At 40.8% G+C, this 231,391-nt stretch overlaps 2 protein-coding genes across 3 annotated transcripts; one reads left to right on the forward strand and one right to left on the reverse strand.

Annotated features, from left to right (window-relative positions):
* Positions 1–1,045: 1,045 nt before the first annotated feature.
* On the forward strand, positions 1,046–40,222 carry SPAG6 (sperm associated antigen 6). Of its 2 annotated transcripts, XM_065666559.1 has the most exons (11): positions 1,046–1,159; positions 1,243–1,338; positions 12,640–12,806; positions 16,292–16,475; positions 23,178–23,383; positions 24,263–24,436; positions 26,831–26,983; positions 29,333–29,524; positions 30,742–30,858; positions 33,657–33,802; positions 36,020–40,222. In XM_065666559.1, the coding sequence occupies exons 1-11, from the start codon at positions 1,135–1,137 to the stop codon at positions 36,084–36,086; spliced, it is 1,527 nt and encodes a 508-aa protein (XP_065522631.1). In that variant the 5' UTR covers positions 1,046–1,134; the 3' UTR covers positions 36,087–40,222. The 2 variants fall into 2 exon arrangements, with proteins under 2 accessions (XP_065522631.1, XP_065522632.1); XM_065666560.1 differs by lacking the exons at positions 1,046–1,159; positions 1,243–1,338 and adding an exon at positions 6,336–6,559.
* A 52,465-nt stretch (positions 40,223–92,687) lies between these two features.
* On the reverse strand, positions 92,688–205,754 carry PIP4K2A (phosphatidylinositol-5-phosphate 4-kinase type 2 alpha). Its single transcript, XM_065666561.1, has 10 exons — positions 205,584–205,754; positions 145,965–146,062; positions 144,780–144,876; positions 125,581–125,733; positions 114,582–114,728; positions 111,932–111,970; positions 102,008–102,121; positions 98,538–98,781; positions 97,454–97,557; positions 92,688–95,008 (listed from the first exon to the last, which is right to left on the reverse strand). The coding sequence occupies exons 1-10, from the start codon at positions 205,722–205,724 to the stop codon at positions 94,928–94,930; spliced, it is 1,218 nt and encodes a 405-aa protein (XP_065522633.1). The 5' UTR covers positions 205,725–205,754; the 3' UTR covers positions 92,688–94,927.
* Positions 205,755–231,391: the final 25,637 nt, after the last annotated feature.

Genomic DNA, 231,391 nt, shown 5'->3' on the forward strand with positions numbered 1-231,391 from the left:
CGGGGCGGCGGCGTAAAGTAATACTGGGGATTCCCGAGGGAGAATCCCTGGGGTGGAAAGAAACAGAGAGAAAGAGACAGAGGAAAAGAGAGAGAGAAAAAGAATTGGGGAGGGGTGCAGGGGGGGCGGAGAGAGAGACAGAGACAGAAAGAGAAGGAGAGAGAAAGACAAGCGAGAGACAGAGAGAAAGAATGAGAGAAAGCGAGATAAAAAGAAAGAAAAAGAGGAAGAAAAACAGAAAGAAAAGGAAAAATTAAGATCAAAGGACCACCTCCCCGAGGAATAAATGCGCGGCGGCGTGCGGAGGGGGGAGCCCCGGGAGCGCAGCGGCGGCACTTATTTTTATTTTCTCCTTTTTTATTATTTCTCCCTCAGCGAGGGCTCGGAGGGGGAGCAGGAGCCGGGCTGGGGGACCCCGGCGTGGGACTCAGCTGGGACGACGGGGCTCTCCCTCCCCGCCCTTGGCGAGCTGCGCAGCAGCGGAGCGGGACATGGCAGCTATCGGGACCGCGGAGCATCGCGGCGCCGGGGGCCGAGAAGTGGCTGCCTGCGCAGGGCGTGCAGGGCAGCGGGGACCCCCTCGGACCGTGTCCCGTCGAGCCGCACCGGTGTGGCTGCCGCGGCGCCACTCCTCGATACCATCGGGGGCGACCAGGCCCCAGTCCTGCCGCCAGTCCCGGTCTGCTCCGCGCTGCCGGGACGCGGAGATACGGCAGCGGCAGGCTGTGGGGGGTGAGCTCCTGCGCGGATGCCAGCCCCGTCCCCTCCCGTGCCCGTCTCTCGCACCGCTGCGCTCCTGCACACGTTCTCACGCGCACCCACGGACGCCCTGTCCGTCGCGGCGTGCGCCCGAGCCGTTCGGGTGTGCCACAGCGGCCGAAGCCCTCCCGCTGCGAACGCCCGCGCCCCTGCGTTTAACACGCGGGCGCCGCACCCCGCCCGCCGCGCAAGCACTACCGGTACCCGCACGGCCGGGCGGCCGCGGAGCGCGGCGGGCGGGCGAGCTGACGTCACGGGCGGCGTGGCCGCCATCCCGCCTCTCCCCCCGCGGCGCGACTTCCTCCCGGTTTCCAGGGCAACGGTACACAGAGTGCGGCCGTGCGCGGGTGCGCAGCCTGCTGTGCCGCGGCCGCCATGAGCCAGAGGCAGGTCCTGCAAGGTAGGCCCGGGCGGCGGGGCCGGGGCTGGCCCGGGGCTGGCGGGACGGCCGCTAACCCGGTGCCCCGGCGCTGCCGCCCGCAGTTTTCGAGCAGTACCAGCGCGCCCGGACGCAGTTCGTGCAGGCGGTGGCCGAGTTCGCCTCCCGGCCGCAGAACATCGACACGCTCCAGAATGCAGGTACGCGCCTGCTCCCCTTCCCTTTCGCCACCCGAGAGCCGGCTTCCGCGTCCCGGCGCCGCTGCGTAACGCTCGACGGCGGGGAAGGGCGAGCGCGGCAGGGGCTGGCCCGGGACTGCGGGGCTGTCCGGAGCGAGTCCCTGGTTTTCCTTCCCCTTCTTCTCTTCCCCGCAAGGCTGGCTGCTTAGTTTTCCAGAGGTTTGTTCCCAGTAGGATTTGGCTGTCCCCCGGCTCCGCGGTGCGAGGCTGGGCTTGCTGAGTCCCCTGCGGCGCCGTGCGGGGGTTACCTTAGGCTCGTCCGTCAGCCGCGAGCGCGGCTAGTGCCGCTTGTGTGCGGAGTGATGTCTGTGTTTGCTGCTCCGTGTTTCTGAGGTAGACGTCTCTGGCTGTGATCTCATAACTTATTTCTGTTCCAGGGAAGTTTTCTCCGTATAACCCACTTAATGTACTTTCTTGTGCTTCCAGTACAGCTTTATGTGAAGCGTAGAAAACGGAATTCCCAGTGAAGCCAGCACGACCTGCCTAGGAAAGCTTGCTTTAGAAGTAACTGTTTTTATACTGGCTTTATAAGTCGTTCCTGAATTCTTCAGTGCTTTTCGCCAGCAGATTAGCTCGGTTGAAAAAGGGGGCCGCTTTTGTTATATTGCTGTCGTGGGATGTCGTGAACCAAATTGAGCATTTTTAGAAACAGGAGCTGCGGGAGCAATTCTACCAGCTGTTGTGCTGCTGGCATCTGGCAGACCCACTCTGCTTGGCCAAAGTTCCTGGGGTTGAAAGAGGAAAAAGAAGTGCTCAGGAACTGATTACCTGAAAGACAGTTTGAGAAAGTGCTGTAAATCAGTAGTTGTTTTACCATATGGTATTCATGAATTGATTATGTTTTGGTTTGTCTTGATTTTGTTTTTAATTCTTGTTTCCCAGATCTAGTAAAGCTGTCAGTCTTTTCTGAGATACAATGGGATCAAACAGACAAACAAAAGAAACGAAATCGTGTAAATACTTTCAACTTTTTGTTGTTGTATTTACAGCTGTTTATTAAAATGGTTTTATTGAAAATCTGTTACGTAAATTCTCGTTAAGGAAACATTTGCTTTGATTACGGGAAGGACATGTTGACACCAGGCCTCTTGCCTTAGCTTGTTGTGCCTCTTGGTATTTTTTAGTGAGTTAATGCCCCTTCTTTAGTTTATACAAATGAGCTCTGTTTACCAAACAGACATCTTGGCCATAGGGATAATTTATGCCTCATTTGTAAGAAGAGGTCCCTCTGTGTCCCTCAACGGTTCTGGTTTTAGCTACTGACAGAGATCCCATTTAGGCAGGCTTCTTTGCTTCAGTGTTTCTAAAAATGCAGAAAATCTCTTACTTTAAGAAAGCAAGCAAAGTGCCAAGCTAACTTTAATTATGTTGTATTTCTTCTTAAAATAATTATTTGATGTAATCTGGTTGGTAGCTCCACCTCAGAACTGATTTATTGTTTGTACAGAAGAAATCATCGGTTCAGAGGCCTGTAACTTTCTTCTGGGCACAGCTGGTGTTGGTCTGAAGGTTAACTGTACAAGGATCAGGCTCTGGGGTAGTGATGTGGAAATGTGCATTTGTGTAGGTTCCCATCCTTCTTGGCTCATTCTGATGTTGAGCTGCTTTTTTGTAGGCTTTAGCTTTTCAGATGTTAGAGAAGAGGGGAATGTCTGCATTTTCCAGCCTTTCCTATTACAACTTGTTTGAATGCTTGAGGCCCACAAATATTTTAGTGTCTTCCCCAACCTGTGCCTTTAAAACTGATTCATAGTTACATAATTAAAATGATGGCTGTTAGTTTTGACCTTTTCTAGATACAGGTTTTAAAGCCTCCTCCTAATTAAACGCTATTAAGTGGCTTTTAAAATCCCCTACGAAATAAAACCTCATTTGATGGTATTTTTTTTAAGCACTTAACCAAATATTTCAAGACATTGCTGTCTAGCAAGTTACTGGCATGCCTTATGTGGTCTTGATCCAGTGAGCTCTGGAACAATGATTTTAGAAAGAAGTATGTCTGTCTATGCATGGTTCTCTGTATAAATCCATATATAAAAGGGTTGGGGGCTTGTTTCTTCTTCTGGTAAAGTAAGTTAGGTATCCCTTAGGGAGATGTCTGTTTTAAGAAGATGCAGAAAGTCTTCGCCTGCTGTCATTTTCTGTTAGCTGTAGGAGTTAGTGTCATCTTGCATGGTTCTTTGGTTATATCTCAGAGGTTGTCAGGATTTAGTCTTCTTCTGGCTGGAGCAGAAGGCAAGATTACAGTGACTTGAATTTAAAGAAAATTGAGCCCTTAAAATGTACTGTCCTGTTGTATTACTTGCCTTGGATTCAGACTGGTAGCAGTGAGAGATCAGTGCTCAACGAATAAAGTGTTTGGTCACATTTATAGAGGTCCTTTTGATAAATACTTAATATAAGGAAAGTAAATACTAGTTTGAGACCTTGTGCTTTGTGGAGGTGCCTCTGGACACCATGCTAACATCATGAAAGATGGAAGTGTGTTTAAAAAAACAATTCTTTACTACACTGTAAGCCCTGCTTCTGTGGTATTAAACCAGGTACAAGCAGTGGTATTGTTTCAAATTAGGAGATGGCAGATGGCAACATGGAGGGAAGCAAGTGGCCAGGATCAGAGTTGGGAGTTTCTTATGCTGGCTTGGCTGCTGAGAAACCTTGAGGTACCATTATTGTGGAGACTCCTATGTATGACCTGTAAGGAGGAGGAACTGACGAGCTAGAAAGAAGGTCAGAGAGGGCCAACACGAAGGCCACCTTTTCCCAGAGCATCCCTCTTCTGAGGCTTCTGTATCTCGTCAAGCTCTGGAGCTGCCTTTCCCACTGAGCAGAAATCCTCTTATAAGTGGTTGTAACCAGGGAACTGGAATCTGGCACTGGGCTTTGACAAGTTTACAGGGCACTGGTGCTTTCTGCTGAGGAATGTCTTGGGGGATCTGTGCCTAGGAGCTCAACGGCTTTCTGGTGGCAGGGAAGTGCAAGGAATGATCAGAGGAATTCCTTTGTCAGAACTCATTCCTGAGTGTTTTCCAACTCTGTGGTTGGTTGGTTGTTCTTTATGGTGGAATACTACCACGAGTAATCATCACAGAGTTTGTTGTTTGAATGTCTAATTGATGGATACTTAAAAAAGTACATCTCCAAAACTCCTGAAGTTTTTCTGTTTAGTAAATACTTATTTGGAACAAAGACAGACAATTAATTTATCAAATCTCATTTCTGGAGAGCTGCTGACTAATGGCAGGAGCTACTTTGATAGTAATGGTTTTAAACACAGTCTTTAAAAAGAAATATATTCATTTGGCAGCTACAGCTTATGAAGCTTGATACTGGAATGCATTATTGAGCACCACACCCCCTCACTCTTCTGAAATTTAAAAGCATAGAAACAGACTATTTTCAATTATAATGGCAGATGAACTTGGGCTCTCTTTCTTGCACCAAGATTTAGTCAGCTTTCTGTCTTGTAGAAGATGTAGGAGAAAATCCGGCTGGTTCCAATAAATTTCTAAGAGTGGGAGTCACTGAGGGTCTAATTCTCCTTTATTCATCTGCATTGTGAATATTGTAAATATTCCTTTGAAATAGCATTTTGATATTTTTTAGAGGCATTTACAATTCAGCATTAATAAATGTGTCAGAAGAAGACTTGAATTACTTCTAGATGTTCATTTTTGTACTTTCTCATAGTATGAATTAGGTTTTTATTTATTTTGCATTAGAGCTTGTGATAGGCTTGTTGCTTTTAATTTGTAAGCTTTTAAGGTTACTGTTGGGAGTAAGAAGCAGTTTAGTGTTGGAACTTAGCCTTCGACTTTAAAGATGTTACAGGATTGGCTCTTTAACCTCTCTCTTTGGGCTGATCACATTCTTAAGTGTGATTGTGGAAGTCATAGGGAAAGCTGAGTCTTGAACGTGGAAAAAGAAATTTGGAGCTGTGGCGTCTAGCAGCCTGTGTGCCACAATGGGACCTTACCTGTGTTAGTTTCTCATTGTTGCTGGGGTATCTTTATCATCTTGGGCAGATAACTTCAACTTCTGTTCCTCTGCCTTACCCACTTCAGGCCGGGCTCTCGGAAAGCTCCAGAATGTCAGTGTAAAGGAAGACCCTTTCCCAGTGAATCTATTCCACCTGGCCTCCCATTCTGTCAGCTCACAACCCTGAGCCCAGGTCTGCTTTCCTTTCTGCCTGGTGTGAAGCTACTTTTAAGACCTTGCACCCCAGCATAACAAGCTGTGTTTCAGGATGGAGTCCTCTCCTCTTGTTTTACCTCTGGGCATCTTCTCCTGTTTCTGTTCCTCACAATCTGCGTTGGCAAGAGGGTGTAGCCTGAGGGCAGGGCTCCACCACAAACCCTGGTGGCATGGCAGATTTACCTACTTCGTGGTCTGGTTTTATGCAGGTAAAGGATGATGTCTTGAGCATTGGTTCTCTCCCAGCTTCAGAGCTATTCTACGGGTCACAGGTTTTAACAGCTGTATTTCCACATCTTTACAGTGGTTTGAGGAGTTGTTTTTGACACAAGATGGTTCAAATTTATTTCCCTCATCCAACTACACTGAGCCTTTTTGCTCATGCTTTTCTCAACCTCTCTTCCATATTATAAGTGTACCTATTTTGAGCATGACAGTTAGACACTTGGCCCTGTGTAAGGAGGATCAGACTCTGGGAGCAGATTTTGGAACATAATTCCATGTTTTAAATTATATGGAAGAATGTGGTCTGGTAGGACAGTGCTTTGTAGAAAGCTTGCTGGGAGCACGGGGTGTGTAGGGAGGAGGCTTTTGAGTCAGCTGTGCAGAAAGAGCTGCTCCTATAAAGCACCTGTGTTCTTGCTCTACCTGGACCTTGCAAGTGGATAGGAATGGACAGACTCCAGTGCCCCCATATAGCCAGTTTTCAACATTTGGGTTTATGCACGCTGTCTTGTGAAGGATGCTTTTAAAAAAAAAATAATATATTTTTTTTGTAATTATTTTAATTTTGATTTGAAAGCTTTGCTGAGCTTTAGTGGGAAAAGTGAGAGAGATGTAGGCAATGTAGCATGAAAGGTAAAAGGAGCTATAGTAGATCAAGTGAGGAGAGTGGCTTTTCCCAGGGCTTGAGGACATGATGGTGCATGATGAAATGAAGAAGGAAGCTATATATTGAGGAAAGTACCAGAGAGATGACAAAGAAAAGGTAAAAGTAGCTAAAGCTGGAGGGCTGGCTTTTACTGTAAGTCAGCTGAAAGCTCAGCTGCTCCAGAATTGCTCCTCTTCTCTGCCTCCTGGCCTGTTTGGAAGAGATTTCTGAGTAAAATGTCAAAGACCAAATTTGTTAGGAACTTCAGTCTCATCTTAGCAAGTGGTCGTTAAAAAGAAGCAGCTCCTTGTGACCACATTGGTTTTGGTGTGTCTATGAAGGATTATGTGGTGGCCACTGACTAGTCCCATGAGGGGCACTTTCAGAAACTCGGTACTCTTGGAACAGGATTAGTTCTTCTTCATTAATGCAGAAACAGTGTTTGGGAAAATACCAGCCAGATCATCTTGTAAGGAGGAACAACTTGCTGCTCCTCTATCCTTCCAGAAGTATCCAGTGCTACTGTCAAACTGAATCTGCATTATGTCCAACCCCATCTGGTAATTGCTGTATGAATTACTTGATTACCCAGAGTCTCTGTTACCAAGTGGTGTTTATGTTGCCTTTGATATTTGAATGATTGTAGTTGTGTTGTGCATGGAACCGTTGCAGTGAGGACTCCTTTCCTGGGGTGAATCACACTTGCAGAGTATGTACTTGAGACATGCATACTGCATCATCTCGGGAAGAGGCTGTGTCAAAAGGAGTGTGAAAGCTTTCTCTCACCATTCTTCTGGGAAATTTGTTTTGAGTCTTCTGCTTAAAACTCACAGCTGTGCTGCTTGTAGGAAAGGGTAGTCGGTAGCTGAAGATAAGGAGTTGGGGTGAGGCAGAAATAAATTTCCATTTTATTTCCTTGCCAGATCAGCTGAATTTGATATCAGGAGCCCTCAAGAATCAAGGTGATTGATGAATGTTTGAGTGCTAATAGTAGCTTGGTGAATGTTCTTAAGTGTAACAGGCAGCACACAAAAATGAAAAGACAGCATTGTATTTGATCCAAAGCATAAATTAAAAGGACAGCATCTTCAAGATAAGTGTGTCCAGAGACAACGCTAGGTAAAATTACTTTTTTTTCACATTTACATTTTAAAGCAGAAATAAATCTTGTTTTTAAAGAAGGAGAATAGGCTAGGAGTGGTCATCTTCAGGTCCAGACATGGAGAGAATTTCAAATGTAGAGTGACGTTTCTCTGACTTGTGACTATTCATGTTTGACAAGGGTTTGGCAAGAGTAAGAGGAGGATAGAGTGATTCTGTGTGACTTCCAGGTGGTTTTCCCCACGAAATCAACATGACCAATGAAGATTGCTGTCTCCAGAATAGTGACTCTTTGTTTGGCTACTGGAACTTGGAATGAAAAAAGTTGGAGCCTGCCACTGCCTCGAGTGGATTTTTTTCCAGATAGGCAGCAGCCAGCACTTGCTTGCTAAAAAGAAGTGCATCAGGCCTGTGCCCAGCAGCTCCACTTCAGAAGGGTGTGTTAAGGGTGATTCAGCTTCTAAAGTGTGTCTTTCTTTGAAACAAATCTGAGTGGGAAACTGAGGGTGGAAAGTGGAATCATTCCTTGCCCAATGTCAGTCAAGTTTCTGTGATGCAAGAGGTCATTTGGCAGTAATTCTTTGTTACTCTGTTTCTGAGTTGCTAGTGGGAACTCTTCCAAAACAAATCTAGTCCAGTGGTCTAAGTGCCTTATTTTGTAGTTTAGTTTCTGTGTTGTTGCCTTTGAATTAGTTTGAATTAGTTAATGAATTTCTCACTTCTGTCACAACAGACTTATTTAGAAGAAAGCCAAACCTAAAGGTTTCAGCAGGAAGACACTGCTACTCACTGCTCTGTATGGCCCTGTTCACTTGAGTGAATGGTAGAATTAAGAGGAAGTTGTTGGAAGGTTCTTACCTATTTTCCTGCTCTAAGACAGTGTTAAATGTATTTGAATTTAACACAAAATGCCAATAGGAATCCTGGCTTGGACCTCTTCGGAAAAGGAGGGTAGACTTTGATGCAGACAGGATAGTCAAAAGAAAGGGAAAGATCAAATAGAACAGCTCACCAAAACCAGCTGTGTTTGGGAGAAAGAGATGGGTTGGGCCCAGGACAGGAAAGCCTCCTCCTGTGTCAGGCATGTCTGTCCTTTCCAGCACTATCTTCAAAAGTCACAGAAGGAAGAGTGAACATCTTGTTTTTCCTATAGGTGTTTTAGTGGAGACCATATAGTCTCTAGGGTAGCTGTTTTCACACTCTCAGAATTAATCGTTTATTTTTTCTAAGCACTGTAAAGAAAGAAATACTCGGTTTGCTGAAGATGTAAAAATCATGATAATGGTGAAAAACTCAGGCAGTTGGTCTTGCAGAGGAGTCAGATAATGGATAGCATCTCGATGCAGAGAAGGAAACTGGTTTTAGGGAAGGTGGGAAGCAGAGGTAGAAGCTTTTAATTGTGTTCAATGCACAAGCATAATCTAGGCCTATACACATCTCTCAATTCTCAGTTGATGTTTCAGTATAAGGCTTGTATAGTAACAGGAATTGAGTTTTGTTTTTTGTTCCTCCAAAGCTGTTGTCATGATAACTATTTATTCACTGTCTTTTCTCACATCCAGGCATCACTTTAGGAAAATATAGTCTCCTTAAGGATCTGCACAGTTTCTATTATTTCTAAACCTTTTCCATCCATTTACTGGTAAGGTGTTTTTTTGGACCCTGTTTTTTAGCATCCTGTGTCTTTTCTCCAAACAGTAACTACCATTTCATTTTTCATCTCTTTCCTCACCTTCAGTTCCATCAGCTAAAATAATTAGCAATAGAATGTTTTGTGTTGACACTTAAATATCATCACCAAGCTCTACATGGTTTATATTACCATGAAATGAGTGGTATTGGTCATGGGGAGGCTTGCTGCTTAGAAGCATTTTCAGGCTCAAGGCATTTTAGCTTATTCTAAAAGTGAAATCTGTATTGGCTAATCTTGAAAACGCGTATTATATAAATCTTGTATTTAGGACAACTCAGAACATATGTGTGTGTAAGCTTTCTTAAATGTGGTTTTACATTTTTGCGGTGTCTAGGTATGTCATGCAGGCCAGAAACTTGTCATGTGGTCTGGATCTAGCTCATGGGTTCCTCCTGGGTAAAGTGATTCTAGTCTGTTTAAATGTCACTGCAGTTTGAGACCATCATGAGAACTCAGACGTCTGCCACATCATAGTTGAATGTCTCACCCATCAGCCTGTTGGCTTTTCTAGGGTTAGGACACTGCACCCCAAAGTGCTCCTATTGCTCTCCCCCAGCCACTTCTAACAGTCTTTTTTATAGCAGTAAAACTAACTTTTTACCTCCTCACCCCCTTTTTTATTTGTTAAATAATCTTGGTTTTGTATTATCTGTACACTAAATACAAGTGTATTACTTCTAACTGTTTCTGCTCTACTGAAATACCTTCAGTGTAAATAGAGTCAGAACAGCATGAGGTCTCCTTAAGAATTTCAGCAGTTGATTGACTATGCAACTGATGTTAGAGGGAAGGACAAGAAAATGCCCTCCCATACAGGGTTCAGGTGACTTGCTGGACAATAGCTCACTATAGGTGATATGTGGGGTTGGCCCCACCTCATGTTTGTTTTAATTTGTTATATAAAGTACTTGATGCATTTTGATACGAAGCATAACCTGCTAAAGAGACCATACCTGCTATTTGGGAGGGCTTGTGAGAAGATGTTGGTATGATGACCACATTCTGGAGTAGTGATTTCTGCAGAGTGCTAAATGAATTCACATTGATCGTTACAATACTGGAGGATCAAGCTTTTGTCTTGGTACATAGGAGGCCTCTTTCAGCTCCCAGTAGCTTTGACAGAAGTGTGAGGATGTGCTAGCTACACTACAGACCTATTTCCATAGGTTCTACATGTACATGCTCAATTAATGCATGTTACAGAGCCACTTTTGGTGTTTCTGTAATGCTATTAGAAATTACAGGTTCATTTTGCTTTTCTCCTTTTACTGCATGACCCCCTGAGGTCTGTGTTATTTTGAATTGTGAACATCCAGTGTGGTCATACCTCTCATGGCAGTGCAGCTTCTGTCTGGAGTATTGACCTTCCCAGAACAAATTCATTAGTGGTCAGCATGGCCTCCATGGTTAGTTTTACCCCCCTGCTACCCTTTTGGAGCCATGTATAGATTATTAGGCTATTTTCTTCTTGCTGGAAGCAATTTGCTTCTAATGTAAATTAAATGTTCTCTGTGCGAATTACACTGCTGCTCAGCTTACCTTTTTCATTTCAGTGTCCTATGGAGAAGTGTGCTACTGGTGCAGCTTGTTATAGCCTCCATCCCTTTGGACTATTCCTTGCTCTAAGGCACTTAGTTTCCCTGGTCATGGTGTCCCTGTTCAACACTTGGGTGCCACTTGCCATTAGGCAGTGATGCCACTGTTGTGAGACTGTCATACCAGAATACTTTGTTCAGGGCTTATAACCATGAGAGGCCTTGAGAAAGGAAGTGTTACTTTTTTCCACAGTTACCCTGCAAATTCTTTAGTTTTGTTAGCAAACAAATGTAGTAGAAAGAACTGAGATGGAGATTTCTGACTGTGGCTCTGAGGGTTTGGTGTTTTGTTATAGCGCTTCTGCATCCTCAGACAGCATTGCTTTCTAGCTGAGGTATAAAGCTCAGAAGTATTAATTCATGCAGCTGGCTGGTACAGGGACAGCACTTTTTAGGAATCATAATACAAGTAACTTTTCACTTCCCAGACCTTATAAATCACAGTTTTCATGTAACTGGGCGTATCTCATTTATATTCTTATTGAAGGGGCTTAGTTTAACTGTAGGAAAAGCTTCTACATACGGACCGTTCGTCTTTGATCATCCTTGTTACCTTTCACTGAACCTTTTTCAGTTCTACTGCCAGGGGAGGGTATTAAATATAGGATAGATTTATACAGTGGCATAGTGATGGTCCCTGCTTTGGCCTTTTTTCTTTTCCAAGTAACCCTGAGTACTCTGGATACTTCTGTAGGTAAAGTTTCTTCTCTGCTTCTGAGCAATGAGCTGGTACCTCTATGAAACTGCCTGTTCTAACATCAAGATCTTTCTTCTGGGTGGTAGTGATCTGTTCGGGGTTCATTGCTGCATATGTGATATTAGGATTGTATTTCCTGTATGTGTTCCATTTCACTTGCCATTTTGTTATCTAGTCATTCAGTCTCTAGTTCCTTATAGTTTTCCTCACTGATACTACCTTGAATAACCTTGGGTCAACAGCAAAATCTCACCTCACTGCTCGTGCTTTTCCGGATCATAGATGTATACTGAATGGCACATGTCCCAACAAGGAGGCCTGCAGAACTGCACAGTGACCTCCTCCCTCCTATTGCAAGAATGCAAAGTTTATTCCTCTCACTTCCTACTTTTAGCCAGGTTTTTATCCGTGTAAGGACTTTCTTAGCCTGTAACTGATAATGGTTCATGTCACAGCTGCTCACCCCACCTATAATTTCAACTATTTATTGTAAGACCACCTTAGAGAATGGACTTTCATGTTCTTTCATGTTTAACTGATACACTGTGGACTCAATAGTGAAGCATATCATAAATAATAACACGATAAAATCTCCAGCTGGAGTGTAATATATTATGGATATTGGTCCCCAAATAAATCAGTCCAATAATAACAATGTTTATAATAGATGAAATATAATTTAGTGTAATTTAACATAGAGGTTCTGCTGGCATGCTGAATGAGCAACATGCCAATGTCAGCTCACTAGGACCTCCAGGTGGAATTTCCTGTGCATACTTCAGCACATGCATTTTATGTATGTTTTTGAATATATCTTATTTTCTTGCGTATACTTTAAGATCTGTATTTTATAGATGTTTGAATGTAGCTTATTTCTACATGTGACTTTTTATATTTCAGAAGTGTTTTGTACCTATGAAAAATGGGCAGAAACATTGCTATGCATCAGCAGTGCTATCCAAGTGCCAACTTCATTTCGGTGGAACACCTGGATTTCCTTTAAGTTCTTATTACTTGGAAGAGTAATTCAATAGGTTTTCATGAATAAAGGCAAATGTTTAGAAAAATGTCTGCTTATCAAATGAGCTTTTCTCTTCTTGGTATAACTCAGGTGTAATGACTTTGCTGAGACCTCTTTTGCTGGATGTCATCCCAAATATTCAACAGACTGCTGCTTTGGCTCTTGGGAGACTTGCCAATTATAACGATGCCCTGGCGGAGGCAGTCGTGAAGGAAGACATTCTTCCACAGCTCCTGTGTTCGTTGTCTGAGCAGAATGTAAGGAATCATTGTTTTCTTAAGTTATACACACACACACACACGCATATATATATATATGTATACACACACATACATTTAACTAATGCACAGGGGAAGAGAAGCCTTTCTGTATCAGCTACCTGCTGTTACCCTAATATAGCAATACATGTAGTGGAGTCACAGACACCATGTATGTTTGAACCCTGAGAGATCAATGTGTGCTGTGTGCCTAACTTTGACTTCAAATAAGCTGGACTTTAAAATATTGTCTTACTTTTTAGTGCACTATAAGAAATACACTCATGTTGAGTGGTGCTTTATAAAAGGTCCCTCTTAAAAAATGAGACAATTTGAAAGTTGTAGTGCTAATTGACTAGGATTTGTCAATGATACACTTGTAAAATACATGTAAACCCCAGAATTTCTGTGATTAAATATCTCCAAACATAGCCTTTCAGAAATTTGTAGCATGAAATTTCCATCCATCAACACAGGAAAATATTCTGAGAGTTTTTCAACTTTGTATTTGTCAAAAACACACAAAAAAAGTGTAGTCACAATTGCAATGCAAATAAATCTGCTGGCGGCTCTCCTGCCATTTTTCTTCAGGTTTTGCATATATCCCAGCTTTCTAGTGTTCCTAACCTAGATTAACAGAAATACTTTTTAATAAGGTTTCTAGTAACTAGAAAGAGACAGCTGAGTGCATTAATACCACAGCCATACTTAGGTTGCAGTTTTGATTTATTAGAGTTAGGAGAAGTAGGATTTCAATTGAAATATAATTTGGAAAGCTGTATGTTTTCATCTTTAATCTTTTGAAGAAAACAAATGTAAGTACTCGTTGCATATTTTTCTGTGCATATAGGTCATTGTCTATACAATTCATCTTTAAAAAAAAAGCTAAAGAAAAACCTTCATGTCAAGATACTGGTATAGTATGGAAAGAAAGTTGACGTTTTAGTTAGACAACTTTATAACCATTTTGGTTGTTTTATTTCTATATTGAAGTGAAGAAGAACAAAATTCTTTATACTCTTGTTTTGGTTTGGAAACTATCCCCCTGCTACAACTCAGACTTCACTAAATTAGCTTGAGTACCCTGATTTATGTCTTCCATGTTACTGCCTGTGCTGTCCTTACATCAAGATGGCTGTAGTTCAGAATCACTTGGGGCAGCAGCAAGATTAGTGTGAGGTCATGGAAAGCCTACTATGCCTTGGTGACTGAGGGCAAGTGAAGGAAACTCATTATCCAGTTCATACAGAGTTTAGCAATGCATGCAGTTTGTTACTTCCCATAGGCAAAAACCCCTGTTTTCATTACTTTCACTCTTTGTCTATCAACATCTACGTTTAAGGAGCAGATTCTTTGAGGACACTATAAATACTGATTCTATTGATTTATGGAGAACAGTTACAGGGTTACATCCCAGATCAATGGATTGTCTATTAAACTGAGCAAAATACAGTTTTACAGTGTCTGTGCCTGTGAATATGGTTTGTTTGTAAATAAATGTGTTTTAAATAATAAAAACAAAGATGTGTTTTACTTTGCCAGGAGCATAATTACTTAGCAGAAATAACATACCCATATTTGCAGACATAGACTGGTGTAAACAATTATAGGACAACTGAGTTCATCAAAACTTACGGTACCTTAAATAGGCAAATCCTTAGCTAATGTATCTTTACTGTTTCCATTAACTTCTGTTTCCCCTAAATGAAGTTTAATTGTTTGCTTGTACATGGTGTTTAATGTACTTGCTTGCAGGCCTTAGCTTAGAAGACTGGATTTTTGGCATTGAGCATTTATATCAGTACTGATAAACTAAGGCGGGTTGGGGCATGCGTCTGAGCACTGAAGGTGACAAGGCTCTTTAGATCGTTAACATGCTCTCTGATGAAGTTTTAGCCAACACCAACCATCAAACTACTCAACAAAGCCTGGATGTGGTTTAGGGGATAGCACGCCTCCAGTAGTGTAGATGAGGCCATTGTGCTTTGAGAGAAGAGTTCAGGTGGATGGATGTGGTATGTTGTGTCACCTTCCTTCAGGGCCAGGGACTGGGCTTGAGTCCATTTTACTTCCTGTGGAGCCACTGCAGATGTTCTTCTATTACCATACCATAGTGTTTTAGATTTTAGACTTTTGAAGGTGTTCAGGCACCTTACAGGAAACACAAAAGCACTCACATGGTTCTTTGTTTCTCTGGACTTGTTCCAAAAGGGATGTGGGTTTTGCATTGTTCACCTTTTTGGGTACCTTATCAGTAGGAGTCTAGCACTGTCAAGTGCCCAGGCTCCCTGTGCAGAGCTGGGGAGAATAGAGCACCTTGGAATGAGATTAAAGCCAGCTGGTACAGAGAGAGAGAGCCCTCTGCAGCCTGTCCACAGGGGTGATCTGCCAACTGCCAGGCTGGAGAGCATACTCCAAGCACATAGGCATAGCAGCAGATTACTTGTGTCACAGTCAATCTTGCACTCATTGGCTTCATGAGATAGGCGAACTGTTTCACAGCATAATTGTTTCTGGCCAGAGTACTTTTAGCTGGGCTCTGGATTTTGAAACTAAGATGGGAATAATTGTAATCATCAGTTTCTACATCCCAGTGATAGTTACAAAACTGCAGGAGAAGACCAAAATTTGATTTTTGGAGGAAACACTTTGCACTGTGCTTTTAGTAGAAACTACATGGAACCCCGTGATGTGTGCAGCATAGTGCACATAGCATAGTTATCTATATGCTCAAAACATATTTGGTCCAGCGCTGAGGGAGATAGATAGAAGTGAGATAAGTGCTTGGATTTTGCTTGAACTTATGAGAGAGGTTCCAAGGTGCTTAGTCCTGTTGAAAGAGAGCCGTTTCTGGGCACGTGCAGGAGTCTGGTCAAAACTGAGCGCCATCTGATGTTGGGTGTTTGGTAGGATGGCTTTTCAGGGTCTTAGCTGTGGGCTTAGGCAGTATTTAGGCATTTCAGAATTCAGATCCTAAACCCTTTTGTTGTATCTAATCCTTTGTGTCTCAGTTTTCTGTTTGTAAAGGTAAACAAAGTTTTCTCATAGAGATGTTGTGAGGGTATATACATTAGAAATAGCGAAACCTTGCAAGTGTCACAGATGGGTAGAATTATTTTAGAAGCTTGCCCCGCATAACCTGTGTAATCTGGTTAAATATGTTAAGAGCTATTGTTTTTGCAGCTTCTATCATTCACTACTGACTTAAACAAACAGACTTATCTAGACTATTATCTTTTCCCCATATCCTCTTAGCCCTCTCATTTTTTCTGTTTGTTTATGCACTTACTGCAGATTTTAGATCATGAGCTGTCTCAAAGAAGGACTGTAAGTTCATTGTTTGTGTGATGTCTGGTGGTCCTGATTTGGATCTGTATGGGATATTGCTACTATTAAAAAAGTCTAATTTATGCATGTCTGTACTGTATTATGCTTTGAACTACTTAGTGAGAGCTTTTATTTTGTCTTTTTTCTGATTTGTATAGCGTTTCTGCAAGAAAGCAGCTGCCTTTGTGCTACGAGCAGTTGGTAAACATTCTCCACAGCTAGCTCAGTCAGTAGTTCAGTGTGGAGCATTGGAAATGCTTGTGATTTGCTTGGAAGATTTTGACCCTGGAGTCAAAGAAGCTGCATCCTGGGCCCTTGGGTATATTGCCCGACACAATTCAGGTAACAGGTTTCACATGTGTTATCTTTCAGCTTAATGCTATGTGCGACTTACAATAAATTGCATTATTGTAATGTTCATAAATTGAACAAGATGCTTTACTGTTACAAAATTCTAAATTTGGAACAGAAATGTACCTTACCTATACCAATCTACCAGTGCTGTATCTTTTGTGGGGAGCTGTCATATCTGACACCAGCAGTGCCTGGTTATGAGAGGTGCTCTGAGAAGAGATGCACTGGGCACCTGGTCAGGAAATGATGCTTGGCTTTATTTTCTTTCATGAAGAAGTTTCAGAACCTTTATGTATTGTGTAACGGTTACTGTAGAACAGAGTTTCTTACTCTTAACATTAGTTCTTAGTTTATAAACATAGTAAAATGGAGAAGCCTAAGAAGAAGCAAGTTTCATTCAGCTTACAGCAGTGCCTGCGGGATAAATGTGCCAAATTCGTTGCACTTTCGATATTATCACTAGCCAATAGACCACACTCTTCATCTCTGAGGGTCAGGAATAGATCCTAGGAGTTCGATATTGAGAAGTTCACTACTGTCTAACAAGCAGTTGTATAACCCACTGGCAGTGTCATGTTCCTATTTAAAAGCTGATCCATGAGGTTGATAATTCTTTCACCAGCTATTTATGTAGTTCAAGTAAAAGTTTAGAGCTATGAGTCAAATAACTAAGGGAAGAAACTGCTGGCTGAAAAGGGTGGGAGAAATGGCTTGTATTAAAATTGTTTAATATTAATCTAGGATCATAACTAACTCACACATTTATGTTTGGTTTTGGCTCTAAAATGTACATAGACTGAATTTGGAAGGTATTTTTTTCTCTTTTATTCAATTGATATGGAGTGTTGGACTGTGGATGGCATTGGGGATTTCCCCTTCCCACTTAGAAAGAGGGTTTACTTACTGGGACTGACTCCAAAGTTGTCAGCACCTTCCTGCTGACAGACTGCTTTTTCTGGGGAATAAATTCATGCTTGGGTCACTTCTGCAGTAAAGGCCATTTATCTTTTGGTCACTGGGTCTGAACCTCACTCCTAGTGGAAAATAATTGTTGTTTCCATCTGAAAGACGTTTGTTTAAGTGTCATTTGAAAGTGTTCATTTGTATAAATGTGTGTAGTGTAAGTGCGTCTCTATGTTACTCTTAACATAAACGTTTCTGTAGTTTTGTTATGTCAATAAATCAATATTGACTCACTTCAATTGCCCTTCATGCTATTCACTGCATGAATGCTGGCTGATCTTTAGGGTGATCCAGTTCACTTGTGATGGCCTTGTCTGCAAAGGAGGTGATGTGGGGGTGTTGAAGACAACAAACTCCTTGCACAAATTTCAGTTCCATGGTTATGAATTATGTGTTCACTGATGGTGGATGGGTGCATGTCTCATTTCAATTTATGCCAGCAATAAGATCAGCGTTTTCAGAAATCAGGTTAAAATTGTGAGTGCTACCAAGCCACAAGCATCAGGACATAGACATGTCACTAGGTGGAATCAGTTAAAAACAACCAACCAACTACCTGCACAGGAAAAAAACCCCCAACCAAATAACCCACCCCCCCAAAAAACCCTAAACCAAAACCCCAACAAAACCCCATACCCCTGCTTCTCCCCAAAAACCCATCCAAAACCCCCCACAAACAACAAAAAAACCCAAACTCAACAGCAACAACAACAAAAAAACACTCCAAAAAATGTTCTTTCTCTGCCCAGCTACAGCCAGTTTGGGGGATTTACCTTCTTCCTGTGTTATAGAGGTCTCTAAAATGATCACTGAAAGTAGAGGAGTTATACTGAAGAAGGATGACTTCGTGCATAGTACGTTTTTTATACTTCTACAAGCATGCCTTTGCAACAAGGTATTGTTGGAGATGGGATGCAAAGATAGATGGACCTGTTCTTATCAACATCTGGTGTTTACTGTTCAAGAAGCTCTGAATTAGACTCACGTGCTTGTGTTGGCAAAATTTAGCAGTTATGATTTTCTGTCATTGACTGCCTGTGGACACATATTGCAGCTTAAGCTCTGTTTTTGGAGTCGGGTGTGAAATGGTTTTCCCCACCTACAAATGGTTTTTCAGTTTCAAAAATTGTTTCAGTTCCAAGCTAGGACAGTGTTATGACACGATTTTATTTTTCTCTCCTGAAAAGACTGGGGGTTGGGGAGGCTTTATTTGCCCCAGCAAGAAAAGTTCAGTGCTTAGGGCCTATGTCTGGGATGTATGTGGGAAGCAGATTAAAGTCCCCATCTGTCTTAGGCAGGTTGTGAACCTCTGTCTCCCTGAATGCTAGCAAAGGCTCCCAGCATTTGCTGGGAGCTGTTGGCAATGGCAGGGTCTCTCTGCTTTTAATCAGGAATGCCCTGGTAAAGCTACTTTTGGAACTGTGGTGTGTGTTCCTATGAAAATACTTTTTCATAGATTTTTGAAAAATACTTTTTTTTTTTTTTTTCTCCTTCCTGATGAAAACATTCCCCGGTTAGCAAGTTTCCTACTGTCTTCTTACAACAGGCTCTTAAAAATGCAGTTCTTCTGTGAACAGATGTCTCCAGAAGGCCTTTAAGATTTTAGGTCAAGACAGATGTCTCATGAGATTTGAAGACACTAGAAGTTTTGCCAGGTCAGATTCCAAAATTTAGGAATGGCTCTTGCAGTTCTGTTCATTTTTGAAGCTCCCTTTAAGCTGAATTTAAGATGCTGATCTTGCTCCAAAGCATACAGATCAGTGTGGTCTGATTTTGACATTCATTATTTCTACTATTTGTGTTTGAGTGTGAAGTGTTTCAAATACCATCAAGTCCATGAAAAGTAATTTGTTAATTTTTACTTACACCATATTCAGTTACTATTAAAATGTAAAATGCATGTTTGAAGTATGCAAACAACTTAGCTTTCCATTTGCTTTGCCTACATAAAAGGTATAATTTATTAATTGTCTCTTGCCTGCTTCGGCATACTGTAAATTGGTAGGAAAACAAAAATAAACAACACTATTTATATTCAAGCATATTTGCTGAGAGCAGAGTTATGCTCATTTTCTGCCGTGCAGCGGTACTCTTAGAATCATAGGGTAGCTCAGCTTGGAAGAGACCTCACGAGGTTTCTAGTCTAGCTTCCTGCTCAAAGCAGGGTCAGCTACAAGGTTAGACCAGGTGGCTCAGCTCTTAAGTGATTTGAGGCTAGCAGTAACTTTGTCTAGTCCGAATTCTAAGCTTGCTTTGTAATTAATGACCTTCATTCTTCTCTTGATGAAAGGTTTTCCCACTGGTTCCAGTGGAATCTCTAGCACTGTGGTTGTAGTGGTCTGCATAAACCTGTGATTTTGAAGTGCAGCCTTTGGAATACCTGTGGGGATCACATTCTTCCTGTATGGCCACTACATGATCACACAGTCCTTGGGAAAATAGTGTTGGAGGGCTTTATTGGTCAACCCTGTTATTCCTGTGGATACACCTGCCACCACAGTAGGGTCTGTCTGAGAACCTTGGTCTGGACTGAAATTTACATTTGCTTCCAGGAAAAGGTTTGCTGCTGCTGCACTGTGTGAATATGGCATTTGTTCAGAGCTGATTTTCCTTCTCTGCGGACTACCTGCCTGCACATTCACTTTCTCACCTTCATCTTTTCATCTATTTATTTATTTATTTATTTAATCAATCCATACTATGCCCGCCAACCAGTTTAGATCAACGCTTTCAGACTTCCTGCTGATTTCAGTGGATATGTAGTCAGGATCTTGTTGACTCGTCTTCATTCACTTTTCACGTCTTAAACTCTGAAGTCTTTCTTTATCAATCTTTCTTCTATCTCCATGCCTATGTGCCTTCATGTCTTCAGTATCTCCTATTATTCTAAACTATTATTATAAACTACCACTATATGTTTTTATAAACTATTTAGTCAAATAGTTATTTGAAAATCTTCCTCATATTGTTCTGGACAAAAGGCACTAGTTTGTGGTGGATTCTGAGTGTTATTTCTCTTGCCTCTAAGCATATGTGGAATAACATTTCCTACTTTCACACACATAGGGAGAAGTCCTACTTTACCATCATGTAGTTAGACAGATTCCGTGAGCTGTACCCCAAACTGAAGTTTTGAGCCCAGGGTTTTCATAACTTTCTGTGGAATTATGTCCATAAAAAAGGTTTTCTTTGCTGTCTTTCTCCTCTGCAGCTATTGGTCTTGTCTTTACCCTTACAAAGCAGTCTTGTCATAGTGTTCATAAAAGTTGTTTTGTAACTTGTTCCAGCTTTTTTTAATTTCTTTGACTGAACATTTGTTTTTAAAATTTTGTTCTTGACAACTGTGTTTTCCCCTTTAACTCTTTTTCATCCTTCCTCTCACCCCTCTCCCTCCCCGCCTGGGTTTTGTAACTGGATAGCAAAGTTTCATGAATCTTTTGGTCAACAGTCTGAAATAAAGTTGTTCTACCAAGCGGGAATGTTAATTGAGTCTCATTTTGAGGGGGAAAAAAAATCATTACAGTTGTCATAGAATCATTAATATTTGGAATTGTAGTTTTGGGCTGAGTGTGCAAGGGAATGTGATGGGAAGATCTATATGTTCTTTGTCCCTGCCTTACCTTTCCTGTTTTAATCCTGTTTTTCTGATAGTCTGTTTACTGCTTATCTTTCTTTTGACACATGGTCCAGCCCTCCATGTGGTAAATTATTAGCCATGAACCTTATAAACACCACTGGAAGAAGAACCATTTAATTAACCATGACCAACAGTAACCATCAGTATTTAAACAATACCAGACTTACATCAGCAAGAGCTGATCTGAATTGAATCAGATTTAGTTTGCTCTTTTAAAATAACTTTTATGGTTACTTTTGCATGCCTAGGTGAAGCTGTGACCTTAAAGTACTGCTCTTTATCTTGAACTTTGTGTTTTAATCTCAGAAGGCACCAAAGAAATCCATTCTTGTAGTAGTATCCTGTCCCGCTTGACATGATTTTCCTGATATTGGCATTTCCTGGCAGACTGTAGGCAATTGAGTTGGTTGCTCAGAAGTTGCTTCTGAGGCATAGTCCTATGGATTAATCTGGACTGTTGGTCAGTAGTATGTGACGTATTCCACTTGGTCAGTGCACAGCATCAAACTGCAATTTGAAGACATCAAGTGTGTCTTCTTCCACAAAAAATGTAAATGTAGCCTATACCTGTTATTGACGAGCTAGTTTTCAAGTTTGTTTTCAGGTATGTTTCAGGTGCATTTCATTTCAGATTTGTAATGAAGATACAGTATTTGAGTTTTGTTGGAATTTTAGGATTTGTGCATATTTGGAGGATGCACACTCAAATTTTTAGTCAAACGGTTATTTGAAAAGTGAGCCCGAAGGGTTAATTTTGTATTAGTTTAAAAATGATTGCATTATTTGTTACTATTTTGTGAGGTAATAATTATATTACCTTTAAAAGATTACAAAATAACATACAGTGTAAATATTTGGCTTATCGCATGTGTTGGAGTGTGTGACTATAACTCACTAATTGAAAACAAATCTGTTCAGGAACATTATTTGGATATTAACAATGTAATGATGATATGACTTATAGATTTCATGAGAAACTATATTAGTCTATGTATATTTAATGAAGTATGCTATATTTTTCTTAGTATGAAAATCTCTTTATGGATGGACTATAAATCAAAAGCTAAGTTAGAGTCTTGAAATACAACAGCCATATGTTGCCATGGTACTGTAAGTCAAGATAAATGTTAAAGATAATAATGGATATGCATAATCAGGTGTAGCACAACTGAACTAAGAACCTAATAGATTATTGAATCTCCCATGATTTTTATCACTTTTTCAACACTATTTTAAAATAGCACAACTCGGTTACAGTATAAATTTTGCTTCTGATATCCAGTAATTCTTATTTTAGGACTGTGATTAATGCTGCATGCACAGGGAGAGCTAATGAATTTCTAATAGTGTAATTTTTGTCCATGTCAGCTAATCATGTGCTCAGATTTTTTTCTTTTTTATTTAAGGTGCAGTTAGTTAAGGCTATTGTACTAGTCTCAGACACACAATATCCTACTGATGATATTTCTTATTTGTCTAGTTGTGTGTGGTAACACTTTCACATCATTAAAGTATAAATCCTCTCTTGTCCCATGGATGGTAGCAAAGCCTAGGTTTGATCTGCAAGTTCCATTGTCTCAATTTTTTACGTAAGATAAATCTTCTATGTATGTTTTTTGTATTTCTGTTTTTGGCATTTGATCTATGCTAATATCTGCTTATCATTTAACGAGGGTAAAATGCTCTCTAATTAGGTGGTTGGTAAAATTTTGGTACTTTGGCTTTCTGTGTTGTTGTTAGCCATGCATAAAATGCTTTCCTATTGATCAGTGTAGAATAGCCAGGGTTTAAACAGCTGACATCTGCTTACTTTAAAAAAAGAAAAAGAAAACAGAATAACAAACCATTTCAGCCTAATCTACCTCAAATGTGTGCATGTAAATGGGGGTCCATCTATTGACCTGCATTCTTTTCAGTTGTGGATTGGTCCACACGGTTTATGAAACCAGGAGGGCTGATTTGAAATGCAGATGTCGAGACAGTGAACTACACCCTCCCCTTTTTCCTTTGCTGTATCTGTCAGGGTGAAAAATGGCTTGCACAAGGGTCAGTCACCCATACTCACTTAATTACTTTCCTTGGACCTACAGAACTGTCACAAGCTGTGGTGGATGCAGGCGCTATTCCTCTTTTAGTGCTCTGTATCCAGGAGCCAGAAATTGCTTTGAAAAGGATTGCTGCTTCAACTCTCAGTGATATTTCAAAGCATTCTCCAGAGTTAGCACAGACAGTAGTGGATGCAGGAGCTATCGCTCACTTAGCTCAGCTGATCCTGAACCCTGATGCTAAACTGAAGGTACATTTTTAAGAATTATAATATCTCCATTATACCAGTCATTACTTGATATTGAATCAAAACCACTGATGTGCATTTTTATTTAGGAAGCTCTTGTTTCGGGCATTAACAAAGTGTAACTATGTAATTGGTGACAAAGAGTTCTGAATATAATCACAGGTTTAGCTACTGGATTAAGGAATGTGAGGAACAGCTAAACTAATCTTTAAAGTAAACAGTATGATGTTTTGTTCTAGAATATGTAGTATATGAAGAATGCAACAGATATTTTTAATAGATAAAATGCATGCGATTCTGTTACCAAAAGGTTTTGCATACTTAGGGTTATATTATGAACCAGTTAATACTAAATGTATTATTGTATTTTAGAATGTACTGTCTGATGTGAATAGCTGCCGTTGATGGTTTAATCAGTAGAGTTTGACAAAAAATTGTTTCTTAATAAAATCTTTTTGTCTTACTCTAACAGAAAGAAGACAACATAAAAATGCCACTTCAAACAAATAGACACAAATTCTTTAAGATCTGACAGATCAAACTTATGCAAATAAAGATACCTTCTTAGATTTCAGTAAATTTTAAATTACAGTTGTAAATGGTATATATGTATATTTCTTCTTTTTCTTTTTCTTTTTCTTTTTTAATACATAGCAAGCTTGAATGGGGTAAAACAAAGGAGAAACTTTTATTCAGGAACCAGTGAATGTTCTGTGCCATTATATTCGTGCATGAATTGACTCAGTGAATTGTAAAATAGCTGTAATTGTTTTCCCTATCCTGCTTTGTTTTCCTTGATGCAATAGATTTTTGTGTGCGGGAGGAGTGTGTGTTGTGGGATGTTTGTATACTATTGATTTTATAACAATTTTTATTTACTAGCGTCAGGTGCTGTCAGCTCTAAGCCAAATAGCAAAGCATTCAGTGGAACTTGCAGAGTTGGTGGTTGAAGCAGAAATTTTCCCAGTTGTGCTCACATGCCTGAAGGACTCGGATGAATATGTCAAGAAAAATGGCGCAACTTTAATTAGAGAGATAGTAAAGCACACGCCTGAGGTAAAACCTTCAAAATGCAAATACAAGGTCATATCATTAGATTTTACACTTTAAATAAAATACAGGATTATTCTGTCATTTGCTTTTCGAAAGGGAGGGCAGATAGCTGTTTGGCATGTTCACTGGAACAATATGGAAATGCTTGCCGATATTGTGAGATGTGTATTGAATATGAATTGGGTTAGGAAACCGGGACTCATATAATGTATATCTAGCTACTTCATTCCACATCTTCACAGAAAGGGAGTTCTAGTCTGACAGTATTGTCAGTCCTGGATGTTAAAAATACCATGAGAAAAGCCTTACAAAAGTCATGATATCGGCTAATAAATGACAAGATCATCCTAGAACAGTAATAGATGGTGTATGTCTTTTTAAAAAATCTTCTGGGATGCTGGGATCCCATTTTAATTATTTTTCCAATGACAATGAAGGTCGTATTGTTATCTGTTATTTATTATTAAACTGATGGTAGTTTCTCTTATTAGCTTGAGTTTGTAATTTGGATCTCAGCGTTTGCAGTGGTTTTGCCAGTAATTGATAAAGGAAGGTGGGGATTTTTGGCAAAGTCAACACAAAATAAAGAGGAAAACCAAATAGTTATAACTATGTTAATCTGTCAGACCATAGAGATAATTAGAAGGCTCTAAATATGACTCTGAGATAAAATACTTGCAATGTATTTGTGGAACACACTAATGCTGAGTGCTGTCATTTTAAAGTCATGAGACTAGCTTAACAATTGGGAAGTGCTTAAGCATGAATTTTGCGGTGTTCCTTCAGCCTGCTACTTTTTAAGCTGCTGGTGATTAAAGGTTGCAGTCTTGTCACATTTCCTGCTCTCTCTCTGTACGTATGAGCAATGCAACTTCACTTTCTTAAGAAAGTGAAGACACTGTCATTATTAAAGGAGGGCACTAGAGTAGGAAGCTGGAGGCCAGATTTACAAGACTGCAGGTAAAGTCAGAAGAGCTGCTAGCACAGGATTCTCTGTGCAAGGGAGTTGGCCATTCTAGCCGCAGTTCAAAAGAGCTGTAGGAGGTATCTTGGTTACTCCTGATGGGAAGTCACAGTCCACATTTGACTTCAGAGTGACAGTGATATCTGTCCATCTCTGAGCAATGATATTCAAGTGACACGTGTTGCAGCAGACACAAATTGGCAAATGATTATTTCTAGAGGAGCTGGCTGTGTCAGTTGTGAGTGTTGTGGCTTTTGGATCTCAGCTATCTTTATATGCACTAAAATTCATGTGAAGTGTCAGGATTTGGGGGTCCTGCGGCAGGGCCTGAGGGTCACAACACCAGGGAGTATGTCTGTGCAGGAGCTCTATGCATCCCAGCACACACGGCTGCCCCCAGATGTAGGACTTGGTTGTCACTGGTTGCAGTTCACAATCAAGTGAACAGTCTTTCTTAAGTTGTAACCTTAAATTTTGTCTAACTGTCTCATGAATAAAAGAGTCCCCTTTTAAAGGCTCTCAGGCAAAGGTGGATTTCATGTCTATAGAAATAAACTGGAGTGGGAATCCACATGCTTCAGTTTTGTGAATTTAAATTTGACTTTAAAGAATGTATTTGTTTTGCTTTGGGGAAAATGGGATATACCTAACAAGACAGAAGAAAATAATCATAATATGAATTTTTAAATTCCTGTGCATTGTTGATATCATACATACTCTACTGCAGTCCGTCTAGGGGTATGAGAAGTGATAACTTTTGGAAAGAAACATGTTGCATAACTTGATTATCATTTATCAGCTAGGCTATTTAATTGATGTTCTGGGGCAAACTCCATTGCCTATCGAGTGTGTTCCCTGGACACTTCCCTCAGACTACCATAATGTGGCAGAATGGTGTAGTCCAAGTTGGTTTTGTGTGTGCATGACAGTTGTCTTTGGCTTCATGCCCCAGTGAGGGAATCCAGAAAGGCTTTTACGACACAGAGGTTATCTACAATGCAGGTGAAAGAAGTGAGCTTTTTCCCCTGTCCTGCACAGTATGATGTTGGCTTGGGAATAAGCAGATACTGGTATGAAGGAGTATCTGGCTCATTAGGTGCGTTTTCAAGGGATTCATATATTAGGCTGTCATTTGCATGTTTCTTTGGTGTGTACTAATAGAGTTGAGAATATGTCATTCCATGCTATACAGTATCAAAAATTCAGAGTCTTGATTACCTTGCAGTAAAGTCAATCAAAAATAGAGTTGCAGAACAACCTCATTCCTGAGAATTTCATGCTGCACTTAGTGCCCAACAGTCTGTATGATACATCACTCTTACTCCAGCTTTGTTTTGTAAATCAGGAGCAATACATTTAAAGACTTTTCTAATGCAGTTTGTTATGCCTGTTGATACTTCACAGTACCTAATCTCTTCCATTTATCTTTTCAGCTTTCACAGCTTATAGTAAATGCAGGTGGAGTTGCCGCTGTGATTGATTGTATTGGCAGCTGCAGAGGGACTGTCAGGCTGCCTGGCATCATGATGCTTGGTTATGTAGCAGCTCATTCGGAGAACCTGTCAATGGCAGTGATTATCTCCAAGGTTAGCTATCACTTTGTTGTCTTCCTATAATTCTTCAGTGGTATTCTGAGAAAGAGATACAAATTAACATAGGCAGAGAATGTGTTTCGTGACAGAATTATATACTCGCTGTTGATGAATGCGCTTTCTCCTAATATTGCTGCTTGCAATGTCTGAAATTGTAACGTGATCAAAGTGTGTCTTTATGAAGTTGAACCTTTTATAAAATGTCTTGGATTAGTTTATGAGCACCCGTTTGTATTACAGTACATGATTTTCTGTGTTGCAATTGCATGGGTACAGAAAATAAGCCAGTGAATTTCTATGGTCTGTTTCCTCTTAAAATGAATGTTTGTGGCTACATCAAAACCCTTTTTGAAACAAGAATGTTTAATGACACGTTCCTCATTGCACTAGCATGACTCTGCTAGTACCACTAGAATAGTCTTGCAATAGAAATCTTAAGACTTGGAAAGACCTCAGTTTCTAATGTAGTATGGTTTGATTCGGTTGTGCAAGTGACATTTCAAATGAGATAAGCTGTACATTTTCAGGTTTTAATAAATGGGCAGTGATATAGAAGGGAGGGAATTTCTAGTATTCTCAATTGGTGAAATTAGTGCCTGACATAATACTCGGATGTGAATAATGCTAACTAATGACAGGAGGAGGTAATTTCACTGAGCATTGTTGGCCCATTTTTACACCGTGTCAGTCATTTTAAAATATACTGTGTGAGTGGAAACAATAAAACAATAAACATGGAGAAATACAAATGTCTTCTAATAGGAATGCAAGTTAAAAATGGAAATTGCCACAACATAACATCAGTAAGGATGCAGGGAATGTAGGAATGATCAAAGACTCTTCTGCATTTGAAAATTGAAGAAATAGACTTTTTTCCTTGTCCTCTCTGGAGGCTTTTCTTCTCTGAATGTTTCTGTCTCTCCACTTTCAGGGGTGCCTAGAGCAAATATACTCCTGCTTTTGAGTGCTTAATGTTGAGTGGGATGAATCCAGGATTAAGTGAATGAGGAAGCACCTAAGTGATAAGCTTTTGAAGAGTAATAATGTTTGCTGCCATAACTGAATAGGAGTGCAGTAAGAGGTTTTGTAGAGATTTGTGCACACTGTCATGAAATTAAATATTTTAATGAATGAGCCACAAAAGAAACCGAAATAAACCCAAAGCCCAGTAAAAAAACATAAAAATTGCTTCAGGGGAAACTAAGCTTGTAGAGTGGTACATGGTGCTGAGGGCAGGACATGGTAAACTGGAACCATTTGGAAGAAATGCGCTGTGGCAAACACATGCAGTTGCACATCTACAATGTTATGATGTAAGGTGATTGCTCCATTCTGTGGCACCGTATTCTGCAAAGGATGAATTTTGAAAAAAATAATTTTGGGGTCATACTGGACAAACACTTCATTGTGGTCTTCTGCTGCAGTGCAGTGGCAAAAACCTGAAAGGATGACAGTTAGTCCTGTGTGGTATTAAAGAACAGAAGATGGAGCATTAATGGAAAGAGGAGTTAATCTGTCTGTACCAGTACATATAGTTCTGATGACTGTATTTTAAAAGGCTCTTGAAAAAAACCCTGAAGAGTGTGCAGAAAAGACTAAGAAATGAACCACGGGGTGAAAAAAGATTTTCTAGTTAGAGGTTTAGTAGCCTCACCTTACCTAAAGCAGCATTAAATGATTCCTATTGAAGTATTCTGGCATAAAATACCAGTAGCTCCAAAATCCTTTGGAGAAAGGATAAAGACTGTGACCCTATACCAGAAGGACTTCAGTAACAGCTGGATGCGAGTGAGAGATTCTCCATCTCTTATTGTCTTCAAAGCAATAATTGCAACCTTTCTGGAAGTGATTGGATGAGTCAAACATGAACTGCTGGACTCAAGAAGAGATTGATAAACTGAAATACAGTGCTGTGGATTAAAAATTAAAAAAAGACTCAATGATTGAGCACTTCTGATCTTAAATTGCTTTCACAGATTCATAAACACTCAAATTCTTTTATTTTCAGTCTGACAACACTGAAGCCTTTACTTTTAGTACGGACTGAATTGTGTCATATGTTCCTTTTATCCCTTAAATTTGTGTCTTAGCTCAAACCGCCTTCTGACTTAGAACATTGAATCTGTTTCTCTCTTTCTTTAATTAGATTTATTAAGATTTATTAAAAATTCTTGCTAGACATGATGTTGTAAAATACATGACACCACTAGCATGCATTCTCTTATAGCTTATTTTAGAAGAAGAATGTAAGTACGAAAACATTTTCTAACAGTCTGTATCAGTTTCAAGCTGTCCCTCCCTGGTGTAGATTTGTAAAGGTTGTGCTTTTGATTGATGCTGCAGGGAATACCACCACTGTGTGCCTGCTTGATAGAAGAACAAGAAGATCATATTAAGGCAGCAGCTGCCTGGGCCTTGGGACAGATTGGAAGACATACTCCTGAGCATGCATGTGCTGTTGCAGTAGCAAATGTGCTACCCATACTGCTTTCTCTATATATGGACACACGCAGTTCAGAAGATCTTCAAATAAAAGCAAGTATATTTGTAGCATCTGCAGTGAGATATTTACTGTAATCAACAGGTAGATATGCTTAAAAACTACTAAATTGTATGTGCTTTTATTGATGTTCATTGAGTCATGGATTTCCTGGATGTAGGTGTCTGAAGGCTGTACGTTATTTATTAGGACTGGTTGGGCCTAATGGCTCCATGCATATAGTGCATACCAAATCATGTGGTACAGCCACAGCAGTCTAGTCCCTCATTTTCTTCCCAGTTTAGATCAGAGCTGCATCCACCCATAAATGATATAATTTCTTGTGACTAGTTTCTAATTATCTACCTTTTTTTGAAGTATAAGCTGTTGTACAAAATATTATAGTCCTTGTAGTAGACCTGCTTATGTTTTGATTATTATAATAAAACTGAAGCAAATACTCGAAGTTCTGCTCTTGAAAGCATGCAGGTGTTGATGCTTAGGGCCTTCCTTCTGTGGGAGCTGGTAGAGTTGCAGTTCGGTAAAGTGTGGTTTTGAGCAACAGAAAGGGAAGTAGCTGAAGAGTATGTGACAGGATTAAAGAATGTAATATGAGAGGATATGATCTCTCATGTTGTACTATTCTGTACGTTCCATTGAAGTATAACTTTCCAGATCTGTTACATAACTTTTATAGTCACTTTCAGTGGTCACCAGAATATCAAGGCCAAAAGGAGCTATATGATCTAAGCCTACTCAAAAAGGTCATTATGCTTGTAGCAGTCAACATTGAGTCTGTTTTCAGAAAGTAAGCACTAATGTACAACTGTTTCACTCTCTTTTTCTCTCCCACCTGGACAGCAGTCCACATTGCTATCCCAGACCGGCAGACTCTCCTAGTAAGCCACTTCTAAAATACAATCTTTTAAAATGTGTTTTGATTTAGCTTCCTTATTATATTACCACACTTCAATTTACTTAAAGGGTCTGCTCCTGCTTCCATTGTTGTCGAAGAAAAATTGCCATTACTTTGACCGTAGATAACATAATAAGAATATGATGTACTGTAGGTTTTGAGGTTTAATAAATCTAAGTAAAAAATTGATTCTTCAGTAAGTGACCTGGTAGGTATCATAGTTTCTATTCAGAAAATGCTCTTTGGGAATTCTGATCAATTTGCTTTTTTTTTTTGATCAGACTTCAGTAATATATAGCAGGAATTATTGTTTTCATTCATGTCTTACTAGTGGAAATTTATTTTGCATTTCAATAGACTAAAAGAGCCTTAAAGAACATCCTTCAGAAATGCATATATCTTCCAGCACTGGAACAATTGCTGCATGATGCTCCTCCCAATATTATAAAACATATTGTTGGACAGTTTAGTAAGGTAAGAAAAGGCTCTGCTTGATGAGTAATATGTTAATTGTTTTCTATTTAGCAAGGAAGCTATTTTTCCAAAGATGAAGTCTCTCTAAAGGTCTCAGCTGTTTTCTCAGGATCCTCAAGCATACCCTGCAGTAGCAGTTTGGAGCATCCCATTCTTTTGTCTGACAAAGACAGATACTGTTTCATCTGGAACCTGCCATAATGCATCCTAAGACTGGGAAAACAGTTGCTTACAAGCAAAGTGGCTTTTTTTTTCTTCCTTGCCTCTTGAGATTAAGTGGAATATTAACTCACGTGCAAATATTTTCACTGAGCCAATGTATCACATAAATCCCAGTCACATCTGTTTTCGATAAAGTACAAGCTGTCTGTACAGGAATGACTTAAGTTAGGTATTTTACACTAATCTAGAGTACAAAGCCTTCACCACTTTTATCCTTGTTAATTTTCAGTTTCAATTAAGTAGGTGTAAAAATTCCAAATCTTTCTTATTCCTCTTGAAACTGTTTGGTGTTAATAACATATTGCTCAAATAATATTTGAGCACAGCATGTAAAAAGTAATGCAATTTGATAAATATATTTAAAATTATTTAAATAATTGCTAACTAATTAGGACGTTCCCTGTGTCTGCAGTGTTCACCAGCTGTTGAGAATCCTGCTCAACTATAGTCTATCTTTTGTACAACACTCTGCAGTGTAATCTGTTAGTAGGAGATACCAGGCTCTCTTGGTTAAATGTTCTTTCTGGAAATGGCCAAGTAAAACACTCTTGGTACTTAGTTCTGATTGTCACACATATGGAAGCACTGCTGTTTGGAGTGCAGATTCCTGATTGCATCGCCACACTTAAGTTTGTCCTGTCATCTTGCTAAGTCAGTACAAAGATTGAAGATTTGCAGAGAATTCAGTGCCTTTTGCTTCTGTGTGGTGACTGGAGCTATTAATGAGCTGAGTGCATAGTAATTGGTTACCCAGTGTATAGATTTGAATGTTGTTTGCTGCTGAAGTGGTTTTATACCCTTCATATTAGCTGATGCTTTGCTTTGTCTTGTTTTTCTTCTTTTCCTGTGTTGTATTAAACAGACTATGCTTGTCTGGCATTTACTTTTCTGAAGTATACATTTAAAATTAATTTCTCTGCAGTAAAAACATTTTTCTCTCGTCTACCATAGTTTGGAAATTTCCTGTTCTTAGAACTGTGGTGTATTACTTATTTGGGCTCATTTATATTATATCATAGTAAAAGCCTTATTTCTGAGCTGTGCTTCAGGGTGGGATGCTCTCCGTTCTTTGTGCTGGACTGTGCCGTTTGAACATCATAATTTTCAGGGTCTGTTCAATTCTGTGCTCTCTCATCTTGGACAGAGGGGAGGGACTGTCTCAGAAGGTGCTGTCTGCTTTAGGGCCTCTTCCAAAAGAGTTTTCTGCTGTCTTATCCAGCCTGGGAGTCACAGTGTGGAGGAGGAAGGCAGGGAAAGGGCCATATCCTGTTGTCTTGCTAGTTCCTCCTTGGCAGTTCTTATTGTGGGAGATAGGTGAAAACAGCTGTCTTCAGTTCCTACAATGAAATGATCACAGTTGTTCCTGACTCTTATACAGAGCATATAATAAGAAGTCTCTGTGTTCCCTTGATTTTTCTTTACCTGTCTGTTGATTTCTTTACCTGTCGATTTCTGTGCTTGTCTGTGTGTTTACAGGGATCAGAGAAATGAAGGCTGCTTGCCTATATGTATGGCAGAAATCTCATCTTTCTTTTCCTTCATCTTTTTATGATCTTTTTCCTCCTTCAAGTCTCTTGTTTTACACTGAGATACCATCAAATTTATGGCTTGATTTGTCTGACCAGTGTGAAGGCTTACAAAATGCTTTTGTCCCCATAGTATGTAACTCTCAGAGTTGGTTTCAAACCCATCTGGTTTTGTTGTAGATGCAGCTGACGTCTTGCATTATCTCTCTGGGGTTTTTTTTCCCTTTTTTAAAAGTATTTTTGCAGCCCTGTGGGCCTGTGGACTACATGCTGTCATTCTCCCTTGCCTGGCCCAGCCCCCACCTCCTTCCCTTCCTCCTCTCCCGTCCTCTGGACAGAGCTGCATATTGGCATCACTCGGAGCGCAGAATGTATTGTCTGATCATTTCTGCTTCTCATCCCCTTTGGCTGCAGAAACTTCACATTTCTGCTTTGTGTGTGTGTGTATTTGTAAAAGGCTTCCATGGCTACACAGTGTGTTGTAGGATTTTAATATCTAGGAATTTAATAGTAGCATGTAATGCTTCAAGGCTGCATTGTTCACTTGCAACGATTCTCAGTATTGTTTTCGTGCACTAATCTATACTAGATCATTATAATGGTATAAAATTCTGCTATACAATTAAACTGTGGGAATTGACATAAAAGACCTGAATAACTTGGTTTAAGTGGAACAGATGCTGTTGTTATTCCATGTTAGTGTTCTGGTTTTATTATCTACTTAATCTCCACAATCTTACGGTCTCTGTAGGAATACTTCAAGAAATATAATTTACATGAAGATAAATATTCAATTCATTATTTTTATATATGTTATTTATTACAGTACATGTTATATTGTGTTATAACTATAAAGGGCTGGTTTATGATTTTTTTCCTGTGCAACTGGGTATTAAAATACAGTAGTCATTACACATGTTGTACCTCTGTTGTTCCATTTTATGTGTCCTCTGAATTAAAACCAGATAAGCAATATTTGACCCTAGTAGCATAGAGATTCCTTTAAAAGAAAATATTCTCTTTTTTTTTAATGCACTTTTCTGTGTGTAGGTGTTACCACACGACAGTAAAGCACGTCGCCTCTTTGTAACAACTGGTGGACTTAAAAAGGTTCAAGAAATAAAAGCAGAACCCGGGTCACTTCTTCAGGAATATATCAACACTATTAACAATTGCTATCCAGAGGAGATAGTAAGGTAGGGAAAATGAAATTTAAAAAATTCATACTTATGACACTGCTAGATGTTTTTCATAGGAACAGCACAAAGCAAGGATTTAATAGATTAATTAAACTTCTACATTAATTTTGTTTCTATAAAAACCAGGTTAACGTTTGGTTAACTGCCCTAGTGTGCCAGACACATACTTTTGAACACTGTCTGTTTCCTGATTTGGAATCAAATTTCTTTGTCTGTAAAAAACAAAAGCCAAAACACCCCCCCCCCCAGCAAAAAAAGCCCAAATAATTAGGCTGTTGCAGGAAGCTGAGAAGAAAAATCACTCCTGCCCTACACAGACAGACTCTGAGGCTTCAGCACAACTGCTCTCATATTGACAAATGTCTGTGGGAAGTTCAGTTTATCTTGGTAACTTATTTATGGATTACTCAGGCTCTAAAATACCGGTATTGGCGAACCTTTGGTTGCATCCTTGACTTCCCTAAGAGCCTGTCTGAACTAGTGTATTCAGAGGCTCCTTTGAAACTTCCTCTGATGTACAGAGGGTCCAGAGGCTCTCCTGCACAGTTGCTCTGCCCACAGCTGCCCTTCCTCCCCCAGCCTCATCATGAGGCTTAAGTGTTATATAAAAGGACCATACACCAGCTGTCTGCACCAAGTTGAACTTTGCCCTTAATGAATACAGAAACACTATTAAATAGCTTACAGTCAAAATGTCACCATCCTAAATTGTAATAATGAGAGAAATGCCCTCCTAGATTCTAGATATCCATTTACCAGTCCTTCACTCCATCAACACATCAAAAGGATGTTGTACTTGTGCACTGCCTCTACAGGCTCTGAAAATCTGCATCATCAATTTTAATTACCCCAACAGAGTTCTTCAGCTAATAGTAGCTACAAACTAAGTCATGCAAAATGAAGCCATGTTTGTCTCCACAAGGAAAAGACAGTGGTTGTCAAATGACTAAAAATCATAAGGAAACTTTGTTCTGCAGCTAATACTTCAGAGGGGATAAAAGGGGCATTTGCTTATGCTTTTCTGGATATAATTAATGTTTCTTTGTTACAGCTGTTTTTCCCCCCCCGTAAATGAAATAAGGTTACTTATGTAGGCTGGGATGTAATAAAGAAAAGGGCCCCTTCGAGCATCTCCTGCTTGCCTCTTTGTGCTACTGCCTGATGTTGGTTGTGCTGCCTGAGGCACAGCTGCTATAATAGACTCCAGCTCTGGGTTTGTCCTGGAGACCTGTTATTTTAGGCTGTTTGCAGACTGAATATAATAACGCATTGAAAAGTTAGCTTTACAATCGGCCAATTAGTATGATTTTTTAGAAGAGTTACACTATGCAGAAATAATCCAAAAAAATGAAAACCAGCAAGGTAAGTGGATCTTCCTTCAGTGTGGAAACATTGGGGGTTTCTGCTTTAGCACAATTTAGGCATGGATTACATGGGGGGCTCAGAGCTAACAATTTACATGCCTACAAAACCAGAAATGTACTGAGATGTATGTTTTTTAGAATAACACAGCAATAAATTTTAGATACTCTTAACTTGGAAAACAAGAACTAAATGCAGCTTTGGTGATGCTTGCATACTGGAAGCATGTAGTTGGTCCATTGTGGAAAACTAACTGAATGACAGCAGGACAATAATGGCACCATAGAGTCCCTACTCTAATGAAAACCTATACGATAATCTCCGTCCTTGAGTTGGCATTAGGGAGAGAAGGTCATTGTGATAAATTTTTTTTGTTCCAGAATCAATGTCTCTTGCATTGATGGAGACTTCACATTAGCTTTCGGGTGTGTGCTTATGCTTGATGAGCAGCAGTAGACTATTGTTGTCTGGCAGCCTATGGTTCTGTGTAAACTCATGCTTTTTTATTAAAGGCCATAATTTCAAAAGAAGTTAACATCTACATTTCTCAGTAAAGACAATGCTTATAGCTGCTGAACCTATCTAAAAGCTAGCCAACTACCAGGACCAACCACCTATGTGTCCTGAAAGAAGTTAAACATATTTTTGAAAACCTGACTTCCAAGTATAAATGATAACGTAAGTTGAAAAGCAAGCTCTTAAAACATTGGAGGGGAATAACTGTAGAATTCCTTGACTAGTGTTTAATATTTAGGATTTTTTCCTGATCAATAGAAATATGAATAGTGTTTTGTTACTTAGCATAGAGCATGCCTTGTAGTCTAATGCACAAACAAAATGTTTCTCTTTCAGGTATTACTCCCCTGGATATTCTGAGATACTTCTGGAAAGGGTGGAAAATTACCATCCAGTTTTATAAACTTCAATTTTTTTATTAGAGCTGTATTTCACATCTATGCCTTTATGACTAATACAAATACAGCTGTTGAAACTGCTCAAACTCTTGTTTGATTCTGTAATATCCTGCTCCTGTTTGAACTACTGAAAGAGCTCAGCAACTCCAGCAAGCTATATGTTGTTCTTTATAAACATGTTTGTTGCTAAGTTTTTTCCTTTTTGTTTTCCTCTAACATTGCTACCAGATATCGCAGCATATATGAGTGGAATTTCATGCAGGGATGATGATTTATCACAGAAGCTTTTTTAGAATCAGTCATTTCCTTTTCCTTCCACAAGAAAGGTTTGTTATTATCTCATTCAAATTTTAGCTTTCTCAGTACTGTAACCATTTTCCCCTTTCGCCTTTGCATATTTTTTGGAGCTTCCCAAGCTTCATGAGGGGGGAAATAGGTGGCCCCTGCGCTTTCTCTAATTATGAAGTCTGTTCTGCTACCTTTCAGAAAGTAGTGATGTGATTTTGCATCTCCAAACGTGTTAATAGCTGCTAAATGAAGAAATAATTAGAGCTGCTGCTGATGATAAAAGGGCTAAATTCTGCATATTACAGTGTGGGGGTCCTGGCATGGTGGATAATATAAGTTCTGCAAAAGTCATCCCAGTTAAGGCAGGATTCATTATGGAGGGAAGGAGCAATACACTGGTGTATGCATCATTGTTCCTCTTGTAAGGGACAGAGTGAACTTAGAATATGACAGGCGCAAAGAGAAGGATCCTGGGAGGTTTGGCTTCATTTGGGTTAGCAGTAAGTTTGTGCTGCTCAGATGGTAGGAGAATTGCTGTTAGACTGTTAGAAAAGTTCTGAGCACATTCAGAGGAAACCTGAGGGTACTTGAGCCCCAGTGATCTGAATGGTGGGACTAAGGCTGCTCAGTACTTCAAGAGCTGAAATTGCTGCAAAATTGAGTTGAGAAACACTTGAAATTCAGTCTTGAAGTTGCAGATCACGTTGATGTGGAGGTAATTGAATGTATGAGCTCTTGCCTGTCTGTAGAACATCCTGGAACTGTGCTTTTGCTTTTTATGTAGAGTGAAAAGACTTTTAAATTCATCTTCCTCCTCCAGTGTACTGCGGCAGCAAGGAGCAGCATACAATTTTTTAGTATTCCCTAATATGTAATTGTCATTTACCATTTTTCGTTTTTCTAACCTTTTTTCTTTTCTTCATATGCAGCTTTTTGTTTGCTGTATTTCTTTTTTTTCTTTTTCTTTTCTTTCCCAAAGAGCAATAAACAGTGTTTCTGGAACGGGATGTTGGAATACTGGCAGCCACAAGGAAAGGCAGTATTTGAAAACCCCTGCAGGAGAGAAACTTGTCTCCTTTCTTAAACATATTAACTGAATGAGTTTATAAAACAGGGATAGTCTCTTCTATTACTCATAAAACAGGAGCAAAGACTTACTGCAGTTGGAAATGATTTAGAGTGGCTTTTCTCTGCCAAATTCCAAGCTACTATTTTGTTTTATTCTTGTCAGCATATTTTTCAGCAGTTCACAAACCCACTGATGGGCTATCTTGTGTTAAGGTTTAATTCTACAGAGGGTTGAGCTCTCACTGTGAGGTACTTGGTGCTCTCAGACTGCTCTTCAGGAGGAGGAGGGTATGTACAGTACCTTGCTGTATGGGGGCCTAACTGAGATGGAAGCTGTTGGTGTCATGAATGCGGGTATAGAAAGCACACCAGCTGGGTTGTTTCCTTAGCCCACATCAGAGTAAAAAGTCTTGGAACTAACTTCTACCAAATGCCTTTTCATTTTTGGTGTTTATATTCTGACATTATTAATGTTAGGACACTAGTGGAAAAAACATTAAGTCTATTAAAAAGATTGTTGTAATACTCAGTAATTTTCTTACATGCATTATGGTTATTTAAAAGTCAAATCTTGGATAATCTCTGAAAGAATATGTAATGGAAGGGATTCCAGACAGTCTTGAAGGATCTGAAGCCTTTATTTTCCCTGATGGAACAGAAATGGTGCACAGGGCTGAATGCAGTTGCAGTGAAGATGGGAGGCAGGGTAGGCATGTAGCTGCATACCCATAGCTGCATCATGTGCTTGGGAGCACACCCACACCACACAATGCTAATGTATATGTTTTGTGCGGAGAGAGCAGAGGCTTCAGTCCCCTGACAAATGTGTTCCTGCTGTGTCACACTGTGCTACACTGTAAGGATTCCACAGGGTTAAATTTCAATGCCTAAACAATTTGTTCACAGTCTTTTCACAGTCTTTTTCTGATTCCTGACAAAGGGAATGATTGCACAAGGCAAACCTTCAAAGTGATCTGATTGTGCAGAGCACAGTCTAAATCAGACCTAGCATAAATATATCTTTACGTCAGCTAGGCAGTTCTGTCCTAGGCCATTGGCTGTTTGGCCTCTTGTTGCAGGACTCTCCTGGATGGTGTCACATTCTATTAGGCTGGGGCAGTCCAAAGTCCCCTCCCACATATTTTGGGGCCCCCCTCAGCTCTCCTTTACTGGCAGGCTCCTTCCGTGTGTTGTATGTACACATTTATGGCTGGAGGCTTCCCTGAAGGTACGCATCTGCACCAGGCAGATCTAGCACTTCACAGGAGAATTACTGCTAACTTGTAATTTAGGCATACATTACTAGGGCAAGAGCTGCTTTTTTTTTTTCCCTGTAGTGTTTCACAAGGTCTAATATACACAGCATTTCTATTCCATCTTTTCTTTTGGCTTAAGTCATAATCTAAAGCTATATTAATGTTTGTAATTGCTACTCTGTCAGGTTTCAAGTATGTATCATTTGTCTCAATTTCATAGAATAAAATGCAGATTTGCATTTTAATTCGTTGTGTAAATGCTGTTTTCATGCTGGTTTGTAACTGTGATGCTAGAGAAGATGAAGAACAGGCTCATTTTGCAGCTTGAGCCTGACACACCTTTGGATGTTTGTCTCAGCTTACCACCACTCAATAGTGCCTACCTCTGAGCTTCTGACATACAAGCATTCTGAGTAAGAGTCCCTCTCTGTCGTGGTTAAAGCCCAGCCGGTAACAAATACAACTTGCATTGGCTGCTACTGCTGAACCCAGGACACTCTCACAGAGATGGCTTATTAAGACACACAAAGAAAATTAAGCCAGTGCTTTGGCTGAAATAAATGTAAGCAGAGACAGCCCTTAAATCATTTTGCCAGTTCCTTTGACCACAGCATTGGGATTTTTCAGCCCAAGTCTTTAAAGATCTTCTGGGGGGGCCTGAGCCATGATTTTTGTCTACATTACTACAGCTATTATTACATCTACGGATGTAAACCACGGCCTTGAAAGAACATGCGGATGTGTAAAACTTTACCATATTTCATTCAGTGGATGGATTAACTGGCCTACAAAAGCTCCATTCTTTATCTGAATGACTGGAAACCAAGAGGATCTGAAAAGGGGAAATTCAAGGAGTTCGACTTTTGTGCATATAATATGTTCTGCATTTCCAGAGGGATTTACCAAGGGATTGCTTTGTCTCATCTGAAGTGATCAATCTGCTGGAGATCTGCATCTTAACAAACAAATGAACAAAATGTTGAAGGAGCTGAATGGAGCTGGTGAAGGAAGAAATGAATCTCATTTTGTGAAGTAAAGCATAAAGTTACTGTAATTGGGAAGTGTGGGTAGATCCTCAGTGTTCTTGATTTCGTCTAGGGGCTTGTGAATTAGCTTGGCCAGAAGGGAGTTTTAGGAGGATACCATGGGATAGCCTTCAGATTCTGGTGTAAATCATAGTCTTCTGGTTTCTGGGCATGTAAGGATGGGTGACTGTTGTCTTTTCAGGTAAGGAATCTGTGAAAGCATTCTTGCCTCAGCATCTTCCTTAATAGCTGTTTGGTGTCTAGTATCTTGGTGGTAGGAATTTCAGATCTTCCTGTGTGACATGGGTAGAACGGAAATATGGAGTAGCACTAGATTGCAAAGCCAGTGGTTTCACTTCTTGCGCTGACATAGGGTTGCTTTTGTGGGCTTGGATAATTATTACAGATCCCTACATATCATCATCTTCAGATGTGAAGTATGTGTTATAGTCGTTTGTTAACTTGCAGAAGTGCTGGAAAAATTAAAGTCATACGAGAGGTCAATGCAGCAGAACTAAAGTTCTTTATAACTAATACCATATTTAGAAAGGAATATTGTTCAAGAACCTACAAAAATGTACCTAAGAAATCTTTGAGATGCTGATTTTTAGAATCTGAGTTGAACTAAATGCCAGTGGATTTTGTGAGTTTCCTCATCTGACACAATTTGAAGGGATCTTGGAGAAAGAGGAAATTAGAATGTCTCTCATTACTATACTAGAACTATTGATGTCATTTTTGTATAATACTTAATATTGATGCTACTAAGCTGTATTCTGCAGTCAGCTCTATAATTTAGCTAGTGAAAATAGTAATACATTATTACCACTGTACTGTATTTCTAGATACTGTACTGTATTTCTAGATACTGCACAAAAGATTGAATTAGAAAATACATATAAGCGATACTGAAGCGTATTTTGGTGGTGAGAATGCCTTTTGAACCAGAAATGATACTGTCCTGCCTTTCACAATAAGTTACTCTTACTTGGGTTAAACACATATTGCAATTTTTCGTGTTCCCTCCCATCTAGAGGTCCAATAAAGAGGCTCACTGAGTGCTCAGCAAACTGCTGAGGACCATGATCTACTGTATATAGTGGAAGCCAGTTGTGTTCACTATCGTGCATCAGCAAGCTATGGAGAGGAACAATGTGAGTGTACTAATGTCATAATCTTAACAGACTTCCACAGAGATGTTGAAGGCTTGCTTTTTCTTTGTTAAAATATGCTTGTTCCTACCTGCAACTTGAGTTAAAGATCCTTCTATAAGAAAAATTACATTTTGAGAAAGGAAGAGGTGTTTTAATGCCTTTAAAACATGTTCTTGATTATATTTTGGGTCAAAATCAACAACAAAGCCCTTTTCAATCTTAGGACAAGATGTGTGCCCTTTGCTCTCAATGAAAGTTTTGTCTTCGCTGATATAGACTAGTGATGTGTTTTATCCCCATAGTCCTCTATATAATTACGTCTGATGGCCTCTGTACGTGTTCACCTTTCAATGTTAGGTCAGTGTTAAAGCCATTATCAACCTAAAAGGTTGGATTACTACCAAGATTCAGCCTTTGTTGCCCCACAGTGCTATAAATTATATTACAATCTATTGTTAAAAATTAATAATATGCAACATAGAGGTCTGATGGAATCATGTTAATGAGAATGCTGAAGCTTCATTGACTTGCAATATCATTAGAGCTCTGAGACAGGTTTATAGCCTTGTGCGAAGTATATTTGTGTTTGTTTAGACACAGTATTTATTTGGTCACACCCAGCCAAAGGTTTCCTTACTAAATTAAAATAAATGCTGGTTAGTTCAATGAGCTACAAAGATATATAGCATAATTTCAGGTTCTCAAGTCACAGAAAATAAGCCCCAACAATGGAAATCAGTAGAGGATCAAAAATGATGGATATACTAGAGTGAATATGAACAAAGAGGGAAAGGAGTTTGCTGAGTTGGGCACAGTTAATTTTTTATAACTCAAGCAATGTATAGAATTTGGAAAGAACAGCTCCCATTTGTAGGCTGCTCTGATCTTTATGTAACCCCTCCCTGAATACACATGCATGCATACTACAAGCATGGTCACCCAGAATGTAATTGCAGTGATTTCTGTGTTTGCTTTGACAAGATTTGCCTCTATAAAGAATCTTTAGTGGCTGGAGGAGTGGAGGTCATTGGCAGGTCCTCTGCTCACTAATGCCAGCTTTATGGTACTAATGTCCATTAAGGTAAGCAGCACCCACCTGATTTCCATTGCCATGAGAATCAGGCACCGCATCTGCATCACTGGTACTGATTTGTGCTCAACAGCTCTGCTTCTTGCTGGAAATAAAGGAGAAGTGATAAAATTGTTTTTTTCTTCCCCAACAGTGCTTCAAATGAGGGGAGGAATGGTAAGAAAACCTTTCTAGAGCTTTTAGGGAATGGCTCATGCTTTGCATCGGAAACTGAAGCCCCACCTCTGCAGGGCATGAGATAGATTTGAAGAATCAGTGACATACTGGTGTTGCAGATGTTACCTGCTTCAGGAGATGAGTATGTGATGAAACATCAAGTTTTCTGTCTCCTTTCATGAGTAATACCTCCTTGCTGTGGCCACCTCCAAGTTCGGTCATGGGGCTTGTTGTCTCTGCCTCCTGGTTTGAGGCCAGGTGGCTGCATCAGTTAGTAACACAGTGGCAGTGCTGCTCATGTGCCAGATCATGATTCTTACAGGCATTTTTGTTTTATGGGCACAGAAAGGAGAATAACTCCAACAATTCTATAAGCAGTTTAACAATATGGAATTTTCTTGCTTTCGGTCACTCCCCAACAAATCCTATGCCAGCTAATCTGTGAAGACTACAAGGTCTCGGACCATACCAGAGACAGGGAAATTTGGCTGTGGGGAGGCTGGGCAGAGTTTAAGGACAGCAGACCTTGTGCCTGTGCTGCTTGTAGGCTGTCACAGCCAGAAAGCTGAAGCTGAACTCAGTCTGCCCTTAAGTGGATGGTTTAAGACCCCACCCTGCCCTGGAAAATGCAGAGTACAGCCCATACTCATAGGTCTGGGAGGCCTTATAGATTCCTTTCCCCTTCTCCGTCCCATGTCTGTTGGCAGCTGTGCACCAATGGCTGGCTGGCTGTCTTACCTGGCTGGCTCTGTCACAGGGAGGACTTCCACCTCTTCAGGATATCCCAGGGGTGTTCATTAGGGCTTTGAAGCTGAAAACTGAGTGCTAAGTGTTATTAGTGTTTACCACTGTGATCAATCTGTAGCTGACCTTAAGTCATTTTCTTGTGGTAATTCCCTTGTCTGAAGTGGAGAAAATGAACCATTTTGATGACAGGGTTTTAAGAAGCTGCCATTTCAGAAGCTATAGTTAAGTCTGTGATACATTGTCCTGTCCCAACAGCAAGGGTGGAAACTTGATGTTTTCTCTGAGGTGTGGAGCTGTGGTTTGGACCATCACCCAATATTTATGTATCTTTTTATATCAAACATGACCTATGAGTAGCAAAATCTGTTAAAATTTTTGCCATTGGTTCAAATTATCATAAAGCCATAAACTGTTATTTTAGGCCAGCCCTTTCCCCTCCAAGTGTTTTCTAAATTCCTGATTTTGTGTTTATGTGAATCTAGCCATGCAATGGGAATGTTTGGTAAAATTGCCGTTTAATTTACAATAGAAGAATGCTTTAGCAGCTGTTTTATAGCAGCTTAACTACTGTGACCTAAACGACTGCTCTTAAGAGGTTGAAAAGTAATTGGAAAGGTGAAAAAGTGCAGGACTGTTCCCTCCCTCCCCCTTTTTCATTTATTTTTTTTAATGTTGTGTGTTTCTTTTTAAAAACATCTTTGCAATGGCTTTGTAAGCAATTCGAGTTCCTCTTCGGAATCCAGATGAGAGAGCAAAGAACGCCAGCTTACTGGGACTTGTTCTCTGACCACCTGAGAAAAACGAGGTTTTCATCCTCTTGAACATCATCTGGAGTTATAATAAAATGTGCTCTCAGCTGGATTCCGCCTGTGTAAAAACAGAGCTACATCATGACACACCTAAAGGAAGGACATAGACTACAAAAGCAATCTGAAATCTGGATTTTTCCTGTGCCTTGGAGACCACAAGTAATTTTCTGTAATCTTAATGGAAATTATTTGAATCTTGACGGAGGGGTATACCTCTGTTTTCCCCTCAATCTGAGTAGTCCAAAGGACCAGAGCTAGAGATCCTTTTATATGCAGCTAAGTCTCCTGACAGAATCATAGTGTGAAAACCCCCAGCAATAGCTATTGAAGGAACTGAAAAACCCCATAAAACTAAAAGGTAATTTGGGAAAATTCCCTGGTAAGCGAATAGAACTTCAGCTGAATGTTCGTTCCAATCTGTTGCAGATGAATGAAATGTGGTGCTGGTGTGTTGGAATCCTGGGGCGATAGACACATGAAGGATACATAAAAGATGGATGTTAGTTAACCAGTGCTGCAGACAGGCTGTCCTGCTTGCCTGGGGAGCTGCTCCTGAAAACCCTCAGCCAGGAAAAAGCTTTTGTTGATGTGAGGGTGACTGTGCACTGAAGGGAGGTTCCTGGGTCCAGGCATATGGCAGTCAGATGATGGCAGCATGGCTCCCGGGATGTGCTCCGGACTGGTGGGATGGTTAGAAGACAAAACTCCGCAACTTCACACGAGTGCGCTGTAATTAGAAGCTGTTCTGCAGGAAAACCGTAGGCAGCAAGTACGATTTCTAAGCCTGATACGAATTCCATCCTGTTTAGCTGCCATCAGTTCTACTGCTGCAGGTTAGCAAACCAAGTGAAAGAACAAAGCAACGGAGAGATTTGATCTGGCTTCATAATGCAACTGAAAAACTCCTCGTTAGAAGAGCATTTTCCATAGTCCCAAAAGCACAGCACTGAGGTCTTTGCTGTTTTTTGTTGCTGTATTGTATCCTGAACGGGTAGCTGGTCCCTTTGCTCCCTTCCCTTTCTTCTGCTGAATGAAACAGTGGTTCAGTTACTTTCTTCGGGATTTCCTACATCTTGTCTCTCCTTTCAGCTCTTTCAATGCTTTTCCAGACCTCAGGTACTTCCTCTGTTCCTTGATTCCAGGTTGCGATGCACTTGAGATAATTTGTCCTGTGTTTTTGTTTATTTGGCTAATTACTCTTCAGATCTCCTTCAGCCCTTCTGAATTACCACTTCACACGTTGCTTGTCACAGTTCACACTCCGTTTGTTTGACTTTGCTTTTTCCAAGGCCAGTCACTGAGTCTTGGCAGAATTGTTACAGCATCTCACAAACAGCTGGTTTTTGCTGTGACAATAGGCTGATGTATGCCTGAAAAGCGAGCACATAGGCCTGCATTTTAAATGCTCCCAGTGTCGTGACAAGCACAACCAATTATTTGAGATCCTTCAAAAAACAATTAAGGTGGAGATTAAAAATAGCAAATAGTTCAAAAGAAACATTCCCAAACTGGGGAGCAGGCATGCTTGAGATGAGCCGCAGACTATCAGCTGTGGGGAAAATCTCCAAGAAGATCTCTTGCAGTGAAAGACCACAAGAAGAGAGGAAGACACTGTGGGCCCCATGGCAACCTGCCTGTAGCCAATGTAGCCTCCGGATGCCTGCACAGTTTATGCTGGGTAGTATCCCAGTAAAGGGATCATGAAACAAATGCAGCTCTACTTACCCAGCAAAAGAGGGTATTTTACAGAATTCATTTATTGCTTCAAATAAACTGTTTTATCAGGCAATGATAAACATCATGATCACTGTAGGCATGTATTTTAATGACTGCTTTGTTTTAAAGCTGTGTGGAGCTATGCTACCACCCTCATCATCCTTCTTGCCGTTATTTTCCCCCGCTGATGTTTGATGCATGCTGTAAGGTATGTCTGTCTGTCTGTCTGTCAGTGGGTATTACTTTCACCAGCTTTTCTTTGCAGTAGTATGTCTGTAAATGGCAGGCGGCATCATTCCTAATTACACGTTGCCCCCAGATGCTCCATGGGTGATGCTGATGGATCGCTGTGTGGGTGGTGTGAAGGGACTGGGGGAGGGGGAGCCGGGATGCAGCTCCTTTAAGTGGTAGCAGAGGTCTCTCTTCGGGCTGGGATTGTCAGTCCTCCCACAGTAATGTGAGCTCAGGAACCTCCGAAATCCTGCATCTGGGTGTTGGGAAAGGGGATGTAACACAGGGAAGGCTTCAGGATACAACATGAACAAACAGGGAAGCGGGAGGAGCTGGGAGAGACAGAGAATTTACCCTTTATCCACCACTGCAGAAACCAGGCAGCACAGAAGGCTGACAGACTGCAGAAGCTGCTAAATCATGCTTTCTCGATTTCAGTTCCCCCCCAGCCCTTCATTCTGTGCCGGGCAGTGTCAGCGGTGCAAGGCAGAGCCTTGCAGTGGCAGTTGGAGGATGTCTGCTCTGACGGCTGCAGGGGCTCAGCTTCATTGTGTTAGTGGTATTTCTGACAGTACCTTCTGCGTGGATTAAGATATTCCTGTCATGGTCAAGGGCAGACTGTGCTTTGGAACTGAATCGGGCCATTTTTGGTTACCAAAAGTGTGGCTGTGGAGCTGGCAGGCTAAGCCACTGACTTCTACCAGTTGTCTGCTCAGACGCTGGGTCTGTAGAGGACGTGGGCAGAGGAGAGGAAGAAACAAACATTAGCAGAATCAGCAAACTCTGCCTTTAAAAGGGACAAGCCTTCCTGCAGCACAGGGATGGACATGCCCGCAGACTGAAGAGGAAGAAGGGAAAGCTGAGTAACCCTGGACTTTGAAAATACGCTCTCCAAACCCCAGAGAAATCCAAGGGAGGGTGTGGAGGTGAAAGCAGGAATTCCCAGTCAAGTGTTTGTTGTTTTTGCACAGACCTTTACTCTTCAAAAGCTGCTAAAGGAGAAGGAGGAAGTGAGAGAGTGAACACGTACCAAAACGCATCTGCAAAGTCTGTTTCCTTTTCTCTTTAGCTGTCCTGTGGTCCTTGAGGCATTTTATATTTAGTCTGCCTAGTGGGTCAGCCTGCCAGCAGGTCAGCTACTAGGAAGACATGGAGGGAGGCATGCAGTACTGGCTTTGGGACCTGAAGCAATTTAACTCCATGGGTTTTTATATCCCAAGCTTAATACCAGGCTGGAATTTGCCCCATCAGAGTGTGCATTGAAACTAGGAAGTGCCTTGGGATGGTGTGCAGAAGCATGTTCAAGAACATAAGACTTTAACTGCTGCATCAGACCAGTGGTCCATACAAGCCTGAGTCTCTCCTGCAGCAGCAGGAGGCAGTGCTTCCTATAGAGTGCGCATGAGTGTGGTCACATCCTGCTGGCTGTCTTCTCTATGCTCTGCCAGCATCCCCAGCTGTTGGGCTTGCATGTCAGAGGCTCATTACTGCCTAACCCTTCTAGCCTCTGCTTATGGACCCATTGCCCACCCACTCAATTTTATTAATTCCTTCTAGACTTATTTGCCTGAAAGAGTTTAGTGTCACACACAGACTTGAGGACTTCACTGTATGTTCCACTTTTCATGTACTCACTGAGAATGTTGAGTAAAGCCAGTCACTCCCACAGCAGGGAGACCTTGTTGATGCCTATTGTCCACCCCAAAAAGTGATTGTTAAGCCTTATATTATGCTTCATGTCCTGCCTCCAGTTTTCTGTCTGTAAGAGTCTTTTCCCCCATCCTGTGCCAATTTATTTTCTCTGACAACCTTTGGTGTGGAACCCTCATTGCAAAGCTTTTTTGAATTTGGACTATTTTGTGTCTGCTGTCCTAGTCTCCGTCTTTACTGGTTACTCTGAGGACTTCAGTGTGTTGATGAGGCAGGATTTCTCTCTGCAGAAGCTGTGCTGCCTTATTCCCAACAAGACCATGTTTACCCATGTCTACAGTGACTTTATCTTTTTAGACCCTACTGGCATTAGCAAGGACGGATGGCAAACTTCCTCGTCTGAAATTTGCAGGATCCCTTCTATAGTCCTTTTTGTAAGCTGGGTATTGCAATGGCAACTTGCCAGCCCTCTGGGAGCCTGCTGCTTGCCCTGCTGGGTTACCCTCCCTGTCCCACATAGCCTGAGGCTGAGGTGTGAAGGTGAACCATAGTAAGGGTCAGAGTGGAGCTTTGCTCAGGAGTGGAAAACACCACCCAGAGAAATATCAGTAACTTGTTATTTGTTTGTTTAACTTGAAAACACATTTGCTCAACTTCTGAAGTGAGTACTAAGGTGCCAGATACTCTATTCTGTTCTTCTCTGTATAGGGACAAGGCATTTTATATGGCTTTTTATACAATGGCCTGTAAAATACAGAGAATGTGTATAGAGGTGACAATAAAATTTCAATCATAGGTCTTATAGCTGCTATTAATAATTGATAATTCATGGGATATTCCCTACAGTGTGAGCAGAATATCTGCATTGACAGTTTATTAGAGTAAAAGGGGAGAGAGACCATAACTCTACACTGAAATAGTTTAGATTAGGATTCAGCACAGAACTGAAGAACACAGTAAAATACGGACTCTTTGAGCTAAAGAAACAGGGCAATGAAAGGGATTTTTTGACCAACAATTAAATACAGGTATTTCTTATGTGACATCTGACAAGGAACAAATGCTAAGGAGACTGCAAGGATCCAGCTTGGGAAAGAGGTTGGAAGGTAGAGAAGAATTTTGTTGTGTCCACTCACAGGCAATGCAGTTTTGCAGGTAATGTTCTTTACTGATCATCACCAAGATGGGGAGAAAGGAAAATACAAAAGCAAAAAAGAGATAGTGAACAGCAAATAAAAACACAGGAGGCAGCAGTAAAAGATGTCATTTTTTTTTTGTTGGACTCGAAGCAACTGCCAAGGAGCTTTGTTCTGGGAAGAGAAAGTGCTGCAGCAGGATGGGAATGCTTGGCTTGGGCAGGCTGTCATATCTGTCATCATTATAAGCATGGACAGATGATGATGATCTCTCCATTCTGTTTCTGGTTTTTCTCAGTCTCCAGAGATGCTCATCCAGCTGTTTTCACCACAGAATTTATTCAGCTAATTTGTCCGTGTTCCTTTCTCCTTTTCTTTCAGTGCTTCTTACCTTCATCCAGCTGGTAGTGTCTTCTCTGTGCCCACTGCTACTTTCAGCTTTCCCTGTTCCTGGAGACACTGACTACCTTCCTGTGATGCCCAGTGGTGTGTTTCTGTCTCCCTCCTGCACTGCTTTTCAGCTTGCCTTTCCTGCACAACAAGGCATCTACACCATGCAAGGCAGGGGGATAAAAGCAGACAGCAACTGGGGGCTCTTTAAGCAGGTCACTTCTCACAGATACAGCTCCTTCCTCTTCTCTTATGGCTCCCTTTCTGCACCCATCCCTGGGTTAATGACCCCACGTTTGTCTTCTAGCCTGCAGCAGCAGTGTGTCTAAAACCAAGCACCTGACAGTACAGCTCGTTCCAGCTACTGCTGTAAGATTTTGAAGGCAAGCAGGTTTCACATGGCTGCAGCTGAAGGGACAATTTCTAGAAGCTGGTTCCTCTCCAGAGCTTTCGGAGATGTATATGATCACCGGTGTTTCCCAGTCTCAGTTTTCGGTAGGGGAGTTGATAAAAGGTACTCTTAAGTTCTCTTTTTTCCCCCAAATGATAACAACCACCCATGCAATCGCAGTGTGGAGAAAATGCCACTGTGATGGATGATGTCCAGGTGTGACCTTTCACCTGCGCCGGCAGCCAAAAATCTTTGCGGGAAGAGTGCATGATGGAAGATTATGGGATAATAAAAGAAAAAAAAAGATCAAGCAGGTGAAGGATTCTGTTGTTAAGAAAGTATTAACTGTTTTTTAAATACACAATCATCTGACAGGCCAGGCCACACCTGAAAGGGCTAATGATAAAGCCACGGTCGGCTGGAGTGGTTCAGTCCAAAGGGCAGGCAGGTTTGTTGGTGAATGCAGAGCATATCTTCAGTAAGCTGCTACAGCAGATGCAGGAAACTGAGCACGCAATCTATTATCAAATGCATGGTGGAAACTTGACATTTCAGCAATGTAATACACTTGTTTTTCCAGCAGCATGAGGCTAATATACTCCTTTTCTGTGCTTGACGCAGCGTCACTCACATCTGAGCAAAATAAATGGGGAAGATGATTTTTCTATCTATTCTTGGTATTGCTAATTTAAGTGCCACTGAGGAGAAGCATTCCCCCCCCCCCTTTTCTTTTTCTTTAAGAAAATGTAACAAAGCACATGAGCCTTAGAGTAAATGTAATTGTGGAGGGCAACATTATTGCTCTTTCTTTGATACTGGCACTTTGATAGCTGCTGTACATCCCTTATGTTGTCTGGAAGGAAAAGCAGCCATCAAACTCTGACCCAGTGGCATTATGAAATCTTTCCAGCTCCTCTGAACCTCTGAAGCAAACCAGGGTTTGTGCAGCTGGAATAAATATAGAATAACTGTGAATGAAAGCTTCTTAATTCAGCTCCATCAGTAGAAAAGATTACTTTCTTTAGTCTAATTTCTATGCTGCGTGCATGGAAATCCCCAGTTTTTGAATCAGTCCCCTGTTTCTCTGCTGCAACACCTCCTTCTACTGTTGTGGTAGTTTGTAACATACAGATCAGTGTACCAAACAAAAATGGTGGAGAAGGGGTTGTGCTTGTGCTTTTCTGCTTCCAGCCTGCTTCCATGCTCTTCTGAAATGCATGCAGACATATTTATTTCCCCTATGATATAGCTCCTATTATGTGCTTTGCATCTTTAAATGTGTGAAGCATCGTGCCTGCCTGGCAGGACCCTGAGATTCAAGATGGAAGAGAGACAGGCTTTGTTTTCTCTCGTGGAGGTTTTGCATTCGGTCTTCCTTTACCATTGCGCTGGCATGCGGAGAGGGTTACTGAACAGCCCTGTTCTGTTTCCCAGTTTCTTGACGTCTTCCGCGCACAAAGAGCAAACCGCACGTTTTCCCCCTGCGCGGGGAAATGCCGGGAAAGGAAAGCGCACAAACCGGCAGCGCGGGAAGCAGCGTCTCCTCCGCTGCGGAGCCTCCTCGCAGCAGACAGGCAGGCGGAACGCTGCCGTTTGAGGCTGCAAAACAAAGAAAATACAGTGGCACGCACCCGTTCTTGGGCGCCCAAGGACTGTTCCGCGCCTCACCAACCTGCGCACAGCCAGTACAGTAACGAAGGCGCGCTGCTGTGTGGAGGCCCCACACCTACCTACCTACCTAATTTGCAGAGTAGGCATTTGCTTTTGCATTTTCAGAGCGTTTCATTTTCCCACGTGGTTCATCCATATTTTAGGGTACAAGAAAGTAAGAATCCTGTGAAGGTGATGCCTCACCTGTGGGAGGTTGCTGGTTAAATGGGTTACTGCTCTGATTTCGTAACTTGTTCCACATGAGCAAGTGGTGTGGCTGCAGTTAGTGGGGTGTGAGGTTTGGCTACATCCCATGGGGGTGGCTTTCTGGAGCCCTGAGTTTTTCCAAGGATAGGTTTCCTTTTCCCTACTCTCACACAGGCTTTGCATGGTGGCTGCTTCTGAGAGGAGGTGAGTCTAAGGCAAGCCAAAGTGAGTGAAGCCACATTAGTATTTGGGTTTGTTTGTATGGTCAGAGGCTTACCCATGCTGTCAGTTCTGATGAGTTCATGAAATTATGGCAATTTGTGGAGAGGCCTCCAGGCTCTTGGATGACTGGCTGTGGTTGGAGCTGCATTCTTTTTTCCCCCATACAAGTGACCTCCTTGGAAAAAAAAAACCTCCAGGACTTCAGTTAGAACAGTATTCTGCATTCATTAAACAGAGATGCAGCCGCCGTGTGTGTAGATGTGTGTGCACATGAAATAGCAGTGTTCATACCAACATCCTCCCTCAAGAATCCTGTTGCGGGAGGACCATTATAAATAACTCTTTGGCCACTATCATTGTTCTGCCAGTACAAGCTGCCAGAGAAATACATTGACTCAGCACATGCCTGAACAAGATCCTTTCCCAGGCAGCACCTCCCACCATATACACATCCCCACAAAGTTATGTAGGTGCCTGGTGGGGCAGCAAGCCCCATTTGGCTGCTGCTGCAATCTGGCATAAGACAGGGCTGAATCAAAACTAATGTTTGCAAAGCATACTGAAGATAAAAAGGCACTTCTCAGGCACTAGTTAATATTTTTCAGTGCCCTTGGTTCTAATTCTAACTATTGTTGCAAGAACTGCAAATGTCTTTCCCTGCAGTGGTGCTCCAGGTGTTTCTCATGGAGAAACGGATGTTGATCTGCCACTCACATGGAGCCACGACAGTCTTTACTGAGCCAAGTAAGATGATCTTGTATGTGTTCATTGACAAGTGGAACAAAATTGCCCCCCGTGCTAATGGTCTCAATGTCTGCTACTACAGTGGTTTTTATGCCTCTTCTGCCTGCCACAGTCTTACCAAAGAAAACTCCCTGGCCCTGTACCAGGTAGGAGGCTAGAGTCCAATTTTTTGCTGCTGTTCTTGGAAGGATATTAATTCTTTCTGATAATTACATGGGAGATTCTTTTTCTTATTTTAAAAATTACCTTAAAAATAATAATTAGGAAGCTGTCATTGTTCTTTTTTCAAAGCAGGGTCTACATGGAATAAAGAATCTGGAGCTGTGATTTGCTTGTTGTCACTTGGAGCACCAAAAACCAGCTATAAATGAATTCAGATGTAATTTTCTTGAGAAAATAATTCCTCTGTTATGCAGACCCTGTTTGTTATATTTCTCAGGGCCTGTTTTACCTGTGTAATTTGAAATTATTCAGAAAAAAGTCAGCCTTTTTTGTTTGTGCAAATCTCAGTTCTGCCTTTTTTTCTGCTAATTCTGACCCTGAGACTGCTTTTTCTACTATTATTTATTCCTACAAGTAATTGTGAAAAGCTTATATCTTCAAAATATCACTCTTTAGCTTTCCAAAACCTATTTGAACCTACACAGTGCTCCCTTAACTACATAGTTCCATTTAAACTATCAGAAATTCTTGGTAGATATATAGGTATACTAGTGTGCTATTCTAACACTGCTATATCTCTTTCCTGAAATGGTGATGGCATAACATATACTAATGCATCATACCTTTGTATGAGTAAAATTGCATATGCAGTAAATGTTTTACCAGTGTAACCACTTCAGTAAAATGAAATTATACCCTGCCTAATTACAATGGAAGAAAACCTGTGTGTAGACCAAGACTCACTGGTTAATAATTCCTTATTGCAGTTTGTTTCCAGCTGAATTTAAATATCACGTTTTCCCTTTTGGGTTATTTTAATTTTTGTCCATAGTGTCACAGATTTAGTATTTCTAAAGGCAATGATGACATAAGTTACAATGGGAACATTTTTATCTTTGCCCTGTGCTCTGTAGAGACAAACCTCTAGAAGTCAAACAGTGAGCTTTAAAAATGAGCTTATCGCTGAGGTTAAACAAGGTGTGGTAGCCCTGACATGGGTCTCCCACATCAGGAAAACGTCATTTTTCCAACCCCTAATAGGGATCCTCATTGTGTGATGTAAAGATAGTTTTGTAGCTGGGTATTTGCATATTTTTAGCACTGTCATACACTTTGTTTTCAATGGAGATGTTATATTTAGAAGTTTCTCAAAATGTGGAGCATGTGTTAAATTTCTTTTGCGTAATCCATCAAGACTAATTTGATTTGAGACCAGTGCCTTTTTTTTTTTCCCCCCATCTGTTTGGAAAAGTGCAGTTGTAGAGACATCAGTCATGTAACACTTTCCATGAAACAGCTTTACTGACAGTTGGGAGTTGTCAGTAACCATGTGGATTTCAAGCTCTCAGTCTGGCTACGATGAGAAAAACCTTCTGACACATAATTTCCACAGAGCCGCAGAATTTAAGGCCGGAAAGACCCAGCGTGATCATGTAGCTGACCTCCCGCCTTGCCAACCCAGGGATAAGTCATGTTTCAAGCCTAATAGCTGCAGAAAACCCTAGCTTTTGGGACAAAAACACACTCAATTTAACAGCATTCACTTACCAGTCACCAGCAATTTATTTCAATAATTAGCAACTGTTATTTAGCTCATATACATGCTCTGTGCATAACTGTGGCTTGTTTCTTGTTTTCTACTGATCCTAGTCTAGCTTTATGAAAGCTTTAAGAGATGGGTTGCCCAGGGAAGTTGTGAATGCTCCACCCCTGGCAGTGTTCAAGGCCAGGTTAGACAGAGCCCTGGGTGGCATGGTTTAGTGGGAGCTGTGCCTGCCCATGGCAGGGGGGTTGGAACTGGATGATCTTAAGGTCCTTTCCAACCCTAACTATTCTATGATTCTATGCTGAATCTGTGTTCCTTGTATAAATATGCAGAGCATAACACCTGGTTGGCCCCCCTAGCATTCACATGATGAAATTATCACTAGTGCAGTGCAAGAAGCTCCTGGATTGCCTGCTCCATGCTGCATTGCCTGCTCCATGCTGCATTGCCCACTCCATGCTGCATTGCCCGCTTCATGCTGCATTGCCCTTCCAGCAGAGGCCTGGATGGCTGAAATCCTCAGTAAGAATCAGAGCTGGTAAGAATAATACTTCTTCCCTTTGTCTGTAGAAAGCCCCATGGATGGGCTTCTCCCCGTTGGGCATGCCGTGATCCCTGTTTCCAGCAAGACTGTCCCCTCTGCTCTTCACCTATAGACTCCTCTGGTCTTGGCTTGGACCTTGGTACAGTCAGGGAGCTCTCTAACACTGAGCACAACTCTGTTCATGTTTGTTTTGCTGTGATTCACATCATCTTGATTCATTCTGAAACACTTGGTTCATACCGTTCTTGTTTCCTAGTCAAGATGTTGCTGATCTCTAACCTTATAGCCAAATTCAGTCAAAGACAAGAAATCTAATTCCTCTTCTTATTGTCTGGGCTTGGTATAGACACATAATTACATATATTTCCTTATCCTCAAGCTCTTTGAACCTGGCCTGCACAGAATTTAGTGTTTTCCAAGTCAAGATACTTGCACATGGTGCCATCCAAAGATGAAGATGTATTTGCCACACAGCACTGCATTTGCACCCTAGCGCGCTGCTGCAGCTGTGAAGGTGGAAGGCATTAGAGGGGAATGTGAGCAAATCTTTGTGCTGATCAAAGTCTCACACCAACATCAACATCAGGCGGAACAAGCAGGATTTTTTTCTTTATTGGTTAATCCCCCAAAGCCCCAAACAATCATGCAAGGAATACTCTTTTGAGTAAAAGTCACACATTAACTTTATATTTTACTTCCACTTGAGTGGGTTTTTTTCCTTTCTCCCATTCATTCATTTGAGCAGGATTTTGTGTAAAAGAAGAACAGAAGTGAAGACTATATACACATATATATATTTAATTTTAAAAAGAGAGAATGTCGGTGCAGAACTTGGGCTGTTCCTGTTGCCAGAAGGTGCAGCAGCCTGCCTGCACGGTGACTCATGGCCCTGTGCCACATCGCAAATAATGCTCTTATTAATCTCTCCAGGCTTTGTTCTGGCCCCCCTCTTAGCGGTGTCTGATTTCACGGTGCGGTGTAGCCAAGGGTCAGATAAACTACATGATGGCCAGAGCTGCTACTGCAGAAGGAAATCGGAAATGCGTCTCCCAGCAGTTCCAGCAACGAGGATGGGGAGGAAAAACAGGATTTCTTTCACTGTGAACCTGCCTGATGTGTCATCTCATGTTGCTGTCTCAGTGGAGGAAAGCAGTGGTACAGCAGCCACCCAGGGAAGCAGCCAAGCCCAGCTCTGCTGCAAACGCTTCTGTGCCTGCGTGGCTCAGTACATTTTTCAGCATAGATGTTCCTTCTTTAGGTATTTGATCATTTGCAACAAAGGACAGGCCCAAGCCAAAAAAGATGCTGAACTTTGTCTCTAAGCTGATGTCATTGACTGATTAATTAATTACCCACTTTCCCCCAGATTTAATTCAACATACCGTTCACAAAGAGATAACCAGTCACAAATTAGCCAAGCCGAAGTTTGATGTGCTTGGCTGCAGGGCCATTGTTTGTAACCAGTTTCAGATGAGTGATTACTCATGTGAAACTAGCAAGTGCTTCTTGCGAGTTGTTTCTTTTCCTCCATGGCTACCTAAAGTGTTTTTATTCAAATGAAATGGAGCCCACAGGCACTGGGCTGGAGCGTTTTGTGAGGAGCTAGCGCAGCCAGATCAGATTCATATGCTTATTGTAAATGTCGCATGGTTTTCCTTGCTCTCCTTTGGACCAAGCTGCGGTTTCTGGTGACCGCTGTCCCTGTGCTGTGGGCTCTGGATGACACTAATGCATATAGAACTTACCTGGAAAAAGAGGACTTTGACTAGACAACCGCAGGAGAGTGGTAAGATCATTCTTCTAAAGCTTCATAATTTCATGGACAGGCATTGCAATCCCAGCCTCATGACCTTCAAAATCACAGATGAGCACATCTGCAGCGTGTGGAGCTGCATTTTTGCTCTGTCACACAAAGATGCACCAGCCCTGCTCTCCATCGCTGTGCGAGGGCTTTCCCTTGCAGAGGGGCTCCCACCATCCATGTGTGCATAGGGCTGCTGTCGGCTGCATCCAGCAGTGGTTTGTTCCCAACTTGAGCAAATGCCAGGAATTGCACAAAGCGCAGAAAATGGGAGAGACTGATCCAAATGTTCTGCACTAAACCTGGTCTTCGTGACAGCCAGGGCTGCATGAGGCTTCACAGTGATCAGACTGGGGCTCCTCAGTCTGTCGACTGCTTTCAAGAGGAAGGACCCCCAGCTCCCTGCCCTGCTTTCCAGCTTGCCCTGTGGGACCCTCACCCTGAATCTCATCCCGTTTCTGCATGTCAGCTCACTTGCTGCACCATGAGCATTGGCAGGGACTGCGCAGGTGACAGCCAGGGCCAGCCCTCCTGCCTCAGCCTCCAGTGTCCCCTTTGTCACTGTCTGACCTTGATGGGTTTCCTGTTAACCCTGTGGCTGGCTGGTGGCAAGTTGTGTGGGAGCCCTGGCCTCTTTGGTTTGCTCACCTGAGGGAGTTACTTTGTGGAGAGTGGTTATTTTTGGTCTTCCTTTGTTCTTCGTCATCGGTCCTGCCTTATTTTTATGTGGATTAACTGTTAATAATAACGTGAAGCTTAAGCTTTGTCAGCCAGCTGAGCTCTGCTTGATGCTGTGGCAGGCAGCCGGACATGCTGAGCTCTTGGTTCAATGGCCAGCAGGAGTGGATGATTCCCACTGAGATGGGAAGGGAAGCAGGAAGGGCAGCCCAGCACATGCTGGCACAGGGGTGACTGACAGCCCAGCTCCTATTTGGTCCTGGATTCCTCCCAGCCCTGCCCTTCAAGGCTCCTCCTCATGCCTCAGAAGGGTAACAGGAGGAAAGAGGAGTGGAGGGATGAGAGCTGGCTCTACTACAGATGCTGCTGCTTCTGAGAGAGGCCCTGCCACTGGAATGTAGATGGACAGGCAGAGGTGATTAATAGTGATACATATGATTTTAATTGAGTCATGTTTGGCCTCTTGCATTTATCAGTACTCGATTTTTTTACTGTTGTTATGGTGTGAATTTGGAGTTAATGTAAAGTATAATAAGAATCCCTCAGCTGGCAAATGCAGGCAAGACTGAAAATTAAAATGCTATGTAAATCTCACAAGATTGGGGCATAAACTGCAGCAGGCGCGGGAATGGCTGAAGCTTGAAGATGCTGGAAAAGCCTCTGTCCACATTATTCCTGATAATACAAAATCAATTTACATTGAATGCATTTTTTCCAAATAACCATCCACCACATGCTATTTGATATTACTGATGAATGCAGAAATTGGATCTTAATACAATGGGAGATGTCCTGCAGAGGTTTTATTAGTTCTAAAAGTACTTCGTGGCATTGCAGTACTTTGTCATTAAAATTGACAGGTTTTGTGGTACAGATATTGTGGAATTGTAATTAAACCGCTGCAGAGCTGGCAGTGGCAGCAGTTTGTTTTGAAGTCCCAGGTCCTTTCCGAGGGCTTTTGAACCACTGTTCATGAGATCCTACCACCTTCCCACCTTCAGTCCTGCTGCAGTGGAGAGAACAGCAGCAGTCCACTGTGCGGCATGATGGTGATGGCTCAGAGGAGCAAGGGAAGCATCAGCCAGATTCATGGACAGCGCTGAACTCATACACACAGTTCTTCTTAGGGGCCACATCATCCTTTCCTAACGCCCCTGAAGGAAAGCCAGCAACAAGCAACTGAATGAGTTTCTCCCACTTTGGACGCAGACTAAGCTCAGTGCTGTGAATGCTGCAGGGTCCCACACATGGCAGAAGCCGTTCACCTCTTGCTTTGAGGGGTTGCTGGGGCAGCAGCCACTGGCTGGGGCCACTTCTCCCAGAAATCCCAGCAAATCCCATTGAAATGAAGGCATCTAGCACGTGGAGGGTGAGGAATCTCAAAGGGCCTGAGGAGGAGGTAAGCCCTCAAGCGCTGCAGCACACCCTCGCCTCACCATCCCTGTGACAACGTAGGTGGCTGCTGAGATGGAAACGTGTGGCTGGACTGCACAGAGGTTGGGGAAAACGCTACAGAGCCCTCTGCTTGTAGGTCACCGCTTAAAGCTGCCTCCAGTTAGGAGGAGGTGGAAGTCCCCGCGCTTTTGACAGTTGCTTGGAGCTCCATCTGCAGCACTGATGGGGAAAATATCATTTTCTCCTGTGCCGAAGCCAGCCCTGAGCCATTAATTCCCAGCTGCGGGAAAGCGATCGGGCACGCTGCAGAATCCAACCCACCGCGCAGCACGGAAGTGTTGCTGCCTCCCGGCAGTGGGGAGAGATGGGCCCTGGGGTCCCAGCGGGTCTGTGTTGAGCAAGCGCTATTTCTGCCGTGCCAAAAGGTGCTTTTATCTCTGCAGATTGCAGCCAGCCTGAGCACCGGGCTTCCCTGACACTAGGCCTCTCTGCACGGTCCTGGGCGGTCGGGCAGCACCCCCCCGTCACCTCCCATGACTCAGCGTCCTCATCTCGGGAGTGAGGATAATGGTATCTGCCCATTGGAGCTTCACTGCTTACAGCCAGTGGCTAATATTGTCAAACCAAGGGAGAGAAAAGGGCTATGTACTGTTAGATTTCCCATCAGAATTCGATTTTTTCTACTTTCTATTGATAAAACCGAAATGAACTGGAAATGAGACACCTGGAAGAGGAAAAGAAAACCCCAAACCAGCAGACCCAAATTAAACTCTATCTGTATGAAGCTTCCTACTGTCTTTAGCTGGCAAGCAACCCAGCTCTGGCCCAGAGGAAGGTTAAGACCCCCGAAATGAAAGCTATCAGAGTAAAGTGAAGAGATGAGTTACAACAGCAGCATTAATATTTTTTTTCAGACCCTTTTCAGCTGTGGTTACAGCTCCCATTTATTCTGCTACTGATTAATTTGATCAAACATTGTGAACAAATAATTTGTATTAAAAACCATGCAAGTTCCACCCTTCATGTGGTTGGCTTCAGGCAGGTATTTATTGGATAACATAGTCTCAGACTAGTGAATGTTGACATTTAATTAATATGGAAGCTTAGCACTGTGAATATGAAGAATAGAAAAAGGCCCAAGAAAATCCTGTGATAATGAAAGGAGATGACAACTAGGTTCTGGTAGTCAGACATTTCTGTTGACATTGAAGGGTCAAATGTAGATATCTGGTGGAGGGCTGCAAATAACACACTGCAGGTCAGAGTTTGCATGTACAAATAGCTCTGCACAACGCTTGACTTACACCTGCTTGAGCTGCTTGCACTTACATTGGCAGTGCTATGGTGGATATTTTTGTCGTGCCTACACCAGGAAGAAGCTACCAAAATAGGAAGAGTGGGATGACGTACCGGTAAAGTGCTACAGCTGTGAATGCGCACTGCACAGCTATGGGACTGCTGTCTATGGGCAATACTGGTAAAAAAATAAAGGCAAAATTAGGCGGGTAAAACTGCATCTATATTAGGGGATTAGTGACCATGACCTACAGACCTACACCAGCAGAACTCTGTAGTAGCTCAGAAGCAGTCGTGTCCTGTCTAATGTGACAGATAACATCCATCTCCCAGAAAGCAAACAAACTGCTGAGAACTTGATTGTAATAAAAGGAAAGTTTTTCATTACAGAAATCTATGGGAACTGTTTCTCTTGTCATGCATAAATCAGGAGCATGAAGTTGCCCAAGTTTTCCATTCCATTAGCTCCGTAGTTCTTGAGATGAAAATAGTTTTGGGGAAAGGAAACATTCTGTGCTGTACACTGAGGATATCACAAGGCATGCTAAATTGCCCAGTCACTTTGTTGGACATAAACCTACCACTAACTTCTATTTATTCTGTGGTTTGTTTACCTTACAAAAGCAATTGTGTTCTGAATCTAATTTATTGCATGTGCAGGAAGGTTATTATTTTTTCCTTACATTATTTGGGCTTTATAACTAAACCCTGATACTTTCATCTACTTCATGCTGAAATTTGATCAAAAAAGAAGAGAGAGTCTGTCTTTTTCTCTGTTTCACGTTGAGGTTCAACAGAGAAGTTTCTACTGAGTGAAAACAGATATTCCATTAAAAGTCCACTGCTGCTGTATAATTTAAATGCTTTTTCAACACCACAAACTACCTCAAGCCAAACAGCTGGTGTTGACTAAGAACAGTATTTCAGCCTGTTACATGCTGTGATTATTACTTCCCAAACAAGAGTTTGTACTTCATTTTCAGTGAAGATTAAATTAATTAGGGTGGCAATGTGATATGGGAATAAGGAGGCGAGTGAAATTAACAGTTTTCACCTACTCTGAGGTTTGTTTAATTAACTACTTCCATTTGGAAGGGTTCTTCTGGGGCTGTATTTTAGCAGTAATACTTAGTTTTGAGCAAATATTACACTTTGCAGGTCATGCAGAAAAACTGAAGCTCATCAGAAAGAGTTACTTCTGTTTTTACTATGTGTGACAGACTAAAGGAAAAAAGCCACATCAAACGGACTTAAAAACTCTGATTTCATAGCACCTATTGAAAATTATTAGTATCCCCCCCAAAAAGTAGGAAGAATTGCAATGTCTAAAGGAATTGTATTCTGCTCCTTTGTTATATTTGAAGAAAATTCCTTCCTTATGTTGTAGGAAAATTACCACATTAATTCCTTTTTTCTCCATTAAAATGTAGTGAGCATTCTCCTAAACCATCAATATTACTGCAGTGTTTCTCTCCACAGATCAGGGATTATTCCTCCATCATCAATAATAAAGTTTCGTGATTAAAAGCTTAACTCTGCATTCATAATGCACTGTTGATATAAAAAATCTTCACTATCCTCACAATTGCCTCAGTATTTCATAAGTCCTTTAAAAAAAGAAATAAAAATGAAAAACATCTGCTTTAGAGACCAACCTCTAAGAATCTGATTCTACAAAAACACTGGTTGCCCTCACATGACCTTAATGACCACTTATTGGCAGTAACATAACTTAAGGTTTTAATTGATGCTTTAGCCAGGCTTTTGACTTCACAGTAGTATTTGTAAGGATTCTAATTATCATGATATAGTAGAAATTAGAAGGCAATTTGTAAATGTTTAGATCAGCGTGATTAATACGGTAAAACTAGAGCAGCCTAAACAATGTATAGAGCTTTACTGATGGGAGCAGTCCACGTTCAAAAAACCTCCTATCTAAAAAGAACTGCAAATTCAGGTCTTAAGTGATGAAACACCATCAGTCTGACCAGGATTTCAATGCCACAGGAATGTGGTGCATTGTACAACTTGTACTCCATCAATCCTGTAAGTATATATAATATAAATTCCACTGAATATATGAACAAAATTAATCCCTTTCTGATTTGAATGTGAACTGTGAATACACATTGAGAGATCAAATATATTTGTTATTTTAAAGTGTATAAGCAGGTAAATCTTTGTGTACGGTTTCTTCAGAAGAAGTTTGTGATGAGCTTGTAGACATCTGAGGTATTTTGACCGGACCTCAAGGAATGTTTCTTTCCCTGAAACGCAGCCCTGGAAACCTGAGTTTCCACTGTGTGCTGCAGTAAATTCCAGATTCCCTTTCTGTGAATATTTCTCCACTTTTGGTTAGAAATTACTCTATCAGTGATGGTCTCACAAAAACTGGACAATATTTTGCCCTTCTGAAGCACATTTGAAAACACGAGATACAAAAGGAATGCAAAGAGATGGAAAACAAACTAATTCAACAGCAGAACCGTTTTGTAGTATCATTCTAAGGCATTCCCAGATTTCTGCCTGAACACTCACCATTAAAAAAAGGAGCAATTTAGAGGCTGCATTGCTGTTCTGAACAAGTTAGAAAAGCTTTAACTGTGCATTGCATACAGTTGTACAGTTCCTTAAAAATAGTCACTTAACATTTCCTGACCATAGCATTTTTGCTTATCTGCCAACCCGTGCTTTTTGCATGCAAAAGCCGGCTCTCAGTGTTTAAACAGTCTTTTCCACACAATTCCTTTAAAAATTAGCTTCCTTTCATAATTTTGATACAACCTGAGGTGCCTATATTTCATAGAGGCAGAGAGGACAGAAGCATTTTGTTTCTGGGCAGCATGGAGTACCTGTTTTGAGTTAGCTCTTGCTTGTCTGACTCCCCTGAATGATTCTATTGATTTCAAGGGGTCCACTTGCACAAGAAAAGTGAGCAGCAGAGACTGGATGCTCGTTTTATTGTTTCATCCAACACAGATTCATTTTCTAGGATCAGTTATTCTGCGTGATGAATGGGAAGTGCAACTAAAAAATTGAACCTAGAAACCTAATGTTAGCAGCGAGCGTAGGAAAGTCTGATTGTGAAATATGATCCAGAATGCATTTGCTAACAGAGAAAACTCGAGACTCATTTCTCACACAGGCAAGACTGTTAAAGTCAGTAATACTTTGCTTTTCCATTACAAGGGTTTCTGCTGCACAAAGGCTACGCAAAGCAAAGATAGAAAGATCTGGTACTCGGAGAAGCAATACTTTCATTTACTGAAACCTTGTGTGTGCAGAAGGCAGAATTAATTCAATTGCAAATAAATGTCAATAAATGAATTAATGAAACAGTACTAAATTTTGCAATAGAAATATGTTATGGCTAAGATAGTCTTTTGTGTCAGTCTTAAAGAGAGGGAGACAAAGGGAAATGGGCAAGGGGAAAAAGGCTGTACTGAAAGCACATACAGAAATCCAACACAGGAAAACTGCTGGGGACTTAATAGTGCTAGAGGTAAATTGGCCACTATTCTTTCTATCAGAAAGAGACCGGAGTATTTGATTAAGTTAAACAGGAGTAATTTCTTTGTTCCTGAGAATAGAGAAAGCGGCATTTCAACCAGACAACGGAGACAGAGAACCCGGGGAAAAAAATCTATGAGAGATAACAAAAAAAAAAAAAAGCCCTTATACTAATTCTGTCAAAACTCATGAAGCATCCTGAGAGGTTTATAAAGGTGATATTCTTCTAAGGCACATGGAGACGAGGCTATAGCGGAGTATTTGAGGTAGGTCCAAAGGACTGGTAATTGGCATTTTTATAAGTTAAAGGCCCAGTAAAGCCTATGAAATGAGCTAAACAGCTAAATCTATGAGGGCCAATAAAACAGCATAGCTGTGTGGATTAGAAAGACAAAAGCATTCAACCTCTGCAACACTGAAATTATTTCAGGAGATCTGTAGGAAGGCAGGCCAACAGATTTGATGAGTATTTTAGCTGTTTCAGCCAGAACAGGTACCTCTCATGTTCTGAGGAAGGGGCCAGAACTAGTATTGCTATAAATAAAAGGGTAAAAATCTGTGATTTCTTGAAATTGGTCCCATCAAATCAGTATCCTTGTATCTCCATGATAATTGATAATATTTAGCAATCAGAATGTAAAACAAATCTCTCACCTGCACCTATATTCACTTCAATCAGTGTTTACCTTCAAGCAAAAAACAGTTCTAGCCATCTGCTGTTATTTACTCTTTATGTTTTTATCCGTGAAGAAATAACCTTTGAAAACAAGCGCAATTCCTCTACTTCTGATAAATTCACACAGAATATATTTTACAACAGTCTGTGCACTGAACACATTTGTTTGCAAGTACCTTGATCTTACTGGGGCTAATTTAGGGTAGATAGTGATTTGAGAGCAAAATTTGGCCCACCAGCTTCCATATTTAGGTTAATGCAAAGATTTATTAGTCATCTAGGTAAACATTGACCTTGGCTTCACCTTGGTCAGTATTTACTTCTCAAGTTAATAAATCTTTATATTAACTGCAATTGAAGTCACTCTCTGCTTAAGAGATAAAGACCAAACAGGTCCTCATATGAAGACAGCATTCATCAGATAAACTCTGCAGCTTGATTTATCTTCTTGCCCACTTGCCTTAAAAAAAAAGGTAATCCCTAAGATGGTGAAAGATGTTTCTCTCTGGAGGGAAAGGTTTGGCTTTAGTGGGGGTTTTTACCTGTAGTTCTGTGCTCTTCACTTGCATTTTAAAGTAATGGCACAGGGCTTTTTGTCTCTTGCACTAAGGAATGGCCAATTTCCAGGACGTTATTCTAAAGGATGTTACATCCCTACACAGTCTTTTTACCTTTGGGCAAGCCTGGAGGCTCTTTTACTTGGTGAACAGCCCTCTTGGTCACAGAGTCAGTTACTATTTGATTTGAACAAGGTGCCAGAGTTGACTTTTAGGCATCCACAGTTATTTTGGAAAAGGGTGCTGACTGGGGGTGATGAGAATGACACTGCAACCAAACACCAATAATAACCACATCAGCTAACATGTGAGCACCTTGGAAAAACAGGAAACATTGAACTTACCAGAAGAGAAAAGACTTGACTTAACCCAGCTACCAGGAATGGGAATCTCCTTTTCTGTGGAAGAAATTGTCTTGAGAAGCATTTTGGTAAGTAGAGGGTGAGATTACAATTAGGGATTTCCTTGGAATTATCAGTGAAAAAGAAACCCAGACAAGAACAGGTTTATACATCTTCTCTTTCCACAATTTCAAACACTATTGCACTGATTAAAATCTGACTATACTGGTTAATTCGTATTTAAGTTGTGCTTTTAAAAAACAAAACAAACAACACATATTTTGTCCATGAGTCTCTCTGATTGAGTCCAGACTAGGTTTTACCATATTTCACTTTTAAGTGGATTCTGAACAATACGAAGTCTTTCTGCTTGACTGTTGTCCAAAAAGCTGAGGAATTGTAGAGACATGATTACTCCTATTACAAAGCAATTAAAATTTGAACTTTGTGGGACATAGAATCAAAGCAGCATTAACCTTAGAAATGGCAAAGCTGTTTCATTTTTAAAAACATATTTAAGATCTCACTTAAATAAACATCAACCACTTCGCTCATGCATGCATTCCCTTTGAAGTCAATGGGATTAGCCATGGATAAAATTCATCCTGAATTCTGTGTAGAAAGACAGGTACAAAGTGAGTGAATCATTTAAATCCCACAGATTCCCAGCATTAGGCTTAACAGCTGCAGAGGTCTCTTGTTAGTCCTTTGGACCGGAGTGTTTCACCATCTGGAAATCCGGGGGGCAGGATTTACTCTCACTGGAAGATACTTTAAGCCTCTCCACCTACGTTCCTCTCTTCCACCAAGCTGCAGTTGCAGCATCCTCTTGTTTTCATGCATGCAGCGCTGATGAGTTTACAATGACGTTGTGGTGTCTTTCTGCAGGCAGTGCAGGGAAATGTCATGCAAACTCCATTAATAAATCATCCTATTGGCATAAACTGTTTGAATGGTACAGCCAGCTCTTCTAGCAACACAGTATATTTGCATGGTTGTGTGTGTGTACAAATCCATACAAGTATATATACCCATCTTCCCAAACCCCCAAACTGATCTGCATCTCTCTTTTTTTTCTTTCTTTTCTCTCCCCCTTCGTTGAAAAGAGCAGCTTCTTCAGTAAATGACAAGGCGTACAAAAGGATACAAGCTGTACAAAGCCAGTGGTGGCTGGTATAATATACCTCTGGCTTTCACTGTAAATGATGTATTTCTGAAGCTGTACTTCTCTCTACACTGGCTGCATTATTTCTAGTTCGTGCAAATAAAACGCAGATAGTATTTCGACATGGTTGCAAAATCAGTCGGGATTTTCCAAGATATTTTTTAAGGATAAACATAAATAAATAAAGACGGTTTTCTGTGATTTACTGGCATGTGAACTGAAGGTTGAGAAGGTAGCTATTCGAAAGCTTCACTGCGAGTAAGGGGAAGTCCTCAGAGGGAGAAAACCAAACAAATTATGGCTGCTGACTCCCAATACCCTACTTTAATCGGAGGGATTGCCTCAGGGAAAGGAGCACTAGCCTTTCCCTGCGGCAGCCTGATTCTGACATCTAACAATGCAGGATAGCATTTGCGTATCGAACCATTCGCGTACCTGCGTCGCGTGTTTGTGCGTTGCACAAACTTAGCTCCAGCCCTTGGGCTGTGTGTGCCCCGGTGCCGCCGGGCAGGGGCCGTGCCTGCGGGACAAGACACATTACCCCGGAGCTCCTGGCTACCGCCCGGAACGCGGGACCACGGCGGTGCCGGAACCGTGTTACCAGCACCGGGAGCCGCAGCCCCAGGCGGGAGGCTCCCCGCTCGGCACGGCTCCGGAGTGCTGCGGATGCTCCCTGCGCACCGGGGCGGCGGCGCGGGGGTCGGCCTCCCGGTTGCCATGGGACCGGCGCGCCGTCGCCCCCGGGGCCGCCGCTCTGCCGCCGCCTCACCGCTCCGCTCCACGCCGGGCGGCGGCTCCCGGGCACGGGCGGCCGGCCCGAGAGGAGGCTTCCCCGCGGGTTGCCGCGCCCTCGCTGGCGGAAGGGGGGGGAAAGACGCTTGGTGTGCGCGCTAGGTGTTGGAGCCTCTTCCCTCGGCTCTCCCCCGACCGAGTGGCCGCAACTGCCGGAGGAGTTCCCCCGGCCCCCGTGTCCCGCCTTTGTTGTGCCGAGCCGTGCACCGGCGCTGAAAGAACGGCGAATTGTCCGTCAGAGGCGCTGGCAGGTGGTGCCCCAGCGGGGCGAGTGCCCGGGGGAGGCGGCCAGGGCCCAAGCGCGTCCGGGAGGTGTTAAACCACCTTCCTCCTCCCCCCCTTTAATCCGCGTGCCACCCTGCTGTGACTGCTCCCCGAAACACCGCCTGCCGAGGACGCAGGGCACCCCGGGAGTCAAGGGCGCGCGTGTGTAATTAATAAAGTAAATTAAAGGGGTTTAAAAATTAATTCTCCTCATTTAGTTACCAATCTGTTACTGAGGCACGGAAAACCCCCGGGATCGATAGTCGGGAGTCGAAACGAAGTAGGTGAAGGAGGTGCCTGCTGAATGGTAAAAGGTTTACAGAGGAAGTATCTGTATCTCAGGCGATATAAATATATATAAAAGGGTGTGTATAAATCTTTCCCTGCTCTAGCGGGGTCTGGATTCCATCAGCGCTATGGAAGCAGCCGCGGTCTTCCTGCTCTGTGGGGCTCCAAACTTTCCCTTCCCCAATACCGCGGTGCTTCAACCTTTGCTCTGCCGCATCTTCCCAGCCGAAGGAGCCTCTGGCTCTTACCATAAATATTAATACTCTGCGCTAGCGCGAGGCATAATTATCTTCCCTTAATTGCAAATTCAACCAAAAATTGAGCCTGCTGTCATTCAGGCACCTCTAAATTATTGTAATTAGGGCTTTTCTTATGTCAAGTGAATCCCTGGGCTGAATGTTAGTCCTTGTATGCAGCAGTGCAACATGTAAACCATATGCTGTGCCGGGCTGCTCGGGAAACCCCACAGCCGGGAGAAGCCCGGCCCCCACGTCCCGGCTCCAGGGAAAGGCTCTGCTTGAACAGAGATGCTCCGCAGGGGTCCGTGCGGGGCTGGCGAGCCAGGGGACGCCCGCTCCGCCGGAGGACCGGACCGGAGCACACCGCCCGCGGGGCAGAGCAGCGGCCAGCGGCGGGGGCTCTCACACAGCTTCGGTGCACAACCGAACCCCGCGGCCGCTGACAGCCCCTCCTCGGAGAAGCACACCCCCGGGCGAGCGCAGTGCCCTCCCGGGCCGGGCCGCCCGTAGGGGCAGGAATGCCGGGCAGCGGCGGCCGCCCCCGCCGGGCGGCGTTTGCCGGGGCTGCTCGGGCCTTTGTTAGGGGCCGGAGGGACGCCGCGGCTGCCCTCGGGCCCCGAGGACCCATAGCTGGGGTGTTCAAGCCAGGCGGGACAGGCCGGGGAAGGGCCAGCTCCTCAGCTGGGGCTTGGGACGGGGCCAGCTTCTGGCTCCGGTGCTGGGGCTGGCGTCTTCAGGTGATGCCCGAGCTCGCGTCTGTTCCCATCATATTTTGGGGGTGAGGGAATGAGCCGATCTCCCACATACGTCCCTTGACTGGCTGGCACTCTGCAGCTGCGCCATGTGGGAGGCTAGCAGAGAGCGCAGCTCAGAGGTGTGAATGAGAGTGATGTAGTTGTGCCTCTTTCCTCAACATGACCCTGAGAAGTGAGCAGAGAGCTACTCCCTGTGGCCTGAAGCCCCTGCCAAGGAACCAGCATCCAGGCTGTAGGTCCTCCTGTAGGCTCATGAGATAAGCCTTGTCTTCTCCCCAGGACGAGGGTAGCTGGGGGCACTATTCCTGCCAAAGGATGTGCATCCTTTCAGATGAATCTAGGGTGCGTACAGAACAGAATACCAGCTTTGTTGGGCCAGAAAGACAGCAAATAAGAAGGTATCTCAAAGACTGTGCTGAGGATCTTCTTCCAGAATGGAGGGAGCCTGGGACTCTGTCCCCTCTGAGATATAAACTTCATGCAGTGATTCTCATACAAAACACGTGAGCAGCCTTTATGTCAAATGTCAGAGCATGTCTAGTTGCATGTGGTCTGCTAGTGCTCCTGCTTGTGAAGTCTTAAATCTAGTAGCCGCCTTCACAGCTGAAAGGGCAAGCGTTAGTAATTTGTATGGAAACATGGAATTAAGCTTTCAGAAAACTACTTAAACCCCCCAGGTGTATAAATTAGTGCAATTTGCCCCAACACTAAGAACGAGAACCACATGAGCACACTGTGTCAGCCAGAAGGGATCTCCAGAGATGCTGGCTCTGGCTGTGCTCTCACGTTTAGTGGTAAGGCTGTGCAAGGAGTTCTTCCCCTCTTATCTTCCGTTTATTCATGCCTGCCCTTGTGCTGCCTGCTGTGCTGTGCTTGCAGAGCTATTTGTGTGGCCATGAGTGACGCAGACTGAAGAATTGTTATGGCTATTTTTCATTCCCCCTTCCTCCCCAAGGCTAATAATGCTGAATTCTACTGGGAAATTGTGCACCTCTCTTCCCTAGGCACATTCCTATGCTGTAGCTTCACGAACACAAGTCACACAGGACTCACCTGCAGCTTCTGATGTCCCATGCCAGGTGATGGAGTGCAGGATAGCTTGGATTATTATCAATGAAAAGTTTATTTTGCATGGTGCTTAGTGTTCTCAGTGGGAGTCTTTTTCTTTCTGAGTAGGAAATTCACACAATAAAATACCACCAAAAGGATAAGTACCTAAACCCAAGCACTCAGCGTCAAGGAAACGACAGGATGAAACTTTTCCCTGCAGGCAGCAGATCAGCGCTGCTGGGGGCACAGCATTGCCTCTGCGGCAGAGCTCAGCTGTCACCTGGGCTTGTCTCCATGACAAATGTTTCTGAGGTGGCCATTTTGTGCTGCTCTTGTATCTGGTCCTCAAAGAGCAACTGAGACCTGAGCTGAATGGGATCTGATCTGGGAAAAGCTCCTGTTTAAGCTGTTGAGAGCTACGCAGTGAATCTGTGAAGTACTACAGAATGCGAAGGTATCACAAGACCTGGCTCCTGGTGTTTCCAGTTCCAAACCTGGGAGCACTAACAGATCTTACTGCCCCTGCCTCAGTGATGCCATAGGAGGCAGTAGCCTCTGTCCTCCCAGCCCTAGTTTGCAGCCAGCCCTTGTTGCTCCCTGTTGAGGACTATTTGAGAGAGCTAATATTTCAGCTTTAAATTTTGTCTTTCAAGGTCTTGCATATACAGCTAAGAGAATAATGCCACCTTGCCTCACAGCGATGTAGTGCAGACGATTCAGTACTTCTGATGAAACGGGCTAGCAAGGTGGGAAGCCTGGAGGAAGCCCCACCGAGTAATTACTGGCACAGTGAGAGAGGCTGGAGAGCCCCACTGGAGCATGGCAACAGCAGATCCCATTTTAAAGCAACCACATGGCAGTGGAGAGCTGGATGCTTCTTGTTGTACTCTTTGTTGTTTGTCTTGAGCAGCTAAACTGCTTAGAAGCTAGAAGGTCCTTTGAAATCACCAGGCACTTTGGCTGTTCTGTATAACTGAGAATAACATTGCACTCCAATATTTTTCCATGCATAGCCTGTTACTCCCCTCCTCCCAACATTTTACTTACCGAAGGGAAATATACTGGCAAAGGTGACGCTATTCTGGCCCTATTGAAGGCAGTGGGAATTTTCTCCTGATTCCATGAGAATTTCCCATGGAGCAAAAAAAGAAAGAATTGCATTCCTTTGCCTCCTTAAATTCAGCCAAGGTCAGTGTGGGTTTGATGAGCCCTAAGCGTTACTGAAAGCTGTTTCCCTGAGCCTGCAGATACTGTCCTTGTTTTAGGTAAACCAAATTGTGTTTTAAATTCCAGTTTCAGAAGCAAACACAGATGTGATAATTACCACCTACAAGCAGGAAACTAAGATTGTGTAAATGGGTCGACATGGTGCCTGGGCTTGGGCCAGAGAAGTGTTTTACATATGCTACAGAAACCATAGTTTGTTTAGAAGGCAAGTTTTAGATTAAATCTCAGTCCTTTAGGGATAGGTACAGTCTGTGAAGCTTGTGCTATCACTAGTTCTCAGTCATTCTGCAGAGCAGAATACACCACTGAATTTTCAGTGCCTTTTTTCTTTTATATTCAGTGCTTTATATCATCTGATGTGTATTTTATTTGCCTTGTACATTATGTGCAATAGTGTTAATAACATTGCTTGCAATATTAATAATACAGGATTGCTGTGAACGTGTGCTTAAGCATGTATGTGAAAATGATTTGGGATGATACTTACACAGCCAGTAACATACCACCTGGGAATTTACAGGTATTATTAGCAAAGATTAGCGGAAAGCCCCACCGTGTGAATATAACTGCCCTTGCCCTCGGTTTGAGCTTTATGGGCAGGCAGCACAGCAGGAGTGATCCTCGAGGTCTGCGATGTCTGGAGTTGGTCTGACAACATGGACATGGCACACAGGTGACTGTGGCCTGCTTGGCCGTGGAGGAAGGATGAGGGTGAGCTTCCAGAGCACAGAGGACACTTTCCTTGAAAATACATTTTTGCACTGATAGTGACTCTCTGCTGAGCACCTTCACAGCAATGAAAAGCAGTAGGATGCAGAGCTTCTCTTTGCCTAAGGTGTTACGTTGTGCTCCCTGCCAGAGTGCAGCCCTAGCTAGCTATGCTAGCATATTTTCAACCCAGGCTTTCTTTGGGCAGAAAAAAAGCAATTTTGGTGAGCAAGCCCTGTGCCCCGCAGCTCGGAAGGGGAAGGCAGGAGGGGAACCGTATCCCATAGAAACTGCAGGGGGCACAGTGTCATTACTAGCGGGCCGGGATAATTAGATGCAGTTAACTTGCCTGACAAAAAACTAAGATGGGATATTTAGTGGCAGAAAATCAAGCCCTGGCTTTGGTTACTTACCCATATAAAGGTGCTGTGGTGTGATGCTGGGCTGGTGCTTTACCTCATTGCCAAGTGAGAAGTGATACCCGCTTGAATCACTTTCCCGCTTGCAGTGTGAGTTGCTCAAGGCACTGGGTGGCCCAGGCAATCCTTTGGCCTCATGGTGCGTAGCAGAATGTGGTACAACAGTATGTGTGCTAGCAGTGGGCCTGTAAGCATGGGTCAGCCAGAGCAGACAGACGGCGGATCCAAGAACACACAGTGCCCTCCCATCAGTAGCCAGAACTGGTGCTGAACTGAGAGGCAGCAACTTGGGCAGCCACACAGAGTGACAGTGAGGCCTGTCAGGAGTCTCACGTCAGGGACACAGACCTGTCATCCTGTAACACAGCATTTGCTCCCGTCCTCATCAAAAGGGACCCGATGCAGGGGGGTTTGCTACGCACCCAGCACTGAGAATCTGAGGAATAGGTTCATTTCGCCTTTTCAAAATATTCAAAACCACTGAATATAAAAGCAAGAAAACACTGAATATAAAATGATTATTGTTAATAGAGTATTTTCTGCTGATACATAATGCTTTGAAACATATTAGTTTGGAAACTGAACATATTCAATATTCAGTTTTGTTGTATTTTTCTTAGATGCAGCTGGGAGGAGCAGATCCCTCTCACCTGTTCTGGATCAGCAGGATGAGGCATCTGCTGTCAGTGTGGGGACATAGGATGGCCATTCAAGTGGTATCTTGTTGGGTTTTTTTCTCCTGTAGAAATGCCTTGTAGAGCTGACATCACCAGTTCAGCAATCTACAGTGCTGAATAATCGTAAACATGTTTGTCCTACTTATTCCCCTAGAGGATTTTTCCACTTAAAATATTTAAAGGCATATGTACTTGCTGTGGCATAGGTCCGTCTTAGAAATGCTGTCAGATTATACTAACGCTGAAGTTCATAGATTTAATAATGATTTTCCCACAGCTAAGAAACAAAAGGTTTTGCCTGTAGATAAAAGCTCTTTACCAGCTAAAAATGCTATAACTAAACAAGAATCTTTATTTATAGAAGATGATCCTGTGATACTGATATGTGTTCTTGTGAAGAGACTGTTTTGTGATCTTAGAACTGATAAATTAACTCTAGAAACGTTTGTTTCTCAGTGTGTCATCTCTGTGAAGGACAGCTGGTAAATAAGGAATTTGATTCTGCTGGGCATTTGCTATTTCTATACATGTGCTAGAGCTAGATTTTTAAGCCTTTCACCTGAAGGCATCAGAAGAAAACAGGTTTTTTCTGTTTGTTTTTTCATTCTGTCAATGAAAATGAATGTGAACAAGAGAAAACCACCATCAATTTTGAGTAACAATGTAATATAAGCATTGCTTACATTTGTGTAATGTTTATCCATGGGAGTAAGGAAGAAAAGTGAGAGTCACTGGGAAAACGGTGTTTCCAGAGCTGTCAGGAAGCACTGTTAATAGTTTAATAGAATTTGCTGTAGTATTTGTTGAAGTTTCAACAAAAATAATAAGAGTTAACTTCCTGCTTTTGTTTTTATTTTGTTCCAGTGTTGTTTGCAGACTATTAGTCAAACAAAATGCCATGATTTATTTAGATACTTCACCACAAAGCCAGTTCATTAGCAAAGTTTATTAAATATTATCTGAAAACGAGTGTTTGTAACAGTACAGTGAAATGTAGCATATGTCCTCCTACTCAACCCCCCCCACCAAAAGGGATGTTTCCATGTATCCAGCACTTCTGTATATGTTTTACAACAGAAGGATACATTTCAGTTGATGGAGATTTCACCCATATTTAGGTGACTGTGTTTTTAGATAATAAATGAGTCAAATGGAGAAGAATCTGCCAAGTATTTTTCAAGATTCAACAGACAAGAGTCTGTTTTCAACTCAGCAGGTTCCTGTGATGACAGGATGATGACCAGAGGAGGTACAGGCTGGAGATTCCTGCAGGTGAAGTGTAGCTCAGTGTGTAGGGAAAGATGTGTTCTCCCCATGGTCTCTACCCTCCAACTTGGCAGCAATACCTTGCCCTGGCCAGCCCTGTCCTGCCCTAGGCAGAGCTCTGAAGGGTGGCTTTCTTCCCCTCCCTTCAGTTCTGGCCTCTCAGCACTTCTCTGCTGCTGGGGCCAAGCGCTGCTATTTCTGAGGAGAACCGAAACAAGTAATTCTGTTCAACTGCCTTCATCCCCCCCAGCACTTCCCACAGATGCGTGTTTTGTGACTGATTCTGAGCACTGAGTGAAGCTTTGCTGTGAACAGGATATTCATGCGGTGTCTCATTTAGTGCCTGTTATCTAGAGGGATCATACTACCACTTTCCCATGTGCAGGGTGCTTACGAAGCCCCTCTTTTCTATCTGAACTTGTCTTCCTCTGAGAATGAGTAGGAGCTTTTTACCTCAAAGCAGTCTGTACTCCTCTGTCAAATTTGGATAAAGCTGGCCAGAGGATCTGAGTGATTACTTGGTCATACACATACAGAGACACATGGCGCCTGTGCCTCTTGGTTTCCTTAGGAAATGAAGTTAAAAATGACATCCGTATCTTTTCCTGAGATCAAAGGGCCAAACTATTACACCTGTGTGCATGGGGAAATCCTTCCTTTATGACTCCTGTACTTAGTGGCAGAAAGTTGAAATGTAAAAGTTGAAAAAAATATGAGCTGTTTTCAAGGGAAGCTACAAAATGTATGGGCTTGGCCAGTGTCTGTAAAAGAGCTGGGTTGAAAACCAGCTCCAGAGTCAGAAAGGACGTTATCTACCCAGCCCAACCACGCCATGCAGTTGGTCCCTGGCTCACCCTTTTGCGACTTGCTCTCCAAAATTTTAACGCTTTTGTACAACTGTCTGTAAGGAAGATTTGGAGAAGTGGGCATCAGGACTGCACACTGTAGTGGTCTCAGGAGTGAATTGCACTGTGGCAAAATCAATTCCTTTCACTCAATATTTCCATTTGCAGCTTATCCCACGAGCTTGTGTTCTGGTGCTTATTTGAATGTACTCTTTGGCTTCCCTCTGGGAAAATGATTTTCAAAGCAGTCTCCTGTCCTTCCAGCATCACCTGCCTTTCTGATTTGCATCTGACTTCTCCGAAGCATCCCGGAGAGCTGTGACCATTTAGCATTGCTCATAAGAGTAACATGTTCCCTTCCTTACTTTCTGCAGCCCCTGCTTTTAAGTGCCATGTGCAAGCTCTCTTGACCAAGATCTTACAACATTGCGTAGACCATAGATGAATAGATAAAAAGGCTAAGAACTATTCCCAGAAGGTTCACCATGAAAGAGTCCCTTTCAGATATTTGCTCATTAAACTACATCTTACATTTTAATATTCTCCAGTAAGGTGGTTTTAAATCTGTATTATTATCTTCTCGTAAAGTAAGTTTCATTTGCTGTGTGATTCCAAGTCAGAGGCATGGGAGAGATCCGATGGTACTGTACCAATGCAGCCGCCTTCTGCCTTTACTCAGCTTTTTATTGATGTCAGGTCTAATGGTTGGTACCTTTCGAGTCATTTGACTGTGTTTTAAAACAAGGAGGTACAATTTGGCATTATCTGGTACTGCCCAGGGACACAGTGCTGTCCAGGCAGAGTTTAGTGTGAGGAGCTTGTGGTGGGACCAAGGGCTGTTGGTAGGCTTGAAACACACTGTGGAGAATAGGGCAGAAATGGGGCATGCTCGAGGAGAAAGACTGGAAGTCCCTGTTCGCTAAATAATGCTCCTGCTCGAAGCAAGGATGGGCTCCAGGGTTCCTAAATGTCACCCTTCTTTGCAATCACCAAATAGCTGTGAAGTTTCCTGGTGAGTTGTGCCTTGTGTTCCTTCCAGTGCTGGTCCATGCATATGTAATTACCTACTCCTGCTGCAAGTTGCTTTCTTACCTCAAGTGGCAGATGTGCTTGCAATGGATGTCAGCCCCAGTGGTGAGCCCTGTGATTCAGATCAGTCCATGTGAGGGACTGTTTTTTGGGAGGTTTTTCCTTCAGTAAAATTTCTTCATTTGTCATAGAGGTGGTACAACCATTCTTAAATGATTAAGGGAGCTGAATGATGTTCTGGGTGACTGACTGGAGTCTATCCTTGCCTTTACTACAGGGCTCTACATCTTCCTGGTCAGATTATTTAAGCCAAATCTTCTAAAGGCAATCACTGTTTTCATGTTTGTGAAATAAGACCCTAGACACTCAGAGGTGGAGTTGGCATGATAAGAACTGTGCTTTAAATCTCTGAAGTCCTCAGAAGTCTTATGTAATGTCAAACTATGTCTTTGAAAAAGCAGGCTCCCGGAATCTCCTATTACTATTTAATTTTTCCCCGTAATCTGTCTCTAGTTCAGCTCCTGGCCTGTAAAATGGGGATAATAATGGTGTCTCCCATCTAATCTAGAAGGAAAATAATAAGAAATTAGTGAAGCATTTTGCTGCAGTGATGAATGAGTGATTCCTTTTGGATAGTAAAGTGTAAATAATACGTAAGGTCCTGGATTCTATGTTGAATAACAGGAAGGAAACAAAATTCTAAGCTTCTGTTCATAAAATTAACACTGTCTTCTCTACGCTGAGTAACACAGAGCTCTTGTGGCAGAACAGTGTGCAATCATGTAGTCAGAGATCATATATTAAAATCTGACAAAGAGGTAAGCATCTGGAGGTAAATTAAAGTCACACAGCTCTGTAGTTCTATTCTTTTCCCAAACCCAGTGTCGTTAATCCACCAATCTCCTAAACACTTTGTTTCAAGAAACTTCCTGAAAGATTATTTATCAGCACAACAATATAAGGAACATCATGAGCTGTTTCGTATGTCCATCTCCCCATACTCCCCTCCCTGCCTGTTGCCACATATGTGTCGTAAATCCTCTACATTGTTGCTCTCTAAGGAACTGTGCAACTGGTTCATTGTTCGTGTGTCAGTTTGCATATGCAAATGGCACGATGCCATACATTGCAGCAGCAGAAAAAGCTGTTTCTATAATCAGGAAAACTAGCAATTAATGAGGTGGGAGTAGGAGCAGATATCACTATGGGCAGGAACAGCAGGCTTTTGTGCCGCTTCACCACGACTTGTTGTGTCTCTGCTTGGGTTTTTAAACTGTTACGTAGCTGAGACAGTTCCCGATTGTTGCCTTTCCGGTTCGTTCTGCCTTCCGAAGGCTCAGTGCTATGTAAAGGTATAACTGAAAACTCACTGAGTCTGAAAATGAAGTTTAAGGTGAGGAGACTTGATTTGGAAAACCCTGTGTAACTGCATGGCAGACTTAAAGAAATCTTGTTTCCTCAGCAGATGTGTTGATCTCCAGGCTGCCTTACGGCTGAAGGTGGGAAAACAGGCAACAGCAACAACCAAGGCAAACTTTCACCAGATGTGAGCATGTGTAGGAGCTACGAGATGCTGCCTGGAGGAATCATGAGCAGGAGAGGCTGCCTTTTGGACTTTCGCTCTGCCATACTTTCTGTATATACTTATACATTACCCCTGTATTTATCTACTAGCACTCTACCCTGCTATACACTAACATATTCTACAAATGCTTTTGGATTGTAGCATGGTATTTGAAAGGAAACACAGATGTTAGAGAGAAATTCAGAGAGGAAATGAAAAGAGGAAGAGCATCTGGAGAATTGAGTCTGGGCTGGAGCTCTGGTTGTTGGTTGATTTAGTACTCCCGGGTCTTTGCAATCAGATCTGGCCTTTCTGCTTTTGAGTAGGTGCCCTGAAGTATACCCCAGCATACCTGGCTTTGCTCTGGGCATAAGACTACACAGTGTGTGAGTGTGAGGCTCTGGAGGAAGGACAGACAGCTGAATTGCTTTGATGCCACCTCCAATCGCAACATTCACAGCCATGAGCTTAAGATCCCTTTCAGTTCTTGCCACCCTTCTGGTAACGCTGGTGGACACAAACAGCCGTCTGTGTTTGAAGTCTGGCAAAGGACAGTCACCCAAAGAGAGGGGAGTCTGAGGCTCCTCCGTACCTATGGGTTTTGTGTTCCAGTCACCACTCTGAGATCAGGTAAAGCTGGTAAACCTTCTCTTACAGATTTAGTAGGCAGGCTTGTGAGCATCTGCACGACAAACTGTTACACCACCTGTGGTGATTATAAATATTTTATACTCTGCAGAATTTGTGTCTTAACAAAAGTCTTGGTTACAGTTACCTGCCTGTTCCTGCTGCGCGTGTCTCTGCTGAGTTTGTGCAGGCCGTACCTGTGCTTCTGAACAGGCTTGACAGAAAATCCTTGTGTTGTTCAGCTACTCTCAGGCTGACGAATACAGAGTTTAGAATCAGTTTCATGCTGGAAATGCAACATTACCGTAATTCCCTGGTATTTGTTTGGGAAGGATGTTTTCTCAACATCCCCACAACCCTGTTCTTGCTCTCTTTCATCCTCTCTTGGTCCTTGGTGAAATGTGGGATTTAATGAATGCTAAGGCTTACATACATAGTCGGTCTCTCTTCTGAGCTACATTTTATCATTTAAATAAACATTTCTTACGTTTTGCACTCTTCTGTTGACTTTGTCAATGTGTAGTCCTGGAAATACCGAGTTATCTTTTACTATCAGGGATGTAGTTTAAGCCTCCTAATAAGTAATATAGGCATTATCTGTGTTTAATGTAGAAATATCTTCCTTTCCTTGAGCTTCGGTGCTGTATATGATATGCTGTCTAGATCTAGTCAAACTTAAAAACAACATAGAAGACATTTGATGGAGATCAGCCTTAAGGTCAGTTCTTTGTTGTCTTTGGAGTTTGCTGTGACTAGTTTGAAGGAAAGGGTAGAATCAGTGAGATGGGAAGGGGCAGGGATTTTTTCCCCAGACTTTTTTTTCCAATTTATATTTAAAGTGATCAAAAAGCCTTACTAATGTAAATTGTAAAGGTAGAAATTCCTTTTTTTTTGGGGGGGGGGGAGGGGGAACATGGAACAGGGGTAATGCTTTCTTCTTGGTTTTTTCTTTTCTTTTTTTAGAGGGACGTTTTATCCTGCTCTGGGGTATTGACCATTTTAATCCTCCAAACACACTATTCAAACCTCCTGGAGGTTTCTGCCAATACAGTTAATTCAGGCTCCTAGGACTGCAGCAAGAGAAAAGTATGAGAATACATGCAGCACTTGTGGAGGCCAAAGGTACTAGAGGGTTCAGGGAGGGGTAGGTCCACTGGGGGCTGTTAAACGTAATAGTCCAGATGCAACTGTGGTGTTAGTGGAGATGTGGACTCTAAATGCAAAGTCTTGGTTAGATCAGGAGCTTTTGAAGTATTATGTCTGTGGGTTTGGAGATTTTATTTAGTGTGTGGCTGTTTTCTAGGTAAGAAAATTATGTGTGAGTGTTACAAATGCTTTTTTTTGTTTGTTTCTCAAAGATTGAAAAGACAATGTACCCTTTATAAAGCTTCCTTTAAACAATGACATATAGTGCTGTGTAATAGCTTCAGGTTTAGGCAAGCTAAGCAATACTTACTTTTGAGCGACTTGTACTGTTCTTTTTGGAAATCCAGTACAGTTTTACCAATGTGAATAGGATTGAGCCTTACATGCTTAAAAATAATTAGCAATGATAAATGCATGCAATTTAGATAGCCATGAATTACATGAAGTAACAAAAATGAACTGAGTATCACGAGCAGGACACATAAAGGAGTGTACATATGGATTATGGTGAGCTACAGCATTTAGAGGAAAAATGATGAAAAGAAAGAAGAAAAGCAAGATGCTTATGGAAATAATTTTCCAGGTATCCTGGGTCATAAATAATTTGTGCCAAAATACGAAGCACTAAAAATATTTCTTCAATGCAGGTTGGACTGTTCTAGTGCTGGACCAAGCAGCTGAGTTTGAACAACTGCTGTGTGCAACCAATATGCAACCAATGCATATTTTTTTGTTAGCTGTTACCCGTTTCAGGTGTAATGGCCTATCGATCAGCAAGGACAAGTTTGCAGCCTTTAATGTTTTACAGAAGATAAAAGAAACTGCACACATACTAAAAAAATCTTAATTTCTTTATAAAACCAAATGACACCGTTGTTGACTCCATGTGAACAAGAACATGTGTTATTTTTTTACCCCGCATTCATTGTCTTTTAAAGATAATACAAGTTTTGATGGTGCCTTTATGTACCATTGTTCTCTTCATAATGTGAAAAATGCTTTCATGTTTCTGATAGGGAAATTATAATTTGCAGTCTTGAAGAGATTGTCACATAAAGGAGATTGCATATAGTGAGCTGCATATGCTGCACAGATGAGGTAATGTCTGTGGTGCACACTTGAGATTAACCTCGTTGAAGCACAGAATACCATTTTAATGATGAATTAAAAACCAAAGGGGAGTGTGTGTGTGTGAACGTATTACTTTGGGCAAAAAGGTGAAATCCTTCTCTAAGAAGGTTAAATGTGAGAGGAAAACACTGTGCTGCAGAAATGGGCTGGAGAATTAATGCATTGTCAGAGAGAGTTTGGGGAAAAAGAGTATCTTCCCAAGCTGACATACAACTTAATGACGGGCTGAAGAAGTGCAGTGGAGGTGTAGGGGCGAAATAGATAAAAATAATCCTAGTTTCCTCTTACCATCAGACTTCCAGGTGTTACGTGTTTTCTGTGCCTCTCGAGTCTAATAAAAGACTTGTGGGAGTCAATGAAAACATTTTTGTCTCTCTGTTCTATTTTTTCCCAGTAACAGAAATTCTGAGAAAAACCTGAAACACCGTGATAGTCCAAAAGGCATTTCTTTAGGTGATGTAGATGGCAAATTATTTCCTTACAGGACAAGCAATATAATCCTAGATCATAGCTCAGCTTTTAAAACAGTTTTGATCTATTTTCACAAAACTAAGGCTGAAAGAAACGTAATTACTGGATGATTTCAAAATCTACTTACTATTGCACGTGATAAGCCATGCTGAAACATACCCTTTTGAAAATAGATACGATCAGTGCATATACTGTATCTGAAATGAACTGCTTTATATACAAAGTGGGGGAAGAGCATGTTTCGTAGATTACTGCACTGGAGCTTTAGACATGTGGCACAGTATTGAATATCTGCATAATTTTTAGCAATTGCTGAGACTTTGTAGCCTAATGATTGAGAATTTTTACATTTTCCAGATGTTAGGCGTTTTTGTCTATGCTCTACAAAGGAAGTTTTGCTTTAATTATATGTTTTTCTTTTAAACCGGAATCATAAGCTGTTTCACTAAACGTTCTATTTATCATGATGGTCTTAAGAGGGCACCTTCTAAAACGGATCTTGTGTAACTGCAGGATTGGAAAGGAAAGCTGAGAGGTAGTTTTATTAATTGAAGAAGGTTAATATTGAATGGTAAACTTGTGCAGATAATCACAAATCTGAGCAAAACCTCAACTGTCTTCTGATATGCCATTTTTACTAGTTACAATGAAACACATTATATTAACAGGATGAAAGAGTATGTTAGTATGAAAGTCCTTAGATTACATGGTTATAATGATAGAATATAATTCTTGATAAGCATGTGGAAGAAACAGCTATCATTAAACAACTGTGTGTAGTGTCAGAAGTTTTATGCCAGCTGGGGAGAATCCTTTTCCCTAGGAAGGCAGCTTGAAATACGAACAGAAGCACGATTCGGGTTGGTGGTCTCTAACTCAACAACTGCTGCTTCAAGCCAATCTGCAGCCACCAGTGAAGCACGATTTCAGTTAATGCACCTTCCTGCACAGCATCTAGAGAACTAAGTGGAGGGAGGCATTACTCCTGGGTTTGCTCCATATTACAGTTCAGTCCCCTTGTGTCTCCCAGGCCCAACACCATCAGCAGAGCAGCTGCCATGATGTGTTTCGTTTTAGCCGCTGAGTGAAGGCTCCCATACCATTTGTTGTGTGCAGGGGATTTCCCAGACAGAAATCACTACGCTGTTACTGTGTATAGCATGTGCAATGAGCCTGAAGCTTCTGGGAAGTGTTGGATTTACTGTAAATGTGCAATAAATTTGGCACTTGGAGAGTGTTTTGGGCTTACTGTGAATGTGTGAATCAGCCGTGCAGTCTATTAATGGCAAATCTGAAGCTTCCAGACAGTGTCTGACTTATGGTGTGTGAATGTACAGTTACAATTACAGGTTGGTTTGAGTTGGAAGGGACCTCTGAAGACCAAATAGTTCCAACCGCTTCGCCGTGAGCAAGGGCACCTTCTACTAGTCTACTAGACTCCACTAGTCACAGACCTCCAGCTAGATTCTGCGCCATTGACCACAACTCTCTGCCTTTTTCCTTTCAACCAGTTCTTGATCCACCTCACTACTTGATCGTCAAGCCCACACTTAGCTTATCTATGAGGATGCTGTGAGAGACAGTATCAAATGCCTTACTGAAATCAAGAAAAACCACATCTACTGCTCTGCCATCATCCCTCCACCTAGTCACTTCCTCATAGAAGGCTATAAGGTTGGTCATACATGACTTCCCCCTCATAAAATCTAAGTGTACTTTCTTTAAGTTTAAAGCCGTTGCCCCTTCTCTTCTCGTAGTAGATCTGGGCAAGAACTTCAGAAACCCATTGCATTTCCAAATTACAAGCAGCTGGGAAAGGGGACATGTCTGGGGAGATGTGGGCTAGGACACCACAGTGCAGGTTGTTGCAGGGCAGGTCAGTGCCTTTTGGCAGTCCGGAAGACTTCGGGCTTTGTCTTAGGTTCGTTTTTCCTCAAAGTAACCATTGCAGGGTACTAAACTCTTGCAGAGGGATGAAAGGGCTGTATAAAGTCAGAAAAAAAACCACAAATAGGTGGGTGTTTTTTTCCATTATGGCTTTGCAATATCTTCCCATAAGCTGTGTATGAGACAGTGATATAGTGGAGAACGTGACGTTCCCGGAGAGGAAGTGTTTGTGGGTGACAGCTGTGGGTGTGAGTCCAGACTGGTTCTCCTCACGAAAGCAAAGTCTCACCGTACATGTGCTTTCTCTGTTTTCATATATCTGCTGGAGAATTATTATTTTTCCCCCTGTTTTATCTCATTTGGAATCATTTTGCTGCCTACTCTTGAACCTGGAGGCTATTTTTAATTCTAAGAGGATTTCTGTCTTGATGAGGTGATAACCTAAAATGGCACAGGAGGATCTGATGCAGCGTGTTTTTATTTGGGGGCTCTGTTTTACAATCAAGCCTAGTGTTGGAAAAAATGTAAAAAGGAAGCTTGAAAAGAAATTGTTAACTTTATAGATCTAAAGATGTTCACTTTTCTGCACATGTGTGTTTATGGTTTTGAATATTACCCTACAGCTTAGCTGCCAAAGAAATACCTGGATCCCATGCTCCAATGGGTTATACATCTCCAGAAACCTATTGTGTATGTACAAATACATATACTGCATAAAGAGCATTTTAGAGAAGCAGCTAGGGAAAGCTGCCTGGCAGAGAACAGGAGGGAATTTGAGGATGGAATCACAATTCACTGAAGAAGATTGGCACTACTCACAAGGTTAAATCTGAAACAAAAGCAAGAGGGCAGAAGGAATGTCGCCATGTTAGGAAACACGCACCGACAGCTAATACTGTTGCTGCTGATGGGTGTTTCAGGCCCAATAGTTGGTAGCTGGCCCAGGACCAGCACAATTGGTGCTTCTGCCCTGTAACTAGCTGGTTGTGGGTGTTGAAATTGCTGCCTTAAAATCAAATCGGGCCACTATCATCCTTCTTTTCCCTCATTGTTTCTCTCTAGAATGACTGTGACTTTCATGGGAATCTTTAATAATGTTTCCTTGGCATGGGCACCAGAGATATCTCTAGTTTTTTCACTTTATTCCCAGAATGCTTCCTATTTCTTTCTGTTTGCAGCCCCCACCCTCGCCTTGAGGACACGATAGTAGGCTGTGAGCTTCTGGAGTCAGGAATCAGTCCCTTAACAGCCATAAAAAGTTAAAAAAAGTCAACCTAAGTGAACTTTGGCATATTTTTCTAATTGATGTGGATGAGATGAAAGGGATAGCTGACTTCTGTGACCTCTGCAGGATAATTGTGTATCATGTGTTGCGTGGATAAAGGGGTGTGCCATAGCTGCAAAAATGGGAATTGACACCATTCTGCTCTTTAACAACATCCTTTGGTGTGTGTCATCCAAGTACGTTACTAGCTGTCACCCTTAATTTCTCTGCTGCTCACCTCCCACATACTTTGTTCTTTCGTATGATGCAACTTGGTGAGTTAAGAGTTTGATGCTTAGAATTGTTGCGACTCTTGTCCCAGCTTATTTTCATAAATGCAAGTGTAATTGTTAGCCTGCTGACACTCTTCCCACCTTTACCAGAGCAAGACAGCAGGACAGAGCCAGCAGCATTGCTGGGCAGGTTCTCCCACGTGTTGCTGTAGTGGAATCTGTAGGAGGAGCACACTGATAAGAAGGTCTACATGACAGTAAAGATACGTATCAAAGGAGCAGGTTCTTCAGTGGTGCAAACTGACAAGTACGTTGTTAGGACTAAGCCTGCTCTCCAATGTTTTTTTCAATAAAATTCTTTTGAGTTCATTTTGTGGTATTTTTCCCAATCAAAAATGACTAGTACTGAAAAGGCTTTGAACAAAATTGGTTTTAGATTATACATACATGGAAGAAGTATTATTCCCATATTTTCGTTTCTTTAAAGCTTTTTCGTCTTGCTGTAAACCAAGCTTCTGTCATGTCTTTCTCCTCATGGAAGGTTTTGGAGCAATCTAAGCTGAAGTGCATCATCTTACCACATCGCTTCAGTCAATTCAAAGTTGAAATGTTCGTGCTTGTGTTTTAAATTATATATTTAATCCTCTTTCTTCTGGCATTGAGAAGAAGGTCTAACACAGACAGTATGAGCTTGTTTTCCATTCCCTTGGTTAGGATACAGAGTTATCCTGTTGCATAGAGAAGCTGTATGGTACTAATTATGCTATAGGAAAGCTAGCATACACTCTGTGTGTGTGCTGGAGCTCAATTTGTTCTGCTCTCATGTGGTTTGTGGGAATTTATTTGACAGTTGAAGAGATGTTTGAGCTGGCTGCTAAGTACTACGGGAGCATTAGATAAATGGGACTGAAAATACTGTTCAGAAGGTCTGTCCAAACATCTGTTTTGCTAACTAATCATACTTCATATAGTTATACTCAGTAAACCTTTTAGTGAGATGTTTGACTCTCCTTTTACAGCTGCAGTTACGCTGTAAAGATTTTAGTACAGGTACAATCATACTTCTTGTGCTGGTACAGAGCAGAATGGACTTCAGTAAGCATCCTAAATAAATATTGGAATGTGGGCTAACAATGTAAGTACCATTACTTTTACCATGATATATCCCATAATCATGGAAAGAAAGACTGGAAATATGAGTTTATCCTGGCACTGTTGAAGCAGCAACACCTTTTAGTTTCACATGGACTCATTTATGTGAGTCACTGATGATGAAAAGGTTATGCTTGAAGAACCTGGTTCAATAACTATTGTATTCAGATGGAACATTTCCTGGGCTTTCGATCAAGTTTTAATTTCTAACTTAAGTTATTTGTAAGTTTAAAGATATTTCAAATGCCTCTGGATTTCTTTTGATGTGTTGAATGTGTTCCAAAGTGAACAATGGCTTGAAGGAACTGCTTGTGCTTGACAGAGTGGACTTCTTTAGATATAGTACAACTTACCTTTTACCACCGTAAATCTTTGCTATAGGCAAGTTCTGGTTAAAGCCAAATCTGATTGTGACTGTAGGAAGGCAATGCAAGGGAAGTAGGTAAGACTATTTTCTATGACAGTGATTAAAAACCAGAGCAGTGCACTCTGGGCTGTGAGTTAGTTTGGAAAGGTAATGTTTCAAGTTGTGAAATAAGCAAAAAGGGGCTAAAGCACTTACTGTGAGCAGCTTGCTTAAACACAACATTAAGCTACACTGGAGGTCTGTTTAAAATCACTTCGTTTAGCAAAAAAGCAACAATTACGATTAGAAACAGTTTGCCTGTTGAGATCCAAAACTGGTTTCCTGTCTGTTACTACATGGCAATATTTGTATTATATGGAAGACCTAAACCCAAACAGTGGTCAAAAAAGTCTAGAAAATACCCAGAGGTATGTTTGTATGTGATTCCTGGCTGGTTTCTTTGAACTAGCTGAACTTTTCCACCCTTCATTTTGAGGATAAACTGTGAAATGTAGCCTTCTGGTTATGCCTGGCTGTGAATTTACATTTTCTAGGAGCTGGCAAGTCCTGTAACTGTGCAGACTCTCCTTGGTTGCACCGTGTAATGACAGAGCAAATGTTTGGAAACTTTATAACAGGTTAAGTAAATTGGCTTTCCTTCTGACCATTCCTTTCTCCCAGACGTCTTACATGCTGTTTGCAGGGTTTGCTCTAGAGCACAGCCCCTGTCTTTATTTGGGCTGTGGCTGCTTTGCAAAAGCCCTGGTGCCCATGAGACTCAGCAAGTGCAATCCTCTCTGAGCAGCGTTTCAGAGGGGTTTCTGTTTTGCTCACAGCACGTGCAGAGTGCAGTGATTCATTTACTCCCCATATTCAGTCACCACGATCCTGTTATGTCCCAGCTGTGCTCTTTACACTGGCCCCCTATAAAGCAGGGATTAATTTAAACTGGTAGTTTTTATTAGAAAGTGCTGTATAGCATAAAGCTTGGCTGTGGTTGAAGATCATCTTTAGCCTTCACATTCTGGGAATCTGTGCCAGGCCACCGTTCTCTGCATATTGTTTCCCACCCTCTGCTCTAAATCTTCACTTGGGTGCAACCTACTTTGTTTCTCACCTTTTTGAACAAGCTTCTTTTAGTTTTAGTGTTTAATGGACTTGGATTACTAATAACAACACTGTATCTTCTTTCCTTCCCTCTTTGAAGCCATATTTGACAGGTATCCAACAAATGCTGTCTTAGTAATTTTGCTAACAGAAGTACCCTGTGCCTTTGGAAAGGGTCTGGATAATGAGCCCTCTGCACCAGCACAGGAATGTACGCGACAGCAGCTCTTCTCTGGAGGTTTGTAGGTGCTTGAAACCTATTTTGGAGAGCAGTTAAAACATTTGCATTCTAATCTTCCAGAACGTGTTCAAAGCATGAGCCTGCAACTGCAATATACATGTCAGACTGGGTGACTTCTAAGATGTCAGCTGTGATCTGCTCTTTCACTGCAGCAGTGGTTGCATCTGAAGGACTGGTAACACACCTGAAGTACCTTCCCCAGGAAGGCCAGTTAGAGATCTGTTTAATCCAACCTAAAGGTTGGACTAAGCATCTTAATCTAATCCCCAGTGCTTGAGAAGGAAGAGGTGGCTTCATAGTGGACCTCAAGAGAATGAGTCTTTTCATATCCATCTTCTCATCTGAAAAGCTTGTTTCTGTATGGATTAGCCCTTCCTTCCCCTTGCCTAAAACTTACCCATGAAAACAATTATGTTTCAGGCCAGACAACTTAATAGTCTGTATGAAGCCAAAAGGTGTGTTTGTGGGGAGTGCGTCTGACAAAGAGACTGGGTTAAGAATGAGGGTGATCAGCAGGCTCCATAATGTATGAGGAAATGTTCCTGGATGTGTCAGAAGAAAACCCCGTCTAAATAAAGTGCTTCAACGGACTGGTTTGGCTCACAGAAACAGCTTATTTTGATGATGAAAAAGTTCCACGTGGCCATCCTCCTACTCAGTCTTTTTTATATTAACATACTACTATGAGCCCAGTTGTTTAATTATGTCTTGCATGGGAAACTCCTTGAAGCTTTTATTGCATTGCTTTGAAAAATGTTGGGTTGTTTTTAACGGGGTGCTATCATTCTCTAGGCCGATCAGTTCTCCTCTCTGCTTCGCTCTACTTCTAATCTTACATCATAGCCCTTTTCATACTATTTCAGGTGAGAAGGGAACTATTGTAAAATGCTTTTATGGTGTTGTCAACATAATACTTGACACCTTTCCTTAAGCATCATAATCTTTATGATCTGAGATTTTTCTCTGCTCTTTAAGAGAAATCCATATGGGACTGTCCTCCCTGACCCTGGAGCAGCTGCAGTTAATGCCAAACCCAGGAACATACAGCAGACACCCCTTGCTCGGGGAACTTGCAGAGTGTGTTCTCAGTAGCTTCTCTGTATTTTGTTTCACATTCTCAGCTTCGTTCTTCTACTGGAATAGTCTGTCTCTTCCCTGCTGCTTCCAAAAACGATGTTTCTTGGTTTATGCCCTCCCCTAACCCCTTGTTACTGCGGTCTGTGGTGTGTTTCTTTTCCTCCCTGGAAGCACTTCTCTTGTGAGATTAGCCCTCCTTGATTAAGTGAGTCCTCTACCAAGGAAGCTTGGTGCCCAGCACTGGTCCTCCCGGGAAGGTGAGGCCACTGCTCAGTGGCTCACTATGTGGCTCACTACGATGTCAGTTTGTGGAGGGTTTGCACAGGCAGGCAGCCATGTAACAGTGTTGGAGCAGTCTCCTGCCTGCCCCATGCTCATCCCCAGCTGCCAAGCTCTGGGTGGAACTGGCAGTGTCTGTGTGTCTGTCCCTACTCAATCTTCCCTTGTGTCTTCCCCCCCCCCCCCCCCCAAGTTGAGACACTGGAGGACTAAACTGTGCGGCTTTATTCATTTTGGCCCGCAATTTGGGGCCAAACAAGACAGTTACATGTCTGCCTCTCAATGAAGGGGGCAGGAACAGAGGGCTACGAATGCAGACAATAAGCCACATGCTCATTTTCCCAAAGCGTGGCTGTGGCGAGTGTGTCTGACGAGAAGGCTGATGTGGCACATCGCAGGCGACATAACGCATGAAGAAATGTTTAGAGAGCATTTAAATAAAAGGGGGAGACCATTTATTTTCTTCTGCTTGCTAATGCTCTGGGAGCCACACATGCCAGCAGCCCCAGGAGCCTTCTCAGCCCTAAAACACACTTTGGTTGCCTAAGAGCAAAAGAGTAAGAGGGAGCTGCATTTTAGTTTTGTCAGGCTAGTGGCAGACAGGGGAAGTGCCACTGTCAGGCACAGGATTTTTTAGGACATTACTTCAATACAGGATGAAATTCTAACCACCACAATTCCCTCAGTAACACTGGATCTGCAGTAACATTAGGTTGTACAGAAAATACTTTCTTCCTCCAGACTGGCACCTCCAAAAGCACCATTGTACAGCTGGGTCCAGTTTTGACACATATATACTTCGTTTTTCCCCTTCCAACATCCCCAGTGTCACCCCACAGTCCTGCACCCTGGGGTGAATAAGCAGCCCAGTTCAGAGATGCTGCTGCTTGTGGCATGTGAAACACTACTTGGAAGCTTCTGCTATGGAGCACTTTACAAAGTAATCAGATCGAACACATAATTTTCCCTTCCATACAGAGCTTTGCCATGACTGAAGCAGCAGAGCAGTTTTAACTGCTAGTGTGCTCATCATTATGCTTAACTAAATGCAGATGCTTTTCATTGTACTCTATACAGGGATGATCATAACTGCACAGTACAATTTTATATTTTAACAGCCTCCCACCCCAAACACAAAGTCTTTGGTGCTAGCAGTGTATGCATAAACTTAGCTAAGACTGACTACTGAACTAAGTGGAAATACTTAAAAGTAAAGCCCTTCAAGGCAGAAAGAATTTTGGTTCTGTTACGCAATTACACTCTTTGAAGGAAGACTGGGCCCTCACCCAGACTGTAAAGTTTAATTTAGCATTGTGTGACAGGTTAAAGTAGGCACCAATTAATCAGACCTACTTGGGAAGAAAGGATTCTTACACATCACTTGAATCCAAGCTGTTGGGATAAGCAGACACATCTCAGGAACACAGGACTGCCTCTCAACCAGAATCAAACATGACTCTATTATCCTCAGGTGGTGGAAGGCAAACTAGAATTGTCAGCCCAGTAACTGCAGCTGCTAGCCCTTAGTATGCCAAATACGCTGTAGATGTTAAAAGTGACTAAAATCTTCTTGTCACAAAAATATTTTTATACATCCAGTTTAAAATACATAAAATGGAAAAGAAACAAGTGCTCTGGCCTTGGGCTGCCTATGCAGAGGCAAGGTGAAAGAGCAGAAATGGAGAAAGGTAATGAGTTAGATCACCTACCAGGCTTGTACGCAAGTGCCAAACCTCGTCAAAAGCCAAGTCTCTCACAAATGGCATTTATTCCAATAGGATACACATTGCTAAATAAAATGAGTCATTATGAATGAATCAGATTAAGTGGGAACAAAGTAGGAGGCTTTATAAAGACAAAGTCTATAAACTCCAAGCATATTGGGCAATAACTAAAATGCTGCTAATATTCAGAGCATTAGGTAAGAATGAATTCATGCCAGCTCGCAAGAAGTATTTTTTGTATGTTAATATTTATGACCAAATAATTATTTTACGTCGTATCACTGGCAGAGATGAGACTAGAAGCTGTGAAAAGGGAGTATCATTAGGAAAGCTAAGATCATGGTACTGTTTACTTTGGGAAAAGAGAAAAGCAGTATTTAACTGTAGTTATAGCAACAACTACAGCTAAGCAGTAGCTGTATGCTCATTTGAAACTGCATTCTGTTCAAGCAGCAATTATTACATTTGTTTTATTTGATGGTAAATAGATGGCTAGGAAATTCTCAAAACAGAAATGTGTAAACCCATTTATATAATGTAACTGACATTACATTACATCACGAAACACCATTTTACAGATGATCTAAAAAAATTAGGCACGACAAACCCAGGAATAGGTCATTCTGTCTGGCTTAAACCATTCTGATGGTTTTGTTAAATAAGGGACTATTCAATTTAATATGTGCAAAAGCTAATATTTACATTGTTCAGCATACAGAGGCAGGATCACATTGACAGCAACTGAAAGAGAACAAATTGTTCTCAGGGTCCACTGTAGATAAAACAAATATTAATGGGCTTAAACTGTAGTAATAGAGAGTCAGGTAAGGTGTTAGAAAAAGTCTTTCTAATGATACAGCTATGGGAGGCACGGGAAAAGGTAGTAGAGGAAAGTCATGGAACTACCCTCCCTGGAAAAGATTAACCCAACCCTGGCCAGCGTTTATCTAGTTGAACTGCTCTTGGACAAACTATCTCTTCAAGTCCTCTCCAGCCCTGTTTTCTAACCATTTTAGTAAGGCTATTGTTAGTGATTTTAATCTCACACAAATTGCCTTTGCCACTTGATGCTGTTCTCAAGCTCTTCCTCAATCACTTGCTCGTGTGCATTCCCTTGTTGTAGCATGACAGTAGCTATCTGATCAGTCTCATGCAGGAATAAAGCAGCATCCCTGTCCAAATTAGACTGAAGACAGCACACTGCTCTGTCTGTGCAGCCTCTGCCCTTCACTAACATATTCCAGGAACAATACCTGCTATAGAGAAATCAGGACAAAAAGGAGGAGATTAAACATATTTCTCCTTCAACCAGTCTCTATTTTTATTTTCCCCTTTAAATATATGAGATTTTGAAAGAAATCAAGTGGACACTACCAATAGAGCAGACAGTGGATAAAAGTGGGGTATGAGACCATCAGAAGTGATGATCCCACTCGATGCAGGGACTTGCTAACTGTATTACACTGGAAAAGAGGCAAGCATAAGGCAGGGAGCTGGAAATTCAGATGATACATTGAGGTTATGCAGTTTCCATAGAAAAAATACTGTCTGCAAGCATTTTTAATTCAAACATTTCTTTTGCTGCAGTCGTTGCAATAACAAACTAGTTGGATCTCCTACCTTGAATATCATCACTGCCTTCAGGAGCTCTTCAGGTGAGAGGCAGAGAAAACATTTTAGCAGAAAAAATACTCTTCTCCTATGCATTTTCATATACACACTTTTAGTAAAGGCAAGGTCCTTCAGTTGCCTGCTCATCAAACACAGTGTGCCCTGTAGCAAACTCCACAAAGGGAAATGGCAATCAGCCATTTGCTGAGAAGCTGGATAGGATGTCCACAGGCAGAAGTAGGGCCCAGTAAACCTTAGAGACGTCGCTATACAAGACAACTCTGAGTGTCTGCTAGAGAACAGTGTTGCAGGGGACTGCAGGAGTAATTCCACTAAAGCACTGCTTCAAAAGACAGGGCTGGCTTAAAACTTAAATGTAGCACACTTACTGGAAAGTTAAATCTGAGCATGTCCAGAAGTCTTAAGAAAAAGGAGAGGAAAGCCCAACTAAGTAACACTTCAGCTGTTGAAACTGTAGGAGCAGGAGAACTAGAGCAGGGTTTTAGATCTGGCACATTGTCCTTGTTTTGTATACTAGAAGCTTTCATTTTATGTTATGTTGTGAAGGAGGTAGTGTTGAGAAATGGCTACCAACAACCCATGTGCATCTGCATTATAAAAGCAGCACAAGACTTCAGCAGCCTGTTTTGAGGGCATGGCAGATGGTTTGAGTGGCATGCACAGAGAACTAGCCAGGGAGCTTGCTGTCCACTACGGCTTATGTGTCCAACTAACCTGAGCAGTGTTACTTGAGCACCACGTTCGTACTAAACCCTAAGCAGCTGGAGCAGCTGTGTGAAGGGCAAGCTTAAATTAATACTAGAGACATCATTAAGTGAGTAATTAAGGAGCTGGATCTCTTCCCTCCCTACCACTTCAGCTACTTTTAATAGAATAGCTCCTCAACCATCTTCCCTGTGGGGAATGCCTACTTCATCATTAACTGTCATGTGTATTTTACAGGTAAAAATATTGCTGGAAATATTGCCTTGCTACATCTGTGCAATAAACTGAGAGGAACTGAATAGAGACAAATGTATTAAGAAACTTAAAGTTAGTCAGAATAAAGACGGAAAGAGAGTTTTCTGCTATTTGCCCATGATGTGAGGCACAGGCTGTGTCATGTGCTGAAAGCCCTGACAATCAAAGCCTCGAAATTCTAGGACAGAAAGTCCTCCCCTCCTCCCCATTAATTATTCAGGCTTATTCCCAAATACTTTCTAAATAACTGGTTTAGTGTAAGATCATTTAGTGTAAGATCACACATTAGCAAAATTCTGCCAGTCCTTTTCTCAGTTGACTACTGTGGGCGATCTTCCTGTTTTTGTAGTAATACTAGGATTTAGTCCATAGAATCATCAATTACAAACCTCAGTATTTGCTCTGAGAGCACAGCCTAAACCCCAAAGGCTAACTGTTTCAAGCCAATTAAAGTTAAGCATGGAACAAGCAGGGTAAAATCTAATGAAAAAAGTCTCAAGTTTCTTCTCGTTTCTTCCTTTGCGATATAGGCTACACGTTCATTTTAGCACCCAAAATTAATCTGTAAGCGATCAAACCCACAGCTGAAAGACAAGAACAAAGGATTTACCTAGTGAGTCATCAAAGTGCTTTATTTTATAAAGCCTTGCTCATGTTTGGAGTGTAATCTAAGCACTAACATATACAATAATGAGTCTTCCTTGCCCTGTCCAAATAAACAGTTTATCAACAAGAATGAGTGACAGAACTGCTACACAGACAAAAAGAATGCTTTGCTGTAAATGTCTAAAATCGTCTAAAAATGTACACTGGTTGGCCGCAATTAAATATGTACTCAAGTATGTACTCCATATATGTACTCATTTTTACCTCAGGGTCTCCCTCTGGCCTCATACTTCACGAAGCCACAGCATGCTTCAGAAAACAAAATGTGGGTAAGAATGTGGACAACTGGGGTATAGAGGGAGAGGACAAAAAATATCAAGCCACAGTACCAACTTATTTAAATACATACAATACAAAAGTAAACACATACATTACAGTGCTGCGGACATCACTAAGTCAAATGTAACAAAAAATCCTGTAGGAAAGGTTGGGGAAAGAAGAAAAAGATTAGTAACCAGCAACAGGGACAGTACTGCCTTTGGCCACTGAAGAGAGTGTAACAGGTTGCTATTGTATAGGCTCCTCTGAAGTAAACCACTATGTACGTTATGCACAGTTGCAGGCTTAACAGCACTGACATTAGTTATGGAGAAGGCATGCTGGCACTCCTGATCTGAGTTATAAACCATGATGGGGAGGGTTTGACTTCTCTTACGTTGCCTACAAAATCTAACAATTTCAACCAAGAAATTTTAAAGGCACAGCTTTAGCACAGTGTATAAGTAGAGAGACTTTGAAGCATATGTAAAGTTGTCTCTTTCAAGCATGGAGTCTTTCAGGGAAAAATACAAGAAGAAAAGAAATACAATGTTGTTTAAAAATTTCAAACAAGTTAAATATGAACAGCACAATTTTAGGCAATGTACTATACAATCAAACTTGCGTAAATGGTAGGACAGGTCATTTTGATGCTAAAACACGACCTTGGGAAAAATCCCTCTGAAATATCCTTCCTCATTTTATTGTAAAAGAGTCTGTCACAGAGGTGAGACATTCACTTTAGTACACTACTGCACATTACACCTTGGAAGATGACAAACATTACTTCATTTGTACTGCAAAATAACTTTACATGTAAACTCAAAAGTCATATATTGTACACGGCTCTGAAATTCAGAAATATCCCTGCTTTCCTAATAATGTAAACAGTAAAATTCAGGGTTAATTTTTCGAGGGATAATCTATCATAAAATACCGCTGTTTCAACAGTACAACATAAGCATTTAAACTTCAAATTCCCAGTAAATTATCAAGGGAATGGAATTTCTATCGGTGTGCACATCTTTCAGGATTGGTGAAAGATGAAGCTACTATTGCCCAAAACTATGCGCTTCTTCAGATAAGCTTTTTCCCCCCCAACAACACTATTAGTTCCTGTATTGCAAGAATATAAAACAATTGAAAACTTCAGGTAACAAAGTGAAATAAGCAAAGTTTTCCCTTAACATAAGCTTACTGCAGCAAAAATGTACACATAGCATGAATTTTGTTAGCTCTTTGTAAGATAAGAGACGCTGGCTCCCCGATGTCCGAGAGGCTGAACTTCCTGATGCAATGTGCTGAAAAGAAGACAAAACCAGAAGAGAAAGGAAAAAACCAGGAAAAAGCCCAACTGCTAGGAACCAAATGGGAAAAGCCTCTGGCACCAAGGGCTGTTGCAGCTGCTTTTTTAAGGAGTGCCAGTGTGCAGGGTGTGACATTCGCAGTAAGGTTTTCATTATCATCATCATCGTTATCGTCATGAGGAATACTGCCATGTATCTCTTTAGTTCAAAAATAAACTGATCCACAGTTTACAATTTGATAGCAATATTGTAGAATTAACATGCATTTACTCTTCCCCACCCCCACCTCTTTGCTCATGTATTCCGTTTCAGCTGGTAGCATCAGAGTATGACTGTCACAGTGCACTCTGAGTAAGCTGTTCTATTTATTTAATTTATTTTAACTGTTTTTTTGCACACACACAACAGTCAGGAATAGCTAGAACTATGCTGGGAATATCAGGCAGCTGTTAAAGCAAGTACTCCACCCCACTTCAGTCATCTTTGCCAGCAGATGTAAACAAAGGGGTTGCTTTCTGCAAGATGAGCGCTTCTCTGAGTTCCTTCTCTTCCCTACACTTGTTGCCAATGCTGCTGTCCCCAGGTCTCGTGTCTGTCCTGTGTAACATGATAGGTTACGTCAAGATGTTGGCAATAAAGTCCAAGAAGCGCTTTGAATACTGTTCAGGATTAACTGTTGAAATTTCCGCACCAGCCTATACAGAGAATTGGGAGGGGAAAGAAGGAAGAACCAGTGTTTTACTTCATGTTTTGTTACTGACAGCATTACTTACTCAATACATTACATGTTCAGTCTCAGAATCAGATACTGGAAACACAAATTGTAATGGCCCTCAAGCATGATGTCATTTTAGGCTTCACATGAGTACAGTGTACTCACCACCATAAATGTAGGACTCTCACCTTCCATTTCTGAAACTTTTACTTCTCTTTTCTTTCATTGTACTTCAGTCTCCTATATAATTTCTACTGCATTCTTAACCATGCTACACACTGATTCATTAACAGATTCTAGTCTTTGCCTTCATATAAAGAAGACTAAATTAATCATACTCGGATCTGGTGTTTCAACATATGTGTAATGTATATTGCCATGTGAATACAAAATAACCTGGTTTGAAATATATGGCAACAATTAATAACATTTTTTCAACACATATGCATTTAAATCTGGAGTCACTAAATAAGCTGTACAGCTTCTATTTCAATGAAGTCATCAGACTTTCAGCCCAGAAAGCCAACTGTATCCTGGGCTGCATCAAAAGGAGCGTGACCAGCAGGTCAAAGGAGGTGATCGTGCCCCTCTACTCTGCTCTCGCGTGAACCCACTTGGAGTATTGTGTGCAGTTCTGGTGTCCTCAACAAAAAAAGGACATGGAACTGCTGGAACAAGTCCAGAGGAGGGCCACAAGGATGATCAGGGGACTGGAGCACCTCCCGTATGAAGACAGGCTGGGAAAGTTGGGGCTGTTCAGCGTGGAGAAGAGAAGGCTGCGTGGAGACCTCATAGCAGCCTTACAGTATCTGAAGGGGGCCTATAAGGACGGTGGGGAGGGTCTCTTCATCAGGGACTGTAGTGACAGGACAAGGGGTAATGGGTTAAAACTTAAACAGGGGAAGTTTAGACTGGATATAAGGAAGAAATTCTTTCCTGTTAGGGTGGTGAGGCACTGGAATAGGTTGCCCAAGGAAGTTGTGAATGCTCCATCCCTGGTAGTGTTCAAGGCCAGGTTGGACAAAGCCTTGGGTGAGATGTTTAGTGTGAGGTGTCCCTGCCCATGGCAGGGGTGTTGGAACTAGATGATCTTATCATAGAATCATAGAATAGTTAGGGTTGGAAAGGACCTCAAGATCATCTTAAGGTCCTTTCCAACCCTAACTGTTTTATGATTCTATGATCATTTAATTCATATTTTTATTCCAGTTTTTCAGAGCCACAGCCACATTTTAATTTGTATTTTTCCTGTTTTACAAAAGGAAAAAAAATGCATGCATGCAATTAATGAACGAACTTTGGTGTCAGATGGCTCAGGATGGAGACAGTGAAATAAACAAAATGGTTGTATGAAACCAACATTCTGTAATAAGTTCTAATCAGTCAGTTTTAATAATCATAGTGGTTATTCACAACATATTTCTAGCCAGAACTGTGAGCTTTTAGTCTGCCACATTCAAAGTTCATTAATAATTGCCAGATAATGTCTGTGTATGGTCTACACCAACTTTCAGCTGCTCTGAGAGCAGAGGGAATGATGAGTGTCTTTTTTAGAGACAAAACCCACCTTCTACAGGTCTGGGTAGGGTTTACTTCTGAGCATTCTGTATTGCACTCTACTGTAAACTAAAAATTCCTGAGCCCTTTGCTTAACAGACTTTTCCCCCAGTGCCCTGATCCTTTAAACAGACAAAGGAGGGATTTTAGCATCATGAATGATTATGCTCTTTTTTAACAGTTTATGAAATTTGAACTGTAAGTCACCAAAGGAGTGATAATGGTAGCTATAAATCACAATTGTGGAAGACTGGGCTACTTCACCATGGTTCTTTGGTGTCTACTGATACGCAGCCATTTCAGCCAAAATAAAGAAATTCATGGCAAACAGATGCCTTCACTGAATGGTCCGCAAGTATTTAATACGTACATTATGCTTAATTTTGCAAATTGGACTATGTTTTAAGAAGTCTTGTAAAGTGAGCCACATTATATGCTGAAGTACTAGCTTTCAACAGGCTGCACCCAATAACAAAATCATCACTAAGGTCCTGCATCTGAAATAAGATTCACAACAGCTTTCACAGTGCTGTACACAAATACAAGTGTCTGGTGAGCAGCTTTGTTTGCAAGAATAAGGTCTTTCTCACAAATTTAGGACAAAGTCCTAAAAAGGCATCTCACTAGAGTTCTGTACGGGTAAGAAAGCTGTGCGTACAGCTGAAAAGGGAGTTCCAGTCTTGGTATGTAACGTGCAGCAGTTACTCTGTACTTCTGTATTATATATTTAACTAGAAGAAAACTGAAAAAAAAAAGCCCCTATTTCCCTTTTCACTAACTTCCTGAACTGTGCTATATCAGTGCACTAAACAACAAAAATGCAGAAGTATAAATGGAATCAGAAGAAAAAAACAACCCAGGTACTTACCCCATGCTTTACCGTTTTCGCAGCATGGGCAGCTTTCTTTTTTGCATCATAGTGAGTAAGAATGTCAATAATGGCCATAAAGTATACTTCCTTCCTAGGTGCATCTGCGAATGGCAAGCACATGGCAGTAAGAATGACTTTTGAGACATCTTAATCATGAGTTCTTCTAACAAAGGTGACTTTATAAGGCTCAATCAGCAGCTAAGACAGGTTAATGTCAGTCAGAATCACAGATCCGTAAAGACCACTGGCTAAAGCTGTCCTTCACTGACTTTCAACTGCACTCATTTATAATGCAAAACTCCCCAAATGAGTGTAAAATAAACCACCAGCTTACAGAAATTATTGCTCACTGAAAGTAATGTGGATTTCATCTTCCTTCATGGAAAAACTATGAAGTTTGATATGAAATGTAATGCTTCTGTGTCAACAAACATGATCGTGTATATTTTTTATTAATAAAAACATACATTTATCCATGTAAATGCTTAAGGAAAAGAAAAAAAGAAGAGAGAGCTTTCCTGTCTTGAACAGCCACAAGCAACGAGTTATACTTAGTTTTACATATTAACACCAAATCTACTTTCAGGCTTCTCATGATGACTTTCTTAGCTGGAAAACAGAAATTTGGCATGAGAGCGGAAATTTTCAAAAAGCAACCAAAAAAGTGAAATCTAACATGGAATGCTGCTTTTCTAATTCTTTTTAAACTGTTTTCAGTGTTATCTGATCTGCTAGAAAAGAACAGTTATGGATGCTAGATTTCCTTGAAGTGATGAAAAAACCCACGAATTAACTGAGAAATGCTGTATGTGAATAGCTAAGCCAGTATACAGTTTGATAGTGTAGTAGGTGAATTATTTGACCGCATTCCCACACATCACAATATTTAGGAAATATGTTTGTAAAAATGCTGAGCATTATAGGTACCTTCTGCTTTCTGCTGACCCCTCAAAGCAACATATTTCCTCTTTTGTAGGATGAATCTGTATTTTGCAGTTTACCTTTATGTGGTCATGAAGACTTTAGGATTCTGGTGCAAGAATCAAAACATGTTAACGCAAAAATATTTATTACTGCTTACTTTCATGGGATTTTATTCCATAAACATCAATAGCTGGGTCAAATTCCCCTGGAGCCAAAGGCAATGAGCTGTTCAGTGTGTTTCCTGGACTGTCTGGAGGGGTTCCAATGGGGTGGGTCCCATCGCTTTCACCTTCCTCTTCTCCATCATTCTCTTCACATTCTACTTCTTCCTGTTCAGCTCTTTCAACATCATGAATTCCAACCAGCAAGCTGTAGTCCATGAGTTTTAACTGAGCAAGGAACTAGAAAGTGATAAGCAATTTATCAATATCACTGAAAAATCTAAGCTCCACTTATGAACAGGAGAAGTTACACAAAGATGTCGTAAGTCAAAAAAACCAGGCACTTTTAAGGAAAAGCAAAAGGGAGGATTAAGTGATACAGCTATCAGAGAGATACTTGAATTTGTTAAGATGTAGTAATACCACACAGGTCACTTGCAATTTATATTCCAAAAGAGATGTAGCCCACTCCCTCAAAATCTTCAGGGAAAAAAAATCACTTTTCCTGTAGTGAGGACTAACGCCTGTGCGAGCCGATGACTACCATGGCCTGTTTAATGTTTACCTTCAGGCATCTTGTCACCGTGCAACTTCCAGATCAGTGTCTTTGCCATCAGGTGAGTGGCATGCTACAACCTGGCGCTAAATCTGCCCCCTCATTTCCTTCTAAGCCTTACTGAAGAATTGTGAAAGAGTGTTCAAATATTCTTGCAGTGGAAAGTAGTGAAGTTTTATGCCACGAAGATGTGAAATGATGATACATTGTCTTCACTTACAATTTAAGGCTCACAATTTAAATCATGCAAGCAAAACATGAATATGAATGAAAGGGTGGTTTTGAATCAAGGTTGAGGATGGGAGTTCTTAGAAAACTGAAAGATGAATACACTTCATGTTTAGACAAGTGTTACTTTAGTTGATGGGAACAGGGTAATGCAGAAAGCTAAGAAAGAAGGAAGAAAATAAGGAAGGTATAAAAGCATGAAGATGGATAAACAGTTCAAGGGGGTGAGAGGTAAGAAGAGCAAAGCTGTGCTGCAGCCTAAAAGCAATACTGTGATTTTAAACTTGTGGAGCCCTTACTTACGGTATGCAGAGAAAGAGGCTGAAAATACAAATAATTTCAATTTTGAGAAACTCTCAATGGATATAAAAAGGAAGTTAGTTACAGCAGACCAGAGAAAGGAATCAAGCTAGACTTTGGAATAGTGATGGTGATGAAAGAGATCACCATAAAATACTAAGAAATGAAAAACTACAGTTTGTCAAAATCCTGATTCTGAGAAAAGGAATCAGAGATAACAAAGTGACTACAAAGTCAAGTGCCAGAAGGAATACTGTGAGATTGAGAAGAGGTTTTAAGAAGAAAGAAGAAATTGGTTTCTAATAATTTCAATGTAATAAATCAGAAGACTCTTCACAAGATTAGAAGAGATCCAAGTTTGAAGAGATGATGTACAACGATATACACAAGAAGAACAGATGACAAAGGCGATGGAGTGGAAGGACTCCAGGCGCATCATTAGGTACTTGATAAATACCAAGAGAGACAGGAGAAAAAATCTACCCATAATCATACAAAAAAACCACTGAAGAGAACAGACTCTTGGGAAAAAGAGTGAACTACAGATTAGAAGAGAATGGCTCTTCTGTTGACAGAAAAAAAGACTTGGGGAGATCAGCACAAGGAAAAGGTCATCTGATTTAAAATGGAAAAAGTCCCCTTAATATGCTTTTTCTCAGGGTATTTTCAGTGGAATGAGGAGGCACGAAAAGAGATGAGGACATCAAACCAGCAGTAATAGATATTTGTTTGTTTGAACACAAGGAAGGGGACATAAAACTCACTTATCAGAGAAATACAGAAACAAACTTAATGACAAACAAGAACTAATATAAGGTCATATGATTTGGCATACTACTGCCTAATATGCTTAACCATAAATACTGTGTGATAAGATAATCACGTGCTAAGTGCTGTGCATTTCATTGTAGTGAAATGCGCTGGGTATACTATCAGTTACCTAACAAGGGCAGAAGAAGCAATAAAAGAAACACAAGGTTAAAGAACAGCTTGCTATTGTTAAAATCAAGTGCCAGATCCATTCACAATAGTGGTTTACATGGATATTTAACAATGCTGTATAAATTTCAAGCCCATAAAAAGACAGCCTCTCAGGACATGATCCAGAGTCTGCCATTATATTCACAACCCAGTAAATGATGAAGATCAGACACACTTTCCGGGGTAATAAAGTTATCTTCCACATGCCTTGCACATACTTAAAATATTGTCTGCAACCTGCTTACCATAAAAGCATTATTCAGCAACAGCAGTACATGTTAAAAGAACACAAAACTTTAACCCAAATGAACTTGTCTCTAGAGCTGTCACATCGGTAGAGCAGTTTTCCAGAATAGTATTTTAAATATAAAATAAACACACATTGATATTTCACAAAATATTTATGTTTTAATAATTATCATCACCATACATTTCTCATTGTCTCTATCATGGGAAACTAGATTTCCTTAGAAGCAAATTATTGGTTAGAGTCACGGTACTTTTTTTGTGCAATTAGTGAGATGCAGATCTGAAGAACCATGCAAGTAAATTCACAGAGCCATTTTGATATTGATAGCTGAAAGGCTCATCAAGTCACAGACACATTCTGGTCTCTTCCAAAAAAAACCCCACCAGATTTTAGGCTTTGGGTATAAGGGCTGCAAAATATTTTGTTTATTGACAGCATTTTCAGTGATAGTATTTTCAGTGATGGGAATTTCAAGCTGTGTGAACTAGTTAGCCCAATATTTATTTTCATTTGCTGCACTAACGAAAATATTAATTTCTTAATATTAAGAAAATATTAAATTAATATATTAAAACTTTTTTATTAAGTATTGATTATATTCAGCCTGTTACAAATTTATATGAAAGACTACACTAAAACAATGATTCCAACTGCTATATACAAATTACTGAAGCACTATACTCTTACGATACTAAAGATGACTTAAAACTGATCAGTAATATGAAACAAATAGAACATGTAAGGCTGTGAGTGGGGATGCTACATCTTCTATCCTGGACTACAGTCCAAATGCAGCCTCAGCTCTGCTGCACCTCCACCTGTAAAACACAACTAACAATACTCACCTATTTCTTGGGGGCATTTAGAAGTATTAGGCTTGTAAAGCACTTAAGTACTAAGTAGCACCATCATTTTAACATCACATCATCAAGGCAGGAACAATGGCAACCAGCTATGGCAGCAAGCCATTTATCACACCAGCAAAAGCAGTGATCAACTCCTGAAAGTTTAAATTGTGTTTCATTTAAAACAGTCAGTGCTTACAGTTTCATAAACAAGTTTTTATTAATGAAATACAGGGACGATTTCCTGGGATATCTGTCATCTGCCACACATTTTAGTCACGTGTAACTGAACTGGCAGATTCTTACCTCAACATCCTTTTTGAGTTTCTCAAGGAACATCTTTTTGTTATTCTCATCAATATGAATCTTCTGGCCATCGTTGATGAAATCATTGTCTTTGAACGTCGGTAGCTCTTTGGCCTAAAATAAACCAAAACTCCTATGAGAGCAGAATCACAAAGAGGAGCACAGTAAAGCTGCAGGCCCACTGTGGCACCTCTGGAGCTCCCCTGAGCAGGACAGGGTACCACTGAGCCACATCTCTGGGGAAAGCAGAGGCACACAGCTCCCCATGCTGCAACCACAGAGCCCTTTTCTTAGTTTATCCCTCCTGTAAATGGCCTAGAAGGTAGTTTACTGGGCACGCAGGAAATATAGCCAAGACCAAATCTCCAACTCAGTACTTGATTTGCATCAAACCTTGATTTGCACTGAATTTCTTCCAAGATGTCATTTGTCAAAGTGACAATAAGTGAAGCTGAAACACAGTCTACACCTCATAGCAAAGTGCTTGCATCAGATCTTACATGTGAAATCAGACTGGATTACATTTTACATAGCTACTGTGAATGTTAAAAGTGTGTAATACCAAATAATTATTTGAAAGCATTGAGTGAACATGAGTTATGAAATGCTGCCTAAAAGGGGCAAATGCCAGAGAAAACCACTGCCTTTCAAATACGTAATTAAATATTCTTGATGTTGAAGCATTAGTTGATTAGCTTCATCTTTTAACTCTCCCATTAAGTGACCTGCAACAGCATTAAAGAAAAGCCAGATAGAGTAACCGCAAGATTCAGTATTAAGACCTCTCAAATGGGCTCTGTTTTCAAAGGGCAGTGGCTGGAAGCTTACTTAAAAAAACCCAGCAAGTCAACAAACAAAAGAGCAGTTCCTTCAGGGTATTTGGTCAAGTAAACCAGAAGTAATAGTAGCTTCTGCAATCAGAGCCTTTAAAAAATTGGCCTATTAAGAGCAATGAACAGCCTTTCTCCCCGCCCCCTGCCCTTAATCAATAGTAGGGAAGAGCAGGTTTTCTTTACAAAGAAAACGTTGCAGAACAACCAAGTGCTGCAACCCTCAATGACCATGAACTGATGTATTTTGAATGAAATAATTTCCTCTTAATCTGAAAGTTTTTATGGTAGGAACAAAAAGCAGCTAACATCAGCCTACTGGAATGTCCCACATCAGTTTAACTAGTCACACATAGCTTATAACCATACTGGAAATGGTATTTTTTGCAAAGCTTGTTTTCTTCTTATAACACAGTAAACAGACTAATCTCAGAGGTTCTTTGCTCTGCTCCAAAACGTACGTATTGGAAAGCACAGCATTTAAATGTGAGCCTCACAGCAGACCCTGATATGCCCTCACAGATCTTCACAGTGGCCAAAAGTTCTTTTTGCTGTTAGGCTGTGAACAGAATTAGCTGAAATACTCAGTTCCCTAATCAGATTTATTTTTTGGACCTGGAATTTGTGAATTGTTCAAGATCCCACTGCTTTTGTTCAGAAAAATGACCCTTTTCTTCCAATAACCGCTGCTCAAAACCACTTAAACCATTAGTAACATGTTAATAGTTATGAATACATGTTAAATCCATTGCATCCTGACACGTACGAACTCTGGAAAAAAAAAAGCAAGGTCCTAGACTGGACCTATTTTTAGGTTATTACTGAATAATTACTGGGCTGCATCTAGAAAATTCTGATATACTAAATTATCCCGTAATAGCGATCCTCTATTTTAATTTAAAGGAAAAAAACCCCAAGTAGCTGAGATGGAGCTATAACCATTCACCCATCCCAGAATCCTTTCAGAAAGTATTCACCCTACAGTACTTTGCCACTTCACTTACAGACAATACTAGAAACTTCTTGAAGCGATGATGAACTGTTTACTACAGCACAGTGTGCATCGATTTTCTTTCTGGCCTGCTCGGTAAGTGGTTTAGGGTGAAAATGAGTATGGGAAACATCAGATAAGCATTCCAGACTAACAGCTGTGGAGATCATACCACAGAACTGAGCAAACTGTCCCATAGACATAGGCTAATTCTGCAGAGGCGGGACTGTGGATCCAGGGATGTTGCCAACACTAGAGGATGGAATCCAGTGTGTGGGATGCTTAAGGATGGAGAAGAGATTTGGATGAATTAATTTAAGATGAAACAATAATGAATGCAGGAATGCAGGAAAAGAATGCAGGAAACCAAGCTCCCTTCATTTCTAGCCCAAAGTCACAAACCCCTCCAAAACCTCAGATTATCTTTCCACCTAGTATATCCAAGTTATTTATTAAACTAGGCAGAGTATTTTTAACAAATACATTAACGCTGAACACCCCCCCCCCCCCCCCCCCATATTAATGCTGTTTAAAGCTGAAGGGCAAGTAAAGAGGAAGGATGTACTTGTGGTTAAGATGCTGAGATGCAGGCTCATCTCTAGGCTCTGCCACTGACTTCCTGCACAGCAGGACATCAGCCAGTCAGACCTGGTGGGTGGTGGGAGGGGGGAGCATGCTTCTCCACTGAAGACAGTCCTAGCTTTAGTAAAAATAAACATAAATGACAAGCAATGTCTTTTTTTTGGACAATGCTAGAGCTAGTAAGGCAATTGTGCCATACTCCACGTTAACCTTGTTTCTAATCTATTTTTAATAGCAGTGAGCTAGCAAAGCTGACACAGCTGCATTTCTTGTCTGCCATCACAAGACCGAAGGGGTAGTCCCAACGGCATTCAGGGCAGTGAATCAGCTCTCCCCAAAAGCCACTCTTCACTGCCTCATGTGCGTGTTCCCCCTGTCCTCAATAATCCCTCTGTGAACTTTTATCTGAGGTCATTTTTCTTCACCCAAATGCTCATAGCTGCAAAGACTTGGCAAGAACAGAGCTCTATAAATTAAAAGCTAGAATCAAGGAGGTATGGTAAGAAAAAGTAAAAAGTAAAAGCAGCGGGCCCCATGCGAGAAAATGAAGCTAAAAAGCTATGTGCCAGTAGCAGCCCTCACCACATCATTCGTATGATGCTTCCCAGCCTGTTCTCTTCCCTTTTACTAGGTATTATTAGACAAAGCTGTTTTTTTCTGATGTGCTAGGCGATACCGTTCTCCCTATTTATTTAAAGCTGTAGAATATGAGAAGCCCCAGGAGACTGTTGCAGTCCCAAATATTGCTAACAAGAGCCAGCACTAGTAGTGATTCTAGTAGTACTTTAACAGAAATTCATGTCTTCAAATTGATTTGTGAATTTAGGAATTAAAAACTATGAAATATGCAGCTAGGAGGGGCTCTCATAGTTATTTAAAATTAATAATATATGTATTCATGTTGAAAAATCCTAAGATGCACATTTTCTTCTTATGCACTGAAATGAATAAATACCAACAAAACCCCATCGTGGCAGTTTAAAACACTGTCTGAATGAAAAAAATTGAGACTTTGCTTTAATGAAATAATTGATGCGGTTAATTTTTAATGAAGTCTCAAATATTTCCAATGAAGCAAAATCCTTGTTGGAAAAAGATTCTCCTAGAATGTAATTCATTATAAGGAACATATCAGTATCATTAAAGAACTAAATATTTTAAGAGCCGCGCAGGAGATGAACATCTAACTACTTCCACTAAATTAATAATACATTTTCTTTCTGAACCATCTCCCCACCGTTTTTAATCTCCTTACAGATGCAAGAAAGGCACAATAGATTTTACAAATATAAAGTATTTAGTTATTAAAAAAGCACGTTATTATTGCGCACTTCAGGTTTGTGTTCCAAAGTTTGCCATGGTCACAGAGAATTTTAACGGCAGGAAGATTTCACTACCTTTGAAAAGGGCGAAAAGCAATAAAGATTTCTTTGACTAAGATGATAGAACGTGTAAAGCCTGGTTGAAAAACTAAAATTATGATTAAACAGCTCACTCACATTGTTCCTTTTGGGGAAAAGGAATCTCAAAAAGTAAGAACCAGGTGAAGTTTTATTTCTATATGAACAAGGAAATAGTTCTCGCAGATTTCTTAGTGCACCTCAATTCAGCAGCCTATCCTAATGTGCTGAAGGAATATTAGCCTTTTTTTTCTTTTTCCAAAGGGATTTTTGTGCATCATAACTAAAAATAATGATCATGGCCAACACTAATGTTGACATTCTGGAAGAAGCTTGCTAAACCAGCTATAGGGCAGTTACATTTTAGAGTAAGTCTTGGACTGAAAAAGGAAAAGACTAATTGTCTTCACAACCTGGCAGTGATTTCTCACCTAACAAAGGCAAAGATCAGGCTGTAGGAAAAACCTTGCATAGCAGTCTTATTGTTTGTTTGGAACTAGGTACGAGTCACATTATTCACACACCTAATCATGGCAAAATGTGGCTTACAGTTTCTAGCTTTTGAAAAGAGTATAAAACATCTGCCAAGAGTGAAGTTCCACACCTCAGGCTTCTTTCCACAAGCAAACGGCTCCCATAATTATAAGGAAAAAATAAAAGGTGTACGTTAGATCACCTTTAGTCTGACTGGGCTCATGGGCATATATGGGAGGCAGCATTGTTTTAAAAAGGCATATAATGCTAAATACAGTTTGCAGTATTTTGGCACAGGTGGTTTTGAACTGAATCAAAAGCCTGCAGTGACTAGATCCACAGGATGGAAGACTAACTGGAGCTTTGTCTGGAAGGCTGAAGACTGCAGCTTCTTCTCCCCAGCCGTTAAGAAAGCTGGGTCCAAACCTTTGTTGTACAGTTTCTCTTGTTCTAGACAGGGGTTTCTAACAAGTAAGGGCCTGCAGCTCCACTTGGCATCACAAGACTGTAAATGGCAATAGAGCTGTAACCCCAAAATGGGGTTTGAGGGAACACTGGAATGGTTTTAGCCAGTGGAACAGCCATTTTTGTAGGACAAAAAAAAGTTGTGCAGGACCTTGTAGACGGATTAGGAATTCAAGCATGTACCAAAATAGTAACTATAGTTACTATACATCTTTTCAATGCTCAGGGAAGTGCATCCTGAGTTAATGCCTTCCTGCTGCAAAATGAGCATGTGACATATAAAATTCAAGACAAAGTTCCCCATCTCTTCTAAAAAAAATTCTCTTAACATATGGAAAATTGATTTTCAAACACCCCCCCCTCAAAACCAAACAGCCCCCCCCTTCCAACCAACCCTCCACTCCCCCCCCCCCCCCCCAAAGGCAAACTAGTGATTTGTTTTGAAAAATAATAATGGGATTGGTGTCAAGTGAGGGCTGAAATAAGAATCTTAACTCTGAATGTCTGTTCCTATCTTTGTGATGTACTGTACTGTGATGTTTTGAAAGTTACAATCTCTGTATATGCAACCAAGATTTAATTTCACAAAGAAACCTAAGACACGTTTCATATGCCTGCTGTGTGAGATCAGCACATGAGGCGGGCTGAAATTACTAAAAGTAAAGAAAATGCTGCTCTGAAATTAGCAGTTTGGAAACAGCAGGAAACAAATAGCTCAGATTTTGGGACGATTCGTTACCTTGAGTGAAATTTTAACTATTGACATCAAAAGAAAAAAACTAGTTAAAGACTGAATAATCTTATTGCTATGCTCTTATTCTAAAATCTTTCTTTCTTTAGTCACAACTATCCTCTCAGAAATCAGTTAATTACTACACGTTGCATTATGTGAAGCAGAAAGTAAAGGTAAGAAGTGATTTATTACATACAGCAGCACCTTCAGATCTGATTCTCGGAGTAAGTTATCCTAAGTGTAACATAGCATCAACGATGACAATCTCTCCAAAAATTAACTTGAATAGAAACTTCTTTGTTCAAATGTATTTACTGTAATTTTTCTGTATTTAAACTTATTTATGAAATGACAATTACCACAGAGGGGGCAACACAACCAGTTCTAGATTCATTTAAAAACATGTAATAATATCTGAAATTGTTCAAAGATGAAATATGGTGGTCTTTAGTTCAGTTAGGTTTCAGTTTTCTTCAAATTTCCTTCCAAACTGCTCACTCACAAGCAACATGCTTAAGTTCTTTGTAAGTACAAGTAGACTCAGCTGTAACTGCTAATTTGATGTTGTCCTGCAAAGTATAGCGTAATTGTGAGCAGGCAGACCACCAGGGGAGTTCTGCATTATCCTGCTTTCACTTAAGAGGGCAAAATTGTCCAAGGAATGAATAGAAAATGCCCACTATTAAAATAATAAAAATAAAGAAACTAAAGAGAACTAAAGAAAGAAAGAAAAAAAAAGAGCAGCTGTCAGAATTTGACAACTGTTGAAACACACTGTTCTTTTAAAATTCAAGACATCTGTAAGCGCATGTTATGATACTTGTTGCCAAGAAAGTGATGCCTTTATTACTAAAAATATCACTTAAAATGTGAATGAGAGGAGTTGTGTGTTAAGGTGAAATCTAAGGGATGGAGATTCCATCCACACTGACTATCACAAAAGATTGAAATGAGAGTTTCAGACTTCCTTATCAATATGTTAGGATATTAAACAGCTGAAGACAGTCAAACAGGAAATAAACTGAAAACAGGACAAAAAAGTAACATTCTCAAAGTCATTCCAGCCAGCTTTTCTTCCTAAAAACCTGATCTTTAAAAAACCTCTTTGAATGCTAACACCTATTTTACACGCAAAACTAAAGCAGAAAAATATTTTTCTTGATTTCTTATTTTGCAATCCATTAAATCTTTCTGCATAATTGCTTCTTCTTTATTAACTGAGTAAATGACATAAGAGTAGTTTGACAGGAAAAAGAATCAATAATGTCATAATTTTAGTCAAGCTTGCCTTTTCAAAGTAATTTATCTAAAACCTGCAGTCTGCACTAGAATGTGACTGAAAGACTTGCTCTTCTGTTTTCTGACTTCTGCAGCTTTAAAAGAAGCTTACATATTATGCTTGATATTCTGAAAACCATTTGATTACTTGAACATTGGCATTTGAAATTAAATATGAATTACTTAAAAGCCTATTAAAATTTACCGCATTACCAGACATTTTAGCCATACATTTTAGCACCAAAAGCTTCCTGTCTTTCATTACTTTCCTGTTTTTCAGATGCGAATAGCAGTGGGTACATTTACTTGAGTGATTAAATAATGCCATTAATTGAAATCATATTATTATTAATGTAATTTCAGGGTAATATTAATGAATTGATGATTTAACTTGCCTCTGGCTAAAAAGTAGCTAATAAGTTACTACGGCAGCTAGTATTTGAGGTTGTCTGGTTTTGTTTAAGCACTCGGAGCAATTTCTTCTGACATAGGAGATGCCAAAGTATCGTTAGACCATTTCCTATAATGCCATCTTCCCTTCCCCTCCCCCAAAATCCTTTACTTTTGACTTTTCAAGCTGATTTTTTTCAGGCATTTTAACATCTTTAAGATTTCTGTGGGAATCTCCAGCCAGACAACAAACAAGAAGTCTGAAATAGCGACACCTACATAAGGAAAAATGGAAGTGAAAACAACATGCGATAGGACTCTCACTTGCGGGTTACAAATAACGGACCATTTACATACTTCCGTCAACACAGTCCTCAAGGTCCTGAAATTAGTGCCACATGTGCAGAGACATATCCCATGAGAGTTTCAAAACAAACTTTCCTTGTTGATTCATATAAATATATAACCCCCTTTTAAGCAAGCTTAAACTCTGTGCATTAAGAACACTTGAGTACTTCAGATGAGTAAACCACTGCAGTTCTAGTGACTGCTGCAGTTTTAGATCACAGTGACAACGAATGTTCCAAACACCCACAACACAAACATGGGGTAGCGTGTTCTTTTGACCCTTTCAAATCAAACAGCAGACTACAAAACTTCAGACAAAAACCATGTAATAAGCAAAATATTATTTTCCCCTTGCTTAAATCCCTAGCAGTCTGTCTTAAAGTGTTTGTAAAATGTGGTTCCCTCTATCAACTTAGAAGTCTACCCAATTAATTCCCTTTCTTAGAAATGTTTGTTCTGAGTGCTAGCTTGTGGCTTCTCTGCTGCACTGCATTAGCATTTGAGGGGAACAATGAGTAACAGAAGGCTGTTCTAACAGCCTCAGACCGTCTGCTTACAACAGCAATAAGTTTAGTGCAGTTCTGCCTCCAAGAAATCGAATTCTTTGAAAAGAAAATAACGTGTGAGACTTAAAATAGCAGAAGAAGAATTTGGGGGACTAGGGCTGTTTTTATATTTCTTTCACAGAAGTACTCAAAATAAAAGGGAGGGACTAGATGTGTTGAATTTGATAGGAATTTTTGTTATTTGCCTTACTGAAGTTATGGTTTCACATTACATTTAGAGAACTGTTGTACACAGTTATATACAACTACACAACTTTGCTATAAAAAAGTTCAACAGTAATTCTGCCAGGAACTTACATGAGAACAAAATCAAGGCATTGATCTTTCAACGTTCTCAGTCAATGAGTCTATAGTATGTGTGTACTATTATTAACCTATTTGTAATAGTATAAATGTATTATCATAACACATAGTCCTAAAAAGGCCCAAACCCACTGCACTAAATATCTGCAGAATATCAGCTCCTGTAGAGCGGAATATGAAGTATTTTTATGTTACTATCCCAAGCATTAATTTTGCAACCTGCATTAGTCCCATCCAAATAATTTGCCCTCTTAATTTCTATCGAATTATTTTAGTACTAACCAACAGAGGTTTTCAATGACATCAGGTATCGTTTACAAGACACTGAAGGGGTTAATCCCTCTGTTTTAAAAACTTTAAGAGTTGTGTTACTAAACAAGAACAAAACTAGACCACAAGAAAAGAATAGAGACCATTCAAGATGTGATCTTGAGGGCCCGGTACAGCAAAAGAGAGTTAATGCTGACTATTGTAACTGCAGTTGGCATTTGGGACATGGTAGTTGCCTAATGCTGGAAGAAAGTCATACCCCAGGACAAAGTGAAAAACCCGGCAGTTTTTCATGCAGCAATAACTGTACGGCTGACAGCTGCTGCATGTCCCTTACTCCTTAGTGCAGTTGTGTGGTATGTAGAAGACTAAGAGAGGCAGGCATGGTACGTCTAATGCTTAGGAGAAAAACAAATTATCTGGATGATATTTGGGGACAACGCAAAATGAAGTCTTTTAAGTGAACTGCTGAATGATCTTATGCTAATTCAGAAGGCAAGTGCTTGTAAAAATTAAGAAAGCAAGTGTCATGGGTTCCTAGACTTCACCCCAAATTTTAGATGACGGAGACTATGTTCCACCTTCAATTAGCTGCAGAATCTCCAGAAAAAACCTCTCCTGAAATGCCATCAGGTTATTTCAATGAAGCCTCAAAGAAATGTTCATTTTGAGAGCACTAAATTTTCCAAATGAATTGAAGTTGTAGATGGAGAAAAATAAAGTGATTAATTTCCTTTTAGAGCAAAGTTTCAGCTCATAATTTGACGGAGACTGCCTCTCATAGCTACATGTACATCTAAGCCTTTCAGTGGTTTGCTCATTTGTCTGAGCTTTACGTACCCAAAGGTTCTCAAAATTCAAGGTTTGGTTCATCTTTGCATTCACTTTAGAAGTGGTGTCAAGTCACATAATTCCAATAACTGACATGGAGTATCCATGTATCTTAATGTTAAAGAGCAAGAAAAAGAAGATGAAGAAGCAGGAGGGAAGAGAATAAGGTCCTGATGTTTTCCTACCACAGGGCAGGCCCTGAAGAAAGTTAAGAGAAGAGAAAAAAGGAAAAGGAGGAGGTAGAGGATTGGCTCACTTACCTCTGAAATCTCAACACCATTGCAAACCAATATTCAAAGGTCTGCAGAAAATAGAGGAAAGATAAAGGAGGGAATAAGGCAGAAATCAAGAGGGGAGAATATGACAGAAAACAAAGAAAACGGGCAGAACAGTACTGGTTATGTTTGTCCTGAGACTAGCTAGCAGGTTAGATAACTGAAAAAGAAACAGAAATGCACCATACCTTTTCTTTGTCACTGGCTTCTCGAGCCACAGTAGAGCCCTGAAACAGAAAAAATGGATCTAAAAATGTGCATATGTCAGAAACTAATTTGAAAATGTTACGATAACAGCTGAAAAAGTGGATGAACTGCATCCTTCTGAACTTGAGAGCTGATTTAAAGAAAGGTGATACAGTATGTAGAATGCTCAGGGCCACTGAACTGCTGCAATCATTTGAAGAAGATGTATCATGAGAGAAGAAAGATGGATTAAATCCTCAAGTGATCTACATCTATTGTCCTTCTGACTGCTGCAGCTTCTTACTCATGTCTCATTCTCATTTTGAGACTATCACCCTGGAAGTTCAGTTTGCTGGGTGGACTTCTGATATTTCTGTGCCAATTTAGCTGTATGGTCATGGAATAGCCTATTCTATATAACTATTTGGACATATGTAATACACATTTGAAAAGGATGTCACACAGTATAAACACACACAAATACTTAAAAGATCACAAACAAGAACAAAGCACCTCACAGCAACATGAAGTTAAAAGAAGAGATGAGACCAACTCAAATTCACAAGATTTACAGTGCTTGCCAAAGACATTTTGGATATGTAACTTTTTTTTTTTAAAGTTAAAATTGGTAGTTTTCTGAGTAAGCTGGAGGTGACAAAAAAAAAAAAAAAAAAAGGCTGTATATATTTCCTTGCAAATTTCTTGGAGCAGGACCACACCTTTAAGTACCCAGCATTTATCACATAGTAACACTGTAAGAAATAATAACAAGAAACATGATAATTGGACATTGAAAGATGGGTAAATTAACTCCATTGCTTGTTGGAAGGTGTAAAGAAATGCTGGAGTGGAGTCATAATAAAGAATGTGAGGATTCCCAACCACATCGCTTTATACGACGTTTTCCTCTGTTTGTGGAGAGAAACTTAGAAAACTTAGAAAGGATGGAGAAAAAAGATAATTGGGTTTGTCTTAGTTACTATGTATGGTCCAGCAAGCAGGGATTTCATTGCATTACACTGTTAACTGATAATAAAGCCTGGTAAAAATCTGACATTTTAATTTACTGATAGTACACCTTCTATACTGTATTCTGTACTCCAACAGATGCTTGAATGACTACTGGGCCTGAAAAAAGATCAGCTGAAAACCAAGCTGGAGGAAAAAAGTGGATCTACAATAGCAAAAAATTAGTGAGATTGACAAATTTGACACTGAAGTAATTTTAATAAAATGCCTCAGTGGCCAGAAAAATACCTTTGAAATCCTTTTTGTGATCTCTTTTTCTTAGTATCTACACAGGTGAAGACTTGTGCTACAAATGAGCTCTAAGCTGGTGTCAAAAAATATTCACGTACGAAAGGACTCTGAACCTACAATCGCAGATGCTGTGGTAATGGAAATCAAGAAAAAGTGTTTTTTATAATATATGCAGTGTCACTATAAATCTGCTCAGTGAAGGCTCTTTGAAGAATGATATGGTATTGATGTTAAATGTAAATTGAGAGAGAAGTTTATCTTTAAAGCAATTCTGTCCAGCTGGACAAACTGAATAGAGTACAAAAGCATTCAGAGAGGTAAATAAGAGCTGTTGACAACAATGCTAAGAACATCACTTACATTGCTTTCTGTTGTGCTTTTGTCCCTTTTTTACTGCATGATGATGCTCTACAACACATACAGTTCTCTCAAATTAAAAAAGTATCTTTCTCAGGTGAGCTCTGCTGCCAATAATGCTAAATATTAACCAGTCAATTGTTGACAATCTCAAAATCAGTTCTTAAAAATCATGTTCAGCCAACTACCTGACCAGTTGCTTGGTAGGTGCAAGGCAGATACTTGAGGGTAGCAAAGGATAGTGCAGTACGTAGCATTACAAATATTTTAATCTAGAATGCTAAATAACCATCTTAAAACAAGTTTGCAGATGCACTTACTAACTCAACACATAGAAATTCTATGTATTAGAAAGAATTAGGTTTCTAAGGGAAAACTTTATGGACAAAATAAAAACATAATCCCTCAGGTAGAAAGACCAAGACTATATTTTGGGCATGCGTTGTAAGCACTGTGCATTATCTACTGGCAAAATTACAATAAGCAGATAAATCTTCTGAAGCAAAACTAAAACACACCGTATGATAAAGGCAAGAGAAATCTTGTGGGTTATTTCTTTTTAAGAACCTCTTTTTTACTTGAATTATTTTTAAAATACAGGATAAAATATGAAGCTTTTGTACTGGTGATGTACTTTATTAGTAACATTTTGTTGGTTTAAATGATGATGGTATTTGGTTATTTTATAAAAGCCCTCTGCAGAATCAGCTGTGGCTTTTCATAATGTTGATAAAAACCTATAGGAAGCAGAATTATTATTCCACTTGCATGAAGGGTTTTACCTTTAACCTTTAGCTACATTTAACAAACATACCTGGTTAAAATGGTCCATTTAAACATGCACAGTACAAATATACTTGTATAATTTCTATAAAACTATCCTTCAATTTTTCTAGTAGATGCAGAAGTAAACCAGGCTCCTACATATAACAGTTTTAAGTCATTAAAATTCCAAGCAATATTCAAGCATCGGCATAATTATAGTAAAGATTTTCAGCTAGTTTGTCAGTTAATTCATCAGCAGTTATTTCTCACCTTTAAGTCATATTTTCTATAAACAGATAAACGATGGCTGAACACGTTTCTTGTAACAACCATATATACTTCAACTCCATCAACAGTAAGTCGGTACATGCCCAAAAACTGGGGAAGAAGTGTGTTCCCATGACACTCCACAATAAACTGCAGGAGCAAAAGAAAGAAAAAACACCCAAAACAGAAATGAGGAGGGATACAGATTATATATATATATTTATATGCATTCAAATACAAACCACCTAGAAACAACATTTACATTGAATATACATTTGTGTGGAAACAAACCTGAAAAAAATCATGCCAAAACAACCCCTTAATCAGGAGGTTATCCTCCTTTCAGTCCATGATTTAAAAATTAAAATCTTGAAGTGCTTAATTTATAACCCTTCATGTCTGTAGACAATCTTGTAGAAAGAGCAGGCTCCATTTGACAGACCTTTCCACTTTTCTGGTCCAAAAAGCACACTTAATGCAGATAACATTTGGTACTGATATAAAATACCCAAAGACATTTCTGAACATGATACTGCTGCATTTTGTACTATGTTGCCCCAGATTATATTTCATTTGTATGTTTCTCCATTCTCAATGTTTATTATGATGACCATTTATGGTGCTGTCACCAGCAAGGTTTATTATTTATTATCACCAACTTTCTGCTAGTTCCTATGGGATGGTTACATTTCAGGGTCAATGGAGTTGAGTGTGAAGTGCAAGATCCCTGCATTTGATTATTTACGTATCATTATGTTTCCTTAAAGTCACCATATTCCACTACAAATGGGCTATTAACCTTGAAAAGATTTGCCACCTGCACTCGAAACCTGTTTGCTTTTTTTTATCACTTGCTTTACAACTAATAGTTTGAATTCCTATTGGAAAGACCACTGGAGGAAGCAGAAAAAGTAGACTACATTGATGATGAAAACTATTGCAGAATGAATATTTATTCCCAGAATAAAAATGCCCATACTGTATTAATCCTAAAACCAGCTCTACCATATCCACTCATATTTCATGGAACCAAGGAGAAGTTAAGCCACAATGATGCAAACCAGAAAAGGACTCACCAGCTTTCTTCTTTCTGTTATTACCAAGTCTCAAACAGAGGAACTTGGAGAAAGTTTAAAAACTCAAGCCTCAAACAGGAAACATGACAACTAACCAAAGTCAGCTTCAAATATCTGTTGTATACTGAAGCTGCTGTGTCTTTTGTGCCAGGGTGACCTGGTTATTAGAAACACATTATTCTAAAACACAAGAAACTTTCAAACAAGTTAACTGAGTAAGCCATGTGAATTGTTTAACAGAAGTGGTTATTATTTGGTAAGAAATAATATAACAAAGGTCTTAGAACCCTGGAGATTTTGCAATTTTGGCATTCTCTGCTAATTTTAAGGAATTTCACTAACTTTATACTGGAATCTACACATATCACACCCAGACTTTCATTTTTCAAATGTCAAAATAAAAACAGAAAGATTTAAGAGTCCTGAAAACAATCCTTTCCAACAAGAAACAAAGGGAATGAACAAAGATGGAAACCGTTGACTGTGAATTGAACATCATTTTGACTAGCAACTCTATAACACGCACTCTGTTGAATGTTGCTGGCACAGTCTGGTCTGTAATGCTCCTTTTAGTCTGCCCTGTGGCTGTACTGGAGGTTACAAGCCCCAAAGCAGAGAACACACAGTCATGATGCAGTTGTGCCACTTCACAGCAAAGCATTTTTAAGCTCAAATTGCCTATGAATGGGCAAAACATCTTAAGCTGCTGCAAAGGCTCAATGAATGGAAATCAGAACCTCAGGAAGGAGATATGATTGTACACCCCAAAATACAGTGAAAGGCCACCAAACCTGAGCAATGCACAAAGACTGACCAGTTTGTACCTGAGAAGGTTCTGTATTTAACAGATGCAGAAGTTTTAAGTTGGTGTTCTTGAACTGGAGGATTTTGAATCACTGGGCTGTTAGCAACATCACAACGCAGTTACGTATTACAGGATACATAGCTCATTTTTACCACTGGTTTCTCTTACAGATCCAATTGTAAAGTGAAATTAGAACTCTTAATGCTGGGGTTACATAAACGTTGTTTAAAATACTAATTTCTATTATAAAGCTATATTGATTATTCTGTTACAAACACCAAGTATGTGCCATATATCCTAAACAAATACTTTTCTAATGCTTCATAGAAGGTAGGAATGGTTGTTTCTTATAAAAACATTTACTGAGTGATTCCTTCTCCAAGATGATTAGTTCTGCAAGGATGATAAAAACTGATCTATTTTCTAAGAAGGGTTTAATGCTACAGAATTTCAGGTCACTCAACTCTAATTCCCAATCTTATGGCTCTTAACTACAGAATTTGAATTTAAAAAAACCCTACCCAACCATTATTCCAATTTTCCATACAGGGAGCTGAGACACAGAAACTTTATCCAAAATCGTACAGAGTTTATGCCACATGAAGGAATGGCAGCTACGCATCTCAAGTACCAGACTAATAACCCCTTCCTCTCAGCTGTCAGGGTCACAGTCTTGACAACTAAACCATCTCTTCAACCTAGCCTATTGCTAACTCTGATTTTAACCTTTCTGGTCCTAAGTGTCCCCCCTCTGGAAAACAGCAATGCCACTAACACAGAACATGCGCAACATACCCACCGTAATAGCATAAAATAAATCCTTTGGTTAGCAGTATACGACCCCCTCCCTTTGTTCTGTATTATGTAACAAGGTAAAAAAGGCAACTAATGAATATTGCCTAAGTCCTGCTTGTAAATTAGGGTTAGCCATTTGCTAACACTGCTGTTTCACGTTAGCATTTTGTAAACAAAACCTTCTGAAAAGGCAGTGTTAACTAGCGTGCGAAGGAGGACATGAAAAGCTCTGCTAGTCCTGTTCTTCACTTGGTAAAAGGGGACTTGGCTGTATTCTTGCAGACTTCTAAGAGACCTTCTCAAAGCAGAACTTGTACTGCAACAGTTGCTTCCTACTCTGTATTGACCGTGGACACTCATGCCACTGCAAATTAAAGAAGAGCCCCTAGAATTATTTCAGTGTTTCCCATGACAGCATTTCTTATCCTGACCAGGAGACAAAGGAAAGAGGGAGGGATGCCACTTGCTTTCAGTATCTACAAGGTTGGTCTAGAACTTCCTACCTTTGAAACTATCAATCCCCCATATCTGCATCACAGAGGAGGCAAAACGTGTCATCTGTTTGGGTGGGAGTCCAGCAGGACTTGCACTGGTGACTGTGGTTGGCAGATTTTCAATTTGTCCATCTTGATATAAATGAAGTAGTAATTTAGTCACCTCAAGGTGTTTTTTAGGAATGATTTCCTGAAGTTTCCCACTCACAACTGGAATAAAAGTGAGCCTAGAAAATAAGCCGGTACATGCTTAGCAGGACTGCTAAAGTTCACTGGAAAAGACCTTCACTCCTTTCTGTTAACTCTTTCAAAAAAGAACATTAAAATAATTCTATCAAGCAGCCTTGCTAAATAAAACTGTAATACTTAGATAATACATTTACAAGTCCTTATATGCAGTAACAAAATCCATCTTTTTTTATGGAGTGTTGCAATAAACACCCCTTCATTTTCTGTCAATTCAAGCAATTTTCATTTTTCTGCACAGCAGGAGGACAATATTACCATTAACAAAATAAAGTATCATCAGCATGTTGACATATTTGATCAGCTGTGAAGCATAGGTTTCAAACATGTAATTTTTCTAGCTGTTTTGAAAGTCAAGCTTAAAGCTGAATATTAGTAATAAATTCTTTATGACCCTGTATTTTCATAATTTTTTGGTATAAATACAACCTCAAGATTCTTTAATAAGAATAGAACTTTTCCTATGTCATTTAAAAGAAAAAGAAGATTCTTAGCTTCTTGCTTTCCCATGGTAATGCTAGTGAGATATGAGTAAAAGATAACATAATGCATACAATTCATTAGCAAAGCATCTGTGCCATTTTTAACTCTTTTTGGAAAAACAGAAGGTAAAATTCCCATTTTTGGTCTGTCTCCTCTACCCCTGGAGATAATCTGTGGAGTGATGTGGTATCAGTGAAGACTAAATCCTGAATTATATCTGTCTCAGTTCTATGTGAAAACTCAACATTGCCCTTTCTCACAGGTAGCCTGATTTCACTGGAATGGGTTGCCCAAGGAAGTTGTGGATGCCTCATCCCTGGCAGTGTTCAAGGCCAGGCTGGACAGAGCATTGGGCAACACGGTTTAGTGCAAGGTGTCTTTGCCCATGGCAGGGGATTTGGAATCTGATGATCTTAAGATCCTTTCCAACCCTAACTATAATTGTATGAACCTACTGGGGCTTGATGTCAGCTTGTCTCAGTGCAAATTCCTACATACCTAAGCCCCAGCTTTCTTTTTTGGTATATTCTCCAACCTATATTGTCACCAGTTCTGTGAAAAAATTGTTTTCAGCCTACAGAAATGTTCTTCTACCTATTTATGATTTTAGTATTTTCTCCTACCTTCCACTCAGTAACACTGTGGTATTGCTATTCCTCGATTCCTGCACAGCCCTCAATCCTCCTCTTGGTGCCATTTCCCCTTTTTTCACCTTACTGCCTGCATTTTTTCACTTTCATTTGCCTTCCAGTTTCTTTTTTTTCCCTCTCCAGAAGCTAAGGTATTTCCCCCACCCCCCCCACTTTGTTTTTTCTCCTTTCTGCTGTGGTTTCCCCTTTTTAGCTCATCCTATTCTTTCCTTTCCTCCCATTCACTTCCCCATCACTCTGCTGTGTGCTGCCTTGGGTAAACAGGTAGTCCCTCTCCTTCACCACTATTCACTACGTCTGCTGGTTGCCAGGGAGACAGGCAGTGCAACAGGTGTCAGCTCTGCATATGATTACCTGTGTAGGGAAGAGAATGTGCATTCAACAGGGACAGGTACCTATAGAAAACCTAAAGGGTACACGCGCTCATGAGTAGTTTTATACTGGAAGGCTTGTAGGCTAACAATTCTGTCTTGTTCACCCGCTTTGAGATGGCTTCTCAATTTCTTTACTGAAGTTGCCTGGGTGTCAGAACTGAGGAATAATAAATCCCTTTTGAAGTCCATTTTAATGAAAATAAAAAAAAGGTGTTCAAAAGTTGCTGGTTTTTCTGACACTCAAGTTGCTTTCATTTATTTTAAAAAACTTTTGTCCACCCATCATCTATTCTCAAAGAGCATCAGACTGCACTTTTACATTAATTTACACCAACTTAAGATTTAAAGCAAGTTTATCTCACTGGGGAGGCCAGGGTAGCTCAATTCAGGCATTTCAGAATCAGTCATTTGCCTACAGAGTTTTGCTCAAGTGCCACCAATTTCTACCCCCGAAAACCGTATCTGTAGTTTAGAAGATACCTACAAATAAACTAGTATCTATAACAGGATATTCTGTATTTGATGTAAATTAATAAACTTTTTGCACAGGTCAACTCATCCAAAAGAAATAGATAAACATAGATTAAATATACGCTGAAGTGAGAAGTCTTCCATTAGGAGAAGCAGGTTATTACCTGTTCCTTAAACATGGGGTGAAATCTTGGCAACACATTTGTCACAGATGACTTTGTTGAGCTCTCCCTTAAGAATGCCAAAAGGAGAAGTTGGTTTAATTCAATTTTTTCTGGTCCATGCTCTTGGGGTCAGGAGCATAGATTTTAAACACAACTGCACTAGATTTGGAGGTATGTCCAATGAATAGTCGATTTTGCTCTCAAATACTACTTAAGTATGCTTAACTCACATAGTTTTAAATGGTCAAACAACATCTATGAGCCCATACAGTAACAGCTTTTCTAACACTTAAAAAGTCTGACTCATTTGAGCATAACCATGGTTCTAGTGCATTTGATAAGTAAAAAATGTTCAGCTGAAGTAACACCTGAAAAGTGGTGAGAATTCTACTAATAACTGATAGTATGCCAATAACAAAAGCAGCCCAAACCAATTGCAACTTATTAAAATGTGACCAAAAGCAGTATTTCATACTATATATCAGAAAATACTACAGCAGTTAGAAACAGGCTAGCACGGAAATTCAAAGCATAACATGTGATATACATTTGTATTTACTGTAACACTTAAAACCTATCTGGTTCATGCTCTAGGCCAGTTTGTCTTTAAATATAAACAGAAGACTGGTCCACACATGATGAACTTTATATTCTAGTCATAAATACCAAGATGCTTCGCAACTTCAAGCATGCAGAAGGACATTATTCCCTGTTTCCTTAGAACTGGTGGGCTTAGTTGGTTGGTGCTTTTTTTTTCTTTTTAAAATCTGCAAGAGAAAATAATGATCTCTTGTGTTTCTACTCAGTACTGAAAGCGTCAGACTCATCTGATGAGTTGACAGAAAGCGTCAGTGTTTAGACTGAAGTGTTCACCATCTGTCTGAGGTTGTGGGCCTGACTGCCACTAAAAAAAGGCAGGCATCACATCAGACAGGGTAAATGAATTAAGCAACTCATAATTTTGGATAGGAACTATAATTTACAATTGTCAGGACTATTATTTACAATTCAACAGGTTTAATTTGGAATTGCTATATATATTTATATGCTGTTTCTATAGTAACTCCTCCTGACACTCCTTCAAGCCTGGCTCATTTTTAGCTATTTACACATTTCTAGCATGTAGCCTTTGATCTGGAATTCAACCTTTTTGGTTCTACTCTTGATAATTTCTTAAATTTGCAATAGTGGCAGTAATACTGTAAATTGCGATGCACCTAGCTTGGTTACTTTTGCAAAGTGCCACGTGATATTGCAACAGAACTCTACTCAGAGATGAGAAAGGTAATACCTCAGCCAAACTGAACTTATTTTGGTTTTCACTCCTAACAAGCTACTGGCCATTCTGTTTCCTGAATTTAACCTGATTTCTCTAAGGTGTACAATCATGTCCATCATAACTTTGGTTAATCAAAACCCAAGCAATCTAGACTTGGTATTTTTTGTCTTACAAGTGTTTACAGGCTATGCAAAATTCCTGCTTCTTTTGTAAATACCTAAGTAGACAGACTGTGTAACTACAGCCTCAGCTCTTCACAGTTCCGAAAACCAGACAGGCTATTGTACCTTCAGACAGATGGGAGAGAGGGATGGAAAGAACTTGATGGGTTTGTGGACTATAGATCTCCATGATCTCCAGTTACTGATGAAATAACCTTCATTTCTACTTTCCAATGGCAGTCTACACGTCTCTTTTTAATCTTTTGGTAACTTCACAAAAAATCCTTGGTACGTGGAGTTACATTTTGGAGGTGTTCATGCAAGAACTGCCCTGCTATGTCTTTCTGCTGACCACACTAACTCCCAGATGCCTCGTCAGTAGCTTTATAGTTCAAAAATGTGCAAGCAGAATGACAGATATTTTGCAAGCGCCAGGGATGAAGACTGTTTTGGTGAATGAAGAACATACCCAGCCTCTCACACTTCTGACTTCTCATGGTTCCCTCTCCAGTATTCTTTGTTTAAAGATAGCTGTCCTCTTGCACTTATTGTTAAGCAGTTCAATATTTGGTAGGGCTTGTTTGGTGCCAAAGCAAGGACAGAGGTACTTCCAAGGTTTAGAACAGTTCTATCGGCTTGGAACTGTTAGCGGTAATTAGGAAACAGGTGAGTAATATTATGGTTTAAACTTTATTGAGAGTTTTAACCCAGGGAAGAAACCTGGAATGAATTTGTAGAGTGGGGGCAGGGGGGAAGGAATGAGAGAGGAAAGAGATGATTTGTCATAAATGGCATGAATTTCACTCATAATATTGTCAGAAGTAGCCAGAAGGTATTTACTGCCTTCTTGGGGAGGTGGAAAAGAGTACAAGATACTAAGGGTTTACAAGTTACTGTTCATAATAGATAGATGATCTAACTCCAGGTTGCCCAATGGTACTTGAACTCTGACAAGAGAGAAACAGTCTTCTAAAATTCACATGAATCACCTCTCTAGTCTTCAGGCACGTGAGAAAGGCTGTTCCTCCTAGCATGATCCCCGCAGTACATAACTGGGTTGAACATGTCTACACACTCCCTTCCTTGGAAGACTGAACCTTTCAAATACAGCTCTGCTCTAAGGGCAGTCTCGCAAGGATATGATGCAAGGACATGCCACTAGAAGTCCCAAAGTAGTCCCAAGCACAATCACACCTGGGCTGTGAAGCACATTTAGCTGGGCCAGAAATTTTCACTTACATGGTGAGTGCTGCTGGCGCTCAGTGAACTGAAAGTGGAGAAAAGCAAACAAGCAGACTTTTCCCTAGAAATCCTGTACTTGGTTCATTTGTGCGCAATTACAATTAATCTCTTTAACTGTAGCAACAACTGCAATTAAGAAAGATACTGGGCAGTAAGTTAAGTATGTAAATCAGTACAGGGAACTTAACATTTCCTCTACTGGCAGAAGAGACTTTGCTAAAATAAACTGAACTCAAGAAAAGTTGCTTTAGTGACAAAGATTTCCACAGAAGTACCAGTGCAGTATCTGAAAAGTCTTGTACTACTGCAACTATGCCATCCAGTAGAACCATAAAGTCACATCAATACCAGTGAATTAGAAGGGTCTTGGACTGTCCTCTGGCATCAGTTCTAGTTGGAATGGAATAACTTACATCTAAATTATTAAATTCTCCTCTAAAACATGATGCTCATATTCAGACTCCTTCGTAAGAATAATAACTGACCTGAGTTAATACCTTGACCCTTGCCAAGAATTATCTGGGAGACAGCTAGCTGGTCCAAAGCAAAACCACAACAGGGACCATTAATGAGCTCAAGTGCCAAAGGATGTTATCTGGCATTGCACTGTTTGCTAGCAGAAAGGTAATCTAAGGCCAATCTGTGTGGAATGAATCTGTCAAGGAAATTATTAAAACCTTTCCACCAGGACAAGAGGTTTTCTAGACTCTATCAGGCAGGCTAAGACAAGCTTCACTTGTCTGAAAAATATCTAGAGAAATGAGAGGACAAGCTGCTGTACCTAATGATTCCAAACATTCAAATTCCAGCAGCAACACACAGGACACGATATCAGCTGTCTCCAGAATAAGTGGGATTTAATTTAGATATTTCTTTAATTACTTCAAAGTAATTTACTTGTTCAGTAAATTGCTGAAGATACTGCAATCAACTTATTTCATTAAAAAGTCCAATTATTAAACTGTCTCAGTACTCGAGTTCCTCTGCATTTACAACACTTTGTAACGTGCTCTCAAGTTCTGAGACAAAGAAACACACATCATATCTTTATGAATCTTTTTGAAGTATCTCAACGAGAGCTATTTTCCCAATGAGATGTTCTTCCAGTGCACAATGAAACTAGATGCCTGGTACAAATAACTTTCAGATCATTATTCCTTGTAACCTAGCCTATTAGAAACATTGATGTTTGAAAGCATTAATGAAAAAGAGTCCAAATTATGACGTTCATTCACATTAGCACTGTCTTCATTAGCACTCTTGACAGGAGATGACTGTTTTGAAAGGCAATATGACTTTTCAGCTGGATTAAGTCTCACAATCTGGATCATTAATAATAGCTTCTAATGCCAAATACAAAAAGGACTAGAACTTTAATGCCTTAGACATTGAACCCAAAATTGTAAGTTTAAAAACTCTAATAAAAAATAACCCCCATTACAATTAGATAGTAGTTTAAAATTTCTGTTTGGTAAAATCGTACTTAAAAGATTGGTTTATGAACATGTCATAGTGATGATATTTATCGACATTAAAACAAACACATGGTGATCCTGTATGTTATTTAAACAGAACAACAAGATGCAGAGAGAGAAAAGAGTTCGTATCACTGAAGGCTTTCCAAGCTACTCTGGACTTTGAGGGCATTCAGAGATCTTCCTTCAACACAGAAAGGGAAGCGAGAAAGACAGTCAAGCAGCACCACAAAGATGGCTGGCAACACCTTCAATCCCAAGCACCCTGAAAGCATGCTTTTGTTTCCCCTCCACCTCAAATGATGACTTTAAAACTGGTTCTACAGAAGTAACAGTATCTAAAAAAACTCAACAAACAAAAACATTGCAAGAAAAAAAAACCAAACCCCAAAACCCAAACAAAAAACCAAAACCCACCTAAAACAAACAGCTGTAAAATAGTTCCAACCCTAAATACCCCGAAGTTTTTACCTGAAATCCCAAGTCAGAAAAGTGAGCAAGAAAATGGAAACGGTAAAAACCCCTTCCTATTTGGTATCAGATTTTAGATGATTTTGAGAGGCCTTTCCAATTTCTGCAGCTATAGAGCTTATTCAAACAGATCTAGGGCTAAGGAAATCATCACTGATTTTATCAGGGCTTCTCATATTTCCCAAGTTCTGCTCTCTCTCCATGCCACCCACACAAATTATTCACTGGCACAGTATGACTGCTGGATCTGAGGGATCACCACTGTTTAGTTTTGACTTTACTGCTGTTTATGGAAATTCACACTGTCAAAGCCTGCTTTTCTATTTGTAGGAATTTTACATTAATTAAATCTAATTTTTCATTTCTCAGATAATACAACATTAATTGTTTGAAATCTGTTGTTAGTGAAACACAGAACATTTGGTGATCAGACCAGGAGGAAAGAGGTCACCTGCACTGCTGATATACAGGTACACAGATACCTGTCTCCAAGCTAGCCCAGAAACAAGTATCTTCATGCCTAAGAGTACACTAGCAGGAAGATCTTCCTAGTAAGGTGAAAAAAGCTTACGGGGCCTCCAAGTTAGTGTCCGTCTATCATACAGATATATCATTTTACTTAAAGCTTGCTTAGCTATTTATAGAAGTGCAGCCTTGTGAACTGCAGACGTACAGTAAATTGCTTGTGTAAAAGCAGAAATTACTGAAGTGACTTTTCCCCTAATTACTAATTTAAAACTTTCAACACTCCAAAAAACCCTGATATTATAATATCTAAGAAGAGATCCCAAACCCTGATAGCATTTAGCATATTACCTGATGGTATTTCTTCAGGATGTTGTGCATTTCTGCTACATCTTCACTTGTTATAGTTTTGATGATATATCTTTTGTCGTAGGACGTATGAAAGCGGGCACCACTGCGTGCTTGTGAATCATTGGCAAGGGGTGCACTTCTTGTCAATGAATTCTGTCAATTGATTTAAAAGAAAAAAAAAAAAAGCATCAAGTCAGACAAAACTATCAAAATTTTAATTAGAACAAATATAAATAACTTATGTTTATTTTTTAATCTTTTTCAATACATCTGCATTGAGCTGAATTCTGCAGAGCATGTAATCACAGACCACATTACCTTGACAAATCGCTTCAAAAATATTCTGAGAACAGAAGAACGACTGGGGGAAGGTCCCCAGTCCTTCAGGAAGAACCACCCATCAGTGGTTCAGAAGTCATTCTAAATGCTGAATGAGAATTTATTGCACTTTGTTACGTGTACTTTATTTGCTTTTGGGAAGAAAATATACAGTAATTAAAAATCCAAAAGGAACACTGTATTATAACACAATAACTATAAACAGAGGATTAATCTGTAGCAGCAGTATCACTTTAAAACTGAGCAAGACTGTTCTTGAGGCAGTATGATTTGGTAACATTAAAAAAGGCCACAACAAGGTTGATGAGCTCTACTACCACAGCTATAGCAATGACTTCTTATCTAGTGTTAAGCAAGTAACATTATTGTACAGTACACCTCCTTTTATAAAATGTGCCTGCTAGAAAAAACCTGCTAGAGATCAGTGACTGTTTTTAGACTGAAGCTTGAGACTACTTGTGCTTGAGACAGTAGCAAAAGAAGCCTTCTGCTTTTTCAGAAAATAAAAATAGATGACATTTCTTTATATTTACAAACAGTAAAAATACATTAGACAAGGTATAACAACTTGCTTTTGGCTGGAAGCATCTTTCTTTACCATTATGAGTTTTTGTCAGTTGCTACATACTTGAATTACGCCATTGCTTTTTTTTAATAAGTAGTAAGAGCAGCAGCACAGCCATGAGAAAACAAGATGATGCTCTTACACCCCATGTGTACTTCCCAAAATATGGACCATACTCTGAAAAGGTTAAACGAGTTTATTACAGACTGCTGGAACACTTCCATGTTTACAAAATAACCCTCCCCCCCAAGCTGCTGCTATTGTTCCTCATTGTACTATACTGCACAAACAGTAAATCTTGCTAAACCCTTCCACACTCGTATGGTGCAGTGTCCTCCCTGCCAGAAGAAGAACCATTTTTACAGAAAGTATTAATAAAATTTTGTATACAAATTGAAAGGCTGCAGATTCCCAAACAGCAGAGGTTCAGCTCCAGCAGCTACAGAATAGGACACATGTTTGCATTGTTTGATAAGGCATCATGGAACTAAGACACGAGCCAGATTTACACTGGAAGAATGATGATGCTTTCAGAAAGTAATTACAAATAAACTCAGTCTACCACAACCAGGTACCAGACCTACACAGTTTTATTTTTATGTGAACTATGCCTTATTTGGAAGTTTTTGCCACTGATAAGTACTGTGTGCAGTTCTGGTGTCCTCAACATAAAAAGGACATGGAACTGTTGGAACAAGTCCAGAGGAGGGCCATGAGGACGATCAGGGGACTGGAGCACCTCCTGTATGAAGATCGGCTGAGAAAGTTGGGGCTGTTCAGCCTGGAGAAGAGAAGGCTGTGTGGAGACTTCATAGCAGCCTTCCAGTATCTGAAGGGGGCCTATAGGGATGCTGGGGAGTGACTCTTCATCAGAGACTGTAGTGATAGGACAAGGGGCAATGGGTTAAAACTTAAACAGGGGAAGTTTAGATTGGATATAAGGAAGAAGTTCTTTACTGTGAGGGTGGTGAGGCACTGGGATGGGTTGCCCAGGGAAATTGTGAATGCTCCATCCCTGGGAGTGTTCAAGGACAGGCTGGACAGAGCCTTGTGTGGGATGGTTTAGTGTGAGGTGTCCCTGCAGAGGGGTTGGAACTGGATGATCTTAAGGTCCTTTCCAACCCTAACTATTCTATGATTCTACGATTCTATAAGTCTGTTCCATAGAGTTATCGAGCTCTACAGACTTCAGCAGGAGCTGGACACACAGACTCAACCCCAGAACATTAGTAACTTTCATAGAGTAGTAACCTCAGCCAAGAGATGAGGGCAAGTATAGCCCCAATTTAAGAAGGCACTTGAACTCATGATTATGTCTCCATATTTTGAGACCCACTGACTTCAACAGGATAAATTTATCCCAATGTGGAATGCTTTTGAAGTCAGTTTAATACGAAATAAAAATATTTTCCCACAAGGTTACTCTGTTCAACTGAAATATTCAGAATTAACAGGAATAACAGTAAACTACCTAAAAGCTCTACAGGGTCATACTAGAATGAAAACCTTTATTATGACATGCAGGAGAAATAAAACTTTGCGCTCTTCTCCAGCATATTTCTAGACTTGTGCAATGAACTACTATCATTACTAATATCTAAAGTGCTGTCTTTCTCCATTATCCTCTCTGTTCACTGAAGAAAGAAGGGATGTGGGCACTTCCCGAATGTTTATAAAGAGTTTTTCTAGACTGATCATAACAGAGCTTTAGGGACAACAACTGCAGACTCAGTTCCTTATCTGCACTGGCTTTTGGACAGCCAATTTTAGCACAGAATCATAGGATAGTTAGGGTTGGAAAGAACCTTAAGATCATCCAGTTTCAACCCCCCCGCCATAGGCAGGGACACCTCACACTAAACCGTGTCACCCAAGGCTCTTTCCAACCAGGCCCTGAACACTCCCAGGGATGGACCACTCACAACTTCCCTGGGCAATCCATCCCAGTGCCTCACCACCCTCACAGTAAAGAACTTCTTCCTTATATCCAATCTAAACTTCCCCTGTTTAAGTTTTAACTTGTTACCCCTTGTCCTGTCACTACAGTCCCTGGCAAAGAGTCCCTCCCCAGCATCCCTATAGCCCCCCATCAGATATTGGAAGGCTGCTATGAAGTCTCCACATGGGCAAGTCCTGATAACACCATTGCTTCACATGGTATTGAAGATACTACAAGAAGGAAATTTAAATACTCCTGCAGTTTTCTTTACCTGTTTTCAGCTGTTTCCTATTTAAATCAGTTTCCCACCATTCCACCACTGATGTGTTTTTATGTACTGATAAAGTCTATTGAAGAGAACAAGTATCATAAATAGATCATTTTTTTTAATGCTGCACTTCATATCAGCACTCTGTTAATCTTCAAATAGAACCATTAATAGTTGTTTGTTGAAACTGACCTCTGTAGAAACCCTTTCCGTTCTAGAGTCATGACTTGGCTTTGTTTTCCATGCATATATTTAATATGTTTTAAGACGAAAAACTTGTAATAGAAGTTTAAAAAAAAAAGGTGCAAATTCAGTTACCTTCACCACAAACTAGAAAATATGATGTAACATAATAATTATTTTCTATTTGGAAAAAAACCCTAAGCATGGGTAATCATTAGTGTATGTAGTGAATTAAACTACTGCTAAGTTATTAGTCTGTAATTCACTTAGCAATAATAAAGGCTGCTGGGTAGTTATTTGTTATTGTTCCCAGCAGAAAAAGCTGCATTATTCTGAGGTTAACTATTGCAATAAAGCAGTAACTAGAGTTTTCAGAATATATTTTATTCAGAGAACCCTCGTCTTCAAACTGTAAGCAATGCAGTATAAACCTCAAAAGCAATTAACCTGGGGGAAGACTTAAGTTGCTTAGCTATAAAAAGCTATGAAAAAGTATACTTGCTAGTCTGCTGCTGGACCAGGGAAAGAGGGAAGATGGGAAGGAGAACCTGAACTAACATTATTCTGCAAAATTTCAGATATTCTTAAGGTATATTTTAACATTCTCCACCAAAAGACTTATCAGATTTGAATGAAATTCAGACCTGGTACTGAATGAAGTATCTTGCTAGCAATGTCTTCACTGAGATACAACACAATGGGACATGCTGCATTTTCCAACTTTTCAGTTGCTGAAGCTCAGTTACTACTTCTATGCCCAGAATGGGACAAACTTCTCCCCCTCCTGACTTCTGACTTCAAATATTCCACCTGCTATTCCTATAACCACTTGCTCTTTTAAATTAAACCTGTCACCTTCTGTCTTCATAAGCACTATTTGGTACAGGACAGCTTTTCCAAGTGTCAGACCTTGAAATTAAGTTCTTTCTGCTTTTCTCTCATCATCCTATTATTAATAAGGAATATCTAGTATATAGGCATATTTATGTTTCAGATTTCTCCCCCTCCATGATAGAATATGGTGTGGGGAGAAACACAGTGACAAAGGATGAGAAAGAGTATAAGGCACTTAATGCCTTCTTTGCCTCAGTCTTTAGCAGTAAGATCAGTTGCCCTCCAGGTACCCAGCCCCCTGAGAAGGAAGACAGTGACAAGGAGCAGAATGAGGCTGCCATAATCCAAGGGGAAATGCTCAGTAACCTGCTACACCTCTTCAGACACACACAAGTCTTTGGGGCTGAATGGGATCCACCCACCCAGGGGTATCAAGGGAGCTGGTGCAAGTGCTCACAGAGCCGGTTTCCATCATTTCTCAGCAGTGCTGGGTAACTGAGGAGGTCCCAGTTGACTGGAGGTTAGCAAATGTGACCCCCACCTACAAGATGGGCCAGAAGGAGGACCCAGGGAACTACAGGCCTCTCAGCCTGCCCTTGGTGCTGGGGAAGGTTATGGAGCAGAACATCCTGACTGCCATCTCCTGGCATATACAGGACAACCAGGCAATTGGGCCCAGTCAGCATGGGCTTATGCAAGAGAGGTCTTTCATGAAAGACTGGATATTAGGAAAAAAATTCTTCACTGAAAGGGTTATCAAGCATTGGAACAGCGAGCCCAGGAAAGTGATGGAGTCACCATCCCTGGAGCTATGTTGATGTAGCACTTAGGAACACGGTTTAGTCATGGACTTGGCAGTGTTAGGTTAAAGGTTGGACTTGATGATTATAAAGGTCCTTTCCAAACTAAGTGATTATATGATTCTACAACACTTGATGCATTTAAAATATGAACAGTATAAGCAATAGGAAATTCTGACTTAAAAAGAAGAGACAGCTGTTAAGCTAACAGAATGAGTCAACTAGTACTCCTTTTATCATGCTTCTTTCATTACAATTCAGGCTAGACAGAAAAAAAGTATAGAAACCAGTCAGATTCAATAGAAATTAATAAACTTAGTAATATTTTCAATCAACTGGATGAAACCTTGTGATCACAGTCTTTTGACAGATTCTTGTTTTTTTCCAGCAATAGCTTTTTATTAATGGAAATTAGTTCTACCTGATTACTATAATGTTAACTTAATTTCAAAGACAATTATCATACCAAAAAGGTTGCTAGCAAGAGACTATATCTGCAGATGATTATTTGGCACACACTGTACTGTTAATGCTTTACGGGTTAAAAATAATGATGCATTTAGTTTTTAGTAGATGGCTATTTTATTGTTATCTATACCAAACCTAATTAAGACTGCTCACTGCTATAATTTTCCCACATGCATATTAATTTGTTAGAATAAACCAACCAAGTTTATGCTAAGCGATGCTGTTCCACAGATGCACAGGAAACCCAAATGCCTTCTCTACAATACTGACTCTATTAGATGAATTAAAGATCAGATACTTAAACATTAAACATGCTTAAAGATAAAAACAACCTCTAATTAAACAACCTCATTGACCCCATTTTATTAACTCTCCATTCCTGTGGTAACTTAATATGCTCTCTTCAGATACAGAAAGTAGTTCCTTTGAACTTTGAAAGAAGGCGGAACATGGGGGACGTTAATATTACTATCTACTGTGTTTCCATAGTAATAAGTTCATTAAATAAGCATGGTTTAAAAAGTTGGGAAAATAGATCTAATTACATCATATTTGCTGATTACTAGTACTGCATTACTGCGTTCTTGTGCTAATAAATGTATGGCTGAGTATTGCCTATGGAAAGTCTTATTTGTAATGGTTAGTTCTCACTTCTACGAACAGAGAAAAGTTCAAGTTCCTTCTAAAGTAAAGCTTCCAGGCACCATGAAATATACCTTACCTTTCAACTATAGTTACATTTGTTCATATTGAGAAATCAGGCTTTAGTAAACACACATACACTATTGCCTCTCATGACAACAATGAATCGTTAACTAAAGAGATGACAAGAATTGGCCTGCACCACTAAGTCATCATTAGCAAGATCAACGAACAGCTTCACTGAAAGAATCAAACCAGAAGAATTTAGGGGCTTCAAAGAAGAAACAATATGGCTACTTAAAACCACTAAGTTCCTTTCCTTTTGGTGTAGCTGAAGCTAACTTACCTATTTGACCCAGACTGTTAACTAGAAAACAAAGCACTCTGTACCCTATTCAACCCTGCCAAATACTAACAAATTAATCGTACATGTATTAGAAGTCGTTCTTTATTGGAAAATATTCCTCTTGTAAGTTAAGACACAAAATGGCCAAGAAAGTCTTACACTTTAGCCTAGTTGAAGTGTAGCCACTAGTAAACCTGTAACTTAAGAAATACGCTTTACATCACAAAGACTGTGGTAAGTTTGTCTCTTTTAAAATTAGACTTTAGACATGTAAATAGACGATACAGATAAAGTTTAACTTATTCTGGGGTTATTTAACTTAAGTCTCAGTCAATCGTCTTTATCTTAATGCAGACAATAAGTTACTGCTCAGACAGACTGAAATATGCATTTATCTGAATTGCACTGCTCTCTAGTTCAGACTGCTATAGTTGCAGTGTATAGACTTGCCTCTTACTGTCAAATGCAGTTTTGTGAGACAGTACCCTCCTGTGATCCACATTACTTCTGCCAGAACACACAGATAAATTTGAGTGATGTTTTGTACAAAAAGTGAGTAAAATAAGTTGTACTGTAGCCATCTCCGCACAAATGCCTTAGAGGAAAAGCTGACTGAACTTGCCTGAAGTAAGTGGTGTACGGCTTTTCTTCTGCTTCCTTGCTCAGCACTAACTTCAGCTAACAGAGACCTATTGCTGTCTTCAGCAACAGCATTTCTTAGGTGAGGTGTCTATAGTGGACTGGGAAGGAAATAAAGAATGAAACTGAAGCATCTCCCTTTTCCAAAAGGAAACATAAGCAGGGTTGAGGGAGGGGGAAAAGAGACCAGGAGAGATAGAGATAGATCATGGCAAATACCAGATTGAATTCCCTCTGGCTCTGCTTCTTAATTAGAGAAAGACTAAGTGGAATATGAACAGATGGGAAACGAGCCACTCCTCACTTAACACAGATCTATGAGCCACAAAGCCAGAACAGGGAGGATATCCTTCACATACAGGCAAAACAAAAAAACTAACCCCGACTCAAGCTCCAAACGATACAGGTTTGACTATCTAACAATCTTTTACTAACACTTACTGCTGCCACTACACAGCACTTCCATATCGGGTCAGGAACCAGTGGAGCATGTACAGCATGGGAGCACTAGTCATAAGAAGTTAATAAAAATCACCTGCCTACAGGATAGCATTAGTGAGCACAAAACTCAAAGCAAAGTGCCATATTGCTGTGTCCCCTTCAGATTTTCCCAGCCTTCTCCCACTCTGCCACAGTGTGCCTCACTCTTCTGGCACAATTAAAACATCTGTCAGCCACACATACCCTGTTCCACTTAACAGCTTCACTTAGCAACTCACTGCAAGTCTTCTGCTCCAAGTGTGCGTGTTCTGCCAATTCCCCATTCACTTCTCATTTGTGAAGTTTTAATCTTGTGCCTGCTGGTTTTTTGGTCTCAGGAGAAAGAAAAGGTTTTGTACTTTTAAAGTGTGAATACTTTTATGAGGCCGTTTAAAGACTATGCTAAATTACTTCTGCAATAACTTACGCAACCAAAGACACACTTAACATGCCAAGCTCAGAGATACTTTTACTAGTAAGTTTCTCTTTCACATACCTCCCCCTCTCTCCCAAATAGTTTCCCTTGTGAAAAATCACTAGCTGGAAGTCGCACTGCCCGTACATAAATCGATATAAAAAATATCACCTATATTGCACTGAGTAGCCAGGCAACCAGAAATACTCATCTTCAGTGTTGAGAGGCTACAAATCACAACGAAGTTGTCTTATACCACAGAATTAATTTCTGATAAAGTCATAAAAATACAGCTTTAAATATAAATGGGTAAAAGCTACACCACTTACTAGTATTTAATTTCCCAAGGAGTTCTTGATACAAAAAGTTGATCAGCACACCTAAATTACATGTCATCATCTTACCCAAGAACAGCAGATTCTTTAGCAAATCAACTGAAAGATTTACTATAGACCCACTCCTGCCTCAGCATCTCTTTCCAAGCTCTCAGCAATCTGTGCAGAGTTTTATTTCCTACACTAGACATATACCAGGTAAAGAAAGTTTTTTTCTGCAGGTGGTCTTAGGACCTGATCCACAATTCTTCGAAGTTCACAGGAGCTTTTCTGAAGCCTTCAACAGAATTTCATAAGCTAGAGTCCAACACAACTGCTACCCATCAGAACCCATTTCATGTCACCCAGCTATTCCAAAACTGAACTCCAATCTTTGCTTTTGGCCAAGGTACAAAATCCAGAAAGGCAGTCTTCATTCGTCCAACTTCAGATCTGCCACTGTAGTTTTTCTAGTATTTAATCGTTCGTGTTACTGCAAAGGTGAGTGTAATTTTGAAGTGGAATTATTTCCTTTTCCAGTTATTCTTATTTATCCTTTCCTGAAGTATCTAGTATTGTTTTTCTGCAAGGATACTCACATACTACTTCCTTCTCAATTCTAAATTTTTCACGTGCAGCAGGTCAAACTCTGTCACTCCCACAAGGCATTCTCTATGTCTTGAAATTCCTTTGACACAATTTTTCTGTATTTTTTCCATATCCAAATTTTCAACACCTTTTCTTAAGATGACTAGCATCAAAACTATATAGAGTATTAGCTTCAGGTATAGAATAAATACATTAAAAAAAACCTTAGAGCTCTTTCTGGTCTTATTTTCTACTTTTGAGTTTATCCATCCAAGGGCGCAGTTATTCCTTCCGAGTCAGGAGCTCACAATAGTGTTAAATTCTTGTCCCCTTTGACTTCTTGTTCCTTCTCAGAGCTACCACTTTCCTGAACACAGCCTTCACCTCTGCAGTTCTGCACTCCTTTTAATCCATGTAACTATTCATCTGACGATATTAAAAGGTATCAAATTTATACAAGCTCGTAACGCCAATTAAAGTATGCTTTTGTACAAAATCTTCGTCTTCTGACTTTGCCATTTGGACAGCTTTTACGTCATCTGCAAGTTTTTACTACATGAAATGTCAACTGCTCGTTGACAATTAAATTTTGATTGTTGTAATCTAATCATCTATTATTTACATTTTTTTATTATAAAGCCCCACAGTAACTGACATTTTAAAAATCAAAGTCACAAAATATCAAGCCAACTACTTTCTAAGAGGCATCCTCAAGAGTCCTTAGAAGCCAGCTAAAATAACCACCTTATGCTTTATCCTTTGGAAGTCTACTCGAAGTCTGGAAGTCTTTTTTTCCCCTGCACATTGTCAATAAAAATCGTAGCCAACTGTAATTAACTAACAATAATACTATAACTGATAATGTTACTTATACCAACACCAGACATCAAAAAAGTAAACTCTTTTCCAGAGAGACTTTCCAAAGAGCAATAAGTTAAGATGTTTGGAGCTATTTTTTTAAACCAAAATCATTTTTTGAAGAAAACACATGGAACAGAGCCACTAAAGTAACAGGAAAAGCTTGTCCCCCCCACTCCCTCCATAATTGCAAGCTATATTTATAACTGGAAAAGTATTGCCCTCTTCTTCAAAGACAAACTGCTGGTGAGGCTCTTCCTCCTCTGCCCACTTCGCTTAAAATGCTCACAGCACGGATACTTATCTCCACAGTGGGAGGCCAAGGATTAGCCACAGCCTCCAAGAGGGTGGAGAGATTTAAAGGTCAATTTAATTAGCTCATTCTAATCTCTCACACATCTAATGTAAATGTCATTGTTTTCTAACTGCTACTTAGCATACAAGATTATATTTTAGAAACTCTGAACATGTGAACTATGTGTTGGATGCAATACAGATACTTCATGCAACTGATCTAGAAAGGAAGCCTAATAAAAACTGTCACTGAGTCAGAGCTTTTCGTAAAAAAGCTAAAAAGGGCAATAGGAAAATTCTGGTGATAAAGCATGGAGAGCTTTAGAAGAACAGTAATCTTTCAAACTGACTGGCTTAACAGCTTCTCACTGATTTAAATCTTTCCCATTTTGCGATGTCTGGACAAAGGCAAACAATGATTTCTGGTACTGTGATCTCATCCGAAAGTCGTGGAATGCCAGAACGAGCTCCACAAGCTCAGCGTACCCCAAAGACAAATCGGATCACATCCCAGGCTATTTAGGAGTGCCTCTGGGCAGCTTTGCATGAATGAATAGGCAAAAACAAGCGTACAGATGATGCTCTGTGATGACTGAAATCATAGGTCAGTGGAAAAGCCTGGCAGTGGTTCATCGCTGTTAAGACAATTACATACACACAGTCTGGCTGTTCTGTGACAGCAGTTACAGTGGTGCTGCCTGGCCCATGCACAGCTTCTCATGAAGACAAGCTTGCAGCTTCCCCCAACCTTTTTTTCCTATTACAAGACCTCAGGAATCATTGATATGGATGAATTACATGTGGATTACTGGCTAAAAAGCATATCAGAGAGACACACTGTTACACAACTGAACATAAAGGCTCCAACTTCTTCTGTAATTTGAAACAAGCAGCCTACTTCTCGGATGGTGCTCAGGACAGTGTTTTGTCAGTGATTTCTAAAGAGGAGAAAGGCAAAGTGCTACTGTTTTAATGTAACAGAAGCACCAAACCCAGAAATGTTTGGTTTTTTTCATATGAGGATGGATAGTGAAGACTTTTGGGTCTACATTGTATACTAGCACCATGCACTCTACCATTGCCATTGAGCAGGTTTACGTCTGGAAATACTGATAAGGAAACATGATGAGAAAACATGACCAGGAAACACTGATTCCAGACACTGACACATTGTTAAGAAGTCTAGCATGTGGAAAAGCAAACTTGACCAGTAACGTACACTAAAATCACATTCAGTGGTATGCGTCTCCTTGCCTTTGGCAGCTGTATGGACAATACTGCATGATTTCTTCTCATGCCAAAGGCAGAACTCTCAAAAGACCTATGTTGAATGGCACGAGACCTCCAAAAGACAAGACAGGATACCACTGGTCCTGTGGTGCACTAGTCAAACATCAAATCCCTTCCATGATCTTGTTAAGAAGTGGATGTACACACTGTGAACACCTACAAACATTTATAAGCAAATTGTATTCAGGGAGTGATTACTGTGGTGAAAGACATGAAAAATTTTGACAGAGAAATGTAAACCACCAACTTCTTATTTTTTCCACTGAGCTATTCTACCAGGAGAAAGGCTTGTTCAAATGGAAGTTTAATGAATAAAATGCAATTCTTTCCTAAATCAAGGTATCCTACTGGATTTGAAGTTGCTAGCTTAAGGCATACACGTGCTTTAGAAAGAGTTAGGGCTCTTTTTCTGGAAGCTTCCCCCCCTCAGCCATGTAAAGCTTGGATGGAATGCCTCACTTTCAATGGCTATCTCTATAGTTAGAACTAGAATTAAACTTGGCGAGGGATGTTAAGCATAACAGGAAGGGATTCTACAGGTACACAGCAAACAAAAAACAGACAACGTAGGCCCCCTGAGGAAGCTCTCGGGAGAACTGGCTACCCTGGATTTGGAGAAGGCTGAGGTTCTGAATGACTTCTTTGCCTCAGTCTTCACCGGCAAAGGCTCTGACTGCACCACCCAGGTCTTGGAAGGCAGACGCAGGGACTGTGAGAATGAAGACCTTGGGCCCACTGTAGGAGAGGATCTGGTTCATGACCATCTTAAAAAACTGAACGTACACAAGTCCATGGGACCTGATGGAATCCATCCGCTGGTCCTGAAGGAGCTGGCGAATGAAGTTGCTAAGCCACTGGCCATCATATTTGAAAAATCGTGGCAGTCAGGTGAAGTTCCCGACGACTGGAAAAAGGGAAATATAACCCCCATTTTCAAGAAGGGGAAAATGGAAGACCCGGGGAATTACAGACCAGTCAGTCTCACCTCTGTGCCTGGCAAAATCTTGGAGCACATTCTCCTGGAAGGCATGCTAAGGCACATGAATAACAACAAGGTGTTTGGTGGCAGCCAGCATGGCTTCACTAAGGGGAAACCCTGCCTGACCAATTTGGTGGCCTTCTATGATGGGCTACAGAACTGATGGACAGGGGCAGAGCAGTTGACGTCATCTACCTGGACTTGTGCAAAGCGTTTGACACTGTCCCACACAACATCCTTGTCTCTAAATTGGAGAGATATCAATTTGATGGATGGACCACTTGGTGGATAAAGAACTGGCTGGATGGCTGCACACAAAGAGTTGTGGTCAATGGCTCAATGTCTGGCTGGAGACCAGTAACGAGTGGTGTCCCTCAGGGATCGGTGTTGGGACCGGTCTTGTTTAACATCTTCGTCAGTGACATGGACAGTGAGACTGAGTGCACCCTCAGCAAGTTTGCCGATGACACCAAGCTGGGTGGTTCAACTGATATGCTGGAGAGAAGGGATGCCATCCAGAGGGACCTTGACACACTTGTGAGGTGGGCTGATGCCAACCTCATGAAGTTTAAGCATGACAAGTGCAAGGTCCTACACCTGGGTAGGAGCAATCCCATGCACAGCTACAGACTGGGCAGAGAAGAGATTCAGAGCAGCCCTGCAGAGAAGGATTTGGGGGTGTTGGTCGATGAGAAACTGAACATGAGCCGGCTTCAGTGTGCGCTCGCAGCCCAGAAAGGCAACTGTATCCTGGGCTGCATCAAAAGGAGTGTGACCAGCAGGTCGAAGGAGGTGATCCTGCCCCTCTGCTCTGCTCTCATGAGACTTCATTTGGAGTATTGTGTACAGTTCTGGTGTCCTCAACATAAAAAGGACATGGAACTGCTGGAACAAGTCCAGAGGAGGGCCACGAGGATGATCAGGGGACTGGAGCACCTCCCGTATGAAGACAGGCTGAGGAAATAGGGGCTGTTCAGCCTGGAGAAGAGAAGGCTGCGTGGAGACCTCAGAGCAGCCTTCCAGTACCTGAAGGGGGCCTATAGGGATGCTGGGGAGCGACTCTTCATCAGGGACTGTAGTGACAGGACAAGGGGTAACGGGTTAAAACTTAAACAGGGGAAGTTTAAATTGGATATAAGGAGGAAATTCTTTCCTGTTAGGGTGGTGAGGCAATGGAATGGGTTGCCCAGGGAAGTTGTGAGTGCTCCATCCCTGGTAGTGTTCAAGGCCAGGTTGGACGAAGTCTTGGGTGAGATGGTTTAGTGTGAGATGTCCCTGCCCATGGCAGGGGGGCTGGAACTAGGTGATCTTAAGGTCCTTTCCAACCCTAACTATTCTATGATTCTGTAAGAGCTCAGGGAGCACCCGGCAGCTCATTTTTTGATGCTGCCAGCACATACTAAATTACTTTTTTCTAGTTTGAATACCCAATTGTGAATGATACTTAGGTTAGGCTAGGAACTGCTAAAGAAGGCAAACTAAATGTTTTCTCTGGGGAAAACTAAGAAAAGCCAGAAGTTAAAATTTCCACTGCCATATATACTAATGTTAAGTCCCACAGTGACTAAATTCTTACTTGTGCTTACATTTACGTCACCAAATCCTAGAATGTAATATTCAGATTGCAAGCTTCATTCTTCACATGCTAGAGAGACTAGAAATGCAACAGGTTTTGTTAGTACAGATGGCTCAATACCTTACTACCACTATCACCTATGCCTATGCCCACATCAAACAAGATGTCAGCAGTTCTGAATATCCTGGTGCCAATGTCCATCTGGGATCCACAAACTGTACACTCTGCTACAAGAACCTCACAGCCTCACCTGACAGATAAACTCAATGACTTTTCATGCAATATCAGCCTTACCATACTTAAATGACCAGCACACGAATTTTCTTTTCAAGACAGTTCTTGCTTCCAAGACTTTTAATACGTTTTATTAAACACTTAATGTAAGGATCATGTCTTAAGAAGAAGATCCAACTCCTAAGATAGCTGTTCCTGACATATTTATTGTTGACCTTGTTGTCTGTAGTTTAATCCTAGAGGTGGCTCATTCCTTCCCAAAGGGCCAATAAATGGAGGCATAAGTTTCATTGCAGAAACACCAGCAAAGAGCTCCGATTAGTATTTGTTTGTCTGAAAAAACATATTTTAGATTGTAAAATAGCTTTTAAGCTCTTAATATGCTACCTTAGGACTGGAAAACTCATCTAAAATAAGCAAAAATATTCATAGGTTGACAAGAATTTTGGTGAAGTTTAGACACTTAAAGAGAAAATACATTTAAGGTTGATTTCGGAAAAATGAACCTAGAATTTGCATCATTTTCCTGATGCTATTCTAGAGTCTGGACTACAAATCCTTCTGTACAGAAAGCTGTGAGAGATACTGAAATGTAAGGAGACATCCATATTAAAGTGAGAGACAGAGTTCATACAATTTGTTATTAGGCAAATTGTTTAAGAGCAGGATTTCTCAATTTTCTTTTTAGATTCAATCTTTTATACAGAAAAATGCACATGGAGAAATAATAAGCACCTCTCAGTTAAAAAGAACACAGACCATCTACTAGAAGTTCTTTGTCCTGTACAGAGAACCTCTACTGGCTGCTCCTACAGTCAGATATGAGCATATCTCCTTTTACCCTAAGTACTAAAACTTTAAGGGAAATCAGTTGTGATCACCCCCATCCCCAGTATAAAGCTCATTAGGTACCCTGGGATACTGGTGCCCTCTGGTATGACCAAGTGCATTTCATCGGGCAAGAACCCAGTCTCCCTCTTTCACCTAGCAGAATCCAGATGTAGGATTCAGCAATAACTCTAAGTAAGAACAGATGTGCTGGAGCACAGTAAAATAAGTTTCCCTTTTCAGAGCAATAGCAGCAGAAGCATTTGTAACAGTACTAGATTGTATTTTTCTAGAGGTTTTTTGGGGGATCATTAGGCTAGCTGCTTGCTTGCTCACCTCTCACTTTTGCAGTTTTCAGAAGCTAGTCTTATAATTCTTTTGACAGAATTATACTCTTGGATTTTGTAAGATAAGAAATCATGTCGACCGAGTTGAAAAGAAACTCTAAAGTTACAACAGCTACCCCATATAGTTTGGTAAAAAAGAGGCCTTTCTGTAAAATAACCTTTGCAAAACTGATGCCAAAAGCTGAGAGGGAATGCAGAAACTAAAAATTAATTTGGGATTGTAGTGAGGTATTTAATTTACAACATCTGCTTTCTAATCAATTTTTTTCTTTTCTTTTAGGAACAGTTAATACTGTCAAGTATTTCCCTACCTATGTTAGGAGGATCTTCAGAGTTAGGGATTCTTTTCCAATGAAATAAGATGACACTTCACAAAAATACAAGATCAAGATAATTTACCCTATCAAGGCAAAATCTGTCATTATTTAACGTTCTGACTTGTAGAAGTACTTTTTAAAAGTACCTTCAATTTCAGATCCATATGTACTTGTAACTCTCAATGGCGCTAAGCAAAATAGTGATCTAATTGGTTAAAATGGTTTAAAATTTTTGTCATTATTCAAATGTAATTTTGATTGATACTGACTGATCATCACTTGTGTTCCCCTTTCTGAGAAAGAACAGCCAGACCATTTCTTAATTTGATGCCATAAATACCTTTGTAGCATGTGATAAACAAGATTGGAGTCTAATAAAAGACTGTTTTGACACAAGAACAAAGTTTCTTAACCTAGATTCAAGACTTAACTTGTCATAACAAGTTTCTAAAGGCAACCTTTAAATAAAACTTATGATTTAACTTCACACTGCATTTTGCACATCGATGTCCATAATAAAGCAAAACCCCCGACTCAGTATTAGCAACCACACATCTACTTCCATGAAACTTTAATTCTAGTTCAGTGTTAATTAGAATGTCTTTCAGATATGCCCAATGAGCTAAGAAAGACAGAGAGATATAGGAACTACTTACTAGAAATGGCTTCTTGTAAAGCACAAACCATACACAATTTAAGCAATCCCTCTGACTAAAGACAATCTGTAGGAAAAAACCCTTTACTTACAAGATTTAAATCTCTCTTCAGAGATAAGAGGAGAGCTCTGTAAGAGAAGATTCTTGTATCACCCATTCCACATGTGAGCAAAGCCTACATGTTAAGCAGCCCACAAAATTACTGCACAAAGTGAATAACACAATGTCAAAATGTAAAATTAGTAGAGCCCAGTAATTAGGGTGTATGCTACCAAATTCTTTTGATAAAGGTTTTTTTTCAGTCTTTCCTTATGAGGAAGCACTATCTGACCTCCGGAACAATTCATCAAGAATATCTGCAGAACATTCAGAAAACAAAATCATTTAAAATGAACGTTCTTCCTGCTTTAAACTGGTGTGTCTGACTAATGAACAAGGTAATTGGGTTTATTTATCTAAACCAATTCTATCTTGTTCAATAATGGAATGACATTGCTCACAATTGATCAGGACTCCATTCCTGAAAGTTTTTATAAAGAAAAACTATCCAGAGAAAGTTATTTCTATCTCCTCCATAAGTGTCCCTTCAGTTCAATATTGCACAGGCTTTTTCCAATTCATATTTGGCTTTGAATGCAAGACAATCGTTTTAACCTGCATTCACTGGAATAACTTTCTTGAAGACAAAGATTATCCGGAAAAAAAAGACAAGTATACACAGTGAGTCTCCCTTTGTCAAACTAGATTTCCTTTTAAAATCACAGAAAATGTAACATTAAAAGGAAAGCAACTTCTACCTTTAATAGGGATAACCCCTATCTTACACATGGAGCGAGTTAAATTTTCGTTGTGTGTGTTTCTCTAGAATTAATTTAATTTTGATGTGTGTTCAAAGTACATTACTACTTAGATCTTTTTTTAAAAAAACAGTATCAGTAGAGTTCAGTAGAATAAGAATGTAGAGTGATAACATGCTTGGGTTGAGGAGAAAAAGGATAGCGAACGCAGACACTGCCTTTCCTTGGGCCAAAACTAAGTATCTTTTGTTTCTCACTAAATACACTTGAAATACTAAATAGCACTGTAGATTTTTTTTCCAATACATACTTTTGTTGCATCAAAACCCAGGATGTGGTTACATTTTTCTTCTTCTGGATTGCTGTTTGGTTACATTGTCAAAAAAACCCCAACAGAATAAAACAGAGTTACATACAAGTAATTTTGGTTTTAATCTGAAAATAGGGACATTTTATCTAGTGACAATCCTTTAACACTTTTTTCACTGTTACCGTTAATAAAACCAAACAGCAGTATAATATAGTTACAACAGGATTTTTTGTTGTAGAACAGCAGAACAGATAGAAACATTTCACAGTGCTGTGGGATGCAGCACTTTTGATTATGCTGTTTGCTAGCTTTAACTAATGACAGCATCCTAACTCTTCTAATAAATATTTACTGAAATACAACTTCAATTGCCTAGGAATGTCATCACCCCATCTTCTAAAAAGATAGCAAGCATGAGCTGACAACATAATTTTAAGTTTAGAAACAATCACATGTCCTTCCTCTTTGACATACTGATCCTTCTTCAAGAAAATCTTCAGCTAAAGGGATTAAATACCTTCCCAAACATTAGGATCCTCTTTGGTACACCAGGAAAATTGAAGCAGCAATGTAATCTATTCTAACTGTTGGCCTAAGTCTTGATGTATTTCCTCTTTAACAGTTCTTCAGTAAACAGGATAATGAAAAATCATATGACAGGATCACAACAGCTCTACTAAAAGAAACCAACCGAACCATCTTCCTCACCTACTGACAAAAGGTCTCACCAAAGTTACAGTGGCCATATACCAAGATCCATAACCTAATCTCCATCTACACTCCTGCAAGCACATTTTAACCCATCTATGTATTTTTAACATACTGCTTGATACTGAAAAGGGGAAGATTGATAGAAAGGATAGTTGAAGGACTTAAAAGTAGCTTCTGGCTGCAGTATTCACTCTGCTCTACGTAGCTAGAATGGGAGTGTTACTGTACAAATGCATTTTGTACAATTTAGCCACTTGAAACCATTTATTAAATGTCTTCACTTAAGATATCTTAGTGGCAGGCTACAAATACAACTGCAACCCACATCAGAATACTTTAGAAGAGCAAAAGAGCACAACAGGAAGTGGTGCTGGGTTACACAGCAAGTGCTCTTTAGGACAGGACATCTTGCAGCGAGACTGCAGAAGGAAATTACCCTTGTGACTGAAACTGTGTGCATCAGGAGCACCTAATGGAAAAGGGAATTGTTAGTGAGTTTTTGATTGCAAATCAGATTGAAGCAGAGCTCAAGAACTTTCTTTTGGAAAGACAGAAGCTTTGGCTGCAAGAACAACCCTGCCAAATCTAGAGCAATTTCTTATTTTGCTGTATCTGCTCTATGCAAGCAATTTGTTTCCAGATCCTTTTAACAATGGGAAAGGAGGCATGATGAAGCAGTAGGAAGTTGTCAGGCCACAGGTCAAGCTTTTCTAAACAAAGAGAGCACGAAGGAAAAAACAGACTATGGTTGTTTCAGAAATGATGTCTCACTTAGACACACAACTGAAGCAACTGTTATCTAAATGACCCAGCTGAACATAACATCTCTTGTCAGTAGTGTCCAGGCATTTTTCTTCTTCCTATTGCAAGAGGTATTGCCCCCCAGTTTTAACAACATGGCTTATGACTTGGAGGTTCTCTAACATGAAATACAGAGGGCTAAAGACAGCAGAAGGATAGGAACCAGAAGACACCCAGGGCAGGCAAAGAGTTAAACCAAAAACATTCTGCCTGCAGGTGGGGGAAGGAGTAGAAAGATCATCTTTTTCTTTAAGTTTTCCTTCAACTTACATAAAAATAACTTTATTTCAGCACACTGGCCTGCTTGTTCACAACTGCAGCATTACTGACGTTCAAAATTTGCATATATCATCAGTTTAGGTGTTTTGAAAGCAAACTTACCTGAAAGTCTTGATCGTCAATTCCAAACCTCTCTCTTAGATTACGGAAAACCATTGGACAATATTCTTTAAATTTGAAATGACTTGGCATGTTTTCCCTGAAAGAATATAAAACCACATCAACTTCATTCACTTGCATATGTAGTAAATAACTGTAGAATATCCTGTCTCAATTCTGTTCACACAAAACAGAGGATAAGGAGATTTACAGTCTTTCCTCTAATCTTTTCTTTAATGAGATTTAGTCTCACCATGTTCTCTTCTTTTTCTTTACAATGTTTAATAAATTTGTAAGTATTTGTCTCCAACAAGCTACAACATAACTGTATGAAACAAACTATATTTTGGTAACTTTGGAACCTGGACTCAAAAGCAGACAAGAACGCTTTCCCATTGCTCTAAAATTATTCCAACGGTGAAATCTTAGATTGGATTATATAAGAATTACTACACCATCTGCAACACCAAAAAGTACTGACGGTGCCAAAGCTTCAAGAAAACTTGACTCATTCAGTACAGAGCTAATTTTAATATCCTTGTGTTGATTTCAGACTTATATGTGAGAAGTTATTTTGACCATCGCCACAAAACTGAAGATCCAAAGTAGCAGAATTCTTCCTTTTCGCAAATATATTCTTAAATAAAATTCAGGTTATACACAAAACAGCAGTATCAGTTTAGTATGTCTATACATACTATTCACAGAGCATTTTATTTTTAAGAGACATAGATATTTCATGAAATGATCTTAATACTTTTGGTGCTTCTATATGATCGCTATGATTATGTATCATGGATTAGAAAAACCTGAACATTACTCAGCTTTGTTATACGGTTTAAATTCTCATTCATGTTCAAACATTTCAGATAATAAAAAGTACATGCATATGAATTTGTTTTGAAAAATACCCAAATAAATACTTGTATCAGGCATAAACACACCAAGAAAGGATCACCTTCAACATATAAGTACTCATAAGGCAATAATAAACCATATGGCAGAAAAATACTACCCAGCAGCCCTTGCTGTCGCTTTTCAGAACAGCACAGATGGTTATGTTTATCGCAGGATTAACTTAATCATAAAAACTTCAGTCCCATGAACTGAAAAATAACAGAGTTCATAGTACTTCATAAATATCACTGCCACTATCCACTTCTGCAAGGAATTGTTACTTGTACTTACTTGTTGAAAAGGTGATTGTCCACCTTTATCTTTGAGTAGGCTTTGAAATCATCTGGCATCAACATAACAGGGATTTGAACATGGCTCAGTTCATTGATCTAGAGAAAAGAGAATATATTTAGATGCTTATGTCTTTGCAAAAATGCTGCATGTATCTTAACGTTACTTAGTCTACTAATTCTTGTGTGTATGACCCGCGAGTGAATGTAAGTAAAAGAATGTAAAAGCAGTTTTATTCTTTCCAGATTAAATGTGATCACACTTTGGAAAAGAAGGAACAGCATTCCGTATTTATACTAGTTTCTGGGGAGGGGGAGGTGGGAGTGGGAGAGAGGGGAAGTGCTTCAAAGCACAACTGGCTTGTACTTTTTATGGAAGGTCAATGAGGATGCCAACAAAACGGTCTTTAATCCCAACACATCATTCTTGTCAAATCAACTGAGCTACGCTTCCAAAAAATAATCCAAATTCCATATTTCAAATGACTATTTACCTTAGCAGCCTACAAAGCTTAGTAGACCACGACACATGTTTGCGTCTCGGACTCTTTATAGAAAATCAAGTGAAATCTTGCTTATATGTGAATGCACACACTTTGGGCTCAATAAATAGAGGGTTGTTTCTTACACTAGCACAGAACGCAGGCAAATCTTTGTAGGCATCTTTTTGATTGCTCAAGTCAGACAAACTAAATAGCTGAATTTTTACTTAGAAATAGATTAACAACTTCCAAGGTTTCCCCTTATTTTCCTATATTTGTGGGGACCATCTATTCTTTCTAGCTTTAACAGAAATAGTCTTCAAGATTAGGTTTTTTCATATATATTTGAAATCCACTTCTGACCACACCTCACAGAAATCATAGAAAGCTTTACCATTACCTATCCTGTAGGCATATTTTTATCATTGCATGTATCAATTTACCCTTACTTTAGTAAACTTTAACTAAAACTTGATAAACATAAGACAGAGTATTGTTAGCTTACAAATCATGTGCTTTCGAATCATGAATGAGATACCCATTACAACAACAGTCACCCATGACATACATTTTACTTATGTTCTTATCATGCTCTACACCCTGGTCACACACCTCAATTTATCCGGTCAAGTCTGTTTGCTCACGCAGAGCACATTTTGCTTCAGCGGTTTTTTACAGGGGTTAGAGGGAAAACTCACTCCATATGAATACAAATGCACACTAAGGGTGGATACAGCAACACAGGGGTGCTCTTCTGCTCTCAGCACTGCTTATCCAACACTTTCCAACTAGGAAGCTGTTAGTTGCCTGTAAGTGCTATCCTGCTGAAGAGAGGCTTTTGGAGAAACCTTCATCGAAGCAGCTATAAGTTATAAAAGGGGACTTGCACTCAGTGTGAGTATGACCTTTTGCAGAACCGAAGTTAAACAAAACAAGAAAACAGCGAGGAGCCTTTTAGCTCTTAAACAGAGGAAAGAAACCAATGCAAGCAGGCAGGTCAGGTGGCCTCACCACTTTTCAGTACTTTCAACTCCCAGTAATGGTCCCTGGCATCTCATTTTTATTATTCAAGACCCTTGCAGCCCACACAAAACCTGATAAAATCTGTTGAATTTACAGAGTGCTTCTTTGGTAAGCTCTAGACAGAGGCATGGCAGTTATATAGCAGAGCGGAGAAAGGAAATAGACAGATGTCTGGGATGGGCCGAGTGTGCTCTGCTCCCTGGAGTTGCAGGGAGAATGTTCTTTCCTCCCTCCAAGCAGAGTGAAAGAAGAAACTCCAGTAAATTTTTGAAAACACAGCTGTATAAACCTAATAAATCATGCTGACACCTCATTAAATATGACATAAAATAACAAAATGTTGATTGAAAATCACTACATCTAACATACATGCTCTTTACTACAGTTGCTATCACCGTATATCAATCTCACTTTGAATCCACAGGACAGGTTCATAAGCCTGCAGAACTAGTGTAGCTGTTGTACAAATAAAACTAGGGACAAGCAGATGCTATGCAGAGATACGGAACTTTAGATTTGCTTATACAGTGTTACCTATCTTTTAGATTGCCAGATCATATAACAAACTCCATGCCTGAAAGAGGAGTAAGTAGACCTACACACAAGTACAGTCTAGGCAAAAGTGATACAAAGAACATCTTCCATTACCTACAATAACAGCAAGTTTGCTTGCAGATTTGGATTTTAAATTATCAAAACTGCATTATTCAAGTTTTCACATACACTTGCTTTCTTACTTTGCTGATGCAAAGTTTCTCTACATCTACAGATTTGCTTTTGTGCTGCAAATATTTATACACGTACTATAATAGTACAGTTTAACTTGTAGGCCTCACAAATGTCACCTACGTAGCAGAGTAACAGAGCCAAATGTGCTCATACCTGCATACTTCAGGGATTCTTTTATTCTAAGCAGAAATTCCAAAATACTTCTAGGAAGTTCCCTACCAGATGCGAATGTACTCTTTCCTCAACCCCAAACCAGGCAAAAAAAAAAAAAAAAAAAAAAGCAGACTAACAGAAGGGTATTTATTTTTAAACTTATTTTTCGATTCATCCAACCTGGAAGTATGCAAAAATAATTTCTCTGATATTTAGGGAATTCCTCTCCAGCAGACAGGAAAATAAAAAAGCAGGTGATGCACACGCAGTACAAATGACCTTTGATATAGCACACCAGCTGAGTAATGGTACGTCCCAGCGGCACAGGCCATTAATTAATTTAAACCTTTCAAGTGTAAGGTCTGGTTCTTTGTGCAATAGTACATTTTTCGGATAGATTTGATGAGGCCAGATTGGAAAGTGCACACAAGACAGAAAAGAATACCCGTGTCATTAGATCTTGGTGGAAACTGGAACCACATTGTGGGGGGAGGGAGAAGAAACAATATCCAAACTCCCCCACAAACAGCTCTTGGAAAGTTAAAAGGAAAGGGAAAGGTCAGAGAGATCAGTTCTCCACTTTGCCATCACCAAGTAAAGAAACAGTCACATCTGAAAGACTCTAAATATGAAGCACAAAGAAGACATTTTGACTCTTCCAACTCATCTTGGATTAAAATTTTGCTTCTTTTCCTCTGTTTTAAAGTCAAGCATGACAGAAAACTAAGTACTTGCCAAGTGTTGTGTGCATCTCTTCATATTACCCATTAAATACAGCTAGCTTTCTTCACAAGAGCAAATTAAACGTGACTGAGGATGAAAGTTCAGTTATTTCCTAATTACAGTAACTGTAATAATTACTTAAGAAACAAGAAACATCCATTTCCTCTAAGGACTGCTACTGAACGTAACAAAATTATAAGCAAAAAAGAATTTCCCCTAAGAGATAATCATGATGCATAAATGAAACAGAAAGAGCTCACTGGACAGAGGACTGACTTGTTGCTGAAGGCTCAAGATCAGATATTCGTTTAATTACAATTACTTCTAAGAGAGCCCACATTTATAGCATTTCTATAACAAATGCATGTGCATCAAACAGAGAAATAAAGTTCTTTTAGTCCTGCAACCTACATCCTTTAACTGACCTTATTTGTTGCTGTCAATGCAAAACTTCGCTGCAGTTTGTCCTGTTACTCGAAACAGACAATGCTTACTGTATTTTTGAGGAATTTAAATCCCATATAATAGCCTTAGAGAATGGATTATTTTAAATATGAACAACTAAGATTAGAGTTGCACAGTAACCATGCATATTATGTATAAATACCTCATGTCTATTAATATAATTTGTAAATTCATGCACACAAGATACTAAAGTGACCCAGAATCATCCCTTTAAGCAATTTATTCAAATATCCCTGTGATACTGGTATAAAACCAGGTGTCTGAGATGCTTGCTTACACCTTATGAGCTGTAAGAAGAACAATTTCAAAAGCCTCAGACTAGCATCACCGCTTGAAACACACGGTATAAACACTGTGGCTCTAGGGATCTGCTCAGAGCTGCGGCTAGATCGTGGCAGGTGGGAGGGGGCTGAAGCGAAAGGAGGCTTTCAGGCAAAAACCAACTGATTGCAACTTATTTTGCTCCTGCAGGTTTAGGATTGAATTCACACTGTCAGGGAAACAGAGGTTGTAATTAAGCTGCAAATAAGGGAATAATAAAAGCCTACTGGACATTGAATAAATAGTAAGGCTCAGCTGGTAATGATTCTGAAATTAGCACACAGAGAGGTGTTCCCACAAAGCCATCTTACATTGGTGACATTTCAAATAAGCTTCTCTAATTTATATGATTTGAAATCAGGCAATGAATATATCATAAATGGTTAGGCATTATTAATGGCCCTTATTTAATTCAGATACACTCACCCTAAACACCACATTACTAGGGCAATGCATAATTAAACATTAGTTTTCATTCTGTCAGAACATAAGCAGCAATAAATTGCTTGTATGCAAAGCAGACAATGAGATATTTAAGCAGCATATAATACAGGCAATTCACATAACATATTGCATGTTTAGCTAGAGGAGCCAGAACAATGGTCCTGCTCTCCAACAGATAGAAGCTGATGCCTATCACTATGATGCTGCAGCAAGAAACCTGTGTAACACATTACAGCTGGTCTGACTCATAAAAAAAACCAAACAACAAAACCAAACCAAACCAAAAATTACAAAAATCAGAGAAACCATGTACATGAATGTCCAAAAAAATTTCACCCCAAGCACATCACAAATGACATGCAAGCTACTTAGCAATGCCTAGTGGTTCAAAACTCTCTTCCTATTTAAAGACTTCATTCTGTACATAGTTTCTTGTATTTAATATCTCAGCTTTAATATGCAGCATAGATACTGTTTCCTCTCAATTTAACATACCAGGCAGACAGATTTGCCGGCTGAACCTATGGAGGAATGAGGTGTTTTCACACTGAACAGCTTGATTAAAGATCTCAGTTGCAGTTATGGCTCTTGGCAATTTCACACACAGGAAAATTCCTGCTTCTCCTGATGCTGGATGCGGCTGAAGTTGTGGAAGTGCTACTTTCTTTTCAGCTCTTATTTATCTCCCAGCTCTCTTTCTGAACTGAAAGCCTATTCACACAAGTCTGATCGGCTGAGACAAACAAGCTGCAACTGGTTTGTTACTCTGAGAGAAAGTCCAGGGCATTTTTCACAAATCTGTGTATTTTTAAACACAGATTTTGGAAGAAGTGGGACTGGAAGAGACTTTCGAATAAAGAAATTACTGAGGTCTAAAAATAGAACTGAACTTTTAACATCACCAGCCATTCTGAGGTTTTTATGTTCATGGTTTACTTTCTGCATCTCAGTTTCTTCTTTAGCAAAGGAACTTGCACAGAGCTCTGAACAGAAAACAGTATCAGAGAGTACTTTTTGTTCAGACATGGAGTCACCATTTTAACAGGGCCAAAGACTTCTTCATAGGCACAGTTAATTCATTTACTGGTAGGTTAATGCTAACAAAAGCAAGCCTATTGGCTTCTAATGGATTGTTCTCACAAAACAAGGATGCAGAACAAGCATGCAACAGAAGAAAACTGTTTGGGGGATAAAATTTCACATTTAGGAGACTATTATTCTTCTTCATTCTTCTGGCACCTTCTTGATAACTGAACACCCTGCAGGGCCTTACTGAACAGCATTTTCCCAATTACTAAAGCACAATCATCTAGAAGATAGTTTCTTAACCTTATTCATTCTATTATCCTGTAAAAAGCCATTTCCAAAGCTGTTCCTATTTTGCAAGGAGTAGGGGTTTAGGTTAAAACACAACGGGCTGGGTGGTGACAGGCAGAGCTATAGGCAGGCATTTACATCCTCTCCTTCCCAGATGTGGAACACACTGCAGTATCGCTACCAGGACAGTAAACGCCTTGTGTTGAAGTATAAACTGAAAGTGAAGTGATTATTTTACAACTCTTTGAAATCTACCTTGAAGGGTCTGAAAAGGGTGGATGAGGTCAGCAGCTAATCAATTTTGTGGAAGACATTTGCCTGTTACAGGGCAAAACCATCGTTTGATAAATGTCATTTGACAGTTTAAATTACACTCAAAGCCATTCTTGCAAGAGAAATAAAAGGTTAAGCTAAGTTCTGCTGTAGAGAAATAAATCAGTTCAGCAAAATACTCCTTAATTTGTTTTAAATGAGGTTTTCATCATTTCAAACACACAAAAATTCATCTTGTTTTTATTCTTTTTCCCTTAAAAGTGCAAGTTAAAAGGTATCTACCAAGACATTTCTAATAACCACACAATGTGGTAGGAGTTTAAATGGCACAGGTGACTTCCATATAAATAATTCATGATTACCTATTCATAAACAAGTCCTGAAATTAAAGCAATTATATGACTAAGAAAACACAGGGTAAAGTATTTGATTTTCTGAGTGTTTAGGATCAGATTAATTTAAGGTGTATGGAGGGAAAACCCCCAAACCAACATAAAAGCCCACCCAGCTGCCAGCGTTAAAGTTTTACATGTCTAAGAACATCTACCAGTAGCTAGAGTAACTTCATGTTTTTACAGTTCAGATGATACCTGGCATTAGATTGTTGGCTTTCAAGGAAATTCAATAACCTAATGCTAGAAAACTAGGCCAAATCGAACCAAGTGTTTTTCAATTTGCCTTAATGTGGAAATACATACTTTTCCCAAAGTACTAAACACAGAGGATCTGAAATACTTTGAAGAAATATTAAACACACTTTGTGGATTTAGAAATTCTGAGAAACAAACACAATTTCCAGCTTATTTTTATCAAAAAAGTAGCAAGCCTTTCTCAAGTGTTTTGTCTGCCTTTGAGTTAAAAAAAACCCAAGCCAAACAAACAAAAAAATGCCCAGATGTTTTCATGAGACTTTTTAGTTGCTGCTTTCAACAGTACAATGATTATCTTTGGGGATGGAAGGTCTGTAGTACATGTACCCATGTGGAAAACAGGATATTGTGACATACCAGAGTCTTAAACCAGTCAAAAAAAAAAAATGGTTTCAAAGAGCATTGATTTCTTGGTGTTAAAATTTGGAATATCAGGGCCCAAAATCCAAATGAAGTACTTTATAGCTTGGTTATCACTCCTCTTTAAGAGAGCTTGGAATGACAGTGTTTAAAGAACCTACAACAAAAGTATCAGTATCACATTCCCTTTACAAACATTTTGATGCAAGTTTTTAAGTCTTGCAAGTCTCATGGACATTTGCACAGGCTAGAAAATCCATAACATCTGCTGTATACTGTCAGACAAGCGTAAAACCACATTTCTACAGATTTGGTTAAACTTCCCGTGAATCTGCTTACACCTTTCAATAAGTGCAAAAATTAACACATCGTAATGTGCCAAATAATCAAAAGACTAAATATAAACTAAGCAGCTCAGATATAATGCCTGTCATGATAATCCCTCATTCTCCTAAGAAGACAGGACAAATGCAATACTATGTACAAAGATACGGGTGCACATTAATGAAACGGAAAATAGAATAAATGTGACTTATTTGCAGTGGAGATTTTTGACATGCAAAACAGTCTCAGTGGCAAACGGCATACAAAAAAAGAAGCGTAGCCTCAGTCCAAAATGAAATTGGAGAGCAGAGAAAGTCCTTCAGATCGGGGTGAGCTGGGATGCACATAATACAGATGAGCTCATCCTTGATTGCTAATGCAATGGTTGAGAAGAAAACAAGACAAGGCATACAGCTCACACAACAATTTGTGAGCTATTAGCCAGTGACTGATACACTAAGTTGATAAAAGTACATTTTATTTTTTGAGCAGAAATATCTCAAGTCATCTTTTTTAAACTTCAGTTTGTGTGCTGGGAAATTGATGCACTTTGATACAATCTTTGACAGCACTAGGTACCTTCAATTTTTATTTGAAATACAGATTTAAGATACCCATAATTGTCACAAGTTCTGATAGCAATCTGGTCTGTATTTGTCTAATTAAAGACCAAAACATTTATCCGGCCAGAGATTAAGTTCACTTGGCTTTGTCCCAAAAGCTTCACAATGAATACCTAAAGAGGATGCTAGGAGACACCAAGTATTTATTTAAGTCAGTGGGAAAGTTTTAACGAACGGAAGTTCAGTTCTATATACAAAGTAACACACAACTCAGAAAAAAGTATTTTACTAATTTTCTAAGGGATCTATTGTGGATTCTGGAAGAAGAGGTCAACAAGCATGAACAAAACGAAATAAAATTACACTTACATTCCATGAATCATGTTACTCAGAATTGGAAAATCACCAAACTGACCAACCAACCAAACAGAAAGCAGACTTTAAGTAGTCTATTAAATAATGCTTATATCTCACAAGAGCTTTTAAGACCATATATTTCAAGTATAATTCTTCTGAACAGGAAAAATGAGTCCACACAGTTAAACACAAAATTCCAGTAAACAGTTGAACAGATACAGAGATGCTGTAGCCTTAACTGAATGTTGTAGCCACAACATGAAATTCAATGGAAAAAACACTTCTTCAATAAAAAAAGACAAAGTGTAATGGGAAAAGAAACCTAAGGAACACATGTAACACATACAACTCAGCTGCTCAATAAAGAGGAAGGCTTTAAGAGCATCCTGCCCGAGAATGACAAACTGAGATGGCCACAGAATAAATATCACCAAGCAACAATTTAAGGCATCAAATGGGCTTCATTATTGTTCAGAGCCAACAACAATGGTAGAAAACCCAAGTATTTTTGTTATTTTTACACTGGCATAGTGAAGATAATGTATTTCACGTTATCATTATTATTAAGGAAAGACCACCAACTTGTGAGTAGGTTTCCTGGCAACACACTTTAATGTGCTGTCACATTCCACTCTCACAAATATGTTATTATTTAGGAAATTGTTGACTTGTGAAAAGATGACATTAAAACATGATTCCTTCTGGCCGTTTCTGACAATAGATTAGGAGAAGGCTGAAGCCATGAGGCAAATTTTCTGAAAACAGAAGCAATACCATTTGCATTATATAAATCTAATTTATGAAGTTAATTAACTGAACATGAGTGGCACCAGAAGCAAGTACATGAAGGTCACACTACAAGTATTTAACTGTTTTGTAAAGTGGCACAGCAGTTGTCCCTGGTACCATGCATGCCACAGAGTAAACAGGGTAGCATATACAGAACTTGGTCTGCCAGCACATGTTTGTGCTAAACCATTTTTTAGCTCTCAACCTATATCCTCCAGGAAAATTAAAAAGTTCCGTGCAGCGCCACACAAAATTGTGTACTAGAAGTTCAGAGTATTGCATTTCCTTGGTTTAGAGAAATCACAATCATACAACACAAGGCTGGAAGGGATCTCAAGTATCATCTGGTCCAGCCTTCCTAGGCAAAGCATGACCTAAATTAGATGTCCCAGCACCCTGTCCAGACAAATCTTAAGCGTCCAACACTGAGGAATCCACCACTTCCCTGGGAAGATTATGCTAACTGTGCTCTTGTGTCCAGTCGGAACCTCCCCAGGATTAACATGTGCCCATTACCACTCATCTTCTCCATGTGACCCCTTATAAAAAGGGGGTCTCCTTCTTCTTTGTAGCCACCCTTTAAATACTGCAGCACGGTGGTAAGGTTTCCCCTGAAAGCTTATGGCTTTTGATACATAGGGGGGGATATGGATGGCTGTTGCTGTGCACCAGCCGAGCTTCTTATGGGGATAGGAATGCATATGGGGTGGAACAAGTTGCCCAGTGAAGCTAGTGCCACCTTATCCTTGGAAGTGCCTTAATTTATCTTTCTGATGCATCCTGGTTGCACTGTTTTCCTCTTGCATTTACCGTGTAATTTTGTACTCTGAAGTAGTGTAATGCCCAAGGTAAGGCTAACAGGTCTGTAGTCATCCAGGAGGGTAACCAGTCTTCCAGATTTTATCAAGATGCCATCCAGACATTTTTTGCTGCATGCATCCACTGTCTGGGCTCTGTTTATGGAAATGCTGTCAGAGCAAAATCAGTTGTTGCTAGTCAGACAATGTGACAGCTTCTGGGAGAAGACAGGAAAGGCCTTAAGTCACAAAGAAACTGAAATGAGCTCGAGCTGGGCAACAATCTTAAAACAGACATTTGGGATTATTTAAGTGTTGTTTTAGCACCTTCCTGTCCACCTCTTCTGTGGTGATCAAGGCAAGAATCCTTACTTGTTCTCCCATATATAGCTTCCAAACACGCATTACTTTCCCTTTCTCACAGACGTTAAAATACACATTCATTCGTATATATACAGCTTCTGGCTACGGGCTCCTGGAGCGACTGTTCTTCAGTGTTTAGGAAAGAACAGCATCCTGGTGAGCTTACAATGAGCTGGGTTTTGTTTCTGCTCTGGAATTCCACACAGAATCCCAATTTATTTTGCAGTAATGCTATACATAAAATTTCACTGATTTATTATCATTACTTTATTGGATATTTACTGCCCAGATATAACAACCGCAATGTTCATTTTGCTGCAGGCTGAGTATTTAAATTACTGCCTAGTGTTTCATAACTCTAGAAAGCCTTCCTGGCCTTGCAGAACAAGACGGATCTGAGGGGAGGGTGCAGTGGAGCTGCCAAGGGCCATCAACTCTAAAGTCCCATCATCCTCCTAGTCCGATTAAACAGGGAGTTGAAATGATTATACAACTCAAGGCAAACATCTTTCTTATCCTGTGATGCAAAATAAAATATAATTTGTTAAAAGCAATGTAATACAATTGCACGACCCCTTCCCTTGGTTTACAGACCAGGCTTTTGTTACTGGAGGATTCCACGAGCTTAAGGGGACAATAGGATGTGTTCGGCAGGCATAAAACAGCTTTCTATTTATATTTGTCATAGCCCATAAACAAAAAGCAAGTCTAGTGGTTTCAGTGCTTTTAATCTGAACATGCACTGGTGTTATGGTGCCTCTGGAAAGAGATCAAACAGAAATTACCAAGCTTTGTCATTCCAGCTTGACATCAGTAAGCATGGTGACAACAAAATATCACTTCTACTATAAAGTCAGAAACAATCTGTAGGGATAAGAAAACTTCTGTAGCAGTTCCTACTATGCTATCCATGGTAACATTGTCCCAAATCCAGACAAAAAGCATTTCCTGTGATTAGGTGGTTATGCCAGTATTTGATCAGCTGCCACTCATTTCCTGTCCTGGACTCCAGAATCACATTTCCAGGACTCAGAGAGCAGAGCTAGCTCACAGAAGCTCTCATCACTGATGTTTGACTCAGGTTATGTATTGCTGATGAATAGTAGGAGAAAGAAAATCGAGCTTTTTCATTATTTCCATACTTGAAAATCCAAATTAAAGACATTTAACAGATCACTTCAGCAAGATTTTAATATGCATATTTTACACACACATACACATATAAATCAATTTTAAAAGCCCTGAGCTACCAACATGCATTTTCAACCATTCATGCTAACCTTAATATAGGAAATTCTCCAATGCAAATTAAGAGAATTAAAAATATGCACCCACAGCGAGCACAACATTGCATTTTTGAAGAGTTGAAGCCATACAGTGTCGAACCAAGCAACATTTTTGGGATTGGAGGCACGAGCAGACTGCCTGCGCAGTACAAGGGCCAGTTAATTCGACTCACAGCTGCTTTGCATCACCGCACCAGCTCAGGCGATCTGGAATGTGCACCCTTATGCCCTCCACATTCCTCTGTTTTTCCATTTTCAGTCTAAGAAATATTTTCTGAAACACAGTGTTACAAAGGAAACACTGCCCTTAGTTTTAACTTGAATATAAACCTAAAGAACTGTAGACTTTTTTGTTTTCAACGAGAAACAGTAAGAGCTATTGCCATTTTTCTGCAGGAGACTGAGACCAAAAACTGTCAAATGCATCATAAAATGAAAAATAACAGTAACCTGCACTAATGACTGGACTTCCTGCATACAAGACAGCCATTAATTTCTACTGTTAATTAATTTCTACACTGGCAGAAAGGTGGGGTGGCTGAAGGGTAAGTTGGTGCCCCTCCAAGCCAAGACGAGTCAGAGCGAACTGCACATGCAGCAAGCTAAGGAATGTGCCTGTTGTTTCACTGCCATCACGAAAGATACAAAAACTAGGATGGATTAAAAGCATCTATTTCAAGCTTGTAAGCTCAGGCTTTTTTTCCATTGCATTTGATTTTTTTCTCCCAATTATTTATGGATGATTTTATGATTTTATACAGCTTTTGACTGCAAATGAACAGTTCTTACTGGGGTATTTTTCAGGAAATCTAGGAGACACCTCTGCCTAGTTAGAAGAAAGGACTCGAGGAAAAGAGGTTCAGTGAGCCACAGGTGTTTCTGAAAAAAACACATAAAGGCCCATACTTCAAACGAGTCAGCATTGCCAGCATCACCGCAGAAACAGCACTTCTGACCTTCCCATTTTTCATTGCTTTTGCACCATCCTTTTTCCTCTTCTGACCTACATGGGTGTGTGGTTGGTTGGTTGACGAACCAAAGCTAAAACCCAAACCAAGCCTGCCAAAAAGGATTTTTGCTCATTTGGATCATTTGCCAATCCTGTTCACTGTGAGGTCACATGAGAGCAGAGTCAGCAGAGAAAGGCTTCTTTCTGCAATTCCTTAGCTTAAAAGGTTCAGACTATGGGCTAAAATCTCTCAAGCTGGAAGCACTGCCAGCAGTCTTAGATGTGATTATTACAAGGTGAATAAAGATTCATCCAAATTTAAATGAAGTTTTAAATTCAATACCTTGTAAAATGTATCATAAAATAAGAAATAACAGTAACCGGCACTAATGACTGAACTTCCTGCACACACAACGATTTTGACATTTGTTTTTGCTGCCAACATTGAAGTACTTAAAAAATGAAATAATCAGAGACTGCTGAACTACAAAACCAGCTTTGGGTAACTAATTTGTTTTTCAGGTGCAGGTAGAGTATTTTCTTAATTTCTGCCGACAGATTTGACCAGATAGGTCATTCAGAGTTGAGAAACCAAGTGGGAATCAAAAAAAGCAAAATGACTGGTGTTTCTGGTCCCCTAATTAAAAAATATTATGGATGAAGAGATCTAGTTTTGAAATCTTAAGGCATGTTTCTGAGTTGAACTGATTACAGTCTTCAGATACTCCCTTCGGTTTTTAAAAGAATAAATAAATTATGATGTCAAGCATAAAAGTTGGTGTGATTAATTTATTTTCCACTTTGTGTATCCAGGGTACTTAAGGTTGTTTTACACAACTTAGGAAAAAGAATTCCAGTTTAGTGCATTGCTTTGCAATTTATCAGATGGAGCTTGACAAAGGGGATTTAAAAAAGGATCTCCCTTAAAAAACAAACTCTTGCCTGCCAGCTCACTGTCAAGGATGTTCAGGAGACTGGCACACAGTGGACCTTCCTGCTTCAAGAGATGGTACTCATGTCATTAAATACAATGTCATTAAATATGGCAAGCCATAATTAAAATCGGCTATATATTAACAAAAAGCAATTGCTTATCAATTCAAATCAATTTAAACTTCAGCTTTAAAATTCAGTATAGCCTTCTCCCTCAGCTCTATGGGTTCACTTAAGGAGAGCCTTGTCTGATGTGTTTTTGTGTCATGCTACCTTTTGGAATGCCAATGCATAAGATTTTTCTAATGCCCAAGCAAACAGAATTTTAGCTATTCACAGCGAGAATACATACAACTGCTAGACATGGAATCATAGAACAGTTAGGGTTGGAAAGGACCTCAACATCATCTAGTTCCAACCCCCCTGCCATGGGCAGGGACACCTCACACTAAATCATGTCACCCAAAGCTCTGTCCAACTTGGCCTTGAACACGGCCAGGGATGGAGCATTCACACTTCCCTGGGCAACCCATTCCAGTGCCTCACCACCCTTACAGGAAAGAACTTCTTCCTTATAGCTTCCTTCCCCTGTTTAAGTTTTAACCCGTTACCCCTTGTCCTATCACTACAGTCCCTAATGAAGAGCCCCTCCCCAGCACCCCTATAGCCCCCCTTCAGATACTGGAAGGCTGCTATGAGGTCTCCACGCAGCCTTCTCTTCTCCAGGCTGAACAGCCCCAGCCTATCTTCATATGGGAAGTGCTCCAGTCCCCTGATCATCCTCGTGGCCTCCTCTGGACTTGTTCCAGCAGTTCCATGTCCTTTTTATGTTGAGGACACCAGAACTGCACACAGAACACTAGAACTATACACAAAGGACACCAGAACTGCACACAGTGTACACACAGTGAAGACAACTAAATAATACTGAATGCTTGACTAAGAACCGCTATGTCTAAACCCCAAAGGACTGAAAAACTATACACCCTTGAGAAAAAAAAGCAATCAGATTTCTTTGTAAGTCTTAAAATGTTACCATGCTCCAATTCAAGTCTGTATGACAAGTTTTCACTATTTGCACATTTTCCCTAGGCAAATTTATAGTCTACAAAAGAAAATATAATACAAAATATAATACAAAAGAAAAACAATGCAAAACTTGCTATGGGTTATCTTACGCAAAACAGAGGTACCCTGTCTTGGACACCAAGAAAGAAGAAAACCAATACATTTACTCCAGTGACTCTAAGTGTATAAAGAAAAATATAAGAATAGGTTTGTAAAACTTCAAAGTCTAAAGCAATTAATAAATTCTGAAGTGCACTCTATCTCTGCCTATGCTTACAGCTATGTATGACCTTCAGATCATCAATAAGATCTTTATCAGACAGCAAACTTTATATCACAAATTCCAAAATCTGAATTCAAACAGCAGTGAAACTAAAATCTCTGCTCCAGGTTATCAGGAAGATTATCTTTCCAATGTTCTCTCTGGTTTTCTTCCTTAGAGGAAAGACTTCTTTCCAGGCTTCAGGCACAGGGAGGCTGCCAGCAGTGTAATAACACTGTCCTACCTTCAGGCTTTCTGTATTGTGTCCCTCTCACTTCTACTGTTTAGTAGTAGGCAAGTGCAGAAGGCAAGACAGATCAACTGAAGCCAATTTTCAGGAGAGCTGCACTTGGCACAACATGAGGATTACGTTGTTTTTCTAGGGTCATGCTCTGGTTGGGGGGGGGGGGAGGGGGGGATGGAGGAAAGAGAGGTAAAAAGAAATGTTTTAGATCACAATGTGTAAACTCCCCGGGTAAAGATGACTCATGCAGCCCTGGCTGGTTCAAGTGACCTCAAGCAGTAACACAGATAGCATCAAAGAAAACACTAAATAAATACATGTTCTAAAATAACACATCATCTATCTGCCAGTGCTAAAAATAGCCTCGTATTAATCTCTGTTAAAATAGCGAATGATGGATAAACAGATGGTGTTGTACTGCAATCACTCTATCCACAGTAGTGAATGTGCCTACCAGACCCAGGACTGAAAGACCTAGAAGCAAGAGCTAGTATTTTGTTCCATGTTTGTACGCTTGCCTAAGAGGAAAGGTCCTCCACCGTCTCCAACATAAAGGCCCTTGATTATCGACTGCAGCGCAAATAGACTGTCATGGCATAAGCTCTAGAGGTACCAATGCATAGGTATTCAGGAAGAACTGAGATAACTTATCCCTCACTGCAGAAGTAGAGGTTTTGTTTCTCGGTGACTCATTAATGAAATAAAACATGTCAAGGAAAACTGAATACGACCAGTTCAGATGAATCCCACAAGGAAAGCGGCCACGTTTCCTCAACAGTAAGGTGGAATTAAGGACTAGTATCACCCAGAAAAGACATCTGAGTGACTTCTTTTGAGGTTTTAGTACACATGAAAGTTATATATACAGAATTCTGTATTCTCATATTATTTCACTTTGGTTTTTCATCTGGAAATTATTAGTTTTGTCCGGGTCATAATGAAGTTAAAGCTAGCTCTGCACTTGAAAAGTGTCACTAGTAAACCACAATGTAGGTCTAATTTATGCCAGCAAAAAAATTCAGTTTTGACACTGTAGCTTACTTCATCTCACATGAGCTGGAGACATTGGCATAAGCTGTTTTGGAAGCCATATGGTATCACAAGCAAATTGAGAACATATAGGGGCTCCTGACTATCAGCTGTGCTTGTCAAAAATCAGTTACCCCATTAGAAACATGGCTGGTGCACCTGTGTCTTCAGCACCCAACCTTCCATGGATTTTTGGAGCCAACTTTAGTGCACTTCTGGTCTGTTTTTCAGGAATGCCCAACAGAAACAGCTCCCACTGACTTTTGTTCAATACATATGAATTTTGACATTTAAAGAATCTCCTGAAAGAGCAAATGCTGGGAAGAATGTTGCAGTTGTATTTAAACCACTGTTGTCCAACTTTCCTTTCAGAAGCCCTAACCCACAAACTGTCACCAGCTGTAAGAATCTTTTTGTTGTTGTTTTCAAGAAAAGGAACACTTTGCTAAAATGAACATCACTGCAATAATCTCACTTTCAGCTCCTGAGGCCATCTCAGCACACCAGACATTTGAACTCTGGTCTAATGAGTGTTCTGGAGGAGATGAAAAGTCCAGACCAGGAGAAGGCCTTGATGCTCCACTCAGAGTGAAGAAATGCATCTGCAGTTAAAGTTACTGCAATGCTTATTTGACCCTTTAAGAGCATCTATCCCATATTTATATAATTAGTCATTTTAATAATTTTGTGGTAGATTCCTTGAAAGGAGAGTGCTTAAAGGAAAAATGTTCGATTTCACAAATTACTGTATTAGTTGTTTTAAAGAAACTAGGGAAAACTACATGTCTAATTTATCCTTAGAACACCCACTTTGTGTTAACACTTTAAAAGCATATTAAAAGCATTTAGCACAATAAAGAGGAAAACATTAAGTGAATTGTTTCAACAAAGAAATTTATGTAACTTACTTTTTACCTATTGCCTTCTTTCCTTATGCTACTAATGTGTCTGAGCAGCAGTCTGAATTTGGCAACTAACTGCTTTTTAACATTAGGCTTAAGTACCCTGCCCACTCTGATGTCTCCTGGCAAGCAGTAAATCCAAAAGCAAATCTTGCATTTACAACCTGACATGAAGACACTTTCAAAGCAGTTTGCTAGTGTGTTTTCAATAAAAAAGAAACATCCTGCTCCCAAAACAACTGGGAGACACCTCACTAGCATCTGCTTACCTTTCTGACAGGTTGCTATTTCAGTTGCTATCAGTTCCCATTCACAAGCATATAAAACCCAAGATCCAACCTGCTGAAGGCTGTTACCAGCTCACAGTTATACCTTGACCAAGAAGCACTTGAAGTGTTCATACCAAGTTGTCATTAGCCTCTTAACTTCATCTCTTCTCAGTCCACTCTAACCAGACTTTAATAACTCCTGACTCACAGGAAATACAGGAGACACCTAAGGTAATCTCTCACCTGCTTCACTTCCCTTCCTCCATCCCCCTTCAGCAAACTTTGGTACTCCCCGGACAGACATTACATTGATAGAAGGACCTAGCTGTAGGCTGCCTTAACATTCAAGGCAGTCAGTGAAGCATCACAGCAGCAATACTCACACAGAGCAGAATTCAACTGTCTGGAAATACCCTGAGCAGAGGCATAAGGTGCAGCTGCACCTACGTAGTTGCTGGATATTTACTCAACCACAAGGAGTCCAGACTGATCTTGTCATGGTCAAGTGTTCAAAACAGGCCACAAGATAATGCCCTTACAGCACCTCTTTCTCTGACTCATCTGCCACTGTAGAGGTAGGGTGGATTTCACTTACCATTCCTTTGCTACTCCACTAACCAAGTATTTGCGAAGCACCTACTTAATGGGAACTATTACATAGTATGGACAATTTCTGGAGACCAAGGATGAAGACTGCTGATCCTCATGCAAAATACTTTCTACCTTGCAGAGAATATAAATACAGACAGTCACACGAGCAAGGAGCAAAGAGCACATGCAAAGGTGCTAGGAGAGAAAACCCGAAGGATCAATGCTGGAAAGATACATAAGAAGAAAGCAGCCTGTGAGCAGCTGCTATTTTTGTGAGAACTAAACCTGTGCAAGTGCGTTGAACTTACAGTAATACTTATTGCAGGCTGAGGAGGGGAAAGAGCAGGAAGGAAAAGACTACAAAGACTCAGTTTTCATTTCTTAAATTGGATGCAACTTTCATACATAAGCACGTGTCTTGTCAACACACTTCAACATGAAATATGCAGTGTTATTGACAGAGATATTTTCCTGGCCCTAAGTCTACATCTGAATTATGCGTCATTTACACTGTAAATAGTTTGAGATTTAGACTCTTTTAAAATCAGTGAATTGTGTTTCCTGATCAGTTTTCTGATGTTTTAAAGTTGTACTTTACAGCCAGCCACAGACTGTAACCCAGTTTTTAATAGAAGGACAGGTAGAGAAAAGGAAAAGAAGACATTAGCCAAAATAATCCTGGACTGGAAAGAGCAGCTAGTAAACATATTTATATCAACCAAAAGTATTTATTAATTTCTGAAGTCTTAATCATTCCAGAGAACTTTCCACCCCATGTGGAGTAATTCTTGGATTAGTACATATTTATTACCACACATAATTTCCATGTGAAATCCTTGGCTCCATGCATTAATTCACCCCCACCTTTACTGCAGTTTTAGAAAAACTCACAAATATTTTAAATATAAAATTCTAGGTGTAGTCTTTAACCTGTAATCACATTGACTTTGTTCCAGTGAGATTTTTATGTTCATTAGTTAGGAAACCTGGGTTACAAAAAATGAAGCTGCCATTCAAGAAGAAGCCATACTTTTCCTATCACTATCTGAATGAAAATGTTTATTTGTAGCAGAACCATTATCCATGAGAAACAGAACTGAAGCAGCTTGACTATACCTTTAGGAAATATTTGAAAGGAGTTATATGCTAAGAGCACAGAAGCAAAAACCTGCTGCCACATGTGTGAGGAGCCATTTAGCAGCATGGTTAGGTATAGCAACCTGGAAAGCAGGCTTGTGCTAAAAATAACCACTGCTTCTTCTGGAAAAATCAAAACATGCTCAGCCTCCAAAATCAGAAATCTATATAAACGGAAGTATGCAGGAAGCCCTGGATGGGGTGTGACATACAAATACACATGAATATGTGGTTGTGGACATAATCAAGATGAGCAAGCAATTACAAAGAGCATGCGAGAGTTTACAGTCAGAATAAAGATTCCGTGCAAGTACTTTTCTACATTAAAGTACAAGGACTCATCTCAATGGTGTCTTTTTCAAACGTGTATCAGGGCCTCTTCCAAAATAATCTCTTGGTTATCTGCTCAACCACCAGTAACCAAGGAAAGCAGAATAGATTAAACCAGTGTCATGGTAGCTTTTTGTAGGTAGCCTTCTCCTCTCTCTGAAATGCCGCACCAAGAAATTCAATTCAAGATAAAACAAGCCAGAGCCTTTAAAACAAAGGAAAGAACAAACCAATGGTTTTATTTAGCGGGGGGAAAAAGTCCCTGCGTTTAGCACAACAGAATTAATGCTTATTGTCAATGTTCAGTTTCAAGACACATTAATACTATATGAAATGCACAATGTAGGACAGGTATTCTAAAGACAAGATGTTTGAATTAAAGGTGCCTTTGACTGGAGTCTGAAGTTAGGTGTTTGGAAATGTAGCAGTGCTGAAGACACCCTTAGTGTTTCAGAGTTTGACAACTGTACCCATGAGTCTCTCAACCAAAATGTAGCAGGCTTCAGGCAGGATGCGCTGTCATCATGTTATAAGCTCTTGCTGGAGTTCACAGGCTTGACTTCCTTTTATCCCAAAGGCTGTGGATCAAAAATACCTGCAATGATGTCTATAGAGTAGCCTTATAAACTTACTAGAATAAGGTGAATCGGACTCTCAGTGTTTGTTTTCCCTATATCCAAGAGAATAAAGCTTAGGCTGCAGTATTTGAACCACAGCAACTTAATGGAAATTCCCACCGACATTGACAGGTTAACAGGAAGAAAAGCCAAGAACTGTAGAAAGAAGCTAAATGAAGGAGAGAAACACAGTGGTAGGAAAGAAGCAAAAAAATACCATCAAAACCCAAGGTATCAGCATGGTGCTTAACCTGAAACATCTATTTTTGGAGTTATAAGTTGTTCTGGGTACATCATCTGCCCAACTATCTTTGCACTTGTGCATGTTTCTAAATAAATAAACCAACAGGAAGGCTACCTGGCCTTTCATACACAGTGATCTGGAAAGGAAACAAAAAGGAGACTGACCAGTAATACAGGTAAAATGGCATTTCTTTGTAAGTAAAGCACTGTAAATTCAACAGAAAAGAGCATTTTTCTTGTTCCAGTCTTTTCTGATGCAGATCTTGTTATTGCAAGGAAGAGCTAAGTCAGTTGCTTTCTGAATTAAATGTAACTGCTTTTCTGTAAGCTGAACAACAAAAATCATAAAGCCTCAGTAAGAAGAAATGGCAAAGGACCATTCACAAGGCCTTTCATTTTTTTCCTGAAAACCACTTTCCATACAAGTTGTTTGTTGTAACTAATACCAAGGCAATTTTTTGTGTGTTGGCTAAGAGAGAGAGCTCTGCACAGCCCAAGCCAACCTGGTGCATCCCCCTTCTGTGCCTCTCCCCTTCCTCCCTGCCTCACCACCAGCCAGTCCCACCACCCAGAAGTTACTTTGCTCTTGTTGAGCCACAGGAACAGCTACTGTGGTTTCTTTCTCCTTTCAGTAAGTTACCAGGCTGAGATGGCTCACCATTGTGCCACATCAGCACTGAAGCCAGCACGAGAGAGTGGGATGGGGCGATACATGGCATGATGGCAAGCAGTGAATTAAGCAGAACATTATACTGCTGTACAGTATTTCATTCTGAGCAGTCCCTAGCATAACCCTGCAGTAATCCTTCTGTCCATATGAAGGCTGTTTATTCATTTATTCCTAGTGCCAAGTACACAGCTAGTGTCTTCCCTCAAATTGAAGAGGACTTCCTCAGGAGACCAACGGGACAGGACTGTGACAGTCTAATTTGTCAGACCACAGTGAAAACTAAACAAATGACACAGCACACATCACTGTTTTCTGAAGCTCCGGAAAAGCTTTCTGAGATTTACTTATAGATTTCAAACACTGAATTCATAAAACGAATTCTTCTCATGCTATCCCGTATTGCTAGCTTAGCAATAGGTTCTAGTATCTGATTATTCTGGGATATCTCTGGTTAACCAGGAAATGCAGGGATGCTTTTCCTCTACATTAAAAAACAGCCCCACAACCCCAAACAAAAATAAACACTTGCACCAAGTCACTCTATAACCTTAATCAGGGGGTATTTTGTGCTCTGCATGGGGTATATTCAGTGTTTTGCTTTACCCCTTTAGAGAAGTTATGTTTATTTGGAAAGATGTGGGGGGTTTATTTTACATTTACTGCTTAGTACTTACTCACGTAAAAACACCCATTATACTACCTACAATATAACCATAATGCATGATTACTACTAGAAAAACCACGTTTTGTTAAACAATTACGTCTCTGCCTGATAGGGAGTTCAGTGTTTTATGCCAGTGTAACACCAAACAGTATGGAACTGTAGACTCTTGAGCAGTAAGCTACCCCTATTTCTCTGAAAAATATCGTGAAATCTGGGAGTCTGATGAAAAAGTTTAAAAATGTGTTTAAAAATACCCCCACAACTTGAAAATATAAAAAAGGCATTAAAAGCCCACCAGCTGGCTCAGATCCTATAAATCAATCCAAAGCAGGTCTTCAAACAAGACAGAAACAAAAGGCAAGCTTTTCAGGTTTACTTCAGCAGCACTTGGGAAGCAAGCCACAAAGCTGAGAACGTACATACATGAAATTTTGACCTTAGACCTGAAATTTTACTTTGGTCTACCCTGACCCAAGAGCAGCTCACACAGGCTTGTATTTAATTAGTCCACACACGCCCAGCAGCGAAACTGTCCACTTAAAGCCCCACGCAGGTTACAAAACCCACCCCAGGAGTTACAAAGCTGATGCTTCTAGTAAGCATGTATGTATGAGTTATTCTTGCAGTTACACTACCAGCAGTAGCAACAATCGGTTCAAAGTTACTAACAGCACTGCCAATTAGAATGCAGACGCATTGGTGTCTATAACTGTGGAAGAAGTCATTGGGCTGGATGCTGTCTTCACTGATGGGGTAATTATAGAATCAGAATAATTTGGGTTGGAAGGGACCTTAAGGCTCATCCAGTTCCAACCTCCTGCCACAGGCAGGGACACCTTCCGCTACAGCAGGTTGCTCAAAGCCCTATCCAACCTGTTCAAACATTGCCAGGAATGGGGCAAACACAGCTTCTCTGGGCAACCTGCGCCAGCGCCTCATCTCCCTCGCAGCAAAAAGCTTTTTCCCAGTATCTAATCTAAATCTCCCCTCTGTCAGCTTCAAGCCATTCCCCCTTGTCCTGTCACTACATCCCCTTGGAAAAAGTCCCTATCCAGATTTCTTGTAGTCCCTTCAGGTACTGGAAGGCTGCTCTAAGGCCTCCCCTGAGCCTTCTCTTCTCCAGGCTGAACAAGCCCAACTCTCAGCCTGTCTTCATAGGGGAGGTGCTCCAGCCCTTCTGATCATCTCAAAGCATCCCACAAGTCATTTTATTCTCACTTAATTCAGTCTTGTTTTGTCTTTTCACAGGAGTTTCTCTTGTATAAAAATGGCATTGGATTTCCTGTGAGATCAGTGGAGAGAAAAAAAAAAAAAAAGGAGCATGAATTCAAGACAAACTTTCTCTTTTTTTGGCTAGAATATAACAAGCTCATTTGCACAAGCCTACCAGAGCATCGAGGCACAGTCTGCCAACTCCTGACTTTTATGCATCCCTACTGTGGGTTTCAAGAACTGGGTGCTACAGCAAAACATCTGCAACGACTGACTTAAAACTTTAAATACTTCTTACAAAGAAGCAAATGCCAAGCTTTACTAATTAGCCCTAAGATTCCAAAGTAACAAAGATATGTCTAGAACTATTAATAGTAAAATCACACCAGAGGATATTCTTCCTGTGCCCCTGCCCACAGATGGGGACTAGAGTCGATGTAGAGCAGAACTGTAGAGACTGACTATATTTTACTCAATATACTTTTTGAAACCACTGCCTGATAAACAGGAAACAGAAGATCTAGAACACCTGTATTTTACAGCTTTTAATACACTCACATTGAAGCACAGTTTATAAAAGTCAGTGCAGGCAATATAACAAGATATTGCAGACCTGTTTTTTGTCCTGTCTTACCAAGTACCTGTTAAATAAAAATAATATTGATTCTGAAACTCCTTCACACAATTTTTGTTTATAAGGAAAACCAGGCACATCGAATGCAAGAGGCTGACTCTTCATTACATGAATTATTTCTTCCATATGGAAGAAATTCCTTTATTCCTTCCTGAAGCCCCATCACCAGAACAGTGGGGTCTCCCAAGCTTTTCAGAGGTCACCCCAGCCCTACCATCCTTTGGGTGAGTCACCAGTGAGCACAAAACCACACCGCTGCAGTCAGCCATCAGTCTCACTGTCAGAAGAAGTTATGGGCTATTTAGAGCTCAAATGATCTTTTCTTCTTTTTGGGCAAAAGGCAGCATTTTCCAAACCTCTAAGATTACTAAAGATGAGATTGCTATTCCTCCTACAACACTGATGACAAGGAAAACTCAGCAGCTTGTTCAGCTTGTGTGAGGCTGCTGCATAAGGGCAGTTTCAGGAGGTTAACTCCCACACCATCAAGCACTGCAAGCTGTTGGTATTCCTTTTTGGACCAGCCAAGACCACTGCCACTTGCCTTTCCTCTGTCTGACAATTCGTCTTGGTGGCAAGAAAGTGAATCTTGACAAGGACAAAGACAATATTGAGCAATTACCTTAGATGTAGTGACTTTTTTGTTTGTAAAAAAACAGTGAAGAATGTAGGCTAACAGAGGCAGACTATGCTCCTCTGATCTGCAGGATGCCAGAATGATAAGGAGCATTCTTCTTCCTCGCTGCACAATCCCAAGCTATACACAATACCACAAGAATCCCTCTTCTGTTTCATGCCAACCATCATCAGCTGACAGCATGGTAGAAATCAAAGGATCCATTTAATTGTAAACCACTTGTTAGATCAGCTGTAGATGTTTCTTTGAGAAGGATGCACGTAATTCAAAAGAGAAAGATAATGCAATAGGAAAGACTTGGTATTTCCTAGGAAGATGACTGTGCTTGTGTAGTGATTTTTTCATTAACACTACTGAATTTGCTATGCTTGTTACACCCTTCAATCCCTAAAAACAGCGGTGTATTTTTTGTGCTTCGGTGCTTGACCAAACCATCACATTTTCAAAACACTTCTATGTAAAAAAATGCAGAACACCACCATTCTAAGGAGCCTTGCCTGTTTCTCTTTAAAACTTTACAGCTCACTAGCAGCTAACAGCAGTACTCATATGCTCCAGCATTCTTGGAGGCTTCACTTATGCTCAGCAACCAAATGTCTAAAGAAATCTCTCTACTGGTTATTTTATCATATAAAGAAACCAACTTTTACAGACTGTGATCCAAGTGTACAGAAGAGTAACAATAGTGACAAGAAGTGGAGCGGTTTGAACTCCTGAGGTCTACCTGCAGTGATGTATCATAGAATAAAAGAAGGAAAAACCTTATGGAGGAGTGATCAGGTAAGGTATAAAGATTCAACTCTCAAGCAATAAAACACCTCCTGCTATAACTCAAACTACCACTACTGCGCAAATTCACTCCTAAAACATCTACTGCCGGTAATGGGAACAATATCCTTTTTCATATACATCCTCTTTCTCAACACACATTATTTTCTGGCAGAATTTGTACTAAATGGATCTTTAGGAGGCAGCAGTTTTCATGTGGAAGCTCTGAACTGCCTTTACCCCTTCAACACAGTTGCTGCATTGCTGAAAAAATCCCAACTCATTTGGGCTCACAGAACTCTAAAGTTAATAAGTGGCTTTTCAATATTCAAAGAGAAAATAACATCTATTATATACATATGGAAGAAAACAATCAAAAAGCCCATTTTCATTAAGAAAATGAAAGGGTGACTGTGGTCACACAAGTGTATGAATAATGTAGGGAAGGAGAAAAAGGGGGGGAAGCATGGTCAAACTTCTCCCTCCCCCCCATCCCATGTTTTATTACCTAGCAGGATAAGGAGGAAAAGGAAGAAAGCAGAGGTATTTACAGAATGAACAAGACCTATCAGTTATGCTTTTTCTGGTAGAAACTATAATATTAACATAGCAGCAAACTTCAGACAACCACTAACAGACTGATTCTTTTCTGACTCCACACAAGAAGAAAAACTTTTAAATCCTTCACTGATAAAGCTTCATAAGGAAGGAGAAAGCAGCTCAGATAAAACCACGACTGTGATACATCATTTGGTTAACTTCCATCTTTAACCCCCAAGGAAACAGCACAAATGGGAATTGCATACTGTTTCGAGCACAAAGAGAGGAAGTTTTTCTCAGGTGTCCGTTGCTAAGCAATCTCTACCTCCGAGATGCTTAAAAAAGGATGTGAAAATCTTATAGTACATGTAATTCAGAAGTTGCCACAACCAGATATCAGAACAACTACTAACATCCTTTTCTGATTACAACAGATACTTATGATTGCAGTCCTGGCAATGGGTTAAATTTATGCTAACTTACTCACTGGGGTATGTCATGTGAATTGAGACTATTTGATTAGGGAAAGTCTGCACAGCAAGTTTCTCATCTGCCACCAGCTCATTCTAGTCTCTCTTGAGTTATCTGAAGGGAAGGGGGACAGTGATGTGATCACCTCTTGCACAAATCTGCATTCTCATATATATACAGGTTATGCTACAGCTGGCTCACTATTGTCTCCTCTGTGGCCTCAATATTTAGCATTTAAAATGAGATTTCAATGGGAATTATTGTCAGTTTGAATTCTTTCATGAAATCTTCCATTGCCTCCTTACACAAGGATGTTTTTTCATTGTAGCTGGATCTGTACTAGCCATTCCTGTCTCGGGAGGAACAGGGTCTTTAACTGTCACACACAGTGCTCTGATGCTGCACAAACACAGTCAGGGTTGTCCAGTTTCTGCTCTTTTTTCATCACTACAGAAGCAACTTTAGGATCTAGATTAATTTACGTGTTAAGTGCTGTTCTGTAAGCTAGACTTCTTCCAATCCTCCTGTAACAGAAGGATGTTTTTCTAAACATTCATTACTTGAAAAAAGCATTTATAAAAGGAGGCATGATAGAATTGTTACAGCTGTTATTTATGATCCATTTAAAACTCCTGAAATATTATTTTAATCCAAATTTTCCACTGCAAGAAAAATGTGAAAATCAACTTCCTTTTAATAGCTCAAAAACATGCACTATGAGCAGCCAGTAACAAAACTAGATTAAAATGCTTTAGGATCGACCATACAGAACTGTAACCCTCCAGTCCAAAATGGCGAATTCCAGTGTAAAATTATTATAATCCTAAATAGAACTATGGTACAATCTGACCCTTTTCTCCTTGCAGGAAAAAAACCCACAAGCCAAACTTTGAGCTAGATTCTGTCATAAGAACTATGCTGCACGCACAAGAATTTTACAGTAAAACTCAGCTGAGAAAATAAACCGGAATATGATGCTGGTGTTACGATGTAAGATTTCTATTCAGAAACACCTGGTCTATAAACACTGCCAGAACAACACAAACCTCTGCTTTTTAGGTTCCAATGCACATGGATTAAAGTATACAACTTAGAGGAATTTCAGGTACTAAAACACCACCACCATTAACTCGTCTGCACTAATTCCTTCCCCCTAGATAAAGTGACTGAATGCAGGCTTGTGCAGCAGCAAACTGACCTGACCTGCAGTGAGTTAGCAGAAGTCCAGCTGTACCTGCAGACCAAACATCTGTACTGAATAACTGATGCATGAGCATGAATTCTTTTTCAACAGAGGCAGCAAGTCTTGAGCCTGATGCAGGTAGTTTGATAAACCAGCTCTGTGGTCTTTCAGATTTTTTAATAAAAAAAGCTTTTATTAATATGAAGAAACGGAAAGTAGAACTTTTCCAGGGTGGTACAGAACATCAGACTATCTTGTTAGAGAATTTTGGATTTTTTTCTTCTCCTTTCTCAGTCATGGTGATGACAAACATAAGAATCATAATGCATTTTTCCATACTTATAATCCCGCTATAGTAATATAAACAGTTTTTGTTTCTAAGAAGTACAATACATGGTTAAGTTTTAAGCTTTTAGCAAGAAAAAACCAAGGTTATTTCTTAGGAAGCAGTACTGTCTCCTTTCTCCCCATCCTTACATTTGGCCATATCGTGTCTTGAAAATGTAGATCCACAGGTAGTGTTTGCTCACTGGTCCATCAAGAACCACCCCTCCTCCCCCACAAATTAGAGCACATCTTTCTTTTTGGAGGTTGAAGGTTTTGGAAGTTCCTGTACCTGCCTTAATGACTTTACAGTTTAATGTGGAAGCTTCACATGCCAGTACATCTGGCACGTCTTCATTATGCCTCTTGGCATTCATCATCACTTTCAGCAGGCTTGGGTAATGCCACAACCACGAGGGCAGAAGTATACCCCTTAGAGAAGATGCAAGAGCCCTCAAATGCTTTACCACAAGTTGTTCTCCAGAGATCTTTCAGAATTAACGTACTCAGGCAACAACTTAGGTGCTCTTAATGTTAGTCTTATCCTCAACTCATCATCATCGTAAGTGCTTTTAAGGAAAACTTTGAAAGTTCAGGAAGATTCACCAGGAGCATTAGAATAGCCCACCCTTGGATGAGGATGGCAGAGAAGACTCAACAGGAAGGATGAGGGTCACAAATACTTACAATGCTTTATCAGTAGGAGTATCTTAACAAGTCCCTGAGGAAATCTTAGCCTTTCCCACAGGCCACATACTTCCCTGCAGGAAGTACTATTAGCATGACAAAGAACCCAAAATGCAATTTCCTTTTTTGAGTAATAAACCCCACAGGGTTCTTAGATATCCTGCTGTACACCTACCTCCCTGGCAGAAAGCTGGTTGTGTAAGTAAAGATCCTTAGTACTGTATTTCCCTTCACAAGAGTGGGGGAAGTCTCAACGCATTTTTAACAAATTTCGATTTCCCTGACAACTTCAACTGTCAACAATAATAAAACAGAAGCAACTGATACATTCACCATCTTCCAGAAAGCTTCTGTAGGGCAATTAGCACCAGAGAGCACAGTGAAAGATATTACAGGAAGGATAATATTAAAAGAAGGAAAAAAAAAAATTGATTTTACACCTTCACACTCTTGGATTTCACTCACTCTCTTCCACATAATGCCAAGTACCAAGGTGCTGTGTCCCCCACACGGTTTTGCCACCGAGGGAAACTGACCTGTCTTGTCCTCCCGAATTTTCGGGTTCCCCGACTGGTGCTAAAAACTGAAGTTCAAGCTACTTTTTTTTTATATCTTTTAGGAGTCACTAATACTGAGTAGCCGGTTATCTCAAATCACTTCAGTTTCCTTAAGTGCCAGATCAGGCTGCATAGCCATTATCTGGTTTCAGAACAGGGAGAGCACTTGGGGTGTGCTGCAGATTCATTACTGTTGTGGTGCTAGGATGCAGCTTGTGAATGCTTTCCTTTTAGCCTCTTTGTCTTGACATAAACAACACATTCCTCGCATTTTACAGCTAGGGATAGTGTCCTTGGTTATCAACAGAGGCCATTTTTTTAACCCTTTATTCTGTGTTTTCTAGGATCCTCACCATGCATGTTTGTTTCAGTCTTTTCTGTTACAAAACTCATCAATACCACAGCTTTTCCAAACGACCACAGAGCTCATGCCCAGATGAGCTTAAAGGATTAAGTCTCCAAGACATATTGAAACTCTTCAAGCTTTTCTGTGATCTAGTTTTGCTGTGGGAGGGAGACAGAATTTTTGCCTCTGTATCTATATCCCAGATAGCACATATACATTGTTTCAATCTGAAAACCATGCTTAGGACATCACAAGCAACCATCTGAAGTTTTAAAGCTTGTTTCAGTCATAAACCAGTAACAGATTACAGGGAGAGCCTGTTTCAGAACAGGAGACTTCGTTGGATAAACAGAATCAGACAAAAAAAAAGACCACAGGTATAACATGAAGGGATGCATCACCTATGTCAAAAATCCCTTGACTTATATAATGCATATTAACCTTAATGCTTGAGCTTTAACTGTTGTTTTCATTTACCGGTGACTAAACATGCTCTCCACAAAATTAAATACTTGAAAAAAAATGTTCTTCTGTGCAATGGGGTGGATGCAGACGCACACGGAAACCTGCAGAACACAGAGAAATTAAAGCCTTCCTTGGCTTTTTAGAATATTAAAAAACGGTGGCTGATGATTATTTACAAAAAAGCAGCTTTCGAATTCAGAATTTGTGTAACATGCTGTGTAACATACAGATCTAAACTTCGGAGTGAGGTACTCACTGTAAATGCACTTTTATTCCACTTTAATACTCTGATCTGCATAAGCATACAAAACTTTCCAGTTTCAGCTACTGTAGCTACTGGCACTACCACTTTCAACTTCAGAAAAAAGACTGTTGCCTGCTAAGACAATAAATCGCTAGACCACCCCATTTTAAAATGTGGTTTTAATCATACTGTATAAGAGATGACTGCTTGCTTACGTAACTGATTCAGGTGAAGGCATTATGTGATCACTTCACTGGCATCTTCTTCTAAAGAGGCTTCTGCCTTATCCAAAAGTTATTAAAGACTCAGTAATTTACTTTTTTTTCACTATTATTATTTAATTCTTCAACCACACATTTCACCCCCTGAAGTACCAGGGGAAATCCTTAAGCCTAGGTGAGGAGATCTGGGGAGCACTAGGTCTAAGGAAGCTGGAGTAGAGAGCCCACCTTCCCAAGGCAGGTGGCAGTCAACAGGGATGTGCAGCACAGATGCACCATCCCATCTCTTCTTTAAATAAAGCAAATGCACATCCAAGCCCCACTTTGCTTTTGCAGTCCAAACTGTGGGTCCAGACAAAGCTGGTAATTGTCCATTTGGCAGCAGAGTCAGATGCGGGACAAGAAGGTAGAGCTGGAAATTCTTTTCACATTGAGAGAGAAAAAAAAAATACAAGTCCCTTGTGTTCCCAAAGCCATCAGCAAATGGGTAGAGTGAGATTCAAAACTCCGTTAGGATCAGTCAGTCTTACTAATTTATGGAAACTAGATAAAGCCTTAGATATCCGATTGTATAACAATGTTTTCTACCATGCTTCAATCAAACTATGGCTTGTTCCATATGGAAGCTATAGCACACCTTCTCCTAGTAAGCATTATTTCACTGTCATTTCAGTTCTCACTGTATTTATACCCAATACCAGTAAACACATGTCAAAGGGGAGCATAAGTTTATTTGAGAAAATAAGCCACATTTATGCTCTTACCACACTCCTCATTCTCCTACTCCAAAATGAAGTTAACATGATCATTTGTGCATTCAGGAATGGTTTTTCAAAAGCTCAGACTCTAGACTCTACACTGCTGTACTTTTAAGCTGATGGTGACTGCTGCTAGAAAGACACTGTCAGCACTGGCCATCAGGCAAATGCATGCCTTCTGCCAAAATAATTCCTAAGCAAATCCATGACAAACTGACAATGACTGCTTGCTGCATTTTATTTCCCTGTTGCTTTACTACAAACAGTTACCCCCACCATCTATTCTGCACAATCTTACCTTGAGAGGTATCTAAAATTGTATAGCTAGCAAGAGGTTAAAAGACTTCCTGTCTAGGTTGGAACTAGATGATGGCTAAGGTCCCTTCCAACTCTAACTGTCCTAGGAATTAAAAAGGTAGTTTCTTCCCCACCCCCAAGACAACAAAATTGTTTCCACTATTGCAATGATCTAAGGAAAGAGCCCACAACAGCTACAGGTAGAACATGAAATCCTTACTTGTTCCATACCATACAAAAGTCTGTTAATATTGAATTCTAAAGCGCAGCAACATTAGTTTGAAGTTACAAACTCCTGCTAATGTCTAAAGTATTATTGTATAGGAAAGTTCCAGTTTCTAGGATCACTGCTGGCATCTGTTTTTATGCAAGAGCAGAGACAAAATGTCTAGGCCACACACTCGCAGAAAGAAGCCCAAGTATATAACCCATAGAGGGCTGAAGCTAAAAAACCTCTGAATGAGGGTTGTTTTTTTTCCCCAGGTTTTATTTTCATGTAGCTGGGAACTGACACTGTTGCTCCTGCTGATGTTTTAGTCTTTACATTTCCCAGACAGAACTAGCCAGTTGATGTTCCTTTGCAGGTAGCAGGAACCTGAAATGAATTTAAACAGGATGATGATTTTCTTCAAGGTTTTAAAGAAGCACTTGTTTGAAACTAATCAGTTTTATTTTTGAAACAGTCTCTTATCTTTTGTAACACAGGCTTTCCACCAGGAAAAGGCCTCAGCTTCCTGCCACATTTTCCCTGTGCTGGATACGGGAGGGTTAATTCAGATCCTCAAAACAACACAAGTAGGTGCTAATGTTGACTATTTTTTAGTTTTGTAGAAAAGGATGTCTGGAAAAGTAAAAACGTCCCATCCCATGTGTTGTCCACCATCATCCATCCTGTCCCCTACATTCATGCAGAATCACTCAGCTTTCTTCAAATCACTCTTTAGGAATACAGGGCAGCAGTGTGAGTCAATTTCCTGTAAGGGGTAGAAGTAAAAGGCAGGAGAAAGAAGGCAGTGGATGGTTTGTTGTTTGTCTGTTTTTATATCAGCAGCCAAACTATTCTGCTGGGCAGCTGCTGGTGCAGCCACACGTAGGATGGAGTAAGTGAGACCTTTTAATCTACATTCTCATTGCTTATGTTTAAGGCCCCTATGCTATGAACAACCCGGTTACCTGGATGTTTTGTAAATATATTTCAAACAACCTCCGAAACCTGAAAGAAACCATCTGAACGCTTCATCCATCTGGAAAACTGGATGGGCACGTTCTGTCGAGGTGGGAGGCACAGAGGGCAGAGCCCGCTCACCAACAGGAGAGGCTCACCTTTCTATCAGCTCCTCGGGGAACCAGCACACACCTGGCTCTTACATCTTCCTCTCAGCTGCAGAAGTAGCACTTTAAGAATTAAAAGTTTTAAGAAGCTCTTACATTTTCCTTTCCTTTTTTCAGGTTTTGCTGTTTGTTGTTCTCTCTAAACAGGGCAGAGGTATTTTTTATTTGGGGGGGACACTTACAGCTATTACTGCTGTATTTGGGCTGCAAAACATTAAGGGGAAAATACTCAAAAAAAAAAAAACCTCAACATGAAAACGGGCATAAGACTTAAACCTTATAATTGCACATGTGCTTGTACATGCGCTCGGGGAACAGAAGACAGTAACAGCTTGCTTTATTATCAGGAAATTAATTTTGAGGTCTCTTCTAAAGATTTGCTGGTACCATTAAGTTTAGGAGTAACCTGACCTCTCATTCACTTCAACAGATGTTTTCAACACACATTTTGAAAGTACGGCATCTCTCTCCACATTGCAATCAATGACTAACATGCGAGGACATATTCTGATTAATTTTGCCCAGGATGTCTTTTAGAATGTAAGCACAGTTTTCTCTTTCCTTAGACTTGAAACACATTTAAACTTTGAGCTTCTCAAAATGTTTCTGACATCCAAAAATACTTAGCACCTTCTTGAAGCCAGTTCTGCTCTGGAATCAGCCATGCAGTACCTCTTCCCTTGCCCTTTAGCCACCACCCAGTGAGTACATGCTGTTCAATCCAGTACTGTTGAATGGAATTTAACTGGGCCTTAGCTTTCCTAACCTGGTCCCTAGCTTCCTGGAAACACCCCTTGATTCTATGACAGGTTGCCTGGGAAGAATACTAGAATAGTTAGGGTTGGAAAGGACCTTAAGATCATCTAGTTCCAACCTCGCTGCCATGGGCAGGGACACCTCACACTAAACCATCCCACCCAAGGCTTCGTCCAACCTGGCCTTGAACACTGCCAGGGATGGAGCATTCACAATTTCCCTGGGCAACCCATTCCAGTGCCTCACCACCCTCACAGTAAAGAATTTCCTCCTTATATCCAATCTAAACTTACCTTGTTTAAGTTTTAACCCGTTACGCCTTGTCCTGTCACTACAGTCCCTGACGAAGAGTCCCTCCCCAGCATCCCTATAGGCCCCCTTCAGATACTGGAAGGCTGCTATGAGGTCTCCACGCAGCCTTCTCTTCTCCAGGCTGAACAGCCTCAACCTTCCCAGCCTATCTTCATATGGGAGATGCTTCAGTCCCCTTATCATCCTCATGGCCCTTCTCTGGACTTGTTCCAGCAGTTCCATGTCCTTTTTATGTTGAGGACACCAGAACTGCACACAATACTCCAGGTGAGGTCTCACAAGAGCAGAGCAGAGGGGCAGGATCACCTCCTTCAACCTGCTGGTCACGCTCCTTTTGATGCAGCCCAGGATACGGTTGGCTTTCTGGGCTGCGAGCACACACTGAAGCCGGCTCATGTTCATTTTCTTATCAACCAGCACCCCCAAGTCCCTCTCCACAGGGCCGCTCTGAATCTCTTCTTTACCCAACCTGTAGCTGTGCCTGGGAATGCTCCGACCTTGCTTCCACCTTTTATAAGCCTCTTTTTTCCTTTGAATTTTCCTCAGCAGCTCCTTATCCATCCAAGGAGGTCTCCTGGCCCTCCTGCTGCACTTCCTTCTAGTTGGGATGCAGCACTCCTGAGCTTGGAGCAGGTGATCCTTAAATATCAACCAACAGTCTTGGGCCCCCCTGCCCTCCAGGGCTATATCCCATGGAACCTTACTAAGCAGGCTCCTGAAGAGGCCAAAGTCTGCTCTCTTGAAGCCCAGGGCAGCGAGCTTGCTGCACGCTCTTCTCACTGTCCTGAGGATCTCGAACTCTACCATCTTGTGGTCGCTGCATCCGAGGCTGCCCTGGATTATCACATTTCCAACCAGCCCTTCCCTGTTGGTGAGCACGAGGTCAAGCATGGCACCTCTCCTTGTCAGCTCCTCTGTTACTTGCAGAAGGAAGTTGTCTTCCACACAATCAAGGAACCTCCTGGATTGCTTGTGCCGTGCAGTGCCATCGTTCCAACAGATGTCAGGGTGGTTGAAGTCCCCCATGAGAACAAAGGGCCTGCGAGCATGAGGCTTTTCCTATCTATCTGTAGGGTGCTTCATCCGCAGAGTCCTCTTGATCAGGCGGTCTGTAACAGATCCCCACAGTAATGTCTCCCATGGCTGTTTTCCCTTTAACCCTGACCCACAAACTCTCTGTTGGCTGCTCACCTGTCTCCAGACAGAGTTCCATACTCTCCAGCCTATCCCTAACATAAAGGGCAACTCCCCCTCCCCGCCTGCCGGGCCTGTCTTTTCTAAAGAGCCTGTAACCTTCCATTCCAACACTCCAGTCATAGGAGCCATCCCACCATGTTTCTGTGATGCCTATTATATCGTACCCCCATAGATGTGCACACATCTCTAATTCCTCTTGTTTGTTCCCCATACTACAGGTGTTTGTATAGAATCTGATCACAAACTATCTAGACACTTCAAGTTTACCATGAACGTAACACAAGGCATGTAAACTTGATGTGGTCATATGAAAGCTTCTTGTTTATTAAAATATTCAGAAATAATGAAAAGCCTTCTGCTCTGTTCTGGTGAGACCCCAGCTGGAGTACTGTGTCCAGCTCTGGAGTCCTCATTCCAGGAAAGATATGAGCCTGTTGGAGAGAGACAAGGAAAGGGCCCAAAAACTGATCAGAGGGATGGAGCACCTCTTCTGTGAGGAAAGGCAGAGGGAGTTGGGGGTATTCAGCCTGGAGAAAAGACTCCAGCAAGACCATATCACAGCCCTTCAGTTCTTAAAAGGGGCCTATGAGAAAGATGGGGAAAGACTTTTTAGCAGGGCCTGTTGAGATAGGATGAGGGGTGATGGTTTTAAACTGAAAAAGGGAACATTCAGGCTGGATGCGAGGGAAAAATTCTTTAAATTGAGGGTGGTGAAATACTGGCACAGGCTGCCCAGAGAACTGGTAGATGCACCATCCCTAGAAACATCCAGGGCTAGGACAGATGTGGTTCTGGGTAACCTGATCCAGTTGAAGATGTACCTGCTCACGGCAGTGGAGCTGGACTAGATGACCTTTGAAGGTCCCTTCCAACACAACCTATTCTATGATAAATAACAAAAGTACACTGAACAGAAAGCCTTTAACTACACAACATCATGGAGAAGTACGTAAGTAATCAGTAATACTTTGTTTTATATCATTTAAAAAAGTCAGGTTAGTAACTTTGCTCAGATCTTGCTAAAGCCCAAGTAAAAGCAAAGCAATTTTACTGGTTTTGCTAGATACTGTAAAGAGATTACACAGCATCCACCTCTGACCACTTGCTGCAATTCCTTTATTTCACTTCAGCTTTACATTCTCTTTTATTAAGGCTTAAACAGAACAAGTGGCAGCTTTGGACTGTGACAAAAAGTCACTATAATTTTGGACTTCATTCACCTCCTCAGCTAAAAGCTGTAGGAAAAAATTAAAACTACAATTCATTCTTACACATCTCGACACACAAAGTAAATGGCAATGATATCGCTCCATGCAAGACCAGATACCAGTTACATTTTCAAAAAGAGAGAAGCTAACACAACAGCAGAAATATATATGTATGCCAGTAGTCCAGTAAGCAACCACTGCCATTGCTGGATGATGCAGCACTTGAGGCAAAGTTTTGAAACGCATCGACCATAAAAATCATGCGCTTGAAAAAAGCTATTAACCTAGCTGCTGATTACACTACTTGAATCAAGGAAACAATCTTTAATTTTAGCTGAGGTGGTATGTCAAGAACAAGGGCAAGATTACTTACAGTAAATTCTTCAGCAGAGCTTTACCTCTTTCTGTCCTTTTACAAGGTAAAGTAAGGTTCATCACTGTGATTACACAGGTGGACTACTGCAAGCACCAAGATTAGATGGTAAAGCACGGACTAAACACAAGTCTTTATTATCAGTTGCCTCCCTCACAGTGATGAGCCTTTTGTACAGTGTAATAAAACTGACAGCAGTCTCATGGGTTAAACTGCAGAAGGGAACATCAAGCTCCAAGCAGCGCTCCCTGTGTGAACCCATACAAGTAACTACATATCACAGTATTTCTCAATCAGTAGAATTTTTATCAGACTATTCTAATAACAAATAATAAACACATAACCAAACTGAAGAATCAGCTAGGAAAGCTTTTAAGGCAAGGAAAAAAAGAACATTAAAAACAATTTAACACTATATTTGACTGGTTTCAAGCTCACTACAGCAAGATAACTAGAATTCAGTGAGGTTTATACTGTGCTGTAAGGTATTTAAAGAAATACAGAAAATATACATTTATTTTGAACTGGAGTAGGAATAAATAAGTTGTAATTGGAAAAGCTGATGTCTACCACCTTGACAGTTTAAAATTCAGTGCTGCTCCTGCAACGTAGATAGCACGTCTGTAGTATGCCACAATGATTTGTGATTAAAGATTGTTAGCTTACACCCTCTAAAAACTCAGATCTGTTGCATGAACTGTGACTTGGTGGTTTTGAACCTGGCTGCTATGTCCTTCATAGAAAACGTCAAAAATCACTTCCTACCCAGTCCTCAGTTTAACTCATGAGTTCTGAGACTTCACATCTCCTTCAGTCATCTTTATCCCAGCAGAACAAATCTTGACTCTTTATCTTTACTAAGCTGTTTCATATCTTTGATCATCTTTGTTGTCCCCAATTGATCTTTAAGCTTTACTGTGCCTCTTAGCAGGAGGGTACCGCACATAGCATTCAAAATGTGGATACAAGCTGGATTTACACAGTAGCACAGCAACCTTTCCTGGTTTATTCATCTTCTAGTAACTCAAGACAGTTGTTTTGTTTGATTCCTACTGAATGCTCACATAGTACTAGGACCTCTCTCTTGAATGACTATGGCCAGTTTAGCATCCATCACTTTCAATGTAAAGCTGGGGCCGTCCTCCTCAATACATCACTTTCAGGTAACTACCCTGACAAATGACAACACTGGGAATCCAGTCACCTGTGTTCTTCTGAAATAATTAAAGATACTTCCATTGACTCATAAATTAGGTCCTAAATCTCTGCCACATTTTTGTTTTTAACATCCAAAGTGGTATCTGCAATTTATGTGTTTACCAACTCCTTCTCGCGCTGCAAGGTATCAGTGCTAGAATAAATACAGTTTCCACACAGGTAATTTATATGTGAATCTAATACCCCCCCCCCCCCCAGTTATCATCTAGACTACAGAGTATTTTAGTGAAAGTGAATGAATTCAAACCACCTGACATAAGCTCATAGACAGGGTCTATGTGCATTATTGACAAGCTACACAAAACCATTCAAACAAGAACACTTCCTTTTATTTTCAAACCCTGACTATTATAACAAACAAGTGCAGGCAGTAGTTTGTTACTTGTGAACTACTCTGAATAAAAAGACAGCACCTCTACATCAATCATACATGACACATACTAAATCAAGATTAGGTTTAAAAGGCTTCAAAAGGGAAACAAGATTGATCTGGCAAACACATGTTTTCAAAGAGATGACAGGACAAAACAGTGCGTTTGTGCTCAAGGGTACGATTAGTTAGAAGCATTACCATTATCTCGATGCTATTTATTTTAAAAATGTTTTTGCAGATAAGCTAAACATATGTCCGCTTTCAAATACTGATGAATTCACAGCTGTGGGATACGATATAGGAGCACTAGCATCGGGTTTCATTTCAAGCATGTGATGACTCCAAAATCTGGAACATACGAGAGTTTAGGAAGGAAGTGAAGATGAAATCTCCTTTTAGGGGAATGGAAAGGATTCCTCTGGAAGGGAATATAAGTCAGTCAGCAGCTCATGAACACAGACAGTGCTGCGCTAACTCGAAAACTGATCTGTTCCTCTTTTAATCACATCAGTTACTCCCTAGGCAAGCGATCAAGCCATTTTCCTCTGTTACACATGCAGCTTTGGAGGAAGAAGTCAAGCTCTCCAGTAGAAGCACTATAAGAGCAGAGCCTAGAGAGGGACATATGCATCGAGGAATTAAACTTGTGTATGAAGTTTCATGTATGGGAAGCATGTGGGAAGGGTGAGGGGCAGCCAAGCTCTTGCTTTCTGCATTTTGGAGAAGCTCCTTCAATCAGAAAAGGTTTAAAATACAGTTAAAGATTTCTGAGTATACCTGTCACAAGCAGGTGAACTGACCCATTCGCTTCAACATTCTGAAGTGAAGGCATGAAAAATACCTCCATCATCCTTTTTGGTAAGTCGTATGTCTGAGCACTACTGTAAAAAAGATCAAATCCAAAACCCCCACACCACAGAAACAAGCAAAAAAGTCCCAAGATAACCAGAGTTAGTGCTGAACTAATAGCCTGCACTAGAAGCAGGAAGTATGTAACTCCTCAAGCTGAGGTTAACTGCTTACATTAATTACTGACTGATGATAATTAAGTACTGCTGTCAAATCACTTGCACCCAACACTCTGCAGCCCCTAAGACCCAGATCATCTCCCTGCCAGTACAAGAATTTCATTTTCCTTCCAACGTATGTCTTTCTAATGGCATCCCTACCATTAAGCAGGGTGCCACAGACCCTCAAAGGACAGCACTGCTCCTCATTTTGTAGTAGCCAAGCCCCAAGCAAAGACAATTCAGTCACAGACTCACACAACAGCAGGCAACTGGTCTAAAAAATTAAATAAAAAAAATAATAATTAAAAAAAAAAAAGTCAGGGTCTTGGTTTAAACAGATGAGAAGCCAAGGAGGGAGCAAGCTTCAGACAATTTTATCAGACATTTGGCATATTTAAGTCTACAGATCATCTTTATACAGGTTGTGAGCTGAAGCATTTCCTAAAGGAATTAGTAACTGCTTATTTGTAACCCGATCCTTTCATATGCATTGTCCCATCTATGTAATTTTGCAACTGAGATCCCTGAGCATCAAGGGAATTTTTGCTAACGCCACTTAAAATGGATTACTGTAACTGCTTTGTAGGTAAACAACATGAAGCTGTTTTATGACAAGCTGATGATATGCAAATTACTTATGGTATTGTTTTGGTCAGGTATATGCACTGAGTAACTGATGTGAGCAACAGGCAGTAAGTCCCATGGATATAGGTGGTACCGCTATATACTACCTGGGACAATTAATACAACACAAAAAGCTTTACAGCTAACACTGGGGAGAAGAATATAGCTTAGTATTTCATTTTCCAATGTAGTCATTGTAAAAGGACTTTATTTAGAAGAAGTCTTATTTAAGATGCCTTATAAAGCAAATATTTTTGACTGTACATTCCACACACACCACAGCAAGGAGAAATGCATTTTCAGTAATCCACTTGCTGCAGAGTATCATCTTCCTTTAACATACTTTCCACGCTCAGCTTCACCTAGCTTTCATTAAGTGTCCTTTAAAACACTTAAAATGTCCTTTGAAATGGTTTTATCAGACAAAAGGCAACTTACACAACCTTTTGAAATTATAAAGCACACTACATAGAGAGCTGGAAATACCCACATGTTAGAGGTACTGCTTTAATCATGCTTGCTTCCTCCAGCTACCACTGTAAATAAGTTGGTACATCCTCTCCCGCCCCATGATTTACATAGTAAAGAAAAAAAAGAAAGCAGAAGCCAGACTGGGAGCTGGGCACAATATGTTCTTTTTGGTGCTTTTTGAGAGGAAGGAATGAAATGAGCCAGATTCCCTACTTCATGCAAGCCAATGGCTTTCCAAGAGGCAGGACACATAGGAACAAATGATGCTCCACCAGCTGAAGCAGTCATTGTCTTGGAGAAGCAAACTCTTTTTATGTGTTAGAGCTCTAATGAAGGAAGGAATAAGACTCTCGAAGCTCTGTTTGCAAAAGGAGTTAAATCCAGGATTCAGAAACAAAAACATCTTAAACAATGAGATTCACATTAAGAAACTCTACTTAGCTAAGAAGCACTAAATGATCTTAACTACGCATTTGCTGTGCTTTCACAATGCTAGCTGGACACAGGAGTGCTCTGTGTTACCTGCTCAGGGAACTGTTAAATTTACCTGGCACATCATGATGGCTTTAAAAGGATCAGTTCTGATTTGACAGCTAGGTGAAAGTCCTCAAAAAAGTTAATACAACTGCATACAAGAAAAACTGTTCTTTCACCATTTCAAGTGTTATTTATGTATACCATGCACACATGATGTAATGGCAAGTAGCTATTATCTTATGTACAGGAGGCTGTTACATAATAAAACCTATGAAGTTACATTTAAATTGTAAAACAAAACTTGTGCTGAACATTACACAAGAACTACCAAGACCTGAATAGCATCATGCAGCCTTAATTTTGTTAATTTTCCCACCCACAGGCTTCACACTGTGTATCGCTGATACAAAAGATACGAATATCTGTAATCTACACCACAACATTAAGTTTGCATTAGCTATAGAACTAGCTGTCATCAGTTCTAGAATGATGATGCTTAGAATGAAGCTAATGCCATTCAAAACCAGTTACCTTGTAGTTCCACAGTGTGAAGGCAGGACTTCGATTGATCCACAAGACACAATGGAGTTCAGAAATACCAAAAAGTAATCAAATTTTTCTCTTTAGTCTTCCCCCCAAACCTCTGTGTTTAACATAAGATTTTAGTACTTGGCATATTTAACATCCAACTGACATTCACACTTGGCTTCCAAGTATTCAATATTTCTTCAGACTAGAATACTGATTTTAAAACACACTGGAATAAGTGTATTTAAATGCTCCCTATATATCAGGATAACTAACAAGTCATTTAACCTTATGCTTTTTCAGTGGGGACAGAACATGACTCCCTAGTTTTACCTCCCTTACTTTTAATTGCCTTATTCTCAAGGTAATTTAATTTTTCTAGCACCTCTGCACAATACACATTCCCATTTCTTCAAGAGTCAAGGTACTGTTCTACACACAACAGCCTCTCCTCACTATATGGTTTTATTTCACCTCTCCAGCATAAAAATAAAGACAACAAAGGATAGAAGTCTTGCTTAAAGATACAATGTGGTAAGTATTGCTGGAGTCTCATAAGAAACACCATGAAGTTTAGCAGGAACTTAGCCTTGTTACACACACACTTCTGCCTGTTCACTTCCAACAATTTGCAAGCTAATCAGTGCAAGGATCAAAAGTGAGACTACAGAGAAATGCATCAATTAATCAGACCCATCATTTTTTGACAAATAAAAAGTATGTAAAATTCATTAGCCATAATAACACAGCATATGTAACAACACTAAACCATTGCGAATTTCATTACAGGATTAAACAATACTGTAGGAAAGACAAGGGCAGCTCAAAGACACTAGAACCTATCTATGGCATCACTGCAGCTATGTTACTGTAAAATGATATGTTAGCTATTTGGAACAAAAACAGCTAAGCAAGACCTAGAGTTTCTCAAATCATTCACACGGGTGACTTACCTTTCTCTTACAATACAGCCTTATTTAGAGGCTTCTCAACAACAATTCTTTACAAGAAGTTTACTGAGGCATAGCTAGTCACTTTTGTAGACACTTACACAGTAATGGCTCAGCATCAAATGTCTAATATACTTTCCAGAAAAAAAAAATACCTCACCTTTTATTGCCCCTTCACCTGACAAACCTATAATACCAAAAAAACCAAACCAAAAAACACTGATGTACTTCTATGCAGAGAGCTGAACTAATTCAATATATGGCCACCTACTCTGTAGGCTCACACCAGCACTCATACAAATGCTACAATAATTTACTTTCCTCTTCTCCCAAACTAGTTGTAGTATTAAAGTAAAAAGCATTTTTAGCTGTTTTAAGAGGAATGCACTTGCAGAACTAGACTTGTCCTTGATGTGAGCCCAGCAATTCTGAAGTAGTCAGTCTCTGGAGTCTGAGGCTTGAGAAATTCTGTTTTTTTCCAAACTAAATTAACCTCATTCTACCACCTTGCGAGGTGGTAGAAGTACGAGGCATCACTCTATCATTCCATTTCTCTGTAGCTATTTCAGCTGTAGTGAAATGGATGAGCAGACAACTGGTCCAGCAGGCTTGTGTCCAAACTAGAAGCCTGAAATCTTGTTGAAGGCCCCATCTCCCACACCACAATTCTGCTATATCAGGTGTCATTTTTTTTTTTTAAACCAGTTCATTCTGCCAACAACAGAACAGACTTCATGTAGCTAATTGCAGCAGTGTTTCTTGGGAGGATTTGAGGCTGCCAACACACATACTTTAAAGCTTTTAGAACAGCTAGTTTTTACAGTAGAACCCTAGAAGATGTAGTGGACTGCAGCCTCTCACTCACATGGTGCTGTTGTTTCAATCTTTACTGTACTTAACATATAGGAGGAATCCATGTCTTAAGGATACATGTAAAGCTGCCTTCAAGTATTACAACAGATTTTTAAATGAAATATTAATAGTTAGAAAAACATACGTTTTAACACATCGAGGAACACGCCGACCAAGACTCAGCGGCCACAGTTAAATTTAATCAGAATCCACACTCCATTAGCAGCTGGAAGAGTTCCAGAAGCTGCCTGTGCCCTTGGCTGCCTGCCAAGACCACTGATTGTGTTTTAAGTCCCCTGAAATTACAAGGATGTATTTGAATATGCCATTCTCTGCTTCTGGTATGGTATTTGCTGTTTTCCTTTACTGCACATATAAAGTAGCTATCTACCTCACCACCAATACACCTGCATTTTTACAGACATACACAGTCAGATATACTTAATACCACCTCAATTTCAAATATATTTGGTACCCTTTGCAAATGAACCATAGGAAAGCAAGGCACTAGTGACACCCAACATGAGCAAACTAGCATCCAAGATCTGAATTCAAGTATGAACTTTAATCGAGGTAAAAATGAAAGTTCTCAAGTATTTACCAGAGCTATCTACTTGTATTTTAGAACCAAGCATCGAAAGTCTTGTCCAAAAACCGCATTCAAATCTACTGCTTATCAGAATCATGACACGCACCAATACACAGCTCTTACAATAGCATTGTGCAGAAAATCCTGAAAGGAGAAGGAAATGTTAGAACCAATCACAATAACTAGAAGTGTGTATGACACAACATCAAAATGAGATAAGCTAGTTTGGCCGCATACCACGAAAACTGGGGGAGTGTAACATGTCCCAGGAACACCTGCACAAGCATGCAGTCATAATTCTCTCTAGAGACCTTCATGTGATAGCATTTTATTGACATAAGGTATCAAGGAACATCCCAGGTTATTTAAGAAAAGAACCAAGGTAGGTAGCCACAACTGAAATAACTCTTGCAGAAACAATGCTGGAAGAGGGAACCTCTAAAACAAAAAGAACAAACCACAAAAAAAGCCCCCACAATACTGGTTCGGTAGCAGGTCTAGAATACTCTGGAAGAATTTGATGCACATGCCCTGTGTGAATATGAGTAACTGCTTCAATATGAGTAACTGCTTCAAGCTCAAAGGACTACTGAACAGTAAAATGCAGCACTATAGTGTTAATTTTGCTCATCATCTCTGTAGCTCAGAGTGGCTGTCTAAGCCAGACTGTTGGCCAGATCCTGCCTCCTACCCCTCTGGCATGTGATGGGCCTTTTGTTGAGCTCAGCTGGTGGAGACCAACCCAACCAGTAGCCAGCAGTCAGATCAGCTCTGGCTGCAGGTTTCCAGCCTTTTGCTTCACAGCTGAGCTGAATTACATGGTTGCTGCTTGGCAAGAGGGAACAGTCTCTCCTCTTCCCCCCACCTCTCTACCAAACCCCTCGATCAGAAAGCAAGTCGATTCAGCCTTTGAACCCTGCAAAACAAGAGCAAAACAACACCCCAAAACACAGACTTTTTGCCAGATTAGTCTCACATCTTTTAGCAAGCTGATTTGCTGGATGATCAGACAAATACTAAAGCCAGCATAAACTAAGCAGTAGGAACTTGGCCTCCTTTTATTAAAGCCACAGACACAGTTGAGAAGGGCTTGATCATAGTTATTTATCCCTTTACCTTATGCCACAGGTATCACTGCTGATCTGCTTCAATTTGTACTGATAGGACACAGTCTAGTAGAAAGACCACATAAGAAAAGGATTATGTCACTCAGGGAACAAACCACCCAAATTTGAAGAATGTCTTTTATTGGAGCGGAAGAGAGAAAAGACTTATGTCAGTCTCTGAACAAAAGCACAAATTAAAACAGTGTGTTGGACAGCAGTGGATGCAGAACAAGTTCTCAGTAAGACAGTTAACTACTAGATGTACCATATAAAACACATGGCAGTGCATTGTGGCTGCAGAGGGGAAAAAAAACAAGGCATGTCATTTCAAATAAAGTCCTCTTACAGTTTTTGGCCATGTAAATATTAAACCTTCTTGCTAAAGACAGCTACAGAATATCACTGCTGTGAGAGTTTGCAAAGGTACCCAATATCAGTGATCTAACTAAAAAGAATGAGGCTGAAGAGATGCAAGACACTAAACCCAACAGCTTGCTCCCATCACAAAGGGGACAAGACTCATTGCACAGCTACTCCCTGAAGCTTGCCGGGCAGTTCTGCCTATCTCTTTTGCACTGGCTCTGGTACCTGTCAGATCCCACAAAAATATCCCTAAAAAGATATTTTTCCTGCTGAATTGGTAAGTTCAACAGCTTGGGCAAGGGTACAATACTGAGGACAGTGAAAAAAGAATATGACCAAGACCAACAACGCCTGCTTCTGAAAGTAGAAGTGAAGTAACATCTAAAACAGAGCCAAAATTTCAACGCTCCTACTGGGAGCATAAAGTCAGATTCCCTAAAGACATGTAGACGCAAACAAACTAACACAGCATTACCTATCCAGCAAATTATTATTCAGAGTAAGTGTAAGTTGTCCCTCAGGGAAAGGTTTACTAAGACACAACTCTAGCCTGGAAAGGGGCACGGCTACAGAGGTGTAAGTGATGCACATTCAAAAATAGGAGGGAAGAGACTCTAAGCATGGAAAAAAAAAGGATACAATTTCTTTTATGTAAAGAAGACTTTCCACAGTCTCACATAATGCCAGGAAGGAGGCTCATGAGACGCCTAATTGAAAAAGGTAGAATAAGCTTCCATTTTATGACAAAGATGCAGAACCGTTGGCTGGGGTTTCTTTGTCACTGGTTGCAAAAAAATAAAGACAACCCAGCATTAAAGACAGAACGCTAAAATGGATTAAGCCTAATGCACTTCCAAGATCCCCCAAAGTTACCATGGATAGAGACTACCTGTATTACAAAATGTTGTTTTACAAAACCTGTATGGAGACTACACCTTTATTTCCTTCACATTTGAGCTGGCAAGCCTTTGCTGGAAGTACATATGAAAAACATTTTTTGCCAAGAGACAATGGTATTTAAACTGGCAATATCAGTCATAGGATTTTACTGCTTCCTTTCATGACATAGAAAGTGCAATATTGCTTATGTGTTCCAAGGGGTGAAGCTAATTACAAGAGACCTGATCAGACTATTTGGTGTCTGTTGCTACTCTTGAGCTTGCTGTCATTTAAACTGGCTTATCAGAATAGGTTTGTTGGTAAAGCCCGTACCACCAGAGTTCAGGCAGCAGCTGCCTTAAAGATTTTACTTTTTCTTCTACTGCTCTTCCTCTTGATCATCACCAGACCAAGCACCTTCCAAGTTTCAAAGCCTCTGAACAAGGAGGGAAACCAAGACAGCCCAGAAAAGGATACAGTTCACAGCTGGCTTGAACTAAGACTAAAGCCTTTCCTCTGGAGCAAGGAATCACACAGCCCAACTCCCAGCGAGTTGTCTCACCCACTAACTGCTCCTACCAGTGCTTAAAGAGACCATAAGAAGTGATTTTTCCTCATTATTTTAAACAAGAGCAACCCTTATACCATCCCTGTCCTTTCTGCTCCTCCCTGCCAACCTCCAGAGAGGACTGGCTTTCAGCAGGACATGCAGCTGACCTGGCTGACCAAATGGCCACACTTACACTGCTGTTAAAGGGGCTCTCCTGTGCACGCAGAAGGTGAGGTTTTAGGCAGGACCACCCCTTTGCACTACTGTTCCATCACATTTCCCTACTCTGATGGCAAAGCCATGCCTTTATTCAACAGCTTACCCAGAAATCAGAAAAATGTAACTGTCCAAAAATCACATTAACCCCCAAACAAAACTACCCTCTGTCCTAGGAAAAGCTCTCCCCCTTACAGAGAGAGGGAAAGTACAACACCAGCTTTAGATCTCTGGAAATCTTTAGGAGCAAAGCCTTTACACTGCAGCATTACCAGCTTCAGGTTAGTTACCATTTCATGCTTCTCGACCTTAAGTAGACCTTGGAAGGAAAAAAGGGAAAACAAGCTAATAAATAATTAAGTGCATTAGTAAATCGCCATGGAAAGTTAACAAGATTAAATGCCTTCAGTTCCATAGTGTTGGTGCTAACTGACAAGGAAAATGTCACTTGTGCAAATGTGTTTACATTCACACAGGAAATATTGTATATTTCCATTAAAGCAAGGCAACTAGTCTGCAGTCATAGCCTTGATAGTTACAGATGAACAATATTGTGGCAAGTTTCCACTGGCTGTCAGCTTTAAAATGATCCTGCACCATTTGAATGTCATTCAAATTCCTGGTGGCAATTATCTTTCCAAAACTTTAGACATGCACACTGGATAAACAGCTCTATCTGATCAAGCACCTCACACGCTTTTAAGAGCGGATTTCACTGCCCATAACCTGGGCCAGAGTGACTAGCTTAGGAGCAGAGCTCTAAGGATGGATTTGTTTGACCGCAGCTCTATCACTGTTTCATTCCATTTAGTATGCCTTTCCAAGGTAGCTGCAAAGCTGTCTGCTTTGTCACAGAGGGGGCTGTGAAACAGGTAGCTAAGTGCAACAGCGAATCCTGCCAACTCCACCAGAAGTCCCAGTCATATTCTCCAGAGCACTTTCCTTCTTGCATTATTTATGCAAATATATGTAAATGCACAGGATCTCAAGGCTTTAGAAACCACTTCACAAAGCAATAGGTTAATTAGGCAGGAAATCAGCTGCTCTGTCCTGGAAGACACAGTAAAATCCAACAATACCAATCTTTTGACTAGTCTATTTCCAAAATAATATTAAAAACTGCAAGCTCCACTCAGTTATGCAGTGGCAATGCTGTGACTCACTGCACAGTGTTTATTTTGTGTTCAAGGAGACTAAAAGCTGAGCATTTTTATTCCTGGTTTGTCAGGCTTGGTGAAAAAAAAACAGTCTCTGAAGCCTCAGCTTGGAAGAGCAAGTTACAGCTAAGCGATCCTAAACAACATCAAATGCAGAAGGTGGGACTGGACCCTTTCATCCTCCCTACCTCAAGCTCTAAGCAATTAGATATATCTGAAAACTCCGCTAAAACTAAGTGGAAGCTGTTTTTGCCAGACACACGCACGTTTTCCAAAGAGTGGTTAAGAAGCTTGGCACAAGATGTAGAGAGCTGTATGGCACAACTGCCTCAACAACAATGCTATGATAAGGTTTAGCATTCCTGGACTAAATACTTTGTGAAAATGATCTCTTGGTTGTTGAAATGTAAGTACCCTACATGGTTACAGCCCACAGAATTATATTCAAAAATATCAGGCATACAGAGCACGTGTGGAGAGGGAGAAAACAAGACTACTCAGTCAACTACTATTAGCTTGTATTGCAATATGGTACAGAAAAAATGAGGTGTATTGGGGCGCATAGTTTCAGATACACTCCCTCATATCTGAAAAGCTGAGCATTTGCATCCCTCAGCAAATCTGCTTAGCAGAGGAGGTGACATTCAACAATAGCTTCTTTGAAAAACTTCTTATATGGTTTAATTCCTTAGTCTACCAAATAAGAGGAAAATGACACAAAACATAGCTAGGATGAACCTGAAAAAACCAATTCTGAGCTCAAACGTGTCAGCTAGGAAAGCAATGGTAAGTAGTGAACATGCAGCTCAAGGAGTATGCGTTACTATCTCAGCTTTCTTGCTTCTTCCACCTATTTGAAGGCTTAGTACTAAATTTCATCATCCAAATGACCTACGCTACCTTGCCCTACTATCCGAGTTAGTTTTCAGTAGCAGGTGAAGAAAATGAGGGAAGCCTTTGCAGTAAAAACGTGTCTTGACGAGTGGCTATACAACTTCCATCTTGAGAACTCTACACAACCTATGCTCTTCCTTTAGCAAAGGGGTTTCATTTCTCAAACATAAACAATGGTTGCCACGTCAGAAACAAAGTCATCTCCCAAGTAACTCTTTTCAGAGCCTTTGACCAGCAAGTCCAATACTCACAGAACGTTGCAAAGACGCACACCCTCCTCATCTCTCCCCCCCTTTTTTTCTTTTGAGGAACACACTATATACATGGAAAGAATCAATCTGCAAGACGCAGATGATGCAGGTTCCTTTCATTTTTGCTTACCAAGAGGTTAACATTCGTCAGAATACAAGTTCAACTGAAGAACAACCAACCCTGAAATACTAGTTATGTGTCTGTGACACATCACCTGGACGACGCCTGCAGTTCAGAAAGGCACCACAAATAAAGCAAGCGGGTTACTTCAGGTTTATTACTTTCAGCATTGCTATTGAGGTAAACATTCACACATAACAACAACTACTTAAGCGACTGAATTACTGCCTGCCAGCTAGCCACATTTCTATACCCCTCAACTCCCTCTGTTCTTTATTAAACTTGACTTCCAAACTTTTGTTCTGTATTGTGAAGACACAATAGTATGGTATCCTGGGACAAAGCCAAACAAGAGGAATGTCGTAACAAAACTCCCAAGACACCTTGATGAACAAGCATTTTTACATGCCAAGTAACAAGGATGCCTTAGCCACTTCAACACAAAGACACCCTCCAAACTACACATCATTACATACGTTTTACTGCAAAACGATCAGAAGCATGACTTTTGAGGAATGGAGTGCATCTTCATTTTGAAGGGCATTTATAGTACTGTGAACAAGACCTCAAGTACATCTCCCAATTAGTTAGCAAGAAGAAGCCCATTGTGAAAAGAGTCACAGTCCATATCCCAATGGACCTTCATCTTCCACGTGATCAACACATCATGCAGGAGGAATCACTACTTTCAGGTTCTTTCAGTGAATTCTTAGGTGCTCAGCCTTTAACTATGAAGGAAATCCCATTCAACCAGAAAACCTTAGGGAGTCACCTGCAGGAAAATTAAGAAGTTTAAGACTTTCATATGAAAGCCTGGAAGATTTCCGCAACAAGTAGGACCATATTTTAATGTTCCTATCCAAACAACACCTTCCAAGGAAGGAACTTCAGAGATTCGAAGGAGGAAACTTTGATGAATACAGCAAAACAGGAATACTGTCAGAAGAGTAACTAGTTTGAAAAGTGAACTAAAACCACCACTACCAACCACAGGTAACTGCTGCACATGGGGAAAAAGCCCAACAAGCCCAAAAAAAGCAACAACTGAGAAGTGGTATTGGGAGATGAGGTGGTGGAGGAGAAAAACCCACCCACTCCCACCAAGATAAAGGTGTAGAACAGCAGCAAGAATCAAGATGCTCAGTATTTCAATACTCTCCTGCTTTGATATACTGTAACAGGACAACCTGAAAAGGGACAAGGAGTACACAGTTCTGTGTGTCCAGAGACATATGAACCCTACTAACATCCCTGAGCCAACCAGCCTGAAGGACATAGCTCACTCAAACAAAACAACCAGCTACAACCGCCTGCAGCTGTAGGTAGGAAAGAGAAAGCAGCATTGTTGAATCAGCTGAAGCCCAAAACAACAGCTGGAAGAACTGCTGTATCAGGAACTCCCTGAGTCCGTAAAAATGGGCAAGACATTCTGAAAACAGTGGTTTCAGTGCTTTTTGCCTGCAAGGAGGTACATGTGTTTGTTAACAAACACTAAGCTTTTGTTTCTGTAAATTAGTTTTAGTATTTGAATTCTGTGGGCATGGGGAATATCCAGAAAAGCTTTTCTTGTTGCTTGGTCCTGTCCACTGCACAAGCACACGAGAAGGCTGGTTTACATATCACAGATTGCAAGTGAATCATGACTCACACTGAAACTCAGTAATCTGACAATTCCGCATAGGACCTAAAGAATAATTATACCAGAAAATTTCTCTTCAGTCCTTTGCTAACCTTATTATCACCAGAGGGGGAAAAACATCAAGACCAGCAGGGAAACCCTAGCTTGCATCAGCCCCAAGCTGCTGCACAAGAGGGTGGTGCTGATCTGCAGCACCTCACCAAGCATCTGACACTGCATTTCAGGCCAAGTGAGTCATTTCTGAGCCCTCCAACCGCACATTTGCAGTGTCTAAGGAGGAGGTGGGGGTTATGGGCTTTCCAGTAAAGTCAGCTTGCTGGAGACTGCTATCTTTCCCAGAAAGACAACCAGCCCTTCTGAATGGCCAGCTTGAGACAGAATGTGCTGGTAAGTACTTCCTCTTCAAAGGCTTTATTTCAAGTATAAGCTTTTAAACACTGTAACTACTTGGACCAAGCAGCCTCAGGTATGTCCTTTATGAATCAAGAAGAGCTGTATCTCTTTATATAGGCTGCTTAAGTCTGGAAGAGATCACATTCTTTCACAACTGGAAAAGGTATAGAAAACACCTAGAAACAAAACAGCATCCAAATACAAACTCCAGCAAACAACGATAGACATGAACAGCATCTTAGTGATTGTTTTCATTACTTGCAAAAGAATAATCATGAAATGCTTTATGAAAAAGGGATACTCAAGAGGCACAAATTTTTGAGCCACTATATTCTAATGCAAGTGTTTGTGTCACTGTTCTCAGAATTACATACAAGCCAAAAGTAACCTTGTCTACAATTAGGCACTTATTTGAAGAAGCAGCAAATTGTAAAACATGTGAATGTAAAATGTAAACCAATGTAAAACAATATGTAATTGTAAAAACATAAAACAATAGGTGTCCCATTCCTCGTTCAACTCAAAACTCCAACTGCTTTCTCAATTTTCAGCATTTTGCCAGTTGGTCTCCCAAAGCTAGCTCTACATTTATATAACAATATAAAAAGTCAGAAAGACTGAAGCAGGAAGCTCTGCGATTAGCAACCTTGCTTTTGTTATGTCAGTCTTCCAATTTCTGCACAGCTCCAGGCAACCATAATGCATCAGATTTACTTGCTATAAAGATGCTGACAATTACATACTTAAAGAGCATTTCTCTGAGCTCCTCTAGAAAATTGTTATAATCATCCAGAACCCAACCCACAAGGAGGGCCACGCCACACTAACACCAATACATACTCTCTAATTACAGACAACTTACATGGCTGTCAGAGAAAACAAGTGCACTGAATGAACAGAAACACAGCGGCAACCCTGCTACAATTGGAACCTGCTGTCCGAGAATGGGTCTGGTACCCAAATTATGTAGTAAGGGTCTACAAAATATGGGGCAACACCATCAAAGCAGAGCTAAACTCTGCAAAAGAGCTTTAAGTCTACTTTGCAACAGGACATGCCACAGATTAAGGACACTATATCAGAACTATTAGTTTAATAACAGAATTATTGAGCCTTGGCACCACAAGCTAATCATACTTAACCAAAACTGAGCAATATTTAGTAAAACTGTCAATAAACTGCTTTCTTTTAACTGGGTTTATGCCAACCAAGTTGGGTATTTTCCTCTCTCCCTACTCCAAAAAAGCCCTGGAAGTCAGTTACTACTACAACTACATGCTTGACATCCTACAAGAAAACATTTTAGGCAGGATTCTCAAGAATTACTACTATTTAGAAGGCCTTCCAAATGCTGACATTTACATCTAAACTCAACTTCAAAAATTCCAGCCCCTAGGAAGTCAGTACAACTTTTCAGAAAACATTTACTCTCTACCTAAATAGGCAAATTATGTTAGATGGCTCAGCACGTTCCAAAGACCAAACTGCGATTCTCTTTCCTCTGCTTTCCCTGCGGTGTCTACAGCTCTTCTTTTAAGCTGGGACTGACACTTGTGGATATGGCCTCCTGCAGTACAACAACCCTATTCACTCTTCTGCATTAGTGTTTCCTCTAGCATATCTCCCCAAATGAGAAGGAGGATCACAGTACATCACCGATTTTACCCCACAGGATCTGATCAGTGACAGAGTGAAAACAAGACCTGAAGCCCCAGCTTTAGCTGGCTTCAATATTATGAAGGCTGTGGTCTGAGTAACCTTATGCTAGCTTAAACCAGCACTTACCTACAAAGGAGTTATTTTGTCCCATCTTTTCTTTCGCACCAACTCCACACAGTTTTTGCTGGCACAGCTGTTTGCATGGCCAGATGATGAACTTTCGTGAACTATGGTCTACCTAAGAACTTCTCAAGATGTATTACTTTCACTGGATGATTACTTTGGAGCTGGGTAGTTACCGACAAGGAAAACAGGTAAGGTTGACCTTGCTACCCATGAAGACTGGAATGGCAAAGACTTAAAGTGCAGACAGGAATAGCAGAGAGAGCGTGACTGAAACATCAAGAAGGAACCTGGGAAACATGAAAGATCAAACCAGTCAGCTCAAGCAGCTAGAAGTGGTTCTATACATCCTAGCCTCACCAAGAAGCTCAACAGGCTTTCTAACAGTGCCACATAAGGGAATGTGTTTTTTTCCAGTTTTGTCTTACAATCTAAAAGGATCATACATATAGTCACAGCTGTGTTAAGAATATTAAGGTTGCCTTGGGAACTTATAATGCACACAAAAGAGCTGGATTAGACTAATTGCCTTGCCTCAGTACACAAGGCAGTTGTTCACCAAGTCCAATGAAAAATAAGTACTCTAAAAGGTATATGGCCATTAAGCATTCCCACTGCAAACCATTCAACCCAGCTCTTTGAAGATAAAACTAATGTTTTCTTTTCAGTTTGTGACATCCATCACTACAGCATTCAGCTACTTCAAATAATTTTCACAACACCCTTATTAAGCAATCTCTGAACACAAAACTAATTAACTTATTATAGAACAGCCCAGGCTCCACAGGAAAATTGTTAAAGACAGATGTTCAGAGAGCAAGAAGTCACCACCTCAGCAATTCACAGCTAACCCATTTCACCATGTACCAGGATGCAGACCATGAAGACGAACAAAGACCGTCATTACCATCCCATACCTGAGGCAACAATTTCTTAGACTGCTTCAGCTATTTTGCTAAGTGCAAACATGTGCTTTACCAACAGTGAGAATGAGAAAGAGAAATCAGGACTTTTGTTAGACGTCTAATAGTAAGCACAGAGTATGAAGAGTGGAAAAACATGGAAATAGGCCTTAAAGCAAACACAAAATAATGAATTCATACTGAAATCAAATACCCATAACAGCAGGCAGTCACTTACAAGTCAGGAGAAAGTGAAGATGAGCATGCACTTCTTTCAAGCCTTTAAAGCCTCATAGCTCAACAAAGATGACTAACCTTTCAACAAGTCAAGCTATCTGTAAGCCAGTATGACTAAAACAGAGCGCTTAACTCTGGCAAGATTAAGCTGAAGGTCTGTAAATAATAGGTAGTTTCACCTCACTCTACAGTTGTTGCAAAGTTGCATAATGTACAGCTAGCCCACGGAATGCTACGGCACAGCCCATTTTCAAGGAAGAGGGGAAAAGCGGATAGGTTTGTACAGCAGGAACTGCATAACAGGGCAAGTCAGTTATAATAAACAAAGTTTGGCACCCTGAAACTCCAGGAGGAAAATAAACATCTGCCAAGCTCTGGCCAATGGGCATAATTCGTCTTTAGTGAGCAAGAAATTAAAAAATAATCCCCTAGAGACACTTTAAGGCATCGGGTGCAGGACAGTCAAATAAGATGATTCAACTAAGTCAGCAAAACAAATCTGTGCTACCTGTTTGCTTCACTGAACATTGCCCGGCCCTGCCCACTGTGGTTAATGAAATTCAGATTAAAATAACCTATAGGCAAAGAAAATCCTAGCCTTTGCAGAACCTTACCTTGTAGAGCAGAAGGAGCTACGGAAGGTAGCTTTGAAACAGTCAGAGCTCTTTTCGTAGCTCTTCCCATCTCATATAGAAGCTATTGCGCAGGTCTCTTTCAACAGTTCAGAAAAGGACACGAAATAGCACTCATTTGTATTTCACAGAGGAACATTTACTTCCTTTAACCTAATTTTAATAAATATTTACAGCTGGTATTTCTACTAGCCCATCTACTCAGTTGCAAAAGCAGTATCAAATTAATTTCTGCAGTACATAAAGCTTGACACCCAGAAAAAAACCAAGTTCTCAATAAATAGCTCTTCCTGTTCTACTTCCTTCTATATACAAACATCTGGGCTGAGTGCCCAGCTGTCTTTATTTTAAAGTAATTTTAATTACTTTATTATCTGCCGTGCTGTAATCAATGCTTTTTAATATGTTGCTTCTTCCTGCTTCTTAGAAAGAAGCTTTCTTCCAAGTAGTCTACCTCAACCTCCATTAAAAAATTAGTATTAGGCTTTCCCCCCCCCCCCCCCCCAAGCTCACTGTTACAAATCTCAACTCCAAGATCTGTACCTTCAGTTTTACTTTGACTCAGTCGTTTTAAAAAGCCATTTAGGGCACAACTGCGGTAGTGATGTTCTGCATTAAATACAAATACTAGCAACACAACTGATGAGCAGCCCTCCCCATTTCAAGACTGTTTCCAACCAACCTGTTGTGCTGACAGCAATGCCATGAGTGACCATTATAGTTCCATATCCTTAGGATGTCACTAGTCTCATCATCATTTAGAAGTATATTAAAAATACAGAGCCAGAAGTTAACTCTTAATTTATGGAGATATACTGGTAACAGTGAGTGCTGTGGGTTTGTTTTTTTCTGGATTTTTACTCCCCTCTCTTTAAAAGAAACCAATCATAAAGAGAAGTCCATCATTTTTATTTCAGAGGGCATAACCTAGCTTTTAATTATTTTAGACTTCATTTTGCTAATTATCTACCCAATAAGCTCTTTCCAGTGTCATTTTCCTAAATGTACACAATTTCAGGATAGGAAGGTCCTAAGAGAGAAGGTAGGTAAATCAGAACTAAGAAACCTGACTTATAGCACAAGCTGAGAGGGTACACATTTACTTACAAGCTCTCCAGTGCCCTGTTAAAACACAAGGGCAGGCATAAGTGAGCTATGTGTGTATTTGTCTGGATAAAAATTTGTAAGGGGGAATGCAAGTATGCTAACTAAAAAAAATCCCCAAACTGAAAACTGACAAAAACACAGATATTTTATAGCTTTCTGCAGAGATACAGATGCTTTCCTAACATGATCAAATATATCCTATCATGTACAAGGGGGAAATGCATTTACTCAGCATACCTGTAACAGTGAATGAACCCAGGAGTTACACTGCTAGACAGAGGAGTCCCACAGCTCTCGCTCCTTCTGTTATTATCCTGTCCTGGTGTTGTTCCACTTTTGTTAAAAAGATCAAGCCAGATTATAGTCAAGAGTGCAACAGCAGCATCAAGCTCACAGTGCCCCATGTGAGCAGTTGAAGGTGGCCCTGGAGTTTATTATCTGTTGGATTCGTCACCCGCAGAAAGTACACTTTCTGATGTACTCGGCAACACAAACTGCAGGAGGAGAAGTCATTTGATCTACATATTCTTATTGTTACACTTGTTTGTTTGGCAGCAAGTGTCACTAAGAAGTCAGGCACTGCTAAATTTCTACATCAGCTTGTAATCATCCAAGAAACAGATGGTGATTACAGATTCCATGGGCTGGGGGGTGGTGTTGGGTTTGGTTTGTTTGGGTTTTTTTAAGCTTGTACAGTATGCTCAATAACATCCTTAAGCATTCATTCTCTTCTCCCAAATACATGTAATTTAATGGTTGACACAACACGTAAGGTCTCCAGCAGTCATTCTTTACCTCAAAATTAGTTACAAAAAAACCCCACTTGCATTGGGTTTCTTCCATCTTTGGGGGCAATGTTTCAAAAGGCCTGAGTTTAGCTCCCTACAAATTCCCAGCTTTCTTAACAAGCTTCTAACAGAAGCAGGCAAGCAACACAATTGAGAGTGGACTCGCCATCAGCATGCCTGGGACAATCATCACAGGCTGCAGAAAGCACAAAATCCCCAGCTTTCATTTCTGGCACAGAAAACAAGGAGGGAAGAATTACTTCCAAAAAAGCATCAGGCAGAAGTTACATGCCTAATGTAACCTTCCTTCCTTCTCCTCCTTCCTGCAGTTACTGGGCATCCAGCAGCAGTGACAACATGGAAGTAATAATAAGTATGCTATTTACCACATTGGCTGTAAATGAATTGTTACAATTACGTTGACTAAAAACATAGCTTTAAGTCATACTAACCACAGAGTTTAAGTATTCACTTCAGTAGAACAGCCAGATCATCTCCGACACAGGGTAAAAGAAACAAGATAAGATCAACACTTAAGGATGCTGATGCCTGCAAGATCCAAGCACAATGACAATTAGTCTTTGCTGCTGTAAGTCATCAGTATTAATGTCATCTACTAAGTGGGACACAGTTGCTTTCCCTTTCACCTGGCACCAAGTTTCATTCAACAGCGTTTTTCACCATACCAAGAAATGCATTTACAGCTCTGAATGCTAACATGTATTCTCTTGCTTTTTAAGGTATTTGGGTAATGTTCCCATGCTTTCCCCACACATGCCCTTCTACGCTATGACTTATTTTGACTGCATTACCAAGCAGCATTTTGCTCTAGGTATCTCTCTACTTCTACCTAAACAACAGCAGAGATCACCAAAACAATTTGCTTAGTTTCTTGGCGGGGGGAGGGTGAACTTATAAGAACCTTGGGTAACAGACACTTCAATGCAGATTTTTTTCTGCATTAAGAATTCGCATCTTTGCTGTAAGCCTCCTGCTTCAGTGTCATGTTTCCTCCCAGGCCAGGAGAGCAAAGACAACGGTTCTTGTAACTGCTTCCTTAGATGAAGCTTCTTCACGCATTGAATTTAAAATCTGAAAATCCTCCAAAACTCAGCCATCGAGTAATAATGATATTTTGGCCCCAAGATATAAAGGTTAAAAAGCCTGAAGAAAAATCCGTTTTTCCCTCTTTGTCTTCACCAAATTCTTCCTCCTAATAGACGCCACAACCTGTCAGAACTGCGGGAACTATATCTCAGCTTCACTATTTCAATACGTACCTATGCCCCAAACAGTAATACTCAGACACTGGCACTGTCTCATAAATTGATATGCACCACACTGGAACCAGTCTTACATACTATTTTTCAGACTACTATGTTCCAATTTTATTTAATTACTACCATCATAACGATGGTCTATGCTCATTTCTTAGTATGAATTTTGCTTGTGGATTTCTGGTTATTCTGTCAAGAAACTTAAGGATCCTCAATTCTTGTTCCTAATGAATCCAAGCACATAATTTGTATTTCTCCCATGAAAGATTCTTACTTGCAATAAGGGAGTCCCGCCACACTGAACACTTGTTTTCATTTGATGGATGGTGCCACATCAAGCATTACAAACTGACAGGGTAAGCATCTATCAGAGGAGCCTGCAGCACCTGGGGGCTGCATTCTTGACTAAGAAGTGATGTTTAGATTTGGACACATTAATTAATTTGAGCTTTTTCATGCTCTCTCATTCAGAGGGATTTTCCTTCCATGCGACCCAAAGCATTAATCATGACTTCACCTTGCAACAGGGTAAAGAAATGTGGTAACACCCACAGAACATGCAGCAGATACTGACACTTACAGCCACTGTCTTCGTATGAAGATGAAACTCCATTTCTCCAAATCTGCGGTACTGCTGAGCTTGCTCTTTGAGCCCCCACCCCGAAAAAGGACTTTAGCCTAATGTTATGTGTATGAACCAGTACGCTTTATTACATTTCTAATGGGAACAGCACTGTATGCCACAGTACGCTATCAGAGGAATCTTGTGCCATTTGTCACTATTTACTTTGTTATTATTTGTCCTGGAGAGGTCTTTTCCCTGAAAGTAGTGGCATTTCCAGTATGAACACATTTAGCAATGAGCTGTTGCAACAGGAAGATCTCTGTTCTTGTCAAGAGATCTCCCCGTCTCTTCCCAGGGAGATGGATGATAGCTAGCATGCTGCGTTCAGCACAAGTCTCTCACCCTGTAATTATCAGCTCCCTTTCTTTCACTGAAGAGGCCCGTTTGCGAATTTTCCTATGAATAATGCTGGCCACTAAAGAAGGGGCAAAAGAGAGTTGTGCATTTAAGCCCAATTCCAGCAAGCAGTGTATTGTGAACTTGCACAATTAAGAGTCTTTTTTTGCTTTGTAGATAAATATCTAGTTCCTTATCAGTCCATGACACAGGATGCCACTGCTTACAGCTGACCTACAGAAAACTTGAAATCCTTCGTCACCATGTCCTACTGCCTCACATGTCTATCTTTAGCAGAGCATCTAACCTCACTAGAGGTTCTCCTCTATCAGCAACACCATACTGGTACCTACAGTCAAAGCATTTCCCCTAGATCACCACTTCGGGCACGGTGCTGCTTTAACACCGACTGAACAGTGCTCAGCCTTGATACTCAGCCTGCAGGCTTTGGGCAAAAACGAGCAAAATGTACACGAAGGGAGAAAAGCTCATGGGATTTAGATGTTAAGAAAAGGAGTACCGAGCGCATGCCACAGACTGCTTTTCCTGTTCCCCAAAGCTGTTACAGAATTCACAGCCTAACCTCAAGCTAAACGCCGCAGCGTAAGAGCTTTGAAGAACAACTGTCAACGAGAAGCATCCCACACAGACCCAGCAGCGTTCGGACGTTCAGACTTTGCACGACCAAGGAGTAAGTTCTTGGCATCTCTCCCCCGACCGACACCCGATTCTGGGTGATCCCGGGGCTCTACACTTTCAACCCGCCACGGCGGCTATTTCAACACGTAAAGCTGCGCCTTGAGCCTCGTAATGCCCAAGCCATGTGACACCGTTACCAGGCTCGCAACGGCAAGGCTGCCGCCGCAGCCGCGGTCCACGGCAGGGCCGCCGCTCCCGCCCGCCGCAGGGTGATGGAGCACTCCGCGAACGCTGCAATTCCGCCGCTCTGCCACACCAGAGCGCGGCCCGCCTCCCCTCCCCCCGCGCCACACACCGCCGGCGGGCACCAGCCGGGGCGAGCGGCGCGGAAACGGGCACAACTTCGCCACCTGAACGCGGCTATCCGGGCGGGACGGCCCTCTATTATTCAACCCCAGCACATGCATCTACGCGGGCGGCGGCAGGACCGGAGCGACGCCGGCTCCGCTCGCAGCACCGCCCGCTCACGGCCGCCACCCCGCGCGGTGCCGGACGAGCGGAACCCGGACCGACAGGGCACGGGTTACCGCGGGCACGGCGCTGGCGGCTCCGCCGGCGCCCGCAACCACCGCAGCCGGCACCGCGCCCCCAGAGCCCACCAGAGCTCAGGGCGACAACCGGCGGCACGTGCGCCCCCCGGCCCCGTCCGCCCGCTCCGCATCGCCCTTCCCTGCGCGCAGCCCGCGGGGGGCGATGCCCCGCCGGAGCAGCCGGGCGGCGCTTACCGAGTGGTTGACCCCCCACATGAGGACGCTGAGCAGCGGGTCGCTAGCCCGGAACAACTTCACTTTTTGCGCCACGAAGTGCTTCTTCTTGGTCTTGGTTTTACTCGCCATAGCGGGCACGATGCTGCCGGGGGCCGCCATGGCGCTGCCGGCGGCGGCGGCGGCGGAGAGCGCGAGGGAAGGGGCGACTCAGCGCCCGCGGCACGGGGGCACGCGGCCGGCGGCGGGCTGGCAGCCGCGGGGCGCCGCGCGCATCCCGGCCTGCCCGCCGGTGCCGCGCGCTGAAATGGCCCCGCTCGCGCCCTGCCGGCCCCGCCCCCCGCGGGGGGGGGGGGGGAGGGGAGCGGCGGGGATGGGGAGGGCGGGGGAGGACCCGCCGCCGCCGCCGCGCGCCACGCACTGCGCCCCGCCCCGCCCCCGGCGCGGGAGCGCCGCCGAGTTTCGGTTCCTGCAGCCACATCGCGCATGCGCCAGCCCCCCCCCCACCCGCCCCCCCCGCCGCGCGGGAGCGCGCCTGCGCGGCCGCTGGGGCACGGGCGGGGTTGTCGCGGCTGCCGCTGGCGGCCCCCGGAGGGCGGGGGAGCGGGAGTCGCCTTCGCTCCGGGCGCCTGAGAGGAGAGGGGCCGCGGAAGGCGAGCCCACCGCCAGCGCCCGCCCGGGGAGGGGGTGGCTCTCGTCCCTGCACTGCCCCGGGGCCCGCCCTTCACGCTCCAGGGGACTCCCTGCTCACAGAGTCGCTACGGTCGGAAGGGATCGCTGGAGATACCCAGTCCAAGCCCCTGCCCAGGCAGGGCCGCCAGGAGCGGGTTACACCGGAGCGGGTCCAGGCGGAAGGAGACTTCGCAGCTCCCCCGGGCAGGCTGTGCCAGGGCTCTGCCGCCCGCCGCACAAAGGAGTTCTTCCTCGTGTTGGGGTGAAACTTCTTGTGTTCTAGTTTGTGGCCGTTGCTCCTCGTCCTGTTGCTGGGCACTACGGTCGAGTCTGGCCCCAGGCTCTGAGGTACTCACATGCATTAATGAGATCCCCTCTCAGTCTTCTCTAAAAAGGTCCAGCTCCCACAGGTCCTCTGGGAAACAAACCCCACCATCACCCTAATCGTTACCTAATCGTACACATCATTACTTTGTGCGGGTTTTGTAGTATTTACGCAAGTTCCCAGTTCCCTGCTCTGTAAAGACAACTGTATAAGTGAGAAGGACTCCCTGAGGCAGGGCTTCGCCAGCTGCTCCTGACCTAACTCCCATCTGCAAGCAGAGCGGTTCCTTTCAGGAGCCGAAAAACCTGCCTCCTGCAGAAGTACCGCACCCCTATAAACTATCCTCCGCTGCTATTCATACAGCAAAAAGAAATGTGTTTCTTAACTGTCTCTGGCCACAGAGGATGTGGTCAGTTACATCCTGCAAAGGCACATCTGCCCAACTCACCCCACTGTAGCACTGCGTTCAGCTCTGGGGTCTCCAACATAAAAACACACGCTTTGCTCAGCTTTATGGCAGTGAACCCTAATGACAACAGTAGTCCCTGTTCAGGGTCAATACACACAGATAATGCAGCCCGTACATCTTCAGTGCATTTATAGTAAGTCATCCATCAATTTCTGAATCATAGAGACTGACCTGCCTGCTGTAGGTGTTGCTTTGTGCATCAGCTGATCATTCAGCGAGGTGACCAGATCCGCAGGGAGAAGCAAGCACAGGGCTGCTCCATGGAGCGGCCAAGGGTCACTCCAGTCCAAGCAGTGCCCTCAGCAACAGGACCCAGTCCCACAGGACCCATGCACAGTGGGCACGTCTGGCAGCAGCACACATCAGCAGTCCCAGGGAAGCTGAGGTGATGAACCAGGTCCATACAGGAAGGTACAGTGTAGGCACAGGGTCCCTCTAGGAGACATGGCCAGAAACAGTGCTGCTGGCAAGCCAGAATACGATGCTGGAGACCAGTATACCTACAACATAGCTCAGCAGAGACCTAAACCAAGCCCTCCATGAGCTTAAATGGAGGTCTTGGGCACCTGCTCCCAGGTGAGGCTGTTCAGGACAACTAAGGCCAATAGGTGAGCTCAGGGTCCTGGCGCACACGTATAAAGCTACTCATGAATTTAAGAACCTGTTGCACCAAACACAGTTGTTGAAGCATCTCAAGTTCTCCATTTCTTTTTTGCCTTTGTGATCTCAATAGCAAAGTTATCTATCACACCCAGAAGTGTGGTTAATCTCACTCCTGCATAGAATCATTTACCAGGTTTTATTATATGGTCCCTTTTCTGCATCTTATGGAGAGTGGGAGAGAGCAGAGATGCTCTATTTCATTTGCTGTCATGCTTTCTTTTACAGCAAGCTGTTACTTAGGAGTTAGAAAGAGGCTAAACTGGAAATTTTTGTTCTTGAAAATAGATTTGGCAACAACAAAAATCCCTTGTATTTCTACTGCAGTCAATGGAAGCAGCTGAATAGTCAGCACCTTTGTATAAAAGCAGGTCAGTTAGATACCTAAATATAGATTTGGAGTCAGACTTTCACCAGAGTTTGGTACCCATTTTATTCCTTACATTATGCTTAGAAGATGACATCTGAGCAGCATACAATGCTGAACACATCAACGTGACCAACATCTGTCACATACATCTGTCATTTGTTTTCCAGAGTAAAATCATATAGTGAAGCATTTTGGTTTATAAATGAGTAAAACATAACAAACATCTCATTATGTTTCCTGTAGGAAAGGCAAGGCTGAGGAAGGCAGTTGTTCTTTTTTTCCAGGAGACTTTCTCGTGATGTTGGCCTAGATTCTAAAGAGCTCTTCTCTGCAAATATGAATCCTTGTCAAGGAGGGTTGTTTTATCAGAGGAACAAGAGATGTTGACCATAGCCTTTACAGCAGAATTGAAATCAGTCAAAGGCCTGAGCTATCTTCGTGACAAGATCTGGTGCAGACATTTGTCTTCTCTTATTTTAAGCACGAAGAACAGGATGATTGCCCATACCTGTCTGTCCTGTAGGTTTCTCACCGATGCCATGATATACATGCAGCTGAACACAGGGGTCACTTGAAAAGACAAAACCTAACACAGATCCTTAGACCGGGACCCCAGCCAGTGCCCTCAATAAAATGTTCTCTGTATCCCACCCTTTCTTTACAAAGCTCCACTCCAGCTGCGGGCCCCCTCTTTCCCTTAAACCTCAGTGGGCCGGTGCCCACACAAGGAAGTTCTTGCAGCCAAGTCCTGCTTGCAGCCTACACTTCCCTGGGACAGTCATTTTCTAGCCCTAAGTCAGCTGCAGCTCTTGTCTCCCTCTTTCTGGCAACCATAACCTCAAGCCTCACCTTGAACCTGACAGTTATGTTGACCCTTAGACTAGGCCCCTCAGCCGGTGCCTCCATCTAGAAGATTTTGCAGCCAAACTCTTTCTGTGGACCAGCCTTTCCACTAGCAGCTGCTTTCAGGCCTCCCTCCAGCTGGAGCTCTAGGCTGTCTTCTTCTCCCAGCGCTAACCCTAACCCTCACACTAGCTGTACACCAGGTCTCAGGAAAGGACTGCCAAGCAGCATCCACAGCAAAAACTTCTTGCAACCAAGTTCTTCCTGCACCCCATGCTTTCTAGGCCCATTCTAATTGCAGCACTAGGCTCTCTCTTGTTGTCAAATTTAAGCCCAGCTGTAACTCCAACCATAATGGTAGGCTGAGCCTCAGACCAGGCAGCCCTGCCAAGTTCCCCTTGAGCTTACACTATCCTACAGAGCCCCTTTCTAACTCCTGCGGGAATGCTAGGCTCTCTCTTTGTCCCAGCCCTAACTCTAACCTGGACTCCTTTCTCCCTTGAGGAGGAAGGAGTGACAGAAACAAAGTGTGATGAACTGACCACAGCCCTCATTCCCCACCCCCCTTTGCTGCCTTGGGGGAGAGGAGGTAGAGAATTTGGGAGTAAAGTTGAGCCTGTGAGGAGCGTTGAACCTTGGACTGGAACGCACCAGGCCAACCCCAAAACTTCTGGCAACCAGATTCTCTTTGCAGCCTACACTTCCAGTTATCCATTGCTTCCCAGTCCCACTGCAGCTGAAGGTCTTGGTCGTCTCTCTCAAGGCTAACCCTGACTTTAAGCCTAACCAGAAGCTGAGCCTCAGATGTGGCTGTCAGCCAGTGCCCACAGCAAAAAGTTCTTGAAGCCAGTTTCTCTTTGAGGCTCACTCTTTACTTTATCAGCCGCCTTCTAGTGCCCTCCAACTGTAGCTCTAGCCCTTTCCTTGGCTTTCTCTTTTTCTCAGCCCCAGTCATGACCACAGGGTGAGCCTTAGACCAGGACACCTCAGCAGTGCTCCTTAGACCAGGTTTGGTCTAACACCAAAGCATCTTCCCCTCCCAAGTTCTCTCTGCGCCCCGCTGTTTTTCTCTGAAGCTCCTTTTGTAACCCCATTCCAGGTGCAAGCAGCAGGCTGTCCTTCTCTCAACCCTAATCCTACCTGTAGCCCTAATGCTTACTGGAGGCTGAGCCTTGGACATAGGCTGTCTTCAGAGGGAGAGCTTAAAGTCTCGGTCTTCTCTTGATTCCTTTACACCTTATGGACATTTTTGTGCATGCATGAGGGAGTTTTTACTCATACAGCCTAGCCTAACATGAAAGTTGTATTTCAATGTATTAACAGTTTTTTATGGAACGACACTGTGAGTATATGATGCAGTCAGCATTCATGGTGCACATACAATATTGGGACAGTATGAAAAAGCTTCAGAGCTAAGAGCAAACCTGGTACAGTGTTGCCTGTAATGCCTGCAGAAAGATCTCTTGGGCAATGTATCTCCACAACTGCATGCATACTGAATTGCAGGCAAAACTGCTTCACGATAACATGTGAACAAACTGACTTAGACACTGCAGTGATGGTCAAGGCACTGACAGGAGGCTTGTGCTGCAATACAATATCTTCTGAGGTCGCAGTGGGTCCTTAGCTGGCTCTTGGAAGTCTACTCAGGACCTATAGGTTCCAGTGCTGGCAAGGACACTAATGAAAATAGAAGAGGAGATTAATTTTCTGAGTTACGGCACATTTCAAATCCTGACTGGCACTTCCTACTTGACTTTAAAGAAATCCACCCCCCACAGGTGTACAAGTGTTTGAGACTCCTTCAGCATGTCCAGAGGTTTTTGATAACTGAATGTAAAGCTTTTGCACTCCACTAGCACTGGATGGGGGGCACAGTCAGGGTCAATTCACAGTGCTTGGAAACTTTATAAAATAGGTGCAATACCACTAGTGGACTAAGCTGATCTTGCAAGCACAGACCATGCTCTGCCTCTGGTGAATTAGTTTACTATCCTTAATAGAACAGAGTGTATTTGGAAGCTTCAGTGGAGACCAAAAGGAAGATCCTCTGGGCTTGTAACAAGTTGCAAGAAAGGCTTGGGAAAAATCATTTATTTTGTTTTGTTCTGTCCACTTCAGGTTTTTTCTGCCCTTGGTACTAAACTTTCTGCTTTGTCCCACTTCAGGTGCAAGATGCTCCCAGCTGGAAGCTGGTGAAGCATCCAGAAGAGAGAAGAAGAGAGAGTGATCTAGCAAGACTGTGCTAATGAATGGCTATGACTGACTCCATGGATAGTTAGAATAAATTAGAACAAGAGTGTGAACTCTCACCTTGAATTTTAATAAAAGCCTGAGATTTTAACCATGACTGGCAAACTCACTGCTAAAATCTCTTAGCTGTTTTTGATGTTTGCTGCAAAGTTTCGTTCAGTGTTATTGTTTAAACATAACTCTTTCTAATTCATTACTTATTCCAGTGTACGAATCGCTTGCTTTCTGTTTCACTGGTCATCAAAAGCAATTCTGCTGGTGAGTTAGGGTCTCTGGTTTTAAGTAAGAAATATCACGTAGTTTGTAAGTGAGGCTTTGCCTAGCTACTGGAAGGTAATATTTCCCTTTACAATTATTTTCTGCAGCTGCAAGGAACAGAAGGCCCACAGAGTTTCCCTGGGCCAACTGCCATAGAAACTAATCTCAGCTAAGGCAGACTCATAAATTGTTCCATTACTCTATAAATTGGTCTGGGCACATGTCACTTCAAGCCAAGCTGGGTTACTTTGAATCTAGCCCGTAGTTCTGAAGTACTGACATGATGAAAATAAATAGTATCTGAAGTGAGTTAATATTCTACAAGAGCACGAAGACTACAAGGATGTCAAATTATTAACCATTTGATGGAAATACATAAAGACCAGACCAAACACTTCGAAGACAAAGCCTTTCCTTCATCTGTAAAATAGAAAAGGAGAAATAGAAAACCAGTATCTCTAACCTATCAAAATGCAGACTCCTTAATCATTCTGCATTCAGAAGGACAAATACAATCTCTTTGTGGAAATGATTACTGGCTACATGTGTCTACAGGCAGAAAGCATTGCCTGCCAGTTTTCAGATGTGCCATCAAGAGCTACAGGATTCACTGAATTTCACATGTTTATAGAAAAGTCCAGTCTATGGACTATATTCAAAATACAAAATTGAAATGATTAAAATTAATTTCCAAAGAACAATGTGATGATTTCTTAAGCAGAAAGGATTCTGACATTTCATTTTCAGCACTACCAATTTTCTTTGGTTCCTCAACAGGAAGCACAGTACATAACCGAGGCCTGCAAAAAACCTGTCAGCCCCAATTAGAGATCAGGCATCTAACCCAAGTGATGCCTTAATTTTTTGTTTGTTTGGGCTTTTTTAGAAGCAAAAAGATAGTGCACTCCAGTCTGTGCTTGGGAAATTGGTACAGTCGGGCATAGCTCCTTTAATCACCATCCTAAAGGCACTGAAGGCCAGGACAGTTTCTTTTCACCTTGACTCTTATAAACAAGCCAACAAAGTACCTCCCCACGATCAACATCCCGCAGTGGCAGGGCCCATTTTAGTTCAGATGAAGTCAATTCTCCCTAGGCAGAGAAAAGCTGGAGCCCAATCACCCCACTCCCTCTGGGGCCCTCGGCTTCCCTTTTATGACTTCCCCCACTTTGGCAGCACAGCTGTCAGTTCCACCTCCCAGCAGTTTAACAAGCCACAACCGCCAGGTTTTGCAGCTTATATGGTCTTTAAGGGCTAACCTCTTCCTTTTTCTTTAGCAAAGGCTCTTAACCCTTCAAGGTTTGTTGTGACTACAGCTTGAACTTGAGAGTTGTTTGTGTGCAGCTTTCAAGAGTCACTGGAATTTTCTGGTGTCTCTCTGTTGATCCAACCTCTGGTTTATCAGCTGTACTCAGGTAGGGAATTGCAGACCTGATGCTACACCTGGGGGTTAGAGGGCAGTATATAAAACAGTTAATGCTTTTTTTTTCCCAGCAAATGGATCAAATTAGTAGATTTCACTACTAAAATTGTGATGTTTCGTGAATAGTATCAAATACCTGTAAGCTTAATAAGGACATCCTGTATACACATCTTGTTTATTCTTCAAAGGTATTTTGCCCAACATGAGGTCACTTTGAATAATCTGTTAATTGCACTCATGCCTGTCTGAAAGCTGATGCTCTTTTTTCCTACTGAAAATGTTTTAAGCTTCCTGTATCTGTTTTTAGTAACTTTCAACACACAAAGAGATGGATTTTAATAATAGGTTAAGAAATAAAAATCAGTATTTAATTTCTGCAATTGCACATTCTTTAACAAAAAGCGGAGCTTGCTTTGTGAAAAACGCCGTAAGCTCCATCTTCCTCTCGCTGTTATTTTTATCATTTTTAAAATTTCAGAATTTTACTTCCTGCTGCAGCACTTCAGCAGCTTTTGCAATTTGTAGTGCAGAAGTACAGCTTCCTTACCATATGCTGTTTTAGTGTTTCTTGCTTGCTGTGGTTAATCATAGGAACTACAATAGCTGAAGAACTGCTAAAGACCTACAGTCGTTCCCACATGTTCTAATTTAGATGGTTGCCACTGTTACGGAGGGGTTTGTTTTAAGAGGAGGTTATGTTTGTGCACTTTCAATGTTGTTATAGGACTTGTAGCACTTTTCTGCTGGAGACATTGAAAAGCAACGCTAATGCCTAATAGTGAGCTCTGTAAAAGTCTCATGAAAGTTGTGGAAAAATAAGATACAAAGTTTTCAAAACTCAACTTACAAAAACACCATTTATTTTGGATGCCTTCATTTTGGACAGAAAACACCATAAACACCAGATACCGAGGCCTTGAGTGCTGGCAACAATAACGAAATCTCGAAGCTCTAGGAGCACAGGCATTGTGAGAACCAGGTCTCACATGTATCTGTGTGGTATCTAAACAAATAACATTTAAAACATTTGGCCCTACCTGCAGTTAAAGAATTCACATGGTCAGCACTTCACTGCACCGGAGTTTGCTCCAGACTTCATCCCTTCCAGTTCTGAAATCTGCAGAGAAGGAAATCCTGCAACCTTTCCAGTATTCAGCCACACGCACAGGGGAAACATTTTTCCATGTATCTAACAAGAATTCCCCCTGATCCAACTTTTGTCTGTTGCAGCTCGTCCTATCACTGGGCAACTCTGTGAAGAGCCTGGTTCTGTCTTTCTGTGCTTCTCTCCCATTAGGTATTTGGAGTCTTCCATAAGACCTTCCTTTGCCTTCGCTTCTCACTGCTGAACAAACACAGATCTCAGCTTGTTCTCACATAGCATGTCGTGCAGCCTCATCCTGGTGGCCCCGCACTGGCTTTCCTCCAGTATGTCAATGCCCAGGCGCCCCAGGCTGGACACAGCACTCCAGATACAGCCTCACAAGTGCTGAATAGAGGGGAATAGAGAGGAAGTGCTTATACAACCCATCTATTCTGTCCCAGGTGCAAGGTCCCAGATCTCATTTGCACTTGTTGAGCATCATGCGTTTCTGTCACATAATTCTCCAGTATGTCCATATCCTCCGAACAGCAGCACTGTCCTCCCAGTATAGCAGCTACTCTCTCCAGTGTCACACTGCCTACAAACTTGCTGAAAGCACATTCCATTCCACCACCCAGGACATAAATAATGATATTAAACACTATTATCCCCACTAGGAATCCTTGAGGGATGCCACTTGTACAGCCAGTCACCAGTTCTGCTTCATATTCTTGATTACAACTCTTTGAGCACAGTGGTCCACCTGATCTTCTACCCACTTACTGAGTCCATACCTCACTAATTTGGCTGTAAGGAAATAATGGAAGACCGTATCAAAGGCCTTGCTCGAATCAAAGTACACAACATTCAGTGCTGCACCTATCAGCACAGAGCAAGTCATCTCATCACAGAAGGCAATCAGGTTGTTCAGGCATAATTTGTGCTTGATAATTCTGTGCTGGCTGTTACCAATCACCTTCTTCTTATCTTTCATATGCTTAGAAACAGCTTGTAGGAGCATTCAGTTTGTAACATTCCTGGGAAGGCCAGCTTAGCTGAGTGGCCTGTACTTACAGAATCATAGAATCATAGAATAGTTAGGGTTGGAAAGGACCTCAAGATCATCTAGTTCCAACCCCCCTGCCATGGGCAGGGACACCTCAGACTAAACCATCCCACACAAGGCTTCATCCAACCTGGCCTTGAACACTGCCAGGGATGGAGCACTCACAACCTCCCTGGGCAACCCATTCCAGTGCCTCACCACCCTTACAGTAAAGAACTTCCTCCTTATATCCAATCTAAACTTCCCCTGTTTAAGTTTTAACCCGTTACCCCTTGTCCTGTCACTACAGTCCCTGACGAAGAGTCCCTCCCCAGCATCCCTATAGGCCCCCTTCAGATACTGGAAGGCTGCTATGAGGTCTCCACGCAGCCTTCTCTTCTCCAGGCTGAACAGCCCCAACTTTCTCAGCCTGTCTTCATACAGGAGGTGCTCCAGTCCCCTGATCATCCTCGTGGCCCTCCTCTGGACTCGTTCCAGCAGTTCCATGTCCTTTTTATGTTGAGGACACCAGAACTGCACGCAATACTCCAGGTGAGGTCTCACAAGAGCAGAGTAGAGGGGCAGGATCACCTCCTTCGACCTGTTGGTCATGCTCCTTTTGGTGCAGCCCAGGATACGGTTGGCTTTCTGGGCTGCGAGCGCACACTGAAGCCTGCTCATGTTCATTTTCTCATTGACCAGCCCCCCCAAGTCCTTCTCTGCAGGGCTGCTCTGAATGTCTTCTTTGCCCAGTCTGTAGCTGTGCCTGGGATTGCTCCGACCCAGGTGTAGGACCCTGCACTTGTCGTGGTTGAACTTCATAAGGTTGGCATCAGCCCACCTCATAAGCGTGTCAAGGTCCCTCTGGATGGCATCCCTTCCCTCCAGCGTATCAACCGGACCACACAGCTTGGTGTCATCTGCAGACTTGCTGAGGGCGCACTCAATCTCACTGTCCATGTCAGCGACGAAGATGTTAAACAAGACCAGTCCCAACACCGATCCCTGAGGGACATCACTCATTACCGGTCTCAGCCGGACATCGAGCCATTGACCACAACTCTTTGTGTGCGGCCATCCAGCCAGTTCTTTATCCACCGAGTGGTCCATCCATCAAATTGATGTCTTTCCAATTTAGAGAGAAGGATGTTGTGTGGGACTTCTTCAGATTCTCCTTCTTGTCCTTCTCCAAGATGGATGTCAGTTTGCATTCTTTCTTTTTTATGACTCATGTGTAATATATTATTATTTCTATCAATAAGAAAAATTTACAACACACCATAATATGCTCTTAAAGGGTTAGACTCTACCAGGTCTCTTCTTTTAAGGAAATTTTATATTCTAATGTAGAAAACTTGCAATAGGTAGGTTTCAGTAAATTGTGATTTGGTTCTGCTAGAGAAATTTTTACCCTACGTAACAAACTTGTCTCCAATTCTTTTGATTTACATAACCAGTACGTGTCTTCCAAGAAATATTCTGTAAGAAAATGGAAATTGGAAAAAGTGACTTCCTCCAATCTATTTTAATTGCTAAAAGTTTTCCTGATGCCAATAGGTATTTAAAATATTATCATAGATAAAGTAAATAATCAGTTTGATAAGCACCAGAATAAGAAAGGAATAAAAACAAATGATATGAAGAAAGACTTGTCCATATTTACTACCTTGTAATTACTGCATAAAACTCAAAGGACTTCAGAGAAAATGAAACTCACTTCTCATGAGAGCGGAAGAAAGAATAGTGTAAGAGCTGCTTAGGCAAAAGGCTGAAAGAGGTTCTAGGGACATCTCCAAGAAATTGTATAAAATGCTGTAGAACTGAGTAAAGAGAAAGGGGTTTGAGTGTACGGTAATGTGTTGCAAACCTGTGATTGCCCTCATCTGTGATACGATTAAGCAGCTGCATGCCACCAGACCACCACTGTTTTATGTGAGGCAGTGGTAAAGGTTAAGTTTATTAAAACTCTTCCCTCTTGTCCATGTTTGAAAATACATGTTGTGGGGCCTTTTCTTTCTGTTAATTCTATTTTGTTAATGTTTTGTAATTTAAAAAGCTGTGAAACTTCTAATGTAAATGGTTCTACAGGTTCAGAGGTTACTGCAGCTGCTTATATTAAACAATTTTACTAGCAAAGGCAGGCTATTTCCTGTTCTTAGGAGAAGCTCCTACACCATAAAACCACCTTTTTACACATGTGACATCCTATACCCTAAGACACTGCAGTGCTTTGCCTGTTCTGGTTTTTAAAAGTAGGTTAAACAAAATAATTGCAGCTATTCTAGAGCTGAGGAGGTGCTTCTTTGCCCAAGGTTTCTTCCGTGGTAAGCTTTAGCAGTTGAGGTAGCACTGCTGGTGATCCTGGGGATGATAAGATACTGCTCCGCCTGCACATGTGGCTTGGTGTCAGTAACCAGAGTGCTGGTATGAGATTAATTAGCAGGGATTATCAGCGTTGTTCAAGCTATGTGACCTGTGTGCAGACAAAGCTTTGATCTTTATACGGTATCATAGAAAACTTCATAGCAGTCTTCAGCAGCACATCTCCCAGGCTTGTTATCAGAGCTAGCCGGCTTCAGACTCTCTCAGTTTCGCTAGTGAAGCATGTTAATTCTGAGGAACTCAGCTTTGGAAAAGTGCAGTGGTCACACAACAGAAAAAGAGCCATTCTAGGCAGGATGCTGATCAGTTTGTTTGCTCCAAATTGATTGTGCTAAATCACTAGCGAAAATTATTCAATATGTAGTGGAGGACTTGGGAAGGCAGACACGGCCAGGCCTAAGACCAGTGCCATTTACATTGCAGATGTTGTTCTGACAACTAAATGAAAGTAGACTTCCTCCATTTTAGGTTGGTGGCAAAAACATGGTGAAATAATATGAGCCGTGCTTTATTTTAAAATTAAAGTGACCCAATATAGGTATGTGATTTATAATAGTTTATAATTGGTTATTAGTGTATTCTATAATGGTTTTAACTATTTATTCTTACCTGTTTTCTTTCCCAATTTGTATTTATTTTCCATGAGAGCAAACTCCAGCAGAGACTGGATGGTCAATTGACATAACACAGAGGAAGGCAGGTATAGAACTACCCATTTGAGTTACTACAGTCAAAAAGGAATGCCTTTTCTACGCACTAAACACATTGCAGCCCCAGTTGGTTCTTTTTCTCACATAAAAAGGCACAGTTCTTTTCAAAATCAAAGAGGTTCCAGTGATTTTTCCAGGAGAGCATCTTGTCTGTCATTAAAGTAGGCTTGGTGATGGATTCATTAGTGGAGGGGGGAAAAGACTGAAATCACAGGTGAACAACCTCAATGTGCCTAAAGCTCTCTGAAGTATACAGTTTTACACATGCAAGGTGGGTAGGATTAGAGTGGCAGAAAATGGAAGCAAAAGAGGACAGACTACAAATCACAGCTAATTCAGCCCTCAACTTTCTTATGCCATTTTATGCTGTTTCTAAATACGCAGATGAAGTTGCAGCCACGTTTCCTCTGCAAGGCAGTCAGAAAGGGCAGCTGAGAAGCTTTCAAACTGCAGATGAAGTGCAGCGCTGCAGGAGTTTTCATACTGATATAAATGGCAGCTCTTTGATGTTATGTACTGCACGCTCCTGCAGAAATTAAGCCAGAGTTCCCATCCTATGTTGGAGAACGCAAGGAAGGCAAGATGCTTTGAAGCAAAGATAAAGACTGTCTACAAATTAAATATGCATGTGTTCCAGTGCGCTTTTCAGTTCCTTGAACAACTACATTGTGGTTTAAGCTCAGGGTTAAGAAATGTCTTAAACTACTACCCCACAGCAAGGGAAGGGGCTCCGAGACCTGAAGGCTGTGCTGAATGCTGTCAGAGTATTAGTGACACTGGACCAACACCATACTTACTGCTGCAGACCCTACTTTTCTGTTTAGAACCAGTATGTGCTCACGGAAAATTGTCAAAACAAAAGTAAAAATCATACATGTTTAAATATTGGTGATGGGAAAGGAAGCCATTCCCATCCTGCTCACAGTTTGCAGAACACATGGTTTCTGTTCAGGTTCCTGCAGGGAAAGCGGAGGAGGAAAGAAAACCTGTGGCAGATTGTGGGGTCTCTTCTATTTCCAAAGCAGAGAAAACTCCAGTAAACGTAACCATGTAACCTCATATTTGCCTATCCTTTTCTCTATTATTTTGGCTGCTGAATATTGCAGAGGAGAGGCTTTAGCTGTTCCTGTATGTAGCGAACAGGTCAGCTCTTTTCAGTAACTGCAGGCAGAACCTATTTTTCAGAATTGTTACCTAACTACCAAAGAATAGTATGAAGACACCATTAAAAATTACAAGAAAATATTATTCCTTGTCATTTATAGCTTGGACAACTATGCAGACACACATACGCAAATACACAAGCCAGAAAGAAGGAGGACTGTTGCAGAAAAGAGCTGACAAAAAAGGGAAATGAAGGAGAGACAAGTAAATGAAGAGGGAGGGAGGAAGCAGTGGGTGTTTTCATCCTTCTTCTGCATGCTCTTTGTGACAAGAAAATTATTTTGGTGGTTTAGGCTTTAGATTAGATATTTAAAAAGGAGTAGTAGAGAAAGCGTGAATAGACTGATCTTTTGAAACAAGCATTACCTTATAAATGAAATCAAATAGCTTCTGCTGGGGACAGCAGGTCTCATGAAGTATGCCATCAAAGTGACCTACTCTGTCAAACAGCAAGCCATGTTTCCCCTTTTGCTCAGAGCAGAGAAACAATTTGTATGACTTATCACATCAGGGTTTTATTAATTTGCTTTCTTATCCATTACTGGGATATTTTCTATCAGTTACCAGGTTCCTCTTGACTCTGTCCTTCGTCATGTTCACTTGCAGAAAGCAGCATTAGCTTGAAACAGATCTCTCAAGCAGAAAGATATATTTCTCTAGGCATTTCAATAAGTCTGAAATATTGTTACTTCCATCAGTCCCTAAGGAAAAGTAGGAAAAAAGCCAAGCCTGAGCATCTTTTGCATGAGCAAGTATTTAAAAATACATCTAATCTTTTATGTGTTAATTTGGTTTCTGTGAAGAAAGTCGTATTTGCACGTAAAAGAATACAGAGTATGGTGAATTAATGGTCTATGCTGTGGTTAGCCCCGATAAGCTGGAGAGGGAAATGCAATCCACTGTCTTCCATTCATGGAAAGCTACACTGGTCAGCTCTTCATTGCGTTTTAGGAGTATCACAAACACCATCCCCAAGTACCTGTTGTCTAGCTTTAGCATATCCCAGATGGTACACAAGGAAATGATATACTAAATTCTTAATGTTCTCCCAACTACTACACCACTTGTTAGGTAATAATTGTAATACTTAAAAAGCAATTATGAATATAGTAATAATAAATTTGAAAAGAGAAAAAAAATCATTACAAAACCAGCTAGCAATTTACAGGAGACACTAAGTAATTGCAGCCCTGAGATTATTCTCACATGTAAGTGGTTTAAGAATTGTGCTTTAACAGTTTTAAGCAAGAGTCTAACAAAGTGGATAGATACGTTAAATATAAGATGAATATAGGATAGAGGTGAAAATGTACAGCCGTGTAAATAACATGAACATAGGGGATTAAGGTTGATGACTGAACTAGTTAAAAGCTTTAGTTTATAAAAGCTTCACCACTGTCTGTGAGTTTCTTAACCAATTTCCGCAGGAGTGGAAAATTCTAGTTTTTACAATCGCATCCTGAAAATGATCCATAAGTATGGAGACTTATTTTCCATGATTTCCAGGTGAAAATTGTCAAGATTTAAAGTAATGATCTATCTCAGAACTCAGCTTCCAATTTGACTATTTGTTTTCTTCTCTGGTATTAAAAGTTCAGCAGCATAAATGACATCCGCATTGGCTTCACCTAGTAAACTAACTGGGTTAGACCTCAGTAAGGAGTGCTGGTCACACACAGAGTCCTTTCAGAAAGATTGGATCCGCACTGCAGGTGATAGTGAAGCACTGTGACAATATTTTAACCACTTCAGTACAGAGAGATCACACCAAATGTACACACAGGAGGGAACTGAGGAGTGGGAAAATGTAATTGATTATATACTTATTGTTAGAGTAAAAGTGCACTTCAAAAACATTGAGATAAAAATTGAGATACCTGAAAAATAGATATCCTACAGTTAAACTACTTCAAGCTGGTACCTCGAGAGAAGAAAATGTGAATGACATCTGAGGGCTGATTCTTCTGATTTGCACTCAGGAGAACAAATCTAATTGAGGAGAATTTTGCCCAAAGAAGCACCTTTGGCTGACTTGGAATCTGCTTACACTGGCCTTGGTATAAACATGTTTGCCTTGGAAATGAAAGTGAATGGTTTAAAGGAAAGGCCCAAAAGGAAAGGAGCACTGGAACTGGTATGGAGTCACAAACACCCACATCTCAGTGTACGGCAGGTGACCACACCATGGGACACTGCTGCAATGAGAAAAGGGAAAAGAGGGAGCAAGCCACAGGCAGCCTGAATGCCTGTGATGAAATAAAACCGTGCACCTCCCACCTGTAAGGCTAGAAATGGCTGGTTTGGGCATTTGTATCTTCCTGCTAGGGATAAATTTCCATCATTTTGGCCCTTTCCCAAATGGATATTTTGCCTGCTGGGCTTTGTTCTGCTGAAAGAAATCTGATATTTTAGCTGACAGAACACATTTGTCCTTTGCTAGGCAGAACCTATTGTTATTTTAGGAAAAGTTCTATGAAATATCCCAAAAGACATTGCTAGTATTATTTGACATTTATGTATTGTATTAGCTTTTTATAGCACGGAACAGATTATAGTTGACTTGTTAATTAACTGCTTTTCAGCAGATGGGGAAACCAGACATTGGGACGTTAGAATAAATTGGCCGTGCAAGTTAATGGCAGTCAGGAACATGAATCAGTATCTTCTGGCAAACAGGGCACAAGCCTTTGCCAGCTGTGCCTCTGTGACAATATGGGCTTATCATGTGCTTACTGGTATCATGTGCTTACTCTCCCCATGCTTGCCTCCTGCCGAGAGGTACTGCATCATGCCTGCTAGGAGGGCCCTCTTCCTGGCGTGTGGAATGGTCTGGCCATAGTCACTACCCTACCCCAGCCCTCTTTACTCAGTGAAGGACTGTTTTTCACATGATAAAAAGCCTTATCTGTTGACTTTTCAAGCCTAAAGTTCAAGCTTCTTTCTTCACATCACTGTCAAAATCCTTGCAGACCTGATCCACAGCAATTAGGTTTACTAATGCATTTTAATCCTCAACCCTCTTAGCCACTTTCTAAAGAGTCATCTAATTTATGAGATTATTTACATGATTGAAATTGTTAATTTTTGGGGACATCTGAATTTCAGCCAAGGCATTTTAGCTATGATGGATGACTGTTCAAGACAGCCATCTTAAGCAGTTCATAATCTATGACTTGGTCTGCCATCACTTTGTTAAAAACTGTCAGGTCTTCCCCTTACAGGCTGGAATCAAACAATCTATTTTGCATGTCTATCTGGATGATACATAACCTCTTTTTAAAGGCAGTTAAAAAAACACCCTCTTTGATGCACTCCCCTTCACTGTAGAAGACATTTGCTTCATTGACATCTGTTAGATGCCAACACCAACACTTACCCTACCTGCCAGGAGGGATGGTGTTTTGTAACGTCAACCCTTTGCACTTGAATTTTGCTCAACCAGCAGTGGATCTAATTCTATCTACAGGGTTAACTGCTGGTGGTAGAGAAGGACTTGATTTAGGATTCCTGGATTAAAATCTAGATTGTCTGAATTAAGATCTAGATCCCTGGAAACAGTTTTCCTGAACTGGAGTTCTCAGCTGTCAGTACTTTTCCATGTAAGGGGAGACCCAACTTCTGCACTGTTTTCGCAGGCATTCAAAGCATTTCTTTTAAACCCACTTAGCCATACTTTTTCCTGTCAGGAAAGCAATATGCTATTTGTCAGCTTCACGTGAGTTCACTTGACCTCTAGAAAACTTAATATGAAAATTTGTCCTGGGTTTACCAGGAGCCGTTTTGCTCCTTCTTTGTAACTGGTGCAAGCTCTGTGTTTTGACTTCCAGCCTGGGCAGAGAGCTGATAACACCAATTGGTTTTAATTGTTGTTAAGTAATGTTTATTCTGGCCAAGGACTCTGTGAGCCTCATGCTCTGCCAGGGAGGAGGGGAGGCCGGGAGGAAGCAGAGGTGGGACACCTGACCCAAACTAGCCAAAGAGGTATTCCATACCACAGCATGTCATGCCCAGGGAGGTAACTGGGAGTTACCCAAAAGGGCACAGTCTCTCTTCAGGGGGGTCGAACTCGTTTGGCGGTGGTATCGTATTCTCTTGTTATTTTCTCTTAGCAGTATTATCATTGGTGGTAGCAGCAATGATTTGTGTTATACCTTAGTTACTGGACTGTTCTTATCTCAACCCGTGGGAGTTACATTCTCTTGATTCTCCTCCCCATCCCTCGGGGGCGGGTGGTGAGTGGACCAACTGTGTGGATCGGTTTAAACCACGACAGCTCTTGACAATTTTATTCTTGATGTAATTACAGAAGAAAAGCCTCCTTGGAAATATTCAGTAGCCATCTGGACACTTTCCTGGGCAATTGGCTGTAGGTGTCCCTCCTTGATCAGAGCGGGGTTGGACCAGATGACCTCCAGAGGTCCCTTCCAACCTCAACCATTCTGTGATTCCATAATTGCAAGTATAAAATATGTTACGACCAATCTTTTGTCTTAACTTTCACTTATGCTGCAATTTCATCACAACTTAGCCACAATTCACCCTTCACCCCTACCTGCCTGTTCCCATTTCTCTCCCTTGTGCTACCACTGGTGCATGTCTCAACCTGGGGTGATCCAGTTCAAGAAAATAACATTTTTTCTGCTTGTTTTCTGCTTGTCCATGAAAAGGTACTCTGGATCAGATGAGCAACAACAACACCAGCATAGGAGAGAGGAGAGGAGGTAGGCAAGGATAATTTATTTAGGTATCACAGCCTTGGGCATGCTCTGAGGTTTCTTTTGGCTATAGTAGGCAGGAGCCAACTCAGCAGTATGCCTCTAAAATGCCTTCTCTAGGAGTGGGTTCCCTTTCAGTAAACCTGTATTCAACTTGGAGGTTTCCTGGTTGCTACTGGATATGCAGAAAATATCAACAAGAATTTGAAGAGCCCTCTGTTTCTCTTGGAACACCGTATTTCTCTATCTCATGATCTCTCTCATTATGCTATGATTAAAGGTATGCGTTAATTGCTCAGCATCTGTGAGAATAAAATCAAATAACCTGATACTTGCCTGAGACTGCCCCTCCTGTGAACTGCAGAGTCCTGTTTCTTGCCCTCTTTTGCCTTAGGAACTGAAATTTGGACATATTTCACTGTAATTTCACTGATTTTGAGAATCACGTATCATAAAAATGTTCCTTCTGTGCAGACATTTCAGCTTCCTTTTGGGATTAATGGCATCTTAAATGTATCACACTGTTGTGGTTTAAACTCAGCCAGCCACGGAGCTGCTCGCTCACTCCCCCTCTTCCTCCCCCTGGCTCCTGGAGGGATGGGGAGGAGAATCAAAAGAATGTAACTCCCACAGGTTGAGATAAGAACAGCCCAGTAACTAAGGTATAACACAAATCACTACTGCTACCACCAATGATAATAATGGTAAGGGAAATAACAAGGGAAGAGAATACAATCACTCACCACCCGCTGACCGATACCCAGCCCGACCCGAGCAGTGATCTAGCCTTTCCGGGTAACTGCCCCCAGTTTATATCCTGGCCATGACGTGCTGTGGTGTGGAATACCTCTTTGGCTAGTTTGGGTCAGGTGTCCTGTCTCTGCTTCCTCCTGGCTTCCCCTCCTCCCTGGCAGAGCATGAGACTCACAAAGTCCTTGGTCAGACTAAACATTACTGAGAAGCAACTAAAAACATCGGTGTTATCAGCGCTGTTCCCAGGCTGGAAGTCAAAACACAGCGCTGCACCAGCTACTAAGAAGGAGAAAAATCACTGCTACTGCTGAACCCAGGACACACACATGCTGTGATAAAACCACAGGTTTAGTTTCAGAGGCAGTGTGTCATGCTGCCTCCATGTCCCATTTGTACTCTTTGAAACATTACTGTGTCTTTTGACTTTCAGAGGCTTGAATGCTTCCTTCTCTTGCAATAGGGCCAAACTGGAACACCTTGTTCTCCAAATATTGCTATTAAATTTAAAAAGTGCTAATGGCTAAAGAAGGTACAATTCAATATTTCTAACAAATGAGAATATATCCGTTACCTCTTGAAATACAGGAACCTGCTACAGTGCTGGCTACAAAGGTCTCAAATCAGAGAACTGTACTGGTACATAACTGATCAGAATCGCCCTTAAACACAACAAACCAAAGTAGCTTTTTCATGGTTTATTTTATAGAAATGGTAAAGATGACCACCACCACCAATAATACGATGTTTTACTCGTTCTGAAAGTTTTGCAAAAAAGCAAGGCATGAGTCAGTATTACCTGCCATACCTGCAACTGATATTGAAACAGCAGCTTAAGGAGCAGATACTCAGGCGAGCAGTGGCACTGAGAAGTTATTCATATGCTAACTGTATTTTTCACTTCATATTATCCTGTATGCTGGTCTGTAGCACTTAAATCATACTTCATCCTTTTGCTCTGTTCAAGTCTGACCCCAGTTTTTAAATGGAAAAATATATTAAGAGAGTCATAATCATAATGCTCCCTCTGGTTCCATTAGCTTTGGAAGAACTGCGGTTCATACATTATATGTGACCAAATTAAAAGGCCCAAGTTTTTTGAGTGCAGTTCCTGGCTTACAGAGGCTGGATATAATTATTTCTTCTAGGCTATTGCATTATACTATAATTTGCAAAATGGTCCAAAAGCCTTCGAAATGTGCCAGCAGAATCAAAAACTCTAGCACTTTACAGTCAAGAGTGGAGCTGCTGCTCTGCTTGTTTCAGCATGGATAGAAAATGAGATAATGAAGGTGGAATTAACTTCCTCATCCCCAAATTAGGGGATTCTACTAATATATGAAAATAAACACTGAGTTTGGAATATAAACATATTAACCTAATTTCATCAAAAGTCATGAACATAGTGTCAAGTTATATATGAAGTAATTACTTGTAAGTGTGCAAATTGAAATGTTGAAGAGGTTCTACATAAGATCTTCATACTGAGATTCAGTTTCCTTTGCAGACTTTGAAAGCAGAAGCCATCCTTTCTGTTCTTCTGTATATGGAAAATTAGGTACCATTGAGTCACAGCTGTCTCAGTGGACAGAAAACATTTTATTGTGACAGAAAGTGCCCTCATATAAAGCATTTTAATAATGTCACCATTTCAGCTAACGTTCACCTTGACATTTGTAAGGTGACTTTAGTTGCATTTCTGTAATTTGATTGACTAATGAACTTGAATAATCAACTGATGATAGCTGAGATCAAACCCAATTATCTGAATCATATCTTCAACTTACATTTATGTCACAAATTCCTATGAAAGTTTGATGAATCTGAATAGTTTTCTGGTCTGTTTAAAACCTGGCTGGGTAGTGGATATCACAAAAGCAAAAATTAGAAAGGAAAATTCATATCAAATAGTTGTAGGATTTGTGCACCTGGGCTCACCATTCACTTCGTACAGATTGGGGGCATCTTGTTCTTCACCACGGGCATTTTTTTAATAGCTTACAATAAAGCTCAATAGTTTTTCTGCTCCCAGATTAAATTGTGCTTTCTTGAGATTGGATTAATTCAGTGAATTGCCATTTTCAAGAGATTGGTTGAAATGGAAAACTATTATGAAATAGTATTAAAGAAAAATACCAGAAAAGAAAGTTTAACTTTTTTCTTTGACTTGTCAAACCAATTACCTAAGCTCTTATTCCAGGGATTTTTGATGCAGTTTCAAAGCTTCCCATTATATTCATAAAATGATGACAATTATTCTGCATTCTTTCCTTTTACTGGATATAGAAAATGAATGCTCTGGGAAGCATATCATACTTCACACTTCATACACAGAAATATATAATTTGATTGATATTTTCTGTTAATGTTCTGAGTTCATATAGTACATACTCTGCAAGTATCATTTAAAGGATGCCCTGATCTGCAAAATTAAAACAAGTCACTGCAGTGAGTTGCTGTCACTCATTCTTTCTCTTGGTATAGCATGGCTAAAATTAACATTGCAATATATTGTATCTATGCTCTTGAATCTGTTTCTTCAAATAGACCTATTTTCTTTTTTCCTTTATAAGTGTTGGAAACTAAATATATCAATATTATAATTTAAAGAAATGCAGTTGTTTTTAATAATTCAAAGAACCTTGATGTCTCTTCAACAGTTCCCTCAAGCTCTTTTTCTTTTTCCTCTTTTCCCTCTTGCCTTTAAATGTGGGAGTCTGTAATTCTCTAGAAGTTTCACTTTTTTAGCTTCGAAGCACATTGATTCTAAAATGTGTAGAAAAGCAAATAATAGGGAGATTTAAATCACAAAAGAGGTTTGTTTGTTTGTTTGCTGGTTTGTTTAACTCTGAATAGTTGTCTTCTTCTCTGAACGAGTCATCTGGACTCCTTTCTAAGCAATGAAGTCATCACATCCTATGGCAGGACAGGCAGACCATGCCCTGAAAGTGTGTTTCCTCTCAGGTGAATATAAGAGGAGGTTAGGATGAGTTGGTCTAGCAGAGACCTGTTGCTGCTGCCATCCAAAACTAGGGGAGACGAAGCCCTCCTAGAGCCTCTATATGTAGATAAGCTATAGAAGAGCCACAGGAAACTGTCACCTCTGGCTATGAAGGAAGATCAGCCTGCTTCAAAAAAACCCTAAAAACCAAAACACATGAGGAGATTTGTTTCTGATGAGGCAACCTAGAAACAGTAATGCTATCAGGCATCTGGCATTTGGTTCCTATTACAGGGAACAGTAAGGACAGGTCAAAGCTACAACCAAGAGAAATTAATTTCCTTACAGGAAGTGTACTGGCTGTCTTTTTAATTACTTCTGTTTCAAATGCTTTCATTTTATGACTTTGAAAATATGTGCTTCATTTTTATACTACAGTGGGTGATCATGCAGCTATCTATACTGGCAACTAGAGTGTTATTTAGAGTACTTGTTTCAAGGTGGGGGAAACTCCCCAAACTTCACAGTATTTTGGTACAGTTAAAGTTTAGTTAGTATTTGGATTCATATTGTCAGTTTATAGAATAGTCTATATCGGGACAGAATTTTTAGGGGATTCCCCTAACCCAATTTGCATGATTATACTGGAATACAGCTGCCTTATTGTAACCACCCTCATTCTTCTTGTACCTAAGTTTGACCCAGAGGTGCAGTAGCTGCCTCAACCAACCAGATATACCCATGACTTGGAATGTTATTTATAAGGCTGAGTGGAGATTTTCTGAATATACTGGTTTATGATAAAATATTTATTAGTCAAAAAAAAAAAAAAGAAAATTGTTTTTGCAGGAATATTTATGTCACTTTGGACAAGAATGAAATGGTTGGCCGAAACCACATGGCCTTCTCCCAAGGATCCAACGGCCTAGTAGTCACAGCTCTGTGGTGTGATGGAGAAAACTGAAGTCCAAATCTGCACTCTGCCCACTGCTGACCAACACCTGTGTTGGAGTCACACCTCTTTTGCAATTGCCCTGTCATCTGATCTAATGGATATTGAGGAAAGGGTCTCTCATTCCCTCCAGTTGTACCTATTCCATTTTATATAATTAGTTAATCAGTCTTTGAAATAGAGACTTGAGCCTTGACTCCCACATCTCATGTGAGCACCGGAGCAAGCAGGGTACATAACCAGTCTCTGACCCAATGAATATTTCACATATACAAGGTGGAACTGCTCCAACAGAAGAAGCACACAGAAGAACAAGAAGGAGACTGAAAGGCTGCTCATTAGTTGAATACTATCCATCCTGGGACCAGATAAATAAAATTGTTTCATGAAAAATATAGATGATTACAAGGTGTATATACATATATATCTATATGTAGAGAGGAAGAAGAGGATAGGGTAAATTCAGTTTAATCCTAGCTTTGAAGATTTGGAAGATAAATTACAAAGAATTTCAATTGTAAATTTTTAATGACACAAGTTTGGAAAAGTAATCTGAAAAGTCAGAAAACTCAGCCGTTTCTTACTGAGACCTGCAACAGACCAGTAGAGGGTGATTAAAGTTAGATCTACTCCAAAGACACTTGCCATTTAAGTTAGTAATTTGCAGTCATAAATTTTTTGTCTCTACATGGACTAACAACAGAATGGAACAGGACGGGGCACACACCTTTGCAGGGATTTTATTTGTGTTTTTGGCAGTGACTAAAGAGTTAAAAATCTCATATTCTTTTTCAGTCTCTGAAAAGGAAGTGCCATTTTACTGCAATTGCTCCTTCTTCCCATTGGTTCCTGAACTCTTTTTGGCAGTCCTTTCAGTCTCTTTTTATGCAGTCCTCTTCTCTACTTCTCATTGCCCATCACCACCTCATAGTCCTCTACAGATGACTGCTCTACAGACTTCTGAGACTTTGACCCCAGTAATTCTCCATCATTGGTTTAAACTGCCAGTCTCCCAATTACCCACTGGGTTGTCTTTTTTGTCCATGCTTTCCAATTCCACTGTGCTTTCTGGTTCATTATCTTTGTCCACTAATGGGATAGATGCCTGAGAAACCATATAAGCACTGAGCAAGATTGCAGCCAACCCACAAATTTCCCAGTAAAATATTCTCAGTTCTCAGTACTTCTCAGCCTAGAATTCCATGTGTCTTATCGGGAATCAATGGATTTCACATAGGACAGGATCAGCTTCAAGATCAACCTCATCTCTTCTGAAGTGTAGATTATCATAAAGAAAGTTCAGCTTTGTCCCTGTCTCCTCAGGTTGGCAAGAAGATGCTCACTTATTTTGTGGAGGTAGGTCTTGTGGAGTCTTGGCAGTCCTGGGAGCTGTCAGACATGAGCATGCTAGGGAAAGTCGATTCGTCACAGTTTTTAGTTTCAAAATGCAAATTTCTCTACTGAACATGAGTAATCTGTGATTTTATAAGAACTTACAAGTCTTATAAGAAGGAAAAAATTGACTGTCTGACTCTTTCTTTCCATGCAAGATAGGCAATTTCAGCCCAAACTGCTGGAGATGCGCAAAGCTACAAGCAACTGGAAAAAAAAAAATCTATAATGGAAAGTATCATCTGACTCTTGTAACTGTGCTGCTCTCTGCCTGGTCTCACAAACATCTGCTGGACTATAGGGCTCACTTGTAGCACAGTGAGTTAGGTACCTCTGTGTTCTCATCAAACCAGGTATTTGAAATGTTGTATACCTCTTTGCTATAGACAAAACCAACCACCATGGTAGGAATGCAGATTACTTCCTTCTCTTGACATATAAATGAGTGTTGGATGCATGCAACTTCTTGGCTTTCTCCTGCCACCCCTGTGATCTTTCTTCTTTCTGCTCCAGTGCCTCCAAGCTGAGGAATTATGCAAGTCCCTTGCTGGGGATTTAAGGCTCTGTCACCAAGGTCCATCCTTCAGCTTGTGATATAGGAGGCCACTTGAATCTTAGAACTGGTCATAGCAGTTTTTGCATTCTGGCCACTTCAGTTGGCGTTTCATAGATGGGAGGCTACACCTAACTCTGTGTTCCTACAAAACATCATCTGCTGAGGCTAGGGCTAATATGGAATCAAGCTTGAAACCAAGGAGCTTCAGCAGATCCAGCAACCCTCATTACTGTTGCCCTGCTCTGCATCAGCAGACTTAATGTACTGACAGTCTAGACCATTTATAAGAAATGAAGACATAGACATGGTGCTAGTGTTTATGCTGATGTTGTGAAGAAGCATAATACGTTTATCCTGACAAAAATATAACAGCTAACAACTGGTACATTTTCAGGAGGGAGGAGGAGAGTTTCAATAATGATTTTCATCACAAATTTTGCAATACTGTTCTCCCAGCTTTCTGAAGAGTTTTTCCTAACATGTTCTCACCCCTCATATCCCTGCAATAGCTCAATTAATCTTTTTTGTAAAGCCTTATATAATTTCAAGTAAAGTCTGTTTCCACGAGTGTGCCCTGAATTACTGTTTATTGCAACCTGCATATCAAAGCCATGCAGCTAACAGAATGCTGTGCTTGCTTTTAGCCCTTCTTCCATACACACAATTGTGTGTGGAGAAGCAGTAATTTAAGGACACAATGGATTTTTGTGTACTCTTACAGAAGCTTGTACAGCTAGCTAGTAAACCGAAAGCTTTAAACTATGCATGACTTGTTTAAATTAATCACTCTGGCAGTCTTGAGGATGTATGTTTATTACAAAGGGAAATCAAAATATATTAAATTGCTACCAGTCTGAAACACTGT

This window comes from Lathamus discolor, chromosome 2 (genome assembly GCF_037157495.1).
Source record: "Lathamus discolor isolate bLatDis1 chromosome 2, bLatDis1.hap1, whole genome shotgun sequence".
NCBI classification, from domain to species: Eukaryota; Metazoa; Chordata; class Aves; order Psittaciformes; family Psittacidae; genus Lathamus; species Lathamus discolor.

Bases quoted from the DNA above. Each gene is read 5' to 3' on its own strand.
- SPAG6 (XM_065666559.1), top strand. From the start codon at position 1,135: ATGAGCCAGAGGCAGGTCCTGCAAG. The intron at 24,437-26,830 runs GTAAAACCTTCA...TTATCTTTTCAG, and splicing joins TAGTAAAGCACACGCCTGAG to CTTTCACAGCTTATAGTAAA. The intron at 29,525-30,741 runs GCAAGTATATTT...GCATTTCAATAG, and splicing joins CAGAAGATCTTCAAATAAAA to ACTAAAAGAGCCTTAAAGAA.
- PIP4K2A (XM_065666561.1), bottom strand. From the start codon at position 205,724: ATGGCGGCCCCCGGCAGCATCGTGCCCGCTATGGCGAGTAAAACCAAG. The intron at 125,734-144,779 runs GTAAGTTTGCTT...ATCAATTGACAG, and splicing joins TTGACGATCAAGACTTTCAG to AATTCATTGACAAGAAGTGC. The intron at 97,558-98,537 runs GTAAGCAGTAAT...TGCCATTCGCAG, and splicing joins TGGAATAAAATCCCATGAAA to ATGCACCTAGGAAGGAAGTA.